This window comes from Bos indicus, chromosome 8 (assembly GCF_029378745.1).
Source record: "Bos indicus isolate NIAB-ARS_2022 breed Sahiwal x Tharparkar chromosome 8, NIAB-ARS_B.indTharparkar_mat_pri_1.0, whole genome shotgun sequence".
Classification (NCBI taxonomy): domain Eukaryota; kingdom Metazoa; phylum Chordata; class Mammalia; order Artiodactyla; family Bovidae; genus Bos; species Bos indicus.
Window position 1 is genome coordinate 22,188,007 of NC_091767.1, and position 288,358 is coordinate 22,476,364.

General features: G+C 39.4%; 4 protein-coding genes, 1 long non-coding RNA gene and 3 pseudogenes across 5 annotated transcripts; 3 read left to right on the plus strand and 5 right to left on the minus strand.

Moving 5' to 3' along the window:
* Window positions 1-112,491: 112,491 nt before the first annotated feature.
* Window positions 112,492-126,847, plus strand: LOC109562841 (uncharacterized). Its single transcript, XR_002181234.2, has 3 exons — window positions 112,492-112,956; window positions 118,486-118,569; window positions 124,812-126,847. It is a non-coding gene; the product is annotated as an uncharacterized lncRNA (long non-coding RNA).
* An 11,219-nt stretch (window positions 126,848-138,066) lies between these two features.
* LOC139184506 (collagen alpha-1(II) chain-like) lies at window positions 138,067-169,775 on the plus strand. Its single transcript, XM_070794437.1, has 2 exons — window positions 138,067-138,775; window positions 168,187-169,775. The coding sequence occupies exons 1-2, from the start codon at window positions 138,067-138,069 to the stop codon at window positions 168,243-168,245; spliced, it is 768 nt and encodes a 255-aa protein (XP_070650538.1). The 3' UTR covers window positions 168,246-169,775.
* A 25,235-nt stretch (window positions 169,776-195,010) lies between these two features.
* Window positions 195,011-229,569, plus strand: IFNE (interferon epsilon). The gene is made up of 2 exons (XM_070794453.1): window positions 195,011-214,741; window positions 218,985-229,569. Exon 1 carries the CDS (start codon window positions 200,130-200,132, stop codon window positions 200,709-200,711), a length of 582 nt encoding a protein of 193 aa, XP_070650554.1. The 5' UTR covers window positions 195,011-200,129; the 3' UTR covers window positions 200,712-214,741; window positions 218,985-229,569.
* A 3,750-nt stretch (window positions 229,570-233,319) lies between these two features.
* On the minus strand, window positions 233,320-233,899 carry LOC109562629 (interferon tau-like; annotated as a pseudogene).
* Window positions 233,900-245,482: 11,583 nt separating this feature from the next.
* LOC109562634 (interferon tau-1) lies at window positions 245,483-246,070 on the minus strand. The gene has a single exon (XM_019965660.2). The coding sequence runs from the start codon at window positions 246,068-246,070 to the stop codon at window positions 245,483-245,485; it is 588 nt and encodes a 195-aa protein (XP_019821219.2).
* Window positions 246,071-258,673: 12,603 nt separating this feature from the next.
* On the minus strand, window positions 258,674-259,220 carry LOC139184512 (interferon omega-1-like; annotated as a pseudogene).
* Window positions 259,221-270,857: 11,637 nt separating this feature from the next.
* Window positions 270,858-271,445, minus strand: LOC109562631 (interferon tau-1). The gene has a single exon (XM_019965657.2). The coding sequence runs from the start codon at window positions 271,443-271,445 to the stop codon at window positions 270,858-270,860; it is 588 nt and encodes a 195-aa protein (XP_019821216.2).
* Window positions 271,446-284,085: 12,640 nt separating this feature from the next.
* LOC139184513 (interferon omega-1-like) lies at window positions 284,086-284,632 on the minus strand (annotated as a pseudogene).
* Between the last annotated feature and the right edge of the window lie 3,726 nt (window positions 284,633-288,358).

Consider the following 288,358-nt stretch of genomic DNA (forward strand, 5'->3'; position numbering starts at 1 on the left):
GAACCCTCTCACAGGTTAATATTCTGATGCAGCTGTCTGGAAATTCTTAAAAATTTTGTCTTCAAATCTGTTTTCTGTAAGTGAAGTCTGATAGAACAATGAAGTATAAGTATGAGCAGATGGGATACACACAGTAGAATATATGCCATTCCTTACTACCTCATGAGCCCAGAATTCTGTTGAGGGATGTGCAGAAGTTCAGAAAGACTCAAGTCAAGTACAACGCAGGCATGTGACATCTATGATCAAGTCAACTTACTTTTAAAACTAGATTTTTTTTTTGAATGTGGAAAAAGAAAATGATGTTCTAAGAAACACAAACAACCAAGGAACTCTATCATAGTCTTCCACACTCGTCTTGTTTATCTATATTATCCAATCACTTATGCTGAGAATTATGACATAGGAGGAAAGAAACGATAGGGAAACCCATCATTTTTTTTAAGTCCTTCCTTACTTATCAGAAATTAAAAGGAGAGAGTGTTGGTAGAATTTGTGTGTATCAAGAAGTGAAATAAAACAGCTAACTTAGTCTTGTGTAACATTTTCACTGTTCTGTTAAGAATGAAATACATAGGTACATATGAAATAAATGCTATTGTATTTGCACTTTAGGTTGATATTGCTCAATATCAAGATAAATATGCTAATGATTTAAATTTAATGTTTTCTCTATTTAGAACAGCATTAAATAGCAAATCAAAACATCATAAGAAGTTGGGAGAGAGACAGCTAGAAGGGGGAAAAAAAAAGCTTTATATTTTAGTATTTTTAATGGTACGTTTTCCTGCCTTTTGAACAAGGGACTCGGCACTTACATTTCATACCAGGCCCTGTAAATTATGTAGCTGACCCTGCTCTCAACTAATAAGTTGCCCAGTACAATTTGATCCTAGGTTTTCTGCATCGAATTGACACACCGTACCACACTTCTTCCTGTGATGCTCCCTGTGCAGTGTTAAGTAAGGAAGTTGACGTGTCATTCAACATTTCCAGGGCTATGGCTTTGAGGGAGGAAACTACATTAACCATAGTAACTGCTGAAGAGCAACACCCACATTCCCTTTTCATGACTGAGGTGTTCCTTGCTCCAGCTGCCACATTGGCTTATGAAAGTTCACAGATGAGTCCCTTCTTCAGAAACACCTTTGGCCAAGGGGACTGCACCCCTCAACTTAGGACACCTCTGATGTGTCACCCCAACCCCAGAGTTTGCCACAGGCTCAACTGTGACCTCTGTTGCTACTGAATCAAAGATAAACTTCTTCCTCTTCCCAGTCCTGCTTCTTTTACTTTCTTACAGGTGTTATTCCCTAGCTATCTCCATTAAACTTCCAGCACAAAAATCTTTGTCTCTGAGTCTCTTTTCTGTGAAATCGAACCCAGGACAGCAACAGAGTGAACACTGAATTTCAACCAATGTGTCCTGCACTTTAAATGAACAGTTTATAGTGTCTAAATTCGGTAAGTATTTGATTCCCTAACTTACTTTCACTGTAGTCATAGCTGCAGTTACCTTTGCTTCTATCCATGACCCAATGAGATTCTGCCATTTTTGTCTTTCACACTGTGGAGACTATTTCTCTTTGCTTGCTATCAGAGCCCTTCCCAAACAAGTCAGACTCCCATTAGACCTACTTTAGAATTAAGTTCTTACTCTTGTAAGCATTTCTCTCACTTAAGGGGAGAAGTACTGGAGCTGAACATTTAGGATTGATTCAATTATCTTCCTGAATCATTTTAAAGAAAGTAACTAAATAGCTATGTATCTTTTTTACTTTAAACTGTTTGGGGATTAGATTTACTCTGAAGTATTTAACTTGAACTTTCTAAACTGTCATTTGAATGACCATTCTTTAATGCAGACTTATTAAGGCTCAGGTTAGCTATAAAAATCATTCTTACTCATGTTCTTTTAATTAAAAAAAACACTAAATGCCTAGATTTACCAGGCACAAGTTGGTACTGCCCCAGAACAAGTCTGCTGTATACAATGGCATTTCTTATGAGTAAGTGTACATTCTGTAATTCATTTTGGAAGCATTTGGCTGACTCAATCCTAACTTTTGGCTAGAAGAACTAGGAAGATAAAAATATAATAGCTTCTGAGTCATCAGCCTATGGGTAAATGATAAGAAAACCATCCATATAGAGGCCATTTGATCGTCTTTAAGCCTTGTGGATTTTCCAAACGGTCCAGATCAATTACTTGGTATTGGCAATTAGTAGAGGACAAGCCTACCACAAATTTAAAGAGCTTCATTTTACTTGACTTTGGACACTTTTTCTCTGTCCGCTTCTCTTCTTGCTCACTTCCCCCATACAAAGACATGTGGAAACACAGCTAAACTCTATTCCTCAATGTTATCTGTCAGAAAACTAGAACTCTGGATGTAAAAGCAAACAATAAATTGGGCAGAAGAATTGAAGAGATATTTTTCCAAAGAAGAAATTGAGGTAGTTAACAGATACATGAAAATACATTCTGCATCATGAATCATCAGAGAAATGCAAATCAAAACCACAAGGGGATATCTCCTCACACCTGTCAGAATGTTGTCATCAAAATAGCAAATAAATTTTGGTGAGTACATGGAGAAAAGGGAACCCTTGTGCATGATAGGCGGGACTATAATTGGTGCAAACACTATTGAAAACAGCATGATGATTTCTCAAAAAATTAAAAATAGAACTACTATATGATCCAGCAATTCAACTTCCAAGTACTTATCCAAAGAAAATGAAAACACTTATTGGGAAAGATATATGTACCCCAATATTCATAGCAACACTATTTAAATATACAGGATATGGAAGCAACATAAGTGTCCACCAACAGATAAATGGATAAAGAAGATTTAGACAATGGAATACTATTCAGTCATTAAAAAGAATGAAATATTGAGACAAGGCGAATGGACCTAGAAGGTATTATGCTAACTGAACTAAATAAGATGTAGAAAGACATATACCACAGGTTTCACTTACGTATGGAATCTGAAAAACAAAACAAACAAACAAATATAACAAAACAGAAACAGAATCATAGATACAAAGAACAAATAGGTGGTTGCCAGAAAGGAGGTGGGTGGGGGCATGAGGGAAATAGTTGAGGGAAACCAGAAGTATAGACTTCCGGGTACAAAATAATTGAGTCACGGGGATAAAGTGTACAGCATAGGGAGAGAAAGTGAAAGGGAAGTCGCTCAGTTGTGTCTGACTCTTTGCGACCCCATGGACGGTAGCCTACCAGGCTCCACAGTCCATGGGATTTTCCAGGCAAGAATCCTGGAGTGGGCTGCCATTTCCTTCTCCAGGGGATCTTCCCAACCCAGGGATCGTCTCCTGCATTGTAGACAGATGCTTTACCGTCTGAGCCACTAGGGAAGCTTAACATAGTTAATAATATTGTAATAACTTTGTGTGGTGACGGATGGTAACTACACTTATCTTGCTGATCCTTTTGTAATGTATAGAAATATTAAATTCTATGTTGTGCCCTCTGAATTAGCATAGTGTTGTAGGTTGCTTATACTCAAAAAATAAAACAACTCAAAGACAGTTCTTAATGCCCCAAGTAAAACCAGAACAAGTTTCTAACAGGCTGATCCATAGCCATGTCTTTCTGAGTGTACAGTGGGCAGACACCTGAATCTTATCTGTTATTGTGCTGACATAGTCACTCTTGCCACAGATTTATGCTAGTGATTTGTGGTCGTTTAGAGAGCAACACGGGTACTTAGCCAGGACAGGAGCCCCCAAGGCCCAGAGTCATTCCATCCAAACTTTGACTAGGAAGAGATCAAGGCAGGTCAAAGGGCATTCCATGTGCTTCAGTAAATTAACTACCTAATCAATTCTTCATTGATGGGGTACAAAAACCCCTTCAGGTCCTAGTGGAGCAGGCATGTGTGAGAAAAATAGGGGAATAAAGGTCACTGGGGCTTCCCCAGGTGGCGCTAGTGGTAAAGAACCTGACTGCCAATGCATGAGATGTAAGAGATGTGGGTTCAGTCCCTAGATCTGGAAGATCCCCTGGTGGAGGGCATGGCAACCCACTCCAGTATTCTTGCCTGGAGAATCCTATAGACAGAGGTCCCTGGAAGGCTACAGTCCTTAGGGTCGCAAAGAGCTGGACACGACTGAAGTGACTTAACTTCTCCAGGTCACTGGAGAGCCCTGGAATCATATTAAAGGGGCAGCTACTGCTCAGCATTTTGGTCACAGTGTGGTAATATATATCTAATGCTGCCAAATCTTATTTTTTCCCAAGGAATATTAGAAATCAGAATGTTTATATAAAATATCCTATTTTTAAAGTATTAGAAGCTAACTGATTTTTTTTAAACCAATGGGCTGACTACTAACAGAATACATCCACCTAGGCTATCTACCATGCTCTCACCATGGCCACCAGCAGGCCCTCATTATCTCTATGATCACCTTCCTACAGCTCTCTAATCTCTCCTGCCCTCATTCATTCAGTGTGTCTAGTTGCAACACACTCTTCTGTCTCAAGGCCTTTGCACCAGCACTTTCCTTGCCTGGAGGCCCTTTCCCTAAAGAGTCATACAGCTCACCCTTCACTTCCTTCAAGTCTTGTCTTAAATATCCTGTTTTCAGTGAGGCCTTTCCTCGTCACCCTATTTGAAATCACATCTTCTCCCCAACTCCCTGTGCCTCTTTCCTGCTTGACTTTGCTAGAAATCACCTACCATCTAACACATATACAGTTTATTTATTTGACTTTTTTCTGCTGTCTATTACAACAATGGAATGTAAACTTCTTGGAGATAGAAATTTTGGGTTGTTTTGTTTATGGCTATATTCCTGGTGCCTAGCACAGAACCTCCACATAATAGAAACTTGATCAACATTTTTTTAAATGAGTTAATGAATGAATGACTGAGTCTGCATACCATCTTTGGTCTGTGGTCTGGGCTTCCAATCTATGACTACTGATTTATACTGAAAGTCTCATGGTACAACCCAAAGGGAGGAGACATGATCAAGTTTGGACAGTGAACACCTAAACTCTTACTTTCTGAGAAAGCCAAGTAATCAAACAGCATTATCCACAATTTCACGGAGTATTTCAGTCAGTATAGTTCCTGCATGCAAAAGTAAAGTGTACCCAACAATGTCAAATTCATTCATCTATTTTTATTTTTATTCATCTATATTTTAATCACTCCATTTTGATTAGATACTTATCCAACAATGACAAAGTTTAGAGTTTAAGCTACTCAGATCTCTTACCTACAGTATTGAGCTTCAAGTAAGTAGTATCTAAAATAAGCCTAGTTCCTTTGCTAGTTGGGAAATGAAAATAAAATAAATGTAAAAGAGACAGGAGGAAACAAAGATTAAGACTGATCTCTGTGAAGGGAAGGCATTAATTTACAGAGATAATTTCTCTCAAAGTCTTATCTTGTTTCTTTACTCAGCTTATATATAATACTTCAATACTTTGGATACTATTGTTAAGAATTAACTCAGTTCTGTCTTTCCTTCTATGTTTTGTCCAGAAAAGGTTTAGTCAAGGACAACTAAATTTAAAAAATGAAATTCAGGTTAAAAGTGATATTCTTTGATCTAAGAAGAGGTTAAACAACCAAAATACTTTAAATATGATCAATAACCATAACGAGATAAAGGACATATGGAAGATGAATATATATTTAATTAATATTATGCCAGAGATGCCCCAGGGTTTGAAATACTTTTAAAAGGAGCAGATAAATGAAATACACTTTATGACTGGGTAGTACATTTTGTAGTTCATTGCCCCAAGAAGAATTACTCAATGAAAATATTTTTGAAAAAACTTGAAAAAGATGAATAACTGGACGGAAATAGATCCTTAATAAGTTGTAGAAAGCAAATTGTTTGGATGCGTTCCTTGACCTTTTAAAGTGGGTACCAGGCAGGGTTTGGTCAAAGAAAAAGCAATCTCAAGCTATTTCAAAAAGGAAGGAAGTACAAAACATGGATGACAAGAAAAATCAGAGAAACTACCATCAAAGTTCAGGAAATCAGAAAGTGCAGGAGTTCCAAGGAACCTCCATGGGCTGTCTTAGCTGTCTGCAGTGCCAAAGTGGGTGAAGTCACTGGCAGAGGCTCAGGTCTCTATCTGCCAAAGACTCTCTGTGTCTTGCTATGGCCAAAGCAATAATGGTGCCTTCCCTTTTACTTTCCAAATCTCATGCAAGTGTCTCTTATTAGAGGATCCTGTAACAGAGCTCACATGAGGTCTAGGCTCTGCTCCCAGGAAGAGCGCAGAAAGGCAGCAGGAAGCATGCTGAAACACCAGCATCAGGCCCAAGTCAAAGCCACTGGGAATAGCAGTACTTTCCATCTGTTTTCTATAGTCAAACTAGATCCATCTGGGCCAGATGGATCCAGTATGACCCAGCATTTGAATCTTCTGTTCCTATGAACAAACCAGGCATTCCCAGAACCACCAAGGGGTTTAATAATCTTTTCTTTATGACATTTTCATTCTATAAGTAAGACAATCAGACAAATGCATATACAAACCTTTTTACTAAAGTTAGTTGAGTCCTTTAGTTAACTCTGCTGAATATGGACACCTCTCAGTTGGCATCCCCAGTAAGAATAGGGAGCAGTGGGGGAAGGGCTTTGGAAATACAGTAAAGAGGTAACTACTTTATAGAGCAGACTGAAATGTTACCAGGCTAAGACCAAATTCATCTCAGTAAAACTTATATTACACTGCATACTAGCAATGTCTACTCCCTTGGTTCCACAGCCTTCCTGTCCTGTGACTCAGATGCCTACACAAAGGGGCTGTTGCCCAGTAGTCAGAGTAGTCAGGGGAAGGAAATGCTTGCTCACCTTCGCTGTGTTTGGAATAACCACTCCACATCAAAAGAGTGACTCACTCTGCCTACTTGCCAGCCTTGAGCTTGCTTCCACCTCCCACTACCCCTGCTGGTTGTGCTGTTCTTGGCTGAAGAGGCCTTCCCCCAGCAAGTCCAGGTTTGCGGAACCTGGCACCTAACTTTCCTGAATGACGAGGCTTCCTGAGGTGGATTGCTCTGCGGGTTAGAACCTGAAGGTGACCACCAATTTGCCTGACCTACGATCCAAGGTATATGATTCAAAGGTAAAAGCTGGGCTTTCACCTCTCTTCCTCAAACAGCACAAAGAGAAATGGAATTGTTTTATTTCCCTCCTCCTGCTTACAGTAAACACATAACCTGAAAAGGTACCTATTTTTGTTGGTTTTAGAGAAACATGTTGCTGCTATAAGTTCCAGAAGCCACTGGGTTCCTTTTGGGGAGCTCAGCAGTATGTATCACAGTGTGGGGCTGATGGTGGATGTTCAGAAAATATTTATTCCTGGTGGATATGCCTCTTAACTGGATGGAAGCCATTGTAGAGTAAATCACTTCACTTTAGAGATTCTTAGCAAGGAAGAATCCACTCAAAATCCATTACTAGATTAGATATTGAGGAGATTGTGATTATGGAAAACGGACTTTGGAATTAGCAGAGATGGGTTTAAGATTGGAAACTCTGGACCAATCCCTTAAATTCTTATCAAATAAATGCAGCATGGTGCTAAAGGAGTTTTAGAGTCAGACAGATCTGTGCTAGAATCTCGGTGGACCACTTACCAGCCACATGACTACTGGTGATTTACTTCTCTGTGTTTAATTTCCTTAGATAATAGAGTAACCGTGAAATTTCCCTCTTAAGCTTGTGACAAGGTTAAATTAGATAATGTGAGCTATTTCCTAAACACGGAAACTGGGACACATTAGTATTCAATAAATTTTATTTATACCCTGAACCTATTTCCTAACTTGGAAAAAGGAAAGAATAAAACATGCCATCAGATCAGATCAGATCAGATCAGTCGCTCAGTCGTGTCCGACTCTGCTACAAAGGGATGGTACAGATTAGTATGGAGTACTATGGAGAAAGTGTTTCCCAGCGTGATTTATAAGCATTATCTAACTTCGTCTTGGCAATAGGCCTAGTCCTTTGTTCCAGTGTCTGAATGTGGGCTTATTGCTCTTATATTTTAGCATAGTCTTTGGTATTTTGCACATAAATTTAACAGGGCATCATTCAGAATGCCTGTAGCACATGATTATTTACATTAATAATGTGTGTGACAACCTGCAAGTGTTTAAGGAACATTATCCTCAGATATTTCACCACTGAGTGTTCACATTGTCAGCTTCCCCTCATTCTGGGATATTCAGGGCAACATAGATTTACCACAGTGATATGGCTCAATCAATGTTGGATTTGTCTCAGGATGGACACTTATGAAAACTGAAGCCTTCCAGGATTATACTGGTGATAGAATGACCTGCCACGTTAGAGCAGAGCTTCCTGCCCCACCTTTCCTTTCAGGCAGCCAGTTGGGCTTCTCTGGCCTGCCCTGCTAAATAAAAATGCTCTGGGGGATTTGGAGAAGAGTTGGTGTGAATGGGTTTATATATTATCCAGATTGCCTCATTATTACTCATAGTCTGTTGGAAAATTTCCAACCTTTTTCTGCTTGATCCTAGCTACCTAAGGATTTTGGACTGACATCTGCTATCAAAGCCCATCTGGAAAGAGCATATTTGAGAATTAAGTTTAATTCACAAACATTAAGCAGTAATAGTTAATAATAAGGGATTGGTGTGGAGTAGAAAAAAGTTTTCCTGGCTTCAGTAAAAGATGGATTTAGGTTCAAATCCCACTACTATCTGTATGCCTCTGGGCATATTACTCTTAGAGCATTGCTTAGTAATCTATACATAAAATATCTCCTTGCAATGTTGTGAGGAATGATAAAGATGTTTTACACACACAACTTCACTGCTAGTAATGTTTCCCATAAATGGCAGCTATCATTAGTATTGCCTTGATATCCTAAATGATCCTAGAAAAAGAAATGCTCGGAGAAACTGATCAGTTTTTCTCTAGGTGTCACTATCCCATAAAGTTATCATACTGAATAGGGAAAATGAAATTGCTTTGTAAAGTCATAAATATAAAGTTACTATGGTTGTTTAGAGAAAAGGCACTTGAGATCAAAGAGACACTGAAGCTATACCATACAGGGTGACCGCTCTTTCTTTGTTAGAATATAGGACAAGAAGAGAAGCAAGGCATTAGCTGAAGGCATAACTGAGATTCACTTTTTTCATACTTCTTAGATTGGTCCATTCTTAATATGTATTAACTATGGCATTTCTAAAAGAAACTTTGGTGGTGTTTATTTATGTGTACCAGTGTGCATGTATGAGTGTACGTGTGTCTGTGTGTACACATTAAAGATTTTTATTTAGCTGAACAATTTTCATTTTATTGATTCTAATAAAAAAAATTAGGACACAGAAAGAAAGAATAAAGGTAGATTTTATTCTTAATATCTTATTTATAAGAGTCCAAGAAAATTAACCATAATAACATAAAAATGAAGTGAAAAATATTTTTATATAACTAGCTGGATGTATTTATTTACACATTACACCCAAGATGTACAAGGCTTAGAAAATTGTTCACGTTAATATAGAGTAATTCATTGTATTCTTTATCTCTGAGTAATGATTAACTTTTTAAAAGATGTATTTCTTTACTAATCTGGAAAAACCCCACACTTATTTGGAGGGCATTTATTCTCAGTAGTAGTGGTAGTAGTGTTAGTTGCTCAGTCGTACCCGACTCTGCGACCCCATGGACTGCAGCCCATCAGGCTCCTCTGTCCTTGGGATTTTCCAGGCAAGGATACTGGAGTGGGTTGCCATTTCCTTCTCCAGGGGATCTTCCCCGACCAAGGGATCCAACCTGGGTGTGCTGCACTGCAGGCAGATTCTTTACTGACTGAGCTACGAGGGAAGTCCCCATATTCTCAGTAGACTGTCTTAATTAAAATTCCAGCATTGGAATTGGCTGTGGCAACACAGGGGATGTGACAAGATGGTGAATAGATTACCTGGATAATTTGATCAGTAAAGATGGATGATGTATGTATGTAACTCAGTCCCCTGAATTTTGTGGTTTTATTTGCCTGCCTTGCCCAGGTAATTACATCAAATTGCCACATCACTTGGCTGTGCAGACATGGCAAAGATTTTAGCTTATGCTCAGCCAGTTGAGAAAGCCTGACTTGCATAATTGTTATTCTGCCTTTAAAACATCTATTTATGAATGTTTAACTGAATAATTTGCCTGAACTTGCTTTTTGGAGTTTCTGATGTGGGTTGATATGTGCCATCCATGACTATGGCACTTTACAAGCCTACTGAGAAATAGACTTACTTAAAGTCTATTTCATAAAGTTCTTCCTGTCTCCTTCTCTCTCTTCTCCCATGTTTCCTCCCTTTATTTTTATTTTCTTCCAGTTCTTTTTCATAAAATTATACAATGTTAGGATTTGGTGGCATGGAGTATTCATAACTATGTTTCTCAAACTTAATTAATTCCCATACAATATTCATGGATTTTACATATTTTGTTATTTAATTAAAAAATAGATTATTTAAAAAAATCTTAAGTATTCCCTCTTTTAGATTCATTTTTTTAAACTATATTCAAGAATCATAGTTTTGTAAAAAATTATGTTTTAATTTATTTATTTGGTTGCACGGGGTCTTAATTGAGTCACACAGGATCTTTAGTTATGGCATGTGAACTCTTAGTTGCCATATGTGGGAGCTAGTTCCTTGACCAGGACCTAAACTTGGGTTCCCTGTGTTGAGAGTGTGGTCTTAGCTGCCACTGGACCACCAGGGAAGTCCCTAGAATCATAGATTTAGCATGCTGATTAGTTCACTGATTTTTCTAACAAACCATAAAAGAAATATATTACAGATAAAGAAAGTTTATAGCTATACCACCTAAAATTATGCCACTTAGCTTTGGGAAACACTGTTCTAGTCCAACTTCAAATGAGAAAGCTGAGGTCCAGAGAATTAGTGTTTTCTAGAGGCACACACGACTGAGCAACTTCACTTTCACTTTTCACTTTCATGCATTGGAGAAGGACATGGCAACCCACTCCAGTGTTCTTGCCTGGAGAATCCCAGGGACGGGGGAGCCTGGTGGGCTGCCGTCTCTGGGGTTGCACAGAGTCGGACACGACTAAAGCGACTTAGCAGCAGTAGCAGCAGCAGAGGCATATAGCCAGTTAAGAGCAGAGGTAATAGGTGAAACCATGCTTTTGGACTGTTAAATTCAGTCCTCTTCTACCATACCTACACTGACTTATTATGTTAGTTACGTCAAGGCAAGGGCTATTCTTAGGCTATCAAGGGACCACAGATGCTTCAAAACAGTGGTCTTCAAAAAGAGTACTCAGTTAGGGGTTTACAGAGACTTGTCCAGGACACAGATAGAGCCAAGGATATTTTCAGAGCCATACCTTTCCTGTGAATTCTTCACTAAGGGTCTGTGGATCTACATTTATTATTGCCCTTTTGCAACCTTACAAGAGAAAGTCATATTTTTCATTCACTGCATGGCCCTAGAGTGAAAACATTTTAGCAGTGATACCAGACAAGGGATACTTGAAAATACTAACTATGCTAATACAGGAGTAAAAGAGTGAAAAGAATTTCATGTCTGGGTAACAAATCACAGACAGTCTCTAGTTCTTTGCTCTCCACAAAGCAAATAAGTAAATAAATAAATTTTCAGCTGATAGGTCTTTAAAAATAATTTTTTATGATATACCAGTATATAAATTTTTACATAAAAGCTGTTTGAAAGTCAAGATTTAAGTGTCATAACTATAATTAAGTGTCCTTCCATCCCCATCTACAAATAAGGATTTTTAACACTAACCTCAATTAAAATGACAAACAGGAACAGGATTAATACTAAACCCTGCTGCTGCTGCTGCTAAGTCGTTTCAGTCGTGTCCGACTCCTCGTGACCCCATGGACTGTAGCCCACCAGGCTCCTCCATCCATGGGATTTTCTAGGCAAGAGTACTAAACCCCTAACTCATTCTAATAGTAAGTAGTATTCATATTCAGATCCATGTGGGAAAATTCTGACTGATCCATTTCATTGAGAAATACACATACAAAAAAGAGGTATTTTTAAAATATTACTTTTTATTATTTTTAATTTCTTTACCAATCTTTTAACACAATTATAACAATAACTCAATAATACAATTTTTTGCTAATCATGGATTCTTCATGGTGGCTCAAATTGTAAAGAATCTGTCTACAATGTAGGAGACCTGGATTCAATACCTGGATCAGGAAGATCCCCTGGAAAATTCAGGAGAAATTTTTTTTAACGTTTAGCACTTAAGAAATTTTTTAAAAGTCACTTTAGCTTACATTTTTGCTGTGAAAAAGTATAATAGCCTTTAACAGAGATTTTTAAGAATAAAATTACGTTGACTTTTCTGTGAAGACTGACGGAAGGCTGAGTGGGGTAACGGTCACCATCACTGGAGAATGTACTTGTTAGAAGATGCATTGGTGGGCAGACCAAGGCCTGGACCGACTGGAGGGAATAGCCAGCTCCTGCCTTGACCTCATGACATCTGTGTCTTTATCACTTTCCTTACCATCATCACTGCTAGAGAAAAACTTTCTCCCTTGCTTCCCTGTTTAGGATTTACTCACATTGTCACTTTCAGGAACAAGTGCACTAAACATAATAAGGAAATAAATATATTACTTTCTTATCTAAAAAAGAATAAAATTATGTTACATAAATAAGATTGTATGAAATTAGAATAAAATCTGATAAGGAAGGGAAATGGAAAAACAAGTTCAAAAAAATAAAAGGAAAAATTTTAATTTCCAGTTGTTAAATAAGAGCTTATTTTTGAACTGCTATTCTTTTAGATGGATGATAATAGGGGATTAATCACTTTAGCATTTATATTCCCTAGGATGCAGTTTAAAATTTTGTAACAATTTTACTTTTAAAAGGGAATATTTAAAATAAGTTGGAAATTATTTAATTTGTACTTACTTACATTTTGGACAAATTTCAGATGTCACTTTAAAGTTGTGCAAGGAGTTATATTGATTTTCAAATCCCTTGAGGGAGTATATAAACAGGAAGTTGAACTTTCAGAGCTAGAATTGGTTTTCTAGCTATAGAGTCCTCCATGGAGAATCCTTTGCCTCGACTAGTTTCCCTGGAAAGAAAACGGTACCCATCTAAAAGAGCACACTGTCTCCTGGATGCTGCCAGTATTCTGGGGTGGACTTTCAGATATCCAGGTCCCAGGTGAGCCTGGATACTTTGTGGTATTTGTGCCTGTCAGATAAACATCTACGGGAAAGTCCAAAACCTCATAGGGGACATTGTACTGGTTCTAAAGAAATCTTATTCAGCCCCCTATACCACCATAGGATATAGCTTCTGTATTTACTAGATAAAATAAAATGATTCATTTTTACATTCTTATAAAAGTTGGAAAAATCCAAAACAGGTAACAAAACTAGAAAACATTTGAATAGGAAAAACAGCAGCATGCGTTTAAAATGTATGCATTGACATAAAACAAATGTGCACTTTTAAAGTGATATGTAACCATGATGCTGTTCTGTTATTAAAATTTTGAAGTTAGAGTACTGAAGTTCACACTGTTTAAAGCTGTCTTTAAAGAGGGTTAGTTCAGATCATAACTCCTTACTTTAGTAATATATATATATAGTTCTTCTATCTCAGAGAAATGCAAATTATTTATGCTCGATTCCAGCAGCATCATATTTTGTGTCACCAAAAGCTTTTACTTAAAGGATATACTTGAAGTTTTCTTTAATTTTTTTCCCCTAATTTTTATGCTTTTGTTTCAAGAAATAAAAAAAAAGAATATAGGCAAAATTTCCCCTTACATTTAAAATGATTGAACTAAAATAATTTAAAAAATATAAAAATCCCTAAAAACTATCTTGATCAAACTAATAATTTTCTGATCAAGCCTTCATAAAAACATTTCAACACAATTGTATGACAGAGGCTGCTTTTGGGTTTAGCTTCAGAGCATTATGAAATATAGATTTCATTCTGTTCTATTAACTCTTGATTGTATTAAACAATGACTGACCTTTTCCCCCAAGAGGACTTATCTTCATTTTGGAAGAAACAAAACAAAAAATAATGAGATCTAACACTCCATGAACACATTTAGACAGAGCACTTCTACAGAGCTTAGAGTCTGGAAATAAATCCAATATCAATTCCAACATACTCTATTGAAATGTCCTTTTTCCTCAGGAATCACAGTTTTGCCTTATGCTGCTTATATTCCACTCCAGACTGTTGCAAAGAAGCCATGGAAACTATTATCATTAGAAGAAAAATATTAGGGAAAAAATACTTGCATTAAAAAAAAAATTGCTACTCTGCTAGACTTCTGGGAGATTTATTATAAACACCATATTGCTTGGAAAGTCAGAAACTTGTAAATCTTCCAAGCAATTAGGAGAAGACATCATTCTTAAGTATTAATTGCTTTTTCAAATTGAAATAAGCTTTCAAATAATGTTTATAAAGAAAATTGCCGACAACTCCCAGTTGTTTCACTTATAGTACTTACTCTGATGAGTTTTTAAATAACCGAATTCAACATTTTTATTGGCATCACAAATATAAAATAACCCAAGATATGCTCTGACCTAGTTTGAAAAAAAATACCAAGATTCATTCAAAAAATATAATACGATGACTTGATTTAGAAGGTGAGCAAGTAGGATTACATATTTTAGAGTCAGTCTTAGGGTAGGTGCCGGATGGTATTCAGGTCATTTGCTTAAGAGAAAGGCAAAGATGAGTTACTCCTTGCCTTTTTATTAAAAATCATGCAGTGTTTCATGCTTTTTTCAGTGTTTAGTGTATTTAGCTGTGATATTTACAGTAACCTTATTACAAGTTGATTAAGGTTTAATCACAGCTGACTAAGCAAGTGGGCATGAAAGACGGAGAGAAAAAGTCATAATTATTACTCCCTTGTGTGTATCTTTATAATATTCAAGGATTTAGAGACTCAAATACATCCTTTACAGCTAATTTTACCTTACTTTTTCCATGGAAGGTAAAATAATTTGGGGCGTATAGGGAAACTGAAAGTGCAGAAAATACTTATATAATAGTATCAGGTGTTATCTAGTACTCTGTTAAGTTTTTCATACTGGTTAAGAAAGCAGTATTCCCCAAATACATCGGGGAGCGCTAATATTTTACACATACTTCTCAGGACCTAAGTCCGCCCAGAGCTCGACATTTTAGTCTGAGGTAAAAGCCCCTGTCCCAAGTGAATGGGGAAGAAAGACAAGAAAGCTATGCCTGACCTGTCCCCCTCTCCCCATCCAACCAGAACAAAAGCGCCTCGTTCCCTTTGCAGCCCTCTGCAGTTTTCTCCCTTTCTGCGAGTTTAGGCAAGTCTAGTCTTTAGCCCCTGGTTTGGCAGGCTGTGGGACCAGAGAATTTACAAATTAAGCTCTTATTCTTTGCAATGGGATACTATCTTTGAATGTGAATAGGAATTAGCTGTATCATTTGAATGTTTTTAAGATGTAAACTGAGTATCTGCTTAAAATTAGATTTAAGTATCATTAACAACAACCTACAATCTTTAGCCTACTTAGTGCAAGGAAAAGAAAAAAGAAGTACTTCCTCTTTACACTGTGAAGTATCATGTTAGATTGCCAACACTTTTAAGTAAAATACCCAAATATGTGGTGTTTTGTTTTGTTCTGTTTCAAATATAATAAAATAATGCTTTTAAACATCGCTTAGCTTCATCATATAGGAGTAATGGAAGCGTGAACCTTAGATACATTCTGGAGATTTGATAAAACGTATGGGAACGTTCAGATGTGAAGCTCCCAGCCGAAAAACTTACAGCTCCGACAGTTTTCTCCTGGGTCATTTGATTGCTCCAAACTCCTAATAGAGGATTCATAAATACTGGACAAAGGGGAAAAAGAAAAACGCCATCTTTCATAAAACAATAGCAACAACTTAGAAAACCAAGACTCAACTAGTAATAAAGAGAAAATCCAGCTCCTTTGAAAACCTAACTCAGAGACTGACAAAAAGTTTATTTTTTATTTATAAAAATAAAGCCTACCTTCCCCTTTTCTTTGATCACATTTGTGTAGAATAGTATAATTGTCACATTAGTTTCTCATGTTAGAAACGACGATAGGAATCATGATATCTAGGAAATGTTCATGTAAGAATTTTCCCCAAAAGAGGTTGCCTCCCAAGTTTATTATCAGTTAGTTTTATGTTCAACATTGTGTTTAGAAGTACATTTCAGTGTAGAAAGAAAACCATCCATTTGCCTATAATGTTGTTGCTCTTGGTTACTTCTCATTGGAAATGAGTATTATACCTGGTTCCTTCTTTCTGGCTTTCATTCCATTTTCCCAGCCAGTAATCATGTGGGAAATATTTGGACAAGTCTAATGCTTTCAGTCAAAACATAAAGCACTTTGAAAAGTGGAGTAAAATAAGACAGTCATTTCTAAAAGCTTTATTATTTTTCAGTTTAAAAATAATGAGTCAGATTTGAAACCTCATGATGACCAAGTTTTTAATCTGATAATTTTAATAATTGATGTGCTGATTGTTGCATTGTGTAACTTATATTTTTATTTTTAAAGATCTTTTCCACAAAGTATGGAGAGAATGAATATGTAGCATTTGTATTGCTGTTTTGCTTCTAAATCTGAAGTCGTATGTTCTTATAACTTTGGATTTCGACATTTATTCCTTTTGTAATTTTGGAAGATAACACTATGTTAGAAGGAAAATTGTGCCAGAAGCTAAAGCACATTGTGTATTTCTATTACTCCTATCTCTTACAGCCTTCATGTCCCTATGTATGCAAAATGAGAGCGCGCTAAAGACCAAAGAGACATCAGAAAGCCTCTACTAGCACTCCTTCCCTTTACTCATGAACAGACTGAAGCTCAAGCAGCCAGCATGGTTTCGTACAAGGGCTTGAATTTTGCAATCAGGCTTGAATTCTGTCTTAGTAACCGTGTAAACTTGGATAAGTTACTTAAACTTTCTGAGGCTTGGTGTTGTCTTTTGTGGAATGGGGATGATAACGCTTAGCTGCTAGGCATGCCTTGAAGAATTTAATTAAAATTACGTATTTGAATGTCTGATAAACAGCACACACTTAGAACTTCTTAGTCCTCCTCTGTTTTTCAGGTAGTAAAGTGAATTAGGAACAGGAACCTGCTCTAGATCTTGAGCACATCAGACTTCTTTGTTACACTATTTCTACCACAACTGCTGGTGAGTCCTCCCAAATCTCTAGCTTCTGGAAATGAAATCCCTCTATCTCTTGCCTGTTTTGACCGTATGCATTTTCTCTCAGTCTCCTTTAAATTGCCCAGGAAAAGCAGCAGATCAATTCTTCTTATGGTGGACGCTGAATTCTATGCACGGTCACTCTACCTTATTCTCCAAGAACTAGTGCCAAACTTATTTCTTCAGAATCAGTGAACCTTCTCTAAGGCTTTTTTTTAAAAGTTCAATGTATGGAGTGATAATTTTCAGAGAAATAGGAAAGCAGAAGATAAACGGCAGACCAGAGAGTCCATACATGAGAAAAAGGTTTTCAGCAAGTAATCAGTCAGTAACTCAAAGGAGAGTCCAGACATCCTAGTATACCACAGTAGACTGTGAAGTGTATGACAAGAAATGCATTACTAATGAAGTGCCAATGTTTACAAAGACCTTATTTCTACTTTCTTATAAATTACAAAAGATTTAAAATGATCTAACAGCATCACTTCTACTTAATTCCATTCTACTAAGTTTTCTTTGAAAGAGAGAGAGGCTGGCTAGAAAACAAAGCTGTCGGGCTTGGTATCTGGCATGGTAAATAGCTTGCCTTAATTATGTTGAAGCCTATGAGAAATCTTATTGATACACTAAACAGAGTTGTAAATAAATGATATGTAAATATATGGCTCTGGACGATGGAGTTTGATTATTCGGTGGTAAGGCAGTACCGGTGGAAAGACAGGTGGGCCAGCACACTTGTCTTATTTGCTAAGAGAAAATATATTGTCATGCATCTGACTCATATTCTCATTCTTCCTTGTACTGTACTGCAAACACAGGTGTATTAACATTGAGATAAGGCATGGTGAGACAAAACACATCCTTTTTAACTTTATCTTCCTGACCAAAAAGAGCAGATAGAAGCCTGACTGATGGCGTTGTTGTTGTTTAGTTGCTAAGTTGTGCCCTACTCTTTGCGACCCCATGAACTGCATGCAGCACGCCAGGCTTCCCTGTCCTTCACTATCTCCCTGAGTTTGCTCAAACTCATGTCCATTGAGTCAATAATGCTATCTAGCCATCTCATCCTCTGCTGTCCCCTTCTCCTCTTGCCCTCAGTCTTTCCCAGCATCAGGAATTCTGGGCATTTGGACCAAAACCAAACACAGGTGAGATGGATCAGGGAAATTCTTTGACAGGTAAAAGAAACTGCCCCACACTGATTACAGGAGACATTAATCTGAATTTCATTAAATATTTCTCATTCAGTTGGGTGAATATTATCCAAAGATGACCTTTACTTGGGGCCTCCACTGTTCTTGATATTCTACAACAGAAGAAAATACTAAGTAGCAAACTTTAAGTCTAATTTTCTACTAGGATAAATAAGGGAATCCTACTTATTTAATATAAGTATAAACACTTATAAATACTTCCCCTCTTAAGTAAAAGTAATATACAATGAGAATAAAAAATTAAAATAGAAAATAAGCAGTAAAGAAAAGAAGAATACAAATATGATAACCATAAAAGTTAACATTTTGGCCATGTGTTAGTCACTTAGTCGTGTCCAACACTTTGCAATCCCATGGACTGTAGCCTGCCAGGCTCCTCTGTCCATGGAGTTTTCCAGGCAAGAATACTGGAGGGTATCTTCCTGACACAGGGATGGAATCTGGGTCTCCCACATTGCAGGCAGACTCTTTACCATCTAAGCCACCAGGGAAGCCCAACATTATGGCCATAATTAACTTAAAAATTAGACTCTGATGTTCCTGGTATTGAAGACAAAAAGGAGTCATGTAAAAGTTGCCAACTTGCACCATATACCAAAATTCATTTGGAGGTATCAAATAAGCTAAAATTGCAAAACTCATAGAAAGAGAAAATATAGGAGAATATGTTTATGACAAAGATTTCTTACAAGGGACACAAAAATACTAGCTATAAAAAAATTAAATAGAGTTTATCAAAATTATAAATTGTTCATCAAAAGATACCTTTAAGAAATTGAAAAATCACACAATTGCAGAAATGTTTATGTTATATATATCTAACTGAAGATTTATAATCATAATACATAATGAACTCAATAATAAAAAGCCAAGCAGTCCAAAGTACTTAAATTAGGTAGAAAATCTGAAAAGAAAGGTATGTGAGTAGTCATAAAATATAACAAAAAATACTCAACATCATTGTTGTTGTTCTGTCTCTGAGTCGTGTCTGACTCTTGGGCTGCAGCATGCCAGGCCTTCCTGTCCCTCACCATCTCCTGGAGTTTGCCGAAGTTCATGTCCGTTGAATCAGTGATGCCATCCAACCATCTCATCCTCTGTCACTCTCTTCTTCTGCCTTCAGTCTTTCCCAGCATCAGAGTCTTTTCCAATGAGTTGGCTGTTTGCATCTTATTGTCTATATCGAACTGTATAAAAAGGCAACATCATTAGTCATCAGGAAAATGTAAACTAAATCACAATGGGATACTGTAATAAGGAAGAAACTTTGTATTATATTACAAATTAATCACTAAAAGGGTATTACCTATAAGCTTATCATAATAATGCCCATCTCTGGGAACCCTGCCTCCCAAGTAGTGAGTGGTAAGCTAAAGTACTTTTGTTTAGCTCACTGGAATCTTCCTGACCAGGTCCATCTGTGAATGGCTGCAGAGAGGAAGAAATTAACATATTCCCTCCCCTTTATGAGGGGATGGCCAGAACAAGGACTTTACACCCTCCCCTTTTAGTCAAAAGAAGCCTGAATTTCAACTTAGGGAAGATGGTTCTTTGGGACACTAGTCCACCATCTTCTTGGTCTGCTGGCTTTCTGAGAGTTTCTTGCTTCAATAACCTATCTCTCAATTTCTTGCCCTGTCATGTGGCAAGCAGTATGAGCTTGGTTTTAGTAATAGTATTACTACATACTCAGCAGAATGGCTGGTATTTTAAAACTTGACAACATGAAATACTGGAAAGGATTAGAAGTTCTCTGTGTGTGTATAATGATGTAATCACTTTGAAAAACATTAAATATACCTACTCCCTGATCTATGGAAAGACTTAGACAAGAATGTTCATGTCAGTTTTACTCAAATGGCCTAAAACTAGAATCAGCCAGAACATTCATCAATAGGAGAATTGATAAACAAATTTTAGTATATTAATACACTGGAACACTATTAAGTAACAAAAAGGAGCACCTGTTGAATGTGCAATAGCATGATAAGTCTCAAAAATACGCTGATCAAAGCAAAATACACAAGACACAGAAGAGTATATATTGTATTTTTCCATTTATATGAAGTTCTAGAACAAGAAAATTACTTTTTGTTAACTAAATCAAAATAGTGTTTTACTGGAAGGGAGGAGTAGGAGGAGATTTACTAGGAAGGGGCACGAGGGAACTTTCTGTGGAGATGGAAATGTTCTATATCTTACAAGCTTATTCATCACAGTGGATGTGTGCATTCGTGAAAATTCATCAAACTGTAGACTTGAAAGATCCATGCATTTCATGCCATGTAATTTGAAAAGGGACAGTATTTCCTTACTCAATTGTTGATATAAACGATGGCCTCAACTATGTTTTAAAGCAAATTATGGAGAAGATTTTATGTTGAAGACACCACAGAGTGCTTATGTATCTTCGCTAAGACACTTTGTTTTCTAGTCTTTAGACACTTCATCTCAACTCATTTCTCCTCCCTTGACCACCTGAAGCCTTAGTAGCTATAAACAAACAGCATCTGTATTACCTGGGAGTTGTTAGACATGCAAGTTCTCAGGCCTCACTAAACCGGAATACCTGTGCAGGGCGGCGGGGAGGGGTCCAGGGGTCTTATTTTAACAAGCCCTTCAAGCAATTGTGCTGCACGATAACCTATAAAAAGCTCGGCTGTGTTATAATCTGAGGTGGTGAGTGCAGAAAAGATCTTTGGGCAGCGATGGACCACCAGGAAAGTGCTTCAACCTCCAGTGCTGAGTGAACACGAAAGCCCTTGATTGGGAAGAACCATTGTGGAGCCAGCTGGCAGGCTCTGAACAAGCACGAATATTCTGGGCACAGGGACATCACTGTACGGCTGCCAGAGCCTCCCTCTCAGAGAAGCACCAGCACCAGCCAAGAAACAAATGCCACTTCTTCCCCTTCCTTTTTCTTCTCTTTCCTGACCCACTGGCACTGCTGACCTGACCGCCAGATTTAATTACAGGCTGCGAGAGAAGTTCTAGTGTTTGGATTTGGTTCCCTAAGGGAAAAATGACTTACTTTAGAAGATGGGAGACACGCTTCCAGAAGGGCAGAGGGACTGCATGGCAGGGAAGCTCCTGTGACCAGCAGTCACTGTGAGATCTTCCAACTAATCACTAGGATGAGCTGAAAACAGAAATAACCAAGAAACGTAGGTCACAGGTCACCTTCCTGGGATTTATGGCACAGCCCGGAAGGTTTAGAAGGGAACCTACTACCTGCTCAGATTCGGCACCAACACACACATGAAGAGCTGCTTACGTATCGCATGGTGTTTAGCAACATGTGTTTAAACACCATGATGTTTAGTAACTTAACATACATTGGGTTGACGGAAAAGTTCATTCGGGTTTTTCCATAAGATGTTATGAAAATCTTGAAAGAACTATCTGGCCAACACAATATATATTAGGCTCACAAATCTCAACCCCTGTTTCCCAAACATAGGCCTAGTACTCTGTCTTTATTCTTTCAGGATCCTCATTCTCTTTTAGATAGTTGAGGCAGATGTCAAAGAAAATCTTCTCCCCAAAGTATTAATATTGTGAATACACATGTAGGGGTGTAAAATTGCATGAGAAATACCATCTTCTCCTAGGGTTAATAATGTAAATATTATCCATTCTTCCTTGCAATCAAACTATCAACTAGGATCTCAAATAGATTGGTGAATAAAGTTAAACCACAAATTTGATCTCCATTAGGTAGATTTTTAAAAATAAAAGGCAAACAACTAGGGAAGAGAAACAGGCCTGGCTTAGAATTCCCACTTAACCTCTCTTAGCTTAGTAGCAGGGGCCTTAGATGAGTGTACTTGAGAATTTTGAGCCCCATTTTCTTTACTTAAAAAAAATTCTCAATTGTGTTTGGAGAAAAGTGTATGTAAAGTACTTGACACTGACTTCCAGTACATACTCAATAAATTGTAATAATGATAATAATGTGTGTGTGTGAAAGTCACTCAGTTGTGTCCGACTCTTCTCTACCCCATGGACTGTAGCCCACAGGACTCCTCTGTCCATGGGATTCTCCAGGCAAGAATACTGGAGTGGGTTAGCACTTCCTTCTCCAGAGGATCTCCCTGAACCAGGGATCGAACCCAGGCCTCCTGCATGGCAGGCAGATTCTTTACCATATAAATGATAATAATAATAATAAAAGACTAGTAATTAATTATCTTCAATTTAGAGAAGGCTTCTGTCACAGAGTGAATTAAAATAAAACATGAAAGCTTGTTTAAGTATTAGTCTTTCCTGACATTTTACAATATTATCCTCTATGTTTACAATATAACCTAACTAAATAAAGTTAATTTAATGGAAAATTAGTTAGAACACAGAAATGCTAGTCTTAAGAACTCCTTGATCCTCAATTTGGTCTTTGTAATTGCTAAGAAAGAAAATGTTCATTTCCCACAATCCCGTCCAGAGTGGAAACCAACTGGGATGAGTGACATATTACGATAAGAAGAAATCTCTAGTTACAGCTCTTACAAAACTTCAGTTTTCTTTCAACACAACAAGCATCACTTTTGACAGTTCTGCTCCACAAGAGACAGAAGCCCTTACAAATTTACTATCACTTGATCAGCCCCGTTCTCTGCTTTAGAGGTCAGAGGCCCAAAGGTTATAAAGTTGTCAAGAACCTTTTGATGATGTCCAGAGGGAGAATCTAGCCTTGCCTGCAAAGAAAAGTTAAGAGAGAATATGTTGCTCTTAAATATTCTGGATAATTTGTTACTATTCCCTATAGAAACACAACAGTACAGCTGGGTATAGTGGAAAATGTCTTGGATTTGACATTAGAAGTCATTGGTTCAGATCTTCTTACTAGTTTGAGTCTGAATGAGGCACATAAAATTCCAAGTTTTCATTTCCTCATTCTGTAAAGTAGGTCATGGCAAGATTCAGTACCATATTTATATCCTACACTTTAAAACCTTCCTATGGTATGTTCCTCCCGTAGTCCTAAGAGTTAACGGGATCAGGAAAGCTAGGCCTAACTAGACACTATGCATCCCTCTGCTAGACACGGTATTGATACACAGGTCTTCAGAGTTCTCTGTCCCAAGTGAACCCAAGCCCTACTCTAGGGCTGCATGAGCATACTCCCTGGTCCTTCTGAAGGGACACTGTGATGTCACTGGACACATCCCAGGCCTGATAAGTAGCCAAATGAGGTCTGTTTTCATGAGTTATAGACAGACCTTTAACATTACAGATTGGAGTGTCCCCATACAAGTTTCAAGGGCCCTTAAAACTTAGTATAAAAGTGGGCAGAGGATGAGCGAAAAGACGGGAGAAGACCACGAACTGCAAGTTTTCATTTGTCCCAGAACTTCACAAATACTATGGGCAGGTTTCCCTTTCTTATCTTAAAGGTTCACTACAAAATTGGCAATTTTTGGTTATATATAGTAATAGATTCCATTAACAAAGAGATAAGGAAATATCATGCCTTCAAAATAGTCATAGGCTAACAGGGAAGGTCTGTAATTTATAAGCATATACTTTCAATACAATGTGTAAAGGGCTTTGCATCTCTTGCTCTTTAGCAGCTCAGATGACATTGCACCCCTGAATTTACTGCATAATCAGAACAAACATTAATTAAGATCACTTTGGGTAGCAAAGGAGTTCCATGAGAAGATTCTGCATGTAAATTAATCTCATTTTGGGCACAAGACATAGGGCATGTTTGTGTTCCCCGTTCAGTATGGGAGTGACAACAAAGGAGTCAAAGCTACCAACGCTGGTGTCATAAAGGCAAAGTTTGAACCTGTTTCTTCCATTCACTATTGTTGTGACTTAACACTAATAAGTTATCCACGTGGAATATATATCCAGTGGAATATTACTCGGCCATAAAAAGGAAGGAAATAATGTCATCCGCAGCAACGTGGGTGGACCTAGAGATTATCATACTGAGTGAAATAAGTCGAATAGAGAAAGATAAATATCATATATCACTTACATGTGGAACCTAAAAAATGGGGACAAATGAACTTATTTACAAATCAGAAATAGAGTCACAGATGTAGCAAACAAACATGGTTATGACAGAGGAAATGGGAAAGGGGTAAACTGGGATACTGGGACTGACATATACACACTACCATATATAAAATAGATAACTAATAAGGACCTACTATATAGCATAGGGAACTATTCTCAATACTCTGTAATGACTTATATGGGAAAAGAATCTAAAAAAGAGTGACTATGTATATGTATAATTGATGCACTTTTCTAAAGAGCAGAAACTAATAAAACATTTTAAGTCAACTATATTCTAAGAAAAATTTCTTTAAAAAGATAAAAACTTCTCTAAGCTCAGTTTCTTAATTTATAAAATGGAATTCCTAGCTGAAAATTTCTTAGCTGACTCTTCTAGACTGAATTCTGAGGAAACTGGCAATAAAACTATTTCTGGCTATAAACTGGATTTATATATTCAGCTTCCATGGAGTCAATGAAACTCTGAAATAGCATTTAACCCTGTTATCAGTTGAAAATGTATTCAAAATATGACTAGAGGACATACTTATCATCTTTTTCCAAAACATACATATGGGAATAAAAGACACCAAGACTAACAAAAAGCAGAAACTTCTTCTCAAGTGGCTATTGTTTCTCCCTTCTAGCTGTCTATGGAAACATAGCCCTGAAAATATATTAGAAATTGGAAAATAGTATTCAGTATTCAGATTCATTTTATGCTTCCCTTTTTCATAAAATAAAACAAAACACTCAAGTGGTGTATTTCTGAAATGTTCGGAATCAGATAGTATCCTATTTTCCTTTATACCCAGCTTGTTTTGTTATAAAACTCCTGGGTCTTTTATTTTTTCCTTGAGAGAGATATACTTACCACTCTGTGACAACTCTTTCACAGTTGGTGCTTACACAAAAGAAATCTGAAAATAACCTGATTTTGGCTCTTTCCATAGTAAGTTGTAACAGGCATTTCCCCCCTGGTTTAGATGCTTGTAGATTTCACACAGTTTAGACTTTTATCATAGTCTGTGCTGGCACTTTTTTGGTATTAATTTTCATTTGATTAGTCTATGATGCAAATAAATATGAAAGGAAACTGAATCAAAGCTAGAGGAAAGACCGTGTGTAAGTAGAGGAGCAAGGCGGAGAGGGGCTGAAGGGCAAGAGATGGTGTATGTTCAGTGTCTCCCATTTCATGTGGAGGCTAGTAGAAAGTGATGGCTACATTCCAAGCTTAGTTAGGCAAGAACCTAACAGAAGCAGAAGAGATTAAGAAGAGGTGGCAGGAATACACAGAAGAACTATACAAAAAATGGTCTTAAGGACCTGATTACCACAATGGTGTGGTCACTCACTTAGAGCCACACATACTGGAGTGTGAAGTCGAGTGGGCCTTAGGAAACGTTGTTGTTGTTCATTCTCTAAGTCATGTCCTACTCTTCACGGCCACGTGGGCTGCAGCACACCAGGCTTCCCTGTTCTTCACTATCTTCCAGACTTAGCATCACCAACTCAATGGACATGAATCTGAGCAATCTAACCATTTCATCCTCTGCCACCCTCTTCTCCTTTTGCCTTCAGTCTTTCCCAGCATCATGGTCTTTTCCTGTAGGAAGCATTACTATGAATGAAGCTAGTGGAGGTGATAGAATTACAGCTGAACTATTTAAAATCCTAAAAGGTGATGCTGTTAAAGTGCTGCACTCAATATGACAACAAATTTGGAAAACTCAACAGTGGCCACAAGACTGGAAAAGGTCAGCTTTCCTCCCAATTCCAAAAAAGGCAATGCCAAAGAATTTTCAAATTGCCGTACAATTGGGCTTGTTTTACAGACTAACAAGGTAGTGTTCAAAGTCCTTCAAGCTTCAGCAGTACCTGACCAAGAACTTTCAGATGTTCAAGCTGAATTTAGAAAAGGCAGAGGAACCAGAGATCAAATTGCCAATATCTGTTGGGCCATAGAGAAAGCAAAGGAATTCCAGAAAAACATCTGCTTCATTGACTACACGAAAGCCTTTGACTTTGTGGATCACAACAAACTGTGGAAAATTCTTAAAAAGATGGGAATGCCAGACCACCTTACCTGCCTCCTGAGAAACCTGTATGCAGGTCAAGAAGCAACAATTAGAACCAAACATGGAACAATGGCCTTTTTCAAAAATGGAAAAGGAGTACATCAAGGCTGTATATTGTCACCCTGCTTATTTAACTTAAATGCAGAGTACATAATGCGAAATGCCAGGCTGTATGAATCCCAAGCTGGAAAAAAGATTTCCAGGAGAAATATCAACAACCTCATATATGCAGATGATACCACCCTAATAGTAGAAAGCAAAGAGGAACTGAAGAGCTTCTTGATGAGGGTGAAAGATGAGAGTGAAAAAACTGGTTTAAAACTGAACATTCAAAAAACTAAGATCATGGCAACCAGTCCCATCATCATGGCAAATAGATGGGGGAAAAAAGTAGAATCAGTGACAGATTTTATTTTCTTGGAATCCAAAATCACTGTAGACGGTGACTATAGCCAGGAAATGAAGACGCTTGCTCCTTGGAAGAAAAGTTATGATAAATCTAGACAGCATTTTAAAAAGCAGAGACATCAGTTTGCTGACAAAAGTCTATATAGTCAAAGCTGTGGTTTCTCCAGTAGTCATGCACAAATGTGAAAGCTGGACCGTAAAGAAGGCTGAGCACTGAAGAATTGATGCTTTCAAATTGTGGTCTGAAGACTCTGGAGAGTCCCTTGGACAGCAAGGAAACCAAACCAAACCATCCTAAAGGAAATCAGTCCTGAATATTCATCGAAAGGACTGATGCTGAAGCTGAAGCTCCAATACTTGGGCCACCTCATGTGAAGAACTGACTCATTGGAAAAGACCCTGAAGCTGGGAAAGATTGAGGGCAAGAGGAGAAGGGAGTGACAGGGGATGAGATGTTTGGATGGCATTGTTGGCTCAGCAGACATGGTGTGAGCAAACTCTGGGAGATGGTGAAGAACAAGGAGACCTGGCGTGCTACAGGCCATGGGGTCACAAAGAATTGGATGTGACTTAGTGACTGAACAACAACATTCCAAGATATGACACATTCTGGGAGGAGAGGGAGAGTACTTGTGGCCAGCAAGGAAATGACTGGGAACTGGGACCCACAGAAGAACTCCTCCATAGACTGGAGTCAGCAGGATGGAGCCTCAGTAGGGCAGTGAGTGTGAGTCTTAGACTAGTGTTGTTGACATGTAAGGGATCAAGAGGTCTCAGCAGGGGCTTCTAGGCCTTACTAATAGTTGGTGTCTGAAAAGTACCTGAATCATAGTTCCTGGGAGGGTTCTGGGTGAATATAAAAAAATAGGTGGAAGGCAGGGTAGATTTGTGTAAACACCAGCAATCAGTACAGAAGTGTAAGTTCTCTGAAACTAATGCCCTAAAAATTTGGGGTTTAGGATCTCAGAATAATATCAAACCCTACTGACTCTTAAGGAGGTGGCTCAGACCTCAGTAGTGTAGTGTCCGCAAATGTTCAGCTTGTACACCTAGCTTGGGATGGGCAGAAATTGACAAAAATCTTAGTGGGGAAAGTGAACAAGTGTGGACAATTTTTAAGTGCTGCCTATATAGCCAGTGCTATGATAACTTGTCTATTTGCCTTACTGTTTAATCCTCACAATCCCTTTATGAAAAGGGCTTCCCTGGTGACTTAGATGGTAAAGAATAGGCCTGCAATGCAGGAGACCTGGGTTCAGTCACTGGGTCAGGAAGATTCGCTGGAGAAGGGAATGGCTACCCACTCCAGTATTCTTGCCTGGAGAATTCCATTGGCAGAGGAGCCTGGCAAACGGTACAGTCCATGGGGTTGCGAAGAGTCAGACATGACTGAGTGATTAACCCACACTTCATGATGTGGGAATAATAATTCCATTTTAGAGTTAAAAATGTTTTTTGAGGTTTAAATACTTATAAAATGCCAGATCTTAGTATGTACTTAAATTTGGCATTTATTATTCTTGCCTAGGACATTTTTTGGTTTTAACAGTTTCATAACTATTTCAGGGGAATTTCTTTAGAAGAGACTGAAAGGTCTCCTTGTTTTGCCATCTTCATAGATGTCTCCAATACATGTGGTTTTTTGTTTTTGTTTTTTTTTTTTGCAGCACATGCAGTAAAGTGAGTCTGACCATCTAGAATGGTCAGATTTGAACACCATGCTTGAACTTCAGTGTGCATGAGAAACAGCTGGGGAGCCTGTTAAATTTGCAGACTCCAGAGAGTTTCCCTGAGTCTAGTACATCTGGAGTGGGACCCAGGGATCTACATTTTGAACAATCATCAGATGTGTATTCAGCTATAAGTTGTCCGTGGACTACACACTGAGGTAGACCGTAAATGAGCAGCATAGATCTAGACCATGGTCATCTCTACATTTGGTCCAGGGCCTCTGTTCCCCCGGGATCATTTGATTATAAAATCAAAGGAGAAGTCACGGAACTGTACTCATTGCCCTTCACTGCTGCGGGGAGGGGAGGGCTGACGGGAGAGTAGTCAAGCTGCTGAGATGTAGGTCAAGGAAGAGCCACAGGATGGTTTACACAGTGCTGCTTTGACTGGCAAATACTGGATTACAAGGTCAAAGTCAGAGTGGTCTGGAACATTTCCAAGCAGAATAGACAAACCCAGAGGCCAACTTTAACAGGCTCTATCTACTAACAATTTTAGTATTTTGTATTTTTAAAATAGTGAAAATAATTCTGAGGCAAAGGCTAAAGGTATTTTAATAGATAATTTAAATTTAAAATAATCAGTAGTATTTGGGTCATGCCAGAAAGAAATACAGATATACTGTTAAATACTTATTTATTCCAACTTGTTTTTTAATTGATAGTAGATATGGATGGTTCAAATTAGTACAGTTTTTGGTCACAATTTTTTGTTTCTAGATACAAACCTAAAATTTTTAGGTAGGATACTTTTTTAAATTGTGATAAAAGTCACATAAAATATACTATTTTAACCATTTTAGCTGGACAGTTCAGTGGCACTAAGGACATTCACACTGTTGTGCAAATCTCACCATCATCCATCTCCCAAATTTTTCTAAACTGAAACTCTGTCCCCATTAAACATTAACTCCCCATCCTCTCTCCCTCACCTTCCCACCCCCGGCCTCTGGCATCTACCAGTGTACTTTCTGACTCTAGGAATTTTACTATTCTAGGTATGTCATATAAGTGGAATCAAACAGAATTTTACCTAATGTATACTGGAATGCATTTTTAAAGTTAATGATATATTAGGTAGGACACTTTTTACTTATGCAGGCATACATATTTCACTTAATGTAAGAAATTGAGTCCTAAAAACTTGCTAGCAAGTGGACTTTGAGAAATGTGATCATATTGAAAACTTGGCATTTATAGGAATTTGATAATCCTTTTGTGAGAATGAAAAAAAAAATAACCACCCACTAATTGCCAAGCCTAGAGTTAATTATATCTCTATACTTTGACATGAATTTCAGCAGAATTTGAAATAGTGCAAAGTGAATAAAGACAAATAAAAAATGTCTTTGGAATAAATGATTTGATAGCAATGAAAAAGATCATATGAAAAATTTTATCTGAATAAGTAAACCTAAAAATAAGCAAGGGCTTCCCAGGTGGCTCAGATGGTAAAGAATCTGCCTGCAATACAGGAAATCTGGATTCAATCTCTGGGTCAGGAAGATTCCCTGGAGAAGGGAATGACTACCCACTCCAGTATCTTGCCTGGAGAATCCCATGGACAAAAGAGCCTGGTGGGCTATAGTCCATGGGGTTGCAAAGAATCAGACACAACTGAGTGACTAACACTTTCACTTTCAAAAATAAGCAATCTTAACTTTACAATAAATCACTATTTACAGTAAGAGGATAACTAATGTAAATTATGACAGCAAAGTATTAAGACCAGCAGAATAATCAATTTTATGACATATTTCTCATTACAGAAAACATATTTTTATTTAAAGACCATGACAAGTCCACTAAAAAGAATAAGCAGAGAGTGCCAGGTGTCATATTAATGAAGGACTGTAACTATCAAAGAAGATGGGTTCAGTACATCTGGCTTCTCTTTCATGGAAACTGGCAAAACATCACTGGTCCTAATCCTACAGATGTAGATGTTTAAAACAGGTTGAGGCAGCAACATTTTATAGGCCAGCATGAAAAGAAAAACAATCACAGGAATGATATAATTATGGGGTAATAAAAACATAAACACCATTATTGCATTAATTTTATATTTGGACTTTTCTCCCATGGTTGGCTTACCAGCTTACAAGTACAAGGTTTTGATTACAAAAATAATTCAGATATTTGGTCATTTATCCATCCTAATACACACACACACACACACTGGATTTGATCAGTTTTGTAGTTTGCTGTAATTGGTCATTTAAAAGAACAGAGGATTTAGGTTTTTACCAAATTAAAGAGAGAAGTAGCTGCCGCTTTTGACTTCTTAAATGTTTACAAATTAATTTGTTTCTTGTTATTGACCTTCTGAATCATCAATATGCTTTCTTCAACTTCTATTGAAGTACAGACTTATTGGGAGACAACTAGTTATCTTGACAAGTTGCTTAAACCCTCCAAGATTCAGCTTCTTCACTTGTAAAATGAAGATAATAATAGCTACTTCCACAGCTTGTTTTAAAGAGAAGAGGCAGTACAGAGGTGCTTAATAGTACAAAGCTCAATAAATGATGGTCATCATTTTAATGCTGGAAGAGAAAGCCAAAGTCAGAAATAGGCACCTCATTTTGATCCTCTTATGCAGCTTCTAGTTAATATGGTTGAGAGCCAGCTCTTCATAGGAAAGTTGGCTGAAAAATTCATGACATCAGCAACAGTAACAAAATGAGCTCAATTGTTGGATACTGATTGGAAACATGACTACTGTTGGGAAGGCCTTAAGTAGCCTGTTTGTGGGGAGGAGGGTGTTGTGTATTTAAATAAAAGTAGGCCTTTTAATGAAAAATTAGGTCAAGTTCCAAAAAGAAAGTATAGATAACTTTTTTTGTAACTGAGTGGAACCAGTGAATCTTCAGGATGGTGGAACAGCAGCCCTGTGTTACTGATATACACGAGTGTCAAGGCTGTGTTGTGGGCTATTCTGATGCTCATTATCTGCAGGAATATTGCATTGTTCCAGCCTTTAGCCTCTGGTTCTTCTCTCCCATTTTCAGAAATCCACTCCAACACCTCAGAGAAGTCTTTATTGTGGTCCTGGAGATAACACAGATGGATACAGATCAACTTCACTCCTGCAAAATGCTTCATTGAAAAAAATCACATGCTCAAATATGTTTGGAAAACGTGGCAGATTAGAACTTCGTTTTTGGATGTTCACACTCTGTAGTAGAGTATTGAAGACTTTGAAAAATCCCATTTAACTCATTTTCCCCAAGCTACTCACTTAAATTTTTTCATGTAACTTTATTTTGTACCCTGCATAATTATTGTTCTGCAGACTGTACTTTGGGAAACATTAATTTAGACTTAACTCTTGCTATCACAGAGGTTATATTGTTTTTCATGCAAAAGTATTGCTGTACCAATTTTTTAAATACCTTAAATTTTTACTCTTTTGAGTATTTTCCAAACTTTCTCACTTTATCCTATTACTTTTACTTACATAAAGTTTCCAAGGTACCTAAAGGGATGAAACAGAATGGGCTTCCTTTTCTGGCTTCTATCAGTTTTCCCACTTTATGACCAGTATGTTGAGCTTTAGTATCTCAAATCTCCTAGAGATTAGCTCTCAGGGGGAAAAAAGACAAAATCTTAGAAATGGGAGAACAGAAACAAAGTACTAATACTTTAAATTTATATATATATATATATATATATATATCTCTCTCTCTCTCTCTATTGGAGAAGGCAATGGCACCCCACTCCAGTACTCTTGCCTGGAAAATCCCATGGATGGAGGAGCCTGGTAAGCTGCAGTCCATGCAGTTGCTAAGAGTCGGACACGACTGAGCAACTTCACTTTCACTTTTCACTTTCATGCATTGGAGAAGGAAATGGCAACCCACTCCAGTGTTCTTGCTTGGAGAATCCCAGGGACAGGGGAGCCTGGTGGGCTGCCGTCTATGGGGTCACACAGAGTCGGACACGACTGAAGCGACTTAGCAGCAGCAGCAGTAGCAGCATATATATATATAATTTAAAATTATTTTATTATCTATATTAGATGTATAAGAGCATAAATCCTCCATTCCCATAGCCCCAAACCACTGTGCATTGTGCTCTAAGGTAACCCAAATATGAAGAGCAGAGAACCCCTTCATATTCACACTTCAGATTCTGAGCTGGTAAGGAATCCATAAATAGCAGGGCTGTCCAAAGAACCACAGTTTCACCCTGATAACATCAAAGTTTACACTGACTGTGGAAAAGGCGTATACTACTACTTTTCAGAAACAACATGCTGAACTTTGCCAGTTATGCATGCTCAGTCTCTCAGTCGTGTCTCACTCATTGAGACCCCATGGACTATAGCCTACCAGGCTCCTCTGTCCATGGGATTTTCCAGCTAAGGATACAGGAGTGTGTTGCCATTTAGTTGTTGTTGTTCAGTCTCTCAGTCATGTTCAACTCTTTGTGACCCTATGAACGGCAGCATGCCAGGCTTCTCTGTCCATCACCATCTCCCTGAGTTTGCTCAAACTCATGTCCATTGAGTCAGTGATGCCATCCAACCATCTTATTCTCTATCAGACCCTTCTCCTCTTGCTCTCAATTTTTCCCAGCATCAGAGTCTTTCCCAATGAGTCAGCTCTTCACATCAGGTGGCCAAAATATTGGAGCTTCAACATCAGTCCTTCCAATGAATATTCAGGGTTGATTTCCCCTAGGATTAACTGGTTTGATCTCCTAGGTCTCCAAAGGACTCTCCAGAATCTTCTCCAACACCACAGTTTGAAAGCCTCAATTTTTTGGTGCTCCGCCTTCTTTATGGTCACAACTCTCACATACCTGACTACTAGAAAAACCACAGCTTTGACTATACGGACCTTTGTCGGCAAAGTGATGTCTGCTTTTTAATACACCATCTAGGTTTGTCATAACTATTACTACAATTTAGTAGCCACATACAATTTACCTATAAATGTGAACCTAACTGATGAAGACGTCCGTTTCCAGCTCTATTCCAAATGGGATACTATTCATTATTATAAAATAATAATTATTAGTATAGGGCTAGGTAGAGGCAAATTTTCTTCACTGGAAATACAGTGTACAAAATATTCTACAAAAGTCAGTATATGAGATAAGAAATCCCCAACCTAAATACCAATTTTCATTTGGTGTCAATTATTTAAAATGGTCTCTGTAGAAAGCTAAAGAATCCTAATGCAGGGGGAAAGTATCCAAGGACAAATCTAGAGGGTAAAAAACACAAAGAGATCAAACAAATTTGACAGGAGATATTGTTTCAACTATTGGCAATTTTCCCTCTAGACCTCTGGCTTCCAACCACATTCAACCTCAGCAGAGCAAAGGGCAAAGAAATTCCAGTGGAATTAACTCATACTATTTCTGAGCACAAGAAGGCATGAAACAAATCTCTGGTAGAAGTTACATGTTAGCTGAACAATATATTAATATATCTTGTAGTATGTAGTTCAGGTAGTCTTGGAGCTCATTTGTTTAAAGAAGAATGTCCACAATCTATAAACCCACATCCCAATCCAGTGATTGAGAATAAGAGAAATACTCAGTTACAGAAAAACCAAATTACAGATCTAGACATAACTTTTGTACATGTATTAAGAAACTAATGTTTTTATTTGAGAAAATAATTTCACCTCCCTGGACCTCAAAATTTGCATCTGTGCAGTGATAAAGTCATATTAGATAATGTTTTAAATTCTTTCCATCCAAATTTGCATGATGTAATAACTGTATTTTTAAAAATGTTCTCTCTTTATTATAAAAGTAATTATTTTCAAACACCCCTGACCATGTTTACATCTTTTGGTGAGCTTTGTAAAAATACAGTCTTAGGTTTTGTCCCAAAGATTCTGCTTCAGTAGGTCTGGGGTGGGGCTCAAGATTTTACATATTTTTGAAAGTGATACCCATCCTAACATGTAGCCAGACTCAAGAACCACAGACCTCAAGTGCCAGCAGCCACGAGTAAAATCAATATTTCCCATCTGGAGCAAGTCACCTAGAATGTTTCAATTCCTAATAAGAGGAACACTGATTTTTTATTTATACAGTGAGAAAATTTATAATCTTGAATAACTGGAATCTTAGAGGTTGGGCATGTTCCATGCCCAAGGTTTGGTCCCACTTTTGTCTGATTTGGCAGCTCTGTCTGTCTCTTAGAGATGTTCTCAACCTTAGGCTTTTTAATAAGTCTCTTTACTTCTTGTATCTGTTTGGGGAAAAGGAAATGTTTTCCCAAAGCTTTCCTGCAGTCTTTGCTTTGCATTTTGTTGGCCAAAATTGGATCTCATGCTCATTCATAAACTGGTTACAAGCAAAAGTCATGGCATTCCCAAGATCAAAGTTTCTCCGCCTCGACTGCACACTGGAATCACTGGGAAAATGTAAAAAAAAAAAAAAAAAAAATTCTGGACCCAAACCCTAGAGCTTGTGATTTAATTGGTCTAGGGTGTAGCCAGGGCACCCAGAGTTTAAAAAATTTCCTAGGTGACTCTAATGTACAGCCAGTTGAAAACCACTGTCTTAGATTAATCATCTGAAGATGAAATGTTGCAAGGGAGTCAACTACCATGACCACTATAATTCTTTTAAAATCCTTCTGACAAAAGGAGTCTCTACCTTATAATGGTGCTACAATGAGTAAAAGCCTCACAAGACCTGCAAGGTAAAAACAACTAGGAAGTGCCAGAAACACGCAGTTTTTGATTCTTGGACTAGTATTCTTTCCACCATGAGACACATTTCTGTGTCTAGAGTCAGTGTGGAAAGGAGGACAAAGTCATGCAAAAAGCATTACAGCTTATCCTTGGTGATTCCAACACCATCTACATCTAAATAATCTCAACTAGAACCTGCTGTAGCCAGAAAGAGGGAACCAGTAAGCAAAGTACATAGATACACTGAAAAGGAGTCATAACACAGGGATGGTAAAAGATAGATTAAAATGAGAACGTTTTTACTTTTGTGTTGACATACCATGGTATCATCATAGTAAGAATATGTTCTTTGACATGCAGGAAGAAAATTTCTCCTTTCAGAAAATCATTGTACAACAGTCTATTGTGGGTGAACCAGGACAGGCTTTATAAAAGGGGAAATACCTCAGTAAAGAGAGAAGAAAAACATTAGATTTTTTTCGTGGTCTTTAAAATACATACTTTCCCAAAAATAGTCATAGAATTTAACAAACTGGCCTTTAACCAAGTGAAAATAATTCTGAGTTATTTACAAGCCTGGGATCACCAAGTGGATTTTCTTAACTATACATTCACACTATGTTTACAACTTTGAATATTTTCAGCTTGCATTTTATCATAATTCAAATTCTCAAAATGCCTTTCTTGGCCTATGAACTGTTAAAGACTTAATTTTGGTTCTATTATACATGATTACAATCAAAATGTTGAAAATCCTTCAGATTTCAAAGGAAAAAAAAAGATAAAAAGTTACCTAGGCCAGAATGATTTCAGCCAGGGAGCTAAGATTAAAATTTAACGAATCAGAAAAGTAAAGAAATAGGGTAGCTATGAACTAATTCAGTAATAAAATCCTTATTATCCTCCTTAAAACCTAGGAGGTAATCTGTTAAAGTTTGAATGAAGATGGTTTGGGATTGCCAAACTGAATTCTATTATATTTGATTTTTTTGTTAGCTTAAAGAATAGATACTTGTTGAATATATGGTTTTGGGAAATTTTTATTTTTTTAAATTTTTATTTATTTATTTATTTTTTGGCTGTTATGCTTTTAATGAATGGAGGGAGATACAAAATGCATCAATGAAAAAGAATGGTTTACATACTCATTAGCATAGTGATTAATGTTAATTTAGGGACACACAATGTGTTAAACCTCAACTACAAAGTTTCCTGCAACCTAGGATAATGGAAAAGCTGCTTAAGTTTTTACCCACCACCTTTTAAAGTTCTAAATGCTATCTGGAAGAACTAAAAATAGGCTCCTTTCAGCTGTGGTTAAGAACTCTAGTGAAGCTGTATGGCAACGACACTGGGCCTGAAGTTTCCCCAAAGGGGCTGTCTAGATTACCACATCACAAACTGTAAAGGTATTTCCAGTAACAGGCAAGTTGAGTGGCTTAATAGTTTAAAAGTGGAAAGCAGCTAAGATGTCTCATTTTAGAGAATTTTAAAATGTGGTATAAATACCACCTCTCTCCTACAGAGAAACTTTTTAAAGCACGGACATAACTTTAAGGATACTAAAGAAACATCGATAGTTTTCATAAAGCTTCAATAAACACCCCAAGGCACAAGTGTTCAAAACTTCCTATTCACTAAAATGTCACTGCATTACAGTGACATTTTTAGATAAATCCCTTAATAACTATCATTCTTTATCAATTAATAGAGATAATTAAAGACATACTAACATGAAGGACTTTTATTTGTTCCAAAATGTTTATCATGATGTCAGTGTCAGAACCAAAAGACCTTACTGGCAAAGGCTATGTTTTTTTATCCTTAAATTCTTAAGGTACTCTCTGTGGGTATCACACTGATAGCATTGGTCCCTGGAGAGGAAATCACTGATATTTGTTACCCCACTGCATACTTATTCAACAAATAACCAGCATTAGTGGAGCACCAACCATGAGCCAGGCACTGTAGCAGACTCTGACAATATTTAGAAACACATGCCCCAATATTAAAGATTTCTTGTCTAGTGGGAGAGGGAGAGGGTGGGAAGATTTGGGAGAATGGCATTGAAACATGTGAAATGTCATGTATGAAATGAGATGCCAGTCCAGGTTCAATGCACGATGCTGGATGCTTGGGACTGGTGCACTGGGACGACCCAGAGGGATGGTATGGGGAGGGAGGAGGGAGGAGGGTTCAGGATGGATTTTCTTTTAAAAATTTAGAAAAAAAATAGAAAAAAAAAAAAAAGAAAATCATCTTTAATAATTCAGTTTACAGACGAATGCCAGAGTAAGCATGGAATGCTGTGAAAACCTAAGGGAAAAGTACCAAATTCAGCCAGGGGAGTGGAATGAGAATGGAGAATAGAAGACTCTGGAGGATATAGTGCTTTGCAGAGGAATCAGCCAGGCAGAAAAATAAGAAAATGTCATTTCATGCTGGAGAAGGTGTGGAAAAAATGGGAATTTTCTTACACCATTTGTGGGAATGCAAACTGATACAGCCACTATAGAGAAGAGTGTGGAGATTCCTTTAAAAACTGGAAATAGAACTGCCATACAACCCAGCAATCCCACTGCTAGGCATACACACTGAGGAAACCAGACGTGAAAGAGACACATGTACCCCAATGTTCACTGCAGCACTGTTTACAATAGCTAGGACATGGAAGCAACCTAGATGTCCATCGGCAGATGAATGGATAAGGAAGTTGTGGTACATATACACAATGGAATATTACTCAGCTATAAAAAAGAATGCGTTTGAGTCAGTTCTAATGAGGTTGATGAAACTGGAGCCTATTATACAGGGTGAAATAAATCAGAAAGAGAAACACCAATACAGTATATTAACACATTTATATGGAATTTAGAAAGATGGTAATGATGATCCTATATGCAAGGCACCAAAAGAGACATAAATATAAAGAACAGACTTTTGGACTATGTGGTAAAAGGTGAGGGTGGGATAGATATAAGAGAATAGCATTGAAATATGTATATTACCATATGTAAAATAGAAGACCAGTGCAAGTTCAACGCATGAAGCGAGGCACTCAAAGCTGGTGCTCTGGGACAACCAGAGGGATGGGGCGGGGAGCAGGGTGGGAGGGGGGCTTGGGATCGGGGGACATGTGTTCACCTGTGGCTGATTCACGCTGAAGTGTGGCGGAAGTTACCACAATATTAATTAGTACAGTAATTGTCCTCCAATTAAAATAAATAATTTTTAAAAACCCGAAAATGTCTTTTCAGTATGGAACGAAGATCATGGCATCTGGTCCCATCACTTCATAGGAAATAGATGGGGAAACAGTGGAAACAGTGTCAGACTTTGTTTTTTTGGGCTCCAAAATCACTGCAGATGGTGATTGCAGCCATAAAATTAAGACGCTTACTCCTTGGAAGGAAAGTTATGACAACCTAGATAGCATATTCAAAAGCAGAGACATTACTTTGCCAACAAAGGTCCGTCTAGTCAAGGCTATGGTTTTTCCAGTGGTCATGTATGGATGTGAGAGTTGGACTGTGAAGAAGGCTGAGCGCTGAAGAACTGATGCTTTTAAACTATGGTGTTGGAGAAGACTGTTGAGAGTCCCTTGGACTGCAAGGAGATCCAACCAGTCCATTCTGAAGGAGATCAGCCCTGGGATTTCTTTGGAGGGAATGATGCTAAAGCTGAAACTCCAGTACTTTGGCCACCTCATGTGAAGAGTTGACTCATTGGAAAAGACTCTGATGCTGGGAGGGATTGGGGGCAGGAGGAGAAGGGGACGACAGAGGATGAGATGGCTGGATGGCATCACCGACTAGATGGACGTGAGTCTGAGTGAACTCCGGGAGTTGATGATGGACAGGGAGGCCTGGCGTGCTGCGATTCATGGGGTCACAAAGAGTCGGACACGACTGAGTGACTGAACTGAACTGAAGGGAATATCATGTGTAAAAGAGATACAGATAACTAAGTTTAGCTGCCATATAAGGTTGCAGATAGGGACTGGTAAGAAGGCTGAAAAAAGTTTTATATAGGGATTGCATCACAAAAGTCTTATAAGGAACATCTTACCTGAAGATAGTGTCTTAAGCTTTTTCCATTAGACATTTGTAAGTTTCCTCACTTATTATGATAAAGGAACTAAGTAGTTTGAAAGATGTTATAATGAAAGAACATATGCTTTCTTGTGCAAAAATCATAGCAATCTGCTTATATAGAAAGTAAAGCAGAAGCGATGGGATGGACGCCTTTAACTGAGCACTTACCGTGTGACAGGCAGTATATGAGGTGCCTTGCACACGATATTTCTAATGCTTGCAATATCTGCACGTTAAATATAAACTAAAGCTGAGAGAGACTGAGGGGTTGACAATGAACCTGGATGCTTCTGATGAGAGAAAATAGGGCTTATTGTTAGTATCATAAAGAAATATTGGGGATTTTTAAATTCATGATACATTTATGAGATTTAAAAAAATAACAGTGTGCAAGAATATATTTCTTACAACATCAGTGACCAAGGCACAGCTCGAATAGCTGCCGTTCAGCAAATTTGTAAATGAATCATCTTTACTCCTTTTCCCAGACTAGCATCCAAAAAAACTTCTCATCATTTTAAAACGAGAAGAGTGTCAACTGGGGACTGAACTCTGCTCCTTTTCCCACATCAGTTAACGACATGTAGGTTTGTAGTCTGCTGACTCTTTAAATTATTTGATTATAATCAGAATCTTCCAGTCACTACATAAGGGGAAAATACCTTTGTTATATGGTCATAAAACTTTGTTCTCTTTACTAACATCTTTTTATAGCAGATGCATGGACAAGTGGTCTGATGTTCCCTAGGACTTTTCTTACAAAATTGTGTTGATTAAATGAGAAAATATGTTGAAAGCACTTAGCATCATGTCTGTAGCACATGGCAACCCTTATTGTAGAGAACCAGTCAAGACAATGCTCTCTTCTACTGCCTCCCCCCAGTCCTACCAATACACACACACACAGGTGTTTAGGACTCACAGTTCCCATTTTAGAATGCTTGTTCTAAGTGCCTTCACTGAGGTCTCAGGTTAGAAGAATGAAGGGATCTCTCCCGTAGTTTGGGTCTATCAAAACAGAAAACTTGTTAATAACCAGATGATGTATTATCAATGCCTATAATATAGAGACAGCATTTCCTATAATCTTCGATTGTCAGTAAATTATCCCTTTGCTTAAGAAAACTAGCTGAAACCCAGTTTTATCTCCAAACGAATAGATGCAAAGATATAATGTCTGAAATATCCCTTTGCTTAAGAAAACTAGCTGAAACCCAGTTTTATTTCCAAACGAATAGATGCAAAGATATAATGTCTGAAAAAACTGGTTCCTCAGGATGTTTAATGGTATCACAGAGCTTATCGCTGTGGAAGAGGAGATCCATTTTCAGTTTTCACTCTGAGCATGGGAGAGGAAGTTTAACCGTGATTTTACCTACTCCCACTCCACTGTCACACTGTCTACTTTAAACTAACATTGCATTCCTAGGATAAACCACTCTTGTCCATGAGATATTGTCTTCTTCATATAATGTTGAGTTTAATTTGATAGTTAAAAAAAAATCTGTTCAGGAGTGAGATTGACCTTTTGATTTTCCTTTTTTATACTATCCTTTCCAATCAGGGGTCAGAAAGAGCTGGGGAGCATTCCCTCTTTTTCAATTCTTTAGAAAAATTTCTATAAGATTGTAAGTATTGGATTTTTGAATGTTTGGTGAAACTAACCATCTAAAGCCATCCAGCCCTGGAATTTTCTTCATAGAATTTTAAAATATGAATTCAATCTTTGTGGTTATAGAATAATATGTATTTTTCTTTTACTTCTTGAGTTAGATTTTTAAATAAATTATCAAGTTTATTGCATAAACTTGTTCTTGTTAATTTATTGATTATCTCATTAATCTTCTATATTTTAATTCTTTTACACTTTTAATATTTTTACTCTTGGTGTTTTGGCTCTATTATTTATTATTTTGATAAGTATTGATAACATTTTGTTAATGCTATTAATTTTCAAATAAGCTCTTGGTTTTGTAGATTCTGTTATAGATTTATTTCTTATTTTCTTAATTTCTGTCCATATTTTAAAATTATTTATGTCTTCTACTTTCTTTTATTTTATTCTGTTGTTTTAACTTCATCAGTTGTGTAATTAGTTCATGATTATTCAACCTTTCTTTTTTTCTAATAAACATACATTTTTCTTTAAGTACTGCTTTTACTGCATCACTTGATATATATAGTGATGTTATGACTCTCCTTTGACTCAATGGTAATTTAAAGATCATTTGAAAATTTCTGGTCTAGAAGCTTTAAGTCATTTTTGGTTACTGGTTTTTTACTTAATTCTCCTGGTCCCAGAAAAGTAACTTTTATGAAACTGATTTTTAAAATTCATTTTGATCCACTCTGTGGTTCAATATGTGATTAGTTTTTTGGTTCCATGTGTGTTTGAAAAGAATGTGTCTTCTTCAATTACTGGATGCAGGGCTCCATGTATATCCATGAGATCATATTTATTACTTATATTGTACATATATTTTAGATTATATTGCTTTTTGTCTACTTGTGAGAGAAGTGTATTAATATCTCTTTTTATAAAGGCAAATTTATACATTTTTTGATTGGTTGGTCAAATTTTGCTTTAAATATTTGAATCTATATTTTAGGTGCATACAGACTTAGATATGTTATACCCCTCTGGTGATTTGAAGCTTTTATCATTATATACTGACATTCTTTAATCCTATGAATGCTCTTCAGCCTTAAAATCTTTTTTATTATTTACTTATTTTTATTGCTGTATAGCTGATTTACAATGTTAAAAATAAACAAATAATAAAAATACACACACACATATATATATATTTTCAGATTTTTCCATTAGGGTTTATTACAAGATTTTGAATATAGTTCCCTGTGTTAAACAACTGGACTTTATTTTTTACCTATTTTGTATATAGTAGTTTGTATATGCTAATCCCAAGCTCCTAATTTATCCCTCCCCCACTTTCCATTTTAATCATGTTTGTTTGTATGTCAATAAGTCTGTTTCTATGTTATAAATAAGTTTATTTGTGTCATATTTTAAATGCCACATATAAGTGATTACATTTGTCTCTCTTTGTCTGAAGTGAGAAATAGATTTAAGGGCCTAGATCTGATAGATAGAGTGCCTGATGAACTATGGAATGAGGTTCGTGACATTGTACAGGAGACAGGGATCAAGACCATTCCCATAGAAAAGAAATGCAAAAAAGCAGAATGGCTGACTGGGGAGGCCTTACAAATAGCTGTGAAAAGAAGAGAAGTGAAAAGCAAAGGAGAAAAGGAAAGATATAAACATCTGAATGCAGAGTTCCAAAGAATAGCAAGAAGAGATAAGAAAGCCTTCTTCAGCGATCAATGCAAAGAAATAGAGGAAAACAACAGAATGGGAAAGACTAGGGATCTCTTCAAGAAAATCAGAGATACCAAAGGAACATTTCATGCAAAGATGGGCTCGATAAAGGACAGAAATGGTATGGACCTAACAGAAGCAGAAGATATTAAGAAGAGGTGGCAAGAATACACAGAAGAACTGTACAAAAAAGATCTTCACCACCCAGATAATCACGATGGTGTGATCACTGGCCTAGAGCCAGACATCCTGGAATGTGAAGTCAAGTGGGCCTTAGAAAGCATCACTACGAACAAAGCTAGTGGAGGTGATGGAATTCCAGTTGAGCTATTTCAAATCCTAAAAGATGATGCTGTCAAAGTGCTGCACTCAATATGCCAGAAAATTGGGAAAACTCAGCAGTGGCCACAGGACTGGAAAAGGTCAGTTTTCATTCCAATCCCAAAGAAAGGCAATGCCAAAGAATGCTCAAACTACTGCACAATTGCACTCATCTCACACGCTAGTAAAGTAATGCTCAAAATTCTCCAAGCCAGGCTTCAGCAATATGTGAACTGTGAATTTCCTGATGTTCAAGCTGGTTTTAGAAAAGACAGAGGAACCAGAGATCAAATTGCCAACATCCCATGGATCGTGGAAAAAGCAAGAGAGTTCCAGAAAAACATCTATTTCTGCTTTATTGACTATGCCAAAGCCTTTGACTGTGTGGATCACAATAAACTGTGGAAAATTCTGAAAGAGGTGGGAATACCAGACCACCTGATCTGCCTCTTGAGAAATCTGTATGCAGGTCAAGAAGCAACAGTTAGAACTGGACATGGAACAACAGACTGGTTCCAAATAGGAAAAGGAGTTCATCAAGGCTGTATATTGTCACCCTGTTTATTTAACTTATATGCAGAGTACATCATGAGAAACGCTGGACTGGGAGAAACACAAGTTGGAATCAAGATTGCTGGGAGAACTATCAATAACCTCAGATATGCAGATGACATCACCCTTATGGAAGAAAGTGAAGAGGAACTCAAAAGCCTCTTGATGAAAGTGAAAATGGAGAATGAAAGAGTTGGCTTAAAGCTCAACATTCAGAAAACGAAGATCATGGCATCCGGTCCCACCACTTCATGGGAAATACATGGGGAAACAGTGGAAACAGTGTCAGACTTTATTTTTCTGGGCTCCAAAATCACTGCAGATGGTGATTGCAGCCATGAAATTAAAAGACGCTTACTCCTTGGAAGGAAAGTTATGACCAACCTAGATAGCATATTGAAAAGCAGAGACATTACTTTGCCAACAAAGGTTCGTCTAGTCAAGGCTATGGTTTTTCCTGTGGTCATGTATGGATGTGAGAGTTGGACTGTGAAGAAGGCTGAGCACCAAAGAATTGATGCTTTTGAACTGTGGTGTTGGAGAAGACTCTTGAGAGTCCCTTGGACTGCAACGAGGTCCAACCAGTCCATTCTGAAGGAGATCAGCTCTGGGATTTCTTTGGAAGGAATGATGCTAAAGCTGAAACTCCAGTACTTTGGCCACCTCATGTGAAGAGTTGACTCATTGGAAAAGACTATGATGCTGGGGGAGATTGGGGGCAGGAGGAGAAGGGGACAACAGAGGATGAGATGGCTGGATGGCGTCACTGACTCAATGGACATGAGTCTGAGTGAATTCCGGGAGTTGGTGATGAACAGGGAGGCCTGGCATGCTATGATTCATGGGGTTGCAAAGAGTCGGACACGACTGAGCGACTGATGTGATCTGATATGATAATCTCTAGATCCACCCATGTTGCTGCAAATGACATTATTTCATTCTTTTTTTATGGGTAACAGTCCATGTATGTTTATGTATAAATAAATATATACATATATAGAATATGTGTGTGCGTATGGTATATATACATCGCATCTTCTTTATCCATTCATAGATTGCTTCTATGTCTTGGCTATTGTAAATAGTGCTAATAGGAACATGGGGGTGCAAAAATTATTTTTAAAATCTATTTTTATATGTTTGTTTTTGGTAATCATCTCAATATAAAAGCAGTTATTTTATTGGAGTATGCTTATCTTTCTTAAATTTTCACAACATTCTTATCTCTTAAGGTTTTTAATAGACAGCCTTTTAGAAGAGTTTTAGATTTACAGAAAAATTGAGAAGAGAGTACAGAGAGTTGCCACATACTCTTCAGTTCCCCTTATTAACATCTTACACTTGTATGATACATTGGCTGTAATTAATGAACCAACATTAACTAAAATCTATAGTTTTTTCAGATTTCTTCTGTTTTTGCATAATGTCTTTTCTGCTTTAGGGTCCCACTCAGGATCTCACATTTTTTTAATCATCATCTTCATAAAGTTAGTTAGGAAGAGCTCCTTTTTAACGTGTTTCTGAAAGAATTTCTCTGAGATTGGTATATTATTTTTATTTTAAATATTGGGAAGAATTGAATGGTGAAGTGATTTGGGCCTGAGTTCTCTTTGTGAGAAAGTTTAAAATTGTGTATGCAGTTTCTTTAATAGATACTGGATTATTCAGATTTTCTGTTTTTGTTAAGTTGTATTTTTCCCGTGACTCGTTTCATCTAAATTGTCAAATTTCTTAGTGTCATGTATATAATATTCATTTTTGTGTGTTTTTTCTTTATTTCTATAGGAGTTGCAGTGACATCATCTGTTTATTCTTTCTCTTGGTAATTTGTATTTTCTGTCTTTTTCCTTAATTAGTCCTGGTAAATTTTTTAATTTTATTAATTGTTTCAAAGAATCAGCTTTTGGCTTTAATTTTATTCAATAATATGATTTTTTTCTATTTCTTTGATTTTTTTCTTATTGTCTTTGTTATTTATTTCCCCCTACATATTCTGTTTTGATTTGCTATTCTTGTCTAGCTTCCTAAAGTGAAAATTTAGATGTTTTTTGCCTTTATTCTTCTATTCTGACATGTGTTTCTATCTAATAATTTACCTTAAAACACTGCTCAGCTGTATCCTACAAGTTTTGATATGCTGTGTTCATAACGTTGTAATTTACTTCAAAATACAGTTGACTCCTTGAACAACACAAGGGTTAGGAGTACCAAACCCTCACACAGTTGAATATTTGCATATAACTTTTGATTCCCCAAAACTTAACTAATAGCCTACTGTTGACCAGAAGTCTCACTGATAACATAAACAGTTGATTTACATGTCTTTTAAGTTACATGTATTATATACTACATTCTTACAATAAAGTTAAGAAAAGAAAATGTTATTAAGAAAGTCATAAAGAAGAGAAAATACATTTACAGTACTTTTCTATAGTTATCAATACAGTAATCTAATATCATCTGTTTATAAGATGAGTTGTCTGTGTATATCACTACTGTCTTATGTGATACAAAACACTGTAGATGTTATATATATTACTAATATTAGACATCAAAAAGGAAAAGATAATGTGAAAAATAAATTCATAATTATTTATAGGTATAGCCATTCATGCACTGATAACAAAGAATCAATATGATTGCTTTATGGGAGCCTAGTGTACTGTGTCAGACTGGCCTATACACCAATGAGTGAATCATTATACAATTTTTATAGCATACAGTGTTACAGTCACATTGATAATACAGTATTGAAAACATTGTTACATTTAAAAAATGCTTACCTGTGATGATAGGCTGATAGGCAGTTTCTTCAATTATGAGAGAGAGTGAGAGGCACACTGTACAATATTCTTTGAAAGCACAATTATAAAATGGTAAGTAAACTAAGGGTATTAACTTCATGTTAAATATCACCCACTTATGCCTATAAAATGATAGAATACTATCTACCTGTATTTTATACATTCATGACATACCTAACTTTTTCTGAATTTTTAAAAATATTTCTAGGCTACACAGTTCACCTGTGAGTTTTTTCAAGCTGTTGCAAGTCTCCAAATTTTTTTTCTAATGTATTTGTTGAAAAAAATCCGCGTATAAGTGGACCCGTACAGTTCAAACCTGTGTTGTTCAAGGGTCAATTGTATCTCCCAACGTTTTGAAATAGAGCAGTATTTCTTTTCAATCCATAAATTATTAAGAGATGTATTTTTTAACCTCCACATTGCTTTTCGACATCTATTCTCCAATACCATCTAGGTGTTCAACAACTCAATTCAATTCTAATGTTAGCTTCCCAGAGGTAGCACAGACCCCAGAAGTTTAAGGGCCCACAAGACTGCCCCATTTCAAATGCTACCTGCTAGTCCTTGATGTTCACAATGCAGCTACAAATGCAGGACTAGCTACAAATGCAGGACTTCCCATACACCCTCAGTTCAATAATTCACAAGAATGACTCACAGAACTCATGAAAGCACTGTACTTACATTTACTTTTTTATTATAAAGGAATCAAATGAACAGCTGCATGCAAGTACACAGGGCAAGACTGGAAGTTGCCTCCCTTGTCCGAACATGGGAGCTTCTGTCCCCTTGGAGTCAAGGTCAGTCGTCTTCTCTCTATACATGAATATATTCACCAGTCAGGAAGTGTTCAGAATTTAACCAAGGCTTCATTATACAGCATGATGGATTAAATCATTGGCCGCATGATCAAATGCAATCCCTAGCCTCCTCCCCTCCATGGAAGTGGAGGAATTGGGCTGAAAGTTCTGAGCCTCTAATCAGGTGCTTAGTTTTTTCTGATGTGGTCAGCTCCTCCCTAGACACTATCTAAGAGCTTACCGTGAGTGACCTCATAGCATAAACTCAGGTATAGTCAAAGTGACTCATTATAAAAAGCAAAAGACAGTCCTATAGGGAAAATCCAAGGGTTTTGAAGCTCCCTGTGCCACGAACCAGGAACCAATGAAAGAGATCAGATGTATTATTATGTCACAGAAGTACTTGGGGATTTTATAGTTATCTTTTCTTAACATTTTTCCTAGCTTATTTCCACTGTGTTCAGAAAATACACTGTGAATGAGTTCAATTATCTAACATTTGTTAAGAAATGGTTGATTTTTTATTAATATTCCACATGCACATGAAAAAGTGTGTACTCTGCAGAGGCTGGGTGTCAATAAGGTCAAATTTGTTACCAATCGTTTGTTAATATACTCATTTTTGTGTGGAAGGTGTACTTGTTCTAAAAGTCATTGGAAAAGATGTTAATGGCTCTCAGTGTGATTGTGGAATTATCTGTTGCCCCTTCTAGTTTTTAGAATTTTTGCTTTATACATGTAGTGAAACTATATTATTTGAGGCATACGACTTTAGAATTCTACCATTTCCCTGGCAGACTGAGCCCTTCATCATAATGAAATGTCCTTTTTTGTCCCATAGAGTGTTTCCTGCCTTAAAGTCTATTTTGTTTGATGTTAACATAGTGACAATAGCTTTCTCTCTTTTTTTTTTTCCTTTTCATCAGGTTTATTGAGGAAATCACCACATTCATAATAGATAACAATTTCATAATCTAAACAGTTCCTATGTGTCCATTTGGAGTTAATCCACTGTCCTTCAATACCGATCCCTGGCAACAACTGATGTGTTTCTCTCACTACAGTTTTTCTTTTACTAATGTTTTATGGAAGTGGAATTACATGGTGTGTAATCTTAGCGTCTTCTTCTCTCATTAAACATGATGCATTTGAGAATTTGCCTGTATTGTTGTATCAGGAGTTTATTTCTTTCTATTGCTAAGTAATATACCATAGTGTTAATATGATACAGATTGTCCTGGATTTGACCAGGAACTCTGTCAAACTGCTCCTATGTTATTTTGATGAGTCCTTATCATTCTTAGATCACTTCCTTGCTTTCTGGCATAAGATATTTTAGCCTTATCGTATACCACGCCTGAACCAATTCTAGATTGTAGCCTAAAATTTAACCCTAAATTTTATCATAAAAATTTTGCCATAGAAATCTTTTTCTTTAATCACATAATTATATGCATTCAGGACTAAATGTTTTGAGAGCTCTAGTTGACCTTGAAATCTCAGAGGAAGTTTTACTGTTTTTTTTTTTTTCCCACTGCTATGAAGAGCTTAGACTAAAACAGATATTTTCCTTTGCTATTTGCCTCTCTGGGAGATTTTCATTTAGTGTCAGTCAGGCATTTTATTGTAAAGTGACCAGTGATGTACTGGTAAATGTTAAACAAATAACTGTCTGGAAAGAAAAAAGAGGCCCTGATTTATAGTCTATATGGATTTCTGTGGTATAAATATTCTCACCATAGCTTTATTTCAAGTCATCAATATGAAGCTAACCAACTTTCAAAATTCCTGAAACATCTGACCTTGCAATCAAGTACAGTACAAACCTTCATGTGCTCTGTTTTGTGTGGGTCGTCCAGCTCAGTTCAGTTCAGTCACTCAGTCGTGTCTGACTCTTTGCGACTCTATGGACTGCAGCACGCCAGGGTTCCCTGTCCATCATCAACTCCCAGAGTTACTTTAACTCACATCCATTGAGTTGGTGATGCCATCCAACCATCTCATCCTCTGTCGTCCCCTTCTCCTCCTGCCTTCAATCTTTCTGAGCATCAGGGTCTTTTCAAATGAGTCAGTTCTTTGCATCAGATGGCCTAAGTATTGGAGTTTCAGCTTCAGCATCAGTCCTTTCAATGAATATTCAGGACTGATTTCCTTTAGGATTGACTGGTTGGATCTCCTTGCAGTCCGAAGGACTCTCAAGAATCTTCTCCAACACCACAGTTCAAAAACATCAATTTGTTGGCACTCAGCTTTCTTTATAGTCCAACTCACATCCATACATGACTACCAGAAAAACCATAGGTTTGACTAGATGGACCTTTGTTGGCAAAGTAATGTCTCTGCTTTTTAATATGCTGTCTAGGCTGGTCATAACTTCCCTTCCAAGGAGCAAGCGTCTTTTAATTTCATGGCTGCAGTCACCATCTGCAATGATTTTGGAGCCCCCCAAAATAAAATCTCTCACTGTTTCCATTGTTTCCTCATCTATTTGCCATGAAGTAATGGGACCAGATACCAAGATCTTCCTTTTCTGAATGTTGAGTTTTAAGCCAGCTTTTTCACTCTACTCTTTCACTTTCATCAAGACGCTTTTTAATTCTTCTTTGCTTTTTGCCATAAGGGTGGTGTCATCTGTGTATCTGAAGTTATTGATATTTCTCCTGGCAATCTTGATTCCAACTTGTGCATCATCCAGCCCAGCATTTCTCATGACGTACCGTGCATATAAGTTAAATAAGCAGGGTGACAATATACAGCCTTGACATACTCCTTTCCTGATTTGGAACCAATCTGTTTTTCCATGTCCAGTTCTAACTGTTGCTTCTTAATCTGAATACACATTTATCAGGAGGCAGGTCAGGAGGTCTGGTATTCCCATCTCTTGAAGAATTTTCCACAGTGTGTTGTGATCCACACAGTCAAAGGATTTGGCATAGTCAATAAAGCAGAAGTAGATGTTTTTCTGGAACTCTATTGCTTTTTTGATGATCCAACGGATGTTGGCAATTTGATCTTTGGTTCCTCTGCCTTTTCTAAATCCAGCTTGAACATCTGGAAGTTCACAGTTCACATACTGTTGAAGCCTGGCTTGGAGAATTTTAAGCATTACTTTGCTAGCATGTGAGATGAGTGCAATTGTGCGGTCGTTTGAGCATTCTTTGGCATTGCCTTTCTTTGGGATTGGAATGAAAACTGATCTTTTCCAGTCCTGTGGCCACTGCTGAGTTTTCTAAAGCTATCTACTCTGCATATGCTGTGGCTTAGATCATAGTCCCCTTCTTCATGGGAACTGCCTTGTGTGGAAACTCTTAGTCACAGAGCTTTATTCATGCACTTGGGGCAGTTTCAGTGCTTATTTTCCTTTCTAAACTGGTTTCTTCTGCACCTAGGATGATTCTTATCTTCTTCCATTGTCCTCCACTGATTTAAAAGTGTTTATGTGCTTGAGTGTGTGTGTGTGTGTGTGTGTGTGTGTGTGTGTGTGTGTGTGTATTCCCATCCCTCCTATCGCTAGATGGTTTCTATCTGAAAGATTTCAGGATGTCTCATCCATCATATTATCAGAAATGAATGGATCCAAGTAACTTTATTATGAAATGCTAAACCATCAGACTCCTGACCAATGTATCTTGAGCAATAATTTTAATAGATATTATTTACCAACTGAACAGAGGGTAAGTCTATCAAACACGCACATTAAGAACAAATTATTTTGAAAATCCCAAATATTTGAATTAGGACCATACTCAGAATAAAAGTGCTTCATAATCCAATCATTATTTTCCATGAGTGAATTTATGATTTACATAATAAACTCCACATATTGATTGAGTGAGTAGTTCTCATACTTCCTCTATGGAGTCTTAAGAGTCCTACTACTTACAAAAGACAAAAGGGCATAAATAAGGGAATTATTTCAGCTTTCTACTTGTCTTAGGTTTCTTGTGGTGGTTTAGTCACCAAGTCATGTCCAACTCTTGTGACTCCATGGACTGTAGCCTGCCAGGCTCCTCTGTCCATGGGATTCCCCAAGCAAGAATACCTAGGGTCCCATTCTACTTTTAGACTTCAGTATAAGGGGCTGTTCGAAACCAGTTCCATGAGTACTAATGGGTTGCAAACCCTTTTTCATCTCATATGCCATCTATAGATTATCTGAGACCTATCTCCTAACAGAAATGAAGGCATACTGTAAAGAAATTGAAGAACTTCCTTAACTGGATCTGTGTTTATTCAGGCTGCATGTGCTCACTTGCACAAACCCCATCCTACCAGACAGTATTAAGACAGAAAAAGCTAGTTAGTTCATGTAATAAAAATATTCCTGGATCTATAGAATGATTAAACTGTTGCATGGCTGCAATAGACATTTTGCTGCCCTACAAATCTTTTTAAAGTCAGCTGAGAAGGATTTGACTATCTCATTTTTCTCATTGACCTTCTTTGGAGTCTCTATCAAACAGAGAAATCATCAAAGGGAAGATAACATTAAAAGAAACCATTAGCAGGAAAGAAAGGTAGAAAAGAGACATCTGCAAACAACCTCACCTTCTAGAAAGTGAAGTGCTGACCCAGCTCCTTTCAGAAGCATAAGTAGCCACTTCTCTGTGAAGAGCCTATAGAATTTTTTTTTTTTTTTGCATATTTTCCAAGACTTCTGCATTTGATCTTTTAAAAGGAGTCAAATGCACAATTTAAAAATGGGATTTGGACATATTGGGTTAAACAAAAGCCCTGGTCATCTTGTCTCCCACAGTACATCTGTGAGTCCACTGTAATTTCAGCATAATTCAGTTCAGTTCAGTTCAGTCCAGTCACTCAGTCATGTTCAACTCTTCACAACTCCACGGCCTGCAGCATGCCAGGCCTCCCTGTCCATCGCCAACTCCTAGAGATTACTCAAACTTATGTCCATTGAGTCAGTGATGCCATCCAACCATCTCATCCTCTGTTGTCCCCTTCTCCTCCTGCCTTCAATCTTTCCCAGCATCAGGGTCTTTTCCAATGAGTCAGTTCTTCACATCAGGTGGCCAAAGTATTGGAGTTTCTGCTTCAGCATCAGTCCTTCCAATGAATATTCAGGACTGATTTCCTTTAGGTTGGACTAGTTGGATCTACTTGCAGTCCAAGGGACTCTCAAGAGTCTTCTCAGCATAATTAGGAAGTGATAAAATCTCATAAAGTTCTCTGCCCAACCTCTCTATACTCTCTATACATAATGATATCAATCATCCCAGGATTTTTATAGTGTTTGTTTTTTTTTTTTCCTTGAAAATGTTTGGTACAGTTAATATGCTATCTATACTAGAACTTAAGTCTTTTTCAGTTGTTTATTTCTATTAGCTCAAATAGTGAGGAAAATTATATAGCAGACATCAAACCCGCTTGCTGAAAGAGAGCTAAATATATATGTACGTGAGTTTGTAATAACTAGCTATGATGAGTTTTTCCTTGCTAAAAGCGGCGGGGGATGGAAAACAACTATCATCATCTGAAAAGTGGAAAGTGATTTATTTTTTCCTTTTGCAGTACTGATATCGATCAATGACTAACCTCCCCAACACTTTTAAATGCCAAACTGTAAACCTGGGAGTCATCATTGCCTTTTTCCCATCCCTTTTCTCCAGCATCTGTATTGGAGAACACATAACCAATGATCATTATTTATATGTAAATCCCTCCTCTCCACTCGGAGAAGGCGATGGCACCCCACTCCAGTACTCTTGCCTGGAAAATCCCACGGATGGAGGAGCCTGGTAGGCTGCAGTCCATGGGGTCACGAAGAGTCAGACATGACTGAGCGACTTCCCTTTCTCTCTCCACTAGAACTTCTTCTTTAGGGAAGATATCAAATTTTGTTCATCATTGGATCCCTAATACTGAGCAGTAGACTCTCATTTAACAAATGAATAAATGGATAAATAAATGATTTATTTTTTTTTTGCTTATTTTCTACAAGGAGTGTTGTGGATTATAACACAGTGCAGTGGCAAGAGAGTTCATCCAGGATGCATCAGCCTTGTGAGTTGTCAGACCCTGTATAGGCCACTTACTCCTTCCTGGTTCCCAGTTGTCATTAAAGAGATTATTTATGAGCAAGTGTTTATTTAGTAAACTGTGGAAAACTACACAAACATAAAGTAAGGCTTATCCTGTATGTCGGTTGTTTTTTATACCACAAGAATGGAACCTGAAAGCAGCTAGGCAGCTCTTTTGATTCAGAATTTGAATCTCATGCTGTCTTTTAGATGCAGGGACATGCCATCGGACCATCTTGGGGAATTCAGCCTGGCTGATAGGTTAGATTTTATTTGTTCTTTGAAGAAGAAAGGTGCATCAGATATGTCAAATGTACTGCTTTTAGTAGTCATTGTACTGCAGCCCTTGTGTTCTAGAGAGGCAGCGCTGTCTGTCTAGTATTTAAAAGGAGCTCTGGAGGAAGACTTCTTGCCTTTGATCCAGAAACCTGGATGTGGGGTTTGGACTTAGTCCACTAACATTTCTCATTGCAGTTTCTTCAGCTTTAAAACGGGGATAATATCTTCTTAGGGTTGTTGTGAGGATTAAATGAGATCAGGCATCAGTTTTGAATATCAATAGAAAAACTCAAGCATGTAAGAAATAGAACTTTATTTTAATAACTCAGTTTAACACTTCTCATACCTGTTGGCTGTTTTAAAAGTTCACCTTTGCATATTGACCCTTTACACTGAATTGTTCTAGGTTCTAGACCAAAGCTGTTAATAGAAATACAATGCAAGTTGTACATGTAATTTAAGAATTTCTTGAAGCTATATTTTTAAAAGTTAGAAGAAGCACAATAGTTTAATTTTAATAACATATTCTGTTTCACTCCATATTTCCAAGATATTATTTCAACATGGATTAACCAGATATTTTACATTAATTGTTTCATACTGTCATTGAAACCTGGTGTGTATTTTACATTTGCAGAGCATTTCAATTCAGACTGGTCACATTGCAAGTGCTTGCTTTGCATTTGTGGCGCAATGCTAACATATTGAACACACAATTCTGGATCACCATGCAATAGCAAGTTGATTGAGAGGGATGGAAGAAGGATATACTTGGAATCACACTGTTTATTGCTGAGCTACCCTACTCCACTCTCCCATCCTACATTTATCCTTTGGCTTTAACTAATTAAATGAGGTGAAAGGAAAGGGAAGCATACAGAGAAAAACACCATCTTATGTATGACATGTACTTACTTTAGTGCCTAGTGTTATGATACAAAGATGAGCAACTAATGTATGTTAATACTTATTATAACTAAAGCCTCTTGTTGTATTATCATATGTCTTACCAGAGACCTACTTCTTTATTAATATATTCCTCTAGACCTATATTGTATGACTTTCCAGAATAAGATAATGAAGCTCTTAATCTAGCGTAACTCTGCCAGCCTAAGCCTTCCTTGTTCAAAGGAAGCAGCTGAAAGAGGCCATTTTATTTATAAAATGAGTCACAGTTCATTAAAGAAAAGACATTGAAAAATTGCATCCCTCACAAGTATGTCTCTAAATAACTCCCCAGGTTCACTTTTAGTGGTTATTCTATGCTGTTTTAAAATGTGCAGGAGAGTTGGACTAGAATTCATCTGACCCCAGAAACCCGAATCTCAAGTTGCTCTTGCCTTTCATACCTTAGCATTTCCCACAGTTCCTTGGTAGATTTCTAGGTCAAAGGAGGTTAAATGAACTAGTCGCCCATCACGCCTTTAGAGGCCTTTAGCGGATACCTAGCACATGGTAAGTGTTGTATATTAATCAGGTGCTTCTCAGACATTATTGTTTTTAATCACAGCCATGATCATATGAGGTATTATTATAAAACTCCCACTTTATAGACAAGAAAACTGAGGTTTGGGGGGTAAGTAAGTAGCCCAAGACCACAGAGATAGTAAATGGAAGAGGCAGCTATGAAACCAAAGTAGCCTGACTCCAAAGCCCTTACTTGTCAACATTTGGCTACACTCTCCCTGGGCTCTATAAATTTCAGTGTAAGAGGCAGGCTCTGAGAAGCAGCAGTTTTATATACTTCAGTTAACACAAATCCATTAAATTGTTACTTGATAAAAATCAATACTACTTGTTGCTGGGTGTGCTCTTTTAAAGCAGAGTGTTACATATAAGACACTCATAGGGTATCAGCATACCTGTATCTACATCTGTTGTGTCTATATCTGTATTTTCTCTTGCTGATTAAAAGGTCAGGAAACAGCCTTACTTCCACTTACAACAGTAAGGTCTTGCAGATGAACCTTTTTGTACATGGAAGAGCAAACAGAAAGAAAATGAACAGACTTTCCCAGCAGTGTGTGTGAATTGCCCAAACAAAGACTGAATAAAAGAAGCCAGACACAAACATATGGTATGGTTCTATTTATTTATAAACTAAACTAAGTTATTGTGTTTAGGGACGCACGTGTAGATGGGAAATAGTAAAGGAAAGCAAGGACTTTGAGTTCCAGAAAAATCAGGGTTATGAGTCTCTTCATGGGAGAAAGAGAATGTCATGATTGGGAAGAGATCCAAGGGAAGCTTCTAGAGAATGATGATTTTCTATTTCTTGACCTGGGTAGTGGTCACATGGCTCTTTATTTTATAACAGTTTATTAAACTGACACTTACATTTTCTCAATTTGTGTAATATTTAACAATAAAAATATTTGATGACATCACTGCTGTGCAGTGGTGAATAATTGGAAAGTATAGATTAAACTTTCTCAGTTGTGGTTGGATTTGGGGAGGGGGGTTTCCTACACAGAAATGGCAAGGGAACTTTCAAATATGCAGGTTCTCAGGACTTGCCACCCTAGATTCCAATTCATTCATTCAACATTATATGTTGAGCACCCACTATGTGTCAGAAACTGTAGATGCTGAGGACACTGCAGTGAACAACAGTGACAAATTCCTACTCTTGTGGCGTTTACAGGCTCACAGGGCTTCAGAAGGACCCAGAAATCTGTGTTTTTACAAGATTCCTATGTGATTCTCCATATGAAAACAACTGATCTAGGTGCTAAACTTCTTTTAAATCCTTCTCAATTTACACATACAGAAGACTCATACAAACAAAGTTAGAATTTAAAAGAAAATTAATTCCTATCACACCACAGAAAACCCAAAGCATTTTTTATATAAATTGAAATTCTTAAGCCAATGTGGGTCAAAAGAAGAAAAACATCCCGTCGAATATAATTCCTTTTCTAACTGTCCTTCAAGCCTCGAGGTACCACCCTCTACTGTCATTAACTTAATGTTTTGAACTTTCAAGTTATTCCACCCCCACCATTCTCATCCTGTGTTCTTTTTTCTTAGCACAAATGAACATTGTAAGCAAGTGAGTCTTTAAAGACACAGTAAAGAAGCTTCCCAGGTTTTATATTAATTCTTTCTCTCTTACATAGCTTGGGCTGCTGAAATTTCATTCGGAACATCTAAGACCTTCTTGAATTCCAATCAGTACTCCTAATCTCTAATGAAGGAACCTAAGTGACATTGAAACAAATAAAATAACAGCAATACCAACAAACTCCACAAAGATTTTTTAAAAATCACTTTATTTGAAAATCTTATTCACTGTAGATAATAAAAATGGTAGAACTGAATTCAACCTGTGGATACCAGACCCCAACTCCCAGTGAAGAAAAAAAAGAACTCACAGAGAAAGGACATATGATCTTGCCTGAGGTCATTCTGCTAAGATAAATAGGACCAAGCCTCATTCATTCATTTATTCAGTCTTGCATTCAGTATACCAGGCACTCCTCAAGGCTCTGGAAATACTGCTGTAAACAAAATAGACAAAAACATGGTCTGGGTGTGTAAGGGAAAGAGAAAGGCAAATGATAAATAAAATGTAAAAGTAGATTCTTTAGGAAATTAAATTGTGATTATTGCTATTGGGAAAAATAAATCAGGCTGTGGGAGAGAAGGTTGAGAGACAGGAATAAGACTTGAAATTTTATATAAGATGGTTAGAGAAACCCTCAAGGAGAAAGTGGTATTTGTGTTTAAAAAAAAAAAAAAAAGCATATAAGAGGTAAGAGAGTAAATGTGATGGCATCAGGAAGAAGAGTTTTCCAGAGGTATTCAGATTTGCACAAGCCAAGGCCTGGACCTGGGAGTATATCCTTGGTCACATCTCAGAATCTAAGTTGTAAAATGAACATATTAATTTCCTCCTATTATAACAATTTCAAAGTTTTAATGATACAATGGATTTAGTCATAAATGTGAATATATTAAAGGGATTAGATCTGATAGACAGAGTGCCTGATGAACTATGGATGGATGTCCATGATATTGTACAGGAGGCAGGGATCAAGACCATCCCCAAGAAAAAGAAATGCAAAAAACCAAAATGGCTGTCTGAGGAGGCCTTACAGATAGCTGTGAAAAGAAGAGAAGTGAAAAGCAAAGGAGAAAAGGAAAGATATACCCATTTGAATGCAGAGTTCTAAAGAATAGCAAGGAGAGATAAGAAAGACTTCCTCAGCGATCAGTGCAAAGAAATAGAGGAAAACAATAGAATGGGAAAGGCTAGAGATCTCTTCAAGAAAATTAGAGATACCAGGGAACATGTCATGCAAAAATAGGCTCAATAAAGGACAGAAATGGAATGGCCCTAACAGAAGCAGAAGATATTAAGAAGGTGGCAAGAATATACAGAAGAACTGTACAAAAAACATCTTCACGACCCAGATAATCATGATGGTGTGATCACTCACCTGGAGCCAGACATCTTGGAATGTGAAGTCAAGTGGGCATTAGGAAGCATCACTATGAACAAAACTAGTGGAAGTGATGGAATTCCAACTGAGCTATTTCAAATCCTAAAAGATGGTGCTGTGAAAGTGCTGCACTCATATGCCAACAAATTTGGAAAAGCTGCAGTGGCCACAAGACTGGAAAATGTTTTCATTCCAATCCCAAAGAAAGGCAATGCCAAAGAATGCTCAAACGACCGCACAATTGCACTCATCTCACATGCTAGCAAAGTAATGCTTAAAATTCTCCAAGCCAGGCTTCAACAGTATGTGAACTGTGAACTTCCAGATGTTCAAGCTGGATTTAGAAAAGACAGAGAACAGAGATCAAATTGCCAATATCCATTGGATCACCAAAAAGCAAGAGAGTTCCAGAAAAACATCTACTTCTGCTTTATTGACTATGCCAAATCCTTTGACTGTGTGGATCACAACAAACTGTGGAAGATTATTCAAGAGATGAGAATACCAGATCACCTGGCCTGCCTCCTGAGAAATCTGTATGCAGGTCAAGAAGCAACAGTTAGAACTGGACATGGAACAACAGACTTGTTCCAAATTGGGAAAGGAGTATGTCAAGGCTGTATATTGTCACCCTGCTTATTTAACTTATATGCAGAGTACATCATGAGAAATGCTGGGCTGGATGAAGCACAAGCTGGAATCAAGATTGCTGGGAGAAATATCAATAATCTCCGACATGCAGATGACACCACCCTTATGGCAGAAAGCAAAGAAGTAAAGAGCCTCTTTTTTTAAATTTTATTTTATTTTTAAACTTTACAATATTGTATTAGTTTTGCCAAATATCGAAATGAATCCGCCACAGGTATACCCACGTTCCCCATCCTGAACCCTCCTACCTCCTCCTTCCCCTACCCTCCCTCTGGGTCATCCCAGTGCACCAGCCCCAAGCACCCAGTACCGTGCATCGGATCCTCTATGACCCACCTCCCAGAATATTGGAAATAAAAGCAAAAATAAACAAATGGGACCTAATTAAACTTAAAAGCTTCTGCACAACAAAGGAAACTATTAGCAAGGTGAAAAGGCAGCCTTCAGAATGGGAGAAAATAATAGCAAATGAAGCAACGGACAAACAACTAATCTCAAAAATACACAAGCAACTCCTACAGCTCAACTCCAGAAAAATAAATGACCCAATCAAAAAATGGGCCAAAGAACTAAATAGACATTTCTCCAAAGAAGACATACAGATGGCTAAAGAGCCTCTTGATGAAAGTGAAAGAGTAGAGTGAAAAAGCTGGCTTAAAACTTAACATTCAAAAAACTAAGATCATGGCATCCAGTCCCATCACTTCATGGCAAATAGATGGGAAAAACAATGGAAACAGTGGCTGACTTTATTTTGGGGGGCTCCAAAATCATTGCAGATGGTGACTGTAGCCATGAAATTAAAAGACGCTTGCTCCTTGGAAGAAAAGCTATGACCAACCTAGACAGCATATTAAAAAGCAGAGATATTACTTTACTGACAAAAGTCTGTCTAGTCAGACTATGGTTTTTCCAGTAGTCATGTATGGATGTGAGAGTTGGACTATAAAGAAAGCTGAGTGCTGAAGAATTGATGCTTTTAAACTGTGACATTGGAGAAGACTTCTCAGAGTTCCTTGGACTGCAAGGAGATCAAACCAGTCAATCCTAAAGCTAATCAGTCCTGAATATTCATTGGAAGGACTGATGCTGAAGCTGAAGCTCTGATACTTTGGCCACCTGATGTGAAGAACTGACTCACTGGAAAAGACCCTGATGCTGGGAAAGATTGAAGGCAGGAGGAGAAGGGGACCACAGAGGATGAGATGGTTGGATGGCATCACCAACTCGATGGACATGAGTTTGAGCAGGCTCCAGGAGTTAGTGATGGACATGGAATCTGGTGTGCTGCAGTCCATGGGGTCACAAAGAGTCAGACATGACTGAGCAACTGAACTGAACAGAACTGTGAAACTGGCACACAGAAATTTCAGTCTCAATTATTGCTCATTTGTTTACCGTATCAGTTCAGTTCAGTCACTCAGTCGTGTCCGACTCTTCGCATATACCAAATACTTGGAGTGTAGGAAATGGCATCCCACTCCAGTATTCTTGCCTGAAAAATTCCATGGACAGAGAAACCTGGCAGGCTACATTCCTTGGGGTCACAAAGGGTTGAACGCAACTGAGTGACTGAGCATGCACACCAAATACTGAATGCATAACTGTAAATAAGAACTACTTAATAATATGAAGGAATTTATAATCCATAATATGTAATAGAGACATTAACTGATGCAGCAGAGAGTGGAGAATGTGTACTTTGAACCCTGGCTTTCTGTCAACATACATACACTCTGCTTACATTAAAACACTCCAGTATAGCCATCTCCCAGGTTAAGCGAGGTCTAGAACCAAACTCCTTTTTCTTCACTTGATGGTGTTACTACTTTACCTATTGCTGCACCACAGCAAGTCTGATCAGGGAAGAAACAGAGCCAGTCACCTAGCATGAAGGCCTGAGAGGAATGGACAGAGCAGTCAGGATGTACAGAGAAAAAAATAATCCCAATATTTCCTTGTTATTTCACATCTCTTTTTTCTGTTTCATCTTTATAACTGTCTTACTAATGAGAAATCTGTGTGCAGGATAAGAAGGAACAGTTAGAACTTGGACTGGTTCAAAATTGGATTCAAACTTGGAACAATGGACTGGTTCAAAATTGGGAAAGGAGTATGTTAAGGCTGTATGTTGTTGGTCTGTTCATTTAACTTATATGCAGAGTACATCATACAAAATGCTGGGCTGGATGACACACAAGCTGGAATCCAGATTGCCCAGACAAATGTCAACAACCTTAGATATGCACATGATACCACTTTAATGGCAGAAAGTGAAAAGGAACTAAAGAGCCTCTTGATGAAGGTGAAAGAGGAGAGTGAAAAAGCTGGCTTAAAACTCAACATTCAAAAAATAAAGATCACAGCATCCATTCCCATCACTTCATGGCAAATAGATGGGAAAAAGTGGAACAGTGTCAGATTCCATTTTCTTGGGCTACAAAATCACTGCGGATGGTGACTGAAGACATGAAATTAAAAGACGCTTGCTCCTTGGAAGAAAAGCTGTGACAAATTTAGACAGTGTATTAAAAAGCATAGACATCACTTTCCGACAAAGTCCATATAGTCAAAGCTATGGTTTCTCCAGTAGTCAAGTGCAGATGTGAGAGTTGGACCATAAAGAAGGCTGAGTGCCAAAGAACTGATGCTTTCAAATTGGGGTGCTGGAGAAGACTCTTGAGAGTCCACTGGACAGCAAGTAGATCAAACCAGCCAATCCTAAAGGAAATCAAGCCTGAATATTCACTAGCAGGAAACAATGCTGAGGCTCCAATACTTTGGCCACTTGATGTGAAGAGCAATTCGCTGGAAAAGACCCAAATGCTGGGAAAGATTGAGGACAAAAGGAGAAGGGGGTGACAGAGAATGAGATGGTTGGATGGCATCACCGACTCAATGGACATGAGTTTGAGCAAACTCAGGGAGATAGTGAAGGACAGGGAAGCCTGGAGTGCTGCAATTCATGGGATTGCAAAAAGTCAGACATGAATTAGCAACTGAACAACAATTAATTAATAGGCATTGTTAATTCCATATTACAAATAAGAAAAATAAGCTTTAAAATTAAGCGCTTGGTCCATGGTCATATGGCTAGGAAGTGGGAGGAAAAAACAATGTCCAGATTTCTATCTCCAACTTTATTGTTCATTCAGTAATCTTATATAGGTAAAATACTGAGGCTTGTAATTCTTGGTTCACTCAGCAGTATTAATAAACTGGAGGAGGAAGAGGAGAGTGGGTTATGATGTCTATGCCTTTGCACACATGGACCTTCTGCTAAAATGTCCTCCCCAATCCTCTTCCCATATCTGTTGTGGAGACTCCAATATGCTTCAGAAAACTTTATTTTTTAGAACAGTTCTAGATATATAGAATTATTGCATAGATAGTATAGAGAGTTTCCATATATTCCATACTCAATTTCCTTAATTATTAACATTTTACCTTTGTATGGTACATTTGTTACAATCGATGAACCAGTGTTTGATACATTATTAGCTAAAGTCCATATTTTATCTCAGTATCCTCATTTCCCCCCTAATATCCCTGTCTCTGTTTCAGGGTTCCATCCAGGATACTGCATTACATTTAACAATAAAGTCTCCTTAGCCTAGCCTTGGTTTAATAGTTTCTCAGACTTTTGAGTATGGGTCAAAATTTTGTAGAATCCCCTTCAAATGGGATTTAACTGATGTTTTCTTATGATTAAACTGGGGTTATATGTTTTGGGGGGGAAGACCACAGAGGTAAATTGCCATTCTGATCACATAATATCAAGGGTATATGCTACCAGTTTATTGTGATCCACACAGTCAAAGGCTTTGGCATAGTCAATAAAGCAGAAATAGATGTTTTCCTGGAACTCTCTTGCTTTTTCAATGATCCAGCAGATGTTGGCAATTTGATCTCTGGTTCCTCTAACTTTTCTAAAACCAGCTTGAACATCTGGAAGTTCACGGTTCACGTATTGCTGAAGCCTGGCTTGGAGAATTTTGAGCATTACTTTACTAGCGAGTGAGATGAGTGCAATTGTGTGGTAGTTTGAGCATTCTTTGGCATTGCCTTTCTTTGGGATTGGAATGAAAACATTTTCCAGTCCTGTGGCCACTGCTGAGTTTTCCAAATTTGTTGGCATATGAGTACAGTACTTTGACAGCATCATCTTTTAGGATTTGAAATAGCTCAACTGGAATTGTATCACCTCCACTAGCTTTGTTTGTAGTGATGCTTCCTAATGCCCACTTGACTTTGCATTCCAGGATGTCTGGCTCTAGGTGAGTGATCACACCATCATGATTATTTGGGTCGTGAAGATCTTTTTTGTACAGTTCTTCTATATATTCTTGCCACCTTCTTAATATCTTCTGCTTCTGTTAGGGCCATACCATTTCTGTCCTTTATTGAGCCCATTTTTGCATGAAATGTTCCCTTGGTATCTCTAATATTTTTGAAGAGATCTCTACTCTTTCCTATTCTATTGTTTTCCTCTACTTCTTTGCTGAGAAAGGCTTTCTTATCTCTCCTTGCTATTCTTGGGAACTCTGCATTCAAATGGGTATATCTTTCCTTTTCTCCTTTGCTTTTCACTTCTCTTCTTTCACAGCTATCTGTAAGGCCTCCTCAGACAGCCATTTTGCTTTTTTGCATTTCTTTTCCATGGGGACGGTCTTGATCCCTACCTCCTGTACAATGTCATGAACCTCCATCCATAGTTCATCAGGCACTCTGCCTATCAGATCTAGTCCCTTATATCTATTTCTCACTTCAACTGTATAATCACAAGGAATTTAATTTAGATCATACCTGAATGGTCTAGTGGTTTTCCCCACAGTCTTCAATTTAAGTCTGAATTTAGCAAAATTCTGAAAGAGATGGGAATATCAGATCACCTGACTTGCCTCTTGAGAAATCTGTATTCAGGTCAGGAAGCAACAGTTAGAACTGGACATGGAACAACAGACTGGTTCCAAATAGGAAAAGGAGTTCGTCAAGGCTGTATATTGTCACCCAGCTTATTTAACTTCTATGCAGAGTATATCATGAGAAACGCTGGGCTGGAAGAAGCACAAGCTGGAATCAAGATTGCAGGGAGAAATATCAATAACCTCAGATATGCAGATGACACCACCCTTATGGCAGAAAGTGAAGAAGAACTAAAAAGCCTCTTGATGAAAGTGAAAGAGTAGAGTGCAAAAGTAGGCTTAAAACTCAACATTCAGAAAACTAAGATTATGGCATCCAGTCGCATCATTCATGCAAATAGAGGGGGAAACAGTGGAAATAGTGACTGACTTTATTGTTAGGGACTCCAAAATCACTGCAGATGGTGATTGCAGCCATGAAATTAAAAGATGCTTACTCCTTGGAAGGAAAGTTATGACCAACCTAGATAGCATATTGAAAAGCAGAGACATTACTTTGCCAACAAAGGTCCATCTAGTCAAGGCTATGGTTTTTCCAGTAGTCATGTATGGATGTGAGAGTTGGACTATAAAGAAATCTGAGCGCCGAAGAATTGATGCTTTTGAACTGTGGTGTTGGAGAAGACTCTTAAGAGTCCTTTGGACTGCAAAGAGGTCCAACCAGTCCATCCTAAAGGAGATCAGTCCTGGGTGTTCATTGGAATGACTGATCTTAAAGCTTAAACTCCAATACTTTGGCCACATGATGCAAATAGCTGCCTCCTTGGAAAAGACCCTGATACTGGGAAAGATTGAGGGCAGGAGGACAAGGGGATGACAGAGGATGAGATGGTTGGATGGCATCACCGACTCAATGGACATGAGTTTGGGTAAACTCCGGGAGTTGATGATGGATAGGGAGGCCTGGCATGCTGCAATTCATGGGGTCACAAAGAGTTGGACACAACTGAGCGACTGAACTGAACTGATATGCTACCAGTTTGACTTTGTTGGTGTTAACCTTGGTCAGAAACAAAAACAGAAATCCTTTGTCTATATTCCTTTTCTCTGCTTCACTGTTTTTCTTTTTTCTCTGATGTCATTGGGAAAAGTAGGAAAAATGAAAATAGAATGAGAAATAATGTGGAAGATAGATATTTCAAAATGAAGATTAAATGTTTTTAATATTACATCAGAAAATTGCAAAGAGTATGTAACTTAAGTAGATCTACGCACACAAATTGACAGAATTATGACTGGGGAAATACCCTGAATGTACTTCATATTTGCTTTCTTGTTCCCCTTAAATGATACTGGCTCAAACAACTAATGGTAGATTTAATATTTTAAGGAATCAGAAGAAAGTTACATTTTCAATGTTGAAATTTCAGACTGTTTAGGATAACTTCATTTCATTCACTAAGATACAGATGGAGTTGATCCTCTCCAAGGAGTCAGTCAAAAACTTTTCCACTCAACCTTGTAAATTTTGTTCAGAGTCAATTTGATGCACCTATTTCCTTCTTCCATTAAAAATCTATTTCCACAGAAACTTTAATATTGACTTTTCTATTTAGAATGAAAATTGACTGAACCTTCCTAAATAAGAAAAAAATGACAAACTGAAATTAAGTGGGTTTTTTTAAATTATTATTTGTGTGTAATTTAGAATGGATTTGGGAATCAGAGTGCTCCCTGCATATTGTTGTTTAGTCGCTAAGTTGTGTCTGACTCTTTTGCGACCCTGTGGACTATAGCCCACCAGGCTCTTCTGTCCATGGCATTTCCCAGGCAGGAATACTGGAGTGGGTTGCCATTTCCTTCTCCCAACCCAGGGATTGAACCCGTGTCTCCTGCATTGCAGGTGGCTTTTTACCATTGAGTGAGCAGGGAAGCCACCCACATATTACACAGAGCTATTTACACTACACTGTGATTTTCTTAGATGGCCATAACCATTAAATAGTTATTTTGGTAGGAAACAAAAAAAAATATGGACATTAATATAAGAACATAACTCTACTTGATCAAATTTAAGGTTGTAACCAACACTTATGTCATCCCCACTATGTTAAAAATATTAAGAACTCAAGAATGTTTTATGTCTTTCAACATGTATGAGCCTGATAGAGTTTGCTCACAGTCATAGCACCATGGAATGAAAAGAAGTGTAGCTTAAAGGAAAGTGAAGATGGGCCAAACCCACCTCTGCCTTTAATGAATGGATGACCTGGAGTCACACATCTGGGAGCTACAGAATCTCTATGGAATGAGAGGTTGTACCAGGTGATCTCCACGGTCTTTTCTCATCTCAATATTCTTTGATTGTAGAGATCCATTACTAACCATCCAACCCCCAAATCATCAATCATCCACAAAACATCTTTCTGTAAATATTTCTGGACACATAGTCTCAGAAATTCCCTATGAATCACTAAATTATCCCCTCTTTGTTGGGAAATTACTAATAATTTCCCAACAAAGTGTTGATGTTACCAAAGCAATGGTGAATTAAATCCGGCTTATGCCTATGAAGGTATTTATCTATTCAGAGTGATATCTTTCAAAGATGTGTCTTAATTAATAAATGGTTATTCCCACTCAAAATTAAAACCAAATGAAAAACATCAATCCCCCTATTTTTTTATGAACTAATTTGATTGTTTGCATCATTCGAAAGGGCTTCTCAGGTGTCTCAGTGGTGAAGAATCTGCCTGCCAATGCAGGAGATGCAGGAGATGGAGGTTCAATCCCTGAGTCAGGACAATCCCCTGGAGAAGAAAATGGCAACCCACTCCACTATTCTTGCCTGAGAAATCCCACATACAGATGAGCCTGGCCAGCTACAGTCCATGGGGTTGCGAAAAGTTGGACATGACTGAGAGATTAAGAACACATGCACACACACACACACACACACGCACACACACACACACACACACACATCATTTGAAAAACTGGGCACTCATGCAAATTTGCCTCTGAGTATAGACTTTCCCCTGTGGCTAATATAAATTCATAGACTATTCCAAGACGGGAATACTCATAGTTAGTCATTTGAGAGAATAGAGTTGTGCATACCTGTGCATCATAGAAAAACACCCACACATACAAAGGCTGCATTTTTAACCAGACCCGAAATGAGAAAATAAAAGAACTAGAATGCCTTCTTACCACCTCCACCCTAACCACACCTTCCTGCCCTAAGCCTATTGCCCAAACCTGGCTATGCCCCAGTGTTTGCCTCTTTGAAATTTAAAAAGATGTTGAGAGGAAAAGGTGAGTGGAAGAATAAGGTCAGGAAGAGAAACTGGTGAAAAAATAGATGAAAAGCAGGAAATGCAGTTGAGTGTGACTTTCTGGAATGCATTACATTTGGAAATGTAAAACAGCAATTAAGGCTGTAAAAACAACTAGGATGTTACTCATTCTTATATTTCCTCCCCTATGCTCAAGAAGTAGATGAACATGTGACAATTCAGTTGAATTAGATGAATAGGGGTTGTCTTAATGACTTCAGATGAATTTTTCTCTGTAGAGCAACCAATGGGGGTTCAAGAAATTCTGTAAAACTCTTTGCTTGGATCGCTTGGTTTGGACCTCTTAAAACAGATAAATGATTCAACTTAATTTTGTTCTCCTTACACCTCCCCCCGAACCACCCCCACGCCACAGATGGTGCTTGATCTCTACAGAAAGATCAATAGTTCACTCCACAGTGGCCCCTCTTAGAACTGTCTTCATTCTTCCTTCCTTCCTTCTGTCTCTTTAGCTTTTAGAGTATAAATTAGCTGAGTCTTTTCAGCCCTTGCAACTGCTTCGAAGACAAGCAACCTGCTGCTGAGTCCTTTACAAGAGCAGGTAAGTTCAAAGACAGAAAAACCAATAAAAAGGGAGGCAAAGTGGTATTCAGAGAAAAGCGCTTTTGTCAGGATGTAGCCAATCAGGATTCCAGTCATCTGATAAGTCTGTGTAGACAGGGCAAAGGGAGATGCTAACTGGGGAGCTAGGAGTTGGAGAAATGTGCTGATGTTCATAGTTCCTTGAAGGAGATCAAGCCAGGTGTGAATTATACAGGCCTAGAGCCAAGCCAGTGGCTGCTCCACTATTAAGGCCTAAACTTGTTGGTCTGGATGGGTCAACCTATTTCATATCTATGTGTCAGAATATTACAAAAAAAAAAAAAGAATATGTGAAACAAAAATTTGAGACAATTATTTGGCTTCAATCACTTTTAAGCAGATTGAACACAGTAATTAAACTCTCAAGACCATTGCTTGATTTGCTACTGCATTTAATTTCTTGATGCAAATATGGTTCCTTTATTTTTCATTCTGAAAATTAAAAAAAAGCTTAGACAGGGAAGAGCTTATAGCTTGCAGAATGCACATAGCCCTAATAATAATCCTAATTAATAATCAAGCCCTAATTAATAATCAAGCTGCAATTTCTGCAAGAAGAAAGGGGGGAATCTCTTCCATTAGTGTGTACAAACAATTTAGCTTATTAAATCTGAGCTGAGCCAAAATGTTTGTCACACACCAGCACCAATGTCAGCATTGCAAAAGTAAAAATTTTAAGTGTCAGCACTGATTCACTTACCCCTCACACAGTGACTAGATTAATGAAGAGTATTTCCCTAACGAAGAATCAGAGTTAAAAAGAGAGATTACTGCATTTGAAAAATATCTCCGTTAAAGGTGACTCGGAACGGATTCAATTCAATTTTACATTTATTAAGCATTTATATATGCAGCATATTGTAATAGCAACAGACATCTGAGGCAAATGATACCTTCCTTCAGTTTATAGAAGATAGTCATGTATGTGCTTTAATATTGAAATAAAGGTTAGATGGAGACACATCATAATAAATCAAGAGGTCATCAGCCCTAAGCCACAAATAGGTCTGGATTTGCATTGTATGTTTACCAGTTATTATCAGTGTGATCCTGGCCAAGTCTCTTAGTCTCTTCAAACCTCAACTTTCTCATCTGTAAAATTGGAATCATTAGAATTACTTTATATGGTTATAAAGATTAAATCAGATAGTAACACACAACAAAATTAGAAGATATAGAGTTGGACACGACTGAGCAACTGAACTGAACATCCCTTTCATTCTTCCTAGGATTAGGGAAGGATGAAATTAATTCCAGTGAGAATTGGAGAAAGTATCTCAGGAAGATATAGAACTTTAATAGAAGATGTGGTAAGATCTTTTCATTTGCAGGACAATAAGTAAAGGCCCAATTGTTGAAGCAAATATATGTTTGAGCCTTGGTGAATGGTCTGATGTAACCAAACTAGAGACTATAGAAAGAAGGTTTGAAACCACAGCACAGAGGAGTAATTTGTGATCTAACTAAAACATAGGAAAAGCACTTTTACACAGCAATGTTGAGGCAATGGAATAACATGATTTGACTGTAGAATTCCATGGACAGAGGAGCCCAGCAGGCTACAGTCCATGGAGTCGCAAGAGTCAGACATGACTTAGCAATCAAACCACCAAACTTCTAGGAAACTACTAAATAGTCTTTGTGAATAATTATGGTCAGGTCATAAATTCAGGTCATAATAGTAAGAATAGATTTGAGGAAATGGATATAAAAAGGGTTCTACAGTAGAATTTTCAAAACAAATTAAAGCTGCTTTCTTTGGAGACCAAAACTTGTGAGATTTAGAGCTACCCCATCAAGAAGTTTTTTTCCTTTTTGTGAGGATTAGAGATTATTCATAATGTTGTCTATTATAAAAGTTGACTTAGTTTTTAACAAGCTAGGTCTAAGTTCATGATATCCTTTCCAGTAAATATTTGCATGTCTAAACTGAAGGAGACATGAAGATATATTTAAATTCAATGCTTGTAGTTTTTACTTTAGGATAGTAGTGGTCTCAGACTAGCATGCACCAGAATCACTGGAAGGGCTTGTTAAAATAGACTCCTGTGTATGTGCCCAGAGATTTTTATTCAAAAGATCTAGGGTGGCACCCAAGAATTTGTGGTCTAGAGGCTACACTTTGAGAAGTAGTGGTGTGTATGTATAAAGGCCTGTCCCTTTGATCAAGGCCTTGTGGTTTTCACCTGTATAAAGGCTAATTGGATTAGTCCATTGGGGAGAATAGGAAAAGTATTTCAATCTCTATTCTGAGAAAAGTAATCAAGGGATTAGCCCATCCTTTTCCTCCTGCTGGAGCAGTAACCTGGAAATTCCCTTCTGAGTTTCAATTTGTAGGTTTTTGTAACAGAGTTCTGTCATTTGCCCCAATCATGAATGAGCCATATTGATTTGAGGCTTAGGACCACTTGAACAATTAGAAGTTCCCACACTGAAGCCAAAAGCTAAGAGCCATGTAGGTAAAATCCAGTTATTTGGATAAGTGGGGAGGACTGCATTTGACAGAAAATTAAATTTCATGTGAGATTCTTTAACTGTACTGTCTTTTGGTACATTGAAATTACAGTATCATTGCATAGAAAATAATAAGAGAATGTTTTAGCCACACACACACACACACACACACACACACACAGAGTTGCCACTAATTTGCTGGTTCTTAAAACATTTGAATGTGGTGTGTGAGTTAGAAATATTTTTAGAGATGACTGCCAGGTTTTAACTTGGATGACAGATAGACAGAGACAACAACCAAGATGGAAAACCCAGGACGAGGAGGAGTAGACTTTGGCAGGAAGACAATGAAATTGAATTTAAATGGTCACAGAGGCTTCCAAGGGGGCTTTCCCAGAGACAATATGGATTTGGTTCTTAGGTGTTTGTACAAAAATAATATATTTCTGGGATTGGACGGACTTGCCTAGAAAGAGATCTTAGAGAGGACATAGGAGTCTTGTTCTTAATTTACTAAGAAAAGCATATACTATTTAAACTTTTTTCTGAGAATAATTGCCAGAAGGACACATGTAACTTGAAATATGTAAACTTTATTGTTAAGGCAACATTTTGGGCATTTAATGGCTATCTCTATGTTTTAGAAGTCTTTAGCACAAGTCAACATGGATGTTTAATCATAAAAATACCCCCTTGGAGCTAGTATCAGAGAAAGAAAAATTGGACTAGGTAAACTGATCCTAATTATGCTATTTTTAATTTTTATATTCTTTGTAGTCTAGTAGGACATTCAACCTAGAATCATCTACTTCCTGGTCAATTGAATATTTTTCAAACATTTAATATTTTGTAATAAGACCTCCAGCTGTTGGATCAACTCTGTATGAAATCACATCATGATATTAGAAACAATGAATTGACTGTTTTCATATCTGTGACTTTTCTGCATTTTCAACTTACATACCATGAAAAGAATAATAGAATATGAAAGCTGGAAGAGACCATAAAGATGACTCAATATAACCCTTTCACTTTACAGCTTAGAAAGTTTAGGCCCCAAGTGGTTAACCACTTTGATAAGTATGACCTAAGTAAAACCAGTATCAGGGCAAGAATCAAGGTCTGCTGACCCCAGCTCTGGTGCTCTTTACCCTGTAGCATGTTGCCTACCCCATGTAGTAACTATTGCAACACCTCAAAATTATTTCACTACAGAGATTAGGTCTTAAAGCAGAAAAGTTTATTTTTTATTTCTCTTTAATGCTTTAAAAAACCCGAGCTCAGAAATAGAATATGAATGAATCATCCCCAGGAACCATTCACATAAATAAGTGAGCTTTGGGTTTTATTCCAACAGTCTAAATTGAAAAATGGACAGGGCAAATTAAAACTGTGACAGAAGAAAAATACCTCTTTCTGGTCATTACTTTGCTTTACACTCTTAAATATGGGTGTGTATATATCCACACACACCCATGCACACACATACACACAGTGTTTCCCTGTCTCCTCTAAGGTGGGTTTCTTGAGATGACTAAGGAAAACAAAAGAACCGAATTATTGTTTTTAGTACATCCTGAGATACCTCACAAGAGGAAAGAGAAATCAGTAGGACTTTTTTTAAAAAAGATTAATTAAATGCCCCATTCTGTTGAAGAGTGCCAAGTGAGTCACCTTCAAATGGAGGCCCTCTGGCATCACGGATAGGAGGTTGGCTTCTGATATGAGCTTGAACTCTGCTGATGGAAATCGCTACCATGGCTGATTGAACCGCTGCTTCTTTTTCAAAGCACAGCTCTAGTCTGTTGAGCACGATCCCACAGACCACCAGGATCGTGGTGGGCTTAATGGAGTTTATGTCAGGGTCCCGGAGATCAGACAGCCCTTCACCTCTCCTTCCACTGTCCATCACATCATTTTTCTCCTGTCTTTCAGTTTATTTGGTTATAATTTATATTAAAGAACTCAAAAGGCATTTCCTCAAACAACCATGTAGCCCCTCTTTTGTTTTTATGCAATAACTGACTTCAAACAATGTACATAGTACCAGTGAATTCTTATACAAATGATTAAATTTAAAGATATTCCCATCTCAGAGTTCCAAATATTTAAGCAAAATTAAGTAGTTTTTTTAAAAGAATGATTTTACAAGTTATGTTTCCTATTCTTTAAATCTAAGGTTGATACATTATTCAGGGACATTTTATCTGTGGCTCCATTCACAGAAATAATCTGGATTTGCTGTCTGCATAACTTCGGTGTCCCTGAATCACATTTGCCAAGGAATGTCCTTTCGTGAAGAATCAGTCTATCGTACACCTGTGAATCTTTCTCTTTGGGTTCCTTCACAGGCTTGTTTCTTCAGGTGTAGTATCTTCGTGATTTACAAACATGGAAAGGAGGGAATTCTAAGGACTGATACTCTATGTTCTAAGAGTAGGTGATAAAATATGAAAATGAGTCATCCTGACATCCTTCTTCTTCAAAGAGGCATTAACATCAATTTGAGTGAAATAGAGAAAAGGCATGATCATCCCACTACCTGAATCCACTTTCCTGAGTGCTGAATCATGACCTGTTGCGCCATCTTCAATCCCGTGCAGTTGGTTCCTGGCAAGTGTCCCATCTTGCTTGCTCAGCTCTGACCCACTGTAGTCCTCCTGGAGACTACACACAGGTTCCTGGAGCCTCAGGGTTCAAGGGAGGCTCTGTAAGTGAGTCATTCTCTTTAGGTAAATGAGGCACTTTATTTTTCAATAGGGAGACAAGGGAAAACCCACACAGGGCTGCAAGTACACCCTTAGCTAACTCCTCATTCCACATGTGTGTGAAAACTCATGTGTCAGTACTACTTCTAGAATTTATGTGTCAACACACCCTTTGAACCATGTGCTAAGAGCAGGAGGAAAAAGCTCTTTCTCTTGTGTCTCCCTGTCTCCTCTCCTTACTACATCTGGTCAAAAGCCAGTCAGTTTTTCTGAGTCAAGGATAAGGAGTTAACTGCTTTGCGTAAAACAATTTTCCCTGTGACTCATTGTTCTTGATGAGGTCTTAAGTAAGCATTAGTGCAAGTCTGCTAATTGTCCTAGGATTTGAGAGGCAAACACCTATGGAACTTAAATAATGGAATAACTTCTGTTGATGTTCATCTCTGCTTTAAATACAAATGTAGAGTCACTGCAAATAACACTAGTTAACTAAAACTTTTTAAATGATTTCCAGAGAAACCAAGAGTATAAATTCAAATGAAAGAGCAGTATAAAGTATATTTTTAGATTGAACAGATTTATTATTCAGGCCATCCATGTGGCTTATGTGCTTTTAAATTTCTTCCAGCTAAACTGCACTTAAGTTTTGTATTATTTTCTTCATATAATGTGTCATAAACTACAGTATGTTTCTAGCTTATTTCCTACTGTGAGTGCATCTGTGAGTGCTCAGTTGTGTCCGACTCTTTGTGATTCCATGAACTGTAGCCCATCAGGCTCCTCTGTCCATGGGATTTCCCAGACAAGAATACTGGAGTGGGTTGCCATTTCCTTCTCCAGGGTATCTTCCCAACCTAGGGATTAAACCTCCATCTCCTGCATTGCAGGTGGATTCTTTACCACTGAGCCATTGGGGAATCTCCTACTAACTTTCATCTTATACTCTTGATAGTTTGCATTGGCAAAACACTTTAAAGCTTACAAAAGAATAGTACTCATGCATTTCTTTCTACTGTACTCATGTAGGTTCAACCTTACGGCCTACAAAGTTGGCAGCTCTACACCCTCATTGTCCAGTTGAGGAAACTGTAGGTTCAAGAACTCCAATGATGTGGTAGAGGTCACAATCTTGGCAAATGACAGAAATGTGACCAGAACCTCGGATTTTTAGTGCCAATTTCCCTTTGAACCTCAGCTGCTCACTGTTGCCCATCCATGCCACATTTTCTGTCTCAAAGACTTCATATATACTCATTTTACCCTTGCTTACTTGGCTTCTACCTCTTATCCAGTTCATAGATTCTCCAGGGTTTCTCATTGTATGGCAGAAGATTGTGCTGTGTAATGAGGTTAGCTGGTCATCCCAGTTCTTCATAAATTAAGGTTGAGGTGGGAGCTATGTTCTCAGGACAGATGTGGAGGTATGGCCAGGATAGATTGACTTAAGTCAATGTAAAATGTCTTCACCTGGTGCAATTTGACCTGGAAGTGTGCTTCAAGTCGTCTCCTTTGTAGTTTAGTCATGCTGCCTACGGAGAAGGCAATGGCACCACACTCCAGTACTCCTGCCTTGAAAATCCCATGGATGGAGGAGCCTGGTGGGCTGCCGTCTATGGGGTCACACAGAGTCGGACACGACTGAAGTGACAGCAGCAGCAGCAGCAGCATGCTGCCCAAGATGCCCAACAATAGAAGTGCACTCCTGAAAGGATCAACTTTTGTGAAAATCGTTTTGTTTTCTTTTTTGTATATTTCTTTCATTCATTTTCTTTTCCTTCCTTTCTTCTTCTTCTCTCTCTCTCCCTCTTTCTTTCTTACCTAATAGATAGATACCTAGTATACAGTTAATCTTTACAAATGGCCCCAATTAATTCTGTTCCTGTGTGTGTGTACACACTGTCCCTCCCACCAAGAGTCAGAGTTTGTCTTTCCTCAATGAATCTAGGTTGGGCCTAGGAAGAAAGTAATCTGCTGACACCTCAAAGCCCATTAAGAGGGCTTGGAAACTTGGTTTATTCCTTTAAAGCCATAAGCTACCATGTAAGAAATCCAGGTTACTCTGATAGAGAGAATGACCATATGGTGAGGCCCTGGAAGATGAAAGGCCTGTAGAGAAACAACAAGGAGACAATCACCATGTCCTGTCTATAGCCCAGAGGCTATCTGCTTGCAACCTCATAAGAAAAGTCAAGTGTGACTGGTAAAGAAACCACCAAACTGGTCCTTGCCAATCCAGAGAATCATGAAATATAACAAAAATATTAGCTATTTTAAGCTACTAAGTTTTTAGATGATTTGTTATGCAGCATAGTTGGTCACTTATACCCTAGTCTGAATGTTCAGTAACTTTTATCTAGTCTGAAAAACTGTGCCCCAAATAGGTCAGTTTGGAATAGATTTTTATGATCTAAAGTGGCAGAGTGGTAAATGATGGTTAGTAGGCAGGGTAAAGAGAATTTAGGCCAAAAATGGAATAGGAATCCAGAGAAGGAAACTATGGAGGAGAAAAGTAATCTTTTTTTAGGATTTTGTATTCAGTTCTATATAACTCTGATTCCCTTTCTGTGTGTCAGGCTTTGTTAAAAATAGAGAAAAAAGTTGCCTATAACACAGGTTTGTCGGGCCTAACACTTCAAGAAGTGCATCTGTTTTCTTTTTTGTGTTGATTTTTGGGTGCAAGAATTAAAAAGTAGATTCAATGAAGAAAACTCACCCAGTAACGCTCTTAGAGAGTTGGACCAAGCAAATAATCACATTAAGACAGTGGATCTTTGTATGTCTGGAAAAAAACACAATTTGGAACATAGAGGACATTGGCTATCTTTTTATTTTCCAATTAAACTGATCAGGGGCTCCCCTCCACCAGATCCGAGTAGCTAGGGTACAGGCATAGACTGCCTTATACATACCAATGGGTTGGCTCCAGGTTGAAACTGTCTTCCATACAAAGGAGAAATTCTGGATCATTACTTGTCCACCTATTATTTATCCTTAGAGTGTCTGTCTATCTGGAATACCCACAAAACCTTGGATAAAGCTAAGAAATTTGGAAGAAACATGTAAGTTAAAACTAGCTCAGAGTCACTTGCTTCTTCTATTTATTTATTTGGTCTGAGATGATTCCCACATTCACTTACCATATGGCATTAAATCATTCTGGTCCTTGAGTTATTATTACATGATTCAAAGAGTATAATTTACAGAATTGCCAACCCAGGCTGCACTCTGTCCCACACCAAAAAAAGACCACAAGGAGGGGAGAAGAAAAATGACTGTTTCCTGGTAGCCCATATTTACGCAATTTTCTCCCACCACAGATTGTTTTGGCAGTCTAGACAGAGTCTTGTAAAATCCTTCCCTGATGTCATCCACATCCTTCCTTGATAAGTTCAAAATGAGTCCGGAGCAAGTATGGCTCCTCTAGCAATGTCATACAAATAATTAGTGCAGCGCCACCCCTGAGAGGCCTGTGGACTCCAGCGATTTCCACATGAAGGGATGGACTGATGAGCTGGTCAACCAGATTATGTAAATATGTGGTGGAGAACGCAGCTGCTGAAGGGAAGAAAGAAACACACATATGGGTATTTCATGTTTTAAAAGAACTTTGTGGAAAACAAAACAGATTAGAAAGAGAAGGAGACTAGATTCAGGGAAAGAAAAGATTAAGGAAATTATTTTCTTATTGAAGCCAGGGACAAACTCTGAAATGAATGACTTCTTAAAAGACTGCTTAAAATTGTGTTTCTAAGAGAGTACATTTGATCTTATTTCCATTATTTTTGTAGAGGAGAAAATGTCTTTAGGTTAGGATTTGAAGTTCAGGTTATAAGAGCTGGAATTTATTCTTGTATCATTTTATTTCTTTATTTATCCATCACTAAGAAATTACACACACCAACGCATGTATAATAGGATAGAATATACATATCAATGTTATTCTTTTCTAACAAAAGATAACAAAATATACAAGACACATTCAAACAGTTATCAGGCTTACAGACTTGGTAAAAATCAATTCCAGTTTGTTAGAATTGTTGGATTAGAAAACGTAAGGACAGACATATTCCCCTATTAAAAGCTTGAAAGTGTTCTTTGTGCTAAATTTTACTTTTAATGTGGTTATATACTTCTGGCCTTAAAGGAATTGAAAGAAAGACTTCTCAAGCCACAGTTTTAATATTCTCTTCAATTTAGTTAAGTGGTCCCTCAAAATGAAGTTATATGAAAAGGAGTAAGAGATGTTCACTATATTATAAACTTCTAAGTTTATTAAGTTACTAAGAAACTAGACCTGACTCAGGCCTTTGATGTTAGTCTACAACTACTATTTCTTTCATTTGCCTTGATTATCTCTCAGTTGTGGGGCTTAATATTTTATCAGACTATCCACATGGCACAGTGGCTTAATTTTACCTCAGCTCCAGCCAACAAAAAATTCCCCAGATCACCGAGGGATGCCATAAAACTGTATGCTCTATTCTTCTCCAGTACAGAGTATCTTGTATATTCTTTATGTTTTTACCAGGCAGTAAGCTCTTAAAAACCAATCATGATGTCTTACCCATTTTGGTATCCTTAGGACATGATTTAGTCCCTGATATCTAACAGCATTTGTTGAAAGAGTGATATGAATCTCTGATTTCCTACCTGTTCATCTTATTATATCTACCTGCTTTATCAGATTGCTTGGAAAATAGTGAGCCTTAACAAATATTTTTGGATTAAATGAATACTGCTTGGTTTGTTACAATGAGCATAAATAGTGTTTGTAATTTTAAGTGAAAAGGACAAGGAGAAATAAAGGTATCTTTGAAAACACATATACATTGTGATTATGTCCTTCTAAGTTCAACACTTAATTTAGAGACTAAATTAGGAATACTTTCTTAATTAAAAATTTGTGACCATGTAGAAAAGTATGCTGAAGTGTCATTGCTCGTGATAAAAATAAAAAGGATTTTCCAAACAGTGACACCAGAGAAGCAATATTAAAAGCAATTATTTTACAACTCTTTGAAAAAATCCATTTACTTACAAACAGATGCATTAAAAAGTATTTAATAATAGTTTAAAGAAAAGTAACAATAGGTTATTTGTTAAAGATATAGATTCCCAGTAATATTAGTCTTGGATATACAATAAATACATACAATAGATATTTATGATAAATAAATCTAAAAGTAGCTTGTTAACTGATCCTTCTTTCATTTACCTATCATATTTCCACCATTCATTCACTTAACCAAGATGAACTGAGTGAATACTAGTTGCCGAAGGACCTTATGGTATTTACACCCTAAGAGAAGGAAACCTGTATTTTTATTGAAATACAGTTGATATACAACACTGTGTTAGTTCCAGGTGTAATTCAAAGTGATTCAGTTATATATTCTTTTTCAGATATTATCCACTATAGGTTATTATAAGGTATTGAACATAGTTCCCTGTGCTAAGCAGTAAATCCTATTGCTTATCTATTTTATGTATTACTATCTATTTATTGTATCTGTTATTCCCATGCTCCTAATTTATTCCTCCCCCACTCCTTTTCCCTTTTGGTAACCATAAGTTTGTTTTCTATGTCTGTATGTTTCTGTTTTGTACATTTCTATCAATTATTTTTTAGATTTCACATGTAAGTGATATCCTATAATATTCATCTTTCTTTGTCTGACTTATTTCACTAAGTATTATATTCTCTAGGTTCACCTATGTTGCTGAAAAGGCAATATTTAATTCTTTTTATGGCTGAGTCATATGCCATTGTATATACATATACCACATCTCCTTAAGTCAGTCATCTGTTGCTGGGCACTTGGGTTGTTCCCATGTCCTGACTAGTGTAAATAGTGCTGCTGTGAACATTGGAGTGCTTGTATCTTTTCAAATTAGGGCTTTCATCTTTTATGGATATATACCCAGGAATAGGATTTCTGGAACATATAGTATGTCTATTTTTAGTTTTTGAAATAACCACTGTTTTCCATAGTGTTTGAACTAATGTACATTCCTTCCAACACTCTAGGAGAGTTCCTTTTTCTCCATGCCCTGTCCAGCATAAATTATTTGTAGACGTTTTGGTGATAACCATTCTGATCAATGTGAGGTGATACCTCATTGGGGTTTTGATTTGCATTGAAAAGAAAACCTATTTAAGGTATTATTCCATAAAATTGGCTACCCAACTTAACCTTCTCTAGGCATCTAAGTCTTAAACTAAGACGAGAGAGAGACAGACAGGCAGGCAGGCATAGAGACAGACGTTCATTATAACATATTTTGTATCACCAAAAAAATTAACTACTCCCTTAATGCCTCTCAGTAGGTAAGAAAATAAATTATGATATATTTATATGATGATCTAGACCAGTTAAAATCATCAAGAATGTATGTAAAATAATAATAATAATAATATGTGAAACAAAGTAAAATTATATACTGACTTTTATAAAATTAAGAGCACAAACAAGATGACAGCATATGGATACTACTATATATATGTAAAATGATGAAAACTAATTTGGTAGTTCAAAATTTATTTTGATCATAGCCTCTGGGAAAGGGGATGAGGAATGAGAGAGTCATTTTTAGGAGATATTTAGATTTATCTACAAGTTTTTGTTTCTTAAAGAACCCTGAGAGCAACTATGACAAAACGTTAACATTTATTAATTCTAGGTGGTAGAAATACAAGTATTATATTTGAACTTTGAACTTTTCTGTATTTCTCTAATAACATATAGAAATGAGAGTAAATTAACACTAACGCCCACATTACAGTGGGTCACAGCCTCACGAGCCAGCTCGGGCCCCTGGTCCAAATGCAGAGGACAGTACAGTGGTGCCTGGGGATCTCCTTGTCTGCAGGGGCAAGGCTGCTCCTATCCTTCCACTGTAGCCTGTTGTCTTAATCCATTCAGGCTGTCACTCCAGAATGGACTGGGAGGCTTATAAACAATAGAAATTTATTTCTTATAGTCTGGAGCTGGGGAAGTCCAAGATCAAGGTGCCTACAGATTTGATATCTGGTGAGAGTCAGCTCCCAGTTCACAGATGGATGTCCTCACATGACAGAAGGGCGAGGGAGCTCTCTGGAGTCTTTTTTATAACAAAACCAATCCCATTTTTGAGGGCTCCACCCTTGTGGCCTGATCACTTCCCAAAGGCCTGAGCCCCTAACACTATCATATTGGGAGTTAGGTTTCCACATAGGAATTTGAGGGGAGAGACATGAGCGTCTATAGCATTTGTGTGTGTCTGTGGCCTGTGCTTTCTGTGACAGTGCTGCTTGGCTGGATACAGCTACCTGAGAGCTCGTGGCTCCAAAGCCACAGGGTAGTCTGAGATAAGGTCCAAGTGTGTGTGTATATGCATGTGCGCTTGTGTGTGCATATTTGTGTGTATGTGGTGTAGGTCTTGAGGAGGCAAGAGCTAGTGGAGTGCAAGTTGTCCATGGGACTAAAGAAGGGCCTTGTTGGGATTTTATCCAAAGTGCAGCTGAATATCGGGGATCACACTGAGGTCCTATTCATGCCCAGTGCCTTACAAACCTCACTGGGGCCCGAGCAAGAGGCATTATCCTCGGACACCAGTGGCCAGACTGGCAGTTAGACATGTAATGGAAGAATTCAGTGTGCTAAGAGCACTGTAGAAGTAGTGACAAATGATGTGGGAGTGCAAGTTAGGGGCACATAAACCCTGCTTGAGGGAGGCTCTTTCTAGAAGCACAGGCCGAGCTCATTGAGAATATGTCCACAGCATACTCTATGGCTTATGGTCCAGCTGGCTTCTGCTACTTGGTACATCTGGTGTCACAGTGCAAAGGAACAATGCATCGCCAAAGTCAGTGCAAGAGGAACACAAAGACAAAGTTAACTTTCTTCCTGATGTCCCCTCAGAACCAACCTGTCCCCTGCCCAACTGTGATCTCTGCTCCTCCTGAGGAGACCCTTCACCAAGAGGATTAGGTCTAGGCTCCCAGAAGAGCAAACGAAGTCCTTCTTGGTCTGGGTCCTCCCCCTCCACACTCCCAGGTACAACAGTCTCTGTAGTCCTTGAGATCCTCATTGTTCCCTGAACGTGTCACACTTTTTCTGGTCTCCACATTTTTCCTTTGCACATGGTGTTCTCCTGGCTAGAATGTCCCTTCCTTCCTGCCTCCTAAAGGGGACACTTACCCATCCGTGGCAGTCTTTTTTTTTCTTTTTATTTTATTTTTTAACTTTACAATATTGTATTGGTTTTGCCATATATCACCATGAATCCGCCACAGGTATACACTTGTTCCCCATCATGGCAGTCTTGATTCCAGCTTTTGCTTCTTCGAGCCCAGCGTTTCTCATGATGTACTCTGCATATAAGTTAAATAAGCAGGGTGACAATATACAGCCCTGACGTACTCCATTGGTGTTGGAGAAGACTCTTGAGAGTCCCTTGGACTGCAAGGAGATCCAACCAGTCCAATTCTAAAGGAGATCAGTCCTGGGTGTTCCTTGGAAGGACTGATGCTAAAGCTGAAACTCCAATACTTTGGCCACCTCATGAGAAGAGTTGACTCATTGGAAAAGACTCTGATGCTGGGAGGGATTGGGGGCAGGAGAAGAGGATGACAGAGGATGAGATGGCTGGATGGCATCACCGACTCGATGGACGTGAGTCTGAGTGAACTCCGGAAGATGGTGATAGACAGGGAGGCCTGGCGTGCTGCGATTCATGGGGTCACAAAGTGTCGGACGCGACTGAACTGAACTGAACTGAACTGACCCATCCATGGAACTTTCCATGACTTCCTAAGCAGAGAGGATGCTTCCATTCACCTTATAAAAGTCTTTATTGTAAAAGATTATTTACAGGTCTGTTTTCATGCTAGACTGATTCCCCCAATGTCAAGGACTTTATATTATTATTTCTGTATCCCTTGCATACAACAAAACAAGACACAAAATAGGCATTCTATAAATATTTGATGAATTGACATAAAGGTTAATCCTCAAGGGACAAATTCCAGAAAGTGTTTTTTAAAAGCCAAGAAGGAATAATCTTCAGCATTAACTGTCTTTCTGGGTTATCTGTGTCTTTACTGTTCTTCATTAATGTAGCCAATTAAGAGTTTTATTAACCCTAAGACTTTCAGACTGAAAAATGCAGGAAAACAACTTTTCTGAGAGGCAGTATTAAATAAGTGAATGTTATAATAGCATAAAGAGGTTGGTGGTGGCAAACTACTACAAAAAGGCTTCTAAAATCCCCTACATAAAAGAGAGGGCACAGAGATGCCCTCTGAAGACACAGAGTCTTAGAAAAATAGCTGATACACACTATGTGTTAGATATTCTTCTAAGGGCATTACTTGGATGACCTTTCTCAATACTCCTTACAGCATTTGAGTTAAGTATTATCATGGCTCCCATTTAACAGATGAGAAAACTGCACAGAGGCTGAGCAATTTGTCAGTATCACATGACTAGGAAAAAGGGATTTGAGTCCAATCAGTATGGTTCCAGAGACTAAGCTTCAAGTCAATCTCTACGTTATACTGCTGTTCATTACTTCCTGTCATTAGTCACCAGTATTTTTTCTTTTTTGTGTGAAATTTATTACTGGATATTCATTTGCTTTATGCCAATGTCACTTCTGAAAATATTAAAATATTTCCATGGCAGTTGGTAAGCAGGCATTGTCCTGAGATTCCTGAGCACCATCTCATTATTCCAGTCTTCTTGGCCCTACCTTTGGGATATCAGCCTCCCCCTTGTAACAAACACACACATACACACATGCACACACACACCCTCCACAGGAATAAAGCCTTGAGGACTTCCCTGGTGATCCAGTGGTTAGAATCTCTACCTCCAATGCAGGGCGTGCAGCTTTGATCCCTGGTTGGAGAGCTAAGATCTTGCATGCCGTGGGGCATGCCCAGAAAGTAAAATAATAATAATAAAGCCTTGACTGACCATGTCCTCTGCTCCAAGTCTGTGGCCCCAGTGGTGCTGATGGGATGGTATCCATGTAATTCTGCTTGTTAAATACTGTGAATACAATTGCTAAACAAAATGAAGTCAACCTATGAACCTCAGGCTACATAGAGTGGAAGGCTGGCAGGGAGAGATGCAGTGGGTTCAGGGTTGGGAAGTAATCACAAACCTCTGCCTGACTTCAGGGGGACTGCTGCCTGTGGACAGAACTTGGACTTTGGCCTAGATGAATATGGGTTTGCCTTTCAGCTGTACCATTCACTAACTATGTGGCTTTGTATAAATGACTTAGCTTTACGGAACCTCAGGTTTTCACCTAGGGATGATGCTAATCTTTTATGGGCAATATAAGAATTAAATAATAAGAGTACCTGACATGCTTAAATTAGGCTTTGGCATATAGCTGTTGCCTAGAAGATGTGAATGTGCTGGACATTATAGTTATTATATAAAAGACATCATAGTACTGTCCACTTTATAGGGTGGTTATAAGCTCTGAGTCAGTTTATAAAAGTAAAGTTATTAGTTATCATTCCTGACACATGATAAGCTCAAAATATAAATGGTGGTTATTATTATTTTGTTATAAGCCAATTCTATTTAAAGTTTGTAATTTATGTGCGGTATTCTTTGAGGATATACCTTCTGTTTTAGACTTTTTTTCTCTTAAAAAATTCTTTCTAGACTGAAACCCTGTGGAATATTTCTATAGAAATAGACATTTTTGCCTGCCACCTCTGTATAAAGATTTAAATCATAATACAGCTGATATAGCAGTTTATATGATATTTATGCTTTCAGTTTGTAAGGTTGATAAAAATCATTTTCAGCTTAGGAAATGCCAACCAAAACATCTCATTTGTAAGATCTATCACAAACACGTTTAAATATTTTGTTTTAATACATTCAAGCAATGGAGAGAGGGCTCTCATTCTGAGAGAAATTTATCCAAAAAAGAGGAAAAAACATTAGCTTAAATTTGTTATCAATTGATTTTGACAAAAAGAAAGTGAAAGTTCAAGTGGAAAATCAGAATGGGATCCTCAGGGAGAATTTTTATTTTCCTTCTGGAACACCAAAGGGAGGACTTTAAGGAATGGAATGGGGAGATTAGGGCACTCATCCCGTGGATACCCACAAACGAGATGAAATCCCACTGAAACCTTAGTTGCCATGGGCAACCAACAGAAACAAGGACACTGAGAAAAAGGGTTTTCTGGTTCTAAAATGATGTATTATTATGTACCAACTGAAAATACTGAAGGGAGAATCAGACAGCTGATGCCAGTCCTGCCTCTGCTATGGGTCAGAGCTGTGGCCTTAGGTAACATGGTTTACCTCTCCACCTCTAAGAACCATCATGTATAATGTGTTGGTTGGACTTGGTGCTTTTTAATCTCCATTTTCAGTTCAGTTTAGTTGCTCAGTCGTGTCTGACTCTTTGCGACCCATGAATCGCAGCACGCTAGGGCTCCTTGTCCATCACCAACTCCCGGAGTCCACCCAAACCCATATCCATTGAGTCAGTGATACCATCCAACCATCTCATCCTCTGTCATCCCCTTCTCCTCCTGCCCTCAATCTTTCCCAGCATCAGGGTCTTTTCAAATGAGTCAGCTCTTCGCATCAGGTGGCCAAAGGATTGCAGTTTCAGCTTCAACATCAGTCCTTCCAATGAACACCCAGGACTGATCTCCTTTAGGATGGACTGATTGGATCTCCTTGTACTCCAAGGGACTCTCAAGAGTCTTCTCCAACACCACAGTTCAAAAGCATCAATTCTTCAGTGCTCAGCTTTCTTTATAGTCCAACTCTCGCATCCATACATGACCACTGGAAAAACCATAGCCTTGACTAGACGGACCTTTGTTGAAAATGTAATGTCTCTGCTTTTTAATATGCTGTCTAGGTTGATCATAACTTTCCTTCCAAGGAGTAAATGTCTTTTAATTTCATGGCTGCAATCACCATCTGCAGTGATTTTGGAGCCCAGGAAAATAAAAGTCTGCCACTGTTTCCACTGTTTCCCCATCTATTTCCCATGAAGTGATGGGACCAGATGCCATGATCTTAGTTCTCTGAATGTTGAGCTTTAAGCCAGCTTTTTCACTCTCCTCTTTCACTTTCATCAAGAGGCTCTTTAGTTCTTCTTCACTTTCTGCCATAAGAGTGGTGTCATCTGCATATCTAAGCTCCTCTAAATTTAAGCTTCGAGTAAGCAAAGGTGGGAGCTGTTTAAATCATTTCTAACACTTCATGCACTGGCTTCATGATGAGTAGATGGTTTAATTCAATTAACTCATATTTATTAAACACCTATTATGTGTGACATAGAAATACAAAGATATAGATTTAAAAGGCAATAAAGATGTGAAATGCAAAGAGAAATTATTTTCCCCAGAAGCTCCCACTCTAATAGAAGGGAGAGTAGTGTAAATATTAATAATCTACAGCATGTGGTAGTAAACATAATGAAAGATATTGCTACCCATGGAATCAGATGAGTCAGAGTCAGAGACCCTTCTGACCTCCTCTCTGAGTGGAGTTTTAAGGAAAACTATTGAGATTTGGGAAAAAGCAAGAGAGTTCCAGAAAAACATCTATTTCTGCTTTATTGACTATGCCAAAGCCTTTGACTGTGTGGATCACAATAAACTGTGGAAAATTCTGAAAGTGATGGGAATACCAGACCACCTGACCTGCCTCTTGAGAAATTTGTATGCAGGTCAGGAAGCAACAGTTAGAACTGGACATGGAACAACAGACTGGTTCCAAATAGGAAAAGGAGTACGTCAAGGCTGTATATTGTCACCCTGTTTATTTAACTTATATGCAGAGGACATCATGAGAAACACTGGACTGAAGAAACACAAGTTGGAATCAAGATTGCCGGGAGAAATATCAATAACCTCAGATATGCATATGACACCACCCTTATGGCAGAAAGTGAAGAGGAACTCAAAAGCCTCTTGATGAAAGTGAAAATGGAGAGTGAAAAAGTTTGCTTAAAGCTCAACATTCAGAAAATGAAGATCATGGCATCCAGTCCCATCACTTCATGGGAAATAGATGGGGAAACAATGGAAACAGTGTCAGACTTTATTTTTCTGGGCTCCAAAATCACTACAGATGGTGACTGCAGCCATGAAATTAAAAGACGCCTACTCCTTGGAAGGAAAGTTATGACCAACTTAGATAGCATATTCAAAAGCAGAGACATTACTTTGCCAACAAAGGTTCGTCTAGTCAAGGCTATGGTTTTTCCTGTGGTCATGTATGGATGTGAGAGTTGGACTGTGAAGAAGGCTGAGCACCGAAGAATTGATGCTTTTGAACTGTGGTGTTGGAGAAGACTCTTGAGAGTCCCTTGGACTGCAAGGAGATCCAAACAGTCCATTCTGAAGGAGATCACCCCTGGGATTTCTTTGGAGGGAATGATGCTAAAGCTGAAACTCCAGTACTTTGGCCACCTCATGTGAAGGGTTGACTCATTGGAAAAGCCTCTGATGCTGGGAGGGATTGGGGGCAGGAGGAGAAGGGGACGACAGAGGATGAGATGGCTGGATGGCATCACTGACTCGATGGACGTGAGTCTCAGTGAACTCTGGGAGTTGGTGATGGACAGGGAGGCCTGGCATGCTGCGATTCATGGGGTCACAAAGAGTCGGAGAGAGACTGATCTGATCTGACAGTCAATAAAATTCATGAGTAAATCAACAACCTAGTCGTCTCTTTCAGATGATGGTCTCATATATGATCAGCTTCCCTGGTGGGTCAGATGGTAGAGTCTACCTGCAGTACAGGAGACCCAGGTTAGAATCCTGGGTTGGGAAGATCTCCTGGAGAAGGAAATGGCAACCCACTCCAGTATTCTGGCCTGGAAAATCCCATGGATGGAGGAGCTTGGTAGGTTACAGTCCACGGGGGTCACAAAGAGTCAGACACAACTGAGCAACTTCACTTCTTCACTTATATGATTGTGTGAAGTGGCCCCTATGGAAAAAAAGCAATTGTTTGGGCGGGTATTGGACATTTAAGTATTGTTGCTACTTAAGTGGTTTAGAGCTCTCACTGGGTAGTTTTTGCAGGATTCTCTTTAAAACGTTTTATGAACAACAGGACGAATTTCCTACTGTCTCTATAGCTTTGCCTATACAGCACGTGGTTCCTTCTGCTCCCACCAGGGAGGAAAAAGACTGACTTAAAGCTATTTTCAGCAATGGCACCTCTTAGACATCTGAGTTACCAAGCAAGCCAGAGCATATGTTTCAAAGGACCACAGTCAGAACAGCAAACAATTCTTATGTGGTATTCTTAAAGAGCCAAAATTGCTTCCAAAACTACACCAATGTCATTTTAAATTTCCAGGGGTGACATTTATTCCACACCAGAAAGCTAATCCCCTCTTATAGCAAGCAGCCAGCCTCATCAACCCAAACTCTGGCCATTGGCTTTAGTCTCAAGTAATTAAAAATAACAGATTGCTTAAAAGATGGATTTTCCTTTCAACAGTTGCTTCCCCTAACCTGACAGAAAATTGGAACACCAGGAGGATATAGTATAATCTGTCTCCTCTTATGTAGGAGATATTTAGCAATAATAACTGTAACTACCACATTTGGAGGCCTATTCTGAGACGGGCTTTTCTATCACCGACATTAGCTAGCCAGATCCTCTTGATTATCTGCAATGGCAGGTGTGTACGATTTTCCCAGGAGCCTGAGGCTCAGAGATGTTAATTGACCTAATGACAGTAATATGGTAGTTAAACATTACAGTATGTTTCTAGCCAGTGTTCATCCTAAATGCTGGTGGAGTGTTTAGGTTTCTTAAAGTGACAGCCACGAGAATGGGGTCAGGGAATTCGAGTTCCTCAGCCAAAGAGCCTCTCTCTCCTCTGCACATGATTCTCCTGAGATCCAGTTATTTCCCAGAGATGTAGGTCAAGAGATTTATATTTTGGCAAAGCAGAAAAACCATTTGTACATTTGTCACTTATTTTGTTAATCTTATCTTTGTTTGTCCCTGTCCATATTTACCTGCGAATCATGTCCTGAGGAATATTTGCAACTATGAGCCAATATTCTAGCAAAAGTGGCTGTCCATTGACCTCAGTGTTAAAGTGGAAATATATTTTGATAGAGGGGGAGAAGTTTGGATTCTGGACATAATCAAATGTTATTTCAGGTTATAGCACAACTTTGAGGAGTCTTTTAAAACTTTTTCTTGTTTAAAACAAAATACAGAACTTGATGCATAAATAAGAACCCAGAGGGACATACAAAGATAGCCACAAAGTAAAATCAATGCAATTTAAACTATGAACACTATATCAGTTTCTTTTATATTATATATTCTGCAGTGGCAGCAATAAAGATGTAAGCATTTCATCAGTCTCAAATATTCCATTGTTTTCAAATTTATATATATATATATATATTTATTATTTTACTTAGCCTATTGCTTAAAATTGCATCACTTGATCTTGTCCGATGTCTTTCCCCAAGAATATCTATAAAACTCTTTCTGTTTGTTGTCTTATATATGTATTTAAATATATTTTGTCTTTTCTGTAATGTGTTTATAATGGGTATGTGAAATGTCTTCAAGTGTTATAAGTTAAAAGTGGAATAAAGGAAATAAAATCAGGGGCAAAGATTAGACAGAAATAGAATAAAAAGTGCATTTCATGGTGACTCACACATATAGTAGAGTAGGGGATACAGTAGGGAGGCAATCTGTCAGCAGCTAAGTGAAGATAATGTGATCAGTTATATAGTTCAGAGTCCATAAGATAAAAACTGACTGCTCAGAAGAAGAATATCTGTTCTTGGTAGCAAGATCAGTCGGAAATTTCTCCCAGGAGTCATCATAAAAAGGATAATGTGTGATTTGGAAATACATTTCTGATGCAGAAAATATATTTCTGATGACAACTTTAGAATCAGAAGCTTTTTCTTATAAAGACCCCCTAATATAAATTGATGCACTCCTATTGAAGTTCAGCTTACTGAAAAGATTACTTCAGAGATCTTCAAACTAGTTACAATTTTCTTGAGCAAAAGAAAAGTCCAAAAAATTAAGGATGGACCATTCTGATCCTTCTTTGGTAATGAAGACTCATTCCAGTTTTTAGCTGAGCTCAAGTCCCAAAGCTTTCGGGCATCAGGCAAGGGTTTGTTTACAGTTACCTGTTGGTTGACATGGCTATTCAGTTCAGTTCAGTTGCTCAGTCGTGTCCAACTCTTTGCTACCCCATGGACTGCAGCCAGGCTTCCCTGTCAATCACCAACTTCCGAAGCTTGCTCAAACTCATGTCCATCAAGTCAGTGATGCCATCCAACCATCTCATTCTCTGTCGACCTCTTCTCCTCCTGCCTTCAATCTTCCCCAGCATCAGGGTCTTTTCAAATGAGTCACTTCTTCACATCAGGTGGCCAAAGTATTGGAGTTTCAGCTTCAACATCAGTCCTTCCAATGAATATTCAGGACTGATTTTCTTTAGGATGGACTTATTGAATCTCCTTGCAGTCCAAGGGACTCTCAAGAGTCTTCTCCAACACCACAGTTCAAACACATCAGTTCTTTGGCACTCAGCTTTCTTTATAGTCCAACTCTCACATGTATGGACATGACTACAGGAAAAACCACAGCTTTGACTAGACGGACCTTTGTTGGCAAAGTAATGTTGCTGCTTTTTAATATTCTGTCTAGGTTGGTAATAGCTTTTCTTCCAAGGAGCAAGTCTCTTAATTTCATGGCTGCAGTCCCATCTGCAGTTTTTTTTGGAGCCCAAGAATATCAAGTCTTCCACTTTTTCCATTGTTTCCCCATTTATTTGCTATGAAGTGATGGGGCCGGATGCCATGATCTTAGTTTACTGAATGTTGAGTTTTAAGCCAACTTTTTCACTCTCCTCTTTCACTTTCATCAAGAGGCTCTTTAGTTTTTCTTCACTTTCCACCATGAGGTTGGTGCCATCTGCATATCTGAGGTTATTGATATTTCTCCTGGCAATCTTGATTCCAGCTTGTGCTTCATCCAGCCCAGCATTTCTCATGATGTACTCTGCATATAAGTTAAATAAGCAGGGTGACAATATACAGCCTTGATGTACTCCTTTCCCTATTTGGAACCAGTCTGTTGTTCCATGTCAAGTTCTGTTACTTCTTGACCTGCATACAGATTTCTCAGGAGGCAGGTCAGGTGGTCTGGTATTCCCATCTACTGAAGAATTTTCCAGAGTTTGTTGTGATTACACAGTCAAAGGCTTTGGCATAGTCGTAAACCAAAAGTAGAAGTAGATGGTATTCCCATCTCTTTAAGAATTTTCCACAGTTTGTTGTGATCCACACAGTCAAAAGCTTTGGTGTAATCAATAAAGCAGAAGTAGAAGTAGACATGGTTATTAGAAAGATGGTTTTTAATACAGGTAAAATGATCCATCATTGTATATTTATAGCACATTATTATACTTAATGTTGGCTAAATATAACATATTGGAAATGGGCACTCCCAGCTGCATTACAGAGACAGGGTAGATATTGAGATTATAGTGTCTCTTATCCTATAATCTGTTTATGACTCTGAGTTGGTCCTCGCAAACCGCAGTTCTTCCCCAGCTCTGTCAACAGAGAGCACAGGATGGAGGTGGAAAGCTGGAGGGGGAAGGGACTTGCTCCTTCCTGTGTGTTTGCTGCCTGTCAGAATGGATTCTTTACTTAGCAGCAGCAGCTGCTTCCATAGAAGTTGGTTCCAGTTGGCAATTTTCTCATCTTGCCAGACGAAGATTTCGCCCCATCAGAGATCAGAGGTACCACACCAGACACACTCAATACCTTCTCCTCAGAGGTTTGGCTCTTAAAAGGCCCTTCCTCTTAACTGCTGACTTCTAATAATCCCAACCTGTTCCTCAGCCTCAGTGGTAGAAGCTGCTGCCTATAATCACTACCTTTGAAATACCCTAGCAGCAGCAGCAGCAGCAGCAGCAGTGTTCCTTTTTGGTTTTTTCAGTTCTCAAAATCTAATTAATAATATTTTATTGGTCTGATTTCTATTTCCAGGACCCTGACTGACACTGGTAAATAAAGATGACTTCAGAGGGTCCTCCAAATTCCATTAACTGAGAAGTTGATATTCCCTTAAAGTAAATGTGTAGTTTAATTCATTAAATTCCTGTTTTCTTAGAGGCACCAGCAAAGGCATTATATAGAAAACAACTTTCTTTGGCCATCTCAGTGGTAGCAATTGGTATGATCAAGGTTATAATACCCGACAGGTATGCACCAGGTTGATCAGTGCCCATTTTGCACTGTTAGATATTTTAGGTAGGTTGGTATTCATGATTAAATTTCATTTTATTTCTTAACTACAAAAGATAAATGTGTTCTTTGTAGAAAATTGGGGGAAAAAAATAAACAGCAAAATACATAAAGTTTTTTTTTTTTTTTTTTAATTCTTCCAATTTTATTTTATTTTTAAACTTTACATAATTGTATTAGTTTTGCCAAATATCAAAATGAATCTGCCACAGGTATACATGTGTTCCCCATCCCGAACCCTCCTCCCTCCTCCCTCCCCATACCATCCCTCTGGGCCGTCCCAGTGCACCAGCCCCAAGCATCCAGCATCATGCATCGAACCTGGACTGGCAACTCGTTTCCTACATGATATTTTACATGTTTCATTGCCATTCTCCCAAATCTTCCCACCCTCTCCCTCTCCCACAGAGTCCATAAGACTGTTCTATACATCAGTGTCTCTTTTGCTGTCTCGTACACCGGGTTATTGTTACCATCTTTCTAAATTCCATATATATGCGTTAGTATACTGTATTTATGTTTTTCCTTCTGGCTTACTTCACTCTGTATAATAGGCTCCAGTTTCATCCACCTCATTAGAACTGATTCAAATGTATTCTTTTTAATGGCTGAGTAATACTCCATTGTGTATATGTACCACAGCTTTCTTATCCATTCATCTGCTGATGGACATCTAGGTTGCTTCCATGTCTTGGCTATTATAAACAGTGCTGCGATGAACATTGGGGTACACGTGTCTCTTTCCCTTCTGGTTTCCTCAGTGTGTATGCCCAGCAGTGGGGTTGCTGGGTCATAAGGCAGTTCTATTTCCAGTTTTTTAAGGAATCTCCACACTGTTCTCCATAGTGGCTGTACTAGTTTGCATTCCCACCAACAGTGTAAGAGGGTTCCCTTTTCTCCACACCCTCTCCAGCATTTATTATTTGTAGACTTTTGGATCGCAGCCATTCTGACTGGTGTGAAATGGTACCTCATAGTGGTTTTGATTTGCATTTCTCTGATAATGAGTGATGTTGAGCATCTTTTCATGTGTTTGTTAGCCATCTGTATGTCTTTTTTGGAGAAATGTCTATTTAGTTCTTTGGCCCATTTTTTGATTGGGTCGTTTATTTTTCTGGAGTTGAGCTGTAGGAGTTGCTTGTATATTTTTGAGATTAGTTGTTTGTCGGTTGCTTCATTTGCTATTATTTTCTCCCATTCTGAAGGCTGTCTTTTCACCTTGCTAATAGTTTCCTTTGATGTGCAGAAGCTTTTCAGGTTAATTAGGTCCCATTTGTTTATTTTTGCTTTTATTTCCAATATTCTGGGAGGTGGGTCATAGAGGATCCTGCTGTGATGTATGTCGGAGAGTGTTTTGCCTATGTTCTCCTCTAGGAGTTTTATAGTTTCTGGTCTTACGTTTAGATCTTTAATCCATTTTGAGTTTATTTTTGTGTATGGTGTTAGAAAGTGGTCCAGTTTCATTCTTTTACAAGTGGTTGACCAGATTTCCCAGCACCACTTGTTAAAGAGATTGTCTTTAATCCATTGTATATTCTTGCCTCCTTTGTCGAAGATAAGGTGTCCATATGTGCGTGGATTTATCTCTGGGCTTTCTATTTTATTCCATTGATCAATATTTCTGTCTTTGTGCCAGTACCATACTGTCTTGATAACTGTGGCTTTGTAGTAGAGCCTGAAGTCAGGTAGGTTGATTCCTCCAGTTCCATTCTTCTTTCTCAAGATCGCTTTGGCTATTCGAGGTTTTTTGTATTTCCATACAAATTGTGAAATTATTTGTTCTAGCTCTGTGAAGAATACTGTTGGTAGCTTGATAGGGATTGCGTTGAATCTATAAATTGCTTTGGGTAGTATACTCATTTTCACTATATTGATTCTTCCAATCCATGAACATGGTATATTTCTCCATCTATTAGTGTCCTCTTTGATTTCTTTCACCAGTGTTTTATAGTTTTCTATATATAGGTCTTTAGTTTCTTTAGGTAGATATATTCCTAAGTATTTTATTCCTTCCGTTGCAATGGTGAATGGAATTGTTTCCTTAATTTCTCTTTCTGTTTTCTCATTATTAGTGTATAGGAATGCAAGGGATTTCTGTGTGTTGATTTTATATCCTGCAACTTTACTGTAGTCATTGATTATTTCTAGTAATTTTCTGGTGGACTCTTTAGGGTTTTCTATGTAGAGGATCATGTCATCTGCAAATAGTGAGAGTTTTACTTCTTCTTTTCCAATTTGGATTCCTTTTATTTCTTTTTCTGCTCTGATTGCTGTGGCCAAAACTTCCAAAACTATGTTGAATAGTAATGGTGAAAGTGGGCACCCTTGTCTTGTTCCTGACTCTAGAGGAAATGCTTTCAATTTTTCACCATTGAGGATAATGTTTGCAGTGGGTTTGTCATATATAGCTTTTATTATGTTGAGGTATGTTCCTTCTATTCCTGCTTTCTGGAGAGTTTTTATCATAAATGGATGTTGAATTTTGTCAAAGGCTTTCTCTGCATCTATTGAGATAATCATATGGTTTTTATTTTTCAATTTGTTAATGTGGTGTATTACATTGATTGATTTGCGGATATTGAAGAATCCTTGCATCCCTGGGATAAAGCCCACTTGATCATGGTGTATGATCTTTTTAATGTGTTGTTGGATTCTGATTGCTAGAATTTTGTTAAGGATTTTTGCATCTATGTTCATCAGTGATATTGGCCTGTAGTTTTCTTTTTTTGTGGGATCTTTGTCAGGTTTTGGTATTAGGGTGATGGTGGCCTCATAGAATGAGTTTGGAAGTTTACCTTCCTCTGCAATTTTCTGGAAGAGTTTGAGCAGGATAGGTGTTAGCTCTTCTCTAAATTTTTGGTAGAATTCAGCTGTGAAGCCGTCTGGACCGGGGCTTTTGTTTGCTGGAAGATTTTTGATTACAGTTTCAATTTCCATGCTTGTGATGGGTCTGTTAAGATTTTCTATTTCTTCCTGGTCCAGTTTTGGAAAGTTGTACTTTTCTAAGAATTTGTCCATTTCTTCCACGTTGTCCATTTTATTGGCATATAATTGTTGATAGTAGTCTCTTATGATCCTTTGTATTTCTGTGTTGTCTGTTGTGATCTCTCCATTTTCGTTTCTAATTTTGTTGATTTGATTTTTCTCCCTTTGTTTCTTGATGAGTCTGGCTAATGGTTTGTCAATTTTATTTATCCTTTCAAAGAACCAGCTTTTGGTTTTGTTGATTTTTGCTATGGTCTCTTTTGTTTCTTTTGCATTTATTTCTGCTCTAATTTTTAAGATTTCTTTCCTTCTACTAACCCTGGGGTTCTTCATTTCTTCCTTTTCTAGTTGCTTTAGGTGTAGAGTTAGGTTATTTATTTGACTTTTTTCTTGTTTCTTGAGGTGTGCCTGTATTGCTATGAACTTTCCCCTTAGGACTGCTTTTACCGTGTCCCACAGGTTTTGGGTTGTTGTGTTTTCATTTTCATTCGTTTCTATGCAAATTTTGATTTCTTTTTTGATTTCTTCTGTGATTTGTTGGTTATTCAGCAGTGTGTTGTTCAGCCTCCATATGTTGGAATTTTTAATAGTTTTTCTCCTGTAATTGAGATCTAATCTTACTGCATTGTGGTCAGAAAAAATGCTTGGAATGATTTCTATTTTTTTGAATTTACCAAGGCTAGCTTTATGGCCCAGGATGTGATCTATCCTGGAGAAGGTTCCATGTGCGCTTGAGAAAAAGGTGAAATTCATTGTTTTGGGATGAAATGACCTATAGATATCAATTAGGTCTAACTGGTCTATTGTATCGTTTAAAGTTTGTGTTTCCTTGTTAATTTTCTGTTTAGTTGATCTATCCATAGGTGTAAGTGGGGTATTAAAGTCTCCCACTATTATTGTGTTATTGTTAATTTCTCCTTTCATACTTGTTAGCATTTGTCTTACGTACTGTGGTGCTCCCGTGTTGGGTGCATATATATTTATAATTGTTATATCTTCTTCTTGGATTGATCCTTTGATCATTATGTAGTGACCTTCTTTGTCTCTTTTCACAGCCTTTGTTTTAAAGTCTATTTTATCTGATATGAGTATTGCTACTCCTGCTTTCTTTTGGTCCCTATTTGCATGGAAAATCTTTTTCCAGCCCTTCACTTTCAGTCTGTATGTGTCCCCTGTTTTGAGGTGGGTCTCTTGTAGACAACATAAATACATAAAGTTTTAACTCTTTAAAATCCCACCAGAGTGAGGAAGACCCTAGCGGTTCGGGCGCCCGGCTAGCGGAGCCGCTTCTGGCGCTCCTTGCCGTCCCGGGGCGGGGGCGGGCGCGGGAGGGCGCCGCTCCGGGGATGTAGTTGGTGCCCACGCCAGAAAAAATAAAATAAAATAAAATAAAATCCCACCAAGCTAGTTTATATTTTATTATTATATTATTACTTTATGTGTATATACATACATATATATATGCTTTGTATTCCACACATTTTTAGAAGATGCCTTTTCATTCAATCAAATATTTGTTCAATCTTTTTGAAAGATTCTCAATTTATTGCTTCTTTTTAGATAAAAGATGATGTAAAATTATGTTCATCAAAAAACCCCTCAAGCCTAATCTTGAATATTTAGTAGTAAGAATTTTTATTCACTTTTGATTCAGAGTCTTTTGAAGAACAAGGAGAAAGGTAAATATTTGAGATGGGGATGGTAAGTAGACTCCATCACATGTGCCCACAGCACTGGCTGCATAGACCCCTGCAATGACAGGACATCACGGGTGCTCTCAGAGGGACAAAGTGCTGACATCTATTAGCAAAGACTTCAGTGGGGGTGGTGGCATATGAGCTACATCACTGCTAGCCATTCTGTAGGCATGTCACTGGATCTTTGAAAATAGATTCTCTTTCATTTACCATGAATTGAATTCTGCTCAAGGAAAGATTTCATTCATTCATCTAATAATAAACATAATAAGATAGTGTGTCTTGGTTATCTATTGCTATATAAATCACCTCAAATCTTAATAGTATAAAACAATACCAGTTTTCTTATGCTCATTGTTCTGTGGGTCAGACGTTCAGAGAGGGCACAGAATGAACAGCTTAACTCTGCTCTGACATCTGGGGCCTCAGCTGGAGAGACTGGAATGTTTTCACTAGGGCTACTATGTCCAGGGCCTTGGTTTATACTATAATCTGGACTCTTCAGTTCTTTTCCACGTGGTATCTGCCAGGGTCAATGTATAAGATGCCTCCTGTACTCATACATCTGGCCCCTGGACCAAGATACCAGAAACAGAGAGGCACTGGCTGTACATCAATCTCTCAGTCTCCTCCCATCTCTCCTCCACTCCTTCCCTTCCTCCATGTGGTTAGTTTGGGCTTCCTTACAACATGGCAGTCCCAGGGTGCTGTGTGCTTAGTTGCTCAGTCGTGTCCAACTCTTTGCATCCCCATGGACTGCAGCCTGCCGAGATCCTTTGTCCATGGGAATTCTCCAGGCAAGGATGCTGGAGTGGGTTGCCATGCCCTCCTCTAGGGGATCTTCCCAACCCAGGGATCAAACCCAAGTAGTCAGACTTCTTTCATGGTGACTGGCTTCCCCTAAACAAGCATTCCAAAAGCACACAGGCCTTAATGCCTCTTATGACCTAGCCTCAAAAATCATGCAGCATTATTTCTGTCACATTCTACTGATTACAAAGGACCAATCCAAACAACACTAAGTTGAGGACTATTGCTGAGGAATAGCTAACCATGTAGTACTTTGCAGAACTGTAGCCTCTTTCGCTTGCATTATCTTGACTAATACTATATCTTTAAGGTGGAAGTTTGAGGATGCTCATCACTGGAAGCAAATGAAAAGAGGGATCCCATAGTTTTCCAAGCTAAGTGATCATTTACTGCTGGTAACTCCATGTTTGGGAGTATTTTCTCTCTGAGAATATGTGTCATACTTGGAAGTCAGTAGTAGTATATTAGGGATAGACGGTATTGGAGGAAAAACTCAGTGAAGAGAGAGTACAGTTACCAATATAGTATGAAAGAATACCAGTTTCGAGAGGGAGATGTGGTGCATTTGATTTGTTTTTTAATTTTTATAGTTTCTTATTACAATGTATTGCCTATATTCTTGGTGTTGTACAATACATCCTTGTAGCCTGTCTTAAATCCAAAGTTTGTACCTCCCACTCCCTGACCACCATATGTCCTTCCCCTCACCCCCTTCCCATTGGTAGCCACTAGTCTGGTCTTTGTATCTGTGAATCTGCTTCTTTTGGCTGTCCTCACTAGTTCATTGTATTTTTTAGATTCCACATATAAATGATATCACACAGTGTTTGTCTTCCTGTATCTGACTTATTTCACTTAGCATGTCTTCCAAGTCCATCCATGTTACTGCAAATGGCAAAATTTCATCCTTTAAAAATTTTTTTAAATCAATTTTTATTGGAATATTGCTGCTTTACAATGTTGTGTTAGTTTCTGCTGTACGGCAAAGTGAATCAAATATACATATACATTTATCCCCTCTTTTTTTAGATTTCCTTCCCATTTAGGTCACCTCAGAACACTGAGTAGAGTTCCCTGTGCTATACACTAGGTTCTCGTTAGTTATTTATTTTAGAAGGCAATGGCACCCCACTCCAGTACTCTTGCCTGGAAAATCCCATGGATGGAGGAGCCTGGTGGGCTGCAGTCCATGGGGTCCCAAAGAGTCAGACACGACTGAGCGACTTCACTTTCACTTTTCACTTTCACGCATTGGAGGTGGCAATGGCAACCCACTCCAGTGTTCTTGCCTGGACAATCCCAGAGACGGCGGGGCCTGGTGGGCTGCCGTCTATGGGGTCGCACAGAGTCGGACATGACTGAAGTGACTTAGCAGCAGCAGTATATATATGTCAGTCCTAACCTTCCAATTCATCCCACCCTTCTTCCCCTCTTGGTGTCCATATATTTGTTCTCTATGTCTGTGTATTTCTGCTTTGCAAATAATTTCATCTGTATAATTTTGCTAGATTCCACATATAAGCAATATTATATGATATTTGCTTTCCTTTTTCTGACTTACTTCACTCTGTGTGACAAACTCTATGTTCCTCTCAGTTCAGTTCAGTTCAGTCGCTCAGTCATGTCCAACTCTGTGCAACCCCATGAATCACAGCACGCCAGGCCTCCCTGTCCATCACCAACTCTTGGAGTTTATTCAAACTCACGTCCATCAAGTCAGTGATGCCATCCAGCCATCTCATCCTCTGTCATCCCCTTCTCCTCCTGCCCCCAATCCCTCCCAGCATCAGAGTCTTTTCCAATGAGTCAACTCTTCGCATGAAGTGGCCAAAGTATTGGAGTTTCAGCTTTAGCATCAGCCCTTCCGATGAACACCCAGGACTGATCTCCTTCAGAATGGACTGGTTGGATCTCCTTGCAGTCCAAAGGACTCTCAAGAGTCTTCTCCAACACCACAGTTCAAAAGCATCAATTCTTTGGCGCTCAGCTTTCTTCACAGTCCAACTCTCACATCCATACATGACCACAGGAAAAACCATAGCCTTGACTAGATGGACCTTTGTTGGCAAAGTAATGTCTCTGCTTTTGAATATGCTATCTAAGTTGGTCATAACTTTCCTTCCAAGGAGTAAGCGTCTTTTAATTTCATGGCTGCAATCACCATCTGCAGTGATTTTGGAGCCCAGAAAATAAAGTCTGCCCCTGTTTCCACTGTTTCCCCATCTATTTGCCATGAAGTGATGGGACTAGATGCCATGATCTTAGTTTTCTGAATGATGAGCTTTAAGCCAACTTTTTCACTCTCCATTTTCACTTTCATCAAGAGGCTTTTTAGTTCCTCTTCACTTTCTGCCATAAGGGTGGTGTCATCTGCATATCTGAGGTTATTGATATTTCTCCTGGTAATCTTGATTCCAGCTTGTGCTTCTTTCAGCCCAGCGTTTCTCATGATGTACTCTACATCTCTGCAAATGGTACAATTTTGTTCCTTTTTATGGCTGAGTAATATTTTATTGTATATGTTCCACATCTTCTTTATCCATTACTCTGCTGATGGACATTTAAGTTGCTTCCATGTCCTGGCTATTGTAAATAATGCTACAATAAGAATTGGAGTGCATATTTCTTTTTAAATTATGATTTTCTCTGGTTATATGCCCAGGAGTGGGGTTGCTGGGTCATATGGTAGTTATATTTTTTAATTTTTAAGGAAGCTCCATACTGTTCTCCATACTGGCTATATTAATTTACATTGCCACCAACAGTGTAAAAGAGTTCCCTTTTCTCTGCACCTTTTCTAGTATTTACTGATGACCATTCTCACTTGTGTGAGACATCTCATTGTACTTTTGATTAGCATTTCTCTGATAATTAGTGATGCTGAGTATATTTTAGTGTGCTTGTTGGTCATCTGTATATCTGCTTTGGAGAAATGTCTATTTAGGTCTTCCACCCATTTTTTATTGGGGTTTTTTTATTTTTTATATATACATATCACATCTTCTTTATCCATTCATCTGTTGATGGACACTTAGGTTGCTTCTATATCTTGGCAAGTATAAATAATGCTGCTATGACATTGGAGTGCATGTATTCTTTGGAATTAGTAGGGGTTTTTTTTCCTGATATATATCCACGGGTGGAATTGATGGGCCATATGATAGTTCTATTTTTAGTTTTTTTGAGAAACCTCCATACTGTTTTCCACAGTGGCTGTACCAATTTATATTCTCATCAACAGTGTATGAGGGTTCCCCTTTTTTCATATGTCAAGAAGTGATGCATTTTGGGGCTGAATCTGTGAATACTTCTCATAGTAGGAACTTTTTATAGAATTCATTCATGAGACAAGGAAAAGAGACATTAAAGAAAATATACCAGAAGGGGCATTTAGAAAAGGCTTAATTATTTCCATTTTATCAATGAATACCAGAGGCACCTTCAGTGACTTATCCTAAAATACATAGCTAGTTGAGTGGCAGAACCAGGATGAAAGCTCAGGTTATATATCTAGAAAGCAGCACCCTTCTTTTTTTTGTAGTATCATGAGATTTCTTAAGCCAAACATAATATACTGTGCCAGTTAAAGTTCTTGGTTGTAAACACAAAAATTTGCTTTGGTTAGTGTATACAGTAAAGAGATTTATTGGAAGGCTGTCAGGTAGCTTACTGCATGGATAGGGAAGCTGGAGAATCCATTTCAGAAAATATTAATTGAGATAGTCATGGTCAGGCCAAACACAAAGACCTATTAGGGCGCTGGCATTGACACTTGTGGCCTCTGTACCTTTGTAGCAGCATTGGCTGTTGCCACTGCTGTTCTAATGTTACTGATCACAGCTTAAGTGAATATCTGAAAGTCTTTGTGTTATTCTTTAAGTCCCAGGTAGGAACCTTGGTCACATCCTCAAGTCACCAGGTGGTTGTTTAGAAAAGAAACATCTAGGCCTATATACCTCCTTCTCACCAAAGCACATACATTTGGCGGGGGGAGGTGGAGGGCTCCAAAATGAAATGAGGTTATGATTGTTGGCTAGCCAGAAATAACAGCAAATGTCTGTTGTATGCATTTTTACCTGTAGTGACCTCATTTTCCTACTCTATTTGAAGTTCCAGGTGGAACATGCCATTCTCATTGGAAACATGTAATGGTTTGAGAAAGAATGCCAGGGAGATGAAAGTGAGGAATGCCCAGCCAGATCCAGGATATTAGCTAGTACAGTTCATACTTTGAAGCTTATTCTCTACCCTCTGCAGCTGGTAAAGAAAGGGAAAGAGGAGGGAAACACTGGCTGAAAGCTGGGGCTTGTCCCTATGCTTATGTTAGCAATGCCTGTGGCTACCTGTCTGTCTGTCTAAAGCAGTCAGGAAAGATGATGATGTGAAAGCTGTTATTACATCAGCCGTCTCTGAGGCCAAGATTACAACAGAATGGTCTGAGTAAGCATTGCATTTTTCAGAGTGACATGCAAGAAAGGCTTTCAATGAATTCCCCACATGACATCCTTAGCAGACTTCATGAGAGTCTGTTATGTGCAGTCTAGCAAGTGATCCTCTGAAGCCTACAAGAGAAAGCTCAGAATGGGATAAGGGCAGAGAGCAGGACAATAGCTTCAGCAGCTTTGGGATTTAATCAGAAGAAGGGAATAAGTAATATTGATTTTCTTTATAAAACAACAGGAAAATTCTAGAATGGAATCTATAAGAAAGGGAATTCCAGGCTCAAGAGTCAGTTGAGAGGAGAATTATTCAGAAGAGATCATGAGTGAATTTGGCTAAAATAGAGATAAAAACAAACACAGATACTGAGTCAAGGTTTGTTAGCAGAGGAGAGTTAGACTTGGCATTGAACTAAAGGATATGGTGCAAAGAGCAGAATGAATGACTAGGTCCATTACCAGGCGAGGAGAAAGACCAGGATGAGGAGCCAGTTATAGAATAAATATGAGAGGGTGAATAGGAAAATAAATTCCCCAACATTGTGTAAGATCACTTAGCACATCCAGTCTGGGTGGGATCAAATTCTTAAAAGGCAAAAAGAGGCTGAAACCATGTTTTATATTTACTGTCACATACCAGCCAAATGCTCCTCCCTATTTTATAGATGAGCAAATTAAGACTGAAAGAAGTTAAATCATTTACACCAAAAAAACATATTTAGCAGTGGGCTAGCTAGGACTTAAGGATAAGTCTTAAGTCCAAGCTCTTTTCACTTTACAGTGATGACCCTTGCATTCAGAAAATTTAAGTTCAGAAGTTATCTTTTCTTGCATTTATTTCCAACCTTAGCATTAAGTAGAAGAGAGAGGCTACCATGAAATTCTTAGAAAATTTCAAAGGAAATGAAGAGAAGTAAAATGAGAGACCACTCCTTGCAGTTCCCCTTTCCTCTACATGTAATCTATCCAGATTTTAAGACTTTTAAAAATTATTACTATTCAACTAATGCTAATGTGAGAGAGAGAGATGGCTGTCCTCCAGAGATTTAGGCTCCTTTCCCTGGTGAAGGGTTGTTGCTGGGACAGGCTGCTCAACCAGGAACTACTAGTTCTAGCCCCCCTTTATCTAAGTAGAGCCATGTAACTCCAGGCCAAGGCTGTAAAGAAGAAGATACGCCTTCTTCACCTTTCCTCTTCTCTCTTCTGACTAGATGTTAGCACCAGGAATGACCCTGGAAGCCACTTTATTAAAGACACAGAGCTTCGGTCAACCTGGCTCCTGAAAAACTACCACTACCTCCTCCCTCTTCCTCTTTCCAAACATGAAGATCAGTATTTAACTATTGTGCTGTGTTCTTAGTCACTCAGTCGTGTCTGACTCTTTGAGACCCCACGGACCGTAGCCCACCAGGCTCCTCTGTCCATGGGGATTCTCCAGGCAAGAATACTGGAGTGGGTTGCCATGGGGATCTTATCGACCCAGGGATTGAACTCAAGTCTCCTGCATTGCAGGTGGATTCTTTACTGACTGAGCTACCAGGGAACAATTGCTTCAGTAAAAATAGTTTTTTGTTAAGTCATTAAGGGGGTTTATTTGTTTTAGCAACTGGTATTATCTAATACAATTAATTAAAATTTCTAGGCTCTTTAACGTTATTTTTTTTCTCTTTCTTATTTCTGCTTTGATGCTTTATGTTAAAACTTGCTTAATTATTTTAACTTATTTTGTGAATCAGTTTCTGCAGTTCATGGCTCTGCAATTTTCATGGCAGATTTAGTCTACTTGTTACTCACTGAGGAAGTATTTAATAACCATATATCCTGTGCTATATGTTAAATGACACATGGGACTATGAGTTAAAAAAAACTATAAAATATGCTTTTAGAAGTGACTAATACAGTGATGTTAACTACAAGAATTCTAAGGCAACATTGCTTATACTAGCAAAAGAAAGGAAAATATATAAATGTTAAAGAATAGAAAAATGGATAATTAAGTCTATAGTATATCTGTCAATAAAGCACTACGAATTATTTTTAAGGGAAATTGAGTTTGAACTTCATTCAGTAGGCAATTCAAGATCATTGAAATTTTTTGAGATGATAAGTGAAATGATTAAATTATACCTTAGCAAAAATAATCAGCCAGTAGAATGTAGGGTCAATTAAATTAGTAAGAGAATTGTGGATGAGATTACCTGTTGCCCTCAGTATTTGTTCTCACCTTTTTTTTTTATGATTAATAGTAAGAGAACTCTGAAGTATTAGCTGATCAAATAGCAGCCAAACTAAAGTCAATATTTCCCAATAGGTGTGTCCACGTAACTAAGTTCTGGTCAGGGGTTGCTTTAAACAGGAGTGGGTTTAAAGGAGTGGGTTGCTTTAAACAGGCTGGGGTGTCACACCTATCTTTCTCATGTATCTCCCAATTAAGACATCTTAGCCAGATGGTGAGAGCCAATGCACTAGCAGGGTAGGTTGCCTTCATATCCAAGTCTATTGTGTTAAGTTGAGAAAAACAGAATAGAATAAGCAGAATACAGAAGCAAATAATGGCCAGACTTTAAGCACAAAATTTGCAATTGAGCTGCAACTAAACTGCATGCCCTTGACACAGAGGTTCCTTTTCTCTTTCTGGATGCTCTTGATCTTCCCTCTGTGCATTACAATACCCTGCAGGCATTCTCTCATGGACAGGATCCCTTTTTAAAGGATCACACAGCCAGATCCTACTGAGGTTTGTTAGAAATTAAGAGCCCCAATGTTAGGAAGTTGGAGTCCCTGCAAAGAAACCCTCTCACAAATTCTTTCTAGCTCTCCTCACTGTCAGCTCTTTTATAGCCTTACGTGAGTGAGGTAGTTCAAAAGTTGTGTCAATATTTATAGCCATGATACTCCACATTTCAACTAACAATAAGATACATCATCTATTATCTAACCTTAATGGAAGCTGACACAGGGCAAGTTACACTCTAACACACAGCCCCATAAATAATAGAAAGCCACAAGCTAGAGAAAGCAAACAAAGAAATCAAGAAAATTTCTTAAAAGGATATAAGAGTGAGTTTGGGAGTTTACCTTCCTCTGCAATTTTCTGGAAGAGTTTGAGTAGCTCTTCTCTAAATTTTTGGTAGAATTCACCTGTGAAGCCATCTGGTCCTGTGCTTTTGTTTGTTGGAAGATTTTTGATTACAATTTCGATTTCCATGCTTGTGATGGGTCTGTTAAGATTTTCAACTTCTTCCTGGTTCAGTTTTGGAAGGTTATAGTTTTCTAAGATTTGTCCATTTCTTCCAAGTTGTCCATTTTATTGGCATACAGTTGCTGATAGTAGTCTTTTATGGTCCTTTGTATTTCTGTGTTGTCTGTTGTGATTTCTCCATTTTCATTTATATTTTTATTGATTTGATTCTTCTCCCCCCCCCCTTTTTTTTGATGAGTCTGGCTAATGGTTTGTCTATTTTATTTATCTTCTCAAAGAACAAGCTTTTAGTTTTGTTGATTTTTGCTATAGTCTCCTTTGTTCTATGAGGCCATCATCACCCTACCAAAACCAGACAAAGATGCCACAAAAAAAGAAAACTACAGGCCAATATCACTGATGGACATAGATGCAAAAATCCTGAACAAAATTCTAGCAAACAGAATCCAACAACATATTAAAAACATCATACATCATGACCAAGGGGGCTTTATCCCAGGGGTACAAGGATTCTTCAATATTCACAAATCAACCAATGTGATATACCACATTAACAAAATGAAAGATAAAAACTATATGATTATCTCAATAGATGCAGAGAAAGCCTTTGAAAAAAGTCAACAGCCATTTATGATAAAAACTCTCCAGAAAGAAGGCACAGAAGGAACATACCTCAACATAATAAAAGCCATCAATGATAAACCCACAGCAAACATTATCCTCAATGGTGAAAAATTGAAAGCATTTCCCCTACAGTCAGGAATAAGACAAGGTGCCCACTTTCACCACTACTATTCAACATAGTTTTGGAAGTTTTAGCCACAGCAATCAGAGAAGAAAAAGAAATAAAAGGAATCCAGATTGGAAAAGAAGTAAAACTCTATTTACAGATGACATGATCCTCTACATAGAAAACCCTAAAGAAACCACCATAGTAAAGTTTCAGGATATAAAATTAATACACAAAAATTCCTTGCATTCCTATACACTAACAATGAGAAAACAGAAAGAGAAATTAAGGAGACAATCCCATTCATCATTCCAATGAAAAGAATAAAATACTTAGGAATAAATTTACCTAAAGAAACAAAAGACCTATATATAGAAAACTATAAAACACTGATGAAAGAAATCAAAGGTGACACAAATAGATGGAGAAATATACCATGTTCATGGATTAGAAGAATCAATATAGTGAAAATGAGTATACTACCCAAAGCAATCTATAGATTCAATGCAATCCCTATCAAGCTACCAATGGTATTTTTCAGAGAACTAGAACAAATAATTTCACAATTTGCATGGAAACACAAATAACCTAGAACAGACAAAGCAATCTTGAGAAAGAAAAATAAAACTGGAGGAATCAATCTGCCTGACTTCAGACTGTACTACAAAGTCATCAAGACAGTATGGTACTGGCACAAAGACAGAAATATAGATCAGTGGAACAAAATAGAAAGCCCAGAGATGAATTCATGCACCTATGGACACCTTATATTTGACAAAGGAGGCAAAAATATTCAGTGGAGAAAAGACAATCTCTTTAACAAGTGGTCCTGGGAAAGCTGGTCAACCACCTGCAAAAGAATGAAACTAAAACACTTTCTAACACCATACACAAAAATAAACTCAAAATGGATTAAAGATCTAAATGTAAGACCAGAAACTATAAAACTCCTAGAGGAAAACATTGGCAGAACACTCTCTGACATAAATCACAGCAAGATCCTCTATGACCCACCTCCCAGAGTAGTGGAAATAAAAGCAAAACTAAACAAAGACCTAATTAAACTTAAAAGCTTTTGCACAATGAAGGAAATAATAAGTAAGGTGAAAAGACAGCCCTCAGAATGGGAGAAAATAAGAGCAAATGAAACAACTGACAAAGAATTAATTTCCAAAATATACAATCAGCTCATGCAACTCAATACCAGAAAAATAAATGACCCAATCAAAAAATGGGCCAAAGAACTAAACAGACATTTCTCCAAAGAAGACATACAGATGGCTAACTGTATATTAGCCATGAACACATGAAGAGATGCTCCACATCACTCATTATCAGAGAAATGCAAATCAACATCACAGTGAGGTACCATCTCAGACTAGTCAGAATGGCTGCCATCAAAAAGTCTACAAACAATAAATGCTGGAGAGGGTGTGGAAAAAAGGGAACACTCTTAGACTGTTGGTGGGAATGCAAACTAATACAGCCACTATGGAGAACAGGGTGGAGATTCTTTAAAAAACTGGAAATAGAACTGCCATATGACCCAGCAATCCCACTGCTGGGCATACACACTGAGGAAACCAGAATTGAAAGAGACATGTGTACCCCAATGTTCACTGCAGCACTGTTTACAATAGCTAGGACATAGAAGCAACCTAGACGTCCATCGGCAGATGAATGGATAAGAAAGCTGTGGTACATATACACAATGGAATATTACTCAACTATTAAAAAGAGCACATTTGAGTCAGTTCTAATAAGGTGGATGAAACTGGAGCCTATTATACAGAGTGAAGTAAGCCAGAAGGAAAAACAGCAATACAGTATATTAATGTATATATATGGGATTTAGAAAGATGGTACAATGACCCTATATGCAAGTTAGCAAAAGAGTCATAGATATAAAGAACAGACTTTTGGACTCTGTGGGAGAAGGTGAGGGTGGGATGATTTGAGAGAATAACATTAAAACATGTATATTACCATATGTGAAATGACCAGTCCAAGTTTGATGCATGAAACAGTAGACTCAAAGCTGATGCACTGGGACAAACCAGGGAATGTGACAGAGAGGGAGATGAGAGGGGGGTTCGGGATGGGGGACACATGTACACCCATGGCTGATTCATGTCAATGTATGGCAAAAACCACCATGATATTGTAATTAGCCTCCAATTAAAATAAAATAATAAATTTTTAAAAAGAAAAATAAAAGGATATAAGAATAAAAATGGGTGCACTACAGGTCTCATGATAAGGACTACAGCCAGACTTCGAGAATAGAAAGAAACCTGGGGAGGGGAAGTCAGGAACCCTGGATGTGGCTCTGGATTCTGACTTGCTGGCTCTTCCTGTTCTTGGAATGAAATAATTCTTTTCTCTCAGCACCTTATTCCTCTGCTATTCACTCCACTTGGTTGAAGGTAGATATCTCAAAACTCTAGTTTTTATATATCCTCTTTTTGAGGAATTAATCTAAGGTGAGTTAGAATTTCTCAGTCCGAATTCCAGATTCCTAAAAGACAGAATGTGAATGGCCTAGCTTTGATCAGGTGTCCAACCAACTATGGACAAGGGGGCAGGAGATAAACATAGCTTCCTGGAACCCATCCTGTGAGTGAGGGATTGAAGCTTGTGGATCATTTGAAGATGGATAGATAACCCCCAAAGTACCTTTTTCATAGAATTACAATAGATTGTGGGAAACTGAGAAATATTGTAGAGATAGAATCAGTAGGGTTTGGAAAAGCCAACTAAATGTAAACGGAGAAAAGAAGGAGTCAAAGATGCTGACAGTAGCATCAGAGTGACTCTGAAGAATAAAATATTGATTTGAACAGGCAACAAAAGTAAAGGATAATGGTTGTTTGGATATATTGAGTTTAATGTTCTGATATGATATCTGAATGGCAGTTAGCAAAATGAGCTAGAATTCAGGAGAGAGGTAAGAGTTGGAGATATTAATTTTTTCATTTAACTGGATAATCGATTCTGAGTACTTTTTAAGTGGCAAGAACTGTTTCAGGCCTTGCGACTATAGCAATGAACAAGGCAGACAAGTTGTCTAAACTCAGGAAATTGTATCCCTCATGGTTTCATTAATAGAAGTTAATGGAGTTAAGAACTTCCATAAACCTCTTAAACGAATTTAAAAAATTTCACATGTGCTATGGACTGAATGTTTGTATCCTCCCCAAAGTCATATGTTGAAATCCTAACTCCCCACAGTGTGGTTGTATGAGGTGAGATTTTGGAGGTGACTAGGTATTGAGGGTGGAGCCCTCCTTGATGGAGTTAGTGCTCTTATAAAAGAGACCCTAGAGAGCTGCTTTGCCCTTTCTGCCATGTGAGGAAACAGTGAGCAGATAGTGGTCTATGAGCCACAAAGTAGGTCCACATCAGGCAGAATTCACCAACACTTTGATGTTGCACTTCCTAGTCTCCAGAGCTGTGAGAACAAATGTTTGTTGTTCAAGTCACCTAGTCTATGTTTTTGTTTTCTTTTTAATTACAACAGCCTTAATGACTAAGACAATGTGTTATATACTTGAGTGCATTTTTCTAGGGGAAAAAGTCCCTACCTTCAGCAAATCTCACAAGGATACATGTTCTCAAAGAAGAGAAGAACTACAGGCACAAAACTATGTTAGGCAGTGAAAGAAAATATATAGAAAGAACTGACGCTATTCACCGATAATGTCTTGATTAATATTATTGTTGACAATGTGGGAGAATGAAGAGAAATCAGAAAAGCAGCAGACAAAGACAATCTAACAATAAGATTTTGAAACATTACCCAATATACTGTATTTTTCCTTCTTGCCAATTCCTTTTCATGTATCATTGACTGTAAACTCTGAGGCTGGGGCTTAATGTGTTAAGGAAACAAACTATAATGTTGAGAGAGGGAAATCTCACAAGAAAAAAAGACTATTCTCCAAAAAAGGACCTTGAATATCAGTGATAAAGACACAAACTTTGAAAGAGAAAGCTTTTTTTTTTGTAAGCCCCATCCCTTGTTCCCCTGCTCCACCTCCACTCCCCACCCCACCGCCCAACACACATCTAAAAGTCTGGTGAATTCAGAGTACTCTCTTCTTTAGACAATAGAATCTATAAGAATTTATGATCATTCAAGAGCAGATTTTGTACCATAGAGAGAGAAGTAGGAATCCTTTCTGTACTGAGGGAAGGAGAAGCCAGCAAAGAAACAGGAAAAAAAGATCAAGGGAGTTCAGATGCTAGTGAGAGTTTTCACCTCAGGGTCCAAATCTGAGTGGGAGGTAGAGTTACCCAGATGGGTTTTGGGATTGAAAAACAAGGGACTCTGTGCTCCTTTTTCAAGCTCTGGAAGGATATAGAGTTCTGGAGGGTCTTTTGTCAACTGGAGTAGCCAGAGCAAAGTGAAAAGGTTTACTCACAGACCTAGGCAGGGCATATATTGAAAGAGCCTCCTCCAGCTTAGAATACCTTGAGATACATAAGAGATCCCAAAATCTTTTGTATGTCTAATGAAGCTAATTGAGAAATCATCTTCTCACAAGCAGTTATCACAAAAGATAACAGGTCAAAATGGCCAGTTATTAAAGAATAAAATGGGGATAGGAGAGCCTTCAGCAGAAGCTGCAGGGAGACTGGTGAAAGCCAGGAATGAACAGAGGATGCAACTGAGTCACAGTGCCAAGCTTCATGAGAGAGCAGTGAGTCAGCAGAGGAAGACCACCGAGTTTCCAGCAGCAGCCACCATGCACTTACACAGCAAGAGAACAGGAACAATTCTGGCAGAGACAGTCTTTCCCATGTGAGAAGCAAAGGTAGGCCCCTCAGAGAAGGAAAAGAGAACACAGGAGGCAAGAATCAAATAGCCCTGTGTGTTAACACAAAAAAGCCTCAGTGATACTGATTTAATAAATTCAAGTCTTTCAACATTAATGGACTTGAAAGTCACTAGGTTCATTTGGAATAAAATAAAATGTCTTCTTGGGACTTTCCTGGTGTTCCAGGGGCTGGGACTCCATGTTCCCAAAGCAGGGGGCCCGGGTTCAATCCCTAGTTAGGGAATTAGATCCCAGATACTACAACTAAGAGTTCACATATCATAATTGAAAAAAAAAAATCCCGTGTGGCACCTGGTGCAGCCAAATAAATATATATATATTTTAAAATCTTCTTTATTTGCTTAAGCCGTATGGTGTGTAAAATTTACACCTGCTACCACAAAGACTTCCCTGGTGGCTCAGATGGTAAAGAATCTGTCTGCAACGTAGGAGATGAGGGTTCAATCCCTGGATTGATTAATTCCAATTTTAACAAATTGAAAGTTCGTGACAACCCCGTGTCAAGCAAGTCTATTGATGCCATTTTCCAACATCCCTTGCACACTCCCTGTCTCTGTATCACACTGCAGTAATTCTTGCTGCTGCTAAGTCGCTTCAGTCGTGTCTGACTCTGTGCGACCCCATAGACGGCAGCCCACCAGGCTCCCCCGACCCTGGGAACCTCCAGGCAAGAACACTGGAGTGGGTTGCCACTTCCTTCTCCAATGCATGAAAGTGAAAAGTGAAAGTGAAGTCGCTCAGTTGTGTCCGACTCTAGTGACTCTAGCCCACCAAGCTCCTCCGTCCATGGGATTTTCCAGGCAAAAGTACTGGAGTGGGGTGCCATTGCCTTCTCCGATTATTAGCAATACAACTACTCAAATTAAATCTTAATTTCATTGGTCAATAATCTTGTCTGTCTTATTCACATTGTATTTATCCTGCCTGGCACTTTGAGATACTCAATATGTATTTGGTACATGAATGTTGAATGAGTGAATGTTTGTACTTTAAGAACAATAGTTAAAATAGATGATTTATTCAGTCATTCTAATGAGCACTTTATATAAATTATCTAGTTTTATATCTGTACCAAGTGGGTACTATTATTTTTCCCATTTTATAAATAAAACAACTGAAAATTACCAAGAAAAGTGAGTTGGGAAGAATTTAAATGCCTCCCCTTCCTATCCGTCAACTCCAATCTCTTATGATGAGGACAGGTATCAGTAGCATGGGGCACTCCTTCCAGAAGGTCACCAAATCATAACCTCAGTGTTTTTTAATTGTATGATAACTTATTTGGGGATTTTCACACATACTAAATCTAATCACTTTATACTATACTTCGAAGGCCATTTAGTGCAATCATGTGCCTCTGTTCCCATGCTGCATATTATAATACACAAGAACTTCAAACAATAATGTAGCCACTAAAAGACTACATCTGCAGAGTGAATAAATTATTAATTTTACTTATAATACATTAAAAATATATTAAAATGAGACATCTCTGTTACCTCATTTTGGTGACTCAGCTACATCTTTGATACTTAACCAACATAATTAAAGAAGATGGGACTTGGAGTTAGATAGAACTAGATGTGTAGCCTGCCTCCTCCACATACTGAACAAGTGATCTTGTCTAAGTTTCTTAGATTCCTTCGAGTCAGTAACACCCATGTCACCCAGTGGCTATAGATATTGAATAGATACTCTACACAAAAGCCATTTACATAGGGCCTAATGGAGAAGTTCTATGTAAATGCTCAACTTTCTTCCCTTTCATTATTTTATCTGCTGTCCTAACAATTATGTAAATATTCTACATGCGGTATTTTTTTTACTTAGTCTTCAAGGTCAAGATAAAGTACTTTAAATCGGCAGTTATAAAGAGTTTCTCCTGCCATTGTTTTCACTGTGTCTTTTTCTCAATAAACTGCACAACTTAGCCTTCAGATTTACACATCTGATTTTTGTGAGCAGAGTATTTACTAACATATAAACATAGAATAACTGGAATTTTTGATATTTGTCTTTCAACCTATTATTTATAGACAAAAACTCCTGGATCTGCTAAAATTTATCAGAATTTGAAGGCCTGAGTTGGTTGGTTCCCTGCTTCCCCCTCTTCCAAGACCAGAGGTGGAGGATTGCAAAATCTAAAACCAAAAGGAAATGATTCATACTAGGGAAATCTCTGATACGTCAGGTTCAAGATCTTTTATCAGAAGGGTTTTGTTGTCCTTGTTGATTCACTTGTTCAAATATGTATTAGGCATTAATTAATTATGTATGGTGCTCCATGCAAGGCACTGAGGTGAGTAGTCCACGCTCTCAGGGAATCTCTAATCTGGAAGGGAGAGAAAGCATGTATTTAAATAGCCATAATGCAAGGTAAACTTTGGTAAGCACCACAGGAATGCTGAGGTAAAGTATTATAGGATTTCAATTGATGAAAAACTAATTTCCTATGGAGGGGAGGTGGAAGCACTTTTTATGTTTTATTAACAGTAAAGGAAGAGCTTAGAAGATGCTGCCATTAGGTGAGACTTAGGTTATGCATTAGAGACCTAGGACCTCAGTCATGAGGAGAGAGAGCTTAGGTGACTGTGGTACTTGGATCCCAGGAGCCTCAAAGGCTCCAAGGACACTGTTGATCACAGATCAGTGTGGGACAACACTTTGGTGCACTTGGCCTATCCTCAGTTATGGCTCAATTCACCATGCACTTGAGCCTTTTATTTTTCTGACTTCCTGGCTAGCTGATGAACTCCTGGAGTGCAGAGACCATGTTTTCCTTTTCTAGTACAGAGCCAGGCTCTATCAAATTATGCTCCACACACGACTGTGTTACGGAAAGGAAGACTTACCAAACCAGAGAAGCCAGGAAGGAAGAATGGGTTTCGGCATTGCCTGTGTAGTTTAAATGCTTCATAGATAGAAGTTTCAAAGTCTGGCAAGGATAGCGCACTCAGGTCATGTAAGCAGGAGGCTGGGGCTGGACGACTCCCAGAAAAGACCAGAGTTGGCTGGGCTACAGTGGCACACTGAGCCCCAGGGAAGGTGAGACTATGGCATTACTCAGCCTTGCTCGGTGAAGAAAGCTCTATTCTTCTCTCTTGGCCTCTGGCTTGAGGTTAGTGGTAGTGACATAAGGCTCAAATTCAGGCATGTGGGTATGAAGATGCCTAAAAGAGGGGGTGCGGAAATTGGAGTGAAGAATTGACTCAAGAATCATAGCTCAGAGAATTCATTTCAGTTTTCTCCCAAATCTTCTGGCTGCATATTCTTCTAAAGGGGTAAGTGATCATTCTGAAAATATCTGAAATGCTAAAGGGGTAAATAGATAATTCTTTAAGAATAATATGGAAGTGTAGTTTGGGAAAAGTATGGGTTCTTTTCTGTCTTCTGAAAGGTAAGATATGGATAAAAGTATATTACTGGCCAACTAACTTATTGCTGTAAGAATTGGGAGGCATGAAAAAATTCTAACCCTGGGGAAAATGCTATCTCTGCACCCTCTTCCTTTTCACTATATATTTATTTTTAGGCATAATTGTGGGCCCGGTGCCCAGTGTTTTCCAGAAAGCAAGAAAGGAGTTTGTAGAAAAGGCTAATATAGCAGACTATATATTCAAGGACAGAAATTTAGTCAAGTGTCTCTCAAATTAAGCTTCTTAGACTAGTCTGCTTCAGAAGCACCTAGCATGTGGATTAAAATGCCAATTCATCAGCCCCATCAAAGACTTAATCAGAATCTCTGGGAAAAAGGTTCAGAAATCTGCATTTTAAACACACCCCAAATAATTCTGGTGTACCCTAAAATGTGTGGATCACTGCTACATTCTGTAGCTTCTATGAAACCAAGGAGTGCCTTTCCTAGGGTTTGAATATTAAGCTACCAAACCAATGCTTTCTAAGGCCTCTTTCTGCCATAAGCCCTGGAGCAGGGAGCTGGAAAAAGAGGAGGCAAGGCTGAATGAGACAAAATAGGCATTGAAGGATGATGCACACGGAGGTGTTGAGGACATCTTAGGAGCTAAATACCAGGGTCAGAGCAAGCTGGAAATCATCGTTTTGAGAGACAGACAAAGCAGACAGAAAGAGGAGGTGCCAAACGGCTAATCAATGTAAATGATTAAAACCCCAAGTTAAAAATGAGGGAGCAGATTTGCAAAAGTGAAAGAAGGCCAGGCGAGTCAGGGAAGTGGGCAGCCAGGTCTGGGATGGCTACAACTGGCAGGATCCAACTACACAAGGCTAACTCCCTCCTTGGTCAATAGCCTTTAAATGTTTCCTCTAATAACAGCAACTAGTGGAATATACAGTAATATGCAGCCATCAATTTCCTCCCAAAAAACAATGTCCAGTTTGAGCTCCCAAGCACTGCAGAGGTGATTGACTGATGATAATAGTTAACATTTATTGACGATTTCTATGTACCAGGAGCAATTTTAAACATCTTTCAAGTCATTTAATTCTCACAACCACCCTTTGAAATAGGTACTGTTAGTTTGGCCATTCTACAGATGAAAAATTGAGGTAGAGAAGTTGAGCAATTTGCTCAAGGCCATGTAGCTTCCAGGGGCAGAGCCAGGATTTGAAACCAGGCAGTCTCGATCCAGAGTCTGAGTAATTATCTACTGTTTTTGCTGTCAGATCCAGAGTAGATATGGCTAAGGACTTTACACAGAAAACAACTCTCAGTTGCAATCAACTGTATTGATTCAATCACTAGTGTTTCTATTATAATATCTGTAAAATTAAGAAGGAAATTTAGAAATTTCTCTTAGTATGACTATAAACTGTTTCTGTTTAAAAGGCATACAGTGTCTTATATATTAAAGCTAATATTTGACATTACAAGTATCAGATCTGTGATGTGATGTGGCTTTCAGAAGAAAACATGCCAACATAATTTTCAGGGTAAGAAGGTAACCAGAGAACCAAGAACCTCCAAAGATACAAGTAGGTGCATTTGCGTGTGTGTAACAAACTTCTACTCTTTTGTTCTGTATCATTTTCCTTTTCTTTCTTTCTTTTTGGCTCAGATTTTGAGGACTTGTTCAAACATTTTTTAAACGTACTTCAGCACGTACAAAGAAGAAGCTATTCCTTTTATCTCACATCCTTAGAGTTTGTCTTCCTGTTTGAGACTCGAAGGCACACCAAGGCCAGAAGGGAAGGGGAATACTTAAAGAAAGCAAGTCCAGGTTGATTAAGAAAGCATTATGATTATAAACAAAATGGAGCTACCCTCAAATTGAATGAGAAATAAATGAAACGTTTCCTAAAGATTTTATTTTATCACAGTTACAGTTTTATGCACATTTATAGATTGCTTTCTTTCCTTTTCAATATCCAGCATTCAAGGATATCCTGGTAAAGTCTAACCTCTCAAAATGCTGACGGCTATTGGTGACTGGTATATAGTTACCCTTAACTAAAAGCTGTTCTGTTGTTCCTCATGCATAGCTGAAAGCCCCTGAACATAGCCAGCAACTGAAACCACAAACACATTACCCCACACTGGAAGTCAGAACAGTAGAAAGAGGGACAGAGACAAAGCTGTGGAGGAAAAAAAATGTGAATTTAACATTTTTCTTTATAGCCGAGAGAATAAAGACCAAAATAGTATGTTTTTAAGTTTATGTGAACACATTTAATAATTTTACACTTTCCTCTAAGAAGCTGCAGGTTTAGAAATTCTCATTATGTATCCAGTGCAAGGCATATACCATAGAAATTAATAAATATGAAAATTCAATATAAACTAAATTATGGCAGCAAAGATAAATGTACAAAACATATATGTTCTGACATAATTCTGTCACAAGGAAACTCTACTTTTCTTTCACTTTTTGTTTTTCTACTCTCTAAAAAGTTGTTATGACCCCTGTACCCAAAAAGCAGCTTAACAGCACAATTGTGTTCAAGGATAATTCTCTCTACTTATTGCAACACTACCAAGGCAGCCTTTTTTGATGATCCTCTGTCTCTCTTTCTATGTCTTGTTCTCTCAAACACACACATACACACACTCCAAATAAATTATATAAAATTAATTCCTGGCCTTTTGGTGAATTACAGGAAGTTAAATAAGAAACCAAGTTGTAGAAAGAACATAGTAAGAAAGAAGAGGAATTCTTGGCACTCCTTTTTATGTTTATCAGAATAGTTGAAAACTAAGGAAGCAAATTAATAAAGTTCAAAATAAAATATTTAGAAATTATAGCAAGCAAAATTATATATGTGACTCAAATTATAGCTACACTTTAGAACCTGTTAAAATCAGTTTCAGATTTATAGCACTCTTTCTAAATCACTTAAAATAGTTTTTCCCCCAGACATAGCACCTGAGCTGAATTCTGTGTGTACCAAGCAATTCTACCTACACATTATAAGGTTAAATCACATGTATGTTCCTTCGGACCTATCTGTATGTTGGAAGGCATACAAGTGATCAGAAAGACCAGGGGTAGAAAATGATAATAATTCCTATCTCAATGCACAATCTCCAGAGTGGTTGTTGCCTTAAGGGTGTTAGTGATGTTTGTGTGAGTGTTTCCCTTGGCTTTAACTTATAAAATGACAATGATCCAGCAAATGCCTCATGACTGGACATGGACTGCCTATACTTAGAAGATACCAGGATGGAAGACTTCTATCACTTTCCAGTGCCTTTTTTAAACTTCCTACAACCCAGACTTGAGAGAAAATAAATCTGCTGGGGCAGTGATGAACTACATTGCAAAAGATTCAGAAAATATCCAAAGTAATGAAAACACATCTATATTACCCTAAGATTTTTTCTTTTTTCTGTTCTTTGTTTTTCTTTTTCTCTCTTCCTTTCTCTTTTCCCTTCCTGTCCTTTCTTTTCAATTTTTATATTCTGCCTGATCTCCCTCAAATCCAACACTTCTGAACCAGACAGGTGACTTTAACTGATGATGGGCTGCCCATTAGGCTGTGCAAATAGCTCCCTGAAAAGTCAAGTAAATAATTAGGTGCGAAGAGAGAAGAAGCCAAGAGTGTTACCAAGGTGGTAACAAAAGTCCACTTACCACATTTTTAATTGAATAGTGGTAATATAATTTGGAAGCACAAAGACTCACCTGATATTTAAGTGGATGGTTTCTTAAGGAATAAAGAGGAATAAAGGAATAAAGAGCCTTAGGAATAAAGAGCTTCCATCTGAAATTATTTAATGTGTTTGAGTCAGATCTTTTGGAAATAATAAACAAAAACACATCTAAAATTTGTTTTATTTATACTTAATTCTGGAGAAACATTAGATACACACAAATTGAAAGAAATGAGCACAAGTTCTCTTTTTCTTTTACATGTACTCTTTAAATTAGGATTTCTTCTAGTTTAAGAGAAAAAACTGCCTGTAAAAAAGATTCAGTGACTTCTATGCTGGCAGTTGATATCATATATTTTGTAGGTTATAGTACATGTGTTCCTATCCTACTAAGTAAAACAAACCAGGTAGATAAAAGGTTAATCTCTTCTCTAAGATTAAATGTCTCCATTTTGCGAAACTTTAAGAATATATAGCTTGAAAATAAAAAAAAAGAATTGTATAAGAAAAATGTGAATCATAAGAATTTTTATAAATTTGTTTTACTTACTATTAAAAGCAGTGTTGTCCCAAGAAACTTGAAAATCCCACAGAGTTATGTGGTCAGTAATATGCCCTATACAAGAAAGAGTCAGCAATTCCTCTGGGAGCAAGTGACTTACTTTTATTATTTGAATTTTTTTATTGGAATATTTCATCAGAATCACATGAAAACCACTTCTTCTGACATTAGATGGTACCGTGGGGTGCTGTACCCTGCCTCCTTACTTAGTTGACTAAATAAATACGTTATTTTCTTTGATTCTTCTGGATTATCACATGGTACATGTGCAGAGCTGATCTCCCCCATACTCCAGTGCCAGGCGGTCAGTGTGATCATTTCTTGTTTCCAGGAAAATTTTAAATTGGAGCAGCAGAATAGGCAAAGCTGGACCTAGTGGTAAATTAGTTTGATCAGCATTTCTCAGTGTTTACTCAAAAGGTTCCAATACTCCTTTGTGAATGCAGGCAGTGAGTTCTATTATTCTCAGTATGACCAGTGCCTCACACAATACTAGCTGCACAGTTGACTCTCAATATGCAAAATTCAGCTAGCATTTATTTTTCCACTTGGATAGCCTGACATGCTACTGGGGTTATGCCAGTGTAGGCTGCCCGCACTCAGATACACATATGTTCTTTCTCAAGAACTACAGAATCTTTCCTACCCTGAGACAGGAGTGAGAGGCCGAGTAGAGACATGTAGCACTAACAGACCGTCTCCTGGATGATGCCTCTAGGCTCAGTATTTTACATACACTGTGGTGTTTAGTCTAAATTTTTATCCTCATTTTATACATTAGAAAGTAGGTTCGGAACAGTTTGATCTCAAAGTCCTTCCTAAGGAGAACTGGGTTAAGATTAGAATTTAAATAAAAGTTACAACAAATAATAAGTTAACTCCATTTATTTGATGGTGGTTGAGTAATTACCATGTACCAGAAAAGAATTATGTGAGTCTTATTAATTTTTTCTGTCTTCAATGAAATACATGCACACTATAAAATATTAAGGCAAGTCTTGGAATACAATCTTTGCAGGCCCCAACTCATACCCTCAATTACATTTTTAAGTCTTTAGTTTTATTAGAGAAATAAGATTCTTCCTGACTTATTTCTAACTGCATTTGAAAGGATTTATATAAGATTTATTTAGAGTGAAGCCCATGAAAGCTTGTTTTTTACTTTACTTTTTTTTTTTTTAGGCTCATGTCAAACTGAAAGAGAAAGTAAATCAGGCAAGGAAACCTCTGTGGTTTTTTCCTTTTTACTACAATAACACTCAAATGGTATGTACACAGAAAAGGCTGTATTTAAAGATTTATCTATATTATTATATCACAAAATTAAAATTTCCAAATGGATTGAGATGAATATTTATGGGAGCTATGGAAAACTAAGGATTAAAATCCTTATATAAAAAAGGATTACACAAATGTATAAGAAACTTAGTAAGATCACTATGCATACATAGGAAAAAAAAGATACAGTTTATCCAAAGGGAGATAGAAGTGGCTTATGACAAAATTTTAAATCATTAATGTCATTAATAATTACAAATGAAAATTAAAATAATAATGACATTTTATTTTCTCCTATTAATTAGCATGAAAGTGAAATTCACTCAGTCATGTCCGACTCTTTGCAACCCCATGGACTATATAGTCCATGGAATTCTCCAGGCCAGAATACTGGAGTGGGTAGCCTTTCCCTTCTCCAAGGGATCTTTCCAACCCAGGGATCGAACCTAGGTCTCCTACATTGCAGGTGGATTCTTTACCAGCTGAGCTACAAGGGAAGACCTTAATTAGCATGGTTTGTTCAAAATATACAGTGCAGGTAGAAGTATAAATTTAGTCAGCAGATTTGGTGAAGCAATTTGTAATTACGTATCAAGGAAGTTTTAAATATGTTGGTAGGGTTCTAATCTGAGGAAATATTCTGAAATACAAGCAAATATTTAAATATAAAAATATTCTTTTGTAAAGTAAAATATCAGGAAGCTTAAACATCCTTAAATAAGAAGCACATATGAAGACCATTTAATTACAGTGGAAAATAAATTCTTATGACCTAATAATAATGGAAAAAAACAGGCTATAATACAACACAATATGATCTCAGGTGTAGAAAATGATACTTATAGAAAGATAAATAGCAGTGATAATAGTAGCTATTTCTATTTAATTATTGATGATTTCTATTTTTGCCATGTTTTTCTATATTTTACAAGTTTGCTTTTATAATAAGAAACATATTATGGAAGAAAGAAAAAAAATCAAAATGACAGCAAAACTCAAATTATACAGGTTAAATAAGATGCAGAAAGAGAATATGAATTTAATCCTTGACATCCCTGTTTGGCATAAGGTTCCCTTGTAGTCCACCTAGGGTCAAAAATCCAACTCAAACAGGGCATTGGTTTACTAGACCACAGGGTTTATATAATAAGCCATGACTTAGTGGCCATCTGAGCAAATAACACCATTTAGGATATCCAGGGCAGAGGAGTCTACAGCCCAGCCCAGTCTGAACTCATCAGACCCTGCATAGCACATGTGGTTAATGCCTTGCACCACATCTGAAGCAGAATGGTGAATAACTAGAGTCTGTCCAAGACAGGTGGGCTGAAGTGGTATAATGTCTGGAAATCTTATGACTTATCAAATTAAAATTCCCCCTTCATTTCTTACTACTCTCATAATAAAGTCCAAAACCATATAAGATTCAGCCTCATGAGACTCCCTCCCTTGCTCACAAAGTTCTAACCTCTCATGTTCCCTTTAATATACTCAATTCCTCCTCACTTCAGAACCACCCAAGTACCAACCACCCAGCCTAGAATACCTTATTTCACCCCTTCTCACCTCTGTCTCCTCCACACACATACTTTCTTGCCTGACTAATTCCTAAATATTTTCAGGTCTGAGATCAAATATTCTTTCCTCAGAGATACTTCTCTGACCACCTACCTAGGAAAAGTGCTCCTGTTATACACTTTCATTTTTACCCTGTGGCTGTCTTTGGTTAATTGCCTTTCTAATGTCTGTATTTCTTGCTAGATGGTAAACTTTGTGAGGACACTGCTAAGAGTCTTATTATGCGTCTTAGTCCATTCAGACTTCTGTAACAAAATACCACAGACCAAAAGCTTATAAACAGCAGACATGTATTTCTTAAGGCTATGGAGGCTGAGCTGTGCAAGATCAAGATACTAGCAAACTCAGTGTTTGGGGAGGATTCTTCCTGTGTCCTGTGATAGAGCAAGGGAGCTCTCTGGGGACTTTTTTTAATAAGGGCACTAATCTCATTCATGAGAGCGCCTCCACCTCATGATCACATCATCTCCCAAACATTCCCCTTCCTAACACTGTCAACATTGATAGGTTAGAATTTCAGCATATGAATTTGGGGGGAATGGAATCATTTAGTATATATCCCCAGAATGTAGTACAGTTTCTGAACCATACTTTGGGCCATTTGTTGAATGAATTCCATGAAGTGTATCTGTCTATTTTTCTGGCTACCTTCTACTTGTATAGTTAATTTCTCCTTAATGCTTAGAAAATGGGGTTAATCTGATAAAGAAAAGACAAGTAAGAGAAGAGGGAATATGATAGCTACTCATCACATAGACATTCTGTGCAATTCTATTTCTTAAAAGATATGGAGAAATTTCTAAAAACTAGGTTAAAAATGAAAGTAACACCCTTTGTAGTAATGAATTCCCTTTTATGAAGTGTGTGCAATTCATATTTTAACACAAGTGTGGGTTAGAATTGTGAAAGAGATTCCTATATTGGGCAGGTGGATTTGATGACTCTTAGGATCAATTCAAAGAGTATGACTCTACGACCTAGCAATCTCTTTGGCTGTAGAGGCACTACATGAGAGAGAGATTTAAGACAAAACAGGGCATGGACTAAACAAAGACAAGCTTGGGGAAGAAAAGGAAATGTAACACTGTCTCAAAGCGTTTGATCTCAATCATTTCGAACATTTTCTGAGACTGGGGTTGGCAGGCCTCCCAGAGAAACCAACACAAAGCAACCTAACTGGGCATCACCAAACAAAAGGAGACCTAAGCTGAGAGATGAGAAGATGAAAGCCCTGCATTTAGATTTACCGAGGACAGGAGGGGCTGGGGGCAGGAAAGACAGGCATTCTCCTCGGGGTCCTTTCAGTTCACTCAAAGGCACACCTCTGAAATGAACATCCTCCACAGAGAGAGAGGGTAGTTGCCTGAGAATCCAGAAGTCAGGGCATTAATAAACATGGCTTAAAGAATTGAGTTGAAATGTCAGTACAACCGCTTTATGTATCTTCACTATCCTTAACCCAAACTTGTGTCATCATTCTGGAATGAGCAAGACCTGCTCAACAAACCCAGCTTTTATCATCTCCTTTGTATCTGCTTAGTCAGAGTTCAGAAATCGTCCAATGGCCTTCTCACTCTCTAATCCAAAGAATTAATGTTGTTATGGAAAGAAAAACAACTTCCATTTGTTCAGAGAGAAAGACCCACACAATGCCTTTGAGGTGAGAAAACTGAGTTATGCTAAGTGGGGATTTTTCTCTACTACTCTGTGGAGATTCCTGATGAAGTTGAATACATTTCTTTTTTCAATTTTGACTGCTGCTAAAAATACTTAATGCGTACTGGGTGCTCACCCTGTTGCAGGCGAGGTGCTGAGTGATTTGTACACATTATCCTCTAGATCCTAACAACAGTCTGAAAGTAGATGCAATTATAGTGCCTTTTCTAGAAAGGCCCCGGAGCGGTAGGTTTTCTACCTCAAGTCTGCAAGCTTCTGAGGCCAAGTATGAGGAAAGTGTCACATATTTGAACATCACCTATTGGGTGAAGTTCAGCATAAAAATTTTGTGATCTGCCTTAACGGATTAATCACCCTCACACTCCTTGCTGATAGTGGACAGAAGTGGACCCAGCAAAGAAAGTTAGGCTCAGAGATGGTTCACATTTGCAAACTGGTGCTCTCTCTCCTATAAGAATTGGGAACAGTGACAGTATTGAAATGAGAAAATGTAATATTACATTTAGCTGTATCATAAAAATGCAAATAGTCTACAAAGTAGAGAGAATATCATAATAAACGCCCATATACCAATCACCTTACATTAATAATTGCTATTATTTTACCATATTTCCTTCATTTATTTTCTCTTTGCTCAATTGTTTTAAAGTAAGCCCCAAGTATCATGACTTTAGCCTCTAAATGTTCCAGTATGCCTCTGATATTTTCACTGTTATCTGTTTTCTACCTTTGTCTTGTCATTCATCCATCAACTCAGATTTTCTCACTTTGAACCTGGACTATGCTCCTTCTACTGTCTTACTTCCTTACTGTGTGTCAGCAGAAGAAAGCCACTGAATAAGCTATACGTTGTTGGCACTGGGAATATAGAAATAAATAACCCAATATCTCTACTCCAAAGAACTTGGGACCTAATGGCTCTCAGAGAAGTCCTCCATGATTTGCCACTTCTCATAATATACTACCTGTATGCCATCTCTGGATAGCCACTTACTTGCTCTGTTCCTTTTGGCTTTATTGACTATGTCAAAGCCTTTGACTGTGTGGATCACAACAAACTGGAAAATTCTTAAAGAGATGGGAATACCAGACTACCTTACCTATCTCCTGAGAAATCTGTATACAGGTCAAGAAGCAATAGTTAGAACCGGACATGGAACAACGGACTGATTCCGAACTGGGAAAGGATTATGTCAAGGCTGTATATTGTCACCCTGCTTATTTAACTTATATGCAGAGTACAACATATGAAATTTAACTTATGTGCAGAGTACATCATGCGAAATGTCAGGCTGGATGAAGCACAAGCTGGAATGAAGATTGCTGAGAGAAATATCCATAACCTCAGATATGCAGATGACACCACCCTTATGGCAGAAAGTGAAGAGAAACTGAAGAGCCACTTAATGAATGTGAAAGAAGAGTGTGAAAAAGCTGGCTTAAAAGTCAAAATTCAAAAAACTAAGATCATGGCATCCAGTCCCATCACTTCATGTCAAACAGATGGGGAGACAATGGAAACTGTGACAGACTTTATTTCTTGGGCTCCAAAATCACTGCAGATGGTGACTGCAGCCATGAAATTAAAAGACATTTTGCTCCTTGGAAGAAAAGCTATGATAAACCTAGACAGCGTATTAAAAAACAGAGACATTGCTTTGCCAACAAAGGTCCATCTAGTCAAAGCTATAGTTTTTCCAGCAGTCATGTATGGATGTGAGAGTTGGACCATAAAGAAAGCTGAGCAGAGAAGAATTGATGCTCTTCAACTGTGATGTTGGAGAAGACTCTTGAGAGTCCCTTGGACTGCAAGGAAATCCAACTAGTCAATGCTAAAGGAAATCAGTCCTGAAAATTCATTGGAAGGACCGATGTTGAAGCTGAAGCTCCAATACTTTGGCCATCTCATGAGAAGAACTGACTCACTGGAAAAGACCCTCATGCTGGGAAGGATTGAAGGCAGGAGGAGAAGGGGTTTACAGAGAATGAGATGGTTGGATGGCATCACCGACTCAATGGACATGAGTTTGAGCAAACTCTGGGAGTTGGTGATGGACAGGGAGGCCTGGTGTGCTACAGTCCATGGGGTTGCAAAGAGTTGGACACAACTTAGTGACTGAACTGAACTGAATGCCTAAAAGGTATCATTTTAAGTATACAAATGCTACAACAAAAAATAGTGTGTTGCAAAAATTAGAATGCAGAGCCTGGAGACAGGGGGTCTTACCAGTTATTAGCTCTGTGACCATGGGTAATTCATTGTATCTCATCAGACTTTATTTCCTTATCTGTAAAATGAGAAGATTAAATAAAATAATTTCTATGACTTCCTCAGTTCAATTTTCCCCTTATTCTATTCCAAATAATTGAGTGAACCAAATTTATCAGCAAATAGTTTTTGTACTGTGGTATATTTTGTATTCAAAGCATTTCTGCCTGTATTTTTTCTGTCTACAGTGAATAAAATAGAAAGTTATAAAAGAAATTACAAAGAGAATTTTGTAACAGTTAGTAATCTACTTGTGCTGTAAGCTACATTGATTTTTCTCTCTGAAATCGCCCTCTAAAATCTAAGTTATTCCAAAGAAATCATTTTTTGTGTGTTTGGCTGTGATGACAAGGCCCAAATTGCAAATGAGTATTGTCACTGGTTATAGAGAGAAGTGTCTGGGGACAAAGCCAAGTGGAATTCTAATTGAACCCAAATTTCACCAGTCTTTTTTGGTCTCTCCACTACACAACTTTAACTCTTAACATCTTTAACATAAAAGAAAACACTGTTAACCATTATTTACCTAGGTTAAATGTGCCCACCACCTAGAAGTGAAGTTGGGAATCCCTGATTACATCTCTGTAGTCTTAGCCAGTTTCTAGTATAGGGCAAGATTCACATTTTTACATATATAATATATACTTTATATATATCAAAGTTGCCAGTGAGTAACTAAGTACTAATGGAATGTTCTCATCTCTAGGATTCCATCTGGTCTACCATTTGTGCACCTGTTCGCAGTTCCCTCCATTCCGTTGACTCTTTGTGACCCCATGGACTGCAGCACGCCAGGCTTCCCTGTCCTGCACCATCTCCTGGAACTTGGTCTAACTCGTGTCCATTGAGTCGGTGATGCCATCCAACCATCTTGTCCTCTGCTGTCCCCTTCTCCTTCAAAGTTTCCCAGCATCAGGGTCTTTTCTAATGAGTTAGCTCTTTGCATCCGATGGCCAAAGCATTCTACTTTCTAGGATGTGTCATCCTCTTTCCTTCTGCTTTGCCTTTTACCTTATTTTCACTCCTCTAGTCCAGACCAGGGACCCCTCTCATGTTTCTCAGAATCCTCTGTTGATGGCAGCAGTTTTAAATTCTGATTTTCTGAAGGAAAACATTTATCTTTAAGATTTTGGGAGGAGGGATGGCTTGAGTGTTGGTGGTGATAAAGAGATAAATACTAAAGAGCAGAATGTGAAATGCAATAGTATTTGAACAGATTTTAAGTTCCATTTCCCAGTCCCTTACTTGGGTTTTCTTCTATTCTCTTATTTTATCATTGAAAAGCTAGGCAATCTTCTCAATCCCTCATTTCAGATCAGCAAAAGGTTTATTTTCCCAAAAATAACAGCAGGAGACAAATGTATGTATTTGGTACAAATATGGAGAGGTATTTTGATCACATCTGATAAAAATTACCCCTGAACAACAGAAATGAAAATGGAAAAATGTCCAAATTTTGAGAGATGTTAGAATCCAGGATAATCTCTAAAAGATTTAAATATATGAAGAAACAGTGCAAATGATATTCTTCCATACATATACAGAAATCCCATTTTCATAAGGAGTTGATGTTAGTTTGGGCCCATTCCATCTACAGTTTTCCAAGACTGTAAAATTAGAGCTCTTGAACATTGAACTTGTAGCATAAGTGTTTCTTAAAGGGTTATATTTAAAATAAGATGACAAGACGAAGTATGAGAACATAATTCTGAGAAGGCATTTAGCTTAGGAAACCAGAAATTGTATACCAGTAGAGAAAAAGTGCTCTTGCCTGGAAAATCCCATGGACAGAGGAGCCTGGTTGGCTGCAGTCCGTGGGGTCGCTAAGAGTCGGACAAGACTGAGCGACTTCACTTTCACTTTTCACTTTCATACATTGGAGAAGGAAATGGCAACCCACTCCAGTGTTCTTGCCTGGAGAATCCCAGGGACGGGGGAGCCTGATGGGCTGCCGTCTATGGGGTCGCACAGAGTCGGACACGACTGAAGCGACTTAGCAGCAGCAGAGAAAAAGAATGATGTATCAATTAGCAAGCTATACTTTTCCTAAATGCCAAAGACATTAATATCTCAACAAGTGAAAAATATATTAAGAGTTGGTTAACTAATATCAAGTCAGTGATTTAATTTATATTCAGAAGGCTTTAACATATTAATTCTAAGATACTTTTAAAAAGAACATAAAAATCACTAATATTCATTATGTGTCAATAATTACTTTTAATTTTTTATTGTTCAGCTGCACTTAAATAAAATGAGAAAATTAGAATTAATTTGGTTAGGAGGATTTAATTTCAAAATATTCCTCCTTTCTCCTCACAAGTTTTCATTATGGGCCAAACCCAAAAAATATTCCTTTAGGAAATTATACAATTTAATCATTTTATGTATCCAGTTTTCTCTTTAAATCCTTTTGGAGGCATAATGGGTATTTATACACAATTTCAAGAGATTAAACATAAGAAAATAACTGCTACCACAAGCTAATGGATACTTTCAGTTCAGTGCTTTACCTCTCTGGTGGTGTTCCTGTTATTTTTCTTAAAACTTGAACTCTCCCTTGAATAGGTTTCATCATATCCCAGTTCAAATTTATGAATTCAATTACATATCTTTTGCATCTCGTTTTTCAGACTGCATCTACTGAAGTTTTTAAACTTTCACTAGTTTACAACCATATGTATAAAGAAATACACTTTTCTACCCAACTTAAAAACTAGAATAAAAACTGATTCACCCTAATATTTAGTAAAGTTCATTTATTCAGCATTCTGTTAACTAGAACTCATTAACAAGCATTTATGGCCACGCATAGTACCAAAAATATTCAGTTGTCAAAATGACACCTCTGTGGCATTTAACATTTGAACAACCCGGGATTAAACCCAGATCTCCCACGTTGTAGGCAGACGCTTTACCCTCTGAGCCACGAGGGAAACCCTTGAAAAGACAATAAAATATAAATCACTCTATAGCTTTGAAAACTGGTAGTAGAGCTTCCCTGGTGACTCAGCGATAAAGAATTCTCCTGCCAATGTAGGAGACACAGGTTTGATGCCTGAGTGAGGAAGATCCCCTAGAGAAGAAAATGGCAACCAACTCCAGTATTCTTGTCCAGAGAATCCCATAGATAGAGGAATCTGGTGGGCTACAGTCCATGGGGTTGAAAAAGAGTGGGACACAACTTAGTGACTAAAACAGCAACAATATGACTTTTACATATTATAATTGTTATTATCACACTGATTTTATCCACAAATGGCCTTTTTTTATTTTGTCCTTACTCAAGTTTCATGCATTCTGGAATTCAGAGACCAAGCCCATACCCTTTGTTGTTTTATAAATATCAATTGTCTTGCTGTCCCTATTATTCCCTCCCCTTATCTTCTTAGATCTATCCTTTTAAACCACAGTGAAAACTGTATGCTTGTTATATAAACAGTATGCCCACATACCTGCTGTTGCTGCTGCTAAGTTGCTTCAGTTGTGTCCGACTCTGTGCAACCCCATAGATGGCAGCCCACCAGGCTCCCCCGTCCCTGGGATTCTCCAGGCAAGAACACTGGAGTGGGTTGCCATTTCCTTCTCCAATGCATGAAAGCGAAAGGTGAAAGTGAAGTCGCTCAGTCGTGTCCAACTCCTAGAGACTCCATGGACTGCAGCCCACCAGGCTCCTCGGTCCATGGGATTTTCCAGGCAAGAGTACTGGAGTGGGTTGCCATTGCCTTCTCCAGCCCACATACCTACATATACATAATTTCATCTTTGTGTTTTTCTCATAAAAATTTTTATTTTCTATTTTTCCTCTATTTCCTATTTTCCTATTTCCATTTTTATTTCCTATTCTGTTTCATGTCAAGTTTCCCATTCTGTTTAAGGAATTTGTTAAAAGTGATTAAAGTGATCTGTATGGGGAAAAGGGTGTAAAAACAGCCTATTGAAAGCAGAGGATAAACCTGCCACGCAAGGACAGTCCACTTTTAAAGCTAAGAGCGAATACTTACATACACAGCTAGAGGTTTAGCCCTAGGGCTTTTTATATTATTATTTTAAAGAAATATTAATTTATTTGGCTGTGCCAGGTCTTAGTTGCATCATGTATCTTCTTCACTCTTCATTTGGGCACGTGGGATCTTTAGTTAAAGCATCTGAACTCTTGATTTGTCAGGTGAGATCTCATTCCCTGACTAGAGATTGAACCCAAGCCCCCTGCATTGGGAGTGCTGTAGTGGGAATTGCTAATAATGTACTTTCACAGCCTTGAGAAATTTCATAGAAATAGCACCTGGAAAAATAGCATATATCAAGAAACTGTGTTGATGATTATTTTTCACGTTTTTCTTAGAATAATAGCCTTATTACAGACCCCAAGGCCAGACCCAGAAGGGAGTATGACTGGGCATGGACCTTGGAACACCGGGTCGGCATTAGGTATGAACACTGCCTACGCACTTGCTGATTGTTCCTGAGACTATCCCAGAAGGGAATGGCCTGGGGTAAAAACAAGGAGATCTGGACTATGTCAGTGTAGTGTCTTGGGAAAGAAAGATCAAAGAAAGTTTTGTAGTTTGCAGTTAGAAATAAAAGCTGGACTCAGAGTGGACTCTGCACCTCAGTCCAATAGGGGCTGCAGGTCCCCAGACCCATTGCACCAGATTTCGTGTTCTGTTTTCATTCTCGATGCTTGCTCCTGGGCCTTTAGGGCAACAGAGCGAGAAGTCTTAGTCACTAGACCACGAGGGAAGAACATAGCACTAGTTCTTAAGAGAAAGTAAAAGCAGACAAATGAGATAGAATCTTGTGTTGGGGCTAAACATACATTCTTCTGGGGATGTATTGTTTTGAATGAAAAGGCCTAGATTGCTTTGAACTCATATTAGACAGTGAATGTTTATTCTGATGTTAGATCTGCAGTATATAATGGATTATATTTTTAAGAAGCTTTGACATTTCTTTCATACATATTAGGACCCATTTCAACTCTAAAATCAATTCAGGTGAAGAGTGTCTTGTAACATAATAAATATACAGTGAATTGCTTATGTGTATATTGCATCTCAATTTTGTTCTTATGGTGATTTGTTCAATTAGTGATAATGTAAGATGATACTGCAGGAACTGGCAACCCACTCCAGTATTCTTGCCTGGAGAATTTCATGGACAGAGGAGCCTGGTGGGCTACAGTCCATGGGGTCGCAGAGTTGGACACATCTGAGTGACTGACACACAAGATGATACTGAGTATTGATTTCACAGACTTTAAGGCATCATGATTAATTTGTTAGAAAATTTGAACTTATCAGGTTTCTTAAAATTATGAGATTTATCAGTTAGAATGCTTACTTTTCCCCAGTGTCATCTTAGTTAAGCTGCTCAACCAAGTTGAGCCTCAGTTTTCTTATTAAAATTAGGATTATAGTTTTATAAGGTTATTGTGAGGATCGCAAGTGACTGGATCTTGAACTCTGCCTAGAAGAAGGAGCTCTGTGATTAGTTTTTCTTCTTCAAAAGAGATAGTGAGATAAAGTATCAATGTATATTTCAGATGCTAAAAACAGAGTTTTAAAATATTATGTTTTATATAAGCAATAACCACATTTTTATAACTTCAGAGCAAATAGGCTACAACAAATTCATTATTTTTTATACTCCAATTAAGAACAATAGACACTAAAAGGTGTATTATTGTTTTTCTTTTTAAATTAAAGACATGTTCAGCAATCGTGTTCACCCACAATTTCCATGGTTGTGTAAATTGAATAAGCAATGAAAAATTGTTAAGAAAAGGTTTTAAGCAAAGATGTTTCCAAAAGTGAAGCAATGTCTTCAAATGATGTCACAGGATGGCTATTTGTCCACTTAAGTGTAATTTTGTTTTTCTTCCACTCCCAAGTTTAACCTCCTTTTCCCTTATTTCCCCTTTTTACCCAAACCTAATTATAGATTGGGGTGGTTTATGTTAGATAAATAGAAATAATCATAACTTCATTTTAATTTGCCTCTTGATCACTTGTTAGGGAATCTGATACTAGAATAAAAAATCTTGCTCCTGACCCTATCTTCAAGGTCTAACAAAATGCCTGGCACATGGTAGGCATTCAGAAAAAAGTGATTGAATGTAGGATTGACATGCATCTGGTATGTGCTGGTATGACCAGGTTTATTAAACAGGGATACAGCTCAGAACTAGCAGTGGTGTGCGTGCATGCTAAGTCGGTTCAGTCGTGTCCGATTCTTTGTGACCCCACGGACTGTAGCCTACCTGGCTCCTGTGTCCATGGATTCTCCAGGCAAGAATACATGTCCTCCTCTAGGGGATCTTCCCAATCCTGGTATCAAGCCCACGTCTCTTAATGTCTCTGACTTTTTCAGATGGGTCCTTAATACTAGCACCACATGGGAAGCCCCCTGAGCTAGCAATAAATAGCTATTACCCTGTGGCCCCTCCAGCGTCCCTCCTATATCCCTGGCCCCTTACCTGTGGACATCCCCTGACCCTGGATTCAGTATTCAGGGAGTGGGATACTTTCTAGGCCTCACTCCCAACCTCTGGTCACCCTCAGCTCTGGTAGGCCAGTGCTTATGTCGCATTGTGATATATCTTTAATATAAATCTTCAATTAAATTAATATTCTATGTGTTGGTTTAATGATATCTACCAGCCTGATGGGCTTCCCTGGTGACTCAGTGGTAAAGAATCTGCCTGCAATTCAGAAGACACAGTTTCTATCCCTGGGTTGGGAAGATTCCCTGGAGGAGGAAATGACAATCCATTTCAGTATTCTTGCCTGGAGAACCCCATGGACAGAGGAGTCTGTGGGCTATAGTCCATGGGGTCACAGAAGAATCAGACACGACTAAGCGACTAAACAATAAAAGCCCTAATATAATAAAAAGTGGGAAAAGTAGGAGGTGGATGAGCGGAGGATTCTGAGGAGGATGAGAATGAAAAAGGAGGAAAGTTGAAAACAAAGGGAAGGTAGAAGACTCAGGTGACCTAGAAAAGAACCAGGAGGAAACCTAATGTAAGAAGATCCACCTGCAAGGATCTGTTTCACACAGTCACCTTTCTCAGTGCACTCCATCAGTTCAGACCATCTTCCCAGGATGGTGAGGGAAAGCTCTTTGGAAAGTATATAGTACATGTCTAGAACTGTAATTACTATTTGCAATGCTGACACCATTGTCTGACAAAATATTGTGCCAAACATTTCCCTTCTTTTGCCCTTGGTATTGGCTTACGTTAGGTAAAATAGCATTAGTCAGATTCATATCCAGCCTACATGAAATCCTATTACAGTGTACTCCAAGGCAGGGGGAATCTAAATTGTTTCATTGTGCTTGTATTCCACTGTATTAAATATTGCTGAAAATCTGGTACTTGTGAATCTTTTGGTGTTTTGTTGAAAGGTCTTACACACTAGTTTAGAAAGCCTTAAAGAACTGCTGCTGAATGTGTGAACTGCTTTTGTCTGGATCAGAGCTGAGTTTTGAAAACTTTGCCCTGCTAAACTCTAGAAAAGTGAAAGGAAGTTCAAAGGTCAGAAATGTTTGGGAAGTACAATGTGTGTTAGAATATTCAATTTCTGAGAAGGCATGTATTTTTTTTTAATTAACTTTTTTAACACCAAGTTTCCTCAAACTTGACTCTCGATTTTTTCATGGAACATCTAACATGGGATAGGAAGTTTGAGAAATGCAAATGCTGGCACAGGGTATTCATTTTTGGATCTGTAGAGGATCTGCCATGCATTTGGAGATAGGCCAGGCTGGCAAAACAAAGACAAATATGGCCCAATGTTGTCCCTGAAAGGCTAGAAGAGTCGATACAAAGCAAATGATCTCACAGAGTTGTTTTGGTTTGTTTCTTAATTGTGGGAAAACAAGAGACAAAGCAACTGAGCAGGAAAGAAGGGAGGTTAGGACCCTGTCTGGAAAATTTTCCTTGTGATAAAAGTTTTGCTGTCGAATATATTTGTGCAAAGGTCAGATATTGGAGATTTATAAAATAGCCAGAAAGAGAATAAGACGATCCTTTCATGCTTCCTCTTCTAAAATAATTTAAAATACACCCCGGCATTATTAATGCCTATTTCAGGATGTTGGATATGTGTTTACATGTCTTCCTTACAACAGGTCACTCTCATTTCAGATAGTTTCATGGAGGGCAAGTAGTGGCCATGAAGATAATCTGTATTTGTTTTCCTTTCACACAAATACACACCCACAATTTGGGTCTCAATTGGACATCTGTTTAGATCCTAGCTCTCTTTGCATGGCTGGACAGGGATTTAATAAATGTGCTGGGTTTCCCTGGTTGTGAACTTGTTTTTTCCTGTATCCAACATGCACACTGGCATGGGCTTTATTAACTAGTCATTCAGTGGATAGGCAGTGGGAATAGACTGGACTCGATGTGGTTCCAAATGTTGCTGGCTTTTTCAGCCTTAAAATCAACTGCCCGAAGACATCCAAACGTCTTTGGTGTGTTTCATACATAGCAAATACACTAGGTGTGCAGCAGCGCCATGACAAATGCTGAAGGGAAATGGTGTGTGTGTGTGTGTCGGTGTGTGTCTGTGTGTGTCTCCCCCAACCCCCGCCTCAGAAAAAGAGATGGTGTGCCCTCCACTCTACCAGTCAATTCATATACATCATTTTCTTTACATTTTACACCAACTGTAACAGGTAGGTATTACAGGGTTTTTGCCATTTTTACTGGCGTGCAAACCGGAGAACAAAGAGGTTGGGGGGTTATCCCAGGTAAGAGGTGGAGTGAGAAATAAAACAGGAGTTGTGCTTCATTCCAAAGCCTAAAAACATTTTCCACTTCATCCACTACAATGCTAGAATAATGGGATGACTAAGACATATTTTGTATTATTCTAAAATAATTCTAATTTAGGGTGCTAAATTGACAAGAGTTATTTTAAGCAAGATGTATTAATACTTTTTTTCCTAATAAAATCAGCATAACATTACTTACATTGTTCCAAATGGTTCTAAACAGAGTTCGTCATTTCTTTACTTTTCTCCTTTTCTCTGATAAATTCGTTCTTTGAAATAATCAATCCACTTCCTTTTGAATAAGGAGAGAATGGGCTAGAATTTAGGGTGGTACTTGGAACTCATCAATGTATGCCCTGTTACTCTTGGGAGACACACACACACACACACACACACACACACACACACACAAAGGGACAGGTTTTCCAGAATCTTTAAGTTGACCTTTAATATTTAATGATTTAGAAAGAGTTTCATCATTGAAAATATTTTGCCTAGACTACTGATTAAAAGACAAAGCACTGAGGCTGAGGTTTCTTTTTATGGTACTGACCATATGCTGTCCATAATGAAACAAAAGGAATGAAAGTTAAAATAAGCTATGTTTCAAATTGATTTTTTTTTTAAGGAAAAAACTTAACTTCTGAGGAATGACACAATGAAATAAGATTTAGAGGGAAATAAGATGTACCAATGGTTCTTACGGAGAAGGCAATGGCACCCCACTCCAGTACTCTTGCCTGGAAAATCCCATGGATGGAGGATGCTGGCGGGCTGCAGTCCGTAGGGTCGCGAAGAGTCGGACACGACTGAGCGACTTCACTTTCACTTCTCACTTTTCTGCACTGGAGAAAGAAATGGCAACCCACTCCAGCGTTCTTGCCTGGAGAATCCCAGGGACGGGGGAGCCTGATGGGCTGCCGTCTATGGGGTTGCACAGAGTTGGACATGACTGAAGTGACTTAGCAGCAGTGGTTCTTAATTAGGGGCAGCTCCTTTGAGAATTTGGTGAACACTAACAACTCTCTTTTAGAAAAATAGAAATATACAGTCACATTTTATATTCAGTGCATGTTAGTCCCTGAAACTCACCTATAGACCTGACTTGGAAGCTTTGATGTAGTCCTGAAGACCTTGAAAAATAAACAAACAAAAATATGTCTAGAAAGAAGGGCAAACGTGACATAAGTTCTCAAGATAACTTCGTGTCTCTATTAATCTGTGATTCCAATGGCTCAGTTTTTAATGTTGATCTAAAATCCTTGCCCCAAGAATCTTGTTTCCTATTTGAGACCTTAATAAAAATTCCCGGAGTATTAACAGCCTGAAGACTTCTGCCTTTCTCCTGTAAGAAAAGCCAGGGAACCTAAACCACAGGATTGGAAATGTTTGTATTAACTCCAGAATTTCTGTAGTCCAACATTTTCCAAATATTACTATGTACACACATCATCTGGGGATCTTCTTAAAACATATCATCTGGTTCAGAAGATCTGGGGATGGGATCCAGGATTATGCAAATTCCCAGGTGATGTTGATACTATTAGTCTATGGGGCACACTTACTGTTAATAGTAAGACTGGTTCTTATCTTTACTGCAAAGCACTTTAGAGCAGCCCCTCCCATCCTCCTGTCTTACATATCTTGAGCTGTCCCATCTCACCACTCAACTAGACCCAAAACCTATACAAAGAGGAAGATGTCACCAGGTGTTACGTAGAGAGAGTAAACTGACTTTTTTCCTTTGTATAAGACCAACAATGATCTGAATTTTGTATTAAATAGTTCTCTATCTACTTCTGTGGTACTTAAGGTTTGTTGTTGTTCAGTCGCTCAGTCATGTCCAACTTTTTGCAACCCCATGGACTGCAGCATGCCAGGCTTCCTTGTCCTTCGCCATCTCCCAGAGCTTGCCCAAACTCACATCCATTGAGTTGGTGATTTCAACCAACCATCTCGTCTTCTGTCGTCCCCTTGTCGTCCCCTTCTCCTCCTGCCTTCAATGTTTCCCAGCCTCGGGGTCTTTTCTAATGAGTCAACCAGGGTGGCCAAAGTGTTTAAGCTTCATCTTCAGCATCAGTCCTTCCAATGAATATTCAGGGTTGATTTCCTTTAGGATTGACTTGATCCGAGATGGATTACAAGTAACGTATATGAATGATTTATCTCTTTAAATGAGAGAAGACTTAAGATTTTCCCTTTAAAATCATTGCTTTCAAGAGAAGAGCAAGAGGTGGAATCAGAGTTACCAAGTACAGAAAATTACACTATCACAATTTAATAACTGATGCCAAGCCCATGCATAATTGTATCATCAATGTGTGTGCTGGAGTTAAGAACCACCATTCTTCTTTATAGATACCACTGCCATCCTTTGAATCTTCAAGATATGAATGAGTCAAAGATAAACAAGGCCACTGATCAGAAAGATAGATTTATTTCTGAGCCAGAGAGTAATTTCCTGTATGTTAGCAACTGGTGAAAAATTTGTAGCAACTGGAGTTATTATATTTTAAATTAAGAAAAGTTTAGTAATAGTTCCTAAAATGGGGGGGAGGGGGTTGCACAATCCAAGAATATGTCACTTCGTGTTCGAGAGAATGAAAATCGTGACTTTCAATAAATGTTCTCATAAAAAATATAAGGATCGTATTCAGTTTATTTTTAATAATATAAACACGTCTTTCACTATCCTACTTTATGTAAGTTAGGTGAAACAAAATTTGTTTTGACTAATTGTTTAAAGAAAATAACACGACCATGCAAAATGATAGTCCAAACTCAGCATAGAATAAAATATATGTCATATAACATTTTCAGCTTGTTTGTTTGTTTTTTGGCCATACCACATGGCTTGTGGGATCTTAGTTACCTGACCAGGGATCGAAACCAAACCCTTGACAGTGAAAGCCAAGGGTCCTAACCATTGGACCATCAGGGAATTCCCAGCTTGTTTCTGTTTTAACTAGAGTATTTACTTGAAAAGCATGGCATTGTTTCTTTTAGAAATATTCACTTCCCCTGTCTACATGCACCAACAATGATTCCTTCCTGCCTCTCTACAGTTAGAACTCTTATCCAGAAAGTTAGCAGGCATGAGATCGCAGGCACAAAAAACTACCAATGGAAGACAACGGAAGTATTAAAAACTGTGGAAGAACAAATGGGGAATCACAAATAATTTTCAACCTACTTCAATGTTTTACTTACCATTGTTATATTCTCTTATTTCAATTTTTATTGTAAATTATGGAACATTTCAAAATGTCAGATACCCATATACCCACGATCTAGTTTCAACAGACGTTAACTTTTGCAAGTTTGGGCCATTTATGACCGCATTCTGTTACTCCTTGGTTTACTGTGATATTATGTGTTTGTCTCAGGGAAAATAGCTTGTTTGCTGCAAATTGAAGTCTAAATGATAATCCTTTTTCTGTGGGCTTAAGATAGTTTTTGTTTGGGTTGATACTATTTGAGATGAATTATCCTTTCTTTGGCTCTTTTCTAGTCATGGTGCTTTGATACATAAATTTAGTTAAGCAATTGTATAATCTTTTCTATAACATTCTGGGCTTATGGAAGTTTAAAAATATGATCGACAAATGAAATGCTTACACTTGCTTATTCAATATCTTTTTCCATTGGATTTACATAAAGTCTTACCTAGTGGAACCCACTTATAATGAAATCTTTTTTCCTTTTTACATATTATATTTAAAACAGCTATTTGAGTTAGATGATTCTGTGCTTTCCATGATAAAGTTAGTGGGTTTCTTTTTCACTTCAAAAAAGCGCTTTTAGTTTTGAGTTTTCTATGAACAAGTTTCACTATATACATATATATATATAAAACATGTATTATATATATATTTAAATGTATTTTAAAACACTTAATTGTTCATAAGGTTCAAATTCATAATCTTTTCTATCTCAAGGCACATTTTTCATGATTTGCAAAATATCTGACTTTTCCCTTATACTGTGACTATAAATTTTGAAAACTCAGTTTTCAAGAGCTATCAGGAATATTTAAATATAAATAAACTTGTTAATTTTTGTTCTTTATTTCTTGGTCAAGAGGGTCAAGATGGCTTAAGATTTCTGTTCTTTAAAACAGAATTCATGAAATCACCTGTTTTAAGCTGACGTACAAATCAGTTTCTTTGATTCCTATCTGTTTACTACATTACCCATGAAATACTACTGACCTCTCAACTCAAAATACTCACGTAAGTGTAGGACATGACAAAAGGCATAAAATATATTTTATTCAATTGTAGTTTATAAAGAAATTTTAAAACTTGAATCTTTCGTATAGCCCTTGAGTTCAAGTGCTCTTGCAAATCTAATTTATGTAATACATAAACTGTTTAAATTGCATTTGACTTATCTTCTATAGTTGACTAAGGAAAGGATCCTTTAGGAAGTGCCAATTCATTAGGGAACATCTGATGAATATTTTTCACTTCGATTGAATGACTTTTTACATGGAGATATATGCCACCATAAATGAAATACCACTATGAGGGAATCAGACTGACCTTTGCCAAAAATTAATTACGTTTTCACACAGAAACAAAATCTCCCCGGACCTCCGCCCCCATCCTATCTAGGTGCAAGACGCCATGCTTGGCTTTCAGAGGATATATAGGTATTCAGAAGTAGATAAGTAGGCCAGTCAGAATTTCCTGCTAGGTCATCTGGCGAATTCTAAGTACCGCTCAGTATTTGCTTGAAAATTTCCGGAGATGAGCAACTTATTACAGCCTTTACCTTCAAGGAATTAAAACCCAAGTGGAAAGGGTTAGGGAAGCATAAATCCCTCTGATTCTAGACGACAGTACTGAAAATGAATACAGAGTACAATAAAAATAACTACTGTGTTTGGAGACGGCCCGCCGCATTTCACAAAGCGCTCTCACCCAAAGGCAAGGCCTATAAAGAGGTTCAGAAAGACCAGGCTGTCCAAAAGGGGGCGAAATCAAATCTGGACGAGGGTGGGCACCTGGAAAAATTGCACGGTGGAGACGGCATCGGAGACGGGCCTCGAGGCACCTATAGCGTTGCGCATAGGGGAGAGGCCACTCGGGATGGAAAGCTCCCCGCTTGTTCTAACGGCAGTTACACCAGGGGCCCATTCTACCAGCCAGGTTTTTAGAAGACCCCTGCAAATGCAGGGGTCCGACCTAGGAGGCATTTCCGCTGTGCATTTGGCTAAGTTTGGATTTGACGAGCGCACGGTGAGCTCGGGCTCGCGCAGGTGGGCACTCTCTCCTTCCCTTAGCTCTCCTGACTCTCCACGAGACGCTCCCACCCGAAAAAAGCGGCCGCTCCCCCGCAACAGATTCTGGCACCCCGGAGCGGCGCTGCAGTGTAGAGAGACCTGGGTCCGCCCAGCCCCAGGGAGGAGGCGCAGCGCCCAGCTCACGCACCGGGCTCTGGGAGCCGCTTCCCGCTCCCTCCCTCCCGCGGCGGCGGCGGCGGCGGCAGCAGAGGCCAGAGAAGGGGGCGGGCGAGGGGCGGAGCCTGGGAGGAGCGGCAACGGCGGCGGCCCGGGCGGCGGCGGCAGGTGTGGACCAGGCGGAGGTGTGGGGTATCCGCTCGCGCCCGCGCTAACGAGAGGCCGGGACTCTGGGGTCCGGGCGACCTCCCTGAAGGTGCTTCGCGTGCGGCTTCGACCCGCGCAGAACTTGGGGCGCGGGCCAGGGACGCTCTGGTCCGCGTCCGGGGCCGAGAGGAGAAAGACGCGCGGACCGAGAGGAGAAGCGGCGACCGGAGGGCGGCGGAGGCTGAGGGGAAGCAGGATGCCGCCCCTGTTTGGGCTCCCTCCTCGCCCCCGCGAGGCCGCGCGGAGCTTCATCGCCCCAGCCCTACCGGCAGGTAAGCGAGGAACGCGCGGGAAGCCAGGCGAACTCCGAGTTGAGAGGGAGCTTCGGGGCCTGGCACACGGCAGTGCGCGCCCGGGTCCGAGGGCCGCGGGCGCCTGAGCGAGGATGCTGCGGCCGGGTCCGGCGCTTCCCGGGACACCGCGGCCCTGGCTCTGCGCAGAACCGCCGCCTCCTCTCGCCCACATAGCAGGTTGTTTCCCTGGCAGGATCTCCGAAGTCCCAGGTTCTTCGCTCTCTTCCCCTAAACCGCGAAGAAGGAAATATGTGGGTTCAGGGGCGAGTGCGGAGCGAGAGCTTTCAACCAGTAATGTTTCACGAGAGCCCAATTGCTATTTAAAATTACTGCCGCTTTACAACTTACGCGGCTTTCCCCTCTTAGAGTGAAGAGAAGTTGGGCGTGTGTGTTACATCCCTTCCTGGTAGGATTAGAGTTTGTTTTCGCCACGTACAGGTGGGAAAATGATGCGTTGTAAATCCTGGCGTTTCCAGCAGTACTTCACTCCTGGAAGAGCCAGCGATCCTACAGCGAGACAATGGCTGTCGCGAAAAACATGACAGAGACGTTCGTTTAATGCCGCTTTGGCAGGGGAGAAGTTAAGGAAAACTTGAGCGTAAGTGACCTGTTAACCGGGTTCTTGCGGGACCGTTTTTGTTTCTGCGTAAGTGGTACTAGGACTACGAGTGACCGGTCAAGACCTACACTTGGGTTGGAGTTGAGGCTGTGGTTGAACACCCCTCATCATTTTCTGGAGTCGGGCCTTTCACCTATGTTCATTGAAATCCAGGCAGCTTTGAAGTGAATTAGGAAAATGATCCTATTTTTTTTCCTCTGGAGTTTATTACCTCTTCATTAAAATGTTTCTCTCATGGACAAAAATATGAACAGTATTCTGCTTATACTTTCTTCTAAATAAATGTTGCTTGAATCCGTAAAAATATGATTGGAAATTGACAGCCAAGTTTAGATTTAGTTGTTGTGAAGTTTTGTGTTTGGCTGGGGAAGGGACTGACTTTTAACTTACTATTCAAGCCTAATACTGATTATTTTTTCAAGCCTAATGCTGCTTATTTTTCATGGTCTCCAGACATTAATCCTTAAGTGAAGGCCTTTATCTTGATTTTAAGAGATGGATATAAAAGTAACAGTGGTTTAAGCCCGTGCATAAAAACTATTGCCGCCCCCACTTCTTTTCTTAATTTTTGATAGAGCCTTATGAAAGTTGAACAACTTCCGTAACTTAGGGTGTAAAAAACCGCGTAAGTAGAATTTTAGACCCCGAAATGAAAGTTTTTTATTTGTGTTTATCTTCGTAGAATTATCAGACTTTATGAAATTATCAGCATGTGATGTTTATCTTTATTCATGCCATATTAGGACTTTGTTGTAGATGCGGAAATATTGTCTACATAATAGGTAAATGTGGGGAACCCTCAAGAAGCTCTTTTAAAAAGTACAGTTATTCACTAGGTGAAGTTTTATAGCTCTGAAAAGCCTGCATCAGACACAAAGCTTGGACTGATAATATGAACTGTTGGCAGTTTTTGAAATTTTAAATAGATGATTAAGAAGGGAGGTATAAAATGCTTTATTCTTGAGCATGTTTTTTAAAACCCAAGTGGGAAGAAAAGTTAAAGGTATTGTTTTTGTACAGTGTAATAACTGGATAACGATTTTAGAAGCTCTAGAACGCTTGAGGAAGTAAAATTAAAAGGTAGCATAAAATTATGTATTTGTACTTTTAGAACTTTAATGAGAATGCATACTTGTAAATCTCAAATCCTCAAGTGAACAGTATTAAACTGAATGAAATAGAATTTTTCTGCATATGATTTTTACTCAGGTTAAAAAATATTTATCTTGATTTGCCTTAAAATTTTTAAGTTATAGTTACATTTTGTCAATAGCTATTTTGGATAATTCCAAGTACTTTAAATCATTTACATTGACAGTTTTCTTTATTAATAGATTTGTAAGATGTCTTTTATTTAGGACATTGATACTTAATGACAGTAAGTGTCATTAATTTTTTATGTAATTTACATTTACATTTTATGTAATTTACATTGCCATGGTTTTTCTTCATTTAGTGTATCTAGGTAGTTTTAACATATAAACATCCAAGGGGTCCCACCAAATTTAAACTGTAAGAAAGAAATAGATTAAATTCCTGATTACTAGCATTTCAGGAATGAAATCTAGCTTTAAGACCAAATGGCTTTTTGAAGACATTTTAGAATACATATAAAGATATGATTTTTAGTGTTCTTTTCTAGTTCTTTGAAATCTTAAATTAGCAAAAGAATCAATAATTGCATCTTAACAGTTTCTTCCTGTATTTAATAGATTGTTTCCTTAGGAGTAAGCTCCTAAGTGTTTTAAACATTTGTATGAGAACAAGAAAGTCTGTTTTGTGTTGAAACGTATTTCTATAGACTAGGAAAAAAACCAACTTGTTGAGTCTAGAGTAGGTCAGTCTTAAATAAGAAACAATGAAATGTGAACTTTGTATTCTGAAGTGTATTTTCACTTGAGTACTTTAAAATTTCGTCCTTTTTTAAAAAACCTTTGTATAGAAAGTAAACCAGTTATTGCACTGGTGCAGTATAAGCTCCTTAATGTGTTTGCTTTATTCAAGAGTACGGAGACTTTTTTCTCTATATCTTATGTGTGTAGTCCAGGCAATTATCAAAATATTTTTGGTGAGGAATGAAGGGGGCTGGAAATCCAAGTATGATTATGGTGTACATTTGTGTTGGTTTGAAGCAAGGAAAGGGTGAAAAAGAAGAGTTTGGGGTCAAAATTTATACACATCAATCAGATTCCCTAGTGCTTTCTTCTTCATTGTCTGATTGACTCTTTAGCCAGTTTGTAGTTACTGAGGCTAAAATACACAGTGGATACCAAAAAATATAAACTGGTTTGAAAATCCTTTCTCATGGCTTGATCAAATATTATCTATATATCACTTTCCAAGCTATTCAACAGTTGAGGACAGTTTATAAATTAAATGTATTATAAAAGTTAAATAATTTCCATTTGAGAGAAATGCCCCTTTTGAGGGACTTACTTTTTAAAATCGCAAATAGCACCAATCCTTTGAGTAAAATAAGAATAGTTATGTTAATTACAAATTATATTTTTAGAAAGGGAAAATGTAATTTTTATTGGCCTTGGGGGCATTCAGTTTGTGGCCCAGTTTCCATTTCTCTATCTGCCCTGCCTCTTACAAAGCATCGAGTACTGAGAGAGGAAAGACTGTGAGGAGAAAATTAATGAAACAAGCTATGTGGGCTGAGCATAGTTCTGCCCTGTAAGCCTGTGTCCGCATGAATTCAGAACCAGAAGAGAAATTCTGAGAGTCAGATTCCACACTGTCCTCTTACACTGATTCCAGTGGCAGGAAAGGGAGTAGCCATCTTCTGCCATTTACAAAGCCAGCTTCAGATCCACAGCAAATCAAACCCACGAAATCTTTTAGTCTTGTCTAGTTCAGCCCCACTTCCTTGCCAAGGGCATAACAGCTGAAGTTAAAAGACTTACATTCAAACAAGAAAATTAGTGCCATTTGTTTATAGGCAGTAGCCTTGTTCTTACTGCTTTCAACCTTAATTGGAAAGAAAAAAAAACAAAACCCAGAATATTATTTGATTATAAAAGTTTTCCAGGGTAGTATGCAGGAGACTGTGGCTTAAGAATGCAGTTAGGTTTTTCACTTATCTTGAATTACTTATGGTTTACATTGTAGTTCTCTGGTTTGTGTGTGTGTTGGGGGTGGGGTGGGGGTTACAATTTGAAAGTGGCGAAAAGTACAATAAAATGGTACATTTTAATATAACCGAGATGATATGGCATTGCTCATGTAAAAGCTATTCCAATACTGCTGAAGTAATTCTCTGTTGGACTTTCTTCCTTGTATCGTAAATATAAGTTCTTTGCTTAGAAATAATCCTGATTCTGAGAAGAGTAGCAGGAAAGGAAAAGAACTATGTCTAAAAACCAGTGTCATCTGACAATGGACATTTTAAGTTGTCTTTGTCAAATTTCAGGTGGACTTTGGCCTCATTAATAAATTGGATATGTATAAAATACGGTAAATCAGCTCGGAAAGGCCTTTATCAGAAACTTGTATGTATGCTTTTCTAGTTGATCTAAATATGACATCCAGTGGTCAGTAAAGACCAATTATTATTAGACATTTGAGGTGAAACTGTTTTGGAGTTTAAAAGTTGATGCAAGTAAAGAATTGGTCCCCCTTACAAAGTCAAACTGGTAAAATCTTTCTAAAATAAAATAGCCCGAGATTTGTGAATTACAGTGCATGTTTGAGTGAAAATTCAAGTCATAAAACCATTATTAAATAACCTTGTGGAATTCTGGTAATTTTTTCCTTGTTTAAATCTGACCTTTTACCTATCATCTCGACTTAATTAACTTTAAAAAAAAGTCTCAAGAAACAGTAAGACTAAAGCAATGAAGGGTGTGAGAGCTCTTTGTTGTAAAATCTACCTAGAGTGAATGAAAAGCCTTATAAACTAGCATTTAACTGGCTTTTTACTAGAATGGATTTTCAAGTAACCAACTGGTAATACTGTCACTTGACATTTCCTTTAAATATTCTGTGCTATAACTCAAAACTGATTTCCTTTTTATAGGTAAGAATGGAACTCTATTAAATTTAAAAAAGCAAAAGAAACAATTTATAGCTTACAGCCTGACTTCTAATAGTTTAAAATACTGCTGCTGCTGCATGTTGGCCAGCACCCTAATAATAAGATTCTATGTTGTTTTATTATTTATTTTTGTTTTTTGAATTAGGATTTTTTAATGAAAAGAGTAACATTAATTTCCTTCTTAAGTGAATATCTTTGTGTATTAACTGTCAGTTATAACACCAATAGTTTGAATTGTAATTTGAAGTTAAAAAAATTATAGGTTAGTACCTGGATTGATGTGTGCTAAGTAGCATTTTAATTGCTTCTAATAATTGAATAATTAACATTTTATTATAGCTCTTTAATATCTGGAAACAAATTACTAGTTTCATACCAAAGAGGAAAAAATATGACATCTTAATCTTTAAATATTAAATTAGCCAAATAATATTTTCTTTCAGTATTGTGGCTTTTCAATCAAAAGTACTAAAAATATCTTTGTCAACAAAAGAAGGCTATATAGAAAGGTAATGAAAAGAAATATAAAATAAGAGACTAACCAACTGGATTTTTTTAACAGTCTGGAGAAATAGCAGTAAATCATATTTATTGATGAAGATGAGCTAAGCTTTTGACAGAAGTCAGTTTCCTTTTAAAATAAATGTATTTAGTAGTTGGTAACAGCTCATGTTCTCTTTTCCTTTTTTTATTTAACACATTGTGGCAAAGAGACCAATGATACTAGAAAAGTAATTTATCAATCAGTTAAGAACACTTCTAAAAACATTTTTTTGAAAAGTAAATCTTCCTTCTAAAGATGTTCATTATACTAACCATTAAGTGTTAGTAGAAAATTTTTGCAAAATTTAGTAAAGAATGCATGATATAAGAACTATATATTTCAGAAAAATACATGGATGGCTTTATTAGCTCACCTAAAAATGTAGATTATACTGGGAATATTAGACTATAAATGGAATAGCATAGTTTATTATTGCTTCTTTTATTTCAGAACTCTCATGTTAATCTAGAACTAACACAAAACTTTTCCAGAACTGCCAGGGTCGGGGTTCATCTAGATCTTTTCTCAAAAACAAATATTAAAATGTGTCCAATTCTTCTAATTACCAAAGCAATAATGATGACAATTATAGCTCTCTTTATTAATCATTTTCTGTGTGCCATGTTTTATTCCACGTGCTTTATCTGAATTACCTGCAGTAATCTTCACAACAGCCTTACTGTTGCCAGCCCAATCTGGGCACCATGACTATTCCAGTTTTATAGACAAGAAAACCATGGCCTGGTGAGAATAAAGGGTTCAAACAGCTAATAAAGAGTGTGACTCTGAGATACAAACTAAACTCTTTCCTATGCCACCTCTCTGTTCTTGATTACTGTGCTGTACTTCACAGTTATTAAGCAGAATATTTGTGGAATTCTTGTTAAAAAAAAACCTGGGAGTCATTTATAGCAGTTTGAATGTTCTCAGCTATAGTACTTTTTTTTCCTTTACTTTTTAGAACTAGTTCAAAGCCTTTCGTGTCCAAGTTTGACAGATGACATAGAAGAGATACAGGTAACAATGTTTGTGACCAAAAGAAATAGGTAGTATCTTTAAAGAACTAAGCCTGATTTTTAGATGACTTGTAAATTTTCTCTGAAAATCATTTCAAAAGCCTGTATAGACAGTTTTTTGTGGTTGTTTTCTGGAACGGTGACACTGGAATTGCAATATAGTTAAAACCTCTGGAACCCCTAATCCATGAGAGGTGTTCAGTGAATATTTTTTGAAACAATGAATGTAGGGAATGAGTGAAAAGAAGACATTTCTTTGTCCAGGAAAGTTGTAATATGTGTTTGTGTGTTGAACTGTGGTAGACAAGTTGTGGGTAGTTTACCATTAATTGTGCAGCTGGTACGGCACCTTCTTGAACCTCAGTTTCCTTTTTTGGGAAATTGGAGTAATTACATCTTCTTCAGTTATTGTTGTGAACGTTAAGTAAATGATCGTTCACTCTTCTTTATTGTTAAACCTGACCTTTTGTGTGGGTACAAAGCCTATAGGAGATGTGAGGATTGAGGAAAATCTGTCAGAGCCTACCATAATTAAGGCATGAGTTTAGAGCAGAGTTCCTATAACTGAGCCCACCAGAGAAAGAGTAAAGGAATGAGGTGAAAAGTGGGCTTGAGCAGTGGAGGAAGGGACTTGTGTTCCAGTGCTGAATCTTGATAGTATTGACTTGTGGCTTTAGGTAAGCCACCTGAGCTGTTGATGTGTAAACTGCGGGCACACCTCAGGGCTGTCTAAGCATCTCTGAAGTGTGGTCCATCTTAACAGCTCTGCTTGCAAAGTTTCAAGTGCCTCCTGCCACAGTACCTCTTCTAAGGAACTTAAGGGAACTCCCCTTTGGAGAACACTACCATTCCATATACACAGCCTCCACACCCTCCTCTCTTTCTCTCTCTTCCTTGCTTCGTTTTACAGGTTAGCACTACTTGGACCTAAGCTTTTCCTTTAGCACCATTCTCCATTTCCCTTGGCTTCTTCCACTGCCCTCTATGATGGCAAAAGAGATAGGGACTTGTTAATTTTTTACTTTGTAAAAGTTAAAGATCCTGTACTCCTGAGCAGGATAATTGCAAAGGCCCCTTGTCACGCCAGCATTTTGTGGTATCTGAAATTCAGTGTAGGGACACAGGAAAAGAGCAAAAAGATCAGGCTAAAGAGTGGACTGAGTCAATTTGCAGGCTGAACAAAACAAGGATTAAACCACAGAGAAACAAAGAGAACTTTAATAATAAAAAAAGAAAAGAGTTCAGAGGTCAAAACAAAAATGTTAAGGACAAAATTAGACAAATTAAATTTACATGAAAAGAAAGTAAAAATGTAATGGAATTGAATGGAAATTAATGGGAAAGTGACATTTAAATAGTAAAAATAATTAAAACTCTATCTTTTTTTCATCAGAATTCCTATTTTGAGACCCATTGGAGCAGAGTGGTTATAATCCAGAAAAGCAGACCTTTTATGTGCATGGGAAAAAGAGGTTACGAGGCAAATGACATAAAAAAACATTCTGGGACACCGCCAAATCCAAGCATTTCAAGTGAGATTTTTGACAAAAGAAATTCTAAAGTAAAGCTATTTAAAAGTAGGAAATCATTTTCTGTTTTGTGTCTGAAATGAAAAACAGGGACTACACACACAGATTGAAAGTCACCTGAAATTTAAAATATTAAAAAAAAAAAAAGCCAAACAGACAAGTTTGTCACCAGAGATACTTCAAAAAAATCTTTGGAATCCAAAAGCTAGTATAATAGAAACAGTATGACAAGAACAAAAGAAACTTACAGAAATAATAGCAGATGATGAATTCTGTTTAGGTCATCGGGAACCAACGTAGCTGCTAGAACCTGTGGTACTTTAGAAAATGATACTGCTTCTGCTGCCAAGTCGCTTCAGTCGTGTCCGACTCTGTGCGACCCCATAGACGGCAGCCCACCAGGCTCCCCGTTCCTGGGATTCTCCAGGCAAGAACACTGGAGTAGGTTGTCATTTCCTTCTCCAGTGCATGAAAGTGAAAAGTGAAAGTGAAGTCGCTCAGTCGTGTCCGACTCCTAGCGACCCCATGGACTGCAGCCTTTACTAGTTTATGCATAATCATGTATAAGAGTGAACACAGAGGAAATTAGTGAATGTTACTAGTTACCTGCTCAATCTAGCAGTAACTTAGTTAAGTAGGTTACTGTGGATAGAAGACTCTTTACATTGGTTTTTGCTGTTTCTCTCCTCCACCCCCACTTACAGATACCACTCAGGGGAATGGGCTTGGACTTTAATGTTGGGAACCTTGTGTTTGAGTCTCAGCTCAGCACTTAATTTCTGGCTCTGTGATTTGAACAGGTCTTTTAAAAGCTCTCTGCCTCACTTTTTACGTTCATTAAATTGTGCTGCGTGCTTAGTCGCTTAGTCGTGTCTCTGACTCTTTTCAACCCCATGAACTGAAGCCTGCCAGGCTCCTCTGTCCATGGGGATTCTCCAGGCAAGAATACTGGAGCAGGTTGCCATGCCCTTCTCCAGGAGCTCTTCCCAACCCAGGGATTGAACCTAGGTCTCCTGCATTGCAGGTGGATTTTTTACCATCTGAGCCACCAGGTTAATACTAATCTAATACCTTCCTCACGGGGCTGTGGTGAGAATCAAATGAGCTCATGTATTTTGTAAGTATAATTGGATGATTTACTGTAATAGAGATCTTTCTGAATTTATTTCCAATGAGAAAGTGTAAGTTGCTCAGTTGTGTCCAACTCTTTGCAACTCCATGGACTATACAGTCCATGGAATTCTCCAGGCCAGAATACTGGATTGGGTAGCTTTTCTCTTCTCCAGGGAATCTTCCCAACCCGGGGATCGAGTCCAGGTCTCCCACATTGCAGGCGGATTCTTTACCAACTGAGCCACAGGGGAAGCCCAAGGATACTGGAATGGGTAGCCTATCCCTTCTCTAGGGGATCTTCCCAATCCAGGAATTGAACCGGGTCTCCTGCCTGCACAATGATAACTTTTGATAGTAGTCAAGATGGTGGTGGTGATAAAAAACATTTCCTGAGCACTCCCTGTGCCACAGGCACTGTCCTACATGCTTTAATAATAAGACTCTAACCCTCACAACAACCGCATGAAACGAGTACTGTTATCATCTCCGTTTTACAGATGAGGAGACTGAGGCCAGAGAGGCAGCTGGAGTATAGCAGTTGGGTTGCCCAGATAACCATGTCACCTGTAAACCAAGTTTTCCCAACCTTGGCGCTCTTGACATTTTGACCATATAATTTGTTGTTGTGGGTGCCTGTCCAAGCCTTGTAGAATCTGTAACAGCATCCTGCGCCTTTACTCAGTTGTGTCAACCAAAACTGTCTCCAGACATTGCCAAATGTTCCCTAAATTGCTTCCGGTTAGGAACTACTGTTGTAAACTTATAGCAGAAATTACTTTTTCAAATAACCTTCTTAGTAACTCTTACAGTGACTCATGATTGTGATTGGGCAAATTACACATTGTGGATTTTGTGACTTTATCAAGCTGTATACACTTGTGTGGGGGTGGATGTGAGTTATACTTGACCCATGCTGCTCTCTTCTACTCCCTGTCTTTATACTGCCTCTGATGAGAGCCCAAAGGCTAAAATTGCAATTCTGCCTGTAACTTCTTTTAACTGCCCTACTGCTGCTACTGCTAAGTTGCTTCAGTCGTATCCGACTCTGTGACCCCATAGACGGAAGCCCACCAGGCTCTCTTGTCCCTGGGATTCTCCAGGCAAGAACACTGGAGTGGGTTGCCATTTCCTTCTCCAGTGCATGAAAGTGAAAAGTGAAGGGGAAGTCGCTCAGTCATGTCCGACTCTTAGCGACCCCATGGACTACAGCCTACCAGGCTCCTCCATCCATGGGATTTTCCAGGCAAGAGTACTGAAGTAACTGCCCTACACACCGCCAAATCATATATTGTTTCCCCTTGCACTTGACCCACATAAACACACACACAGAGTCTCCTTTTTTTTTCTCTGTTAGAGGACTTAACACATTTGAATTAGTCTGCAGTAAGAATTTATGTCTGAGCCAAGATTAACAGCTGCCAAAAAAAATATACCCAGCAATGAAAAACTCACAGAGATTCAGTGAAGAAAAAATAATGTTATATGATGAAGTATATGACTAAGGTATTGGGTTTTATTTTTGCGGTATGATAACATGTTACATTCACATACTTCAAATGGATTCAAGGCTTCTGATCATTGTTTCTTTGTAACTTAATATGCCATTTTCAGGAGTAGCTGAGGTGTAATAAAAAGAGCAGTGAAATACCTAGGTTTCAGTACTGTCTCTGCCAGACACTTACTGTGTGACCTCACCTCTTTTTTTACTTTACCCCACAAGTAAGATGGGGTAATGCTATGAAACTGATCATGTTGAAAGGTTGAAGTGAGAGCATAGATGTACCGATATCCAGCCCAGGTCCTGACCTGTCAGTTTTCTCCTTCCTTCCAGGACCAATTTATCAAGGAACTTTGCCATGGTTTTCAACTTTATAATCCATGGTTTACAACTTCAAAAAATTGGTAATTCTTTCATTGTGAACCAGTTGTCTTTGAAAGTAATAGAGATAACATCAACTAGCCTATTGCAGATTACTATTACAAGATGGGATTTGTAAAGAAGGGAGGGTACATACAGTATTCTAAACCACTGAATCATAAAAACTTTACACATAAAGATATAACAAAGTTGCCAAGAGAGGGAGAGAAAAGATTCACAGAGGAACTCTTAGAGCCAAACCTTACCCTCTTAATCCTAGTGACCATTTACTGATTCATCTTTTTAGTGGGTATTTGTGTGCCAGTCACAAAGCAAGTGCTAAGTATATGAAGAGAGCAAGTAACTAAAAGAGCTACTCTAGCTCTACACCCTGTCCCTTTGGAACTTAGATAGTGACCGTGTCATGTCTTTGTCCCAACTCCAATTGATATTTGCTGCCTAGAACACGAGTTTGGAAAGAGTCCTGAGACTTGACTCATTGGAAAGAATGCTGTAATCCATTAATATGTCTCCCTCGAACAAGATAAAGGCAGTGGAAGCACAGAATTTAACAGTCCTCTGGCAGAGAGGTTTTTGAAGTGTGGGCCTGACCCCTTTGTGTCTCATGAGATCAATTATGTGCGTCACCATAAGGATTATTTAAGAATGGAAGTAGTGAAATAGCAAAGTGCATTGCACACAGTGATTCTAAGTATTGCTTTGTAAAACTTTTGTTTTTGTAACGTGTCATGTATTGTGTAACAGGTCATGATGTGAAATGCATTTCCTACAGTGGGTCACATAAAAATGTAATTCTCATGGTTTCATGAACGCCTACTCCTTTTTCTCTGTGTTTCATACTAGTTTTATTTTTCTGAAATTACCTCATCTGTTTGATAATGTATGTCTGATTAAAAGCAGAACTCATAGATTCTAGTATTCGTTCTTCAAAACATGGTTTATCCTTTGATTCTACTCTTACTAGACTCTCAGTATTTTGTCTGAGGTGATTAATAATTTTATTTATAGTCAGTTCTGGTGGGACCCAAAATAGCCAAGTAGTTAGAAGCATAGGCCCTGGAATGAAGCTTGCTTAGTAATGTAGATCATGCCACTTTGAAGCTTTGTGAACTGGAGAAGCTACTTGAAACTTGAATTCTGTGACCATCACACATCATACTTACTTTTTACACACATGCAGATCTTGTTTCAGAATTCTTTGGTTACTACTTAGGGAAACATATATGCTCTCCTATTGCATGGCCAGATCATATCACATGGCAAGAATTTGTAGAAACAGCATCAGAATTAAACTGGAGAAGTAAAAATGCTGCTATTTATCGCATACTGAGAGCATGTCCACCATGAATGGTCACAAACTACCAATACCATTTTAGTACTTGAGCCAGCATTTTTTTAGTTCAGTTCAGTCACTCAGTCGTGTCCAACTCTTTGCAACCCCATGAATTGCAGCACGCCAGGCCTCCCTGTCCATCACCAACTCCCGGAGTTCACTCAAACTGATGTCCATCGAGTCGATGATGCCATCCAGCCATCTCATCCTCTGTTGTCCCCTTCTCCTCCTGCCCCCAATCCCTCCCAGCATCAGAGTCTTTTCCAATGAGTCAACTCTTCTCATGAGGTGGCCAAAGTACTGGAGTTTCAGCTTTAGCATCATTCCTTCCAAAGAACACTGGTTCTGTTTAATTCCGAGAGTGGAGGGAGATAAATGGAAGTCTGTATTAAAGATAACAGAATATGGAAGGAAAGTATTTGGAAGCCTTGAGGAAGAAGGATTGAGAACAAGAAGGTAACAAGCAGGCTAATCTGAAAGACCACACTTTGCCTCTCTTCCAATAATAGTTTCAAGCACAAAATCATCACTTGAAAGTCCCACAGTAATGCTTATAGTAAGAGAAAACCCTGCTGCATGGCTTGCCTGCCTACTCCTTGAACAAGAATTAGATATTTAAAACATACTTTTAAAATAAATTCATTGAAAGCACCTGAGCTGGAGCAAGACCGAACTGGGTTTGAATCCTGATTTTGCCATTTCCCAGCTCTTTGGCCCTTGGCAGATCGCTTCAGCCTCTGGAGCCTCAGTTCTATCGCATGTGAAATGGATATAATACCATATTTCACAGGGTGATGATCAAGATTAACTGAGAGTGGTTATGTAAAATTCCAAGCATGCGACGAGTGGCCAAAAAATGTTTTCCCCAACCTCCTACCCTCTCAGAAAAAGTCAGATTTACTCCAGTATTCTTGTCTGAAAAATTCCATGTCCATGTGAATATGTAGAGATTACAGACAAGAACAATGTTTGAGGACATAGGGCAAAATGTTCCAAAAGAAATTTTAATTGCAAAGTAATTGAGCCTTTGACATCCTTCTGTGCATGGACTGCCGGCTTTGTCACAGTTGTCAGGAAGAGAGGAAAAAGTACTCTGAGGCTGTCCCCTCTACAGCCTGGCTTACTGTCTGTTGTATAGCCTACCACATACTAGATAAGCAAATCGTATCATGCGCGTTTAATGTGAATTTGGCATTTCTTGTAGGTTAAGCGGTCTCACAGATGACTTGTTTTTACTTCTCTGAATTTGTTAACTAAGGAAAATAGACTATCCCCAATCTAGTCCAATAAAAATCTAGTCCATCCAAGCTTTCACATCCTAAGAATCCTGTGATTCTTCCTTTAATTGAATCATAATCTACAGTATCCCTATTAGCTTTTCTTCTAGTTTGTATCTTCAAGACTTTTCAGCTTCCAGTTGGCTTGAGTGGTAACTATACCTATGATTAGTAACAAGAGAAATTATATCGCCCTTGACTCTTCTGATCCCTGCCTCCTAAAAATTCTTGTTCTTATATCTCAGTAATTTCTGATGGGCAGGGCTTCTTTTTAAGAAGTCCGCCAAGTGACAAGACACACTTGCCTGTGAGCACAAAAAGATGGTGTATTTGTCAAAACAGGCACTGTTATGCTTGCATTTTATAAAACCTCCTGAGAAAATGCACCTCAGGGAACGGGCGCTTTAAAAAGTCAACGTTCATTCAGCTTCCTGGGAAGGAAGCACCCAAGACCGACCTTGTTTGCCAGGGCAAAATATGCTACACCAGGATTTTTCTCACCGTTCCAGGAATTTTCTACCCTCCATCCATGAATGACTTTGGTGTATATTTTATTTTCTGCTGGCTCCTCTGTAGATCGGTATTAACTTGTCAAACCTTTCAAAGCTTTGCAGGACTTTTAATATGAAAATATTCTGCTTGGTTAGTTATTAGCTTGAAAGACATGGGAATACTAACTTTAGGTTTTGAAATTACCACCCTTAGTATTGTGGAATACTTCATCACCACAGGTAAAATTCTAGTAGGACTGATGGAGGAAGAAAGCGAATGTTATTCCAGTAACACAGAAGATAGCTATTTTATCATCTTCCTGGACTTGGGAATATATTTAGTAATTAAATTCAAATCTGCAGTGTTTTATACTATTTAAATTTATGAATTAATCTAATTTTACTTTTTAAGGGTTGCTAATTCAGAAGCATAATCTTTAATACAGATGATATGAAATTTTTACAGATTTATTAGCAAAATACTGCAGTTATGAGTCCTAAAGGAGTAAATGCTTTTTAAAATTTTATTCACTTAGCCAGCTTCTCTCAGATCATTACAAGCAATGTGCTTTTCACTGAATTTTGGTTATAACTTTAGGAAATGCCTGCTTGGTACAGACAAAAGCAAAGTAAATGCTAATATACAAAAACAACATTTTCTAAGTAGACCTAAAATTTTTAAATGTTTTAAGTTTCTTTAAACCTGTTGACCATCCTTTAAAATCTTTAAAAAAGTTTTTTTTTGGCAGCATCAGAATGAGAGAAGATTTAAACAGTTTGGTTTTTGCTTTTGCCAGTGGGCATTTTATGCTAATCAAGTTAGTAAATTGGAAGGCTATCAGGAGTTTGACAAACTGAATGCAGTGAGACATTTTCTATAGAAATCAAGCCTCGCAAGTAATTTTCTATTGATAGGTTTTCTAATGTGCTCAGTCTCAGTAACGCTCACACTTTCTCTGCCAAGGGCCCCTGACCTCCATAAACAGCTATCGTGTACTCACTTTGTAAATCGTATGTGTGCACACACACAAACGCAAGTTGTATGAAGGCTACACAGTGCAAAGGCTTAATGTGCAGAGGTACCGCCAAGAGGGCAGGCATCTAACCTCAACGTCATCACAGTTTATGACTTCCTACAAAGAAATCAATGGGTTCTTCTAAATTATTAGATTTCCACTATTAAATACACGAGGAGTTTATCTTTTGAGAGAGCATTCTTTTAAAGTCTATTAAAGTGTTAAATATATAATTTATCAAATTTCCACAGCCAGTCTGAATCATGGTGTTTGACAGTTTGACACACAGAGAAAATAGGCTGAATTCTAACACTTGATTATCTGGGGTAACACAGATGTAGTGCTATGGCTGGGTGGAGGGATCTGCATCGATGATACAGTCCATGTCTCCAGGTTTGGATTAATGGGAGTTGTGGCCTGTGATCACAGGGCCTTGAGAGTCAGAGCTGGGACTTAAATCTGGTCCATTTCCTTCATGCTGCTTTTGGATGCAGTGGTTCTTTCACATCCAAAATAGTGCTTTTAAATGGGCCTCATGCCTGAAAGTTCTGGAGAGCAAAATGTGGTGTGAAAAGTGCATTTTTATTTTGGCCTGACTTTGCATTTACTTGAAAGAAAATACAGACTATATGCTTATATCTGTTCCGCCTCCTCACTTTGAGGGATATTGAACTGTGGATTAAAAAAATAATGAAGATGCACCAAAATTATAGAATAGTAGCTCCCTGTGGTTTTATTTTTAAAAAATAATTACTACTTGTGACACATTTTATCTTCAAAGTGCTTGGCAAATATTAATTAACTTTCTAAAAGTTTAAAGGAACTCAAGTCAGCTTGCTTTTTTATAGAGAATACTCCATTGAAGTCAGGTGGCATAAGATTGAGCTATAATTGAGCTGTAACAGAATTATTGAAAGATTCTTAATAGGATGCCTGGGCTTCAAAGACAGAAGATCTAAGTAGAGTAAAGTAATAAACATCTAAGAAAGTAATTTGGTTTGTACTGAAGAAAAACTGAATTTATTCTTTTGGCCAAATAAATTTATGCCCAAGTGAAATCCGCTAATGGGTGAGAGACGGACTGAACTTAACTTGATTCCTGCATTGTCCAGGAGGCTGTAGAGTGACCCTTGACCTGATACCTATATTAAACATTTTTAGATTTTGGTCCACATAGGCATATTATTAAAGAATTACTTTTTTCATACTTAGGAAGTAGCAAAAATTAATAACCCTAGAATTAACCCATTCTAATAAAAATAAGTGGTCTAAAATGGTTAATATTGGAAAATATTTTAAAAACAACAAATAAAAGTATTTGTCAATTGTTATGATAAATTCTACAAGACCCAGAGTTCAGGACATCCTGTAGTTTTAAAAGAATTTAATTCCTGTGTTGAATTTCCTTGCTTTCGTTGACAGTTTCACCTTTAAGGTGATTATTCCAATATGGCACACATTATTTTCTGATTACTTGCTCCCCATACTGCTTAGATTTACGGCATGTCCCATTCCTACTTGCCCCGTACACACGCACATGCACACTCATACACACGCCGCCGCACCCCCATCTCTGGACAGATATAAGCAGAGAGTTAATATTTAATTCTTGTTAGGAAGAGGGAAGTTCTGTGGTAGATAAATAAATCCAAAACTCTGGACACCATAATTCATCTTAATCCTTTCCATGTAATGAGAGCAACTGATAGAATACAATATGAAAAAAGGGAAGGGAAGATTTCATATAAACAGAACAATATAAAATTAACTAACCTTGAAGGTGTAATTTCAGAGATGTCTAAAATAACTGTTACTTCTCTGGGCCTTAGTTTTCTTATTTGTGATATGGTCTTGGTTGGGAGGAAAAAAACAAAAAAACAGAACTAACTCAATTCTTGTCATATAGTATGTTTTTCATAAATGTTTACTCCCTGCCCTCAAAGTCAAGATCCTTGCAAGTTTCTATTTTAGGAGAAGGAGCAGAGCTAATTCCCATTAGGTCCTGACTGTTTCATGCCTGGGATCATTTGCATGGACTGTTTTTCTCCTAGAAAAGTTCTATCCTGCCTTATCTGGTTTTTGAACTGTTGTTTAGTCTTCACAGCCCTGCTCAGTGATTACTTCCTCTGTGAAGCTCTCCGTGACCTCCTTCTAGACAAAAGTCATCTCTCCTTTCCCTGCATTCTAAAATCTTCAGCTGTTTTTGTTCTTGCCTGTATTAGTATGATGTGTTATTTTTAGTCTGTCCACCTTCTCCACTTGGTGGTTAGCTCATCAGTGCTGAAGTGTGTCAGTTCTTTAATCTGGTCTATAAAGGTTAAGCAATAAATCTTAGTTGAGATGGAATGAAGTGAAAATGTTCACCATAATCACTAAATGGCTTTAAGATTCAATATAAAATGTATCAAGTTTTTTTTTTTATACTGTACCCCATTTTTTTAAAAAGTTATTTTGGCTATAATAATTAAATTTATTTGCAAAAATTTTGGAAAAAATATTTTTAAAGAAGAAAATTAAAATAACTTATTATTTCTCTACTCAGATAAACATTATTAACATTTTTTCATATATCCTCACTCTTTGTACTCTAATTTAATTGTATGTAAACACACATATTTAACCAAAATTGGAATTTTACAGCTTGTACTATTTATAACTGCTTTCTTTTCTCCAAGTAGTTTGTAATTATCTGCATGTATTAATAACTGTTCTTTGAAGACATGAACCTACTATAATTTGTTGTTGCTGCTGCTGCCGCTGCTAAGTCGCTTCAGTCATGTCCGACTCTGTGCGACCCCATAGATGGCAGCCCACCAGGCTCCCCCGTCCCTGGAATTCTCCAGGCAAGAACACTGGAGTGGGTATAATTTGTTGTTGGCAATACAAATTTTGTCCAATTATTTTTGGTTTGTGTGTTTGCTGTCATAATGCATTCTACAATGAACAGCATTATATACAGGACTCAACAAATGTTCAGCTGGTTTGGCTATACTTGCTGAGATACTGGAATATTTCATTAGTGATGAAAAAGTAGTCACTACCCTATCCATCCTGCGTCCCCTTTCTCTTGACCTCTCATGATCTAGTTTAATGCCTCTCCTGGCCAGTAGCAGGCCTCTGGGATACAGATGATATCCATTCTGATTAGTCTTGACTCTGGTATATCTCTTCAAAATAGTTTATAACACCCCTGAATCTTTGCATACATCTCTGATATTGCTTGAAAAATAGGAAAGTGAAAATCTTTGGCCAACAAATATGTCAGGAGCCTGTCTGGAAACAGATCACTCAAATTAGGGTAATTCTTGTTGGGTTCAATAAAGGAATTGTTTAAAAGAGAGGGGGCAGAGTAAGAAGGTCTTGTAAAAACAGAGATGGTTTGCAGTCCTAGACAGGAAGGTGAGGGGTGGGAATAACTGGAACCTGCAAGAAGAGAGCCACTTTGAGAGGACCTCTGTCTTTGCACCAACCTGTGGCTTTGGGCCAAGGTGCACAGTTGATCTGTGGCAGCCTTACAGCGAGCAAGCCAGGGGAATGTATATCCCAGTTTCCCTCTCTTCCTTCCTTCTGATCTCCTTTCAGGGCTCCTCAGTGCTGTCCCCAACAGGAAGTCAGACAGGGGAATTGTTTGGATAGTCTGTTACAGGTCAGCCTGGGCAAGAGGGTAGGGTGGAGAGGTGATTTGGAGAGGTAAACCCAGAAGACAGCTGGACCATGTATAGCCTCTTTATTCCATAATGTAAATTTGTCTCCAGAAAATAGTGATGTTTTAAGGGCCTCAAATGTAGGCTGTAATCTGAGCATGAGTTGATTACATTTACTTTAGATAATCTGAATTGACTCATAAAGGAGTGAAATCTGGTGCAGTGGTGGGAGGGAAGAATCAAAGGGATATTATGTACCTGGGAGATGCAGGGAGAGGAAAGACCAGTGAGGTTGAGGGAGCATCTTGAATAAACTCCTCCTGCCCCCAGAGTTGACCTGTGTTCTGCTCTGATTTCTGCCTCCGGTTCCGCCCCCCAGGGGACTCAGATCCTCAGATGATTTGCCTGACATCACCAGTCATTATCAGTTCTTTGTGGAGGCATCCCTCTTTTTTCCTGCACTCAGCATCATTGGTTCACCAGCTTGTTAAGCTGACCGTGATGTAACCATCCATCTGTCTTAAAGCCTTCTGTCTGTGGTTCTCTCCCTGCCCGCACATGATAATCACATATGGAGCTTTTGTAAATATACCAGTGTTCCAGCCCTATCTCTAGAAAGTCTGATTTATTCACTGTGCTCTGAGGTCCAAGAGTCAGCTTTTTAAAGTTCAAAGGATTCTAGTAAACTGCAAGGACTTGTGAACCCATGTTCTGTTGGAAGCTCTGAAAGCCCTAAAATTCCCAGAAAGGAGAAGAATTTTCTTAGCATCAGTTCCAGGCTTGTACCCTCACTGATCATGAAATGCGGAGGAAATGAAAAGTTAGCTTCTTCTCTGGAAGATTGGAGTCTAATCTTCTGATACAGAAATTGGGACAAAATTGCTCATAGTTATGCTGCTTTTAAGACATTTTGTAAATCAGAAGTTGAGTGATAAAGCTCTGTGCATGCTGTGTGTTAAGTTGCTTCAGTCACATCTGACTCACTGTGACCCCATGGGCTGTATAGCCCACCAGGTTCCTCTGTCCATGTCTCAACTCTATTGAGAAGCAATTATCTGTGCTTAAAAATGTGATAGGAGACAAAGAGTTGTATTTTCACAGGATATATTCATTGATATTCTGTCATATACTCTAAGTGGTTACTATATATGAAAAATAAATGTAGTTCTTAACATTTAAATTTATTGGGAAAATACACATTTTTCCAAGTGCTTGTGGCTTTAATGTTCCTGATACGGCTCAGTAGAATTGTCTTAAGTTACAGAGTAAATTTTTAGTAAGATTTCTAAGGCATAATGTAAATAGAATAGTATTTCTAAAAATAGGCATTTCTTTCAATAAATATGATGGTCTAAATGTGAAACTGTATTTATTATATGAAGACATTTTTGTTATTCATTATCTCATGTGTTAAATCAAGAGCAATGAGTTGTATTTTTGGTTTATGTTTTCTTTTTACCAACTTTTCTTTTGAAATCCTTGTGCCCCTGGGTCTGTACTAACCATCCCATTGTGTTTGAAAAATGCCTTGTCACCTGTTTGCTTCTTTTCAGAACAGTCCAGCCTAATTCTTTGTTCAGGTCTTTAAAAAGTCATCGTCCTTGCAGTAGCAGATACTTTGCAATGTAGTAAACAGAATAGTTTGCATTTTCTTCTGGATATCAAACACAATAGAAACAAAGTTGAAATTACCTAGTTAAATTGTCCATCCCTTTTAAAGTATTTATAAATTATGTCTCTAGGAGAGAAAGCTAATTGTAGATAAATAAGGCAAAAACTCTTTTCTTTCTGTCTTAAAAGTGTAACGTGTTTGTTTACCTTAGAATGCCACATACTAGTTAATAACTGTCATCAGGAAATGAAATTATTTTGATTTTGCGTTTAAGTTTCTGAGTGAACAGTCATTACAGGCTGACATCAGTAACAAGATATACATAGGTATTTTAGTAAAAATAATTTCTGTAAATATGAGCAGAAACATCATTAGGAATATGTAAGTGGATCTTCACTGTAATAAAAGATAAACATATTTGTAGTAATATACCCAGTTCTATGAAAAACAAAAATGTCAAGGGCAAGGACTCCCTCACCATCTAGGGGGTAAGCACTTTTTCCTGTGGTTATATCAGATTACCAAATGCTGGCAGAAAGAGCAGCATAAAAGGCTAGTGATGACAATTAAAGTATGATGTTGCTTCTGTGGCCCAGAGGGCAGCCCCTTCAGTACACAGCCAAGTTCTTTACTGTTTGGACTTGCCTCCTTTTCACTGAAACTAGTCTTGTGTCTTTGGTTCTCCAGGTTTTCTTTTGTTCTCCTTGGTTTTTTTTTTTCTTTTTTCTTGAACTTATTTGAGTTTTTTATAGACATTTACTGGGAAAATAACATACACTTTAATAAGCTTTTCCAGAACACCTCAAGTTGTTTAGAGGAAATTCTGAAAATAAACATATTTACTCTGATTCTTGTTTAACACCTATTAATATTTATCTTCCCTAAGTAGGTATTAAAGTGAAAATTTTAGCCCTAAATGAAAAATTGGAGATACGTTTAGCAAAAGGGCAGTACAGCTGGAAAAAGTACAAAGGAAAAACGTATTATATTGTTTTTATTCAAAACAGAACTCCTTTTCATGAATTGGCTTTAGGTTAGAAGGCATCAGTTTTATATATTCTCTATAAAGAGAATAAAAAGGGAATGTTGATGTTACCTTGCAGGGCTTTTAGGAGGATTGGAAATAATCCAATGACATATATAAAAGCTGAGCATGGTGTCCGAATAGAGTAGAAACAAATGACAAGCACTGTTGTTGTTATCACTGCTGTTCTTCCCTACACACTGTTCACCTTGCCACCCACTACCCCAGATTACTTGTGGCCCATGCTATATGACCTTCACTCCAGTCTCCCTGATGTTCAGTTCAGTTCATTTCACTCAGTCGTGTCCGACTCTTTGTGGCCCCATGGACTGCAGCATGCCAGGCTTCCCTGTCCATCACCAACTCCTGGAGCTTGTTCAAACTCATGTCCATTGAGTCGGTGATGCTGACCAACCATCTTCTCCTCTGTCATCCCCTTCTCCTCCTGCCTTCAATCTTTCCCAGCATCAGGATCTTTTCAAATGAGTCAATTCTTTGCATCAGGTGGCCAAAGTATTGGAGTTTCAGCTTCAGCATCAGTCCTTCCAATGAATATTCAGGACTGATTTCCTTTAGGATGGACTGGTTGGATCTCCTTGCAGTCCAAGGGACTCTCAAGAGTCTTCTCCAACACCACAGTTCAAAACATCAATTCTTTGGTACTCAGCTTTCTTTACAGTCCAATTCACATCCATACATGACTACTGGAAAAACCATAGCTTTGACTAGAAGGACCTTTGTTGGCAGAGTAATGTCTGCTTTTTAAAATGCTGTCTAGGTTGGACATAGCTTTTCTTCCAAGGAGCAAGCGTCTTTTAATTTCATGGCTGCAATCACCATCTTCAGTGATTTTGGAGCCCAACAAGTCTGTCACAGTTTCCATTGTTTCCCCATCTATTTGCCATGAAGTGATGGGACTGGATGCAGTCACTCCTTGATGTACTCAGGCCACATTCCTTCCTAAAGCCCCCTTCTGGAATCCAGCTTTTCTTGGAGCCTTGGTGGTCTCTGGGTCTGAAAACTGCCCTGTCATCATTAGTGGCTTAGGGCGTTGGATTTTAATTAGAGCAGAAGTATACACAGATTGGGCCCAGTTTGTCAATCTTCCAGTAGCACCAAAATCACCTGCAAGGGACCATTAAAAACAAAAATGAAGGAACCCTCTGGTGAATATGTGTAATAACTTGGCATTCCTTAGTCTATTCCTTTGTTAGAATAGAGCATTTATCATGACATGCAGCAGCAGCAGTATGGCACTACCCAAGCAGTCTTAAGGATGAATTCTGGTTTTCCAGGTAAACCAAGAGGCGAGTTAGGAGGGTGCAAAGAACTGGAGACTTAGCATCTAATGCTCAGCATTCTCCCACACTTATAGATGATGGAGATACTTAAGAGCCCTTGGTTTTTGGTTTACTTGGAAGAGTTTCCTGTAATGTGTTCTTTGTGTCTGAATTTGGTGGTAGTTGGCTCACAGGTAACCATCTAGCATATTTAATATTTTTATTATATTTAGTTGGTATCCCAAAGATGAGTGACAAAGAAGTAGACTGAGTCATTTATAGATTTACTGTGAATCAACTTGGTGGATCATTTCTTTGAGTTCAGAATGCTCCCTTTTGGATGGATCCTTTTTTAACTGTGAAGCAGAATGATCATTTAGAAGAATATTTCAGAGACAGATGAAATAATATGAGCACAGTGGAGCTGGGGGTGTCTCTGACATGCTAGGGAGATAGTGAGATAAATCTAGCTGTAAAAGGAGAGCCATGTTGGTAGGTGGGAAATAAAGCTGGTGAAGTTGGAATTCAGTATGGGAGCACAGATACAGTGCATGGGGGAAGACATGCTGATTCTGGCTATACCATTTACTGGCAATGTGATTATAAACTAGTTACTTAACCTTTCTGAGGTTTAGTTCCCTTATGCATAAAATGGAGATAATTTACTCAACTACTCTAGTTTGGAGTTAGGATTTAATCACAGAATATATGTAAAGTATTTGACACTTAGTATACTCTAAATTCATCCTCCCTTTGGGAAACTCAACATTATAAAGATTTTTTATTGATTTACAATAGTATATTGATTTCAGGTATACAATACAGTGATTCAATATTTTTATAAGATTTTGGTTTTTTAAGATATGCACTATATCAGATTTTTAAGGGCGGGGGCTATCCAGTAGTCAAAGGGTTCCCCTTGGCTGGGCTTCTGCAGGTACCCTCTATCACTGGTTAGTCACTCATCCCCATTGTAACTTAGAACTAATCCACATTCTCTGTATTTTCATATTTTCACACATGAAAATAATAGCTCACCCACCATCAGAATGCTCCAGTCTGTTTCTAGAAGTGCTGATAGGTTTGTATGGATCTGTCCCTAGTCTCTTATAACCCCAGCCCCTGTAAGACCAACAGCACACAATTTTAGGTAAATTGGGATTGGGATTGGGACTGGGATTGAGGTAGCAGTCCAAGGCCATGAAATCAAGAAAAAGTAGAATGACTCATGCTCACATAAAGTAATGAACTGTTGTAAAAAAAAAATTTAATAAAGGACATGTTTTAAGGGCTGGGTTAAGGACTGAAATCTTTAGGAAAAGATGCCAGTTATCAGTTCAAGCCAGTGGTTTTACACTGATGTAGACCACAGTGTGGTGGCTTTCACAGTGCTCAAAGGGATAACTGAATCATGACCTTAAACAATTAGATTAAAAAAAAAATTGCAATAAATGAAATTCTAGGAATATGGAGTTTAAGGTGAATATAAGGGAGTAAAGCAAGAGTGCCTACTTCCTGTATGTTCTAAAGTCTCCTTCAATTTTTAGGTCTATGGAAAATTTGTTAAGCAAGAAAGGATTCATCCTTAGTCTCTTAAAACTGATTTCAAATGTGTCACATACACTCTTTATTTCCTTAAGCCTAATTTCCTTTAAAGGTTTAATGTAGTTCAAGAAATTTCCACAGCAGGGCTGTATTTTGTCCTCTAACAAAGACCGAGCATGGCTTTCCTTGAGATTGCTTTGGCCCACAGAAGGTAGATGAACTTTTCTAGTGCAACAGATAACAATTTACCATTCAAGGAACATCAGTCTTGGAGTAATTGATACCACAAATTTCTTTACATTGAAGTTCCAGATGGTGGCTTTATACTGGATTAACTCATGATCTCTGTAATTAGGAGTCTACATTTTTAAAATATTTGTCCTCTTTCAGCATTCCCAATCTCAGTGAAAGTCACCACTTCCCATCAGGAGCACAGACTAGGACTTTGGGTTTTTCTTGGTTCTTCTACTTCGTGAGGCCCTCAAGTCCTCAAGCAAGTTTTCTCTGTTCTGCCTCCCAAGTATAGCTGGGATCTGTGTTCTTATTTCTTCTAATCCAAGCTGACACCATCTCTGACTGGACAACCTTGGTGGCTCATAGCTGGTCCCTGTACATCCATTCTGGCCCCTTCCATCCATTCACCATTAATGAGCAGCCAGAGTCATCTTGACAAATCACAAGTCTGGAAAATAAAGACATAAAAGGTGTTAAAACTTAGAGAAAAAAGACTTATATTTTTAAAACAAGTCTATGCTGTTGCTTCCTTACAGCTCTTTGGCAGTTTCCCATTGCTCTGATAATATAACTTATATTCTTACTATTCTCTTATTCAACAAATACTGACTGACCTTTCTGCTAAAGGCCTTTTATCACATTGTGTTCTGGGTATGCATAGATAAATGAGACTTGCCTCCTACCCCCAAGGAGCCCATCATCTAGCAAAACAGTGCTCGATCAAAGTTTACTCATTTATTAATAAAAATGCACTGAAATCCTACAATTTACCAGCAGAGTGCTAGAAGGAACTTGGGTGTCAGTTGACTTTGCTATGCCTTTAGTGAAATGAACGATTCGAGGAAACATGGCCTGCACTGCTCTCAGGATAATCTTGACCCAGACACATAATCATTATTTATGTCACCTGTTATCAGACAATAATACTACCTAGCAAACAACCAAAAAAAAAAAAAAATCCAAAAGAGTTCAGCAGAAGTGTTTATTTGCTCTCATATCAGGGATGGTCAGCTAAGCACCTCTGTTCATCTTGGTTGGGCATGCCCACATTGCAGGGTTGGCAGGCTGTTGTCTGATCTAGGCTGCCCTTGGCTGGAACAAGCAGGAAGGCTTTGTTCTATGTTCCTAATTTTTCAGTAGAGCAGCCTAGGTATGTTTTCATGGCTAAGGCTCAATAGAGAGCAAGCAAGGCTAGTCTCACAGTGGTTTTTAGGCTCTGCTTGCATCCTATCTTATTAACGTAACTTGAGTCAGAATGGGTGCTGCAGAGTTACATGGCCAGGATGTGAATACGGGGAGAATTGAGGCCATGATTGTAATCTGTCACGATGCCATGTTTTCTCTTAGTATACTTTGTATGTAGCTTGATCATAGGACTTACCACTAAGTTGAAATATATAAGGTTTTACCCCTCCCCCAACTTGGGAAACTCATTGTGGACAAACACTCTGTCTTTAGCATATAATAGATGCCCAACAAATGTTAAAGTAACAGAATTATTGGTAGATTCACTTTGGGCTATTTATTTAAGATAATTAAACTTTCTCAGCCTCAGCTCAGTCTTTTATAGAGGATAATAATACCTACTACAACGCACCTTTCTGAGGATTAAATAGGGGAAAAATGTAAAAGTGCATACCATTTCCTCAAGAGAGTTTTTTCTTTCCTCCTCCCCACACCTTCCTTTCTCACTGTGTTTATATGAATTTGGAAGAGTAATTGATTTAATCTTGGCCTATTTTATACAAAAAGTTGTAGGATAACGATCCCCCTATTAAAACCATCTTCCATATCTTCTAAAAACTAATTTTGTATAATACACCCACTCCAGTGTTCTTGCCTGGAGAATCCCAGGGACGGGGGAGCCTGGTGGGCTTCCGTCTATGGGGTCACACACAGTTGGACACGACTGAAGCGACTTAGCAGCAGCAGCGGCATCTCCTAAAGAAGTTTGGTCCCTTGAAAGCTTAAGCCTTTGAATCATTTGCAGTATAAGGAAGAGATAGATTTCTTCTTATTCCCGCAGAGAACTTACACAAAGAGGAAAGGCAGTTTGGAATGGATGGAGGACTATAATGGGTGGGAGGGGTTCTTTAATGGAGAACAAGCCTGGTAGGTGCCACAGTGTGTGTGTGTGTGTGTGTGTGTGTGTGTGTGTGTATGTGCGTGCGTGTGTGGTGGGAGGGGATGGCAGAGGGGTGAATGAGATCTTCCAGCAGGAAAGCCAGAGACTGGTGAGGAGGGCAAGGAATAAAAACCCAACCCTTACTGCCAGTTCCTCTTTAATTTAGTGGTTACATCTTGGGGGTTGTTTCTGATGCTTGATATAGATATTCAGTTGTGTTTTATTAATATTTCTAAATTTAAAATATATGATTTTTATTTATTTATATTTAGTTACATATTTTTATATAGTCTGGTTTTTATACATCATTATATATGATCATATATAATTAAATATATATAACTATAAATGTATATGTAATTATATATATGCATGACTTTTCCCCAGATGCAGGGCAGACACACATCTGGCTTCTATCAATTGGGGAGTAGCTTTAAACACATCCTGTCAAGTTGTCTGTTCCCAAAAGCAATACCAACACATTCACTGAATGTTATTTTTTCTCCACAGTGATGTTCTTGATTGGACCACAAATTTTTCCATAATACTGTACTTGAAAAATAGGACATTCTAGCTCTTTATACATAATCAGCCCTCCACCTCCAGCCATTTTTAGAAAACTTTTTTTTTTCTTTTAATGAAGCGTTAAGTAGACTGTATTCCAGCTCTGGAAAAGAAAAAAGAAAAAACCACATTGAGTATTAGTTATACAATTTTCTTTTGGTTTCTGTGATTGAGTTGTTCTCATTTTCTATATCTGAGTACTAATTGAAGCTGGTATAGCTAACTGCCTCCTGTCCCCCTCATGTCTGAGACATGCTGGATCTGCTGCCAGAGTGGTTGTAAATCAGTTATTCACAAAATGAAATCAGATTATTCATTTAAATGAATTTAAAGTTAGTTAAAATAGTTTGAAAATTCCATAATTTAAACTTTATTTTGTTAATTTTACTACTGAAAGGTTTAGGAGGTTTGAGGTGTTTTTAAACATTATTTTTATTCTTTTTTTTTTTAGGGGAAAAAACAAACAGGGCCTGCATTTTCTCCGGGGTATTTCATTGACAGTAGTTTTCAGAGTTTAACCTTGACTGCTAAAGGCTATAATCAGGTACCCATAATATTTTTCCTGCTTTCCAGTTGTAACATAATTCATGGTTAGGCTGTATTTTTGCAAGAAATTTGTCTTAAGGTGTATGTGGTGAGGAGGTACCTGTTACCAGTGTTTGATGGAAGCCGTATTCCCTGGATACATCAGAGAAATTAGCAAAAGGACCCAACTTTTTTAAAAGCAGCAGCTTCTTTAACAGGAGAAGGACATGCCCATGTTCTAGACTTTTAAATTATAAATTGAGCAATTATTTGAGAACTTACAAAAGTAAATTTCTTCCTGTTTTAAAAAAATGCAAGTAAATAAGGAAGAGGAACATAGGACAAGTTATTATTTCATCCTATCTTTCCCTTGAAGTGATCTTCATTTAAAGCAGCCTGTGTGAATTCTCAGGTATCTGCTGTATCTGACTGGTACATCAGATAGTTGCTGACATTCAGTTTTCTTTTGCATGTGCAAGATGAATCTGAAGAAGTCACGGGGAATTATTGTTTTCAAATACATTGTGTGTTCCTTCTAAAATGATTAATCTACATCTGTCTCTGAATTATGAATATTAGGAATATTCTTAAACTAAGCTTTGGGGAGAAATTTGATTTAATTAAATCTTCTTGATTCAGTGGTACATTTTATAACCTAATCTATATTGTATTTACCATTAATTTTGAACTAATGTTCTGTGCTTGATGAACCAAAAATTCCTAAATACCTTTACATTAATAGATCATAGTCAACTTGAATTGTAATCTAGAATTTCAGAATTTCAGTTAGTACCTCTTCCACCAGTTCCCTAGCCCCAGGACAATTTTTACAGGGTCTTGTGCAATAGAACCCTCAATACCGCCTGTCCTCCCACTAGAAATGCATACCACAGAGCGCACATGGGTAAGTGAACACATGGGTAAGTGAATGTGTGTTCACTTACCTAGCTTCAGACTTAGGAAACAATAAGCTTTGTTTCTGGCAAATGCAGTAGATATTAATCAAGTTTAAGTGAGCATGATTCTTTCTTAGCTGTACCTTGGTAGCACTGTGCAGCTGAATGTTTTATCTTTACGTGGGTATATCTTAGGTTCATTTTTTGGTAAATAATATTTATTAGAAATGTATATAAAGAAGAAAACTAAATAATGCTGTCACCCGATTACTTTAAAAATAATAAACATTATTTAAAATAATAAAGCATTCACGTACCCTTCAGGAAGAAATTTATATGTACACCCCAGGCTATGTCTGTGATTATGCATACTTTTTCACTTACACAAAAGTTCTTATACACCACATCATTATTTTTATGCTATGATCTTTTGTAAGAATGATAAAATACATGATCGTGAGACTGTATCATAATTTATAGTCATAATTTAGCCAATATCAATCATGTTGATGGACATTCAGGTTGTTTATAGTTCTTTGGCTATTAAAATCAGTGTTTCAGTGAACATCTTTGCACATAGAGTGGTGCTTTTGCAAATGCACTCCTGGATTACGTTCCCAGCTGGGAGTTATTGGCTCAGAGGGGCCCTGTTCTTCAGAGCACATAAAGCAGTGAACTATACATCGCATGGTGACAGTTTGTTATTGTTTGAGTACATCTAAGTGGCAGGAATTGACCAATAGAGTTATTAGAGTAAAAAATTAAACTGTACTGAGAGCCACTGGAATGTACCTTGGGCGGTAGATATAGTGGTAATCACCTATAATTAACTGTCATCAACTTTAGACTTTACTGGCTTAAAATTTTTGTTAGAATTCCTCCTCACCACCCCTGTTGTCTCATAAGCAGTCAGTAAATATTCTCAGGGCTCATTTTAGATCAAAGGCCTTGAAAAAAAAGAAACTAAGCCACAACCTTCCTATGCTTGAACTACATCTTCAAAATCGGATGCTCTAAGACTTGTGATGTAATATTCAGAAACCAGTTTGCATTTTCAATTAACAAATGTGCTTTGCCTCCCTCAGGTGGAAGGGAAGATTTTGGAAAAGCAAAACACCGAAGAGTCTTGGTGTTGCTCCTGTAACTTGGAACTGGAGAGGAGGCAAGATGCTGGCATAGCTGTTGAACTGCGAACCTGCTATGCCAACATATTGCCATCTCTCTTGTCCGAAAGCAGCCATGGCCACCTGCAGGCCACTCCCCCATGCAGTGCTCTGGAGGCGTGCCCTTCCCTGGATGTGGGTTGCCAGGATGCAGCCCCACTCACCTCTGTGACCTCACCTGCCATGCTCTGAGTCTCTTCATTTTAGCCTTGCTGGCCTTTCTGGCTGATCTCTGAACACATCCAGGATGTTCCTGCCTCTTCCTCTTCAGTTGGGTCTTAATAAGAACATTACTTCCTCAGGGAAGCCTGCCGTGATCACACTTTTCAACAGCTGTCACATTCCCGTTATCCATCTTGCTTGAGTCCTGCCCTATGTTTTCAAAACATTGATCATTATCTGAAACACATTTGTTGGCTGGTTAAGTGTCTTCATCTCCCTCATTAGACTGTAAGCTCCTTGAGTGTTAGGGACCCTGTGTCTTGATCAACCCCAGTATTCCCAGACCCTGACACATGGTAAGCCCTTAATACATATATTTGAAACTCCATCCTAACTTTCTTTGCAGGAAAGATGTTAATCTCTTCCCATTATGAATGCTTTTGGTAAAACCCTTCCAGGCTTGCAAATCTAACTCCTTAAAACAGTCCCAGCATAGAGTCAGTCCTCCATATTCAGACTGAAATTTGATCGAAAGTTGATTGAACATGCAAATGCAGAGCACTAACTGTATTACATCATTTTATATAAGGGACTTGAGCATCCATGGATTTTGGAATCAGTCCCTGCCCCCCATATACTGAGGGATGACTGTGTCTATCATTGGGTCCATAGACTCATGGAAGTCAGCACATGATAGTGGGGAAAGCATGGGCTTCAAAATAAAACTTATGTTCGAATCTCACCACTGGTGTTCTTGGACAGTCATTTAACCTTTGAACTAGAATTTTCTCAATTGTAAATTGAAGATAATATTACTAACCCTTCAGGATTCCTAAGACAAAGAAATGAGATGTTTTAGCCAGATGGTTCTTTCTTTGTGTCTAAAAAGTGACTGTCTAAAACTCCTGAGGTATGTGTAGTAGTTGTAGTAGACACCCAAAACATTTTATTTTACTACCAAGAAAAGTTAACTTTTCTCTAGCTAGAAACAGGTGGTCAGCCATGGGATGTGTGGAAGTGTTCTGCCAAAACACATGAGCTTTTCTCTTGAGAGACAGAGGTTCTGAAAGGCCAAGGAATTCATTGTCCAGTGTCTCAGATTCTTCTCCTCTGTGGTTTGCTTCTCACTCCTCTAACTTCTTGTATTTCTAGAGTTGCTCATTGGCTGTGGATCTCTTTTAAAAGCCACTTTTACTGATTCACTTAACAGAATAAAAATATGTGATAAATGCTGCTTGATGATCCTGTTTTTAAGCATTGAAGTTTTAGTAAAAAAAAGTTCTGCTTTTAATAAACTTAATTTTATTTTGATTTTGATGCTTTTCCAAGAAATAAAATAACAGTTACTACTTGTGACTTATTTATCGTTACTCTTGGTATTATAACTACAACATCCAGAAAGTGTTTATTATACATTTTTGTCTTGCCACCTCAGAGTATATTAATCTCAGCTGTGAATTTAACAAAAATATACAAAGTATGGCAATTTTAGTTTACAGGTCTTGTAAAAGTTCTGTTGATACCTGAGGATGATTAGAGACATTTTATAAATTCAGTATGATAAGTAACTTAAGTAATATTATGCTACCTTCCTAACCTGAACTATGTACGGATTTATCATCTCAGTATTGATGGTTTGTGTATGTATTACCTTTTTTTGTTCTTTGAATTCTTCAAGTTATCAGCCAGAAATAAATGCACAGAGCAGCCAGCCCTCAAGGGTCATTATGTAAGCTAATATTGCCCATGACTTTTTTTACCCCCAAACTTAGAATGTTTACTTACACTGCACCTGGAATAAAAATAGATACGATGGATGACTATCCATTCATTCTTTTAAGAATCTGCACAATAGCCGTAGCTAAAATCAGAGATACACCTCACCTTATTCATTCTTTATCTTGCTAGTAAAGAAAATGGATGCAGAATCAATAGGCTAGGACATTCTGTCTATTCTAGAACTGCTGTTGTATAATACTTTTTTTTTAACCCATAACTTAGTTCTCAAAACTTGTTTTGTGAGCTTGTTTGGGCTGTTTCTACCTTTCTCAGAGTTCTGTTATACTCATCTACATCCATTGAAAGATATCCACTACCCCCTTGATGTCTTGATGAGCTGGATCTATGATGGAAATGAACCCTAAGTTCACTGAGATGACTCCTTAACATCTTAGTGTGTTTTACTGTAATTCGATAAACACCCAAACTGTGATTGATTTTAAGAGATCATGGGGGGAAAAACAAAACTTGGGCTCTAGGAACATCAAAATGAGAGGCTAAAAAATTAATTTTCTTAAGTATCCAATATCTCCTCAAGTCAGTGGTTTTTAAACTTTAGTGTTGTATTATCAATCACTAGGAGAGCTTGTTTAAAAAAAAAAAAAAAAAAACGTGTCCCAGACCATCCCCTGGACATTCTAATTGAATAAGTCTTGATTGAGACTCAGGAATCTTCATTTTTAACAAGCACCTTTTCTTGATGCAGTTTGACAGTGTACCATATTTCAAGAACATTTGTCTTAAATAAATCCTGAACCACAGGGCAGATTTTTTAAAATCATATGCAATTTCCAGTATGGAACTTGGGCATGGTCATGAAAGCAGGCTGCTTTCCCACTGCATCTGTGCTTATGGAAAACTGGAGCAGTGTTTTGTAATTGTGCTTCATACCCTGAGGTTTCTTATATAAACAGGCCATATAACTGCATACAGGAGCACCATCAGCTGCAGATGTGCTTCTGTGGGCTTGTTTTTAACTTCAATTATTTTTTCTCTGCTGGATCACATTACAGTTTCCAAAATGTTTTTTTCTTTTCTAATTGACTTGATATTGACCAAAATCCTATGCCTCTAACTATACATTCTTCTTAAGATTTCTGTTAAATTGCAAATGATATGTGAGCTCCTGGAGGCTAGAAACTAAGTCTGATTATGCAGAAGGGAAATTTTCAACATTTATAGGACTTCTATGGTGGTAATCTTTCTATAAACTAAAGGATTACATCTTAATTGACCTATTTCTTTGGTTCAGACTTTTGTGGACTTTTTTTTAAAATGGAGACCTCTTTTTCTCTCTGAGACAATATGGTGTAATAGAAAGAACTTCATAATATGCAAAAAGAACTAGGTTCTAATCCCAGTTCTGTTATTTTCTAACTGTATACATGAATTTGGACAAATCATTTGATCTGTTAGCTTATTTGTAAATTGGGGTAATTGTAGAAGACGATATGCTACACTAGAAAGAAAAAAGAAAAATACAGCTACAAACTAAGCATGTAGGCAAGTTGGAAGACAGTCTACAAAAAATAGTTGGAGATTTTCAGTAGTAATTTACACTTTGTTAAGTGTTTGGTTGCTTTATGTTGTTACTGTCCAATTTAAAAATCACCTAAAAATTGTGATTTTGAATTAAAAGGCAGAAGTTTGTTCTCATTTAGTCTGAATCACTTATTTGCTAATTCCAATCAAAAAAGAAAAAAAGGTGATATTGTAGTTAGTTTTATCTTGAAGATCCAGCTTCTCTTATCGTGTTTTAACACTGGTTTATTTTACTGACCTTCAAATAATGATAATAATAATTCTATGACTCCTATACATTTCTCTTATCTCATTGGCTTATTATGAAGTTCAAATTATGAAACTGCTTCAGAAATGGGATGAAGTCGTATGAAGTCCTAAGATACTGTTTATAAATTCTTTCCAACCTTCCCTTTCTCCCTTTATCCATGTAAAAGTTTGCTTTTGGAATGATTGAAATTTTAATAAAATTGAAACATTTTATTATGAACCTGGCTATAGCATTTTAAATCATAGGGTTCTCATTATTTGTCAGTATATCTATAGCAGCAGAACTAACAGCTCTGCTCATCTGGGAATGCGGAGGCAAAAAGACACCTAGAGCGTCCATTGCAGTGGTTTTCCTGTTCTGGCCACACATGTCTCCAAACAGACCAGAGTACCACTTTTAGTTTCACTGAGACTTTGATCATGTGTTTTATTCTCATACAAAGATTTTATGTACTTATTTAATGTATATTAGAAAAATACATGTTAGAGTTTCCTTTTGAAAGTAAATTTGTTTTAATGTTTTAAGAGTTTTAAAATGTTATATTTATGATAAGTGTATATAGCAAAGATTGTGGAAGCACTGCCTACATACCTAGATTTTGAAAAATGGGAGTGTGGGTAAGCAAAAACCTGCTCTGGAGCAGCAGGGGAGAACTTTATGGATTGCCTGAGATGTTTCCTAAAGTCTCCTCAAAGCGTGGTCCAAACTGAGAAATGTATGTGTTATTCATAGATGAAGAAAATTTTAGTTTTGAGTTTGAGTTTTGAGTTAATAGACTTTGCCAGTGCATTGCATATATGATTGTATAATTAGCTACTGTCAAGAACTACTAATATTTCCCTGATCTAAAGATAATACATGTTGTGTCTTTGAAAGCAAAGCCCAATTGGTAACTTATTTAAATTATATGCAGAGTACATCATGAGAAATGCTGGGCTGGATGAAGCACAAGCTGGAATCAATATTGCTGGGAGAAATATCAGTAACCTCAGATATGCAGATAACACTACCCTTACAGCAGAAAGCAAAGAACTAAAGAGCCTCTTGATGAAAGTGAAAGAGGAGAGTGGAAAAGTTAGCTTAACGCTCAACATTCAGAAAACTAAGATCATGGCATCCGGTCCCATCATTTCATGGCAAATAGATGGAGAAACAGTGGAAACAGTGGCAAGCTTTATTTTGGGGGGGCTCCAAAATCACTGCAATGGTGACTGCAGCCATGAAATTAAGACACTTACTCCTTGGAAGAAAAGTTATGACCAACCTAGACAGCATATTAAAAAGCAGAGACATTACTTTGCCAACAAAAGTCAGTCTAGTCAAAGCTATGGTTTTTCCAGTGGTCATGTATGGATGTGAGAGTTGGACTATAAAGAAAGCTGAGCATCAAAGAACTGATGCTCTTGAACTGTGGTGTTGGAGAAGACTCTTGAGAGTCCCTTGGACTGCAAGGAGATCCAACCAGTCCATCCTAAAGGAAATCAGTCCTGAATATTCATTGGAAGGACTGAAGTTGAAACTCCAAATACTTTGGCCACCTGATGCTAAGAACTGACACATTTGAAAAGAGCCTGATGCTGGGAAGGATAGAAGGTGGAAAGAGAAGGGGACGATAGAGGATGAGATCATTGGATGGTATCATGGACTCGATGGACATGAGTTTGAGTAAGCTCTGGGAGTTGGTGATGGACAGGGAAGCCTGGTGTGCTGCAGTCCATGAGGTCACAAAGAGTTGGACATGACTGAGTGACTGAACTGAATTGAAGAAAGTCCATTTATACGTTGAATATCCAATTGAGCAAATATTTGAGACTAAGTGTGTGGTCTTTCTTTAGATAAAAGGATCCTTAGTGTCCAAAGGTGGCAGTTTCCATTGACAGAGCAGGCACATCACCTGTGTTTATGCAACAAAAGCAGATACCCTTTCTTAAGTAGTCTAGAGAGCCTTCAAAGTCTTAAATTGGAAGATGCCACTGAGAGATTGGCCTTACACTGCCTGTGTATGTCATGAGAATTGCAAATCAGAAAATGTCAGCAAAGATAATTTGCTAAATTTCAGATTAAAATTCTAGAGGTCCAAAAAGATGTGTCCTGAGGAGATCATCAAGCGTGTGTGAGGAAACAAAACTAGCGTGTGTGAGGAAACAAAACTAGGATGGCATTACAGGAAGATGGGAAGCAGGCCACCTTCATAGCATTTTTTGGAAATATGTTCTATCTAATTGCTGAAAAATGAATGACTTGACATGCTGATTCCAAATTAATTACCTGGCTTTTAAAAGAATTTATAGAAGAGCATTTGGAATTTCTGTGACCAAGATGGTATCTGCCTGTGTTTTCTCACCTGCCTTTTCACTTGCAAATCTTTCCTGATTTCTAAAACTGTGTAAGGGATCCATATAGTAGACTTCGGTGACTAACCGTTAAAAAATAGGTTGACTCTATTGCTGTATTGTGGGGAGAGAGGTGAGGAGAAAGAGAAAGGAGGTAATTTGAGGAAGATCAGTTTCTAATCTTAGAAGAATCAGCACTTCAGAATGAAAAAGAAAAAAATGAAGGTAAAAATTTAACTGGTAACAAGGCCACGGACTGAAAACTTAAACCATTTTTAAAAAGAATACAGTTAGTTTACAATGTTGTGTTAGTTTTAGGTGTATAGCAAAGTGATTCATTTTATCTGTGTATATATAATCAGTTTTATATATTTTTTTATCAAATTCTTTTCCATTATAGGTTATTACAAGATTGTTTCCTGTGCCATTGTAGGTCTTTTTGTTCATTATTTTATATATAGTAGTGTGAGTCTGATAATACCAAACTCCTAATTTATTCCCCACCCTCTCCCCACTATACCGTTTTGAAAAAGCAAGAGAGTTCCAGAAAAACATCTATTTTTGCTTTATTGATTATGCCAAAGCCTTTGACTGTGTGGGTCACAATAAACTGTGGGAAATTCTTAAAGAGATGGGAATACCAGACCACCTGACCTGCCTCCTGAGAAATCTGTATGCAAGTCAGGAAGCAACAGAACTGGACATGGAACAACAGACTGGTTCCAAATAGGAAAAGGAGTACATCAAGGCTGTATATTGTCACCCTGCTTATTTAACTTATATGCAGAGTACATCATGAGAAACGCTGGGCTGGAGGAAGCACAAGCTGGAATCAAGATTGCCGGGAGAAATATCAATAACCTCAGATATGGCAGAAAGTGAAGAAGAACTAAAGAGACTCTTGATGAAAGTGAAAGAGGAGAGTGAAAAAATTGGCTTAAAGCTCAACATTCAGAAAACTAAGATCATGGCATCCGGTCCCATCACTTTATGGGAAATAGATGGGGAAACAGTGGAAACAGTGTCAGAAATTTTTTTTTGAGGGGGGGGCTCCAAAATCACTGCAGATGGTGATTGCAGCCATGAAATTAAAAGATGCTTACTCCGTGGAAGGAAAGTTATGACCAACCTAGACAGCATGTTAAAAAGCAGAGACATTACTTTGCCATTAAAGTCCATCTAGTCAAGGCTATGGTTTTTCCAGTGGTCATGTATGGATGTGAGAGTTGGACTATAAAGAAAGCTGAGCACAGAAGAATTGATGCTTTTGAACTGTGGTGTTGGAGAAAACTCTTGAGAGTCCCTTGGACTGCAAGGAGATCCAACCAGTCCATCCTAAAGGAGATCAGTCCTGGGTGTTCATTGGAAGGACTGATGTTGAAGCTGAAATTCTAATACTTTGGCCACCTGATGAGAAGAGGTGACTCATTGGAAAAGACCCTGATGCTGGGAAAGATTGAAGGTGGGAGGAGAGGGGGATGACAGAGGATAAGATGGTTGTATGGCATCACCGTCGATGTACATGGGTTTGGGTGGACTCTGGGAGTTGGTGATGGACAAGGAGGCCTGGCGTGCTGCGGTTCATGGGGTCGCAAAGAGTCGGACATGACTGAGCAACTGAACTGAAGCATAAATTTGTTTCCTATCTAAATCTTTCTGGAAAACCCATCTTTTATAATTAAAATCACTAGCGTCTATAGATGAATAGTTTCCCTAAATTTAATGATTCTGCATCACTGCCTTCAGTGACTGTAAAAACTCTAGCAGTTTTTTGAGAATTATAGAAGTCTGGTGCTCAACCTTCTGTGTCTTGGCCTAGACTTCCTCAGTTTTTTATTTATCATTTAATACTTATTAAGCACATATCATGTACCAGATACATAGTCAGTACCTTCCATGGCTTACAGTTTAAGGAAAGAGATAAGCCGTTACAAAGTTTGATTATTATGTGTGCTTAGTCACTCAGTCATGTCTGACTCTTTGTGAGCCCTTGGACTGTAGCCTGCCATTTCCTCTGTCCATGAGGATTCTCCAGACAAAAATACTGGAGGGGTTGCCATGCCCTCCTCCAGGGGATCTTCCCAACCCAGGGATCAAACCCAGGTCTCCCGCATTGCAGGATTCTTTACTGTCTGAGCCACCAGGGAAGCGCAAGAATACTGGAGTGCCCAACCCAGGAATCGAACCAGAGTCTCCTGCATTGTTGGCAGATTCTTTACTAGCTGAGCTACCAGGGAAACTGATAGGATAGTACTTTTTTGCATATGGAAACATGACAGGGGAACCTGATTTAGATAGAAAATGATCAAAGAATTACATTCCAAGGTAGAGGTGTTGTAAGTTTAGTCAGAGACTCCTAAGGGTGCTTTGTGAAGGGAGAATGCCTGTGTTACTTCTGTATATGTCTTCACAGTACCTAGTAGAAAACCTTACACATACAATACGTTTGATGAATCTGCCATGATGGTTGTATAATGTACAAAGTACTTCCAAGGGATCAGCTTTTATTAAGTTATAAAACATACACATGGAAACACTACAGTTGCTGCAGGCCGTCTGCTCACTGAGAGCTCATTTCCTTGCCCAGGCATTTGGGGAGTGCTTTATTATATAAGCTACTGCTGTGGTTAAGCTCTACTGATTTCAAAGGTCAGAGTCTCAGGTTACCTCAGGGAGAAGGGGTCCAGTGTAAGGATTCATGACTGCAACTAGACAGTGTCAAGAGTCAAAGCAGCTATAAGGGAATGCCCATTTCTTCACCTGTTGTTTCCTATGTGTGTGTTGCTCATGGCTTCCTCGTTCTCTCTGAAAGTCTACTCCCATTTTCTTCTTCAGTGCACTTTTCTCAGTTCAGTCAGTTCAGTTGCTCAGTCATGTCTGACTCTTTGCAACCCCATGGACTGTAGCACGCCAGGCCTCCCTGTCCATTGCCTACTCCCGGAGCTTACCCAGACTCATATCCATTGAGTCAGTGATGCCATCCAACCATCTCATCTTCTGTCCTCCCCTTCTCCTCTCCTCCTGCCTTCAATCTTTCCTAGCATCAGGGTCTTTTCCATTGAGTCAGTTCTTCTCATTAAGTGGCCAAAGTATTGGAGTTTCAGCTTCAGCATCAGTCCTTCCAGTGAATAATCAGGACTGATTTCCTTTAGGATGGACTGGTTGGATCTCCTTGCAGTGCAAGGGACTCTTCAAGAGTCTTCTCCAACACTTCTCTAATTACTCATTTCTCTCTCTCTCATAGCTTTGGTTTAGAAGGAGCTGCTATGTGAGTGCCGCCACCTGCTCCTACAGACTGTCTGCACCACAACCGTTTAGCTTCACCTCCCACTGTTAATTGTAACAGGGTCTCCAGGTATCCCAGTTCTAATTCCCAAGAGCGAGAAGCTGATGGGTTCAGCTCTCCTTTTGTACCTGACCACATCACAGGGTTCTAGTGGAGCCACTTCTTGTGTCACGTACCACCTCTGCGTGGCTACCTAGGACATAGACATTGTGGGCAGAGGGTCTCTTCATAAAGGGTGTGAGGAATGTCTGCTTACACTCAACAAATGCCAGGACTGAATATTAATATACCTACATATGCTTAAAAGTTTAGAATTATTTTCCTACTGTAATATATCCTAATCACACACTAACAGAAACACTAAAATAATTTTATTGGTTAAAAAATATATCCCCAATTCTTGGCTTTCCCTTCCTCTATTTCTCCTCTATGTCATAATGAACTTTGTTCATCAAACCACCCATTTATGGGACTTCTTCATACACTTGCAAGATTTAAGTATGCAGATACTCCAAAAAGTCTTAACCCTTAAAGATTCCTTGTCTTTCCTTTTCCTCGTCTTTTCATGATATAACCCACATCAATTCCCATTTTCTGGTGTTTGTCCTCTCTCTTACCATCCTTCATCATTGCTGTCAAGAATTTTGAATAAACTCTGAAGTACATGTGAGACTGGAACTCTTCATGTTCTACTTTAGATTAGATCTTTTAATGCTAAACTCAAAAATAATGTTCAGTGATTGAGTTAAGGAAATCATAGGAAGAAAAGGCTTTTCTAGATTAAAGAAGTCAAGTCTAATATCTTGTGAATTTCCAAAACCTTTCAACCTTGATTTAATTCTGAAGTTATGTAATACAGAGTATTACATACATATCAGCAAATGATAGGCCCCATAGAAAAATAGCCTGTTTCTAATTTAATCTCATCTTCCACTTTTCTTCATGTGCTGAAAACATCCTTTTATGGCTATAGCCAGAAAGAGTTTAGCATTCCTTTAATTTTTTTAAGCATTAATGGACTGAGATTTTAAAATAGTAATCAAGTAGTGTGCTGATATGCAAAGGCTTCTATGGCATTTCTCTTGCGTTTAGCTAATATTTGTAATTCCTTGTTAATGCATGTTGGTTTAAGGGTTTATTCTTCAGTTCCTCTTAAAAGATGGCAAAATTACAAGAGAATCTGAAAGCTAACAACTTAATTTTTCTCTCAGGAATGCCAAGAGGAGTGACAATTTAGAAAAACACTGATGTAAAAATCAAAACCAGTCTCTAAGCAATCAAATGAAGAGTAGATATCACTGCTGTTATTGACAGGCAGTCAGTAAATATTTGTTAAAGTGACAATTTTCATTAAGTAGGTCGTATCAAACCCTCACTGTCTAGATTTTGAAAAAGTAACAAGTACTTAAAAAACAAGTTCCTTTTAGGAGGAACATCAAGAGTAATTAAGGACAGCACTGCCTTCCAGAAAAGTATCAAAATTAACTGTGTAGTACTTGCTGAAACGTCATCCTTTGAAAAGATGGCCAAGGGTATCAACATTGCCTAAAGGGCCGGCTCTTCTTTCCCACAGACAACAGCCAGAGTCCTCATTTTGTTTGAAGCACAGAAAGATGCCTGGGTACCTTTCTCTTTATTTATTTAAGCTCAGTGGTCTTAGTCTATTGTTTTCTAATGCCTTTAAGGGAGAAAACATGTAGGAGTCATGGTGTTATTATAAGAACTTCATGAATTATTGCTATAACAACCTTTATATGTTATGGACAAATCAGAAACCACCTAGAGATATCAAGATAAATTGCTGCCCACACTACTGGTTTAAGACCAATTTATGATGAAGATGCTTACAATTTAGAAAACTGTTCATTAACTTACTGTATATGCATTGAGAAATGCTTGCCATTATTTCATTTTAGCAGTAGATCATCTAGCTTTAACTTGCAAAATCTTTGTTCTATTGAGTCCAAGAACCAGTGGTCTTCTTTATCTTGAAAATAAAAGTGAAAGTCACTCACTTGTGTTCAACTCTTTGCAACCCCATGGACTGTAGCCTTCCAGGCTCCTCTCTCCATAGAATTTCTCCAGGTCAGAATGTTGGAGTGGGTAGCCGTTCCCTTCTCCAGGGGATCTTCCCAACCCAGGGATCGAACCCAGGTCTCCCATGTTGCAGGTGGATTCCTTACCATCTGAGCCATTAGGGAAGTCCTTAATTATTAATAATTTTAAAATTAATAAGTCTAATATAAAATGTTTAGGCTTTCAGAAAATTGAGTGCTTTTCTTGTTTAGAAGAGTGGTTGTGCCTATACTTAGTGAATTACAAAATGCTTTGTACCTATTGCCCTTCTTCATGCCCTTGGTCTCCTGCCTTATTTCTCTCCCACCACACATATCTGCACTTTTTCTTTTCACATCAGTGTGTGATTTTCTAATTATGGCTGAGTAGACATGAATTAGAGATGGAAAAGTTCAATTTTACTAAAATTAAAATTAAGCACTATAGTTTTTAGCCTCGTACCCTTCTTTGGGGATTAAAAAAAGCAATATTTTTCTTAAACTGTGTGGGATGGTAATGTGAAAATACAAAAAATGTGGCCATGAGCTATGATTCAAAATTATATGTTTTTTAAAAGTCCATGTAACAAATATAAAATAATGTGTTTCCTTGGTTTCTGAAATTCCTCCAAATAACCTCAGAGTTATAGTAGTACAATACATTATATTCAACTCTCTATCCCAGTAACAGCTGACTGGCAGTATTTCATAGTGTCCATTTTCCCCCTTCTTATGATCGGAGAAGGCAGTGGCACCCTACTCCAGTACTCTTGCTTGGAAAATCCCATAGATGGAGGAGCCTGTTAGGCTGCAGTCCATGGGGTCGCTAAGAGTCGGACACGACTGAGCGACTTCACTTTCACTTTTCACTTTCATGCATTGGAGAAGGAAATGGCAACCCACTCCAGTGTTCTTGCCTGGAGGGTCCCAGGGAGGGAGCCTGGTGGGCTGCCGTCTGTGGGGTCACACAGAGTCAGACACGACTGAAGTGACTTAGCATAGTGTATGATATAAGATGCTTTCTTTTTTTTTTTTTTTTTTAGTTTTCTGAATGTTGAGTTTATTTTTTTTTTTCTTTTTTTTTTTTTTATTCTTCCAATTTTATTTTATTTTTAAACTTTACATAATTGTATTAGTTTTGCCAAATATCAAAATGAATCCACCACAGGTATACATGTGTTCCCCATCCCGAACCCTCCTCCCTCCTCCCTCCCCATACCATCCCTCTGGGCCGTCCCAGTGCACCAGCCCCAAGCATCCAGCATCGTGCATCGAACCTGGACTGGCAACTCGTTTCCTACATGATATTTTACATGTTTCATTGCCATTCTCCCAAATCTTCCCACCCTCTCCCTCTCCCACAGAGTCCATAAGACTGTTCTATACATCAGTGTCTCTTTTGCTGTCTCGTACACCGGGTTATTGTTACCATCTTTCTAAATTCCATATATATGCGTTAGTATACTGTATTTATGTTTTTCCTTCCGGCTTACTTCACTCTGTATAATAGGCTCCAGTTTTATCCACCTCATTAGAACTGATTCAAATGTATTCTTTTTAATGGCTGAGTAATACTCCATTGTGTATATGTACCACAGCTTTCTTATCCATTCATCTGCTGATGGACATCTAGGTTGCTTCCATGTCTTGGCTATTATAAACAGTGCTGCGATGAACATTGGGGTACACGTGTCTCTTTCCCTTCTGGTTTCCTCAGTGTGTATGCCCAGCAGTGGGGTTGCTGGATCATAAGGCAGTTCTATTTCCAGTTTTTTAAGGAATCTCCACACTGTTCTCCATAGTGGCTGTACTAGTTTGCATTCCCACCAACAGTGTAAGAGGGTTCCCTTTTCTCCACACTCTCTCCAGCATTTATTGCTTGTAGACTTTTGGATCGCAGCCATTCTGACTGGTGTGAAATGGTACCTCATAGTGGTTTTGATTTGCATTTCTCTGATAATGAGTGATGTTGAGCATCTTTTCATGTGTTTGTTAGCCATCTGTATGTCTTTTTTGGAGAAATGTCTATTTAGTTCTTTGGCCCATTTTTTGATTGGGTCGTTTATTTTTCTGGAGTTGAGCTGTAGGAGTAGCTTGTATATTTTTGAGATTAGTTGTTTGTCGGTTGCTTCATTTGCTATTATTTTCTCCCATTCTGAAGGCTGTCTTTTCACCTTACTAATAGTTTCCTTTGATGTGCAGAAGCTTTTAAGGTTAATTAGGTCCCATTTGTTTATTTTTGCTTTTATTTCCAATATTCTGGGAGGTGGGTCATAGAGGATCCTGCTGTGATGTATGTCGGAGAGTGTTTTGCCTATGTTCTCCTCTAGGAGTTTTATAGTTTCTGGTCTTACGTTTAGATCTTTAATCCATTTTGAGTTTATTTTTGTGTATGGTGTTGGAAAGTGGTCCAGTTTCATTCTTTTACAAGTGGTTGACCAGATTTCCCAGCACCACTTGTTAAAGAGATTGTCTTTAATCCATTGTACATTCTTGCCTCCTTTGTCGAAGATAAGGTGTCCATATGTGCGTGGATTTATCTCTGGGCTTTCTATTTTATTCCATTGATCAATATTTCTGTCTTTGTGCCAGTACCATACTGTCTTGATAACTGTGGCTTTGTAGTAGAGCCTGAAGTCAGGTAGGTTGATTCCTCCAGTTCCATTCTTCTTTCTCAAGGTCGCTTTGGCTATTCGAGGTTTTTTGTATTTCCATACAAATTGTGAAATTATTTGTTCTAGCTCTGTGAAGAATACTGTTGGTAGCTTGATAGGGATTGCGTTGAATCTATAAATTGCTTTGGGTAGTATACTCATTTTCACTATATTGATTCTTCCAATCCATGAACATGGTATATTTCTCCATCTATTAGTGTCCTCTTTGATTTCTTTCACCAGTGTTTTATAGTTTTCTATATATAGGTCTTTAGTTTCTTTAGGTAGATATATTCCTAAGTATTTTATTCTTTCCGTTGCAATGGTGAATGGAATTGTTTCCTTAATTTCTCTTTCTGTTTTCTCATTATTAGTGTATAGGAATGCAAGGGATTTCTGTGTGTTGATTTTATATCCTGCAACTTTACTGTAGTCATTGATTATTTCTAGTAATTTTCTGGTGGACTCTTTAGGGTTTTCTATGTAGAGGATCATGTCATCTGCAAATAGTGAGAGTTTTACTTCTTCTTTTCCAATTTGGATTCCTTTGATTTCTTTTTCTGCTCTGATTGCTGTGGCCAAAACTTCCAAAACTATGTTGAATAGTAATGGTGAAAGTGGGCACCCTTGTCTTGTTCCTGACTTTAGAGGAAATGCTTTCAATTTTTCACCATTGAGGATAATGTTTGCAGTGGGTTTGTCATATATAGCTTTTATTATGTTGAGGTATGTTCCTTCTATTCCTGCTTTCTGGAGAGTTTTTATCGTAAATGGGTGTTGAATTTTGTCAAAGGCTTTCTCTGCATCTATTGAGATAATCATATGGTTTTTATTTTTCAATTTGTTAATGTGGTGTATTACATTGATTGATTTGCGGATATTGAAGAATCCTTGCATCCCTGGGATAAAGCCCACTTGATCGTGATGTATGATCTTTTTAATGTGTTGTTGGATTCTGATTGCTAGAATTTTGTTAAGGATTTTTGCATCTATGTTCATAAAAAAATAACCTAACTCTACACCTAAAGCAACTAGAAAAGGAAGAAATGAAGAACCCCAGGGTTAGTAGAAGGAAAGAAATCTTAAAAATTAGAGCAGAAATAAATGCAAAAGAAACAAAAGAGACCATAGCAAAAATCAACAAAACCAAAAGCTGGTTCTTTGAAAGGATAAATAAAATTGACAAACCATTAGCCAGACTCATCAAGAAACAAAGGGAGAAAAATCAAATCAACAAAATTAGAAACGAAAATGGAGAGATCACGACAGACAACACAGAAATACAAAGGATCATAAGAGACTACTATCAACAATTATATGCCAATAAAATGGACAACGTGGAAGAAATGGACAAATTCTTAGAAAAGTACAACTTTCCAAAACTGGACCAGGAAGAAATAGAAAATCTTAACAGACCCATCACAAGCATGGAAATTGAAACTGTAATCAAAAATCTTCCAGCAAACAAAAGCCCCGGTCCAGACGGCTTCACAGCTGAATTCTACCAAAAATTTAGAGAAGAGCTAACACCTATCCTGCTCAAACTCTTCCAGAAAATTGCAGAGGAAGGTAAACTTCCAAACTCATTCTATGAGGCCACCATCACCCTAATACCAAAACCTGACAAAGATCCCACAAAAAAAGAAAACTACAGGCCAATATCACTGATGAACAAAGATGCTTTCTTTTAAAATGCTGTTTTCTGCCTTGTACATGGTATTATGAGTCCTGAGAAGAAAATCTAAAAAAGAGGGGATATATATATAAACATTTTAGCTGATTCACTTTGCTGTACAACAGAAACTAACACAACATTGCAAAGCAACTATAGTCCAATAAAATTTAATTTTAAAAATTGAAAAAATATATTGATGAAAAAAATTGAAAAAAATATACTGATGCATACTAAAAAAAAAAAAATCCTAAGGATGTCAGAAACCGGTGTAACTAAACCATTTGGAAAGTATCAGTACACCGCCAGCAGGGGAGTCAGTTCATTTCAGGGTGATCTTAGTCTTGTTCTGACTTTCAGGATGGGTGAGATGAGCAGGAAGAGTCTCCATTTATATTCCCAAGGCTAATGAATGGTTTCATTTTATGACCTGGCTGTATTTGCTACCCAGTCACAGTGACAAAGAGGACATTTGTTTCTGAGTCTGAAGACTTTTTATAAAACCTTTATTTATACCCCAAAGGGGAGAACTGTCGCCACACAAGATACTTATCAAAGACCCTGTCATTGTTCAAGTTTGCTCCACCCACGCCTCAGTTGCTACCTGTTGTTGGCTGTGTGTTACCATTTCTAAGGCATCTCATCTTGAATTCCCAGAGGGGCCACTCTGGGGAAGCAGTCTCCCCATTTTACATCTTTAGAATGACCTTCCTCATCTTGCATTCACATGTGACCCAAGGCCGCACAGATTAGGTTTCCTGACTTAGTAGGTTGCCTGACTTAGTAGGTTGCTTCCCTGGTGGCTCAGCTAGTAAACAATCCACCTGCAATGCAGTGAAGTTTGACAGTGATAGATGGATCAAACTGAGGTGCCCTCAGGAAGTTGATTATGAAGATAAATTGACCCAATGTTAATAAGAATTTAAGCCTAGAAAATTGACATTGAATTTAAGTAAATCTGTTCAGTGTTTCTGCCTCCATGTTCTTCTAGGCATAGATTTTCAGCCTTCATAAAGAACTTTGCAAATCTACTACTACACCTTTAGTGAGATTTTTAAGTTACAATATCTTGTCTTAGTTTTTAGTTTATTTATTTAGAGGAGCACATTGTTTACTTGAGACAACACTTCTTATCTTAGCCTACAAAGAGTATTTTTACTAAATTCAGGTGAACTTGTGTTCCTGGCATGGCAATTTATAGACCACTTAGATACCCTACCAACTCATTGGTCTTTTGGTAATACTCTCACCAATCTAAGAATTTCCTGGAACCACTTTCGGTCATAACCTCTGCAATCATCATCCTTCCAGTCCTATACCAAAAGAAATGTATGACTAGATGGTTAGACTACGTTACTCGACAAACTCATTGATCTCTGGGCCAGGTAGGCACCAGTCTTCATTATCTGCTTTTGGATGGCTATATAAGGTAGCAGTATTGATTTTAGACAACTCTGTCTCTTGATAGTTGCTTAGAGCCTCGAAGAAATGTAGGCTAGGTTAAGAAGTCAAACGGCAAATGTTCCAACTCGAGTATTTTATAGTCTCCTGGTTTATTTTTCTCTTTGCTCTACAAAGGAGTGAAGCCGACCAAGGTCTTCTCGAGACTCTGAGATTAATGAACCCCAAATGTGATAAAGCTCTGTGAGGTTACAGTGGCTTCTCTGGTGTTTGTCTCTTTTAATCCTTCAAATGTTGCTTCAGGAAAGGAAGAATTGATAAGCCTAAACTGAGATACTTGACATCAGAGGCCAGTGATATGGAATCTTAGTTCAGTTTTGATCTGAGGAAGAATTCATAATATTAGGTAAATATGAACTGAAGGGGGAAGAGGACTTCAGAAGGGCAAGAAATAAGTAAATATTAAATTGCTAATACTAGGCAATTCATGTATGTTACCTTATTTTAACTCTTATAACTTCCATGTTATTATTAGCATGCCAGTTTAACAAAAATGGAGACTTACTAAGGTTAACTAACTCTCCACATACTGCACCTCTAGAGTGCTGGATTTCAGAAGCAGATTTCAGGGTGGGGCCTGACTCCATTATTTCTCTGACTCATTAACTCATTATTCGTCTAGGTATGGGTCATAGTTTCCTATTTCCTTATATGTGCAGTATTTTTAGTTGAATGCCAGACATTGTGATTTTATATTTTAGTATGCTGGATTTTTATGTATTTCTTGTAAGCATCTTGGATTTTGCTCTGTCAGGCAGTCATATTGATTGCAGATGAGTTTGGTTTTTTCTAGTCTTATTCTTAAGCTCTCTTGAGAGGTCTAGAGTAGTCTTTACTTTAGGACTAATTTAGTTCCACATATAAAAAGTGGCTCTTTAATGGGTCTCTAATAGAATGCCTGATGTATTCTCCTATGTGGCTGGTGGAAACTTCAATGATTTCCAATCCTGCATATGCTCTTTAGCTTAAAAGTTCATGGTAATTATTTTCTTCTGAGGATTTTACTGTTTGTGCTTCATAAGGTTTTACCTAACATATATACACATTATAACACCCAAAGGCTCAAGAATATACCTCTCAAATTTTAGATAGTTTGAGTGGCTACTGTGCCCTGTGTTTTCTCTGGTGGCTACTGTGCCCTGCAAATTCTAGCTATGTTGAGCGCTACAAACTCTGATCTCTCTTTCTTCAATTCAGATTGTCCAGGGAGGTTTCTCCTCCCTGCAGTCTAGTCTAGAAATTGCCTCCAAGCAAAAAGCGTCATTTGTTTCTCATCTCAAGGATCACAGTCTTCCACTACCTGTTATCCAATGACCAAAAATTGTTGTTGCCTGTGTTTTGTCTAGTTTTCTAGTTGTTTATGATGGGAGGGTAATTCTTGACCCTATTATTTCCTCATAACAGGGAGTACAAGTCCATGGGGTTGGAAATGTTATTTAATTCTTTAAATCAAAAGTATTTTTTCTTTTTCATTTTTAAGTGGAGATAAGACCTCCCTCTCGAGCATATTATAAAAATTAGAATTTTTCTTTTTTAATTATATATACTTTTTAAATTTTTTTCCCATTATATATTATTATAAGATACTGAGTTCCCTGTGCTATACAGCATGTCCTTGTTATTTACCTGTTTTATGTAGTGTGTATATGTTAATCCCAAAATCCTAAACAAAATTTAGAAATAATAATAATGCATTTTCTTAGTGATATACAGCATTTGTATTTAATATATCTTTGAACATCCTTGTTTGTACAATGGGGATAATAATAATACTTCATAGAATAGTGTGGATTAAATGAATTAATATTGGTAGTTTGCCTAGAACAATGTCTCCCTCAAAGTAAGAGGTATAATTGTTAGTTAAGTAAATGATTTTGAACAATTGTGGGTATGTTGCCTAGTACTGGAAAGAAAATTGTCTTACTGTTAATCAGCAGTGAACCCACTTGGCAGTCAGAGAAAATACAAGCCATTTCTTTACTTTTCCCTTTGAGATACTTTTCAGTCCATAGAGACCATCTTGGACAGCTGTCCAGGGTCCCATCCCATTCATTGCCCCCCTTCATTTTCCCTCGGGTTAAACCTCTCTTCCCTTCCCTGCCTAATTTCCTGGTTCACTTCTGGCCACAAGATGAAATGTCCTCAAGATTATGCCTCATACTTGCCTTTTTAAAGCTTTTCTCTTTGAAGAGCTTTGGGTACCTTTTACTGTCTATTTTATAAAAGCTTGGGTCATTTAATTTGCCAGAACAAACATAGGACAAATTTCTCTCGTTATCTGGACCACTTCTCATAACTTTGATGTGTTATAATACTAAGAGATTCTCTTCATATTATTTTACTAAAAAATCCTGCTGAGGTTTGAAAGGGAGAGAAAGGAAGAAGATTAAAGACTGACTACATAAAGCTTTTTCAGAAGTGTTTCCTAGACAGTGTATATTCAGTAAGCAATGGCTATTATTTGGATATTGCCTTATATAGGGACACACAAGTAACAATGTTATCTAACCAAGTATTCAAACTAGAGAAAATCAGAAGTCAGTTGTGAAATAGGATCAGAGGGTTTTAGGAGAACTGTCCCACTCCTGAACTTGATCACTTAGGTATATAGTCCATACTCACCTATTATCAGTTCCAGGGCCCAGCACTTCCACTACTCTTACTAATATCTTGAAATTATTTCATTGTCATTCAGTGGAATATCACCTGGCAAAACCCCAATCTTGGGTGGACTGTGGACTTTCTCTGCTTCTGCTCAAAGCAAGGTAAAATTGATGCCATTATTAACTTAGGTTCAGCAGTCTACCTAGTGTAATAGTCAGCTAATGGGATGTGTGTATGTACACAGTGACATGCACATTTGGAGGCTAGCAGATCCAAAATCTGTACAGTGGGCTGTACAAGGCAAGTTGCTGATTCAATTCAAGTCACTGTGGAATTCTTTCTTGCTTGGAGGAGATTTATTTTTTGTTTTATTTGGACCTCTGGCTGATTAGATGAGGCCCATCCACAATATGAAGGACAGTCTATTGATTTAAGTCTCATCCAGAAACTCTCTCACAGAAACATCAAGGATAATGTTTGCCAAGTATCTAAATTCTGTTGCCCAGCAAAGTTAACACATAAATGACCATCACACCAGGTCAATATTACTCTCGTACCTGATCAGCCGTCTCTTCCTCACATTCTTTGCTATCACAACCCTAAATCTTGTTCCTTCTCTTAAACCTAGAATACTTCTCCTTCTTTTATTGAATTAAAAACACTTACACATCCAATTTTTAATTGAATCCCTGCTATATTCCGAGCTAGAAGTATAATGTGCCAGACTTTTTCAATGTAAGCAAAACAAAGACTTGGCTAATCTTACAGACCATGATGAGAACAATGAATGGGGCTATAAGAGCATGTATATGGTGTGTGCATGCTCAGTCGTATCTGACTCTTTTCAACCACGTGGACTGTAGCCCACCAGTCTCCCCTGTCATTGGATTCTCCAGGCAAGTATACTAGAATGGATTGCCATTTCCTTCAGGGGATCTTCCCGACCCAGGGATCAAATCCATGTCTCTTGTGTCTCCTGCGGAGAAGGCAGTGGCACCCCACTCCAGTACTGTTGCTTGGAAAATTCCATGGATGGAGGAGCCTGGTAGGCTGCAGTCCATGGGGTCGCTAAGAGTCGGACACGACTGAGCAACTTCACTTTCACTTTCCACTTTCATACATTGGAGAAGGAAATGGCAACCCACTCCAGTGTTCTTGCCTGGAGAATCCCATGGACGGAGAAGCCTGGTAGGCTGCAGTCCATGGGGTCGCACAGAGTCAGACATGACTGAAGCGACTTAGCAGCAGCAGCAGCAAGCAGCAGCAGTGTCTCCTGCATTGACAGCCAGATTCTTTATCGCTAGCGCCCTCTGGGAGGCATATAAGTTCAGAGAAGAGGGGTTGGAAAATAAGAGGAACTTTTGAAGGCAGAAGAAATAGCATGTGCCAAGGCAAATATTGATCCCAAGGATGGCCCTTCAAGTGATCTAACCTCCCACTTCACCGAGAAACCAAATAGAAACCATCAGAATAAAATTCTGAACTTCCTCTTCCACACCTGCACACCTGTGTCAATGCCTATTCTTTCCTCTTTCCTTCCTGCTAAAGACCAAGCATGCCTTGAGTTCCATTTCCTCTCTCTCTCTACTGACTTCTTCCAGCCAACCACTAGTCTCTCACTTTAAAAACAAGTCAAAAGTTAGAAATTAACAAAACTGTTCAAGATTTAACATCCTACTCCTGCTTGCACTCTTATTTTTCTCCTCCCTGGAGTGACCAAATGTTTGTTGGCATTGCTTACATTGTTTTTCCATTTCTTAAAACCATTGAAATCTGGCTCCCACCCAGAATACCCTATTGAAAAATTCTGTTTATCAAAGTCACTGGTGACTTCCAAGGCATTAACTCCAACATATGCTTTCAAGTACTTTATTTTGCTTATCCAGTCTGCAGCATTGGACACTGTTAGACTGTCCTTCTTTCCTGAAAAATGGCTTTTCCTTCTACCAGTGTAGTAGTCACTCTAGTTCCCTCATGGTGTCCTCTTTTACTCACTTCTTAAATACTGGTTCTCTGCAGGGGCTGCTTCCTCTGCTCATTGTATGTACGGAAGTTCTATAACCAAGAGGTCAGTAGATAGGAACAAAAGATGCTCCCAACTGATCTTATTCTGATCTAAACTCTTATTTTATATTATACTATATAATTTGATTATTGTTTTCTCCCTCCTCAGCCATCCTAATCCAATTAAACCACATTCTGATGATCTTTATCCCTGCCTCACTGAATAATAGGTCTAAAGCAGTGATAGGAAGATAAGCAATCAATAAAAATGTGTTAAATAAATTAGTATTGTGAGGAACAGTACATGTTATGTAATCGACATTTACTGAAAAATCATCCATGGAAGATAGACAGCATCTTATTTGCAGCTGTGATTAATAGCTTGGGGTCTGCTTGGAGAGCTATGTTGAAAGCAGTTACCTAGGGATCAGTGGAAAAGAGTGCTATAATCTATTAATCATGTCTAATACAAATACCATATTAATATTATTAATTGAGCATAGACCATGTGCCATACATTGAGACAAGCACATTAATTGGATTATATCAATTAGATCTTACAAAAGCTCCATCAGATCAGATCAGATCAGATCAGTCGCTCAGTCCTGTCCTACTCTTTGCAACCCCATGAATCTCAGCACACCAGGCCTCCCTGTCCATCACCAACTCCCGGAGTTCACTCATGTCCATCGAGTCAGTGATGCCATCTAGCCATCTCATCCTCTGTTGTCTCCTTCTCCTCTTGCCCCCAATCCCTTCCAGCATCAGAGTCTTTTCCAATGAGTCAACTCCGCATGAGGTGGCCAAAGTACTGGAGTTTCAGCTTCAGCATCATTCCTTCCAAAGAAATCCCAGGGCTGATCTTCAGAATGGACTGGTTGGATCTCCTTGCAGTCCAAGGGACTCTCAAGAGTCTTCTCCAACACCACAGTTCAAAAGCATCAATTCTTTGGCGCTCAGCCTTCTTCACAGTCCAACTCTCACATCCATACATGACCACAGGAAAAACCATAGCCTTGACTAGACGAACCTTTGTTGGCAAAGTAATGTCTGCCTTTGAATATGCTATCTAGGTTGGTCATAACTTTCCTTCCAAGGAGTAAGAGTCTTTTAATTTCATGGCTGAAGTCACCATCTGCAGTGATTTTGGAGCCCAGAAAAATAAAGTCTGACACTGTTTCCACTGTTTCTCCATCTATTTGGGATGCCATTATGACAGTTATCTTTACATTAATGTAACTGAGACACAGAAATGCTAATAGCTTGCCCAAGACCAACCAGCAGACAAATTAGATAAAGTTGGGATTAAATCTAATATGCCACATTTTAGAGTACATGGGCTAAAACATCATGCTATATTGATATATTCATAGTGGGGAGTGTAGCCTTTTTTTGCCCTGCATTTTTGCCATTCTTGGCTTAAATTAAACTATGAAAAGGTGAATAAAGAACAGTAAAGGTGACGATAGTGTGTAAAAAGAAGGATACTTTCCCCTATGATGCCTCAGTTACCACATTTCAAAAATGGGTTATTTAAGCTGGGGCTTCCCTGATAGCTCAGTTGGTAAAGAGTCTGCCTGCAATGCAGGAGACCCCAGTTTGATCCAGTTTCTTTTCGTTACTTTCATTCTGTAGCAGTTCTTTGATCTTTTTGACTTGTTTTGTTTTGTGCAGTGTTCCTCAGTTTAAGTAATGGTGCTTCATGATTAAAGTTATTTACACTTGGCAGTAAGAGTGCAAAGGGGATGTTGTGTTGTTTGAGTTGCATCTTTTCTGGTCATCTATGATTTCAGTTTGTCCCATTTGGGGTTCACTTTGATCCTGTGAATGAGGTTGCCGCTACTGTGCTTTTCCACTGTAAAGTTATTCTTTCACTTTTTAAAACTAGTAAGTATTTACATAATTATGTGAGGTAATGGACATGTTCGTTAGCTTGAGTGTCATAATCATTTCATGATGTACATGTGTATTAAAACTTCACATTGTATACCTTAAATCTATACAACTTTTACAAATAAAGAATAAAATTTTGTAGTACAGTACTTTGAAACTTTTTCCATTGGAAACTTTGCTTTTCTCACCCAGCTCAGCCTGTGACTTTTCAAAGCAGCTGCCCTCCCCACTCCCTGAAGATACTCAGTCTTCTCAGGCTCCAACATCTCATACCAGGTAATCTCTCTGTTTGGAGACATGCCCCACCCTCTTTGAACTCTGCCATCCCACCATGGGATCTGGACCACCAGGGGTCCCTGCCCCCTTCCAGGGCAATGCTTCCTTTTTTCTACCCATTTTTTGGCTTCAGAACGAGTTTTTTTCAGGAAGAGAAAGGGAAGCAGAGATTACATGCTATTTAAGGTCATTTACAACTCCGGCATTCAACAATAGATAAAGTAATATTGTTAATTTAATTTGCAAGTTTATGCTCAGAAAATAGGAGTAGAGCAGGGGTCGCCAGCCTGCAGGCTAAGGACCGGTACCTGCTGTCAGAGGAGCAGTGGCATTAGATTAGAAATAAAGTGCACAATTTTCCATTCTTGTGGTGAGAATGGTCTTACTAAAACCACTTAAGAATCCATTAACTATTACATTCAAATAGTACAAAGTCTCTGAAAAAGCTGTTTGATCCTCACAGTATTAAGCATAATAATGACTGAGTAGCTTGTGAATCCCATAACTACATGTGAAAATGAGGGTGGGGGGAACATTTCTTTTTGCTTTATCACAGGATTCTCTTCATATGTGTTCATATTCTAATATTACATATATTAATAATTTCCTTCCTTATTGCTTCACAATAAACTATTTCCAAAAATTAAAAAAAAAAGAGCATAATAAATGTAATACACTTGAATCTTCCTTAAACTATCCCCTCTATACCTGGTCTGTGGAAAAATTGTCTTCCAGGAAATCAGTCCCTGGTTCCAAAAAGTTTGGGGACTGATGAGGAATCACTGGGACAAATGACCTTTCCTGAAATCATCACTGAAACCAGAGCAAAGTGAGCCAGTAAGTAGTTTGGATCAGGGCTGCATGTATCATGTTGAGTCTGGTCACAAGAACCAAGAGTAGGCAGAGAAGTCAGGATGTGTTTACCCATAGTCCCCAGAAAATAGAGGGGTGATGGCAGTGAATATGCAGAAAGTAACAAATGTCCATTAGAGTAATCAAAGCAAAACAGAGGGAAATATTTAACACTAACCAGTAAGTATCTCAATATAAGTTAGAGTGATTAGTAAGCTTATGCATTATGGGAACAATTCAGTTGGTCAAAGCAATAATGTGTTGTTGACCACAGTTATTAGACTACTAGATGCTGCAAACTGTATTTCTCTTGAAAACAGTGCAAGTTGATATTAGGCTATAAGTAATTGATCTTATACTGCCATTCTGTGGTTTAAATACCTTCCTTACTAATGAACTGTTTTGGTGCATTTTTAACTCAGAGAGGTAGTCAGGATTCTAATTACAGCATAAATTTTTTTTATTTTTTAGGCTCATCTGTATTGGAGGATAGTAGCTTTACAGTGTTGTGTTAGTTTCTACTGTACAGCAAAATGAATCAGCTATACATATACATATACCCTCTCCCTTTCGGACTACCTTCCCATTCAGGTCACCACAGTGCATTAAGTAGAGTTACCTGTGCTATACAATATGTTCTGATTCACGGTCTGTTTTATACGTAGTATCAGTAGTACACCTGTCAATCCAGTCTCCCACTTACGCCCCCTCACTTTTCCCCTTGGTATCCATACATTTGTTCTCTGTGTCTGTGTCTCTATTTCTGCTCTGTAAATAATATCATCTATATTATTTTTCTAGATTCCACATATATGCATTACTATACTATATTTGATTTTCTCTTTCTGACTTCATTCTGTATGACATTCTCTATGTCCATCCACATCTCTACGAATGACCCAATTTCATCCCTTTTTATGGCTGAGTAATATTCCATTGTATATATGTACCACATCTTCTTTATCCATTCCACTGTGGCTGGACATGTAGGTTGTTTCCATGTCCTGGCTATTGTAAATAATGCTGCAGTGAACACTGGGGTGCATGTATCTTTTTGAATTATGGTTTTCTCTGGGTATATGGTCAGTTGTGGAACTTATGGGTTATATGGTAGTTCTATTTTTAGTTTAAGGTATGTCCATACTGTTTTCCATAGTGACTGTATCAATTTACATTCCAGAAACAGTGCATGAGGGTTCCCTTTTCTCCACACTTTCTCCAGCATGTATCATTGGCAGGTTTTTTGATGCTGGCCATTCTGACCAATGTGAGGAGATACCTTATTGTATTTTTATTTATATTTCTCTAATAGTAATGTTGAGCATATTTTCATGTGTTTATTGGCCATCTGTATGTTTTCTTTGGAGAAATGTCACATTAGATCTTCAATTTATGGAAAACATGAATAAACAGAAACATACATTCAGATGATAAACTAAGAAGTCACTCACAAAGCCTATTTTTGTCACAACTACTCAAGTCTCCAGTTAGAGCATGAAAGTGTTATATGTGATACATAATTGAATGGGCACAGTTGTGCTCCCATAAAACTTTATTTATGAAAACAAGTAGCAAACTGGATTTGACCCATGGGTTGTAGTTTGCTAGCTTCTAATTTAGATCATTAATGTTGAGAGAACTTCAACTTCCAGGCATGATAGATGACTCAATGCACCCTCCCACTTTTAAACAACTGAAAAACAAAATAAAACATATGATACAATACTATAGCTTTCAGATATTGAGTAATAGGAAACATAGAATAATGATCCTTGAGAAAAAGGAAATAAATATAGTTAGCTTACTATGTAGAAAAATTGCTCCTGCTTACTATGTAGAAAATTTCTAGGCTGCAGCATGAGGAGGAGGAGGAGGAGAAAACCCAAACGTATCAGTGATCTCATTGAGTTGATTGTCAGATTGTCAGAGTTTGAAATTCAGAGAGGAAGAAAATATAGATGAACTTGAAGTTATAGCCATTGAACTATCAAAAACAAAAGAGAAAAAGACTAAATGAACAAAACATCATTGGCCCATATGATACTACTGAATGGTCTGACATATCCACAACAGAGTCCTAAAAAAAGATGAAAAATGTTGGAAAAAGTAAGGTCTAAAACTTATCTGATTTTGATGAAAATTATAGAAGCACAGATTCAAGAAACTCCCAAGTAGAAGACACAAGAAGAAAATTACCTCAAGGCACATCATAATCAAATTGCTGAAAATAATTACAGAGAGAAAATCTTAAAAGCTGTCAGAGAACAAGGAGAAACATTATGTACAGGGGAATAAAATTAAGAATGATAGCAATCTTCTCTTCAGAAATTATACAAACCAAAAGACAGTGGGACAATACCTTTAATACAGTTCTGAAAGGGAAAAAAGCCTGTCATTTAAAAATTCTATACCTAGTAAAAAGTGTTTGAAAAATGAAAAAAATGTTTCAGACAAACAAAAGCCAAGAGAATTTATTGCTAGTCAAACTGAAATACAAGACACATTAAAGGAAGTTATTCAAGAAGAAAGAAATACCGCATAGAAATTTAGATCTATAAGAAGGAATGAAGGACAAAAAACAAGGTCATCATGCATAGCACAGGGAACTATATTTCAGTATCCTGTGATAAACCATAATGAAAAAGAATAAAAAAGATTGTATGCATTTGTACAACTTAATCACTTTGCTATACAGCAGAAGTTAACACAGCATTCTAAATCAACTATACTTCAATCAAAATTTTTTAAAAAAGAATGAAGACCACTAGAAATGGTATCTGTGTAGGTAAATGTGTGATAATGGTAGGTATGGCTGGTTAGATAGTGAATATGTGAGTAAATATAGAAAACAGATTTCCAAAATCTCTCTACTATTACAAGCACAATGTAATTGACTAATTTAAAGGACCAATATCAATGCATTTGAGGTTTAAAACATATGAAAATGTCTGACAACAATAGTACAAAGGGGTTAAGGGAGGAGATATAGTGACATCAGACCCTTTCAGAAGCCCAGAGCAACTCAGCTCAAAAGAGCCACAAGAAGATAAAAACGTTTCGTTTTTAATTCTTCTGTTCTATCTATAAAAATATTTTACCATAACTATGAATCCCTAGGAAGAATGTGGCTGATTTAGTATTTGTTAAGTGGAAGTCAACAAATATGTATTAGTTATTTATCACAATTTAGGCACCATGTTGTTGCTACTGTTTGATCGCTAAGCTGTGTCTGACTCTCTTGTGACCCTGTGAACTGTAGCCTTCCAGTCTCCTCTGTCCATGGAATTTCCCAGGTAAGAATACTGAAGTGGGTTGCCATTTCCTTCTCCAGGGGCTTTTCCCAACCCAGGGATCAAACCCACGAATCCTGCATTGGCAGGTGGATTCTTTACCACTAAGCCACCAGGGGAACCCTTAGGCACCATACTATATTTTTATTTATAATATTTTATCTGCTAATCCTTAAAAATGTTTTATAAATTAGAGATTAAAAAGCTGAGGCAGATAGAGATTAAGTAATTTTCACAAAGTCACACAACCAGCAGATGGTAGAGAGAATATTCCATTCCAGGTCTTTGTGACTTCAAAATCCAAATTCCATAATTCAGCTGATAATACGTGACAAATTTCTTCTTTTTCTCTACCATTTCCTTAAGCACTTGGCTTCTGTAGCAGCCAGTGGGAAGGAACAGAGCCCTTTGGCCACTGAGTCACTTTATAAAGTTACTAGTTGCCCTGGATGTGAAAACATGAATGAAGTATTGAGACATTTGTCATCCTGATGACACCAGCAAGCAGAGAAACACAAGGTACAGATGTCAAATAACTAATAACTGTAATGGAATTACTAGGTAATTTTTGATCCTGTGAAGAGTTTAAAAACTTTTCAAAGAGGACATGATTTACAGAACAATATTCAGTGCAAACTATACATGGCTTGGATGTTAAGTTTATAGTCATGGGCACAAAGTTTAACATGACATAACTACCTTTGAATGGTTTCTACTCTGTCCAGTTCAGTGTGAAGTTTTCTTTTCTTGCCAACTCCCACTCCTTGACATCAGCTTAAAGCCTGTTTACCTTGTTAGCTCAGATAAGACATTTCTGTAATTTGACTCTCATGGACCTGGATCTGAAAGTTCAAATTCCACAGCACCCAAAATGTTTGAAACCTTTTGATTGATGTAGTTGAACTTTTGAACAGGAAAAGATTCCTCCATGGACCATGTTGACTTAATTTATTAAGATCAGAATGACTAAATGACACCAACATATAATTGAGCTGGTGGATAATGAGGCCACGCATGTTTATATTCTTTTTCCAGCACTTGTGATCTCACTCAGTGACCTGCAAAAAAAAAAAAAAAAAGGTCAAATATGAGATGTAACATCTTGTATTACTTTGTGGTAGAGCACATTGTCAGTCCAAGACAACATGGGTTTATTAAGCTCCTACTGTAGTTGTATAGCAGAGAAGGCAATGGCACCCCACTCCAGTACTCTTGCCTGGAAAATCCCATGGATGGAGGAGCCTGGTGGGCTGCAGTCCATGGGGTCGCTAAGAGTTGGACACGACTAAGCGACTTCACTTTCACTTTTCACTTTCATGCATTGGAGAAGGAAGTGGCAACCCACTCCAGTGTTCTTGCCTGGAGAATCCCAGGGATGGGGGAGCCTGGTGGGCTGCCGTCTATGGGGTCGCACAGAGTCGGACACGACTGAAGTGACTTAGCAGCAGTAGCAGCATAGTTGTATAGACAGTAAAAATAGGAGTGTTTATTACACATTCATAAGAGGTCTTAATGTTAGAAGGTTGTAAGACAATTAAATAAATAACCATTTATAAGACAGACCAAGAAAAGTGTCTTAAAAGGTGCAAAGTTCTGTGAGGATGCAGAGAAGAGATTATAGCTCCCTGGGAGCAGTCTAGGCCCTAAAGGAGAAGTAGTCCTTAGTCCTTGGACAGACAGGTACTGGGAATGAAGGAGGCAACAAGTGATGTTTTAGAGAAAGAAAATATTACTAAACATACACACACAAGTCTGGACAATCCCATGGAGAGAGGAGCCTGGCAGGCTACAACCCATAGAGTCACAAAGAGTCAGACACGACTGAAGCAACTGAGTGTGCACACATACACCACATTTGGAGCAACAGTGAGAGATAAGATTGGAACGGTTGATTGGGGGTTTATTCTGAAGAATTTAGAATATGGAACTGGAGACTTCCTGGTGGTACAGTGAATAAGAATCCGCTTGTCTGCCAATGCAGGGGACACAGGTTCAATTCCTAATCTAGGGAAGTTCCACATGCCGTGGGGCAACTAAACCCCTGCACCACAACTACTGAGCTCACGTGCTGTGACTGCTGGACCCAGGTGCTGCATCTTGTAAAGCCTGTGTACCTAGAGCCCGTGCTCTGTAACAAGAGAAGCCACCACAATGAGAACCCCATGCGCCACAACCAAGAGTAGCCCCAACTTACCTCACCTAGAGAAAGCTGCATGCAGCAACAAAGGCCAGCACAATCAAAAAATTAATTAATTTAAAAGGTAGTTGTTAAAAAAAGAATACGGAACTTGTAATTCAAGAAGCATTACTGATGTAAACTAGCCACATTGGTTTTCCTTAGTTATTGGTACCCTAGGGAATATAGACTAATCAACTGCTCCCAAACTCTTTCCACATATGATGTGATTATTTATAATGTTTACATAGCATTTCATTATGCGGATTTCCCAACATTTATTTAACCATTCCACTATTGTTGGACCTATATGGTGTCTGTAATGTTCTGCAGTTGCAATAATTTTATAACAATCTTCTTTTGCTAATATTTTCCTTTTTATATTACTTCCATAGGCTAGAATCTTAGATATTGAACTGCTTGGCTAAGACACAAAGCAATTTAAGATTGCTGATACATATCTTAAGGTTAATCTGCTCAAGCATTTATGCAAAGATACAGTTCTACTTGAGGTTTAAAATTTAGTAGTGTAAAAAGGAGACAACAGACCCAAAATGGAATTACTTATGCTAAACTCCATGCCAGTAAACCAAGACTTAATATTTAACTTAATTGCAATTTCAACACCCCAGGAATGTAACCTTTAACCAGTCAACCTAGAATTACCTGGTTAGCAGTAGTGAAGTAATCTGCATATAGGCACCTCCATCCCCCTTAGGAAGGCAACTTTGCCTGAAACAGTACTTTTTTTGTTAATAATTTTCGTTTTTCTGCCCCCTTTCTACTTTAAAAACCTTTCCTTTGCTATAGCTCGGTGGAACCAATTTGACCTTTAAATTTACTCAGTTAAATTTTTCTTGTTTAATTTTTGCCTGTGTTATGGCTTCCCAGGTGGTGGTGGTGGTAAAGAACCCACCAGCCAATGCAGCAGATGTAAGAGATCTGGGTTCCATCCCTGGGTCAGAGGTCTCCTGGAGGAGGGCGTGGCAACCCACTCCAGTATTCTTGCCTAGAGATTTCCATGGACAAGAGGAACATGGCGGGCCCCAGTCTAGGGTCGAAAAAAGTCGGACATGACTGAAGTGACTTAGCACACCTGCACATACACCATATAGGTGCTGCTAAGCCTCTGATAAACATAACTCCATGAAAGACCATTCCTTTAAAAAGAAAAACTTACTCTCAATAAAAGAACTTTAATAAGCTTGACTAAATATTTAGAAAGCATATTGTGTTGAGTGAAACTTTGTGTATAATAAATAATGAGAGTAATAGAAGATCATTTTGCATGACTGGTCTGTTATTGTCTCAAGGAACACATGCAGAGAAAACAAATTCTTTTGATTACTTCCTCAAATAAACCAACACAATGGAAAGTGGAAGAAGTGTCCCGTAAACCTTGTGAAAAGGGAACCAGAAAGCTTAACATGTAAACTTGGAGAAATGACAACATTAGAAAACAAAGCTACAAAAGAGAACACTTTCCAGAATAGTCTAAGATGTACAAAACAAATAATCACTAGAGTCTGGGCTTTATCCAGTCTGCACAGAGATAAGTGGAATATTTGACCTTCACCATGATTAACAAGGCTTTCTTTGAAATTGTGTTGGTTCTGTTGGCTTCTTCCACTGTTTGCTCCCAAGAGCTGAAACTGGTTCTTTGCCAGCAAAGGAGAGTGAACCAAGAGAGTTTAAAACTTTTGAATAAACTGCAGACCTCGTCAGTTCAGCAGTGTCTACCACACAGGAAACACTTCCTGCTTCCCCAGAAGTCTGTGAATCCTCACCAGTATCAGAAAGGACAAGTACTGGCCATTCTTCATGAGATGCTTCAACAGATCTTCAGCCTCTTCAGGGCAATTGTATCTCTGGATGGTTGGGAGGAAAGTCACACAGAAAAGTTCCTTGTTGAACTTCATCAACAGCTGGAATACCTAGAAGCACTCATGAGACTGCAAGCAAAGCAGAAAAGTGACACCTTGGGCAGTGAGAACCTTAGATTACAGGTTAAAATGTATTTCCAAAGGATCCATGATTACCTGGAAAGCCAGGACTATAGCAGCTGTGCCTGGACTATTGTCCAAGTGGAAATCAACCGGTGTCTGTTCTTGGTATTCCGACTCACAAGAAAGCTGAGTGAACAGGGCATGGAAACTTGACCCATGTGAAGGAACGGCCGACTGCAGGCTTTAAAAGCATAGCATGGAGGGGTAGTGGGATTTCTCCAGGCACTATTATTTTCTTTTTGTTTTAAAGTAGTACTGTTCTTTGGTTTTGTGTGTTTGTGTGTGTGTGTGTGTGTATGTGTGTGTGTGTATCTTTGCTTTAAAGATGATGCACATTGACTACAGTTGTTTTTATTTTGTAATGTCACTTTGTATTTTCTGTCCATCTGAAATTTTCATGAATTGAAGTGAATCATTAATATTTCATAATTTTCTTCAAATTAGTATATTTTCATAAAAACTGGCCAAGTAGATATAATGAACTTTATCTTCACTGTAATACTTTGCTTATCATTGAATATTCATCCCAGTGATTTCTTTTTTTTAATTAATTTGTATTGGAGTATAATTGCTTTAAAATGTTGTGTTAGCTTCTGCTGTACAGCAAAGTGAATGAACCATATGTATACATATATTCCCTCTTTTTTAGATTTCCTTCCCATTTAGGTCACCACGGAGCATTGAGTAGAGTTCCCTGTGCTATATAGTAGATTCTTATTAGTTATCTATTTTATACATGAAAGTGAAAGTGTTAGTTGCTCAGTCATGTCCAACTCTTTGCAACCCCATGGACTGTAGCCCACCAGGCTCCTTTGTCCATGGAATTCTCCAGGCAAGAATATTGGAGTGGGTAGCCATTCCCTTCTCCAGGGGATCTTCTTGACCCAAGGATCAAACCCAGGTCTCCTGCATTGTAGGCACATTCTTTACCATCTGATCCACCTCCCTTTCCCTATTGATATCCATATATTTATTCTCTCTGTCTGTGTCTCTATTTCTGTTGTGCAAATAAGTTCATCTGTATCATTTTCTAGATTCCATATATAGGTGACAATTATATAATATTTGTCTTGTCTTTCTGACTTACTCCACTCTATATGACAGTCTCTAGGTCCATCTATGTCTCCACAAGTGGCACAATTTCATTCCTTTTTCTGGCTGAGTAGTAATATTATGTAATTATATATATAATGAAATATTATCCTCTTTATCCATTCCTCTGCTGATGGACAGTTAAGTTGCTTCTATGTCCTGCTATTGTAAATAGTGCTACAGTGAACATTGGGGTGCATGTATTTTTTTGAATTATAGTTTTCTCCAGTTATATGCCTGGGAGTGGGATTGCTGAGCCATATGGTAATTCTATTTTTAATTTTTGAAGGCACTTCCATACTGTTCCCCATAGTCTCTGTGTCAGCTTACACCCCACCAACAGTGTAAAAGGTTTCTCTTTTCTCCATACTCTGTCTAGGATTCATTATTTGTAGGTTTTTTGATGATGGCTAGTCTGACTGGTATGAAGTGATACCACACTATAGTTTTGATTCCTCTATTTAGTGAATGTTGAGCATCTTTTCATGTGTTTGTTAGCCATCTGTATGTCTTTGTTATCCATCTGTATGTCTCCATTCATGTTTTGATTGTTTTTTTTTTTTTTTTTGCTACTGAGCTGCATGAGCTGTTTGTATATTTTTGATATTAATACCTTGTCATTTGCTTCATTTGTAAATACTTTCTCCCATTCTGAGTGCTGTCCAGTGATTTCTTTATTTGCCAGAAATTGATAGCAACAATGAGAAATATTAGGAATAATTTATCTTGCAAGTTCTGAAAATAACTGATTATTTGTTATAGGCAACACAATAGAAGTAAGGCCAAAGGACATGAATAAGCAGTTTGCAGAGGAAAAAATAAATGCATGAAAAGAGGTTCAACCTCAAACATAACAATTAAAAATAGAAATTAAAAGTGAATAATATGCCATTTACAACCGATCAGATAGATGAGACTGAATTCAATTTTTAAAACACTGTCATGGAGACTTTGGAGGAGGGATGCTCTTATAATTTTCCAGAGCACCAGAAACTGGCACAGTCACTGTGGAGCAAATTGGTGAACTCTGTTAAAATCACAGATGCATGTATACCTTTATTCATCAAGTGCAGGTCTGCAATGTGTCCTGTAAAAACACTTGCATTCATGTGAAGTGACTTACATACAGCATTATTCATTGCAACATTATATATAATATCAAAAGACAGGAAAACACCCAAATCCTTCCAGTTAGAGACAGTTAAGACATATTCACACAAAGGAAAACTATTCAGCTGGAGGAAAGAATGAGGTGCTGTTACCATACTAGGGGGGAAAAAAAAAACATAAAAATAGGCAAGATGCAGACTGTATATAAAATGCTGCATTTGAGATTAAAATGTAATACAAATTTTTTATATTTGACCTTATGTATGAATAAATCACAAATATACAAGCAATAAATTACAGTGATGATAACCTATATTTTGTGGGGTAGGTTGGGGAGAGAAACTAAGGGAGGAGGACAGGGTAGAAGAGGCTTTACCACATATTTTTATATTTTGATTTTTAGTCATTTGAAAGGTACAAATTAAAATAATAAAATATATCTAACAAGTCACAGTTATCAGAAATATACATGGAGGAGTCCTGTTGGTCAAAGGAAGTGTTAGGTGAGGGCTAGAAGAAACAGGAATGAGCCAGCCTGCCCTTGGGTTGGCCCGGAGCAAGAGCTGGGTGGGAGGAGAGCTGGAAAGAAGGGTACCAATGTCAAAGGAGAGGAGATGCTGATGAGGAAGGGCTTCCAGCTCTTCCACCCAGGAGCTCCCCAAAATCATCATGGAACAAATGTGAGGCTGGAGAAACTGAAGGTCACTAAGGCTTGGTGACTTTTCCACAGTCATCAATGTGAGACGCATAGCTGTGGCCCAGAAATTTGGTGCTCATTCTATTACTTTATGGCGTGCTCTGCTTCAGGTTCATTGTATAATTCTAGTTAAAAGTCATCGCTGGCTGTAAAAGCCTGCTGAGGAGCATATTCCTTTTCAGTTTAATTAACGTGTGTTAACTGTTGGCCAGTGCTTCCAGATTTGGCTTGAAAGGAACGCGGAAGAACTAAATAGGATCCTGAGACCTAGGCAGGGTCAGCTGCAGCAGTGACAGAGGGCGAGGAAGCAGAGGCTGGGCAGTCAGGACAAAGTCTGTCAGCTTCACATTTCAGCCCAGGTACCTTCAAGTTCATGCAGAGATAGGGAAGTGGAGAAAGGAGAAGTATTTATCAATTCAACTGTCCTTACAGGTTATTTGCTTCTCATGCCTATAGAATTTTTGTTGTTTTCTTTAAACCAGGAACGTTTTCAAAACCAAACACATTTTTTAACATGTTATTCAATTCTCCGGTTAATCTTGCAAGGTAGTTTCTGATATGATCTTCTTTCCTCAGGTGAGAACAAGACTTTAAAAGTCAAGTATGTAACTGACTCAAAGTAATGTAGCAAGCCACGGAGTGAGCAAATGCCAGAGTAAAGACTGCCTCTCAAGTCTGCCTGACTCAAAGCTTGCATTGTATTCTAGACACTACAGACCTGAACAGCATTGTATAATATTACTGGCAAATATAAAGATGACAATAATGATAATAATTTGCTTTTGGATTTCCTTATTCAAGTTCCCATACTCTCAAAATCTTGAATTACTTGATTACAGTGTATCTTCACCCCTAGACATTTCTTTCCTCAGAACTAAGGTGAACAGAACACTTCTCCATGTGGAAGCTGCCAAGTGGAAACTTACAGCAGATAATATTTAGAAGCCAAAACCAATACTTTACATACTAATGTTTCCCCAGACATTTAGCTTAAGTTGACATCCTGCTTATATGACTGCCTTAGCTGCCTAATACAAACTAATCATGAGAAACGCTGGGCTGGAAGAAGCACAAGCTGGAATCAAGATTGCCGGGAGAAATATCAATAACCTCAGATATGTGAATGGCACCACCCTTATGGCAGAAAGTGAAGAAGAACTAAAAAGCCTCTTGATGAAGGTGAAAGAGGAGAGTGAAAAAGTTGGCTTAAAGCTCAACATTCAGAAAACGAAGATCATGGCATCCGGTCCCATCACTTCATGGGAAATAGATGGGGAAACAGTGGAAACAGTGTCAGAATTTATTTTTTGGGCCTCCAAAATCACTGCAGATGGTGATTGCAGCCATGAACTTAAAAGACGCTTACTCCTTGGAAGGAAAGTTGTGACTAACCTAGATAGCATATTCAAAAGCAGACATTACTTTGCCAAAAAGGTCCGTCTAGTCAAGGCTATGGTTTTTCCAGTGGTCACGTATGGATGTGAGAGTTGGACTGAGAAGAAAGCTGAGTGCCGGAGAATTGGTGCTTTTGAACTGTGGTGTTGGAGAAGACTCTTGAAAGTCCCTCGGACTGCAAGGAGATCCAACCAGTCCATTCTGAAGGAGATCAGTCCTGGGTGTTCTTTGGAAGGAATGATGCTAAAGCTGAAACTCCAGTACTTTGGCTACCTCATGTGAAGAGTTGACTCATTGGAAAAGACTCTGATGCTGGAAGGGATTGGGGGCAGGAGGAGAAGGGGACGACAGAGGATGAGATGGCTGGATGGCATCACCGACTCGATGGACGTGAGTTTGAGTGAACTCTGGGAGTTGGTGATGGACAGGGAGGCGTGGTGTGCTTCAGTTCATGGGGTCGCAAAGAATTGGACATGACTGAGTGACTGAACTGAACTGAAATACGTGTACCATTTTAAAACTTTAAATCCAAAGTTCTAAGTTTAGAGATACTAAGAAAGAGAAATACTTTAAAAAACTAGATACCCTTCTAGCAATACATGAGTGAGCTCAGAGTAAAGGTAAGTTCATTCATTCGGTGAGTCATCTGAATTATCATTGTTACATCTACATGTCCTGAGCTAAATAGATTACTAAATCAAATAAAAATAGGTTACACAGTAATAAGTACAGTATCATCATATTTTTTACAAATATGTGTGAAAAATGTCTGAAAAGAAATTACACTAAAATGTTCATAGCAGTGCCATCTGGGTGATACAATTTACGTTCTCTTCAGTTCAGTCGCTCAGTCGCGTCCGACTTTTTGTGACCCCATGAATTGCAACACGCCAACACTTTTCTAATTAAATAGTTTTCTCATAAATATGGATTCATTTTAGATCCAGGACAAATAAAGTTATTTTATTTTTGAGATTTAAACAAAGAACAATAGGAAATTCCCAGGTTGTCCAGTGGTTAGGACTCTGCACTTCCACTGCAGGGGGTATGAGTTCAGTCCCTAATTGGGGAACTAAGGATACTAAGATCCAAAATGCCATGTGGTGTGGACAGAAGATAAGTTAATCAGTTAATTAAAATAATTAAATTTAAAAAAAGAAGTTGGCCCCTTGTAGAGATTTGGCTTAGAATACTCATCACATGCAGTAAATTAAACAACACCTCCAGCACATCAGAATCATGTGAAGGACTGTTGAAACACAGATCACATGGCTCCATCCCCACTGTTTCTGATTCAATAGGTCTGTGGTGGGGACTGAGTATTGGCATTTCTAACAATTCCTAGATGAAGCTGATGCTGTTGATCCTGTGACTGCACATTATTAACCACATTCCTATTTCTTGATGGCCATGGTAGACTTTTAACAGATAAAGGCTTGTTCTCCTTGAAATTCCTGACCTCACATTTTCCTGCAGTACCTGGAGAGAAGTGAGCATCCTATAGATGGTAACGTAGTTGGTAGATGGTAGTTGGTAAGGATGGTTTTTTTGTCATTACCTTTTCACAGCAGCAGATTAGATAGTCTTTTTCTCTCTTAAAGAAGGTGTATATAGAGACTTCAGTACCCCAGTTACACCCTATAGCAATAACTGCCTTTTAAGGAAAATGGTACAAACCAAATTTCTTTCTGTAAGAGTTTCTGATTCTCATGCCTGTGGTTGAATGAAATAAAAACAACTATAGCAGTCACTACAGTTGGACAAAGAATATGCTGCAGACACAAAGGAAACCAAACTTCTAAAAGATAGAGGATTCCAAGGTGAAAGATGGCAAGTGGTTCAGTAATCTCTGTTGAGGTGTGTAGATGTTTGGTAAATAAAGAGATTTGGGGTTCATTCCTGGAATTGCTTTTGGCATTTAGCCCAAGTTTTCTCTCCCTTCCTGAGGTCTGCCTGTATTCAGTGACTGGTTGATGTGGAGGTATAAAGGCTCAGACCCCTCAGTCCACCTCTGAAGGGTCATCTAACCTTCAGAGCTCCTCACTGTAATCGGCCAAGGCCACTTTGTGACTGCATGGCAACTCAGCATTCCCTGTCTCCATCCTCCTGGTTTTTCTTCCCTGAAGTGTTGATCCCAGAGTACTCCCTAGTAAACTCCTTGCATGGTAAATTGTGTCTGAAAGTCTGCTTTCTCAGCACCTGACCTCCAATGGCATAACATATAGAACTTCCCTTTAGGGCCATAGGAAACCCAAACTCACATTCTGTTTCCTTGACTTGGTGCATATTCTTTTCCTAATATGTGTTAATGTCTCATTCTTGGTATTCATGACTCACTTAAAACTTTTTCCTTCACTGAAAGCCCTTATAGTCTGATTTCTCTGAATCTATCTGTTCCTCTCCAGATCACAACTTTTACCGTGTCCCAAACTACATTTTAGTGTAATCAGTTACTTCTCTTTCTTCCAACTGGAGTGTGAACAATTAACGCTTCACAGTAGGCAAATGAAATCTTATCTCTTTACCTGAGCACATAACAGGGTCAATCTAAATATTGAATGGATAAAGAAATTTAAAATATAGTATTAAAAGAAAGAAGGAATATATCAATACCATATTGTTATGGGCAGTTCTATATGTAAGGGGATTCTCTCTAGAGATAAGACTCAGCGGTAAAGAATCTGTCTGCAATGTAGGAGACCCAGGTTCGATCACTAGTCAGGAAGTTCCTTGGAGGAGAACATAGCAACCCACTCCAGTACTCTTGCCTGGAGAATCCCATGGACAGAGGAGCCTGGCAAGCTATAGTCCATAAGGTTGCACAGAGTTGGACACAACTGAAGTGACTCAACAGCAGCTAAGGGGTAAAGTTTTTCATTTTTGTTTTTCAATTTCTCTACTTTTCCTAGATGGGATATTGGATAAACTGCTTCTTGGAGTAAGAAATGAAGTATCTATCTTTCTCTGTTGAAAGGGTGGTTTCTGTCCTTGTATATTTAGGGCACGGTAAAGTAATGGCACGATATGTAAGGCAGAAATCCAGGTAGGAGCCTCTCTTCTGATTGCTCTGGTCTTCTTAGACAATCCTTTTCTGAATTCACCCTTTATGGGCCTTTGGCCCTGTCGATCTGGTGATGGTTAGTCATGCTTTCAATTGCCAAGTAATATAGAAACCACTGGTACCAGCTTGAAGTTATTGTTCAGTTTATAGAAGGCTTAATATGTTGGAAAAATTATGAAAACAATACATGCAAATGGTGTAAATGGCTCAGTTTTATAGTTGTTGTATAACACTTTTTCCCATTGTTGTTTTCAAAAGCTAGCTTGTTATTGTCCCAAATGAGGGGCTGCTGGATCGGTTTTTCTGCCAACTATTAGTGAAGACTTGATGGCAATTTTCCTCATCTCTTTGGATTGTATACTTAAACATTATGGGTAGACAGTAAATAGCCAGCATGTAATGAGTATTTAGAGACAAATAGCCACAGTCACATTACAAGTATGCAGGGAAAGGATCATAATGCAAAAACAGTCCCATGGATTTTCATTAGATGGAAGAGGAATCCAGTTTCTTAGAAGTATGGAAACCTGTTCAGCTAAGTTCTTATCACTGAAGGAGGAGACTATGTACTTTTGGTAAGGGTGGAGCAAGGTTTGAGTAAAGCAAAAGGCAGGTTCCCTTGACTCATAAATCATGTAACTTTTTCTGTGTAAGAGAGCTAAGTGCACGTTGTTTTAGTAAAATTTATTCCAAGTAAAGTTTCAGTATAAGCATTGTACTAAACAAGGCATAGATCCCTGGGGAAATTTATTTATTTGTTCTCAATAACAGATTCATTTGGTTTCATGTCAGATGATTAAGGTGATCATAAATCTGATCAAAACAGTTAATTTGAGAGCATTAAGAACCGAAGTCTTAGCTAGTGTATTATTCCATATAGCTGACATTTTAAAGTAACATCTTCTAATCTATTCTCATTGCTTGGGAGGGAGGAACTGGTGGAGGAGAAAAAGAACAGATGGAACTTGGAAAGAAATAAGCATAGTTCCAGAGCAAATTGTGTAGTTATAGGAAAAATACCTTAAAGGACCCATTTGTGTCTAGTAGAAAGACTAGAGATCTCTTCAAGAAAATTAGAGATACCAAGGGGACATTTCATGCAAAGATGGGCTGAATAAGGACAAAAATGTTATGGACCTAACAGAAGCAGAAGATATTAAGAAGAGGTGGCAAGAATACACAGAAGAATACGATCTTCATGACCCAGATAATCACGATGGTGTGAGCACTCACCTAGAGCCAGACATCCTGGAATGTGAAGTCAAGTGGGCCTTAGGAAGCATCACTACAAACAAAGCTAGTGGAGGTGATGGAATTCCAGTTGAGCTATTTCAAATCCTAAAAGATGATGCTGTGAAAGTGCTGCACTCAATATGTCAGCAATTTTGGAAAACTCAGCAGTAGCCACAGGACTGGAAAAGGTCAGTGTTCATTCCAATCCCAAAGAAAGGGAATACCAAAGCCTTTGACTCTGTGGATCACAATAAACTGTGGAAAATTCTGAAGGAGATGGGATACCAGACCACGTGACCTGCCTTTTGAGAAACCTGTATGCAGGTCAGGAAGCAACATTTAGAACCGGACATGGAACAACAGACTGGTTCCAAATAGGAAAATGAGTACGTCAAGGCTGTATATTGTCACCCTGCTTATTTAACTTATATGCAGAGTACATCATGAGAAATGCTGGGCTGGAAGAAGCACAAGCTGGAATCAAGATTGCCAGGAGAAATATCAATAACCTCAGATATGCAGATGACACCACCCTTATGGCAGAAAGTGAAGAAGAACTAAAGAGCCTCTTGATGAAAGTGAAAGGAGAGTGAAAAATTTGGCTTAAAGCTCAACATTCAGAAAACTAACATCATGGCATCTGGTCCCATCACTTCCTGGCAGATAGATGGGGAAACAGTGGAAACAGCAACTGGACTTATTTTTCTGGGCTCCAAAATCACTGCAGATGGTGATTGCAGCCAAGTAATTAAAAGACGCTTACTCATTGGAAGGAAAGTTATGATGAACCTAGACAGCATATTAAAAGCAGAGACATTACTTTGCCAACACAGGTCCATCTAGTCAAGGCTATCATTTTTCCAGTAGTCATGTATGGATGTGAGAGTTGGACCGTGAAGAAAGCTGAGCGCCAAAGAATTGATGCTTTTAAACTGTGGTGTTGGAGAAGACTCTTGAGAGTCCCTCAGACTGCAAGGAGATCCAAGCAGTCCATCCTAAAGGAGATCAGTCCTGGGTGTTCATTGGAAGGACTGATGTTGAAGCTGAGACTCCAGTACTTTGGCCACCTGATGCCAAGAGTTGACTCATTTGAAAAGACCCTAATGCTGGTAAAGATTGAGTGCAGCAGGAGAAGGGGATGACAGAGGATGAGATGGTTGGATGGCATCACAGACTCAACAGACATGAGTTTGGGTAAACTCTGGGAGTTGGTGATGGACAGGGAGGCCTGGCATGCTGCAGTTCATGGGGGTCACAAAGAGTCGGACACGACTGAGCAACTGAACTGAAGAAGAGGAAGGGAGAGAGAACACACTCTTGTGGGTAGGATAGCGTTCAGGAGCTAAAATAAATGAGAAAAATGTCCCCAAAATGCCTCTAGCTAGGTAGATTTCTACCATAGATTGAAATTAGAAGGACAAAGAGATGAGTTTGGACATATCAAGGATTCAATTGTAGCGTTCTATAGAGAAAAATCTGATAAAGAACAAAATAGCTTGCTGATGGTTGGGATAAGAGCTGACACCTATACACAGTAGAAACATAAACTTTTTCAAATATCAGTAATTAATTTGGTAAAAATTACCAACATTTTTGAACCACTGGACTCACCAAATGCAGTTCTAGGTACTTATATTCCCTACTCAAATGGGAATACAAATCTTTTTTGCAGCCCTACTTATATGAAGGGTAATTGTAGTCAAATGTGCTATTATAGAGGATTTGGTTAAGTAAATACTGACCCCTTCATACTGTGGAATACTACACAGCAATTAAATTCTTCTAGGTAAAGAGTATTCAAGCTCGTTCATAACATGTTGAATGATATTAAATGGATTACACTGGGGAAAACTGATGTCTCATTATTTCTAGGGAGTAGGATTTGAGGGAATGGAGGGTAAGAAATGAGACCTTTAAACTCCCTTTTAATTTTTGGAACCTACATACCATTCCATTTTTTTTCTTCTTAGCTATGTGCTTAAAATTGACTCTTTTAAATTGTGTCCAGTATTTCCATTTTTCTGAAGAAAAGGAAGTTTGTCTTAGCTCAGTCTCCCAGAGTTGGTACTGGAAGATGATGACTCTAGCCTTTGTATCACCAGGGACAGTATGGAGGAACCAAACCACTTCACTAGACTCTGTTAAAATACAAAGATGGGACAGACAGAATTTTGGATAAAAATCATATTTTTCTGATAATATATAAATAGAAAATTTTAATATATGTTTCTTATTTAATGAATAAAAACATTGATATAACTTTAAGAGTAAGTAACTGATTCCTGAATTCTAATGTCTTCTTTGCTATATGGCTTTTCACAGTAGTTTATGGATGAATAAAGTACATCCTGATTGTTTTCTCCAGCACTATTCTAGATCTTATATCTATGTATCTGCGCCTCTTGGTATAAACTTATTTTCACTTCAGTGCAAATATTTTCACTAAAAAGGACTCCTAAAACTCAGTATCTTGCTTTAAACTTACCTTTAACACTTCCAGCAATTGTTGAATAAGTTACAGCAGAAATTTCTGTACATGTATCTATTTCAATCAGAAAGATTTCTCTTAGATAAAATTAACATGAAATAAAAACTTCTAGGATGCAATTTAGGGAAGAAAGACAATTGAGAAAAGGACTTCTGGTACAGAATTAGCCAACAGAGTATGAACCTACGATGAAACTCTACTAAGGACACATTTTGGATGGATCAGAACAATCCCATGCCAATGCCAAAGACAATCATGATGTTGTCAGACCAGCCAGGTTAAAAAAACCTCCAAAGATTATGAACTTACTTGCATTTCTAGCTTATTTATGTCTGTATCTTTCTTACATATTTTTTAAATATGTATTTCAGTATCAAGAAGAAAATGAGAATCTTCATATTTTGCGAAACCACACTTCACAAAAGAGAATCTCCAAATGATCAATAAACTTGAAAAAATGTGATCAACATCATGACTGCTTATGGGATGCAAATTAAAGCCAAAATGTCATACCACAGCACACACACCAGAATCGCTAAAACTAAAAATATTAAATTAAAAAAGTAAAAAGTAAAAAAAATAAAAAGTAAAAAGACATACAATTGTTGATGATGGAAGTATAAACCACTAAAACTTTTGGAAAGTGCTTGGTACTATCTATAAAGATAAACATGTAAACGCACACCCTGTGACAAAGCCACTCCACCCACCCCTGGTCATATATCCACATATGTCATATATCCACAGAAATTTCTGTGTCATATATCCACAGAAATTATTGCTTAGATCCACCAAAAGAAAAGTCCAAATATGCTAACAGAAGCTTTCCTCATAGTAGTCCCAACACATGCCAAAGAAACAAAGCTAAACTACATTAATAATAGAATTGACACATATATTTTGATCTATTCCAACAACATAGTGCATAATAGTAACAATTAATTATTGATACACAAAACAATATGGATGATTTCACAGACATAATATTGAGCAAAAGCACTAGACACAGATAAAGTATTTTAACATTATTTTCATTTATAAGAAGTTCAGAAACTGGCAAAGCCAATCCATGGTGATAGAGGAGTGAAGAGTGGCTAGATTTATGGTGGAGTGTTCATTAACAGAGCTCAAAGTTAATCTTACTTTTGCCTTGGAAACTGTATTTTCTACTTGTTGTAATAATTTTGCATCCTTGTATTTGCTTCATATATTTTTAACTTGTTATTATTCCACCACAGTGTTAAATACTAGAAGGGAAGGTAGGCATCATTTTTTTTAACCTAATTTTTAGCAAGAATACAGGCGTATCTTCTTTTATTGTGCTTTGTAGATAATTGCATTTTTTATGAATGAAAGTCTGTGACAACCCTGCATTGAACAAGTATATCAGCACCATTTTTCAAACTTTGTATCTATGTCACATTTTGGTAAGTCTCATGATATTTCAGATTTTTTAATTATTATGATATTAGTTATGGTGATCTACAATCAGTGATCTTTGATGTTACGATTACCAAAAGATTACTGCTCACTGAAGGCTCAGATGATGGTTAGCATTTTTTAGCAATAAGATATTTTTTAATTCAGGTATGGCATTTTTTTTAGCATAATGTTGCACACTTAATAGACTACAGTATAATGTAAATAGAACTTAGATGCACTGGAAAATAAAAAAGTTTGTGTGACTCACTTTATTGCAATATTAGCTTTATTGCAGTAGTCTGAAACTGAACTTGCAAATCTCTGAGGTATACCTGTATTCCACTTTATCATTTCTCCTGTTTATAAAGAAACCCGATTGATATTATTCTCATGTTTCTGTTATTTCTCACTAGTTTGGGGTTTTAAAAGATGATGCATATATTACTAATTTCTTTTTTAATAAATATCACATCAAAATATTTTAGGTGAAAGTTTATTTTTTTCATATTAAATACTGATGAATAGATTGTTTTGAATTGTTCCCAGTAGTTGGATCAAAAATCCACATTACTGATTGCCTTATCGATTGTGGTAACTAACTTAGAAAAAAACTGTACAAAAATCTTCCATGTACCATCCTATTGAAATAAATCAAGTATGTTTACAGAAATCTAGAATAAATAATGCAAAATGAAGAGGAAAAGGTAAGGTTTAAAATTGGGGTGTCAGCCTAACATCAGTCCTGTGTGGTTATTTACTATCTAATCTGACAGTATCAGACATCCAATATCATTATTTTCTGAAAGAAGTGGAACTTTTTCCATTCTGATTTTAATAACTTAGCTTTGTCCTCTGGTGTCTCTTTGCTAAGAAGCATATTTGAATGGATAACCACTGGTAAAAAATGTGTTAATTGTATTCCCTAAGGCTGAGTATAACATTGTGTTATGTTAGCTAACCAAATACACTAAGACATGAATACCTGCAGTTAATTGATTTGTTTACATTGACTCAATGAGCAAGTGCCTTCTGTGACTAATGTTATTCTGCCCTCTACTGTTTCAAATTGAAATCATGGTTTTTCCAGTGGTCATGTATGGATGTGAGAGTTGGACTGTGAGGAAAGCTGAGCGCTGAAGAATTGATGCTTTTGAACTGTGGTGTTGGAGAAGACTCTTGAGAGTCCCTCGGACAGCAAGGAGATCCAACCAGTCCATTCTAAAGGAGATCAGCCCTGGTTGTTTTTTGGAAGGGATGATGCTAAAGCTGAAACTCCAGTACTTTGGCCACCTCGTACGAAGAGTTGACTCATTGGAAAAGACCCTGATGCTGGGAGGGATTGGGGGCAGCAGGAGAAGGGGACGACAGAGGATGAGATGGCTGGACGGCATCACCAACTCGATGGACATGAGTTTGAGCGAACTCCGGGAGTTGGTAATGGACAGGGAGGCCTGGTGTGCTGCGATTCATGGGGTTGCAAAGAGTCTGGCACGACTGAGCGACTGAACTGAACTGAACTGATACATTTCAGGTGGAGAAGAAAATGGCAACCCACTCCAGTATTCTTGCTTGGAGAATCCCATGGACAGAGGAGCCTGGCAGGGTACAGTCCATGGGGTTGCAAGAGTCGGACACGACTTAGCGACTAAACCACCAACAATACATTCCAGGAAAACAGCTTCAAGGTAGAATTTTTATGAAATTTTCCTCTTAAAAAGAAAACAAGCAAAAAATAAAACAATATAGAAAACTTAATGTGTATCCATCATCAGGTAATCAGCAGAAATATTTTGACTCATATAAGATTTCAGATTTACATTGTTTAGCACATTATGTCATTTAAAAGGTTTCAAAGCTATAACATTTCAACTCAGTTTTAAGCTTTCACAACCAATAGTTTCAACAATAGAGTTCAATGATAGCTTCTCTGTGCCATTTTCTGAGCGGAGTAACTTATCTTCACACCTTAATAAACATTTCTCAAAGCCATAAAAAATAATAGAACATATAACATATTCAGACATTAAAAATAGCTGACAAAGTCTTAATATTCTAGGTGCTCTTTATACACTGTTTCCTTGTAGACCCTAGGATTTTTGCTACTGTAACCCAGTAGCTTTCAACACACAAACAAAAACAAAGGCACACACATGAATCCCCCAACACACACACATGTATAACCATTCACCCATATTTGAATGATACTGACTGGCTGCTAGACCAACTAAACCAAATTCTCCCAATACTCACACCTGTTTCCACCCAGGTTATTTGTTGACTGTCTGAATCGACAGGTGGAACTGACTGCATTTCCCCCACTCTCCAGTCATTATCTCTGCAGGATGTTTTCCTGTTCTAACATTTCTACTTGGGATGGATGTGGCTATAAACACATATGCTTTTTAATGGTGCTTTCTAAACTGCAGCTGCCTGCACATATTTCCAGCTTTCTTTTATAGATATAAACAAAGGCATTAGTTTAGATACAAGGCAATATCAGAACAGGATCAATATACAGTGGAGGAGCATTCCTGGGATCTGTGACTCAAGCACTGCTGCTTTATTATTGCAGTCTCCTTTCTTAGTTCTTGTCTATAAAAGCACATCCAGCTCTTTATTGGTCCATATCCTCAAATTTGTTACCTAAAAGTGTGGACTTAATCATTCTTTGACTTACGTCATGTGTCCAGAGATTCTCCCTCATCCCAAGAAAAGATACCTCACTGAGATTCAGCCCAAAATCAACCAGGGAAATACAGGTATTCTTTGTTTCCAGCATAGATCTCACACAGAAAAACATCAACTTGATTGCAGTTTTTGTGTGCATTAAAAACTGAACACATGAGAACATTACATTTGAGAAATTGCATGTATGTTTACAAAATAAAATTTTATACATGGTAATGAAAACACTTTGTTCTGTAAGATATAAATACCATATACAAAATAAATACATGGTAACTGATTTAAACCTGTCAGGCTTAAATCACTGAGTATAATTCATATTTCTCTGCTTTTAAGGTCACCATTGCTGATTCTAGACTTCAGTTTTCAGCTGGTAAAGCAACTTCTAAAATACATGAAAACCTGAACTTTGTAAGAATCATTTTGCCACTGTTTTGTGAAAGCTTAGTTCTCTTTCTTTTTTTTCCCCTTGATTTTACAAATTTGTTAATGAAGAGAAAGTATCTGTTGATTTTCCACTGCATTAATTTCTTAAACATGGAGCTCTGTATCCTTCCCCCTTTACAGAAAGGTTCGTTCCTTGAAAGTAGATCTTCACAGCCAGTTTTGAATCCTCACTTCTAGCAAGTTCTCTTCTAAATTGCTCTCTTGTCTCAAACACATCTCCAGCTGTTCCAGATAGTGATGATGTCCAATGTGGAATTTCCCCAAGAGGGTCTTATCCCAAACATCCTGGGCCTCTGTATTGAAGATGCTGCAGAGATATCTCAGGGAAGACAGCAGGGTGTGGGCTTTCCTGAAACTGCCCAGCATCCACTGGATCCCAGATATCAGTCAGGCCTGTTTTCCAGAAATTAAAGATTCAAAGCACTTTTTTGTTGTTGTTGTTGGAGAAACATTAAGATATGCCACTTGTCCCTACTACCATGTGTGACACCTCACTACTCAGGCAAAATTTGGGGCTGTTTTTGTGTAGACTTGTGAGCTATGTTGGTGTTGCACCTGCTGTATTTACTGCATTTCTGTGTGTTGGTGGATTTCAGGAGTGTCTTGATCTCTGCAGAAGCAGACATGGCAGATGGGGAGGATTGAGTTGTGGCCACGTTCCTAATCGCACACCTGCCTCTCCCTGACAGTGCCCCGTGATCCCCCACAGAAGCTCATGGTCACCCTAGCTGCAACCCTGTCTTCCTTCATCCTTTCCACATTTGACCACATGTGTCTTGAGCTGCTGAAGTCCTGAGCTTGGGCAGGACCCGTGTACAGCTGGCTGGCAGCTCAGTACAGGCAGCCGCTCAGTCACCCCTAGTTCTGCTTCAACCCAGCTTCTTGGTTCTCCAATAATTTAGAACCTACAAGTTAATAACATCTGACAATTAAACAGGATATGACTACAAAGGTTTTAGGGCAAGGTGACAGTACGAAATTAACTGGGAGAAGTTTTTCCATTAAATAGAATTTAAAATTTAAATTTAAAAAAGAAAAGTATACATATATATGCATACCAACCAGCCAAATGGGTGGGTCATTTGTGAGGTATGTATGACTCTTTAAGTCTCAGACTATGAATTTCTGCCATCATTTCTTAAATTTGAATTTATGTGACCACTAAACTCTCTTGCTCTGTTCTTTTTTCCTGGCTAATGTTATAACTTTCCCATATATTATTTAATAAAAGTTCTTAGCCTTAGGTTTTGGGAGAAAGAATCTTTGATTCCATTTCTTTCTTTCATTTTTATTGAACGTCTCTTCTTTGTTAGTTCAGTTCAGTCACTCAGTCAGGTCCTGACTCTTTGTGACCCCAAGGGCTGCAGCACACCAGGTTTCCTGTCCATCACCAGCTTCCGGAGCTTACTCAAACTCATGTCTATTGAGTCGGTGATGCCATCCAACCATCTCATCCTCTGTCGTCCCCTTCTCCTCCCGCCTTCAATCTTTCCCAGCATCAGGGTCTTTTCCAATGAGTCACTTCTTCGTATCAGGTGGCCAAAGTACTGGAGTTTCAACTTCAGCATCAGTCCTTCCAATGAATATTCAGGACTGATTTCCTTTACGATGGACTGGTTGAATCTCCTTGGAGTCCAAGGGACTCTCAAAAGTCTTCTCCAACACCATAGTTCTAAAGCATCAATTCTTTGGCGCTCAGCTTTCTTCTGGCGCTCAGCTTTCAGCACTCAATTAGCCATTTGGGGATCCACAAATGTTTGTGATTCTCATTAAGCCAATGTTCTTAACCTTAGAACAATTATAAAACTAAGAAATAATGCAAGCAACAATATTTAAAAACAGAAAGGAATATTTGACTTTGACTTCCTCAGTCAGAAGCATTAAATGAGTTTTAAAGTAGCTGTAATAAAACTGTGTAGCAGTGAGTAAAGTTCAGTAACCATATTAATAAAGCAAAAAAATCAAAAATTGCCATATTATCAGAATTAATTAGATGCTGATCATTAGCTAAAGATTTATGCAAAAGACATACCTCTTGTTAATGAGAAAAGAAATGATATTTCAATAAAATATCCCAGAAAACTTGCCTGACACTCGAACAAAAAGCAATTTAGATTCTCATATCATAGATCAAAAAAGGGAAAAAAAAGTTAATGAAATACTGAATTTAATATAAAAACAGATGAATAAGAAAGGGCACCAAATACATACCAGTTCAAAAGAGGAATGAATGTGACTAGGGAGAGGCTTGATTCTATGTCCTAAACAGCGCTTGGCAAAATATACAAGAGACTGTCTAGTTATGTGTACACAGGAGAAATGAAAAACACATATCCATCAAAAGAAAGTGGCTATAACATAGAGAAAATGTATATGTCAATGATTAGAGATTAAATTACCAATATAAAACTAAAGGAAGTAGCAGATAAAATGAAGCTTGATTGTAAAACTTGATTGAACAAAGAATTTAAATTAGCAGGCAAATGGTTTACTGTTGAAATTCACTACAAAGTGACTAATTAGAACAATGCTAAATTAATTTTTATCCAAAAAAGCAATGTGTCAAGTATCTAAATAAGCAATTGTTTAAATCAAATAAGTCATATATTTAAAATGTTTTCTGGCAATTCATCCATCCTTCGAAAATTATTCTTAGAAAACATGAGAAAAATGTGCACAAGCATTTTAACCCATAATCTCCTCAATGTGCCATCTTGTTTCACTGCTCCACTTCACAAACAAAATTTCATTTTCTATACAGTGTTCCTAATTCTCATTCTTGTGTTTCCTTTTCAGCCTACTCCCATCTGGTTCCTGCCCCATTAATTCTGCTAAACCAGATCCTGCTAAGGTCACCAGTGGCGTATGTTTCAGGTCCGCTGGGACAGGTCAGTCCTCACCCACCCTGTAGGCCCCACCGTGTCTTTGAAACACACTCCTTCCCTTCAGTAGTCTCTCCCCTGTTCATCCTTATGTCATTCTCACTGCACTGCCCCCTACCTCAGTGCCTGTTGCAGACTGTCCTCTGCTTGACCCTTAGTACTGAGGGTATGAAGGATTAGGTGTAGGTCCTCTTCTCATTGTCCATTCTATTTATAAGTGACCACTCATCCCCATGCCCTCATTACCAGGCACACAGTAAACAATTTAAAACTAATAATAATTTAAAACTTTGTGGGAAGCCCCACAGCCAGATGAGTCCAAAAATTACCCATGTAGTCTTGCCCCCAAAAGTGTCCCCAAAGTATTGATGGAAGAAAGAAAAAAAAAATTACTTAACATACAGGAAAAGAAAATGACAACCCATTCCAGTTTTCTTCCCTGGAGAATTCCATGAACCAAGGAGCCTGGCGGATACAGTCCATTTCAGTTCAGTTGCTCAGTCATGTCTGACTCTTTACGACCCCATGGACTGCACTACGCCAGGCCTCCCTGTCCATCACCAACTCCAAGAATTGACTCAAACTCATGTCCATTGAATTGGTGATTCCATCCAACCATCTCATCCCCTTCTCCTCCCGCCTTCAATCTATCCCAGCATCAGGGTCTTTTCCAAAGAGTCACTTCTTCACATCAGGTGGCCAAAGTATTGGAGTCTCAGCTTTAGCATCAGTCCTTCCAATGAATATTCAGGACTGATTTCCTTTAGATTGGACTGGCTGGATCTCCTTGCAGTCCAAGGGACTCTCAAGAGTTGTCTCCAACAGCCCAGTTCAAAAGCATCAATTCTTTGGTGCTCAGCTTTCTTTATATAAGGTCTAACTATCACATCCATACTTGACCTCTGGAAAAACCATAGCCTTGACTAGATGGACTTTTGTTGCCAAAGTAATGTCCCTGCTTTTTGAGATGCTGTCTAGGTTGGTCATAAGTGACGAAATGTGGTCGACTGGAGAAGGGAGTGGCAAACCACTTCAGTATTCTTCCCTTGAGAACCCCATGAACAGTATACAAAGGGTATAGTCCACGGAGTCACAAAAGAGTCATACTCAAATGAGCAACTGACATGTGTTTCACCTAGAAATTAGAGATCTCTGAGCGTGTCAATTCCCAGGCAGATTGATAAGAAGTCTGGGGTCCCCAAGGATGAGAGAGGGGTTTGGGACTCTCCAGGTGGAGGTAGGGTTCTGAAGTTCTCAAGGAAGAGAAAAGAACAAACTTTTTTTCTACATTGCTGTGTCTTAGTCAATAGAACAGTGTATCTTGCTTGAGGACATGTTTCTCCTTAACAAGAACCTTTGATTTATCTGAAGATGTATATTATTGGAGTGGGTCTGGTAAGATCTTTCTATTATTAGTTCTAATCTCATTATCTTAAAATGTATTTGGTAGGAGTGGGTCTAGTAAGATCTTTAAACCTTGAGACATTCTTTTGATTTATTGTAATAACCAATTAAAAAAGTATATAGCTCCCTCGCTAAGGCTAGCAAGTGGGGCACTCTCTGTCCCCCTTCTGATGCCTATGTCAGAAGTTTTCTCTCTTTTTATACTTTAATAAAACTCTGCTATACAAAAGCTCTTGAGTGATCAGCATGGTCGCTGCTTCCGGAGCTAAATCTTCGGAGATCAGGAATCCGACATTGTTCACCATAAGCTATCAGCTCTCCCATCCCTTAATTGGATAGAAGCAATCTAAAGATGCAGTCTGTAACCTGAAGCAGAGATTTGAGAGATCTAGTCTATATTGAAGCCCTTCCCTGCTACTTGATCAGTACACACACACACACACACACACACACACTCGCTCTCTCTTCCTGGTTTACTTCCTCAATTACTGTAGTTCATTACCTTACTAGTTGTCAATTCTACCCAAGTAGGTACACTCCAGGATATTTGTTGCCAACAATTGTATTTTCTGAAATAGCCTTATTTGTGTCTGTGTTCTCTCTTACTACTGGGTCAAGGTGGAAGGTGAATGCAAGTGCAGTTATTACTCAAAGGGGACATTGAGAGTTTTCTCCTGAAGTCAAGCAACGAACAACGTACTGTTTAGGAAAGAGTTAATGCGCCTTCAAACAGGAGCTATTTCCTCTGATTCCCCTTGCATTTCCCTACCCAGAATGCCAAGGTCAAGGCTCCAAGAGTGTTAAAGTAGGTAAAGTAAATGATGAATGTGTAACTGTTAGGTAGGTAGAATAGGGAAAAGGAGTCCAAAATGCCAGTGGCTAAAAGACAAGGAAGGTCAAAGGAAGGTCCAAGGACCAGAGTGAAGACTTCAGACAGAACAAACAGCACTCCTTGCTAAGCCCAATTTGCATAGGGTAGGCCCAGGTGGAGGAAAAAAACATATAAAAGGAGGAGCCAAAGCACACACTCTCTGTCTGTCCCGCATGCGTGCGCTCTGTCTCTCTCTGTCTCTCTCTGTCTCTCTCTCTCTCTCTCACGTGCATGCACGCATGCTCTCTCTCTCTCTCTCTCTCGCTCTCTCTCTCTCTCTCTCCCTCTCCCTCCCTCCCTCCCTCCATCCCTCCCTCCCCACGCACTCCTCCACTCTCCTCTCTTCCAGTCTTTGGGTTGGCATGCCCTCACACTTCGAGGATGGATTAAAAACATATAAAAGGAGCCAAAGCGCATAAAAGGAGGAGCCAAAGAGCTCTCTCTCTCCTGCGTGCGTGTGCTCTATCTCTCTCTCTCTCTCCCCCTCTCTGTGCACTCCTCCACTCTCTTCTCTTCAAGTCTTTGGGTTGGCATGCCCTCATACTTCAAGGATGGATTAAAAACATATAAAAGGAGGAGCCAAAGCGCTCTTGCTCTCTCTTTCCCACATGCATGTGCTCTCTCTCTCTCTCAGTCTCTCTCTACCTCCCCGTGCACTCCTCTACTCTCTTCTCTTCGAGTCTTTGGGTTGGCATGCCCTCACACTTCGAGGATGGATTATCTTGGTATCTTCTAAATAAAATAGAGCTGTAACACTGATTTGCCTAAGAGCTGTAACACGGTTTGTCCAAGACCCGAGAGCTGTGACGTGCCGAGGGCTTTAATGTCCGTTGCTCCAAATCTTTGTTGTGACGAGACAAAGAACCGAGGAACATACATTCGCGTGACATCTATGGTGCCGTGACTCGGATATAACCTGGCTGAAACAACCTCCACGTGGAAGAGGCCAAGCACAGCAGGAGCCCAACTCAGCAAAGCTCCCGCGCTAGAAGCAGAAGGCGAAGAAACCCAGTGCAGGGGAAGGCCCATCGTGCTGGAAACCAGGACAGCAAAAAACGAACTCAGCAGAAAGCTCACACAGCCCAGTCTCAGATTCCAGAAGACCTCCAGTTAAGGTAAGAGGTCATCACTCCTGTGGCTGGTGGGACCTTTACAATCTCTCGTTTCTTGTTTCCTCGAACCTCCCACGAACAGGTGGGTGGCAGGGGGCACAATTGAGGGACTCTGGAGAGGCTACTCCTCAGCATGTCCCAAAGGCGCTATCTGCTGAGCCCCAGTAGCTGTTAGCAAGCCGGTGGGGGTTCTTCTGTCCTTTCTCTGTGCCAAGGATCAGACCAATGAAACTGTGAACACCGGGCAGATATTTAGCAAATTTTCTGGCGGGCTATGAAGGGGATTCCTTGGCACGTTTCTCCCACTGCTTTTTCCTCATGTCCTTCAGCTCTCTCCTGGGACTCAAGCCCAGCCAAAACTAATGAAACTCAGGCTCTGATGTCTCATTGCAAAAATTCATTGACAGACAAAGCAATAAGAAGTGGATTTGTTAGGATCCAGAGAGAAGCCCCTCTTCAGGGTGTAAACCATTGCCGAGGGCAAAGGCTGGGGCCATGGAATTAGGGCTGGCTAGGTTTTGTGAGGGGATGGAATTCATATGCTAATGAGTGAGAGGATCATCCCAGCCATTGGGGAACCACCTACTCCTCCCTTTTTTGACCTTGTGCCTCAGAGCTGTCCTGCCACCTCTGGGTGTGTGTGTTGGCTTATAGATTGGGGATTAAGGTTTACTTGAATTTGACTTGTCATCTTGGACCCAGTTCAGTTCAGTCTCTCAGTCGTGTCCGACTCTTTGCGACCCCATGAATCGCAGCACACCAGGCCTCCCTGTCCATCACCAACTCCAGGAGTTCACTCACACTCATGTCCATGGAGTCGGTGATGCCATCCAGCCATCTCATCCTCTGTCGTCCCCTTCTCCTCCTGCCCCCAATCCCTCCCAACATCAGAGTCTTTTCCAATGAGTCAACTCTTCGCATGTGGTGGCCAAAGTACTGGAGTTTCAGCTTTGGCATCATTCCTTCCAAAGAAATCCCAGGGCTGATCTCCTTCAGAATGGACTGGTTGGATCTCCTTGCAGTCCAAGGGACTCTCAAGAGTCTTCCCCAACACCATAGTTCAAAAGCATCGATTCTTTGGCACTCAGCTTTCTTCACAGTCCAACTCTCACATCCATACATGACCACAGGAAAAACCATAGCCTTGACTAGACGAACCTTTGTTGGCAAAGTGATGTCTCTGCTTTTGAATATGCTATCTAGGTTGGTCACAACTTTCCTTCCAAGGAGTAAGCGTCTTTTAATTTCATGGCTGCAATCACCATCTGCAGTGATTTTGGAGCCCCAAAAAATAAAGTCTGACACTGTTTCCACTGTTTCCCCATCTATTTCCCATGAAGTGATGGGACCGATGCCATGATCTTCGTTTTCTGAATGTTGAGCTTTAAGCCAACTTTTTCACTCTCCTCTTTCACCTTCATCAAGAGGCTTTTTAGTTCCTCTTCACTTTCTGCCATAAGGGTGGTGTCATCTGCATATCTGAGGTTATTGATATTTCTCCCAGGATTCTTGATTCCAGCTTGTGCTTCTTCCAGCCCAGCATTTCTCATGATGTACTCTGCATATACGTTAAATAAACAGGGTGACAATATACAGCCTTGACGTACTCTTTTTCCTATTTGGAACCAGTCTGTTGTTCCATGTCCAGTTCTAACTGTTGCTTCCTGACCTGTATACAAATTTCTCAAGAGGCAGGTCAGGTGGTCTGGTATTCCCATCTCTTTCAGAATTTTCCGCAGTTTATTGTGATCCATACAGTCAAAGGCTTTGGCATAGTCAATAACCAGTTGATTTTAATTGGTTTACATTATACCCTTGTGCTATGTCATTCTTTCAAAGGTTGTGCTCTGACCCCTTCCCTCCTGTTTCATGCTCTTTTCCTGAGCCCCATCCAGACCCACAAGGTTGCCTCTACAATCTTCTGAAGAGACAAACAGAAAATAGCTGGCCTTAGGAGGGAAATACTCTATAATATCCAACCCCCTAATCCTACTCAATACTGGTCACACTGGAGATCTTGGGGACGCCCAACTCCAGTCCGGGGGTCCCAGGAGGTCATCACGCCTTGACCTGCCTAGGGATCTGGTCCTTGAAAGGTTGTCATGCCTCAACCTGTTTGGGGATCTGCCAGTCCCAGGAGTCCCAGGAGGTCGTCACGCCTCGACCTGCCCAGGGACCCAATTCTTGGGAGGCCGTCACACCTCGACCTGCCCGGGGATTTGAGCTCTAGGAGGCTGTCACGCCTCAGCCTGCCTGGGTATCTGCACCCTGACCCGGGGATGCCTGGCACTCAGGTTGCAACAGTTCTGGGTAGGATAAGCTTCAGAAAGACTCACCCCTAAGGAAGTCTACCTATGGAAACAGAAAGAAGCCTATTACTTGTGGGACTGTGCCCAGTCTCAGCAATAACTCAGGAGCCCAATTAGAACCCCATTGCTTTCTGGAAAGGCTAAAAGAGGCACTCCAAAAGTTTACCAATCTGGGCTTGGACTCTTACAAGGGACAAGTGATTTTAAAGGACAAATTCCTGTCCCAGTGTGCATCAGATATCAGAATTAAGTTACAACAGCTGCAAAAGCAGGACCCTGCTGCCTCTTTAGATGAGATGGTCCAGACAGCCACGAATACCTTTTATAACAGAGAACAAGAGAAGGAGAGAAAGAAAGAGACAAGGCATGCCCAGATGCTGGCCACCCTCCTGAGAAGCCCTATGGCAAACCCCGAGTCCTTGAAGGACAAGGCACAATCTGTAGACAGGTGGGGCATTGGGCCAAAAAGTGTCCAAACCATGACAAGTCTCCTAGAATGGCTTGCCACAAATGCCATCAACTGGGACATTGGGCGGCACTCTGCCCCTGGGACCCAAGAGCCTCAAGGTCAAGCACCAAGCCTACCCTCACGATGGTTCAAGAGGACTGAAGCAGCCCGCTCCAGCCAGCCCACCTGTCATGGATACCATCATGGAGCTGGAGCCAAGGGCGCAACTGGATGTGTCAGGTAGGTCTGAGAATTTCTTAGTTGACACAGCGGCTACCTACTCTGTCTTGATCTCCTACTCTGGAGCCTTCTCCTCCCAAACCTGGACCATTCACCATTCACTTGAAGATTCACCCAAGCACTTCTTTGTTGCTTGGATGGACAAATATTTTCCCACCAGTTTCTGGTGGCCCCTGAGTGTCCTACTTCCTTATTGGGAAGAGATATACTCACTAAACTGGGGACCACCCTTGTGATGGGAAGTTTTTCAGCCCCTAGAGCTCTACAACTCCTGGTTACTACTGAAGAACCCATTACACCTTCAATAGAGAGGGACCAAAAACTATGGGAAGACAAAATTAACCCCCAGGTGTGGGACCAGGGGATTCCTGGACAAGCCCACTAAGCTGAACCGGTCATCATTGTCCTCCAAGATCCCACTTGGTTTCCTAACTGGAAACAATATCCTCTCAAAAGAGAGGCTTGGGAGGGACTATAGCCTATAATAAATAAATTCCTTGCTTGTGGGCTATTGGTTTGCCATGTAACACCCCAATCCTCTCCGTAAAGAAAAAAGACGGAACCTGGCGAGTGGTTCAAGATCTCCGGATCATAAATGAAGCTGTTGTCCCCCTCCATCCCACAGTACCCAATCCCTATGTAATCTTGGGAGAAATCCCACACAGTGCCAAGTGGTTTACAGTCTTGGATCTCAAAGATGCATTTTTTTTGCATACCACTGGCTAAAGAATCCCAATACCTTTTTGCCTTTGAGTGGGAGGCCCCAGGAGAAAAACACCAACAGATGACTTGGACAGTATTACCTCAGGGGTTCAGAGATAGCCCCCACCTGTTTGGACAGGCCCTTAGCCGGGATCTCCTAGATCTGGACCTGGGACCTAATGGGAAACTATTACAATACGTAGATGACCTACTAATCTGTTCTCCAGATGAGAAAAGTGTCAACAACATGCAATTGTCTAAACTTCTTGGCAGAAAGGGGATATAAAGTCTCCCGTGCTAAGGCACAGATGGTCAAGACAAAGGTCACTTACCTGGGAGTTCAGATTACACACAGGTCCAGGAGGCTGTCCTCTCATCGGGTACAAGGAATCCTCCAATTGCTCTCCCCCACATCTCGAAAACAATTGCGAGCTTTCCTGGGGCTAACTGGATATTGTAGAATCTGGATACCCAACTATAGTTTAATTGCCAAGCCCTTATAGGAAAGCTTAAAGGGATGGGATGATTCAATCCCACTGATGTGAGGAACTCCTCAAAAGAAGGTAGAGGCTACACTAAAACAGGCCTTAACTCAGGCACCTGCCTTGAGGTTGCCAGACCCAGAAAAAGCATTCCAACTTTATGTCCATGAAAGAGAGGGAATAAATAGCCTTGGGAGTGTTAACTCAAAGGTTGGGATCTGAGCCCCAGCCAGTAGCTTACTTATCCAAGAGGCTGGATCCAACTACCCAAGGCTGGCCCCCCTGCCTTCGAAATCTTGCAGCTATTGCAATCATGATAGAAGATGCTTTAAAACTTTCCTTTGGGGGCAAACTATTTTTACCAGCCACCAAGTAAAACAACTAAATGGGAGAGGCCATTTATGGATGTCTGATCAAAAAATCCTCAGATATCAAGTAATATGATGGAAAATCCAGGCCTCACTATATCCCCTTGTGAGGTTCTTAACCCAGCCACCCTCCTCCCTACCCCTGAGGGCCCTCTCCCCTTTCACTCTTGTCTAGAAACCTTGGACTGGACAAAACCCCGAGAGGGATTGTCAGAAGATTCTCTGACCAATCCTGAGGAAATCTGGTACAGTGATGGAAGCAGCTTTGTCTTGGATGGAAAAAGAAGAGCCAGGTATGCAGTAGTCTCCAATTTTGAGACCATAGAGGCTAAGCCTCTGCCACCAGGTACTTCAGCCCAATTAGCTGAGCTCATAGCCCTGACTTGAGCTTTAGAGCTGGAAAGAGGAAAAAGAATAGCCATTTACACTGACTCCAAGTATGCCCTTTCTGGTGCTACATGCACATGCGGCTATTTGGAAAGAAAGGGGCCACTTGACCACCCCGAGTGTCCCCAATCAAATATGGTGATCAGATTCTTCGACTCTTGGAGGCAGTTCATCTGACCACTGAGGTTTCAGTCTCCCACTGTAAAGGACACCAAAAAGGGAACACAGAAGTGGCACGAGGGAACCAAGCAGCTGATCAGGCAGCTAGGAGAGCAGCATTACAGAACCATGACCTAATAGGGATTGCCAACTTAGTTCCACAGACTAATTTGCCAGAAACTCCTTCATATACTGAAGGTGAGATTCTTAAAGCTAAGAGCGAGGGCTTTCAAGAAGATCATATGGGGTGGTTCCAAAAGGAGGGACTCCTTTTTCTGCCTGGGAACCTCCAGTGGAAGTTGGTTAACTCCTTACATGCCACTACTCATTTAGGAGAAAAGGCCCTCCAAAGATTACCAGAAAGGTCCTTCAGAGGAACAGGCTTCCAAACAACTATAACACAGGTTGTTCCTCTTGTCCCACTTGCCAATTAAACAACCCCCAAGGAGCTCGAAGACCCCAGCTGGCCCAGCCCATCCAATGACGTGGGGCCTACCCAGGAGAGGACTGGCAGATGGACTTCACCCAGATGCCAGTTTCTCAAGGGTATAAATACCTATTAGTTATGATAGATACATTCACAGAATGGATTGAAGGCTTTCCCACCTGGACTGAGAAGGCTGAGGACGTGATAAAAAAAACTGCTCCATGAAATCATTCCAAGATTTGGTCTGCCCAGGTCATTACAAAGTGACAATGGGACATCATTTACTTCTAAGGTCACCCAAGGGGTCTCGAAAGCATTGGGCATTACTTAATATCTCCATTGTGCCTGGAGGCCTCAATCTTCAGGAAAAGTAGAAAGAGCCAATCAATTCTTAAAATGAGTGATAAAAAAGATAACCCAGGAGACCTCCCTGGGATGGAAGGAGGCTTTACCAATAGCTCTCCACCGCACCCGCATTGCCCCTAAGGAACAGGTTGGTCTTAGTCCTTATGAGATGCTATATGGGAGACCTTTTGTTTATGTCAATGACCTCTTCCTAGATCCAGAGGTTCAGACCCTCCAGTCTTATACCATGGCCATTGGGCAATTCCAACAGGATATACGCTTGTGGCGTATGAACCAGGACCCAAAAGATTCTAAAGAGTCACCACTATGTGCTCCAGGAACTCAAGTCCTAATTAAAGTCTGGAAAGATGGGTCCCCAAAGGCTCAACTCCAGCCCACATGGAAGGGCCCCTACCCTGTAGTACTTTCTACCCCCATAGCAGTCAAGGTACCAGGACATGACTCCTGGATTCACTACGCATGAGTCAAGCTGTGGAAGAAAACAGAAAAGGACACTCAATACACCTGTGAGCCCCTGGGAGATCTCAGATACCTATTCAGGACTACCAATGAGTGTCATTCTAATGAACACCCCCAAAATCTGGTTTATGGGGATAAGATTTCTCAGGATAACTCTAAAGAGCTAACACAGCTTGACAGAGACTGTACTCCAAAACAGACAGGAGATAGATCTTCTGATCCCTGAACAAGGAGGGACTTGAGCCATCCTGGCTATGTGAATTTAGAACTGACTAATGTCCCTACTAGTCCTTGTTATTGCTATATTGATGATACTTATGATTATTCCATGTACTGTCAATTGTCTAACCTGTTTTGTCTCTGCTGAGGTCAACCAGCTACAACATGTGGTGCCAGTTCAACAAAGATATAAAACTACAGCTGACCAAGGGAAATATCACACACCCTTGGACACCGCTATAGGACTCTGAGGATTGAGACTGGCAAGAGGGGGAGTCCCAATATCCCTCGCCATCCCAGTTCAGCAGGAAGTATCCAGAAAGACCTCAACACCGCTTTTCCCAAAGAATTGGGCCTCCCATCTCTTGAGGTGGGAATGTTAGGTAGGTAGAATAGGGAACAGGAGTCCAAAATGGTGGAGCTAAAAGACAAGGAAGGTCAAAGGAAGGTCCGAGGACCAGAGTGAAGACTTCAGGTAGAACAAACAGCACTCCTGGCTAAGCCCAATTTGCATAGGGCAGGCCCAGGTGGAGGAAAAAACATATAAAAGGAGGAGCCAAAGCATGCACGCGCACGCGCGCGCGCGCGCGCGCGCGCGCGCTCTCTCTCTCTCTCTCTCTCTCTCTCCCTCCCTCCCTCCCCGTGCACTCCTCCACTCTCTTCTCTTCGAGTCTTTGGGTTGGTATTCCCTCACACTTCGAGGATGGATTCTCCTGCTATCTTCTAAATAAAATAGAGCTGTAACACTGATTTGCCTAAAAGCTATAACATGGTTTGTCCAAGACCCGAGAGCTGTGACGCACAGAGGGCTTTAATGTCTGTCGCTCCAATTCTTTGTTGTGACGAGACAAAGAACTGAGGAACATACACTCGTGTGACACAACCTTGGCCAGATGAGCAACCTGGAAGTGAAAAATACATCCTGACCTTTCTCTCCACGCAGCTTCCTTAGGCCAAGACATGTCCTGCCTGAAGCTGGGAATATTTTCCTCTCTAAAATACGAAAGCTAAGGAAGCAGGCTTTTTCAAGTTTTTGGTTCAGTTCTTGCAAGGGAAGATCCTCCCCTAGCTCTGAAGAAAATGCAAATAAGAATACAGACTTCTGCCTAGAAGAGCAAGAAGCCTGTTCTACAGACTTGATCAGTGTCCTAGTCCATCTGGGCCGGTAGGTGGCACGCTTCCACTGTAATTATTTTTAGTAGCCTCAAGAGGAAAAGGGATCCTGCTTTCTAGTCCATTTTGGCCAAGGCTGTTGTTACAGTATTGTAACAAGGACATTCTCATTCCCAAAAGTATTCATCTCAAGAAAAACAATAACCTCTTACATAAGAGTTTCTGAAAAGCCTAGAACTTTGACTCAAACTTTTAAGTGGTGGCTTTGCACTGTCAGGGCTTCCCTTGTGGCTCAGACAGTAAAGAATCTGCCTCCAATGTGGGAGACCCAGGTTTGATCCCTGGGTGGGGAAGATCCCCTGGAGAAGGAAATGACAATCCACTCCAGTATTCTGCCTGGAGAATCCCATGGACAGAGGACCATGGTGTGGCAAAGAGTCGGCACAACTAAGTGACTACGCTTTGCAATCTTAAGGAGAAATCGGTAGCCAGAACCACAAAGAAACAGGAAAGAACTGTATGAATGGCTGGTGCAGGGGAAGGACCAGTGAATCTGGAGAGCGTACTGGGAATTGCTACGTTGTGAGGAAGTACCGGCATACTTTGTTTTATCCCATTTTCCAGATAATTGCATTCTTTACACATTGAAGGCTTGTGACAACCCCGTGTCAGGCAAGTCTATCAATGCCATTTTAAATAGCCCTTGCATACTCTGTGTCTCTGTGTCCCACTGCAGTAATTCTCAGGATAGTTCAAACCTTCACCGGCAAAAAACTCTGAAGGCCCAGATGCTCATTGGTGATTTTTCACTATTAAGTATGTATGGTTAGGCCATTCAGGATGACTGTTCTCTTACTCTCTGTACATCCCCTTCCCCACCAGTACACCCTATGCACATGACTGGCTTTTCTCTGTACTTGTCCCAGGGCCCAGATTTGATCTCTTTTGTCAAAGGGGTGGTGAGGGGCGTGTGCCTCTACTGCTTTCCATGATAATTAATGAGCCCACATGATCTCAGTCCCCCAATGATCAGCAATCTCTCCCCCATCTCCCTCTCCTCCTTCCCCATTCCCTACTTCCCCACCCTCTACTCCCCACCCCTCCATTGCTCTCAGAATGAAGCCTTTCACCATGTATTAATACTTTCCACCCTCAGTGCATCACACATGGTGGGGTGTTGCTCCAGGACCTTGCTTCAGACATGTAAGTGCCTACCATCCATTAAACAATCCCTGCCTCTGTTCTTGATGGCAGATTCTTTCTTTGGTCCTGAAGCTGGGCAAAAGCCTGCAGGGTACAACCAACAATCGGTGGCAGGCAGGAAACAGCAGAAACTCCTGTGAGTGCCAAGATACAGGATCGGGAAAGGAAAGTTATTGAGGGCATACACTAGCATGTGGGGCCCAAAAGTTGCTGGGTCATCCTGAGGTGGCTGTCCACTAACCAAGGGGGCCCAAAAGTTGCTGGCTGTAATCCCAAAACTGTAGGGTATTTCTGAGGTGGCCATCCGCTACCATACGGTGCCCAAGAATTGCAGGGGGAATCTCAGAAGCAACAGGGAAATCCCTGGCTGGCTGTCCACTAGGACATGGGGCTTTGAGTGGCTGTCCTTGTTGAATGGGGGCTGCCTAAAGATCTAGAGGACAATGGCCTCTGCCAGCTCTGATACTGTATCAAAGTGAGCCTTTTGTAATTGGTTAAGCCAGCTTTCTGGAAGGAATTGGTATTTCTCTTGTGCCTTTGCCATATAAGTGATCTACCTGGCTCTCTGGAACGTTAATGGTCTCTGATCTCTAAGAGTAAGGAGAAAAAAGAGCTTTTAGGTAAACTCTATAGAAATAATTATATTTAGGTAACGTCTGTCTAAAATAGTCTCCCCAGATTTTGATGACTTGAAACTAAGTAAAGAGAAATCATTGACTTTCTGTACTGTGTGCTTGGTTGTGGCAGCCTCTTTGGGACCCATGGGCTATAGCCCTCCAGGTTCTTCTGTCCATGGGGATTCTCCAGACAAGAATACTGGAGTGGGTAGCCCAGCCCCCCTCCAGGGGATCATCCTAACCCAGGTCTCCTGCATTGCAGGCAGATTCTTTAGCAACTGAACCACCAGGGAAGCCCAAGAAAACAGGAGTGGGTAGGTAGCCTATCCCATCTTCAGGGGATCTTCCTGACCAAGGAATTGAACCGGGGTCTCCTGCTCAGCAGGTGGATTCTTTACCAGCTGAGCACCAGGGAAGCCTTGCAGGCAGCTTAGAAAGATATATAGTATTATTTGTCTTTCCAGCATCATATGTACCTAACGCTTCCCAAGTGAGAACATTCTTTCCTTTACTTCACTTTGAAGGCTTTAGTATAATTGAAATAAAATAATACTGTTTTTTATGTCCTCTTCTCTGTAAGACTGAGAGTTTCCATGCAGTAGGAACTACATTTGCTTTATTCACTTGTATTCCTTGGTGACACAGTATGTCACTTAGGTGCTCAACATATATGTATAATATGAATGGAATGAATAAAAAAATGTAATCATGCATTGTTTAATAAAATATTAAATGGAGGATTGGATTTAATTTTTGAGTAAGGAAATTCATTTTCTTTCATAAGAATTTAATAAATAGAACAAAGTACAAAATTAATAACATGAAATGGTAAACATGTTTTAGAAATTTTAATATGATATATTAATATTGATGTATAGATGAATTGGAAAAGACTCTGATGCTGGGAGGGATAGGGGGCAGGAGGAGAAGGGGACGACAGAGGATGAGATGGCTGGATGGCATCACTGACTCGATGGAAGTGAGTCTCAGTGAACTCCGGGAGTTGGTGATGGACAGGGAGGCCTGGCGTGCTGCGATTCATGGGGTTGCAAAGAGTCGGACACGACTGAGCGACTGATCTGATCTGATCTCATAGATGAATTGTAATTTTACAAATATTTTAAGTATGTTAGGTGCAAGAAGGAATAAGTAAATCAGCAACGGATAACATCAGGGCAGGCATGACTTTAGGACTCATGCCCCTACAGCTGAATACTTTTATATCTACTTGCTTATTAGTACTGACAAAGTATCGGCTAAAGTAATTCAATGAATTTGGTGGCCAAAGCAGAAATCAGTCGACTGAAATGAACACAGGTGAGTGTACGAGGGTGATGTGGCATCTTAGTCGTTGAGAGTCATCTCAAGCTGAGTTCAGATCTCCATCCATCTTTCTTAACCTTTTTTACAGGCTGCTTGATGAAGACAGGGCTCCATCATCTCCACTCTGACGATTTCCCAGGTGCAGTCACTGTATTCTTTCTCTTTCAGGTAGACATGGATTCCGTGGAAGTACCTCTTCAAGACCAGAGTGGGGCCCATTCTTCCCAGGGCAGAGTCTTCCTCTCCCGTCACCTGCCCCTGGCAGGCATCCAGGTCGTCCAGCTGCTGTTGCAGTCCAGTGCGGAGCTGCTCCAGAAGGGCAGTGTCCCAGGCAGCAAAGAAGCACTCTGTGTGGAAGAGGGTGAAGTTCTGCTGGAGCATCTCATGGAGCACAGAGATGGCCTGGGCCTCCTGGAGCTGGTCACCCTCCACCATCTGCTGGGGAAAACCGAAGCCTTTTCTGTTCTACAGACAGGAGTGAGGGGAGAGTCTGCTCATTTGGCCCAGGAGCCTGAGGTTTTGCTTGAAACGTGGTTCTGAGAGAGATCACAGCCCAGAGATCCTCCCGGGCCATAGCTGATCAGCACCAGGGTTATCAGTAGAGAGAGTGTGAAATCCATGGGGAAGATGAGGTTGCTGCTTGGCTGGCTGAGATGGCATATGGTGGAACTCTGGAGGTAGGGTGTCTAATGATAATCTTTCTAAGCAAGGCTTTTAATTAGGGAACACAGTACTCATTGTCTGAAATTTTCTGTCTCACTTCCCCTGTGTGTTTTCATTTAGATATTTTCTATCTGACCTAGAAAAAGTACTCAAGCTAAACTCTTAATTTTTATGGTAGAAAGTTAACTTTCCCAATAAACTTTGGATTTATCAATGCAAATCTATGTCAGTTAAATGAGAAACTAAAGAAAGGCTGAAATTATGTAAGTATGTAAAGACTTATAGAGGTATACATACTTATTATGTACACATGTAAGTATAATATATATAAACATTCCTTTTTTGTGTGCTGTGTCTAAACAAAATTTTTCCTTGATTCTTAAGTGCATTTCCCCCCCCTTATCTTACTCATAGGAATTCAGAGTCACTCAGGCCATATTGGTTTCTGTAGTTTGTTTTCTGTTTCACAGAGCAGAGGCTTGTAATTAAGAGTGAATGAACTACTCAGTTGTTCTGTTCTTTTGAGAACATTCATTCAGGTTCCTGAGATTACATTTCACTGGGGCCACAAGATCTTGAGGAGTGGAATATCTCCTGCCATATCAGTAAACTAGGATGACACAGTCCTCAAGAGTTTCCAGCCCTCCAGGGCGCTCAGGAAGGGGGAATACACCTGTGGGCTGACAGCTACCAAATTGCAGCTACTCTCTAAGGTGAGCCCAAGGCAACTCAGGAAGTGAAAAAATGCAAGATGCAAGAAAATGCAAGATGCAAGAAAATGCAAGGAAAGATGCCCCAGGAGAGCTGAGATTCAGGAAAGGAATGTTTTCAGTGAGCCCAGACACTTGCCTCTTCCCATACAAAGGAAAAGTGCTAAATTCCTTAACTTGAGATAGCTGGTTTTCTTTAATTCACAAAACTACTTTGATGTTCAGACTACCTCCCTTTTTTTGCAAACTCCTTTATACCATGACTCTTCCCCTCAGCTCCTTGGAGCAATTCCCTCAGGGTGACTTGAGATACTGTCTTCTGAATTCCCACTAAATAAAGCATAACTGTCAACTTTTAGGTTGTCACTATTTCTTTATTTTTTAAATTAACTTATTTAATTGGAAGCTAATTACTTTACAATATTGTGGTGGTTTTTGCCAAACATTGACATGAATCACCCATGGATGTACATGTGTCCCCCGTCTTGAACCCCCCTCCCGCCTCCCTCCCTGTCCCATCCCTCAGTGTGGTCCCAGCGCACCAGGCCTGAGCACCTTGTCCCATTCATTGCACCTGGACTGGTGATCTACTTCACATATGGTAAATTACATATTTCAATGCTATTCTCTCAAATTATCCCACCCTCACCTTCTCGCACGGAGTGCAAAATTCTGTTCTTTACATCTGTGTCTCTTTTGCTGTCTCACATATAGGGTCATTGTTACCATGTTTCTAAATTCCATATATATGTGTTAATATTACTGTATTGGTGTTTTTCTTTCTTACTTACTTCACTGTGTATAATAGGCTCCAGATCAACAGTCAGGAACAATAAACAAGACATGAGGGTTTCTTTCAACCTGCTTTTTATGGTAGATCTATTGGAGAAGGAAATGGCAACCCACTCTAGTATTCTTGCCTGGAAAATCCCGTGTATGGAAGAGCCTAGTAGGCTACAGTCCATGGGGTTGCAAAGAGTAGGACACGACTGAGAGACTTCACTTTCACCTTCATAGTTTTGCACAGGCTGTGCCAATATCCCCACCAGGAATCCTGCTTCTTTTCTGGTGCATGTAGGTCTGAAGATTCTAATTCCAAGGTAATTAATTGTCTTTCCAGCACCACCTCACTCACAAGGTGGTTATCACCTCCAGTAGCACTTTTCCTCTGGAATGACAGTGTCCTCAACCCAACCTCTCTGGGCCTCACCCATGAGGGCAGGCTAACCACATCCTGAGAACTTCAGAATTCTATTGTGGAGGGACTTGTCTCTTTGTTTGCAAAATCATTCATCTTCCAGGATCCCCACCCTCTCCCAGTGCATGTTTGTGTGAAGTAGGGGAGTTCTCAGTGATGACCTCCTCTTCTCCTGATCCATGTCCCCAGGTATCAAGTGTCAGCAGCCCTCAGATGCTGAGACCTAAAGTGTGGAGAGCTAAGTAGGTGGAGGCATTATCCAATGGCAATTGTTACACCTTTGGTAGACAATTTTTATTTTGCCACTATAGCTTTTATCGCTCAATTCTTTTACTTAAAGTGTTCAAGATTTGTTTTGCTCAGAATTTCTGAGTTGGCTATATGGAATTCATTGATGGTGTTATGTATTAATGAAAGCTTCTATCACAGAAATCAGTGCCCTTCAGTTGTTCATTCAGTCTACCTCCTTCTGTTGGGCTGACTTGTTGATCCATCTCTGTCTTGTGCTCAGAATGTAGAGCAGTGAGGCCCAGGCTGTGTCAGGGAGAAATAGCCTTGTTTCTTTACTTACTCATGATGTTTTGTTTTAAATTTAAAGAACATCAAAAAAAAAAAAAAAAAAAAACATTTAAGAACTTATTTTTGCATATTGATTTACTGACCAGTTTGTCTCTCCTACTGCGTTCCTAAACATTTCATCCTAGGGTTAATACATAAGGAAGGAAAAGAATGGCAGAGGGGCCTCACCATATTTTCTGTAATTTTCAACACTAGAGATTGTTTTGTTTTTCATGTCAGCTTTCCTGGAAGGCAAAACTTGATAGTTGTTTGTGGACAAAAATAAAACAAAAATAATTTTGAATGTCATGAAAGAGAATATAGACAAATGTCTTTTTTGCTGACAGTATGGCAAGTGTAAGTTGAACAAAGATCAACGAAAAAATGGAAGGAATCATAATATTTGAAAGTTGTCAAACAGTCTCAAAGACAGTCATGTGCACGTGCTAAGTCGCTTCAGTCATGTCTGACTCTTTGTGACCCTGTGGACAGGCTCCCCTGTCCATGGGATTCTCCAGGCAAGAATACCTGAGTGGGTTGCTATTTCCTCCTCCAGTTATCTTCCCGACCCAGGGGTTAAACCGTGGACTCTTATGTCTCCTGGATTGGCAGGCGAGTTCTTTACCACTGATGTCACCTGGGAAGCCTCCACAAAGATGGCCAGGTGAGACCAAAAATTGTACATGTATTCTTGCCCCCAAAAGGGACCCCAAAGTGTTGAAGGAAGAAAGAAATGGAACAAAACTTATTCAAGAAACGAATTAGAGCACCCTCTCATTTGTCATTTGGAGAGAAGCAAACTAAAGACAAGCCTGTAAACTGAGGCAGAGATTTGATAGACTAGGCTAAATTGAAGCCCTTCCCCACTCACTGAGCAAACACACGGGCACACACGCAGGCATACCCATGCACACATGCATGCACACACTCATGGACACATCCTTGTTAATTCCTGAATTAAAATTGGATTACCTTAATAGTTCTCAATTCTACCCAAATAGGAACACTCAAGGCTATTCGTTGGCAACAGTTGTCTTCTCTGAAATCCCTTTGTTTGTGGCTGTGTTCTATTTTACAATGAGACAATGTGGAAGGGATGCCAGTGCAGTTATTATCAAAGGGAATAATAAATCTAAAGCAAGGCTTTAAATAGGGAAGACAGGACTCAGTGTCATGAATTTTCTCTCTCACATCCATTTTGTGTTTTCATTTAGACACTTTCTATTGACCCAGAAAATGTAATCAATCTATTCTTATAATTTTAACAATAAGTGTTTTATTTTCCCACTAAACTTTGGATTTGTCACTCCAAATGGTTATCAAATAAATGAGAACTAATTAAAGGCTGAGGTTATGTAGGGATGTAAAGACTTATACACATGTACATACTTATGTACACATTTTAATACATATAAAGATTCCTTTTCTTTGTGTCAAGAACAAAATTTTTCTTGGACTTTGAACTGCATTTTTCTCTCCTTACATTATACATAGGAAGTCAGAGTCCCTCATCCCCTCTAGATTTCTGTATGTTGTTTTCTGTTTTAATCAGAGCAGAGGCTTGTAATTATGAGTGCATGAGCTAATCAGTTGTTTCTGCTCTTTTGAGGACTTTCATTCAGGTTCCTGAGGTTACATTTCACTGGGACCACAGGTCATGAGAAATGGAGTGTTTCCTGCCATATCAGTAAACCAGGATGACAAAGTCATCAGTTTCCAGCCCTCCAGGGTGCTCAGGAAGGAGGAATATACCCCTGGTCTGACAGCTATCAGATTGGAGCCACTCCCTAAGGTGAGCCCAAGGGAACTCAGGATGTGAAAAATGCAAGGCTCATGGCCCCAGGATAGGTGAGATGCATGAAAAGAATGATTTCAGTGAGCACAGACTCTTGCATCTTCCCATACATAGCAAAGTGCTAAATTCCTTTGCTTGAGATATCTGGTTTTCTCTACTTCACAAAAATACTTTTGAAGACTACCTGCTGGTACTTGCAAACTTATATACAACCTGGCTCCCCATCTCCCCCTCCCTCCCCACCAACCTCCTTGGAGCACTTCTCTCAGGGTGACTTGAAATACTGTCTCCTGAATTCCCACCAAATAAAACATAACTCTCAACATTTAGGTTGTGGCACTTTTCTTCAAGTCGATAGCAATAACATACTAAACATCACTGTTTCTTTCCACCGTTTTTTTATTGTAGATCTATAGTCCTCAACGGGCTGTGCTAATACGCCCACCAGGAATCCTGTTTCTTTCCCATGCACTTAAATGTGAAGATTCTAAACCAAGATAATTATATTTCCAACACTGCCTCACTCACAAGGTAGTTTTCACTTCTAATAGCACGATTCATCTGAATGACAGTGTCCTTCGCCCAAACTCTCCTGCACTCACTCGTGAGGGCAGGCTTACCACATCCTGAGAAGTTCAGGATCTACTATGGAGGGGCCTGTCTCTTTCTCTGCAAAATCACTCATCTTCCAGGATCCCCACCCTCTCCCTGGAGTGTTTCTGTGAAGGACCTGAGTTCTCAGTGGTGACCTCCTCTTCTGACCTGTGTCCCCAGGTATCAAGGGTCAAGGGTCAGCAGCTAAGATGCTGAGAGCTAAAGTATGTTTTTGTCTACATGTGTGTGTGTTAGTCGCTCAGTTGTGTCTGATTCTTTGCGTCCCTATGGACTGTAGTCCGCCAGACTCATACGTCTATGGGATTTTCCAGGTGAGAATACTACTTAGGTGGAGGCATTATCCAATTGCAATAGTTACACCTTTAGTAGGCAATTTTTATTTTGCCACTGCAGCTTCTATCATTCAAACCTTCTATTTAAACTGTTGAACATTTGTTTTCCTCAGAATTTCTGAGTTGGCTATAGGGAATTCAGAGGTGGTGTTATATATTATTAGAAACTTGTATGACAGAAATCAGTGATCTTCAGTTGTTTATGCAGTACATCCAAATGTTGGGCTGACTTGTGTATCCATCTCTGTTTTGTGCTGAGAATGCGGAGCCATGAGGCCAGGCTGTGTCAGGGAGAAATAGCCTTATTTCTTTACTTACTCATGATGTTTGGTTTTAAATTTAAATAACAATAAAAGATTTATGAACTTATAATTCTATAGTGATTTGCTGGTTGATGTTTGTCTCTCTCCTCCTAGCTTACGTTCCATTTCATCCTAGGGTTAATACAAAGGGAAATAAAAGCATGGCAGAGGGGTTTCACCTCATTTTCTGTGATTTTCAAGACTTTGGATATTTTGTCATTCATCTGGTAGGCTGCAGTCCATGGGGTCGCTAGAGTCGGACATGACTGAGCGATTTCACTTTCACTTTTCACTTTCATGCACTGGAGAAGGAAATGGCAACCCAGTCCAGTGTTCCTGCCTGGAGAATACCAGGGACGGGAGAGCCTGGTGGGCTGCCGTCTATGGGGTCACACAGAGTTGGACACAACTGAAGCAACTTAGCAGCAGCAGCACCAGCAGGAAGCAAAAAACAGTAGTTATTTGTGGGCAAAAATAAAACATATATATATCTGAACGTCATGAAAGTGAAGAAAGATAAGTGACATTTCTGCTGCCAAAATGGCAAAGTGCAAGGTAAATCTAAAAAAAACTCAGCCAAAGAGTGGAAGAATCGTAATATTTAAAGGATGTTAAACCGTCACAAAGACAAGCATGTGTGTGTGCAAATGTGCTTCAGTCATGTCTGACAGCCTCCCTTGTCCATGGGACTCTCCAGGCAAGAATACTAGAGTGGGTTGCCATTTCCTCCTCCAGGGGAATCTTCCAGAGCCAGGGATGAAACCCAGGTCTCTTATGTCTCCTGCAGTGGCAGGTGGGTTCTTTAACACCAGTGCCACCTGGGAAACCCCACAAAGACAGCTAGATAAGTCCAAAAATTATCCACGTAGTCTTGCCCCCCAAAGTGTTCCCAAAGTGTTGAAAGAAGAGAGAAAATAACTCAAAACTTACTTCATATACAGGAGAAGGAAATGACAACCCAGTCTAGTTTTCTTGCCTGGAGAATTCCATGGACTGGGAGCCTGTGGGGTACAGTCCATTTCAGTTCAGTCGCTCAGAGGTGTCTGACTCTTGTGACCCCATGGACTGTAGCATGCCAGGCCTCCCTTTCCATCACCAATTCCCAGAGCTTACTCAAACTCATGTCCATTGAGTCGGTGAAGTCATCCAGCAATCTCATCATCTGTCATCCTCTTCTCCTCCTGCCTTCGATGTTTCCCAGCATCAGGATGTTTTCAAAGCATCAGTTCTTCGCATCAGGTAGCCAAAGTATTGGAGTTTCAGCTTCAGCATCAGTCCTTCCAATGAATATTCAGGACGGATTTCCTTTAGGATGGACTGGTTGGATCTCTTTGCATTCAGTGGGACTCTCAATAGTCTTCTCCAACACCACAGTGAAAAGCATCAATTCTTCAGTGCTCAGCTTTCTTTATGGTCCAACTCTCACATCCATACGTGACTACTGGAAAAGCCATAGCCTTGACTAGATGGACCTTTGTTGGCATAGTGATGCCTCTGCTTTTAAATATGCTGTCTTTGTTGGTTGTAAGTGACAAATGTGGTCCACTGGAGAAGGCAATGGCAAACCACTTCAGTATTCTTGCCTTGAGAATCACATGAACAGTATGAAAAGGATACAGTCCATGGAGTTGCAACTGGGTTGTACTCAACTGAGCAACTGACATGTATTTAATCTAGAAATTAGAGATCTCTGAGAGGGTCAGTTCCTAGGCAGATTGATAAGAAGTCTGGGGACCCCAAGGAGGAGAGAGAGGTCTGGGGCCCTCCAGAAGGATATAGGGTTTGGAGTTCTCAAGGAGGAGAAGAAAAACTTTTTTTTTCCACATTGCTTTGTCTTAGTCAATAGAACAATGTATCTTGCTCGAGGACATGTTTCTCCTTAACAACAACCTGCTGACTTATCTTAAGATGTATATTATGGGAGTGGGTGTGGTAAAATCTTTCTATTGTTAGTTCTAATCCCATTATCTTAAAATGTATATTGTGGGGGTGGATCTAGTAAGATCTGTAAACCTTGAGACATTCTCTTGATTTACTGTAATAACCAATTAAAAAGTATATAGCTCCCTTGCTAAGGCTAATGAGTGGGGCTCTGTCCATCCCCCTTCTGGTGTCTATGTCAGAAGCTTTCTCTGTCCCTTTTTATGCTTTAATAAAACCCTGCTATACAAAAGCTCTTGAGTGATCAAGCCTGGTCCCCGGTCCCAAAGCTAAATCTTCTTCTTTGGAGATCAGGAATCCAACATCCTTTACTGTAAGCTGTCAGCCCTCTCATCCATTAATTGCAGAGAAGCAATCTAAAGATGAAGTCTGTAACCTGAAGCAGAGATCTGAGAGATCTAGTCTATATTGAAGCCCTTCCCTGCTGCTTGATCAGTAAACCCATACACACACACTGTCTCTCTCTCCCTCTTCCAGGTTAATTTCCTCATTTACAGTATGCCATTACCTTACTAGTTCTCAATTGGACTCAAGTAGGTTCTCCCCAGGTCATTGGTTGCCAACAATTGTATTCTCTGAAATCCCCTTATTGTGTATGTGTGCTCTCTTATAGACTTTCCTGATGGATCAGATGGTAAAGGCATCTGCCTACAATGCAGGAGACGCAGGTTCGATACCTGGGATGGGAAGATCCCCTGGAGAAGGAAATGGCAACCCCCTCCAGTATTCTGCCTGGAGAATCCCATGGACAGAGGAGCCTGGTAGGCTACAGTCCATGAGGTCGCACAAGTCGGACACGACTGAGTGACTTCTTTCTCTTACTATTCAGTCAAAGTGGAAGGGATGCAAGTGCAGTTATTATTCAAAGGGACATTGAGAATTTTCTCCTGAAGTCAAGGAACTGACAATGTACATTTTAGGAAAGAGTTAATGCACCTTCAAACAGGAGCTATTTCCGCTGATTTCCCTTGTATTTTCCTAGCCAGAATGCCATGGTCAAGGCTCAAGGGTGTTAAAGTAGGTAAAGTAAATGATGAACGTGCAACCTTGGCCAGATAAGCAGCCTGGAAGCGAGAAACACATCCTGACCTTTCTCTCCATGCAGCTTCCTTAGGCCAAGACATGTCCTGCCTGAAGCTGGGAGTATTTTCCTCTCTAAAATACGAAAGCTTAGGAAGCAGGCTTTTTCAAGTTATTGGTGTCAGTTCTTTCCAGGAAAGGTCCTCCTTGAGCTCTTATAACAAGGACATTCATTCCCAAAAATATTCATCTCAAGAAAAACAATAACCACTTAAAAGTTTCTTAAAAGCCTAGAACTTTGCCTCAAACTTGTAAGTGGTAGCTTTGCACTGTCAGGGCTTCCCTTGTGGCTCAGACAGTAAAGAATCTGCCTCTAATGTAGGAGACCCAGGTTTGATCCCTGGGTGGGGAAGGCTCACTGGAGAAGGAAATGGCAATCCACTCCAGTATTCTGCCTGGAGAATCCCATGGACAGAGGAGCCTGGTGGGCTGTGGTTCATGGGGTGGCAAAGAGTCGGCACGACTGAGTGACTATGCTTTGCACTCTTAAGGGAAAATCGGTGGCCAGAACCACAAACAGGAAAGAGCTGTATGAATGGCTGGTGCAGGGGAAGGACCAGTGAATCTGGGGAGCATACTGGGAATTGCCACACTGTGAGGAAGTACTGGCATACTTTGTTTTATCCCATTTCCCAGATAATTGCATTTTTAAAACATTGAAGGTTTCTGACAACCCCATGTCAAGCAAGTCTATCAATGCCACTTTCAACAGCCTTTGCACACTCACTGTCTTTGTGCCACACTGCAGTAATTCTCAGGATAGTTCAAATGTTCACCAACAAAACAATTTGAAGGTCCAGTTGATCAATGGTGAAATTTAGCAGTAGAGTATTTTTTAAATTAAGGTATATATGTATGGTCAGGCCACTCAGGATGACTGTTCTCTTACTCTCTGTACATCCCCTGCCCCACCAGTACACCCTATGCACATGACTGGCTTTTCTCTATACTTGTCCCAGGCCCCAAATTTGATCTTTTTTATCAAAGGGGTAGTGAGGAGCGTGTCCCTCTACTGCTTTCCATGATAACTAATGAGCCCACCTGATCTCACCCCTAGGACCAGCACTCTCCTCACCCACGTGCCTCTCCCTCTTTCCCCATTCCCCACTTCCCCACCCTCTACTCCCCACCCCTCCATTGCTCTCAGAATGAAGCCTGTCACCATGTATTAGTACTTCCCACCCCCAGTGCACCACTCATGGTGGGGTTGTTGCTCCAGGACCTTGCTTCAGACATGTGAGCGCCTCCCATCCATTAAAGTATCCCTGTCTCTGTTCTTGACGGGAGATTCTTTCTTTGGTCTCGAAGCTGGGCAAATATAGCTCTTGTAAGCCTGCAGGGTACAACCCAACAATTGGTGACAGGCAGGATTGGGAGAAACTCCTGTGAGTGCCAAGATAAAGGATGGGGGGATGGAAAGTTATTGGGGGCATCCACTAGCATGTGGGGCCCAAAAGTTGCTGGATGATCCTGAGGTGGCTGTCCACTAACTGAGGGGGCCCAAAAGTTGCTGGCTGTAATCCCCAAGCTGTAGGGTACTCCTGAGGTGGCCATCCACTACCATATGGTGCCCAAGAATTGCAGAGGGAATCCCAGCAGCAGCAGGGAAATCCCTGGGTGGCTGTCCACTAGGACATGCAGCCTTTCAGGGGCTGTCCTTGTTGAATGGGGGCTGCCCAGAGATCTGGAGAACAATGGCCTCTGCTAGCTCTGCTACTGTTTCAAAGTGAGCCTTTTGTAATTGGTTAAGCCAGCTTTCTGGAAGGAATTGGTATTTCTCTTGTGCCTTTGCCATGTAAATGATCTACCTGGGCTCTCTGGAACTAATCATCTGTGATTTTTAAGAGTAAGGAGAAAAAAGTGCTTTTAGGTAAACTATAGATATAATTATGTTTAGGTAACATCTATCTAAGAACGTCACCCTGGATTTTGGTAACTTGAAACTAAGTTAAGAGAACTCATTGCCTTTCTGTGCCGTGTGCCTCACTGTGTTGCACTCTTTGGGAACCCATGGGCTACAGCCCTCCAGGCTCCTCTGGCCATGGGGATTTTCCAGACAAGAATACTGGAGTGGGTTGCTTAACCCTCCTCCAGGGGATCTTGCCAACCCAGGTCTCCGGCATTGCACACAGATTCTTTACCAATTGAACCACCAGGGAAGCCCAAGAATACTTGAGTGGTTAGATAGCCCATCCCTTCTAAAAGGGATCTTCCTGAACCAGGAATCAAACAGGGGTCTTCAGTTCTGCAGGCACATTCTTTACTAGCTGAGTTACCAGGGAAGCCCTGAGGCAGTTTAGAAAGATATATAATATTATTTGTCTTTTCAGCATCATTTGGACCTAAAACCTCCTGTGTGAGGACATTCTTTTCCTTTACTTCTCTTTGCAGTCCTTAGTATAATTGAAATAAAATAATACTGTTTTTATGTCCTCTTCTCTGAAAGACTGAGAGTTTCCATGCAGTAGGAACTACATTTGCTTTATTCACTTGTATTCCTTGGTGAGAATTACACAGTCTGTCACGTAGGTACTCAATGTATATGCATAATATGAATGGAATGAATGAATAAACAAATGTAACCACCCATTCTTTAATAAAGTTTTAATAATAATAATAATAAAGTTTTTGAGTAAAGAAACTCATTTTCTTTGATTTAATAAATAGAACAAAGGACAAATTTAATAACACAAAATGGTAAACATGTTTTAGAAATTTTAATAGATGTACAAATGAAATGTAACTTTACAAATTTCCTAACATTTTAAGTATGTTAGATGCAAGAAGGAATACATAAATCAACAACAGATAACATCAGGGCAGGCATCACTTAAGGACTTATGCCCCTACAGCTGAGTACTTTTATATCTACTTGCTTATTGCTGCTGACAAAGTATCAGTTAAAGTAATTCAATGAATTCGGTGGCTGAAGCAGAAATCAGAGTCTTCTGAAATGAACACAGGTGAGTGTACGAAGGTGATGTGGCATCTTAGTCAGCGAGAGTCATCTCAAAGTGAGTTCAGATCTCCACCCATCTTTCTTAACCTTTTTTGCAAGGTGGTTGATGAAGAGAGGGCTCTCATCATCTCCATTCTGATGATTTCCCAGGCGCAGTCACTGTATTCTTTTTCTTTCAGGTAGACATGGATGCCCTGGAAGTACTTCTTCACAGTCAGAATGGGGCCCATCCTTCCCATGTCAGAGTCTTTCTCTCCCATCACTGGGCCCAGGCAGGCGTCCAGGTCCTCCAGCTGCTGTTGGAGCCCAGTGCAGAGCTGCTCCAGGAGGGTGGTGTTCCAGGCAGCAGACGAGTGCTCTGTGTAGAAGAGGTTGAAGCACTGCTGGAGCATCTCATGGAGCACAGAGATAGCCTGATCCTTCTGGAGCTGGTTGCCCTCCACCATCTCCTGAGGAAGACCAAAGTCTTTTCTGTCCTGCAGACAGGGATGAGGAGAGAGTCTGTTCATTCGGGCCAGGAGCCTGAGGTTCTCCCTGGCACCTAGCATGTGGTCCTCAGACAGGTAACAACCCAGAGATCGTCCCGGGCCGTAGCTGACCAGCACCAGGGCCATCAGTAGAGAGAGCACGAAGGCCATGGGGAAGATGTGGCTGCTGCTGGGCTGGCTGAGATGGGGTCTGGGTGAACCTTCAGGTAGGTTCTCTGATGATGATCGTTCTAAGCAAGGCTTTTAAATAGGGAAGACGGTACTCATTATCCGAAAATTTCTCTCTCACTTCCTGTTTGTGTTTTCAGTTAGATATTTTCTGTTTGACCTAGGAAATGTAGTCAATCTAAACTCTTAATTTTTACAGTAGAAGTTTAATTTTCCCAATAAAATTTGGGTTTGTCAATGTAAATGTATATCAATTAAATGAGAAACTAAATAAAGGCTGAAGTTATGTAAGTATGCAAAGACTTATAGATGTGTACGTAGTTATTATGTACAAATTTAGGTATAATATATATAAACATTCCTTTTGTTTATCTTATCTCAGGAATATAATTTTCCATTGATTCTTAACTGCATTTTTCCCTCCTTATCTTACACATAGGAATGCAGAGTCACTCAGGCCATATTGATGTTTGTATTTTCTTTTCTGTCTCACAGAGGATAAGCTTGTAATTAAGGGTGAATGAACTACTCAGTTGTTTCTGTTCTTTTGAGAACATTCATTCAGGTTCCTGAGATTACATTTCACTGGGGCCACAAGATCACGAGAGTGGAGTATTTCCTGCCATATCAGTAAACCAGGATGACACAGTCATCAAGAGTTTCCAGCCCTCCAGGGCGCTCAGGGAGGGGGAATACACCTGTGGGCTCAGTTCAGTTCAGTCTCTCAGTCGTGTCCCAATTTTGTGACCCCGTGAATTGCAGCACACTAGGCCTCCTTGTCCATCACCAACTCCCAGAGTTCACCCAACCTCACGTGCATCAAGTCGGTGATGCCATCCAGCCATCTCATCCTCTGTTGTCCCCTTTTCCTCCTGCTCCCAATCCCTCCCAGCATCAGAGTCTTTTCCAGTGAGTCAACTCTTCACATGTGGTGGCCAAAGTATTGGAGTTTCAGCTTTGGCATCAGTCCTTCCAAAGAACACCCAAGACTGATCTCCTTTAGGATGGACTTGGATCTCCTTGTAGTCCAAGAAACTCTCAAGAGTCTTCTCTAACACCGCAGTTCAAAAGCATCAATTCTTTGGCGCTCAGCTTTCTTCACAATCCAACACTCAAATCCATACATGACCACAGGAAAAACCATAGCCTTGACTAGACGGACTTTTATTGGCCAAGTAATGTCTCTGCTTTTTACTATGCTATCTGGGTTGGTCATAACTTTCCTTCCAAGGAGTAAGCGTCTTTTAATTTCATGGCTGCAATCACCATCTGCAGTGATTTTGGAGCCCCAAAAAATAAAGTCTGACACTGTTTCCCCATCTATTTCCCATGAAGTGATGGGACCAGATGCCATGATCTTCGTTTTCTGAATGTTGAGCTTTAAGCCAACGTTTTCACTCTCCTCTTCACTTTCATCAAGAGGCTTTTTAGTTCCTCTTCACTTTCTGCCATAAGGGTTGGTGTCATCTGCATATCTGAGGTTATTGATATTTCTCCCAGGATTCTTGAATCCAGCTTGTGCTTCTTCCAGCCCAGCATTTCTCACGCTGTCCTCTGCATATAAGATAAATAAGCAGGGTGACAACATACAGCCTTGATGTACTCCTTTTCCTATTTGGAACCAGTCTGTTGTTCCATGTCCAGTTCTAACTGTTGCTTCCTGACCTGCATATAGGTCTCTAAAGAGGCAGGTCAGGTGGTCTAGGTTTCCCATCTCTTTCAGAATATTCTAGAGTTTATTGTGATCCACACAGTCAAAGGCTTTGTCATAGTCAATAAAGCAGAAATAGATTGTTTTTCTGGAACTCTCTTCCTTTTTCCATGATGGGAATTTGATTGTTGGCCATTTGATCTCTGGTTCCTCTGCCTTTTCAACAGCTACCAAATTGCAGCTACTCCCTAAGGTGAGCCCAAGGCAACTCAGGAAGTGAAAAAATGCAAGATGCAAGAAAATGCAAGGAAAGGTGCCCCAGGAGAGCTGAGATTGAGGAAAGGAATGTTTTCAGTGAGCCCAGACACTTGCCTCTTCCCATACAAAGGAAAAGTGCTAAATTCCTTAACTTGAGATAGCTGGTTTTCTTTAATTCACAAAACTACTTTGATGTTCAGACTACCTCCCCTTTCTTGCAAACTCCTATATAACCTGACTCTTCCCTTCTCCTCCTTGGAGCAATCTCTCAGGGTGAATTGATATACTGCCTGCCGAATTCCCATCAAATAAAGCATAACTTTCAACTTTTAGGTTGTCATTATTTCTTTATGTTTTTTAAATTAACTTATTTATTTTAATTGGAGGCTACTTACTTTACAATATTGTAGTGGGTTTTGCCATACACTGACATGAATCACCCATGGGCGTACATGTGTCCCCCATCCTGAACACCCCTCCTGCCACCCTCCCTGTCCCATTCCCTCAGTGTGGTCCCAGCGCACCAACCCTGAGCGCCGTGTCACATTCATAACACCAGGACTGGCGATCTACGTCACATACGGTATATTACATATTTCAATGCTATTCTCTCAAATCATCCCACCCTCACCTTCTCACACGGAGTCCAAAATTCTGTTCCTTGCATCTATGTCTCTTTTGTTGTTTTTCTTTCTGACTTACTTCACTGTGTATAATAGGCTCCAGATCAACAGTCAGGAACAATATACAAGACATGACGGTTTCTTTCAACCTGCTTTTTATGGTAGATCTATTGGAGAAGAAAATGGCAACCCACTCTAGTATTCTTGCCTAGAAAAGCCCATGTACGGAGGAACGTAGTAGGCTACAGTCCTTGGAGTTGCAAAGAGTCGGACATGACTGAGAGACTTCACTTTCACTTTTATAGTCTTGCACAGGCTGTGCCAATATTCCCACCAGGAACCCTGCTTCTTTTCTGGTGCATGTAGGTCTGAAGATTCTAATTCCAAGATAATTAATTGTCTTTCCAGCACCACCTCACTCACAAGGTGGTTATCACCTCTAGTAGCACTTTTCCTCTGGAATGACAGTGTCCTCAACCAAACTCTCTGGGTCTCACCCATGAGGGCAGGCTAACAGCATCCTGAGAACTTCAGAATTCTACTGTGGAAGGACTTGTCTCTTTGTTTGCAAAATCATTCATCTTCCAGCATCCCCACCCTCTCCCATGCAGTGTTTGTGTGAAGGAGGGGAGTTCTCAGTGATGACCTCCTTTTCTCCTGATCCATGTCCCCAGGTATCAAGTGTCAGCAGCCCTCAAATGCTGAGAGATAAAGTGCGGAGAGCTAAGTACGTGGAGGCATTGTCCAATGGAAATTGTTACACCTTTGGTAGACAATTTTTATTTGGCCACTACAGCTTTTATCGTTCAAGTCTTTTACTTAAAGTGTTCAAGATTTGTTTTGCTCAGAATTTCTGCGTCGGGTATAGGGAATTCAGTGATGATGTAATGTAATATCAAAAGCTTCTGTCACAGAAATCAGTGCCCTTCGGTTGTTCATTCAGTCTACATCTTTCTGTTGGGCTGTCTTGTTGATCCATCTCTGTCTCGTGCTCAGAATGCAGAGCAGTGAGGCCCAGGCTGTGTCAGGGAGACATAGCCTTGTTTCTATACTTATTCTTGATGTTTTGTTTTAAATTTAAAGAACAGCAAAAAAAATTTAAGAACTTATTTTCTGCATATTGATTTACTGGCCAGTTTGTCTCTCTCCTGCTGTGTTCCTTTACATTTCATCCTAGGGTTAATGAAAAAGGAAGGAAAAGAATGGCAGAGGGCGTCACCATATTTTCTGTGATTTTTAAGATGAGAGATTTTTTGTTTCTCATGTCAACTTTCCTGAAAGACAAAACTTGATGGCTGTTTGTGGACAAAAATAAAACAAATATAACTTTGAAGTCCATGAAAGAGAATATAGACAAATGCCTCTTTTGCTGACGCTATGGCAAAGTGTAAGTTAAATCTAAAGAAGGTCAACCAAAAAATGGAAGGAATCATAATATTTGAAAGTTGTCCAACAGTCTCAAAGACAGCCATGTGCACGTGCTAAGTTGCTTCTGTCACGTCTGTCTGCCCATGGGATTCTCCAGGCAAGAATACTGGAGTGGGTTACCATTTCCTCTTCCAGGGAATCTTCCTGACCCAGGCATCACACCCTGGTCTTTATGTCTCCTGGTTTGGCAGGCAGGTTCTTTACCACTGGTGTCACTTGGGAAGCCTCCACAAAGATGGCCAGGTGAGACCAAAAATTGTACATGTAGTCGTGCCCCCAAAAGGGGCCCCAAATGCTGAAGGAAGAAGAAAAGGAACAAAACTTCTTTCACATATGAATTAGAGAGCCCTCTCATTTGTCAGTTGGAGAGAAGCAATGTAAAGACAAGTCTGTAAATTGAGGCAGAGATTTGATAGATCTAGGCTAAACTGAAGCCCTTCCCCACTGTCTAAGCAAAGGCACACACACACACATGCACGCACACACACGCACATACACATCGTGGTTAATTCCTGAATTACAATTAGATTTCTTTAATAGTTCTCAATTCTGCCTAAATAGACACATCCCAGGCTATTGGTTGGCAACAGTTGTGTTCTCTGAAATTCCCTTATTTGTGTCTGTGTTCTCTCTTACTCCCGAGGATAATGGAAGGGATGCAAGAGCAGTTATTATTCAAAGGGAATAGTAAACTTAAAGCAAGGCTTTCAATAGGGAAGACAGTACTCATTTTCAGAAGTTTTCTGAAAATGTTTTCTCACGTCCATTTTGTGTTTTCATTTAGACATTTTCTATTTGACCCAGAAAATGTAATGAATCTATAGTTTTAATTTTTACAATAGAAGTTCAGTTTTCCCCTTAAACCTTGTATTTGTCACTCCAAATGGATACCATATACATGAGAAATTAAATAAAGGCTGACATTATCTAGGTATGTAAAGACTTACACACATGTACATACTTATGTACATGTTTTAAAATATGTAAAGATTCCTTTTCTTTGTGTCAGGAACAAAATTTTTCCTTGACTCTGAACTGCATTTTTTCTCTCCTTACCTTGTACATAGGAGGTCAGAGTCCCTCAGCCCCTATAGGTTTCTGTATTTTGTTTTCTGTTTTAATCAGAGCAGAAGCTTGTGAGTATTAGTGCATGAGCTAATCGGGTGTTTCTGTTCTTTTGAGAACATTCATTCAGGTTCCTGAGGTTTCATTTCACGGGACCACAGGTCATGAGGAATGGGGTGTTTCCCACCATATCAGTAAACCAGGATGACACAGTCATCAGAGTTTCCAGCCGCACTGGCAACCCACTCCAGTACTCTTGCCTGGAAAATCCCAGGGATGGAGGAGCCTGGTGGGCTGCAGCCCATGGGGTCGCTAGGAGTCGGACACGACTGAGCGATGTCACTTTCACCTTTCACTTTCATGCCTTGGAGATGGAAATGGCAACCCACTTCAGTGTTCCTGCCTGGAGAATCCCAGGGACGGAGGAGCCTGGTGGGCTGCTGTCTATGGGGTCACACAGAGTCAGACACGACTAAAGCGACTTAGCATGGTGCTCAGGAAGGAGGAATATACCCCTGGTCTGACAGCTATCAGATTGGAGCCACTCCCTAAGATGAACCCAAGGGAACTCAGGATGTGAAAAATGGAAGGCTCATGGCCCCAGGATAGGTGAGATGCATGAACAGAATGATTTCAGTGAACTCAGACTCTTGCACCTTCACATACAGAGCAAAGTGCTAATTTCTTACCTTGAGATATCTGGTTTTCTCTACTTCACAAAAATACCTTTGAGGTTCAAGCTACCTGCCCATTCTTGCAAACTTCTATATAACCTGGCCTCTACCCCCAATTCCTTGGAGCACTTCTCTCTGGGTGACTTGAAATACTGTCCCCTGAATTCCTACCAAATAAAACGTAACTCTCAACTTTTAGGTTGTGACTTTTTTCTTCAAGTTGACAGTCAGGAATAATATACTAGACATCTCTGTTTCTTTCCACCTTTTTTTTTATGGTAGATCTATAGTCCTCTACAGACTGTGTCACTACCCCCACCAGGAATCCTAGTTCTTTCTAGTGCACTTAAATGTGAAGATTCTAAACAAAGATAATTGTATTTCCAACACTGCCTCACTCACAAGGTATAGTTTTCACCTCTAATAGCACTTTTCATCTGGAATGACAGTGTCCTCAGCCCAAACTCTCTGGGACTCACTCGTGTGGGCAGGCTTACCACATCCTGAACTTCAGAATTCTACTGTGGAGGAGGCTTGTCTCTTTGTTTGCAAAATCATTCATTTTCCAGGGTCCCTACTCTCTCCCTAGAGTGTTCCTGTGAAGGACCTGAGTTCTCAGTGATGACCTCTTCTGACCTGTGTCCCCAGGTATCAAGGGTCAGCAGCCCTCCGATACTGAGAGATAAAGTGTGTTTCTCTTTATGTAGGTGGAGGCATGATCCAATTGCCATAGTTACACCTTTAGTAGACAATTTTTATTTTGCCACTACAGCTTTTATCGCTCAACTCTTTTACTTAAAGTGTTGAACATTTGTTTATCTGAGAATTTTGAGTTGGCTATAGGGAATTCAGTGATGGTGTTATGTATTAATAGAAGCATAAAAGTGATGGAAAAAAGTGACCTTTACTTGTTCATGCGGTACATCCATCTGTTGGGCTGACTTGTCTATCCATCTCTGTCTCATGCTCAGAATGCAGAGCCATGAGGCCCAGGCTGTGTCAGGGAGAAATAGCTTTGTTTCTTTACAAACTCATGATGTTTCATATTAAATTTAAATAACAACAAAAGATTTAGGACTTATATTTTACATAGTGATTTGCTGGTCGGTGTTTGCTTCTCTCCTCCTGGGTTGCATTCCATTTCATCCTCGGGTTAATACAAAGGGAAATAAAAGAATGGCAGAGGGGCTTCACCTCATTTTCTGTGATCTTCAAGACTTGAGATATTTTGTTTCTCCTTTCAACTTACTTAGAAAGCAAAACGATAGTTGTTTGTGGAGAAAATAAAACATTTGTATATCTGAACATAAAGCATATGTATATCTGTCATGGAAGTGAAAAAAGATAAGTGACTTTTCAGCTGACAAAATAGCAACATGTAAGTTAAATCTAAAAAAGCTCAGCCAAACAGTGGAAGAATCATAGGATTTGAAGGATGTTAAGCAGTCACAAGACAGGCATCTGTGCGTGCTGAGTTACTTCAGTCATGTCTGACTCTTTGAGACCCAGTGGACAGCCTCCCCCGTCCATGGGATTCTTCATGCAAGAGTACTGGAGTGGGTTGCCATTTCCTCCTCCAGAGGATCTTCATGACCCAGGGATCAAACCCAGGTCTCTTATGTCTCTTGCAGTGGCAGGTGAGTTCTTTAGCACCAGTGCCACCTGGGGAGCCCCCACAAAGACAGCCAGATGAGTCCAAAAATTATCCACGTAGTCTTGCCCGAAAATTGTCCCCAGAGTGTTGAAGAAAGAAAAAAAAAAAAAAAGAACAAAAGTTACTTAACATACAGGAGAAGGAAATGACAATCCGCTCCAGTTTTCTTGTCTGAAGAATTCCATGAAAGGAAGAGCTTAGCGGGTACAGTCCTTTTCGGTTCAGTCACTCAGTCGTGTCTGACTCACTGCGACCCCATGGACTGCAGCACGCCAGGCCTCCCTGTCCATCACCAACTCCAAGAATTGACTCAAACTCATGTCCATGGAATCGGTGATGCCATCCAACTATCTCATCCTCTGTCATCCCCTTCTCCTCCTGCCTTCAATCTTTCCCAGCATCAGGATCTTTTCCAAGGAGTCAGTTCTTCGCATCAGGTGGCCAAAGTATTGGAGTTTCAGCTTCAGCATCAGTCCTTCCAATGAATATTCAGGATTGATTTCTTTAGGTTAAACTGGCTGAATCTCCTTGCAGTCCAAGGGACTCTCAAGAGTTTTCTCCAATAGCCCAGTTCAAAAGCATCAATTCTTTGGCACTCAGCTTTCTTTATGGTCTAACTATCACATCCATACTTGACCTCTGGAAAAACCATAGCCTTGACTAGACAGACTTTTGTTGCCAAAGTAATGTCCCTGCTGTTTGAAATGCTGTCTAGGTTGGTCATAAGTGACGAAATGTGGTCCACTGGAGAAGGACTGGCAAACCACCTCAATATTCTTGCCTTGAGAAAAAACTTTCCCTTTGTATAGTCCACGGAGTTGCAAGAGAGTCATACTCAAATGAGCAACTGACATGTGTTTCACCTAGAAATTAAAGGTCTCTGAACGTGTCAATTCCCAGGCAGATTGATAGGAAGTCTGGGGTCCCCAAGGACGAGAGAGCGGTTTGGGGCTCTCCAGGTGGAGATAGGGTTCTGGAGTTCTCAAGGAGAAGAAAAGAACAAACTTTTTTTCTACATTGCTGTGTCTTAGTCAATAGAACAGTGTATCTTGCTCTAGGATATGTTTCTCTGTAACTAGAACCTTGTGATTTATCTTAAGATGTATTTTATTGGAGTGGGTCTGGTAAGATCTTTCTATTGTTAGTTCTAATCTCATTATCTTAAAATGTATTTGGTGGGAGTTTGTCTAGTAAGATCTTTAAACTTTGAGACATTCTTTTGATTTATTGTAATAAGCAATTAAAAAAGTATATAGCTCCCTTGCTAAGGCTAGGGAGTGGGGCACTCTCCATCCCCCTTCTGATGTCTATGTCAGAAGCTTTCTCTCTTTTTATACTTTAATGAAACTCTGCTATACAAAAGCTCTTGAGTGATCAGCATGGTCGCTGCTTCCGGAGCTAAATCTTCAGAGATCAGGAATCCTACATTCTTCACCATAAGCTATCAGCTCTCCCATCCCTTAATTGGAGAGAAGCAATCTAAAGATGCAGTCTGTAACCTGAAGCAGAGATTTGAGAGATCTAGTCTATATTGAAGCCATTCCCTGCTACTTGATCAGTACACACACACACACACTCTTGCTCTCTCTTCCTGGTTTACTTCCTCAATTACTGTAGTTCATTACCTTACTAGTTCTCAATTCTACCCAAGTAGCTACACCCCAGGTCATTGGTTACCAATGACTGTATTTTCTGAAATAGCCTCATTGGTGTCTGTGTTCTCTCTTACTACTGAGTCAAGGTGGAAAGTGGATGCAAGTGCAATTATTATTCAAAGGGACATTGAGAGTTTTCTCCAGAAGTCAAGCAAAGAACAATGTACTGTTTAGGAATGAGTTAATGCGCCTTCAAACAGGAGCTATTTCCTCTGATTCCCCTTGCATTTCCCTACCTAGAATGCCATGGTGAAGGCTCCAAGGGTGTTAAAGTAGGTAAAGCAAATGATGAATGTGCAACCTTGGCCATATGAGCAGCCTGGAAGCGAGAAACACGTCCTGACCTTTCTCTGCACGCAGCTTCCTTAGGCCAAGACATGTCCTGCCTGAAGCTGGGAGTATTTTCCTCTCTAAAATACGAAAGCTAAGGAAGCAGGCTTTTTCAAGTTATTGGTTCAGTTATTTCCAGAAAAAATAATCTTCCTCTAGTTCTGAAGAAAATGCTAATAAGAAGGCAGACTTCTGCCTAGAAGAGCAAGAAGCCTGTTCTACAGACTTGATCAGTGTCCTAGTCCATCTGGGCCGGTAGGTGGCACGCTTCCCCCGTAATTATTTTTAGTAGCCTCAAGAGGAAAAGGGATCCTGCTTTCTAGTCCATTTTGGCCAAGGCTGTTGTTACAGTATTGTAACAAGGACATTCTCTCATTCCCAAAAGTATTCATCTCAAGAAAAACAATAACCTCTTACATAAGAGTTTCTGAAAAGCCTAGAACTTTGACTCAAACTTTTAAGTGGTGGCTTTGCACTGTCAGGGCTTCCCTTGTGGCTCAGACAGTAAAGAATCTGCCTCCAATGTGGGAGACCCAGGTTTGATCCCTGGGTGGGAAAGATCCCCTGGAGAAGGAAATGGCAATCCACTCCAGTACTCTGCCTGGAGAATCCCATGGACAGAGGAGCCTGGTGGGCTATGGTTCATGCGGTGGCAAAGAGTGGGCATGACTGTGACACTATGCTTTGCACTCTTAAGGGGAAATCGGTAGCCAGAAGCAGAAAGAAACAGGAAAGAGCTGTATGAATGGCTGGTGCAGGGGAAGAACCAGTGAATCTGGAGAGCATACTGGGAATTGCCACATTGTGAGGAAGTAGCGGCATCATTTGTTTTATCCCATTTCCCAGATAATTGCATTTTTAACACACTGAAAGTTTGTGACAACCCCGTGTCAGGCAAGTCTATCAATGCCATTTTCAAAAGCCCTTGCACACTCACTGTCTTTGTGCCACACTGCAGTAATTCTCAGGATAGTTCAAACCTTTACCAGCAAAAAACTCTGAAGGCCCAGATGATCACTGGTGATTTTTCGCAATAAATTATGTATGGTCAGGCCACTCAGGATGACTGTTTTCTTACTATCTGTACATCCCCTGCCCCACAGTACACCCTATGCACATGACTGGCTTTTCTCTGCACTTGTCCCAGTCCCCAAATTTGATCTCTTTTGTCAAAGGGGTGGTGAGGGACATGTCCCTCTACTGGTTTCCATGATAACTAATGGGCCCAACTGATCTCACTCCTAGGACCAGCACTCTCCTCCCACATGTGCCTCTCCCTCCTTCCCCATTCCCCACTTCCCCACCCTCTACTCCCCACCCCTCCATTGCTCTCAGAATGAAGCCTGTCACCATGTATTAATACTTCCCACCCCCAGTGCACCACACATGGTGGGGTGTTGCTCCAGCACCTTGCTTCATGTCCTGGGGCAGCACATGTAAGTGCCTCCCATCCATTAAACCATCCCTGCCTCTGTTCTTGATGGCAGATTCTTTCTTTGGTCTCAAAGCTGGGCAAACACAGGTCTTGTAAGCCTGCAGGGTACAACCCAACAATCGGTGGCAGCCAGGAGACGGCAGAAACTCCTGTGAGTGCCCAGAGACAGGATGGGGAAAGGAAAGTTATTAGGGGCATCCAGTAGCACGTGGGGCCCAAAAGTTGCTGGGTGATCCTGAGATGGCTGTACACTAACCGAGGGGGCCCAAAAGTTGCTGGCTGCAATCCCCAAGCTGTAAGGTACTCCTGAGGTGGCCATCCACTACCATACGGTGCCCAAGAATTGCAGGGGGAATCCCAGAAGCAACAGGGAAATCCCTGGGTGGCTGTCCACTAGGATGTGGGGCCTTTGGGTGGCTGTCCTCATTGAATGGGGGCTGCCCAGAGGTCTGGAGAACAATGGCCTCTGCTAGCTCTGCTACTGTATCAAAGTGAGCCTTTTATAATTGGTTAAGCCAGCTTTCTGGAAGGAATTGGTATTTCTCTTGTGCCTTTGCCATGTAAGTGTTCTACCTGGCTCTCTGGAACTTTAATGTTCTCTGATCTCTTAAAGTAAGGGGAAAAAAGAGCTTTTAGGTAAACTTTAGAAATAATTATGTTTTAGGTAACATCTATCTAAAATAGTCTCCCCAGGTTTTGGTAACTTGAAACTAAGTAAAGAGAATTCATTGACTTCTGTACTGTGTGGTTCGTTGTGGTGGCCTCTTTGGGACCCCATGGGCTATAGCCCTCCAGGCTCCTCTGTGCATGGGGATTCTCCAGAGTAGAATACTGGAGTGGGTAGCCCAGCCCTCTTCCAGGGGATCATCCCAACCTAGGTCTCCTAGATTGCAGGCAGATTCTTTAGCGACTGAACCACCAGGGACGCCCAAGAATACAGGAGTGGGTAGGTAGCCTATCCCTTCCTCAGGCAATCTTCTGACCCAGGAATGGAACCAGGGTCTCCTGCTCTGCAGGTGGACTCTTTACCAGCTGAGCTATCAGGGAAGCCCTGCAGGCAGCTTAGAAAGATATATAATATTATTTGTCATTCCAGTATCATATGTACCTAATGCTTCCCATGTGAGAACATTCTTTCCTTTACTTCTCTTTGCAGTCTTTAGTATAATTGAAATAAAATAATACTGTTTTTATGTCCTCTTCTCTGTAAGACTGAGAGTTTCCATGCAGTAGGAACTACATTTGCTTTATTCACTTGTATTCCTTGGTGAGAATTACACAGTCTGTCACTTAGGGACTCAATATATATGTATAATATGAATGGAATGACTGAATAAAAAAATGTAACCATGCATTGTTTGATAAAATGTTAAATGGAGGTTTGGATTTAATTTTTGAGTAAAGAAACTCATTTTCTTTCATAAGAATTTAATAAATAGAACAAAGTACCAAATTAATAACATGAAATGGTAAACATGTTTTAGAAATTTTAATATGATGTATAGAGGAATTGTAATTTTAGAAATATTTTAAGTATATTAGGTGCAGGAAGGAATAAGTCAATCAGCAACGATAACATCAGGGCCGGCATGACTTTAGGACTCATGCCCCTACAGCTAAATACTTTTATATCTACTTTTTATTACTACTGACAAAGTATTGGCTAAAGTAATACAATGAATTTGGTGGCTAAAGCAGAAATCAGTCGACTGAAATGAACACAGGTGAGTGTACGAGGGTGATGTTGCATCTTTGTCGGTGAGAGTCATCTCAAGCTGAGTTGAGATCTCCATCCATCTTTCTTAACCTTTTTTACAAGCTGCTTGATGAAGTGAGGGCTCCATCATCTCCACTCTTGACGATTTCCCAGGTGCAGTCACTGTATCTTTCTCTTTCAGGTAGACATGGATTCCGTGGAGGTACCTCTTCAAGGGCAGAGTGAGGCTTATCCTTCCCAGGGCAGAGTAGTCTTCCTGTGCCACCACCTGACCCAGGCAGGCGTCAAGGTCATCCAGTTGCTGTTGGAGTCCAAGCGGAGCTGCTCCAGGAGGGTGGTGTTCCAGGCAGCAGATGAGCACTCTGTGTGGAAGAGGTTGAAGCTCTGCTGGAGCATCTCGTGGAGCACAGAAATGGCCTGGGCCTCCTGGAACTGGTCACCCTCCACCATCTGCTGGGGAAAACCGAAGCCTTTTCTGTCCTACAGACAGGAGTGAGGGGAGAGTCTGCTCATTCGGGCCAGGAGGCTGAGGTTCTGCCTGCCAACAAGCACGTGGTTCTGAGACAGATCACAGCCCAGAGATCCTCCCGGGCTGTAGCTGACCAGCACCAGGGCCATCAGTAGAGAGAGCACGAAATCCATGGGGAAGATGAGGCTGCTGCTCAGCTGGCTGAGATGGCGTCTGGTGCAACCTTGGAGGTAGGGTGTCTGATGATAATCTTTCTAAGCAAGGCTTTTAAGTAGGGAAGACAGTACTCATTGTCTTAAATTTCTGTCTCACTTGCCCTGTGTGTTTTCATTTAGAATATTTTCTATTTGACCTAGAAAATGTAGTCAATCTAAACTCTTAATTTTTATGGTAGAAGGTTAATTTTCCCAATAAAGTTTGGATTTGTCAAAGCAAATGTATATCAGTTAAATGAGAAATTAAAGAAAGGCTGAAATTATGTAAGTATGTAAAGACTTATAGAGGTATACATACTTATGTATACATTTAAGTATAATATATATAAACATTCCTTTTGTTCGTGCTATGTCAAAACAAAATTTTTCCTTGATTCTTAAGAGCATTTTTCCCCCCTTATCTTACTCATAGGAATTCAGAGTCACTCAGGCCATATTGGTTTCTGTAGTTTGTTTTCTGTTTCACAGAGCAGAGGCTTGTAATTAAGAGTGAATGAACTACTCAGTTGTTCTGTTCTTTTGAGAACATTCATTCAGGTTCCTGAGATTACATTTCACTGGGGCCACAAGATCTTGAGGAGTGGAATATCTCCTGCCATATCAGTAAACTAGGATGACACAGTCCTCAAGAGTTTCCAGCCCTCCAGGGCGCTCAGGAAGGGGGAATACACCTGTGGGCTGACAGCTACCAAATTGCAGCTACTCCCTAAGGTGAGCCCAAGGCAACTCAGGAAGTGAAAAAATGCAAGATGCAAGAAAATGCAAGGAAAGGTGACCCAGAAGAGCTGAGATTCAGGAAAGGAATGTTTTCAGTGAGCCCAGACACTTGCCTCCTCCCATACAAAGGAAAAGTGCTAAATTCCTTAACTTGAGATAGCTGGTTTTCTTTAATTCACAAAACTACTTTGATGTTCAGACTACCTCCCCTTTCTTGCAAACTCCTATATAACCTGTCTCTTCCCCTCAGCTCCTTGGAGCAATTCCCTCAGGGTGACTTGAGATACTGTCTTCTGAATTCCCACTAAATAAAGCATAACTGTCAACTTTTAGGTTGTCACTATTTCTTTATTTTTTAAATTAACTTATTTAATTGGAAGCTAATTACTTTACAATATTGTAGTGGTTTTTGTCATACATTGACATGAATCACCCATGGATGTACATGTGTCCCCATCCTGAACTCCCCTCCCACCTCCCTCCCTGTCCCATCCCTCAGTGTGGTCCCAGCGCACCAGCCCTGAGCGCTGTGTCCCATTCATTGCACCTGGACTGGTGATCTACTTCACATATGGTAAATTACATATTTCAACGCTATTCTCTCAAATTATCCCACCCTCACCTTCTCACACGGAGTCCAAAATTCTGTTCTTTTCATCTGTGTCTCTTTTGCTGTCTCACATATAGGGTCATCGTTACCGTGTTTCTAAATTCCATATATATGCATTAATATATTGTATTGGTGTTTTTCTTTCTGACTTACTTCACTGTGTATAATAGGCTCCAGATCAACAGTCAGGAACAATAAACAAGACATGATGGTTTCTTTCAACCTGCTTTTTATGGTAGATCTATTGGAGAAAGAAATGGCAACCTACTCTAGCATTCTTGCCTAGAAAAGCCCATGTACGGAGGAACCTAGTAGGCTACAGTGCTTGGGATTGCAAAGAGTCAGACATGACTGAGAGACTTCCCTTTCACTTTTATAGTCTTGCACTGGCTGTGCCAATATCCCCACCAGGAACCCTGCTTCTTTTCTGGTGCATGTAGGTCTGAAGATTCTAATTCCAAGATAATTAATTGTCTTTCCAGCACCACCTCACTCACAAGGTGGTTATCACCTCCAGTAGCACTTTTCCTCTGGAATGACAGTGTCCTCAACCCAACCTCTCTGGGCCTCACCCGTGAGGGCTGGCTAACCACATCCTGAGAACTTCAGAATTCTACTGTGGAAGGACTTGTCTCTTTGTTTGCAAAATCATTCATCTTCCAGGATCCCCACCCTCTCCCAGTGCATGTTTGTGTGAAGGAGGGGAGTTCTCAGTGATGACCTCCTTTTCTTCTGCTCCGTGTCCCCAGGTATCAAGTGTTAGCAGCCCTCAGATGCTGAGACCTAAAGTGTGGAGATCTAAGTAGGTGGAGGCATTATCCAATGGCAATTGTTACACCTTTGGTAGACAATTTTTATTTTGCCACTATAGCTTTTATCGTTCAATTCTTTTACTTAAAGAGTTCAAGATTTGTTTTGCTCAGAATTTCTGAGTTGGCTATATGGAATTAATTGATGGTGTTATGTAGTGTTGAAAGCTTCTGTCACAGAACTCAGTGCCCTTCAGTTGTTCATTCAGTCTACCTCCTTCTGTTGGGCTGACTTTTCGATGCATCTCTGTCTTGTGGTCAGAATGCAGAGCAGTGAGGCCCAGGCTGTGTCAGGGAGAAATAGCCTTGTTTCTTTACTTACTCATGATGTTTTGTTTTATATTTAAAGAACAGCAAGAAAACATTTAAGACCTTATTTTTTGCATATTGATTTCCTGGCTAGTTTGTCTCTCCTACTGCATTCCTAAACATTTCATCCTAGGGTTAATACAAAAGGAAGGAAAAGAATGGCAGAGGGCCTCACCATATTTTCTTTGATTTTCAACACTAGAGATTGTTTTGTTTTTCATGTCAACTTTCCTGGAAGGCAAAACTTGATAGTTGTTTGTGGACAAAAATAAAACAAAAATAATTTTGAATGTCATGAAAGAGAATATAGACAAATGTCTTTTTTGCTGACAGTATGGCAAGTGTAAGTTGAAGAAAGGTCAACGAAAAAATGGAAGGAAACATACTATTTGAAAGTTGTCAAACAGTCTCAAAGACAGCCATGTGCATGTGCTAAGTTGCTTCAGTCATGTCTGACTTTGTGACCCTGTGGACAGGCTCCCCTGTCCATGGGATTCTCCAGGCAAGAATACCTGAGTGGGTTGCTATTTCCTCCTCCAATTATCTTCCCGACCCAGGGGTTAAACCGTGGACTCTTATGTCTCCTGGATTGGCAGACAAGTTCTTTACCACTGATGTCACCTGGGAAGCCTCCACAAAGATGGCCAGGTGAGACCAAAAATTGTATATGTATTCTTGCCCCCAAAAGGGGCCCCAAAGTGTTGAAGGAAGAAAGAAATGGAATAAAACTTATTCAAGAAATGAATTAGAGCACCCTCTCATTTGTCATTTGGAGAGAAGCAAACTAAAGACAAGCCTGTAAATTAGGCAGAGATTTGATAGATCTAGGCTAAATTGAAACCCTCCCGACTCGTTGAGCAAACACACGTGCACACATGCAGGCATACCCATGCACACATGCACGCATACACTCATGGACACATCCTTGTTAATTCCTGAATTAAAATTGGATTACCTTAATAGTTCTCAATTCTACCCAAATAGGAACACCCCAGGCTATTCGTTGCCAACAGTTGTCTTCTCTGAAATCCCTTTGTTTGTGGCTGTGTTCTATTTTACAATGAGACAATGTGGAAGGGATGCCAGTGCAGTTATTATCAAAGGGAATAATAAATCTAAAGCAAGGCTTTAAATAGGGAAGACAGGACTCAGTGTCATGAATTTTCTCTCTCACATCCATTTTGTGTTTTCATTTAGACACTTTCTATTTGACCCAGAAAATGTAATCAATCTATTCTTATAATTTTAACAATAAGTGTTTTGTTTTCCCACTAAACTTTGGATTTGTCACTCCAAACGGATATCAAATAAATAAGAAACTAGTTAAAGGCTGAGGTTATGAAGGGATGTAAAGACTTATACACATGTACATACTTATGTACACATTTTAATACATATAAAGATTCCTTTTCTTTGTGTCAAGAAGAAAATTTTTCCTGGACTCTGTACTGCATTTTTCTCTCCTTACCTTATACATAGGAGGTCAGAGTCCCTCAGCCCCTCTAGATTTCTGTATTTTGTTTACTGTTTTAATCAGAGCAGAGGCTTGTAATTATGAGTGCATGAGCTAATCAGTTGTTTCTGCTCTTTTGAGGACATTCATTCAGGTTCCTGAGGTTACATTTCACTGGGACCACAGGTCATGAGAAATGGAGTGTTTCCTGCCATATCAGTAAACCAGGATGACAAAGTCATCAGTTTCCAGCCCTCCAGGGTGCTCAGGAAGGAGGAATATACCCCTGGTCTGACAGCTATCAGATTGGAGCCACTCCCTAAGGTGAGCCCAAGGGAACTCAGGATGTGAAAAATGCAAGGCTCATGGCCCCAGGATAGGTGAGATGCATGAAAAGAATGATTTCAGTGAGCACACACTCTTGCATCTTCCCATACATAGCAAAGTGCTAAATTCCTTTACTTGAGATATCTGGTTTTCTCTACTTCACAAAAATACTTTTGAGGTTCAGACTACCTGCCTGTACTGCAAACTTCTATACAACCTGACTCCCCCTCTCCCCCCACCCCCCAGCTCCTTGGAGCACTTCTCTCAGGGTGACTTGAAATACTGTCTCCTGAATTCCCACCAAATAAAACATAACTCTCAACATTTAGGTTGTGGCACTTTTCTTCAAGTTGATAGTCAGCAATAACATACTAGACATCACTGTTTCTTTCCACCATTTTTTTATACTAGATCTATAGTCCAATGGCAACCCACTCCAGTACTCTTGCCTGGCAAATCCTGTGGACAGAGGAGCCTGGTAGGTTGCAGTCCATGGGGTCCCTAGGAGTCGGACACGACTGAGCAACTTCACTTTCACTTTTCACTTTTATGTACTGGAGAAGGAAATGGCAACCCACTCCAGTGTTCTTGCCTGGAGAATCCTAGGGATGTCAGAGCCTGGTGGGCTGCCGTCTATGAGGTTGCACAGTGTTGGACACGACTGAAGTGACTTAGCAGCAGCAGCAGCATAGTCCTCGACAGGCTGTGCTAATACCCCGACCAGGAATCCTGTTTCTTTCCTGTGCACTTAAATGTGAAGATTCTAAACCAAGATAATAAATTATATTTCCAACACTGCCTCACTCACAAGGTAGTTTTCACCTCTAATAGCATGATTCGTCTGAATGACAGTGTCCTTCACCCAAACTCTCTGACACTCATTCGTGAGGGTAGGCTTACCTCATCCTGAGAAGTTCAGGATCTACTATGGAGGGGCCTGTCTCTTTCTCTGCAAAATCATTCATCTTCCAGGATCCCCACCCTCTCCCTGGAGTGTTTCTGTGAAGGACCCAAGTTCTCAGTGGTGACCTCCTCTTCTGACCTGTGTCCCCTGGTATCAAGGGTCAGCAACCAAGATGCTGAGAGCTAAAGTGTGTTTTTGTCTATGTGTGTGCGTGTTAGTCGCTCAGTTGTGTCTGATTCTTTGCGTCCCTATGGACTGTAGTCCTCCAGACTCATGTCTATGGGATTTTCCAGGTAAGAATACTACTTAGGTGGAGGCATTATCCAATTGTAATAGTTACATCTTTAGTAGGCAATTTCTATTTTGCCACTACAGCTTCTATTATTCAAACCTTCTGTTTAAACTGTTGAACATTTGTTTTCCTCAGAATTTCTGAGTTGGCTATAGGGAATTCGGAGGTGGTGTTATATATTCTTAGAAGCTTGTATCACAGAAACCAGTGACCTTTAGTTGTTCATGGGGTACATCCGAATGGGCTGACTTGTGTATCCATCTCTGTTTTGTGCTGAGAATGTGGACCCATGAGGCCAGGCTGTGTCAGGGAGAAATAGCCTTGCTTCATTACTTACTCATGATGTTTGGTTTTAAATTTAAATAACAACAAAAGATTTAAGAACTTATAATTCTATAGTGATTTGCTGGTCGATGTTTGTCTCTCTCCTCCTGGCTTACGTTCCATTTCATCCTAGGGTTAATACAAAGGGAAATAAAAGAATGGCAGAGGGGCTTCACCGCATTTTCTGTGATTTTCAAGACTGGATATTTTGTCTCTCATTTGATCTTGCCTAGAAAGCAAAACAGTAGTGTTTGTGGGCAAAATAAAACATATATATATATATATATATATATCTGAATGTCATGAAAGTGAAGAAAGATAAGTGACATTTCTGCTGACAAATGGCAAAGTGCAAGTTAAATCTAAAAAAAGCTCAGCCAAACAGTGGAAGAATTGTAGTATTTAAAGGATGTTAAACAGTCACAAAGACAAGCTGGTGTGCGAGCAAAGTCGCTTCAGTCATGTCTGACTCTTTAGGACCCAGTGAACATCCTCCCTTGTCTATGGGATTCTCCAGGCAAGAATACTGGAGTGGGTTTCCATTTCCTTCTCCAGGGGATCTTCCCGACCCAGGGATCAAACCCAGGTCTCTTATGTCTCCTGCAGTGGCAGGTGGGTTCTTTAGCACCAGTGCCACCTGGGAAGCCCCACAAAGACAGCCAGATGAGTCCAAAAATATCCACGTAGTCTTGCCCCCCAAAGTGTCCCCAAAGTGTTGAAGGAAGAGAGAAAATAACTCAAAACTTACTTAATATACAGGAGAAGGAAATGACAATCCACTCCAGTTTTCTTGCCTGGAGAATTCCATGGACCGAGAGCCTGTGGGGTACAGTCCATTTCAGTTCAGTTGCTCAGACGTGTCTTAGTCTTGTAACCCCATGGACTGTAGCACGCCAGGCCTCCCTGTCCATCCCCAACTCCCAGAACTTACTCAAACTCATGTCCATTGAGTCGGTAAAGTCATCCAGCCATCTCATCTTCTGTCACCCCCTTCTTGTCCCACCTTTGATGTTCCCCAGCATCAGGATGTTTTCAAAGCATCAGTTCTTCACATCAGGTAGCCAAAGTATTGGAGTTTGAGCTTCAGCATCAGTCCTTCCAATGAATATTCAGGACAGATTTCCTTTAGGATGGACTGGTTGGATCTCTTTGCATTCAGTGAGACTCTCAAGAGTCTTCTCCAACACCACAGTTGAAAAGCATCGATTCTTCGGTGCTCAGCTTTCTTTATGGTCCAACTCTCACATCCATACGTGACTACTGGAGAAACCATAGCCTTGACTAGATGGACCTTTGTTGACATAGTGATGCCTCTGCTTTTTAATATGCTGTCTAGGTTGGTTGTAAGTGACAAATGTGGTCCACTGGAGAAGGGAATGGCAAACCACTTCAGTATTCTTGCCTTGAGAATCACATGAACAGTATGAAAAGGATACAGTCCATGGAGTTGCAACTGGGTTGTACTCAACTGAGCAACTGACATGTATTTAACCTAGAAATTAGAGCTGTCTGAGAGTGTCAGTTCCTAGGCAGATTGATAAGAAGTCTGGGGTCCCCAAGGACGAGAGAGGGGTCTGGCACTCTCCAGGAGGATATAGGGTCTGTAGTTCTCAAGGAGGAGAAAAAAATAAACTTTTTTTCATGATCGCTTTGTCTTAGTTAATAGAACAAGGTATCTTGCTCGAGGATGTGTTTCTCCTTAGCAAGAACCTGCTGACTTATCTTGAGATGTACATTATAGAAGTGGGTGTGATAAGATCTTTCTATTGTTAGTTCTCATCCCATTATCTTAAAATGTATATTGTGGGAGTGGATCTAGTAAGATCTGTAAACCTTGAGACTTTCTTTTCATTTATTGTAATAACCAATTAAAAAAGTATATAGCTCCCTCACTAAGGCTAGTGAGCGGGGCTCTGTCCGTCCCCCTTCTGATGTCTATGTCAGAAGCTTTCTCTGTCCCTTTTTATGCTTTAATAAAACCCTGCTATACAAAAGCTCTTGAGTGATCAAGCCTGGTCCCCGGTCCCAAAGCTAAATCTTCTTTTGAGATCAGATATCCGACATCCTTTACGGTAAGCTGTCAGCCCTCTCATCCATTAATTGCAGAGAAGCAATCTAAAGATGAAGTCTGTAACCTGAAGCAGAGATTTGAGAGATCTAGTCTATATTGAAGCCCTTCCCCGCTGCTTGATCAGTAAACCCATACACACACACTCTCTCTCTCTCTTCCAGGTTAACTTCCTCATTTACAGTATGCCATTACCTTACTAGTTCTCAATTCGACTCAAGTAGGTACACCACAGGTTATGGTTGGCAACAATTGTATTCTCTGAAATCCCCTCATTTGTTTCTGTGTGCTCTCTTATAGACTTCCCTGATGGCTCAGATGGTAAAGGTATCTGCCTACAATGTAGGAGATGCCGGTTTGATACCTGGGATGGGAAGATCCCCTGGAGAAGGAAATGGCAACCCACTCCAGTATTCTGCTTGGAGAATCCCATGGACAGAGGAGCCTCGGAGGCTACAGTCCATGAGATCACATAAGTCGGACACAACTGAGTGACTTCTCTCTCATACTACTGACTCAAGGTGGGAAGGATGCAAGTGCAGTTATTATTCAAAGGGACATTGAGAATTTTCAACTGAAGTCAAGGAACTGACAATGTACATTTTAGGAAAGAGTTAATGCACCTTCAAACAGGAGCTATTTCCGCTGATTTCCCTTGTATTTTCCTAGCCAGAATGCCATGGTCAAGGCTCAAGGGTGTTAAAGTAGGTAAAGCAAATGATGAACGTGCAACCTTGGCCAGATAAGCAGCCTGGAAGCGAGAAACACATCCTGACCTTTCTCTCCATGCAGCTTCCTTAGGCCAAGACATGTCCTGCCTGAAGCTGGGAGTATTTTCCTCTCTAAAATACAAAAGCTTAGGAAGCAGGCTTTTTCAAGTTATTGGTGTCAGTTCTTTCCAGGAAAGGTCCTCCTTGAGCTCTTGTAACAAGGACATTCATTCCCAAAAATATTCATCTCAAGAAAAACAATAACCACTTATTTAACAGTTTCTTAAAAGCCTAGAACTTTCCCTCAAACTTGTAAGTGGTAGGTTTGCACTGTCAGGGCTTCCCTTGTGGCTCAGACAGTAAAGAATCTGCCTCCAATGTGGGAGACCCAGGTTTGATCCCTGGGTGGGGAAGGTTCCCTGGAGAAGGAAATGGCAATCCACTCCAGTATTCTGCCTGGAGAATCCCATGGACAGAGGAGCCTGGTGGGCTGTGGTTCATGGGGTGGCAAAGAGTTGGCACGACTGAGTGACTATGCTTTGCACTCTTAAGGGAAAATCGGTGGCCAGAACCACAAACAGGAAAGAGCTGTATGAATGGCTGGTGCAGGGGAAGGACCAGTGAATCTGGGGAGCATACTGGGAATTGCCACACTGTGAGGAAGTACTGGCATACTTTGTTTTATCCCATTTCCCAGTAATTGCATTTTTTATACATTGAAGGTTTCTGACAACCCCGTGTCAAGCAAGTCTATCAATGCCACTTTCAACAGCCCTTGCACACTCACTGTCTTTGTGCCACACTGCAGTAATTCTCAGGATAGTTCAAATGTTCACCAACAAAACAATTTGAAGGTCCAGTTGATCACTGGCGAAATTTAGCAATAAAGTATTTTTTAAATTAAGGTATATATGTATGGTCAGGCCACTCAGGATGACTGTTCTCTTACTCTCTGTACATCCCCTGCCCCACCAGTACACCCTATGCACATGACTGGCTTTTCTCTGTACCTGTCCCAGGCCCCAAATTTGATCTTTTTTATCAAAGGGGTAGTGAGGAGCGTGTCCCTCTACTGCTTTCCATGATAACTAATGAGCCCACCTGATCTCACCCCTAGGACCAGCACTCTCCTCACCCACGTGCCTCTCCCTCTTTCCCCATTCCCCACTTCCCCACCCTCTACTCCCCACCCCTCCATTGCTCTCAGAATGAAGCCTGTCACCATGTATTAGTACTTCCCACCCCCAGTGCACCACTCATGGTGGGGTTGTTGCTCCAGGACCTTGCTTCAGACATGTGAGCGCCTCCCATCCATTAAAGTATCCCTGTCTCTGTTCTTGACGGGAGATTCTTTCTTTGGTCTCGAAGCTGGGCAAATATAGCTCTTGTAAGCCTGCAGGGTACAACCCAACAATTGGTGACAGGCAGGATTGGGAGAAACTCCTGTGAGTGCCAAGATAAAGGATGGGGGGATGGAAAGTTATTGGGGGCATCCACTAGCATGTGGGGCCCAAAAGTTGCTGGATGATCCTGAGGTGGCTGTCCACTAACCGAGGGGGCCCAAAAGTTGCTGGCTGTAATCCCCAAGCTGTAGGGTACTCCTGAGGTGGCCATCCACTACCATATGGTGCCCAAGAATTGCAGAGGGAATCCCAGCAGCAGCAGGGAAATCCCTGGGTGGCTGTCCACTAGGACATGCAGCCTTTCAGGGGCTGTCCTTGTTGAATGGGGGCTGCCCAGAGATCTGGAGAACAATGGCCTCTGCTAGCTCTGCTACTGTTTCAAAGTGAGCCTTTTGTAATTGGTTAAGCCAGCTTTCTGGAAGGAATTGGTGTTTCTCTTGTGCCTTTGCCATGTAAATGATCTACCTGGGCTCTCTGGAACTAATCATCTGTGATTTTTAAGAGTAAGGAGAAAAAAGTGCTTTTAGGTAAACTATAGGTATAATTATGTTTAGGTAACATCTATCTAAGAACGTTACCCTGGATTTTGGTAACTTGAAACTAAGTTAAGAGAACTCATTGCCTTTCTGTGCCATGTGCCTCATTGTGTTGCACTCTTTGGGAACCCATGGGCTACAGCCCTCCAGGCTCCTCTGGCCATGGGGATCCTCCAGACAAGAATACTGGAGTGGGTTGCTTAACCCTCCTCCAGGGGATCTTGCCAACCCAGGTCTCCGGCATTGCACGCAGATTCTTTACCAACTGAACCACCAGGGAAGCCCAAGAATACTTGAGTGGTTAGATAGCCCATCCCTTCTAAAAGGGATCTTCCTGAACCAGGAATCGAACAGGGGTCTTCAGTTCTGCAGGCGCATTCTTTACTAGCTGAGTTACCAGGGAAGCCCTGAGGCAGTTTAGAAAGATATATAATATTATTTGTCTTTTCAGCATCATTTGGACCTAAAACCTCCTGTGTGAGGACATTCTTTTCCTTTACTTCTCTTTGCAGTCCTTAGTATAATTGAAATAAAATAATACTGTTTTTATGTCCTCTTCTCTGAAAGACTGAGAGTTTCCATGCAGTAGGAACTACATTTGCTTTATTCACTTGTATTCCTTGGTGAGAATTACACAGTCTGTCACGTAGGTACTCAATGTATATGCATAATATGAATGGAATGAATGAATAAACAAATGTAACCACCCATTCTTTAATAAAGTTTTAATAATAATAATAATAATAAAGTTTTTGAGTAAAGAAACTCATTTTCTTTGATTTAATAAATAGAACAAAGGACAAATTTAATAACACAAAATGGTAAACATGTTTTAGAAATTTTAATAGATGTACAAATGAAATGTAACTTTACAAATTTCCTAATATTTTAAGTATGTTAGATGCAAGAAGGAATACATAAATCAACAACAGATAACATCAGGGCAGGCATCACTTAAGGACTCATGCCCCTACAGCTGAGTACTTTTATATCTACTTGCTTATTACTGCTGACAAAGTATCAGTTAAAGTAATTCAATGATTTCGGTGGCTGAAGCAGAAATCAGAGTCTTCTGAAATGAACACAGGTGAGTGTACGAAGGTGATGTGGCATCTTAGTCAGCGAGAGTCATCTCAAAGTGAGTTCAGATCTCCACCCATCTTTCTTAACCTTTTTTGCAAGGTGGTTGATGAAGAGAGGGCTCTCATCATCTCCACTCTGATGATTTCCCAGGCGCAGTCACTGTATTCTTTTTCTTTCAGGTAGACATGGATACCCTGGAAGTACTTCTTCACAGTCAGAATGGGGCCCATCCTTCCCATGTCAGAGTCTTTCTCTCCCATCACTGGGCCCAGGCAGGCGTCCAGGTCCTCCAGCTGCTGTTGGAGCCCAGTGCAGAGCTGCTCCAGGAGGGTGGTGTTCCAGGCAGCAGACGAGTGCTCTGTGTAGAAGAGGTTGAGGCACTGCTGGAGCATCTCATGGAGCACAGAGATAGCCTGATCCTTCTGGAGCTGGTTGCCCTCCACCATCTCCTGAGGAAGACCAAAGTCTTTTCTGTCCTGCAGACAGGGATGAGGAGAGAGTCTGTTCATTCGGGCCAGGAGCCTGAGGTTTTCCCTGGCACCTAGCATGTGGTCCTCAGACAGGTAACAACCCAGAGATCGTCCCGGGCCGTAGCTGACCAGCACCAGGGCCATCAGTAGAGAGAGCACGAAGGCCATGGGGAAGATGTGGCTGCTGCTGGGCTGGCTGAGATGGGGTCTGGGTGAACCTTCAGGTAGGTTCTCTGATGATGATCGTTCTAAGCAAGGCTTTTAAATAGGGAAGACGGTACTCATTATCCGAAAATTTCTCTCTCACTTCCTGTTTGTGTTTTCAGTTAGATATTTTCTGTTTGACCTAGGAAATGTAGTCAATCTAAACTCTTAATTTTTACAGTAGAAATTTAATTTTCCCAATAAAATTTGGGTTTGTCAATGTAAATGTATATCAATTAAATGAGAAACTAAATAAAGGCTGAAGTTATGTAAGTATGCAAAGACTTATAGATGTGTACATAGTTATTATGTACAAATTTAGGTATAATATATATAAACATTCCTTTTGTTTATCTTATGTCAGGAATATAATTTTCCGTTGATTCTTAACTGCATTTTTCCCTCCTTATCTTACACATAGGAATGCAGAGTCACTCAGGCCATATTGATGTTTGTATTTTCTTTTCTGTCTCACAGAGGATAAGCTTGTAATTAAGGGTGAATGAACTACTCAGTTGTTTCTGTTCTTTTGAGAACATTCATTCAGGTTCCTGAGATTACATTTCACTGTGGCCACAAGATCACGAGAGGGGAGTATTTCCCGCCATATCAGTAAACCAGGATGACACAGTCATCAAGAGTTTCCAGCCCTCCAGGGCGCTCAGGGAGGGGGAATACACCTGTGGGCTCAGTTCAGTTCAGTCTCTCAGTTGTGTCCCAATTTTGTGACCCCATGAATTGCAGCATATTAGGCCTCCTTGTCCATCACCAACTCCCAGAGTTCACCCAACCTCACGTGCATCAAGTCGGTGATGCCATCCAGCCATCTCATCCTCTGTTGTCCCCTTTTCCTCCTGCTCCCAATCCCTCCCAGCATCAGAGTCTTTTCCAGTGAGTCAACTCTTCACATGTGGTGGCCAAAGTATTGGAGTTTCAGCTTTGGTATCAGTCCTTCCAAAGAACACCCAAGACTGATCTCCTTTAGGATGGACTTGGATCTCCTTGTAGTCCAAGAAACTCTCAAGAGTCTTCTCCAACGCCGCAGTTCAAAAGCATCAATTCTTTGGCGCTCAGCTTTCTTCACAATCCAACACTCAAATCCATACATGACCACAGGAAAAACCATAGCCTTGACTAGACGGACTTTTATTGGCCAAGTAATGTCTCTGCTTTTTACTATGCTATCTGGGTTGGTCATAACTTTCCTTCCAAGGAGTAAGCGTCTTTTAATTTCATGGCTGCAATCACCATCTGCAGTGATTTTGGAGCCCCAAAAAATAAAGTCTGACACTGTTTCCCCATCTATTTCCCATGAAGTGATGGGACCAGATGCCATGATCTTCGTTTTCTGAATGTTGAGCTTTAAGCCAACGTTTTCACTCTCCTCTTCACTTTCATCAAGAGGCTTTTTAGTTCCTCTTCACTTTCTGCCATAAGGGTTGGTGTCATCTGCATATCTGAGGTTATTGATATTTCTCCCAGGATTCTTGAATCCAGCTTGTGCTTCTTCCAGCCCAGCATTTCTCACGCTGTCCTCTGCATATAAGATAAATAAGCAGGGTGACAACATACAGCCTTGATGTACTCCTTTTCCTATTTGGAACCAGTCTGTTGTTCCATGTCCAGTTCTAACTGTTGCTTCCTGACCTGCATATAGGTTTCTAAAGAGGCAGTTCAGGTGGTCTAGTTTTCCCATCTCTTTCAGAATATTCTAGAGTTTATTGTGATCCACACAGTCAAAGGCTTTGTCATAGTCAATAAAGCAGAAATAGATTGTTTTTCTGGAACTCTCTTCCTTTTTCCATGATGGGAATTTGATTGTTGGCCATTTGATCTCTGGTTCCTCTGCCTTTTCAACAGCTACCAAATTGCAGCTACTCCCTAAGGTGAGCCCAAGGCAACTCAGGAAGTGAAAAAATGCAAGATGCAAGAAAATGCAAGGAAAGGTGCCCCAGGAGAGCTGAGATTGAGGAAAGGAATGTTTTCAGTGAGCCCAGACACTTGCCTCTTCCCATACAAAGGAAAAGTGCTAAATTCCTTAACTTGAGATAGCTGGTTTTCTTTAATTCGCAAAACTACTTTGATGTTCAGACTACCTCCCCTTTCTTGCAAACTCCTATATAACCTGACTCTTCCCCTCTCCTCCTTGGAGCAATCTCTCAGGGTGAATTGATATACTGCCTGCCGAATTCCCATCAAATAAAGCATAACTTTCAACTTTTAGGTTGTCATTATTTCTTTATGTTTTTTATATTAACTTATTTATTTTAATTGGAGGCTACTTACTTTACAATATTGTAGTGGGTTTTGCCATACACTGACATGAATCACCCATGGGCGTACATGTGTCCCCCATCCTGAACACCCCTCCTGCCACCCTCCCTGTCCCATTCCCTCAGTGTGGTCCCAGCGCACCAACCCTGAGCGCCGTGTCACATTCATAACACCAGGACTGGCGATCTACGTCACATACGGTATATTACATATTTCAATGCTATTCTCTCAAATCATCCCACCCTCACCTTCTCACACGGAGTCCAAAATTCTGTTCCTTGCATCTATGTCTCTTTTGCTGTTTTTTTCTGACTTACTTCACTGTGTATAATAGGCTCCAGATCAACAGTCAGGAACAATATACAAGACATGACGGTTTCTTTCAACCTGCTTTTTATGGTAGATCTATTGGAGAAGAAAATGGCAACCCACTCTAGTATTCTTGCCTAGAAAAGCCCATGTACAGAGGAACGTAGTAGGCTACAGTCCTTGGAGTTGCAAAGAGTCGGACATGACTGAGAGACTTCACTTTCACTTTTATAGTCTTGCACTGGCTGTGCCAATATCCCCACCAGGAACCCTGCTTCTTTTCTGGTGCATGTAGGTGTGAAGATTCTAATTCCAAGGTAATTAATTGTCTTTCCAGCACCACCTCACTCACAAGGTGGTTATCACCTCTAGTAGCACTTTTCCTCTGGAATGACAGTGTCCTCAACCAAACTCTCTGGGCCTCACCCATGAGGGCAGGCTAACTGCATCCTGAGAACTTCAGAATTCTACTGTGGAGGGACTTGTCTCTTTGTTTGCAAAATCATTCATCTTCCAGCATCCCCACCCTCTCCCATGCAGTGTTTGTGTGAAGGAGGGGAGTTCTCAGTGATGACCTCCTCTTCTCCTGATCCATGTCCCCAGGTATCAAGTGTCAGCAGCCCTCAAATGCTGAGAGATAAAGTGCGGAGAGCTAAGTACGTGGAGGCATTGTCCAATGGAAATTGTTACACCTTTGGTAGACAATTTTTATTTGGCCACTACAGCTTTTATCGTTCAAGTCTTTTACTTAAAGTGTTCAAGATTTGTTTTGCTCAGAATTTCTGCGTCGGGTATAGGGAATTCAGTGATGATGTAATGTAATATCAAAAGCTTCTGTCACAGAAATCAGTGCACTTCGGTTGTTCATTCAGTCTACATCTTTCTGTTGGGCTGTCTTGTTGATCCATCTCTGTCTCATGCTCAGAATGCAGAGCAGTGAGGCCCAGGCTGTGTCAGGGAGACATAGCCTTGTTTCTATACTTATTCTTGATGTTTTGTTTTAAATTTAAAGAACAGCAAAAAAAATTTAAGAACTTATTTTCTGCATATTGATTTACTGGCCAGTTTGTCTCTCTCCTGCTGTGTTCCTTTACATTTCATCCTAGGGTTAATGAAAAAGGAAGGAAAAGAATGGCAGAGGGCGTCACCATATTTTCTGTGATTTTTAAGATGAGAGATTTTTTGTTTCTCATGTCAACTTTCCTGAAAGACAAAACTTGATGGCTGTTTGTGGACAAAAATAAAACAAATATAACTTTGAAGTCCATGAAAGAGAATATAGACAAATGCCTCTTTTGCTGACGCTATGGCAAAGTGTAAGTTAAATCTAAAGAAGGTCAACCAAAAAATGGAAGGAATCATAATATTTGAAAGTTGTCCAACAGTCTCAAAGACAGCCATGTGCACGTGCTAAGTTGCTTCTGTCACGTCTGTCTGCCCATGGGATTCTCCAGGCAAGAATACTGGAGTGGGTTACCATTTCCTCTTCCAGGGAATCTTCCTGACCCAGGCATCACACCCTGGTCTTTATGTCTCCTGGTTTGGCAGGCAGGTTCTTTACCACTGGTGTCACTTGGGAAGCCTCCACAAAGATGGCCAGGTGAGACCAAAAATTGTACATGTAGTCGTGCCCCCAAAAGGGGCCCCAAATGCTGAAGGAAGAAGAAAAGGAACAAAACTTCTTTCACATATGAATTAGAGAGCCCTCTCATTTGTCAGTTGGAGAGAAGCAATGTAAAGACAAGTCTGTAAATTGAGGCAGAGATTTGATAGATCTAGGCTAAACTGAAGCCCTTCCCCACTGTCTAAGCAAAGGCACACACACACACATGCACGCACACACACGCACATACACATCGTGGTTAATTCCTGAATTACAATTAGATTTCTTTAATAGTTCTCAATTCTGCCTAAATAGACACATCCCAGGCTATTGGTTGGCAACAGTTGTGTTCTCTGAAATCCCTTTATTTGTGTCTGTGTTCTCTCTTACTCCCGAGGATAATGGAAGGGATGCAAGAGCAGTTATTATTCAAAGGGAATAGTAAACTTAAAGCAAGGCTTTCAATAGGGAAGACAGTACTCATTTTCAGAAGTTTTCTGAAAATGTTTTCTCACGTCCATTTTGTGTTTTCATTTAGACATTTTCTATTTGACCCAGAAAATGTAATGAATCTATAGTTTTAATTTTTACAATAGAAGTTCAGTTTTCCCCTTAAACCTTGTATTTGTCACTCCAAATGGATACCATATACATGAGAAATTAAATAAAGGCTGACATTATCTAGGTATGTAAAGACTTACACACATGTACATACTTATGTACATGTTTTAAAATATGTAAAGATTCCTTTTCTTTGTGTCAGGAACAAAATTTTTCCTTGACTCTGAACTGCATTTTTTCTCTCCTTACCTTGTACATAGGAGGTCAGAGTCCCTCAGCCCCTATAGGTTTCTGTATTTTGTTTTCTGTTTTAATCAGAGCAGAAGCTTGTGAGTATTAGTGCATGAGCTAATCGGGTGTTTCTGTTCTTTTGAGAACATTCATTCAGGTTCCTGAGGTTTCATTTCACGGGACCACAGGTCATGAGGAATGGGGTGTTTCCCACCATATCAGTAAACCAGGATGACACAGTCATCAGAGTTTCCAGCCGCACTGGCAACCCACTCCAGTACTCTTGCCTGGAAAATCCCAGGGATGGAGGAGCCTGGTGGGCTGCAGCCCATGGGGTCGCTAGGAGTCGGACACGACTGAGCGATGTCACTTTCACCTTTCACTTTCATGCCTTGGAGATGGAAATGGCAACCCACTTCAGTGTTCCTGCCTGGAGAATCCCAGGGACGGAGGAGCCTGGTGGGCTGCTGTCTATGGGGTCACACAGAGTCAGACACGACTAAAGCGACTTAGCATGGTGCTCAGGAAGGAGGAATATACCCCTGGTCTGACAGCTATCAGATTGGAGCCACTCCCTAAGATGAACCCAAGGGAACTCAGGATGTGAAAAATGGAAGGCTCATGGCCCCAGGATAGGTGAGATGCATGAACAGAATGATTTCAGTGAACTCAGACTCTTGCACCTTCACATACAGAGCAAAGTGCTAATTTCTTACCTTGAGATATCTGGTTTTCTCTACTTCACAAAAATACCTTTGAGGTTCAAGCTACCTGCCCATTCTTGCAAACTTCTATATAACCTGGCCTCTACCCCCAATTCCTTGGAGCACTTCTCTCTGGGTGACTTGAAATACTGTCCCCTGAATTCCTACCAAATAAAACGTAACTCTCAACTTTTAGGTTGTGACTTTTTTCTTCAAGTTGACAGTCAGGAATAATATACTAGACATCTCTGTTTCTTTCCACCTTTTTTTTTATGGTAGATCTATAGTCCTCTACAGACTGTGCCACTACCCCCACCAGGAATCCTGGTTCTTTCTAGTGCACTTAAATGTGAAGATTCTAAACAAAGATAATTGTATTTCCAACACTGCCTCACTCACAAGGTATAGTTTTCACCTCTAATAGCACTTTTCATCTGGAATGACAGTGTCCTCAGCCCAAACTTTCTGGGATCACTCATGTGAGCAGGCTTAACACATCCTGAACTTCAGAATTCTACTGTGGAGGGGGCTTGTCTCTTTGTTTGCAAAATCATTCATTTTCCAGGGTCCCTACTCTCTCCCTAGAGTGTTCCTGTGAAGGACCCGAGTTCTCAGTGATGACCTCTTCTGACCTGTGTCCCCAGGTATCAAGGGTCAGCAGCCCTCCGATACTGAGAGATAAAGTGTGTTTCTGTCTATGTAGGTGGAGGCATGATCCAATTGCCATAGTTACACCTTTAGTAGACAATTTTTATTTTGCCACTACAGCTTTTATCGCTCAACTCTTTTACTTAAAGTGTTGAACATTTGTTTATCTCAGAATTTCTGAGTTGGCTATAGGGAATTCAGTGATGGTGTTATGTATTAATAGAAGCATAAAAGTGATGGAAAAAAGTGACCTTTACTTGTTCATGCGGTACATCCATCTGTTGGGCTGACTTGTCTATCCATCTCTGTCTCATGCTCAGAATGCAGAGCCATGAGGCCCAGGCTGTGTCAGGGAGAAATAGCTTTGTTTCTTTACAAACTCATGATGTTTCATATTAAATTTAAATAACAACAAAAGATTTAGGACTTATATTTTACATAGTGATTTGCTGGTCGGTGTTTGCTTCTCTCCTCCTGGGTTGCATTCCATTTCATCCTCGGGTTAATACAAAGGGAAATAAAAGAATGGCAGAGGGGCTTCACCTCATTTTCTGTGATCTTGAAGACTTGAGATATTTTGTTTCTCCTTTCAACTTACTTAGAAAGCAAAACGATAGTTGTTTGTGGAGAAAATAAAACATTTGTATATCTGAACATAAAGCATATGTATATCTGTCATGGAAGTGAAAAAAGATAAGTGACTTTTCAGCTGACAAAATAGCAACATGTAAGTTAAATCTAAAAAAGCTCAGCCAAACAGTGGAAGAATCATAGGATTTGAAGGATGTTAAGCAGTCACAAGACAGGCATCTGTGCGTGCTGAGTTACTTCAGTCATGTCTGACTCTTTGAGACCCAGTGGACAGCCTCCCCCGTCCATGGGATTCTTCATGCAAGAGTACTGGAGTGGGTTGCCATTTCCTCCTCCAGAGGATCTTCATGACCCAGGGATCAAACCCAGGTCTCTTATGTCTCTTGCAGTGGCAGGTGAGTTCTTTAGCACCAGTGCCACCTGGGGAGCCCCCACAAAGACAGCCAGATGAGTCCAAAAATTATCCACGTAGTCTTGCCCGAAAATTGTCCCCAGAGTGTTGAAGAAAGAAAAAAAAAAAAAAAGAACAAAAGTTACTTAACATACAGGAGAAGGAAATGACAATCCGCTCCAGTTTTCTTGTCTGAAGAATTCCATGAAAGGAAGAGCTTAGCGGGTACAGTCCTTTTCGGTTCAGTCACTCAGTCGTGTCTGACTCACTGCGACCCCATGGACTGCAGCACGCCAGGCCTCCCTGTCCATCACCAACTCCAAGAATTGACTCAAACTCATGTCCATGGAATCGGTGATGCCATCCAACTATCTCATCCTCTGTCATCCCCTTCTCCTCCTGCCTTCAATCTTTCCCAGCATCAGGATCTTTTCCAAGGAGTCAGTTCTTCGCATCAGGTGGCCAAAGTATTGGAGTTTCAGCTTCAGCATCAGTCCTTCCAATGAATATTCAGGATTGATTTCTTTAGGTTAAACTGGCTGAATCTCCTTGCAGTCCAAGGGACTCTCAAGAGTTTTCTCCAATAGCCCAGTTCAAAAGCATCAATTCTTTGGCACTCAGCTTTCTTTATGGTCTAACTATCACATCCATACTTGACCTCTGGAAAAACCATAGCCTTGACTAGACAGACTTTTGTTGCCAAAGTAATGTCCCTGCTGTTTGAAATGCTGTCTAGGTTGGTCATAAGTGACGAAATGTGGTCCACTGGAGAAGGACTGGCAAACCACCTCAATATTCTTGCCTTGAGAATAAACTTTCCCTTTGTATAGTCCACGGAGTTGCAAGAGAGTCATACTCAAATGAGCAACTGACATGTGTTTCACCTAGAAATTAAAGGTCTCTGAACGTGTCAATTCCCAGGCAGATTGATAGGAAGTCTGGGGTCCCCAAGGACGAGAGAGCGGTTTGGGGCTCTCCAGGTGGAGATAGGGTTCTGGAGTTCTCAAGGAGAAGAAAAGAACAAACTTTTTTTCTACATTGCTGTGTCTTAGTCAATAGAACAGTGTATCTTGCTCTAGGATATGTTTCTCTGTAACTAGAACCTTGTGATTTATCTTAAGATGTATTTTATTGGAGTGGGTCTGGTAAGATCTTTCTATTGTTAGTTCTAATCTCATTATCTTAAAATGTATTTGGTGGGAGTTTGTCTAGTAAGATCTTTAAACTTTGAGACATTCTTTTGATTTATTGTAATAAGCAATTAAAAAAGTATATAGCTCCCTCGCTAAGGCTAGGGAGTGGGGCACTCTCCATCCCCCTTCTGATGTCTATGTCAGAAGCTTTCTCTCTTTTTATACTTTAATGAAACTCTGCTATACAAAAGCTCTTGAGTGATCAGCATGGTCGCTGCTTCCGGAGCTAAATCTTCAGAGATCAGGAATCCTACATTCTTCACCATAAGCTATCAGCTCTCCCATCCCTTAATTGGAGAGAAGCAATGTAAAGATACAGTCTGTAACCTGAAGCAGAGATTTGAGAGATCTAGTCTATATTGAAGCCATTCCCTGCTACTTGATCAGCACACACACACACACACACACACACACACACACACTCACACACTCACACTCTCGCTCTCTCTTCCTGGTTTACTTCCTCAATTACTGTAGTTCATTACCTTACTAGTTCTCAATTCTACCCAAGTAGCTGCACCCCAGGTTATTGGTTGCCAACGATTGTATTTTCTGAAATAGCCTCATTGGTGTCTGTGTTCTCTCTTACTACTGAGTCAAGGTGGAAGGTGGAAGGTGGATGCAAGTGCAGATATTATTCAAAGGGACATTGAGAGTTTTCTCCAGAAGTCAAGCAAAGAACAATGTACTGTTTAGGAATGAGTTAATGCGCCTTCAAACAGGAGCTATTTCCTCTGATTCCCCTTGCATTTCCCTACCTAGAATGCCATGGTGAAGGCTCCAAGGGTGTTAAAGTAGGTAAAGCAAATGATGAATGTGCAACCTTGGCCATATGAGCAGCCTGGAAGCGAGAAACACGTCCTGACCTTTCTCTGCACGCAGCTTCCTTAGGCCAAGACATGTCCTGCCTGCAGCTGGGAGTATTTTCCTCTCTAAAATACGAAAGCTAAGGAAGCAGGCTTTTTCAAGTTATTGGTTCAGTTATTTCCAGAAAAAATAATCTTCCCCTAGTTCTGAAGAAAATGCTAATAAGAAGGCAGACTTCTGCCTAGAAGAGCAAGAAGCCTGTTCTACAGACTTGATCAGTGTCCTAGTCCATCTGGGCCGGTAGGTGGCACGCTTCCCCCGTAATTATTTTTAGTAGCCTCAAGAGGAAAAGGGATCCTGCTTTCTAGTCCATTTTGGCCAAGGCTGTTGTTACAGTATTGTAACAAGGACATTCTCTCATTCCCAAAAGTATTCATCTCAAGAAAAACAATAACCTCTTACATAAGAGTTTCTGAAAAGCCTAGAACTTTGACTCAAACTTTTAAGTGGTGGCTTTGCACTGTCAGGGCTTCCCTTGTGGCTCAGACAGTAAAGAATCTGCCTCCAATGTGGGAGACCCAGGTTTGATCCCTGGGTGGGGAAGATCCCCTGGAGAAGGAAATGGCAATCCACTCCAGTACTCTGCCTGGAGAATCCCATGGACAGAGGAGCCTGGTGGGCTATGGTTCATGCGGTGGCAAAGAGTGGGCACGACTGTGACACTATGCTTTGCACTCTTAAGGGGAAATCGGTAGCCAGAAGCACAAAGAAACAGGAAAGAGCTGTATGAATGGCTGGTGCAGGAGAAGGACCAGTGAATCTGGAGAGCATACTGGGAATTGCCACATTGTGAGGAAGTAGCGGCATCATTTGTTTTATCCCATTTCCCAGATAATTGCATTTTTAACACACTGAAAGTTTGTGACAACCCCGTGTCAGGCAAGTCTATCAATGCCATTTTCAAAAGCCCTTGCACACTCACTGTCTTTGTGCCACACTGCAGTAATTCTCAGGATAGTTCAAACCTTTACCAGCAAAATACTCTGAAGGCCCAGATGATCACTGGTGATTTTTCGCAATAAATTATGTATGGTCAGGCCACTCAGGATGACTGTTTTCTTACTATCTGTACATCCCCTGCCCCACAGTACACCCTATGCACATGACTGGCTTTTCTCTGCACTTGTCCCAGTCCCCAAATTTGATCTCTTTTGTCAAAGGGGTGGTGAGGGACATGTCCCTCTACTGGTTTCCATGATAACTAATGGGCCAAACTGATCTCACCCCTAGGACCAGCACTCTCCTCCCACATGTGCCTCTCCCTCCTTCCCCATTCCCCACTTCCCCACCCTCTACTCCCCACCCCTCCATTGCTCTCAGAATGAAGCCTGTCACCATGTATTAATACTTCCCACCCCCAGTGCACCACACATGGTGGGGTGTTGCTCCAGCACCTTGCTTCATGTCCTGGGGCAGCACATGTAAGTGCCTCCCATCCATTAAACCATCCCTGCCTCTGTTCTTGATGGCAGATTCTTTCTTTGGTCTCAAAGCTGGGCAAACACAGGTCTTGTAAGCCTGCAGGGTACAACCCAACAATCGGTGGCAGCCAGGAGACGGCAGAAACTCCTGTGAGTGCCCAGAGACAGGATGGGGAAAGGAAAGTTATTAGGGGCATCCAGTAGCACGTGGGGCCCAAAAGTTGCTGGGTGATCCTGAGGTGGCTGTCCACTAACCGAGGGGGCCCAAAAGTTGCTGACTGCAATCCCCAAGCTGTAAGGTACTCCTGAGGTGGCCATCCACTACCATACGGTGCCCAAGAATTGCAGGGGGAATCCCAGAAGCAACAGGGAAATCCCTGGGTGGCTGTCCACTAGGATGTGGGGCCTTTGGGTGGCTGTCCTCATTGAATGGGAGCTGCCCAGAGGTCTGGAGAACAATGGCCTCTGCTAGCTCTGCTACTGTATCAAAGTGAGCCTTTTATAATTGGTTAAGCCAGCTTTCTGGAAGGAATTGGTATTTCTCTTGTGCCTTTGCCATGTAAGTGTTCTACCTGGCTCTCTGGAACTTTAATGTTCTCTGATCTCTTAAAGTAAGGGAAAAAAAGAGCTTTTAGGTAAACTTTAGAAATAATTATGTTTTAGGTAACATCTATCTAAAATAGTCTCCCCAGGTTTTGGTAACTTGAAACTAAGTAAAGAGAATTCATTGACTTCTGTACTGTGTGGCTCGTTGTGGCGGCCTCTTTGGGACCTCATGGGCTATAGCCCTCCAGGCTCCTCTGTGCATGGGGATTCTCCAGACTAGAATACTGTAGTGGGTAGCCCAGCCCTCTTCCAGGGGATCATCCCAACCTAAGTCTCCTACATTGCAGGCAGATTCTTTAGCGACTGAACCACCAGGGAAGCCCAAGAATACAGGAGTGGGTAGGTAGCCTATCCCTTCCTCAGGCAATCTTCTGACCCAGGAATTGAACCAGGGTCTCCTGCTCTGCAGGTGGATTCTTTACCAGCTGAGCTATCAGGGAAGCCCTGCAGGCAGCTTAGAAAGATATATAATATTATTTGTCATTCCAGTATCATATGTACCTAATGCTTCCCATGTGAGAACATTCTTTCCTTTACTTCTCTTTGCAGTCTTTAGTATAATTGAAATAAAATAATACTGTTTTTATGTCCTCTTCTCTGTAAGACTGAGAGTTTCCATGCAGTAGGAACTACATTTGCTTTATTCACTTGTATTCCTTGGTGAGAATTACACAGTCTGTCACTTAGGGACTCAATATATATGTATAATATGAATGGAATGACTGAATAAAAAAATGTAACCATGCATTGTTTGATAAAATGTTAAATGGAGGTTTGGATTTAATTTTTGAGTAAAGAAACTCATTTTCTTTCATAAGAATTTAATAAATAGAACAAAGTACCAAATTAATAACATGAAATGGTAAACATGTTTTAGAAATTTTAATATGATGTATAGAGGAATTGTAATTTTAGAAATATTTTAAGTATATTAGGTGCAGGAAGGAATAAGTCAATCAGCAACGATAACATCAGGGCCGGCATGACTTTAGGACTCATGCCCCTACAGCTAAATACTTTTATATCTACTTTTTATTACTACTGACAAAGTATTGGCTAAAGTAATACAATGAATTTGGTGGCTAAAGCAGAAATCAGTCGACTGAAATGAACACAGGTGAGTGTACGAGGGTGATGTTGCATCTTTGTCGGTGAGAGTCATCTCAAGCTGAGTTGAGATCTCCATCCATCTTTCTTAACCTTTTTTACAAGCTGCTTGATGAAGTGAGGGCTCCATCATCTCCACTCTTGACGATTTCCCAGGTGCAGTCACTGTATCTTTCTCTTTCAGGTAGACATGGATTCCGTGGAGGTACCTCTTCAAGGGCAGAGTGAGGCTTATCCTTCCCAGGGCAGAGTAGTCTTCCTGTGCCACCACCTGACCCAGGCAGGCGTCAAGGTCATCCAGTTGCTGTTGGAGTCCAAGCGGAGCTGCTCCAGGAGGGTGGTGTTCCAGGCAGCAGATGAGCACTCTGTGTGGAAGAGGTTGAAGCTCTGCTGGAGCATCTCGTGGAGCACAGAAATGGCCTGGGCCTCCTGGAACTGGTCACCCTCCACCATCTGCTGGGGAAAACCGAAGCCTTTTCTGTCCTACAGACAGGAGTGAGGGGAGAGTCTGCTCATTCGGGCCAGGAGGCTGAGGTTCTGCCTGCCAACAAGCACGTGGTTCTGAGACAGATCACAGCCCAGAGATCCTCCCGGGCTGTAGCTGACCAGCACCAGGGCCATCAGTAGAGAGAGCACGAAATCCATGGGGAAGATGAGGCTGCTGCTCAGCTGGCTGAGATGGCGTCTGGTGCAACCTTGGAGGTAGGGTGTCTGATGATAATCTTTCTAAGCAAGGCTTTTAAGTAGGGAAGACAGTACTCATTGTCTTAAATTTCTGTCTCACTTGCCCTGTGTGTTTTCATTTAGAATATTTTCTATTTGACCTAGAAAATGTAGTCAATCTAAACTCTTAATTTTTATGGTAGAAGGTTAATTTTCCCAATAAAATTTGGATTTGTCAAAGCAAATGTATATCAGTTAAATGAGAAATTAAAGAAAGGCTGAAATTATGTAAGTATGTAAAGACTTATAGAGGTATACATACTTATGTATACATTTAAGTATAATATATATAAACATTCCTTTTGTTCGTGCTATGTCAAAACAAAATTTTTCCTTGATTCTTAAGTGCATTTCCCCCCCTCCCCTTATTTTACTCATAGGAATTCAGAGTCACTCAGGCCATATTGGTTTCTGTAGTTTGTTTTCTGTTTCACAGAGCAGAGGCTTGTAATTAAGAGTGAATGAACTACTCAGTTGTTCTGTTCTTTTGAGAACATTCATTCAGGTTCCTGAGATTACGTTTCACTGGGGCCACAAGATCTTGAGGAGTGGAATATCTCCTGCCATATCAGTAAACTAGGATGACACAGTCCTCAAGAGTTTCCAGCCCTCCAGGGCGCTCAGGAAGGGGGAATACACCTGTGGGCTGACAGCTACCAAATTGCAGCTACTCCCTAAGGTGAGCCCAAGGCAACTCAGGAAGTGAAAAAATGCAAGATGCAAGAAAATGCAAGGAAAGATGCCCCAGAAGAGCTGAGATTCAGGAAAGGAATGTTGTCAGTGAGCCCAGACACTTGCCTCCTCCCATACAAAGGAAAAGTGCTAAATTCCTTAACTTGAGATAGCTGGTTTTCTTTAATTCACAAAACAACTTTGATGTTCAGACTACCTCCCCTTTCTTGCAAACCCCTCTATAACCTGTCTCTTCCCCTCAGCTCCTTGGAGCAATTCCCTCAGGGTGACTTGAGATACTGTCTTCTGAATTCCCACTAAATAAAGCATAACTGTCAACTTTTAGGTTGTCACTATTTCTTTATTTTTTAAATTAACTTATTTAATTGGAAGCTAATTACTTTACAATATTGTAGTGGTTTTTGTCATACATTGACATGAATCACCCATGGATGTACATGTGTCCCCATCCTGAACTCCCCTCCCACCTCCCTCCCTGTCCCATCCCTGAGTGTGGTCCCAGCGCACCAGCCCTGAGCGCTGTGTCCCATTCATTGCACCTGGACTGGTGATCTACTTCACATATGGTAAATTACATATTTCAACGCTATTCTCTCAAATTATCCCACCCTCACCTTCTCACACGGAGTCCAAAATTCTGTTCTTTTCATCTGTGTCTCTTTTGCTGTCTCACATATAGGGTCATCGTTACCGTGTTTCTAAATTCCATATATATGCATTAATATATTGTATTGGTGTTTTTCTTTCTGACTTACTTCACTGTGTATAATAGGCTCCAGATCAACAGTCAGGAACAATAAACAAGACATGATGGTTTCTTTCAACCTGCTTTTTATGGTAGATCTATTGGAGAAAGAAATGGCAACCTACTCTAGCATTCTTGCCTAGAAAAGCCCATGTACGGAGGAACCTAGTAGGCTACAGTGCTTGGGATTGCAAAGAGTCAGACATGACTGAGAGACTTCCCTTTCACTTTTATAGTCTTGCACTGGCTGTGCCAATATCCCCACCAGGAACCCTGCTTCTTTTCTGGTGCATGTAGGTCTGAAGATTCTAATTCCAAGGTAATTAATTGTCTTTCCAGCACCACCTCACTCACAAGGTGGTTATCACCTCCAGTAGCACTTTTCCTCTGGAATGACAGTGTCCTCAACCCAACCTCTCTGGGCCTCACCCGTGAGGGCTGGCTAACCACATCCTGAGAACTTCAGAATTCTACTGTGGAGGGACTTGTCTCTTTGTTTGCAAAATCATTCATCTTCCAGGATCCCCACCCTCTCCCAGTGCATGTTTGTGTGAAGGAGGGGAGTTCTCAGTGATGACCTCCTTTTCTTCTGCTCCGTGTCCCCAGGTATCAAGTGTTAGCAGCCCTCAGATGCTGAGACCTAAAGTGTGGAGATCTAAGTAGGTGGAGGCATTATCCAATGGCAATTGTTACACCTTTGGTAGACAATTTTTATTTTGCCACTATAGCTTTTATCGTTCAATTCTTTTACTTAAAGAGTTCAAGATTTGTTTTGCTCAGAATTTCTGAGTTGGCTATATGGAATTAATTGATGGTGTTATGTAGTGTTGAAAGCTTCTGTCACAGAACTCAGTGCCCTTCAGTTGTTCATTCAGTCTACCTCCTTCTGTTGGGCTGACTTTTCGATGCATCTCTGTCTTGTGGTCAGAATGCAGAGCAGTGAGGCCCAGGCTGTGTCAGGGAGAAATAGCCTTGTTTCTTTACTTACTCATGATGTTTTGTTTTATATTTAAAGAACAGCAAGAAAACATTTAAGAACTTATTTTTTGCATATTGATTTCCTGGCTAGTTTGTCTCTCCTACTGCATTCCTAAACATTTCATCCTAGGGTTAATACAAAAGGAAGGAAAAGAATGGCAGAGGGGCCTCACCATATTTTCTGTGATTTTCAACACTAGAGATTGTTTTGTTTTTCATGTCAACTTTCCTGGAAGGCAAAACTTGATAGTTGTTTGTGGACAAAAATAAAACAAAAATAATTTTGAATGTCATGAAAGAGAATATAGACAAATGTCTTTTTTGCTGACAGTATGGCAAGTGTAAGTTGAAGAAAGGTCAACGAAAAAATGGAAGGAAACATACTATTTGAAAGTTGTCAAACAGTCTCAAAGACAGCCATGTGCATGTGCTAAGTTGCTTCAGTCATGTCTGACTTTGTGACCCTGTGGACAGGCTCCCCTGTCCATGGGATTCTCCAGGCAAGAATACCTGAGTGGGTTGCTATTTCCTCCTCCAATTATCTTCCCGTCCCAGGGGTTAAACCGTGGACTCTTATGTCTCCTGGATTGGCAGACAAGTTCTTTACCACTGATGTCACCTGGGAAGCCTCCACAAAGATGGCCAGGTGAGACCAAAAATTTTATATGTATTCTTGCCCCCAAAAGGGGCCCCAAAGTGTTGAAGGAAGAAAGAAATGGAATAAAACTTATTCAAGAAACGAATTAGAGCACCCTCTCATTTGTCATTTGGAGAGAAGCAAACTAAAGACAAGCCTGTAAACTGAGGCAGAGATTTGATAGACTAGGCTAAATTGAAGCCCTTCCCCACTCACTGGGCAAACACACAGGCACACACGCAGGCATACCCATGCACACATGCATGCACACACTCATGGACACATCCTTGTTAATTCCTGAATTAAAATTGGATTACCTTAATAGTTCTCAATTCTACCCAAATAGGAACACCCCAGGCTATTCGTTGGCAATAGTTGTCTTCTCTGAAATAAATCCCTTTATTTGTGGCTATGTTCTATTTTACAGTGAGACAATGTGGAAGGGATGCGAGTGCAGTTATTATTAAAAGGGAATAATAAATCTAAAGCAAGGCTTTAAGTAGGGAAGACAGGACTCAGTGTCATGAATTTTCTCTCTCACATCCATTTTGTGTTTTCATTTAGACACTTTCTATTTGACCCAGAAAATTTAATG

What these genes read in the sequence shown, in the direction of transcription:
- LOC109562634 (XM_019965660.2), bottom strand. Translation starts at nt 246,070, where the DNA reads ATGGCCTTCGTGCTCTCTCTACTGATGGCCCTGGTGCTGGTCAGCTAC.
- IFNE (XM_070794453.1), top strand. Translation starts at nt 200,130, where the DNA reads ATGATTAACAAGGCTTTCTTTGAAATTGTGTTGGTTCTGTTGGCTTCT.
- LOC139184506 (XM_070794437.1), top strand. Translation starts at nt 138,067, where the DNA reads ATGCAGGGGTCCGACCTAGGAGGCATTTCCGCTGTGCATTTGGCTAAG. An exon ending in CGCCCCAGCCCTACCGGCAG is followed by an intron (nt 138,776 to 168,186) that starts GTAAGCGAGGAA and finishes TGCCTCCCTCAG; the next exon opens with GTGGAAGGGAAGATTTTGGA.
- LOC109562631 (XM_019965657.2), bottom strand. Translation starts at nt 271,445, where the DNA reads ATGGCCTTCGTGCTCTCTCTACTGATGGCCCTGGTGCTGGTCAGCTAC.